This window comes from Paramormyrops kingsleyae, chromosome 2, assembly GCF_048594095.1.
Source record: "Paramormyrops kingsleyae isolate MSU_618 chromosome 2, PKINGS_0.4, whole genome shotgun sequence".
NCBI lineage: Eukaryota > Metazoa > Chordata > Actinopteri > Osteoglossiformes > Mormyridae > Paramormyrops > Paramormyrops kingsleyae.
This window is the reverse complement of record NC_132798.1, coordinates 2,825,001-3,100,671: the sequence shown is the minus strand read 5'-3', so window position 1 is coordinate 3,100,671 and position 275,671 is coordinate 2,825,001. Positions and strand designations below refer to the sequence as shown.

Below are 275,671 nucleotides of genomic sequence, written 5' to 3'. Positions count from 1 at the left end.
CTGTTCCCTTTTGCACCGGTGTGCACAACATTCAGAGTCTCGACTCACCCCTTCAATCCTAATCTGGTCTTTATTTTCTACCCCCTATTACTAGGATGATGCTGCCCCCGCTATTAGCATTACTCTGCCTAGGAGGCTGAGGCTCCAGTCGGACACGGCGTTCCCTGGACCTCCGCCTGGCACCGTCTTCCGGGGACAGCCCGGTCTCGTGATTACCAACTGTTGTACCCACACAGAGAGAGTATTCGTCGGACGATGTCAGCTGAGCCATTACCTGCACGAGAGACCCCAAACTAGTGGGACAGGTGTCCGATGGACCCAGGATGCCCTGCATCATGCTGCCGCTGACACTACCCACAGGTTGGAGCAGTAACCCAACGACCGTGACCCAAGCTGAGTCCAATCGACGGCCCAAGAGGCTCCTGAGCACCCTGCTGGGAGCTGCAGCAGCCGTTGGCACCCTGTTCGACATAGGATTCACCACTCCTCGCGGTCCCAGAAGCCAGGCGCCAGCCCCTGTGCCTCCTCCCTGTCCATCCTGTCACTGTGCCACCCAGAGTGCCAAACAATGGGATGTCAACAATGCCTCGTTGCATGGTGGTGATCCTGTTTCAACTTCCGTCGCCTGAATGATGGCAGTGCCATCATCAGCCGAAAGGGGGGATATGTAGGATCACACATGCACATATCACAGGGCCTAAATTCCAGGTGGCCTGAGACAAGGCCGAGCCTGGTACGAGAGGCACCAAAGGGGGGTTACACACACAAACACACACACACAGATAACCAGGGAGGCTAGCACTCCAACTTTTATTGCCCAAAGATTTAGGGACCTACAGACAAGCAGAGTGGAATTCACGGACAGGGGTCCCTCGACTTGGCACCCAACCCCCTCCACATACACTCTGCCTTACATTTCACTCACCCAACAGACAAACACCCTAAAGGAAGTTTCATTTAAGTTTGGCTTTTGTATACCCTGTATATTGATTTACTCATGACTACTAGTCTCAATATACAGATACGTTATGTTTGTATGTGTCCTAACTTTTAGAGAGTCTTCTGTGTTAAACCCCCCCCCCTTCTCTTCCAACATTCCTTTGTGGTCCTTATCTGATCTTGGTGGACCTCACTAAGTTTCTTTGTTTCTACCATGCTATGTTAAAAGAACTGAATTAAGGTGTATTTTATCCATTCTGGAGAAGATGAATTGGCATAAGCCACACCAAACAAATTATGTTCTTTCCAGATGTGCAACTTATATTGATATTACCACAAACTAACGGCCACGCCTATCTATGGATAAGATGTGCTGTTTGTAATATGAATATTTGATGTAATATCCGCACAAAGTGTAACATCTGTTGAGGTGCAACCCAAAACCCCTGTATCCTATACTGATGTGAATCAGTCACATAGATACAATAATTAATTGTTTAATCAATTAATGCAGATGGTATGAGGTATGTACCTGTGAAGCTGGTATGGCATGTTTGGTATCAATCTGATTGTTAATCACCCCTGATTCCAAATCTGGTCAGTGATTACCATAAAAGTGGATGTATCAAAAGTTATAACAGCTTAATGAAAATCATCAGTAAAGGTAGAATCAGGCGGGCCATAAATCACAAAAGGACTGATACAGACCCCCTTCCGAAAGCCCGCCAAATGGATGGCCAGCCATTGGGCCAGGAGTCGAATTCCTGGTCATCCCTATTCATGAACTTTAGACCATAAAAATCTAGCACCTCAGAACAAAGGCAGGAGCAGAACAACCGCCAACCGGAGCAGAGAACAACCAGCAGCAGAGCAGAACAACCGCCAGCCGGCGCAGAGAAAACCATCCGCCCGAAGGAGAACATCAGCCCGGGAGAAGAGAAACCCACAAGAAGCCCTCCGGTGAAGGCCCAGCTGAACAGAGAACAGCACCCAAGACAAAGCTTCACCAGGAGAGAGAATCTAAAGGGACTCCACTCCACTGCTCCAAACGCCGCGCCTTCCTGAGTGCCATCCGCTCAGCAGCTCTGCCATCAACTGCCAAGACCCCCCCCCCCCCCCCCCCTCACTCTTCAACCAAGTAAACCAACTTCCTTTCATTCTAACAACTTAAGCTGTTCTGTTAACCTGCTATAAGACTTTAGGGTCGTGTTTCCACAAACTGTGCTTGCTTTGCAGAACAGTATTTCCCATTTCAGGTTACTCATTTAAATCCGGTCATTGCATTTTCATAATTACATTGTTTGTTTTATTCCGTTATTTCGTGTTTGTTGTTTGTGTTAGGTGTAATGTCTGTCTTATGTCAGTTGTAGTGTTAGCTAGGAATAAATGCATGTCTTTTACACAACTTTAGCCTCCGTCATTGTGTGTCTCATAATAAGTTCCTGCCATTGTGCGATCTTGCTACACGCTCTGAACCTCAAACTCGCCTGAAACATCGCGAGACTCTCTCTCATTGGCCGTGAGGGGAGCTTCGCTACCAATCGTGTACATTACCTGGTGATGCAGCTCGCTGGACGAGCCTTCTAACCCAGGTTACTAAGCGATACTGGTAATTAGTGAATCCCATTTAAGTCTCACATTAACAGACTCACAGGGATACCGCAATTGAGTTTGGAGGAGCCGACCATTCGGCATAACAATTGATTAATAATCAGCATTAAATAATAATTAATTAAACTTTAATTAATTCAAACATATTGGTGGAGAATATTAAAATTTATTTGAGCTATTAATTCCTACAACACTAAGGTGGGCGGGGTAGCAGATACTAATCTAGCAGCAGAGAGGCTTCAACGGGATCTGGATTTAATTAGCGAATGGGCTGATACTTGGCAGATGAAATTTAACACAGATAAATGTAAGGTAATCCATGCAGGGAGCAGAAATATACAGTACAGATATTTTATGGGTTCCACTGAAATAAAGGTAGCTGATTACGAGAAAGATCTCGGTATGTATGTTGATGCTTCCATGTCCCACTCTCGCCAATGTGGGGAAGCAATAAAAAAGGCGAACAGAATGTTGGGTTATATCTCTAGATGTGTGGAGTTTAAGTCAAGGGAGGTGATGTTACACTTATATAATTCCTTGGTAAGACCCCACCTAGAATACTGTGTGCAGGTTTGGTCACCATACCTCAAGAAGGACATTGCTGCCTTAGAAAAGGTGCAACGAAGAGCTACAAGAATGATTCCTGGTCTTAGAGGAATGTCTTACGAGGAGAGGTTAGCGGAACTGAATCTGTTCAGCCTTGAGCAAAGGAGACTAAGGGGGGATATGATTCAGGTCTATAAGATTCTAACGGGTCTGGATGCTGTTCAGCCAAATGACTATTTCAATATTAGTCTAAATACTAGAACTCGTGGCCATAAGTGGAAATTAGCGGGAGAACATTTTAAAACAAATTTGAGGAAGCACTTCTTTACACAGCGTGTAGTCAGAGTATGGAATAGTCTTCCTGCTATTGTAGTGGAAGCTAAAACCATGGGTTCCTTTAAATCAGAGCTAGATAAGATTTTAACAACTCTGAGATATTAGGTAAGTTCTCCCCAAACGAGCTTGATGGGCCGAATGGCCTCCTCTCGTTTGTAAATTTCTTATGTTCTTATGTAACCCCCCCCCCCCCCCCCCCCCCAAGGATCACCGTTAGTGAATTACAAGAAAAGGTAAAATCTTGTGGTTACCATGTCTCCAAAAAAAAACATCAGATGCCACCTTCATGCTAACAGATTATTTGGAAGGTTTGCCAATTAACCACAAACTTAAGCACCTGGAGTTTGCAAAACACTACTACAACTTTGACTGGAACCAAATTCAAGGTCAAGGTCAAGGTAAACTTTTTTTATCCCCCCAGGGGAAATTCATGTGGTCAACATTGCATGTCACATGACAATTAGTATTCAAACAGATGACAAGACAAACAGACAGTAAACATACCACATTATAAACATGACAAAAATACAGAAAGGGCAAGCGAATAAATAAAATTGCATGGATATACAGTACAAAAGGGTAAAGTTAGGGTACAACAGATATACTTGGTCTGTTATTGTGCAGTCTAATTGCTGTCGGCACAGATGACTTACGATTGATTACTCTCTGCAGAATTCTGCCATCCGACCTACTACTTCTGACAAACTTCAAGAACAGAGGATGTGTAACATCAGCTAAAATTTGTTTCATAAGCTCATTGTACAGCTGGGCTGCAGATACCAGGTCAACTCCAACGACTCTTCTGGCTAATTTGATAAAATGCTGCAATTTCTTATGATCCTGTGCATGAATATTTCCAAAGGTACAAATTAACCCAAAGGACAAAACACTCTGAGAAAAAAACATCCTCTGTTGCAGTTTTCTGCACTTCTTCTGTGCACAATGATTAAAACACAATTTATCGTCTATTTCAATTCCTAAATATTTGTAAGATGAGACCCGCTCAATCTGTTCACTATTAATCTCGGACGGAGAAACCCTTATGCCTTTCTCACTAAAATCTATTAACATTTTGTTTGTTTGGTCGCTACACTGACCTGTAAAAATTGTCTGTGCACCACTGTGAACCTCCCTTTCAAAACCTTCTAAAGATGAGGTGTCAGAATGTAAAAAAACCAACCAATGCAGTATCATCCGCATACTTAAAATAAATATGAGCAGGAGAGGCTGCTTGGCAATCATTTGTATATAATGTATAAAGGATGGGCGACAGCAGGCATCCCTGTGGTGCTCCAATATTAATGGTTTTTAGAGAGAATATGTGTGAGTTAAATTTCACTTGCTGACAACGGTCGGTCAAGAAGTCATAAATCCATAATATAAGTCTAGGATTTACCCCAAGATTTAACACCATCAGATGCGGTTGGATTGTATAAAAAGTGCTGCTAAATTCAATGGTCTGATGAAACAAAAAGGAGTTTTTGGGAATAAACATTCAAAGAAGGATGGCGATAATGAAAAGAACCTTATCCCAACTGTGAAATATGCTGGAGGTTCTGTGATGTTGTGGGGCTGTTTGTCCTTCAAAGGCCCTGGAAACTTCGTTAGGGTACATGGCATTATGGACTCCATGAAATACCAGGACATTTTAAATAAAAATCTGCCAGGAAAACTAAGCCATCACTGGATCTTCCAGCAGGACAGTGATCCTAAGCACATCAAATTAACACAAAAGTGGTTTAGCTGACTGCAGAATCCAGCTTCTGCTGCTACTTTACCAGAAGGTGAATTTTTCTCTAACCCTTTTTACAAATCTTTACACAGGGTGCCAATATTTGTGGAGGGTGCTGTATACTGTATAAAGGAAAAAAAGAAATAAAATAAACATTTAAAATACAAATTTAAAAAGAAATAAAAGAACTCTGCAAAATAATGCACCTCTATGGTAAAATATCAAAATGGAGCGGCATACAAATTGCAACTTTTGATCTCTGAAATAATAAAATATGCATAAATTATATGATGTAAAAATGGTCTGACATTGAGGAAATTATGCCAGACATGTGATATGCTCATTAAGGCCATTGCATTGGTTGTTTTAGCTTTGCAGACTCAAAATTGTCCGGTCATAGTAGCACAGAAAGGCATTATGGCTTATTTTTATATAGCAGTGCAAGACATCAGCAGAAAGAATGGGTTAATCAAAAACAACATTTCATACATATTTTTAACATTAAAAGGCAGGGCCCTCCAGTTTGTTTGCCTGGAGCCTCAGTTATTACTCATGTTATGTCTTTTTTTAAAAATATTCTGTTTTCAGGAGCATTAAATATCTAGTGGACGTATCAAAAAACAGCAAACTGCTTTGTGCAGTAAAATTTTCCCCGGGTCTTGCAAATGATAGTTGAGAAGTGTTTTCTAGCTTTTATCTGACTGATGGGCTCTTTTCATCATCAATCTTCTGGTAAAAGGGATTTCGAAAAGGTATTTGATGCTATCTGAAGTACTATATTTTGTGCTTTCCTGATGCTGCGTGCATATGCTGTTTCTGTTTACTCTCTGTATAATGTAGGTTTTACTTGAAATGGGTATTGATTTAATCAGGTTCCTGTGAGAAGAGGCCTTGTTTTACATATATATGTATACACACACACACACACACACACATATATTAGCCAAGAAATCTTGTCTCTATCTCTGCCTCTTCCCTTCTTCTGCTATTTTGAAATATTACACATAGCAGTAACAAATCTCCTAAAGAGTGTCACCTAACATGATAGTTTTCTTCATGTCATGTCTGTTCTTAGTCGCCTTGAGTAACACGGCCATGAAGACTCTCTGTAGGGCTCTCCTAACCTTCAGAGGCATTCTAATCAGTCAGTGACAGGCACCTTTCAATCCTCTCCACCTATCTACATTACAGGTTTTACCTTCACTGCTGTAGATCCACTAAGCTCTGCAGTAGATCCCATTTTCCTGAATGAGCTTCTCCCCAGTGTAATTAATACATTAATAAAATAATTAATACTCAGCTTTATTAGAATTTTTTTTATTGAAACTGTCCCAAACAATAGTGCCACCCACCATTTTTTAAATTCTTGTAGATCAAGTCTTGTAGAAAATATAATTGATGGGTTTATTCATTGTAGAGTGACATCGGTTCCAGAGCATGTTTTGAATTTAAAAGCCTGTTTGCAGTCCAGTATATGATGGCACACTTTATTGCATAACTATAACAGGAAATGTTGCTTTATTTCTGAGACTGTGGATGCACGTCATTTGAGTTTTGACCTTAGGGTTTCTCTTACCATCTCCCTGTCGTAAATATGCTCCCAAAGTTATTTTTAAGTATTGCTTACAAACGTTTTTCAATAATTCTTTTTTCTTGCATCTGTCATGTTTTGGAGCTTTCAATTTCTTTTTTTTCCTTTTTCAGGAGTGTGTGAACTTTAGTCCTAGTTATTTTTTTTATGTTTTTTTTTTTTACTTGCCCTAATGCAGCAGGTTTATTTTTCTGACCACAAACCTCTCTCTGGTAGCCTCTCTACCTGCTCAGCCTCTCCACCTACTCAGCCTCTGTACCTGCTCAACATGCATTTTGTTTCCATAGCATAATTTGGATCTAGTCTTTCCAGATTCTCAAAAGACATCCGTGGGTTTTTCAAAAATACTCACAACATCACAGTTCACAAGGCATTCTATCTAAGATCTTACTTCAGTTTTAAAAACATAATGAGCGCTTTCTTCAGTTCATTGATAAGATGAACCTTGGTGGGTTCCTCTTGAGTGGCATGGTGGTCTACAGTGGTCTACAGGGCATTGCTGTAGCGTCATACTGTATCTCCAGGCCTCTGGGCTGAAGCCGCTCCCTCACTGTCTGTGTGGATTTCCCCCAGGGACTTTGGCTTGCTCCCTCAGTCCAAAAACAGGGGATTATCTGAACTGGCATCTGGATATTGCTCATAGTGTGTGAAATTCATGATGCTTTAATCACCATTTGAAGAAATATGAGTACAGATACACAGGAAAACTTCTATTTGCATTTTCCACCTTCTGTCATGTTTGACATACACACACATACACTCACCTAAAGGATTATTAGGAACACCTGTTCAATTTCTCATTAATGCAATTATCTAATCAACCAATCACATGGCAGTTGCTTCAATGCATTTAGGGGTGTGGTCCTGGTCAAGACAATCTCCTGAGCTCCAAACTGAATGTCAGAATGGGAAAGAAAGGTGATTTAAGCAATTTTGAGCGTGGCATGGTTGTTGGTGCCAGACGGGCCGGTCTGACTATTTCACAATCTGCTCAGTTACTGGGATTTTCACGCACAACCATTTCTAGGGTTTACAAAGAATAGTGTGCAAAGGGAAAAACATCCAGTATGCGGCAGTCCTGTGGGCGAAAATGCCTTGTTGATGCTAGAGGTCAGAGGAGAATGGGCCGACTGATTCAAGCTGATAGAAGAGCAACTTTGACTGAAATAACCACTCGTTACAACCGAGGTATGCAGCAAAGCATTTGTGAAGCCACAACCACAACAAACACGCACAACCTTGAGGCGGATGGGCTACAACAGCAGAAGACCCCACCGGGTACCACTCATCTCCACTACAAATAGGAAAAAGAGGCTACAATTTGCACGAGCTCACCAAAATTGGACAGTTGAAGACTGGAAAAATGTTGCCTGGTCTGATGAGTCTCGATTTCTGTTGAGACATTCAAATGGTAGAGTCAGAATTTGGCGTAAACAGAATGAGAACGTGGATCCATCATGCCTTGTTACCACTGTGCAGGCTGGTGGTGGTGGTGTAATGGTGTGGGGGATGTTTTCTTGGCACACTTTAGGCCCCTTAGTGCCAATTGGGCATCGTTTAAATGCCACGGCCTACCTGAGCATTGTTTCTGACCATGTCCGTCCCTTTATGACCACCATGTACCCATCCTCTGATGGCTACTTCCAGCAGGATAATGCACCATGTCACAAAGCTCGAATCATTTCAAATTGGTTTCTTGAACATGACAATGAGTTCACTGTACTAAAATGGCCCCCACAGTCACCAGATCTCAACCCAATAGAGCATCTTTGGGATGTGGTGGAACGGGAGCTTCGTGCCCTGGATGTGCATCCCACAAATCTTCATCAACTGCAAGATGCTATCCTATCAATATGGGCCAACATTTCTAAAGAATGTTTTCAGCACCTTGTTGAATCAATGCCACGTAGAATTAAGGCAGGTCTGAAGGCGAAAGGGGGTCAAACACCGTATTAGTATGGTGTTCCTAATAATCCTTTAGGTGAGTGTATATACTGTTGAATGAATTTGGGGTCCGAGCACTGGGTCGGGCCATTAACCCTGGAGTATTTCAAGGGGTTAATGACCTTGTTCAAGTGCCCAATGGAAATGTGCCAAAGGCGACCTTCTGATCACAGGAGCAGAGGCCTAACCTGCTGACAATGTATGTGCCCCCTAATATCATACTGTACTTTTGCTATAAGAACATAAGAAATTTACAAACGAGAGGAGGCTCAATTAATAGCTCAGAGTTGTTAAAATATTATCTAGCTCTGATTTAAAGGAACCCAAGGTTATAAGACCATATGTCTTTTACATAAGTACCTTTGCCCTGTGCTGGACTGGCATCCTGTCCAAAGTGCCCCCCTGCCTTGTACTCTTCCTGGGATGGACTCCAAGCTCAGCATGACCCTGATTTAGATAAGTGGCTCATATGCATAACTTATTTTTTATTTACTGATGTGCGTAATCCAATACTATGCAGATCTCAGTGATACTGCGATAAAGCAGAACTGTGAAAACTTTCTTCAAAAAACAGATGCTTCTTTTTCATGCCGTTGTACCATTATATTTCGCCCCCTTTGTCACTATAGCCGTTAATTATGGGTCGTGGAAAAGTGAAGTTATTTAGGGAAGAATTTAAGTTATAAAGAAAACTAACTATTATAAAGTTCCAGACTGCGTCCCAAGTTATGTGTGGAATTTGTTGGTGCACAAAGGCCAGTATTATGAAAACCAAAACAGTTGCTGATGTTACTGTCTCATACTGTATCGAGCCTCGCTTTGGAGTTCTTTTTCGTGATCTCATGCATATAGCTTTGTCTTCTGCGTCTTTCTGCCAATCAGAGGACTCTGCTAAGTGGAGCGTCTTTATTTAGCCTTTCAGGTTCCGCCACGCCAGCTACCATGGAAGATGACACAGGCACCCGTGGAATTAATTCTATAACAAAGTGGGAAAAAATGAGATCGGAACATAATGTTCATTACCCCAAGATAATGCGGAAAGACCTCTGTGACAGCTCATGAGGGAGGGATCCGTATTTAACTTGGCTACGCCCCTGTGTGGCAGAATGAAGACGGTGGAAGGAGACAATGCTATGTGTGTAACATTGCAGATGAGAGAAATTAAAAATCAAAGCACTGTTGATGATTCACTCCCAAGAAATGTTACGTATCCAAGATTGCGCATGGATTTTGGACCAGTGCTGACTGTGGGGCTTCCCTTAAAACTACCCAGCCCTAACCTTATCCACGAGTAATCAAATAAAATACAAGAACATTTGGCATTTTTAGCTTTTTGATTGCAGTCACAGATTTTTATAAAACGGAATTTGCCTTGGTGGTGATGCAGTGTTTAGCACTTTTGCCTCATACCTCTGTGACCAGGGTTCAAGTCTCTGTCATGGTTTCATGCGTGTGGAGTTTGCATGTTCTCCCCGTGTCATCGTGGGGTTTCCTCCAGGTACTCTGGCTTCCCCCCACAGTCCAAAAACATGCTGAAGTTAAGTGAAGTTACCAAATTGCCTGTAGGTATGGATGGCGTGCCCTGTGGTGGGTTGGTGCCCCATCCTGGGCTGTTCCCTGCCTTGTGCCCTGTGGTGGGTTGGTGCCCCATCCTGGGCTGTTCCCTGCGGTGGGTTGGTGCCCCATCCTGGGCTGTTCCCTGCCTTGTGCCCTGTGATGGGTTGGCGCCCCATCCTGGGTTGTTCCCTGCCTTGTGCCCATAGACTCCGGGCCCCCTGTGACCCTGAATATGATAAGTGGTTGCAGAAAATGGATGGATGGAGTTTCCCCTCGAGGGGACAAAAAAGATGGTCCCCACACCATTGGGCCTTCAGTAAGGCCCTTAACCCCACTGTCCCCTCTAAGTGACTTTCATGAGGTGGCCTCCTGGGATGCTATTCCAGCTCTTCTGATGGAGTTCCCACATATGCTGAGCACTCATTGGCCACTTTTCCTTCACACTCTGGTCAAGCTCTTCTGAAACCATCTGTACTGTGTTTTGGTCAGATGGCCAGGTTACGTGACGCGACACTATCACTATCAGCGTGTCCAAACTTTTGACTGGTACTGTACCTCTGAGAAAACACTACTGCACTTTTTTTTTTTTTTTTTAAATCTATGAATAATAGTCATATTAGTGCAGGAGATAAGAGGTATTCTCTCTGCACATTTAACATCACACAGAAGTATGAACTGAGGAGTCTGGAGTCTTGAGGACTAAACAGCCACTAAATATTAGGTTCCTTTTATTAAATCGGCTCAGTATGAGTTTGTGTTATAGCTGATAGTGGTACAGGTCAAGAGTGGAGCCTTAATGCATGAATGTAAACTGTGTTTTTGGTCTTTCACTCTTCAAGGAGAGGAAGAAAAGGGTGAGGAAACGGCAGCTACACAACCAGAAGGTGGATGGCAAAGGATTGTTACAGAGCTCAAAAACAGAAGTATTCCCTGTGGGGAGAAAACTAATGAAAAAAATACCAATAAATGTAATGAATAATTTAAACTACAGACTGTTAGGGTCAGAATAGTGACATCAGGTGTAATCCTTAATATGAATATATCTCACAGTATACAGTGAAATGTCAAATCATTCATTCATATATATATATATATATATATATATATATATATATATATATATGAATGAATGATTTGACATTTCACTGTATGCTGTGAGATATATTCATATTATATATACATATAAAGGTAATGTTATTGTTTAGTCTGAAGGAAGGCAAAATCTATTACTGAATAGAACATTTTTACTCTCCTGAGGTCTCTGTTTGACAGCAGTAAAGACTGATTTACTGCAAATACTGTATAGGCTGACTGTCTTCAGGGTAGACTTTACCTGTTTCAGGGAAAAACCTGTTGGTGCATTGCAGCTTATTGTAAAAAAATATAAAACGTTTTTATGTTTTGCCTTTATTTTATCATGAGTATTTATTTTAACAGGGGAGTGATCACTGGGATTGATTTATGGATTTTCCATCAGACTACTGATATGTCCACATATTTATCGGTGCTATGCTGTGGTAGGTGATTTACACACATTGACTGAGCCACCAGTATATTACTGTTGTTCCTAGTTAACTGTCAGTGTCATTTTCTATCATGCGGATAGTACTGTATTAAAGATACACTCAGGGCCAAAAGTGTAGAATATCTTTGTGTCTAATTTCATATTCAAAGATTTAATTAGCATAATTTAAAAAAGGCACTGGGAAACAGGATAATCCAAATTATTTTGTAAAAAATAACAATATAATACATAAAATAAAATAATTTGCTAATGAATTTAATGATAATTTTGTAAATGCTGGATTCACCTAACAAATTCGATTGTGGAGCCAAAAATAAGGATGGGGAGGATGATGATACTGCTGTAGCTGCATCACTGTCTGGTACGGGCACTGTAACGTCTCGGACTGTAACACGCTTCGGGCACTATAACGTCTCGGACTGTAACACGCATCGGGCACTGTAACGTCTCGGACTGTAACACGCTTCGGGCACTGTAACGTCTCGGACTGTAACACGCTTAGGGCACTGTAACGTCTAGGACTGTAACACGCTTCGGGCACTGTAACGTCTCGGACTGTAACACGCTTCGGGCACTGTAACGTCTCGGACTGTAACACGCTTCGGGCACTGTAACGTCTAGGACTGTAACACGCTTCGGGCACTGTAACGTCTCGGACTGTAACACGCTTCGGGCACTGTAACGTCTCGGACTGTAACACGCTTCGGGCACTGTAACGTCTAGGACTGTAACACGCTTCGGGCACTGTAGCGTCTCGGACTGTAACACGCTTCGGGCACTGTAACGTCTCGGACTGTAACACGCTTCGGGCACTGTAACGTCTCGGACTGTAACACGCTTAGGGCACTGTAACGTCTAGGACTGTAACACGCTTCGGGCACTGTAACGTCTCGGACTGTAACACGCTTCGGGCACTGTAACGTCTCGGACTGTAACACGCTTCGGGCACTGTAACGCAGCTGAGAAGATCACCGGTGTGCCCCTACCCCCCCGAAAAGACATTTTCCAGACCCGCTGCTACAACAGAGCTGTAAACATTGTAAAGGACCCTTCCCACCCGCTACACGGACTCTTTTCCCTCCTACCGTCCAGAAAACAGTATCGAAGCTTCCGCTCTGCCTCTACCTGGCTGTGCAACAGCTTCATACCACAAGGCATCAGAACTCTGAACACGCACTGATATCTGGACTGTCTCTCTTCAAATTCCTCAAAAATACATATGCAAACTACCTCTAAATTGCGACTGCACTTTACTCATCTGAGGCCATTTTCCCCAGATCCGCCGTTGATGTTCGTCGTCGTCTGCCCCGTCTTTCCCTAATAAAACCCCGTTTCCTGCATCCTCGCCTACCTGCCTCGTCCTTCCCTGCTTCCTTCCTGTTCGCCAACCAGCGATCATAACAGTAGATCATTCTGACTTGGATGTGGACTTAAATACACAGGACTAGACGAAACAATAAGAAACAGCTGGGAACAATCGGGATTGCACGCGAAGTTAATGAGGGGCGTAGCACAGGAGAGGGTCATACGAGCAGGTCATGACAGTTATGGACATAGACCTACTTTTTGTTACACTTTTGTATTTGTCTGGAGAAGACTTGATTCAAAATAAAAATTATTCACCATGTTAATCTAAATCCATCCAAAGTTTTTATTTTTACCTTATTGCACTTTATTTTGCTTGATTTATGGGACATAATTGACTACACTAGACTTTGTTTACAGTTCCCAATAAAATATGATAAAATGCTAATTATATTTGCCTTTTTTAATTCATTGAAATGTAAAGGATTGTGTGAAATTTCATCATTTCGACTACTATCCCCAGTATCGAACTGAATCGAATCGTATCGAATCGCATCGTATCGTGGGAATTTCTGACGTATCAAAAAAAAATCGAACCGTTAGCTTAAGGAATCGATACTGTATCGTATTGCGAGGAAAGCTGTGATTTACACCGCTAAAGTTTACATTTCTACACCATTTATTATCTCTGCATTATTTATTTATTATCTCTGCACTATTTATTTACTGCCTGTTTGCACCTTGCACGCCCTGTTACTGTGATGGTAAGTGTACTTGCACCGGGGCCACGGAGAAACGTTGTTTCATCACTCTTTGTACAGGTATGAAGCTGCTGATGACAATAAAGTAACTTTGAACCTTGAACCTTGAATGCTCATAAAAACTCCTACTCATTTTTTTATTAGAGTGTTGAGGAAAAGGAAATATGTGATATTGTTTACAATTGTAAGAATAAAAAGTCCACTGATTACAATTAAATAGATATGGCTTTAGTGAAAATAGCATAGAAAGCATTGTGAAACCTTTGACATATATTTGTAATCAGTCCTTTCAAACAGGTATATTTCCCAGCAAAATTAAAATAGCAAAAGTTATTCTCATTTATAAAAGTGGAGATAAACATCTATTCTTCAATTACAGACCAATTTCTCGGTAACACTTTACTTGAGGGGACACAAATTAATGCATTAATTAACCAGTAACTAAGGGTTTGTTAAGTACTGATCCCATGTTCATTCATTATTAATCAATCAAGACGGTTCATGTATTTCATGGGATAACCTCTATTAGTTCACGATTTGTTCTTGAGTAGTAAATGAGTTAAGTAATTTTTGCCCCCTCAAGTGGTCTTACCATTATTAACTAATTAGTTAACTGTTAACTAATTTAGTGCCTGAATTAATTGTTTTTATTTTGGTTGTGTTTTGTGGAAAATAATAATGAATGGGCTGCCAATTAGAAACTGTTATGCAAAAAGGGGATGTATAACAAGCTGAAACTTCAATCTCCACCTTTGTTGGTCAATATGTATGTATGTTCATGTATGTATGCATGTGTGTGACCGAAACACATTTAAATTCATGCATCCATTCAGTTTTGGCACATGCTCAGACAGTGTGTGGCTATACGGGTTAGGGTCTGTGTTTCTGTGTATGTGTCCTGAAGGTTACTTGTTCAAATCTGTTTTGCTGGCAGAGTATTTATATCACAGCTGGGCCTTTAGCAAGACCCTTAACCCCCAAACTTCTTTCAGGGGCACTGGAAGTATCACTGACCCTGTGCTCCAGCCCCAGCTTCCTTCTCACTGGAAGTATCACTGACCCTGTGCTCCAGCCCCAGCTTCCTTCTCACTGGAAGTATCACTGACCCTGTGCTCCAGCCCCAGCTTCCTTCTCACTGGAAGTATCACTGACCCTGTGCTCCAGCCCCAGCTTCCTTCTCACTGGAAGTATCACTGACCCTGTGCTCCAGCCCCAGCTTCCTTCTCACCGGAAAGAAAAGTAAGGTATATAAAACAATTCCTATAAATAAAGTTTCATTATTAGAATAATATGAGAAAATGGGTGTTATTTTCATGTCATAATGATCATCATCAGGTGTTTATGGAGGGTGTTTTGTGACAATGCCCTTTAAAATGATTATTTATATGATCATTTATAAATGCCATTTAAATGATTATTTAAAGTATAATTTATAATGACATTTGAAGGATTATTTACGGTATAGCGTTTAGGTACCTTAAATATTCCCTTATTTTGTAGATGCAATATATTTATATTTATATTTATATATATATTCATATTTATGTGCCCCCCCAACATGACCTCTGGACGTTTTCTGGTTCTGCCACTGCTGCTGTGGGCCGAACCACAGGTAACAGCAAACATTCCCCAGTCCCCATATGTAGAGTGATTTTCATGTACAGACATATGATGATGTTTAATTGATAAATTGCACACAGTAAGACATTACTAACATAGAGTAATAATGAAGTATATTTTACATTATCTTACCATACTGTACTCTCTCTAATGAAAAAATATCATACATCAAGGGATAACGGAGCAATGAAATTCATGCTTTTTATACTCATCAAAAGACAAAGTATGAAAAAACATACTGTTACACATTTAACATTTTTCAGACAGAGATAACTGGATAACTGAAACCACGGATACTGGAGGAGTACCGTAATTCATTCCCACAATACTATATGGACAAAGGTATTGAATTCATCATTGAATTCATTCAGACCCCCTGTTACAGATATATAAAATAAAGCACCTAGCCTTGCAGTCGTTTACAAACATTTGTGAAAGAACTGGTCATTCTGAAGAGCTCAGTGCTGCTGTCACAGGACACGGCCTAGCCTATGCCATAAGACAGTTTATGAAATTTCTTCCCTGCTAGATATTCCATGGTCAACTGTTAATGGTATTCTTACAAAGGGGAAGTGTTTAGGAACCACAGAAACTCAGCCACGAAGTGTCAGACCACTGTAAAGTAACAGAGTGCAGTGGCTGAGGTTCATCGTGCGTGAAAGTCGGCGACGCTCCATTGACTTCATAACTGCAGAGTTCCAAACTTCATCTGGCATTAACTGCAGCACAAAAACCGTTCACAGTGAGCTTCATGGAATGGGCTTCCATGGCAGCTGCATGCAAGCCTCACATCACCAAGCGCAATGCCAAGCGTTAGATGAAGTGCTGTACCAAGCGCCACTGGACTCTGGAGCAATGGAAACATATTCTGTGGAGTGAAGATTCACGCTTCTCTGTCTGGCAGTCTGATGGATGAGTCTGGGTCTGGCAGATGCCAGGAGAACATTACCTGCCTGGCTGCATTGTGCCACCTGTAAGGTTTGGTGGAGGAGGGATAATGGTATGGGGTTGTTTTTCAGGGGTTGGGCTAGGCCCTTTGTTCCAGTTAATGCTTCAGTATACCCAGACATTTTGGACAATTCTATGCTTCCGCCTTTGTGGGAACAGTTTGGGGAAGGTCCTTTTCAGCTCCAGCATGACTGTGCCTCAGTGCACAAAGCAAGCTCCATAAAGACACGGTTGGGTGAGTTTCATGTGCAAGAACTTGACTGGCCCACACAGAGCACTGACCTCAACCCCACTGAACATCTTTGGATGAACTAGAACAAAGATTGGCCTTCATGACCAACGTTGGTGCCTGATCTCACAAATGCTCTCATGGATGAATGGGCAAACATTCCCAAAGACACACTCCATAAACTTGTGGGAAGCCTTTCCAGAAGAATGGCTGCAGCAGAGGGGGGCAGCTGCCTATGGATTTGGAATGGGATGTTATAAAGTTTCCAGTAGGTGTAATGGCCAGATGTCCCAAAAATTGTGTCCATATAGTGCAGCTATTTTGTTCATTTTAATAAACCATCAGTAATTTTTACTGATAAAATGATAATTAAACTGATATTACTTAATATATAACAGATCATTGGTGAGGACAAACAAGATTGAGTGTATAAAAAAGTGTGTGTCAAGCAATCACAAAGGAATGGTCCTTGTGAAGGAGCTGAAAGAAATCCCAGGAGCAGAGTGTATAGAGTGTTTCAAATTTACTTTATGAAGTCCCACTTCAAGAGCTGGAATCTCTGTTGAATATAACTGATAAGCCTGTATGAGTGATAAAGTTATACTGGGGTGAGAGAGTATGGTGTGGTCATAATGGAACAGGGTGGATTCCAGATGCACACCATCATTCTGAATGAATTTTATTGAGTAGGTAATTAGTTTTCCTTCCCTGTGTAAGACAGGTCCCAAACATTACTGCTACTTCCTCCTGCTGAATTGTACAAATCATATTGTAAAAGAGATTTCAGCTTACTTTTTATCATTATGAAGTTATTAACGTTTTTCCATGTTTGCTACCTAAATTGCAGCATCTTGCCTACCCTCCATTGGTAGCCCAGTCCCAAATACCATGTATGAACAAATGTGTTGTGACATACAGTGCTAATCAAAGTTTGATTTTCAACGAGATAACGAGTCTAAGATCACCTCAAGGTTACGTAGTATGTATTATCTTGTGAAAAAGAAAAGAGATAGAGTGTTGTGACAGATGATCTGGCCTCCCAATATCCCCCGACCTAAACCCTACAGAGCTGGTTTTGGATCAAAGAGTGAGGTAGTCAGCTTGTGCCCAAAACGTATGGAAAGTCATTCAGGAATGTTAGAGAAGCATTCATGTCTTGAAGCTGATTGAAAGAACGCCAAGAGTCTGCAATGCTGTCATTGATCCAAAAGGGGCTCTTTTGAAGAATCTCAAATCTGAGAAAGATTTTGAGATGTTGACCACTTTTCTTAGTCATTGCTACATTTGATATGTACTCGTTTTCCTTCATTGCCTTGAGTCCTTTTACTACGAGGTGAATAAAATAGAGACAAATGCATCAAAAGCAGATGTGTCCAGATATTTCACTGATACTATGTATACTAAGGGAGGGTTTTTCCTTTAAATTTTCTTAAGATGTGTTCAGTAAAATATACTGTAGTAGTGACCACATTAGTACCCAGCAATTAGATAAATGACTTGAGCTTTAATGCAACTAATGTCCTTTAAAATGTTACTTTTTAAATATAGCTCTGCAAGTAGGCTACTAGTATTTCAATGTCTTTTCACAGTCATTCGTAATACCACCAATTATAGGGACATTTCTTGATTAAGAAAATAATTTATTAAAAAGAATATCAGCCATCTTCTCTGACAGAAAACGTTGGTGATAGCTTGGTGTGAAAGAGACAACGCACCAAAAAGTTTTCTTCGTTTTGTAAAAGCCATGGCTTTCTTTCCTTGTCTCACACTGTAATCAGGACAGCATCCTGCAGCAGGGCCTGACTGTGGACCCTGGCGCGTGGCCCATCTTCCTTTTGTGTAAGAGCCATGATTACCCAGAAGGCACGCTAGCAGCACCAGGATTCCAGTGTGCTCACTGTCCCTTTTCCCTTTTTAATGAGCTTTCTATTCATAGTCAGCCTATGGAAAACTGCCATAAGTGTCATGGCTGTGCTTTTCAATTAAACTGTGCGAGGGTGTGTCCCCCCCCAACGGGCTCCCACATCATTTATTTCGTGTAGATTCAATTCCAAATATCTTCCCCTTCGCATCCCTTCAGATCCACCAAAATAGCAGTGCTGCATGTAAGGCTTGTTACATAATTGTGATTAATGCGCATAAGGTAACGAACAGGTCATAGGAGTTTGACTTATGGTACTCATAAGGAAACCAGTGGCCTGTGACCTTAGCTGAATAAAATACTTTAAATGATTTGCATCTGCTTTTGCATTCTGTTTCTCGTCACATTCTCTGCAAACGTGAAGCATATTGCAGTAGTGGTCTGTGATGGTTACATAAGACTTGCTCCACTCTGCTGCTCCACTCTGCTGCGCCGCTCTGCGCAGAATCAGGTCATGTGTGATTGCAGCTGAAAACTGCCCGTGGTGCAGCTCATTTTCAAACGCACTCCTTTTGGAGAAAATGGCCTTTTTATTGCATTTCTTGGAAGGATAGTTCTTGTAAAACCGTTAATAGACGCAATAGGACATGTATTCTGATCATGCAGAAATTGCTATGAAACGGCAGAAGATCGTCCTATTGCTTTTCTCACTTCAGTTTTAAGATCTGACTGATCACATTGTTTTAAATAGACTATGGATGTTTTCTGTCAGCTTTTCGTGAGAAAAGTTATATAGGTCGTATATAGGTCATGTCTGAGAATCGGACGAGCTTTGTGAGGCTCCACAAAGGAAAGGTTTGCAGAGGAAACTCCGCAGCAGTCAGTGCCACAGTAGATCTAAACAGTGTATGTTTCCATATGTACAATGTTGGTTCTTCATTAAGCTTGTTTGTAGCCTGAAAATGATTTACGTTTATGTAAATTCTTCCCAAATGAGATTAATTACATATGTGAAGACCGTGAAGAACGTGTTTGTACTATGTCCAAGCTGGTGCATGTTATGAGCTCATTGCTCATCTCAGAAAGCCCACATACTGATAATTAAATATTCTACTTAGGCACCACGTTCTGCTTAAAGTTTTTAGAATATGTAACTCCCGCAATAAAGAGCCAACCTTCTACTGCATGTATTTATAGCACAGGTTTACATCTTCCTCATATCTAGGGTATCACACCAGGAATAACAATTTCAAGTAGCACAGGAATTTTGCTGGGGGAAATGCTCCAGAAATTCTGTTACTCCATGTGATCGCTTTCCTTGTCAAGAGAGCAGTTGTGATGTAACAATTTTGAGCAGAATTTGAAGAAAAACAAGTGCCAGTCCTTAAATGAATGAAAGTGGCAGAAATGGTCATGCTTGCTCCATATCAAAAGTGCAACGTTAAATGTTCTCATACATAACAATAGAAAACCTGTTTTAAAACGAGTTTAATTCTCTAAATATTAATATAATATGAAATATTATATGGACACAAAATAAACTTCACAGCAGTGGCACATGAATAAGAATTAGCAGTCCTAAAAATTGAATAGAAAAAAGTCAGATGTTTATTGCTGAGGGAATGTTTCTTTACATTGTTGCTGTTTACTATCTCTGCAACACAAGTCAAATGCAGTAATGCGGAAACCAGGTTCATATACATACAAGTTATACAACTTCACATCAATTTTAATCTTTTTCATTCCCATAAACTGACCAGTCCAGTCCATTTTCGTGTGCTTTAAAGGCTTTATAGTTTTATAGTTACAAGAGTAATAAAGTTGCTCCAAATCACTTTGTGACTGGACAACATTAGTACATTCTTTGCCCCTGTAGCATTAATCATGTTTGCTATATATTTTGTTGTTGGGCTACCAGCTATTTTCCTGTGTGTTTCTAAGTGACAGCAAGCAGAGCATAGATTTCTGATATCTATGGGTTTATGTGTCAGAGCAGGTAGACCAGTAGATCCAGGAGTGTGTCACCAAGAGTACTGTATTTCCCAAGCTCAAAGAGGCAAAGAAGAATAATTGTTTTTTTAATTATTTTTCCTCCTAAAATCTGTGAATAAGATTTTATTATTCCTCAAAGTACTTTCACCTTCCTTAAAATTTTTAAATCCACTGGCATTCCCTGTTTTTCTGTCTTATCTTTCCTCGCCAGAACCGAGACCACTTTCTGTCTCTGTCTCTCTCTTCCTTCTATGAACAAAATGTGCTACTTGCAATTAGCACTATTTCAGGACATGACATTAGAGATTTTCTATTCAAAGTGCTGCTGAGCTACAATTTGAAGAACCATCACCAACTCCAAAAAAAGGGTCACATAGTGGAGCCAAGATGATCAAAATTTTTCATGCTAAAAAGAATGAAGGTGTTTATCAAATACTGTGGGTTTTTTCATGATACTATTGCTGTGACCTTGACAAAGCATAAAAGTAGGATGCAGTTTCCATACATTAAAGATGAATGCCAAGGACTAACAGAGCAATGACCTATATTGTTTCTCCCATGTGCTTCCTGTGACAGCAGGAATTTGTTAGAACCTTATCTGGTGCCCAGTACATGATTCAGCAACATCAACAGCTGCAAGCTATATGAAAACACCTCAAAATCGCACATGGAAAGAACACAATTCCTCAACCAAGTGAACTTTTCATCCCTAGACCTACCGACAGAGTATAATATGTCAAGGTCAGAAATGGTTGCCTGGTGACTTTTATATTTTTATACTTGTATATTTTCATTGAAAGCAGAGTAGAGATCAAGAATGACAAGTTTTAATGCTAAAATATGTGGGTCCATTTAGCCATTATTATAAACTGTGATTTGCTTACTGCCTCAAGAAAAAAAAGAAAACAATAATGAAATAAAATGTTTGCCAAAGTCAAATATTGTATGCTAGCTTGGTGGTTTAGGACTTTAGTGCCTGTAATCAGAAGGTCACTGATTCGAATCCCTGGACCAGCAGACTGATGCTGTCATTGGGCCTTTGCACAAAGCCCTTAAACTCCAGGAGTGCTGCATGCTGGCTGACCTTGTACTGTGACCCCCCCCAAGCTTGCTCTCCTCTGTAAATATTTTTGTGTGTCTCACAGAAAGCATGATGAAATAGGCAGTTTCCCTATGGGGATGAAAAAAGTATCTCTATTCTTTTTGTTAATTCATCTCTTCTGAATGGGGGAAAAAAACATTTGTGGTAATGGTATTTCTCAATTACTCTGAGTACAGCCTAATCTTCGGGTGCTGTTGTGCTGTTATTAGACTATAAATGTATAATGGATATCATTTTTTCTCTGTGTGAGATTACTATGATACATAAACATTTATAGAAGACAGCAGTTGTAGTGGCTGCTCTGTTCAGAGTTGCAGCCATCTATGTAAAACCTCTGCACAATTGGGACAGATTTCAAATAGGCTTTTATCCAGGACAAAAATTGTTCCTTCATCAGCCTTCTTTTCTTCAAAAAAAAAAAAAACATTGTGCAGGGAAGTTATTAAATCCCTTTTAATTTTTTATATGCTCTTTATGGATATGATGGGAAGGCTGTATGAAAATATGAAAAGTTCTTGATGTATTCTTTCAGCTGTTCTTCTAAGTGAAGAAAAATTCCATACTGCAACGTAAATAAATGAATGTAAAGGTTGTTGAGATAGTTCACTCTGACGCTCTCTCAGAGACATTGATCTTTTCCAGAGCCCTCTGCATTTAAGCCCATGTAAGACTGCAGTGACATCATCCTTTGGCTCTGTTGAGTATATCTGGTGTGCTGAAAACAGGATGACTGCAGTGCTTTTACCACTGACAACACTGTCTACACTTTTCTTTACATTTAACTTGCTGCAGTGATAACAGATATTTCACACCACATTGGTTTAATTACTGCACATGCAACCAATAATTAGCCACTCATAATTGATCAGAGACAGCTTCTATGCTCCAGCCCAGAAGATGAAACATTAAACATTAAATCATGGAAAATATATAACAAGGCTGCAAATTAATTTCCAAGAGTGCGATTCCTTGACTTTGTGTGATATAGTAGTTGAAAGGGAGAGCCTAAAAATTTTGGCTGCTTTAATAATTTGGAAGGTGATCCTGCCCCAAAGTCTTCTGCGTTAGCATCCTCAGATGCAGGCTTGGCTGCTATGAAGAAACAAACATCTGCATGCACAAATGCACACACAGACTGTGGGATCCGTCATTTATGGCCATGCTGCGTCTAGCCCTACAAAGTTCAGTTTACAACCAGACCTGCTCTGTTTTCTGCAGGAAATATGTCTTCTTAAGGGAGTGACTCAACAGATGAGGGGTGAGGATGGTTGATTCCCAATTTCCAAGCAGTTCAGTGGCTCATATTGTCTGACAGAAGAGGTTTTTTTGTCTCAGTTTAGAGAGGCGTTGTGACTCATTTCCTCCCAAGCTGCAAACAGCTTTATTAAGTAAGCAAACCACAAAGAGAGATGGCCTAATTCTGCAACCTATTACAAGCAGGGTGAGTTTGGGATACGCCTCGAGGTGTTAAGATTAAAAGTATATAAATGCATGAGAATTTTCTTTAATTCTTTGCAAATGATTTCTTTTTGTACCTTTATATTTTGCACCTTCGTATACTCTCCGTCATTTCCATGGTTGTATGAGCTTCCGGGAATTCTGAACTCCTCTGTTAGCCTGACGACCACTGTGCTTGCTGACTTTAAAATGCCCTTGGTACAGTATGTAATGCATTGAGTTCAAGTATGAGTGCCCTGTGAAGGATGGTGTACAGGGAGCATCCTGTGAAGGATGGTGTACAGGGAGCGCCCTGTGAAGGATGGTGTACAGGGAGTGCCCTGTGAAGGATGGTGTACAGGGAGCGTCCTGTGAAGGATGGTGTACAGGGAGCGCCCTGTGAAGGATGGTGTACAGGGAGCGTCCTGTGAAGGATGGTGTACAGGGAGCGCCCTGTGAAGGATGGTGTACAGGAAGTGCCCTGCATTTATAATAATCCAGAATGTACAGCTGCTCATCTCAGCACTGACTTGGATAAATGGTTTCATAAAATAAAATGCCAGTTTAATCCCCAGCTTTGCATCTGCAGTGACATTTGTATGAACTGATAACACTGTGTAAAAAAAATTAATCCACTACTATGAATATAAGAACATAAGAAATTTACAAACGAGAGGGGGCCATTCGGCCCATCAAGCTTGTTTGGGGAGAACTACGGTAATAGCTCACTAATACCTTTATTTCAGTGGAACCCATAAAATATCTGTACTTTATATTTCTGCTCCCTGCATGGAGTACCTTACATTTATCTACGTTAAATTTCATGTGCCAGGTATCAGCCCAGTCGCTAATTAAATCCAGATCCCGTTGTAGCCTCTGTGCTGCTAGTTTAGTATCTGCTACACCACCCACCTTGGTGTCTTCTGCAAATTTAACCAGTTTACTGTATGTATTGGTGTCAATATCATTAATGTAAATTAGGAGCAATAGTGGTCCTAAAATTGAACCCTGCGGTACCCCACTATGAACACAGGCCCACTGTGACATTGTGCCTCTAATAACTACCCGCTGCTTCCTGTCAGTTAACCAGTTTTCGATCCAAGCTGCTACAGTTCCTAAAATCCCTGCAGTTTTGAGCTTAAGCAAGAGCTGTTTGTGGGGGACAACATCTATGACCTTCTAGAAATTTAAATAGATCACGTCGTAGGCCTTTGTGTGATCATTTTCTCTTGTAGCTTCCTCAAAGAACAAATATCCCTGAATATTACAGATTGCATGGAATTGCTGAAAGCTGATCACTTGCACATGCTACCATCACCACACCAATTTGCTCTTTTATGATGCAATTTTCATTCATTCATTTTCCATACCTGCTTGTCCTTATTTATTGTCCAGTGTCATTTATTGTCTGAATTTCTGTTCATGCTGTTACTATTGTCTTGTACCTTCTATTTATTTTTCTTCTTTGTTGATGAACTGCTACATGACAGTTTTCAGTTGGCATGTAAGCAAGGTTCTTATTGTGCTAAGTGTATATGACAAACTTGAAGCTTGATGAAGGTTTAAAACACAAACCTTGGTAAATGGCAAACTTTTAGTTTGAGAGCTACAAAACATAAGACATCTTCAGCTACTCTGAATTGTAACCTTATTTTCAGTAAATGTGAAATGCAGTTTTTAGCAGTCAGATATTTTACATTTTTAATAGAATGTGTTGGAGAACTTCCCAACTTAAAAACCCTTTTAGGCCTTTTTAAAATCTGGAATTTGACATTTTAGACTATATAGTGGTTCAAATGAAAGGCATTTTAAGTCAATTTTTATTATAATCTAAGCAGAAGGCACAAATGTAGGTCAGATATACCAGAGTTTAGGATCTGTGTTTTTTTTTTGCCTAAAATGTTAAGCTGCTCATTCATACAATTGTGGCACCAGATTAAACAGAACTTTTTTCTTGCTCATTTGCTTGGCAGATACTGTTACATCTGTTTTTCTTCCTAGTGCTATTTCTGGTAACTGCAGGATGTTAATAGCCAAGCTTAAAAGCATTGACAAGTCAGTAAGAATAACAGCTGCATTTGCAGCTCTGTGTAATACTGTTTATAACACATAACTAAGAGCAAGTGTTAATATTTAATCTTAATATTTCAATCACTTCAGACTGAATGTTTACCACAAAAGCAGATTGTTGTATTATTGAAATATATATTCAACTGATGTCTCCCAGACTTCAATGGAGATACCTCGTTGTTTCTGTCTCTTGAAAAATTAATTAGATCTTATATTTATAAAACCATGTGGGTCGTATATTTAAAGACACTTGGTTCTCCAAGAAGTAAGCTTGGGGAGGGGTGGATCCTGATTCGCCAGAGGTTTCAACGTTAATTAGAGTGGCGTACAGGGAATAGGCTCTTTGCGAGATGTTGCTCATCTGCACCACCCGGTGTGGAAAGTGTAAAACTACAAAGGCACACGAGCAGGTGATTTTCGTTACATCCAGCATATAGTAGGAGGACAATTCTTTCGTCAAGAGAATTAATTACAGAAAACATTAAAAGTGTGAAATTTCAGACTAGAGGAATATCCCCACAGTTTTGAAATTCTTGTGGCACTTCTAACCAAGTGAATCCTTTATTATCCAGTTCTACATTAGATTACATAAAGATGTTTTATAGTACTCAAAATAGTAAATTACAGCAATCTTATTAATCATCATTAATGTTTTCCATTGAAAATATCTATTTGCTGCAATCTATTGTCACAAGTATTAAAGACCCATGTTTTGATAGTTGACTCCTTTACTAATTTAAGCAAAATGCAGTCAGTCTGTTTTGTATTGCATTCATTATTTGATGTTTTTAATGTGGTTTACACTTTTCCCCACTTTAAATAAAGGAGGATTGTGGCAAGCAAATTGGGCGAAAGCAGCTTTTCTCAGAATAAAAATAGATATTACCTTTCTCTTCCATGTTATGAGCGTAGATGTAACATTTGAAAATGAATATGACCCCCACAGTAGTACTGCATTAAGCAACCATCCAAACCCAAAAATAAGCGAATATTTAATTATACTTGCTGTAATTAACTTTGGAATTGTGAATTATTTTGCCTGAAAAGGCTTCTTTGAAGTTTATAAAAGGATCCTGACAGATCTTACACCATAAACTTTTTTTTATTTATAAAGAGTAGTTTTTCTTGTCCCCCCTGCAGACTAATAAAGTACGGCTGCCCACCCACCTAATATAAATATAATCCAGCTCTCCAGCTGCTAGTAACACAACGTCCACATTTTCCTTGCTGAGTCTTGAATTATCGCTGGTGTCATGGGAGCAGACGAGTGCATCTTCCCCCAATACTGTTACATGACGTTGCATCCATGGATAGAATAGTAACATCAGTGGTTGTCTCCCTATGTTTTAACAGCCGTAATATGCTATTTTCTGCCATTTAGCAGGCAAGTGCTCTGTTTACTGACTTTATTCAATGAATTTCCACTCTAAAATGCATAAGGAATCTGCACTGGCCCACAAAGATGATGTAATGGCAGTTTGCTTGATGTTTCCATGAAGCACAGTTGTTCCTGAGGTTATGAGAGAACCTCAGTCGTGGGAAGTGTATTTTTCCCCTCCATATGGAACCAGAGGAGTGAAGGATTTAACTGCGGGAAGACAGTGACTGCAAATTAAAAGCCCAGATAATTCATTTTAATGCAAGAAAAACTAAAATGAGGAGTAAGTCTGATTCAGTTCATTCCTTCCATCTGTGATCCCTAATGAAACAAACATATTTCCTCTCGTTGTATTTCTTATACACATTCTCTCACAAGTTCATTTTCAGTTGACTCAACATGCTAAATTGTAACAAAATTGTTTTTGTCCCAAGAATACATACAAGCAATAATATTTTAATACACTAGAAAATATGTCCACCGTATTAAGAAATGAATTCATGTCCACCTTTATTCCATACACACTTAGCTGTCATCTAATCACAACTAACCATAAAAATGAAACCATGCCATTTTAGCAGTAACGCAAAACCCTGGTTGAATATTCAGCCTCTTTTGAGATATTATGCCTCATACAGGTCATAAATTTACTTCTCAGGTACATACAGAAAGATCCTAATGGATGCTACAGAACCACATGTGCATTAAATGGCAGGGTCACAATTTGAATGGCATCATAGCAATATTAGCATGTTCTTATGCTGCCTTTTAGGTGAATGTGTGTGGGGGGATGGGGGTCTGTTCTTTGTGGCACAAGTTCAAGGGTAGTGTAATTCAGTTTCAGTGCTATATTCCAGACCATGTATAGTGTAAGATAGTAAATATCAAGCCTCAAACCCAAAAGGAGAAAGAAATTCAGCATTTCTGATAGCCTTCCATAATTAGACCACAAGGGTGGGTCGGGGAGCAGCTCTGATATGTGGAATCCAGTGGATTGGGACTGAGTGTGCCCAGAAGATGTGAAAGGATGAGATCTAGATGGTGTCCAGTGGCCTGTACTACGAAGCGGGGTCACTGGCTTATCGGGGTAACTTGTCAGATTTAAGGTACCGCAGTTTAAATGGACTTCATATTCATTCACTTACATTTTGCCCAGACTACCTTAAATCCGACAAGTTACCCCGATAAGCCAGTGACCCCGCTTCGTAGTACAGGCCCCAGGTGTAATCTTTAGTTTGGCACAACATTTTATGTATGTGAATTTCTAGTTGATGTTTTAAAGCAGCCATTGGGGAATAAATCTTACATAAATGCTATGTTTTTCCCGAGGTAAATGTGAAAATACGTTTCAAAGGCAGCACTAAAGGGCCATGCTGTTTTTCCGAACATATGGTTCAGGCATTCCAGATGAATTAGGACTTCCTGGTTTGCACCACTTCTGCTCAGGAAGATGCAAATCACACTATTTACAAAAACGTTAGTCAAAAAGAAAACAGAAAAGTAACCAGGAATGTGAATGGGAGATGAAAGACAGAGGTTTGAGATATTCTGTTTTCCATAGCACAATGAAAATATTACTGGTGTGCAGACCATGGTTCCAGATATTAGCAGGATGATAGATGCAAAATAAAACAGAAAAATACAAACCAACAATAAATGTAAATAAATAAGAAATAACGAAAAATAGCACCACCACAGACAAATGAAAGCATAAGAGGTGTATTGGTGGTGTGATCTTGGGAATTCAGTGCATTTGGGGTGAAAATAACATTCGGTCAAGAGCCTAATTGCATGCTCTCCCTGTATTTTGTGGTCCAGCAGCTATTGTGTCATTGTTACGGGTGAGACGTCATTTTGGCAGTGATGGTAATTACCAAAAAATCAAATTCTGACACTGTCTACAGCATCCCCATCGAAGCAGATGGGACTGTGAAGATTTATCTCTCTCCTAAAATCTGTGACAAGGGGGGTGTTCCACAAGGCTGGATTTCTTGCTGAGCTGGATAACTTGTTGGATTTAAGGTAGTCTGAGCTGAATGGATTTTATCTTCATTCACTTACATTTAGCCCAGACTACAGTACCTTCAATCCAACAAGTTATCCAGCTAAGCAAGAAATCCTGCTTTGTAGAACACCCCCAGGTCTTTAGCCTTGTGGATATCGGTGAGTGGGTAGGAGTTGTTTTCCCAGCACTAACCTGTTAGTAGGTCTTCTTATTGTTGTCGTTAGTGTTCTCCTCAAATGCATTGAGTCTCAGGTTTAAGTGTTTGGGGGGAAAAACTGTAAATATACAAAGCATTGGAATGAGGAATGTAGACGTTTTCATGTATTTCATAAATAAAACTGACAATTATAAGTTAGTATCATTCAAGCTACTCTACACTGGTGATTTATGTAGAAGAATAACGTGGATCATTAATTCTTTTTAGTTAAGACCTAAATAAATAAAGAGCAATGAAAAGTGATATTTTTTTATTTATTAATTGTAAATGTGAAATTATAAGGCCTGACTGGATATGTCATCCATCATATAAGGCTATGATGAGAGAAAAGTACTCTCTCTCAGCATTGCTTTTACGGATGGTCTCTGGCAGGATGCACTCTACACCATTGTTTCTGTTTGTTGTGGCATCAAGAAGACAGCAGAGCAGCAATCTAGCATTTGGCTGCAAAGTATAGTGGGTGTATAATCACCCATGCTGGGAGCACCTTGTGCGCCAATACACGTTTATAACATCTGTGTATGTAGCCTTCTACATTCTACATAATGTACCCACTACATTTACAACTCAGTATTTGCACACTGTCAGATTTGATTCAGTTACACTTAATGCTGCTCGTGATACAACACATGCATTTTAATTCATTTTAACAGCTGTTGTTGTTAACAGTGATGAAGTTGATAATTGGTATACAGCTGTCATACTCTGTTTTATGTGGCAGTAGTTTTTTATTGCATGACTATTTTAGTATATGGCATACAGAAGTTGGACAATAAAACCAAAGCACCTGGTCTTAAACCATGGTAATTTATTAGTATGGTGTAGGGCCTCCTTTTGCAGCCAATACAGCATCAGTTCATCTTGGGAATGACAGATACAGGTCCTGCACAAGACCCGATGGATTTTGAGCTATTCCTCTTGCAGAACAGTGGCCAGGTCACTACATCATGCTGGGGGAGGAAAACGTTTCCTGACTCGCTCCTCCAAAACATCCCAAAGTGGTTCAATAACATTCAGATCTGGTGACCGTGCAGGTCATGGGAGATGCTTAGCTTCACTTTCATGTTCATCAAACCACTCTCCCACCAGTCGTGCGGTTCGTATTGGTGCATTATCATCATGATAACGTTTGTACAATGTTCGATCCATTTGGTGAACATGGTCCTCCAGAATGATTTGACAGTACGCAGTGAGCCTAGGGAATGCCAGGATATTGCAGCTCAAACTTTCACTGATCCTTTCATGTGCTCCACTCTGAGTATGCAACAGTCTTGGTGGTGAGCCTCTTTGGGGTTTCTCCACATCATAGCTCTCCCAGATGTGGGAAAGAATGAAGGTGGCCTCATCAGAGAACGATACAGGTTACACACTGTCCACAGCCCAAGATTTGTACTGCTGGCACCATTGAAACCAACGTTTAGCAAGTGATCAAAGGTTTGGTTATACCAGCCTGACACTGAATATTGACCCTATGGAGGTCCCAATGAACTCTTTTGTTCAAAACAGGAGAGTCGAGGTGCACATTTAATTCTGGGCAGCTGAGGTTTTATGTTTTTTGGACAGAATCCAGATAAGTACCCGGACATCCCTCTCAGACGGCTTCCTCTTGCGTCAACAGTTACTCCTGTTGGTTGTGGTCCGTCCTTTGTGGTGGTATGCTGGTATTACCCTGGATACCATTCTCAATACCCCACAAAGACTTGCTGTCCTGGTCACAGAGGTGCTAGTGAGACCCACTCCAAGAATATTTCCTCTATTGAACTCTGTTATGTCTCCCTTTATGTTGTGTGGACTGCAATATTGTGGTGCCAGGCAAACAGAGGCATCATAAGAGGAGACTTCATTACTAGGCTCTTTTATTCAGTCCTTAACAGGAATAACACAGGCACCCAATGAGCACCAAGCAAAAAATATACTAGGGAAACACAGGGAGGTCAGATGTGGAACTGTAAGGTACAGACACGGTGGGAAATTTATACAAAGCTAAGGACATGTGAGGATCAGACAGGGTTCACATAAGACAGGCAAACATACATGCCACAATTGGGAAGTACAACTATTACCAACAACAGTACAACAAGGGGCGCTACTTGTGGGGCATGCTGGGACATGCAAACCCCGCCAGCGCCATACTGTCCCCTATTCAGACTGTCCCGGTGACCATTGCCTCAAGTCCCCACCTCAGTTCTGAAGCAAATCCCTGGTCCGGTGGCAGCCGTCTGTGTGTCACCTTCAGTGATGGGGGCCATTAGTCACCCGAGTGATGGCACGGCTAGTTGCTGGCAGGCACTGGTGTGACAGATCCCCCTGGCCACCGACCCTTCTTCTTGCACGGCTTACTGTAGGTAAATCTGGTGCCCCTTGCAGAGGGTCCTCCTAGCCAGGGAAAACTACACCCAGCGACTTCACAGCCAGTCTCCCTTCTCCAGGGACAGCCAGCGCAGGTGTACCAACCTGGAGCAGGCTTGCAGGATGATGTTGTAGACTGCCCGCTCAAGCAGCACCAGTGGGATCACTTTCGGCATCCCACTTCTGACACCAGTATGGCACTGGGCAGACCGAGGCATCGCAAGAGCTGCAAATCACTCTTTGTTACAGGGCAGAACTAGACTTAACAGGACTGACACAGGTACCCAATGAGCACCAAACCAGACATACTCGTGAAACACAAGGAGGTCAGATGCCGAACTGTAAGGTACAGACACGGTGGGAGATTTATACAAAGCTAAGGACACATGAGGATCAGACAGGGTTCACATAAGACATGAGCAAACATACACGCTACAGTCGGGAAGTACAGCTATTATCAACAACAGTACAAGGAGCTATTTACAATTACTTGTAGGGCATGCTGAGACATGCAAACCCCACTGTCGATACAATATTTTATCTACAGCTGTCTATTTCTCTTCCAATTTAACCTTCACACATTGCTCTTACTGATGGAATGTGTATTCTGTGAAGATTGGCCACCTGGCTGCGCATATATAGGACTGTTTTTCAGTTTTATTGTCCCACCTCTGTAGCTACTATTCAGTGTTATCATTGGAGGCTGCACAATGACATCACACCTCTGGAGCTAGGGGGGGGGATCTTATTCCACCTTTGCTCTGTGTATGTGGAGATTGCATGTCCCCCTCATATGTGCATGGGCTTCCTGAAGCTGCTTTGGTTTCGTTCTGCAGTCCAAAGACATGCAGCTGGTTAGTTGCCCATAGATCATGATTGTATGTGCACTCGGAAAGGAGCTGCTACCCTCCCAGGGTGTTACTTATGCAGAGATGGATAGGTTCCAAGTCCCCACATAACCCTGTAGTAGCTAAGAGTTTGGAAGATGGATGGAACATGTATAATAATCACACCATACATCTGCTTGCAACATCTTAATAGATATGTTTTTTTTTGTAACTAAATATTAAGTGAGGCCTAAATCTATAAATACTATGTGATCAGTTCTATTATAGGGCTGGACTAAATTTGAACTTCAGTTCTTTATGTAAATATGAGGAAAGCATCTCACTGTAAGCAAATGATACTGTTCGAGGCTCCTCAGAGCAGCTTAGCGATGGTATGTAGCCTTCAATTTCTGTAGCTAAGTTGGGACCGTCCAGGGGGCTCTAGTCCTTTATATGGACTAGATTAGTCATAGCTGCAAAATCCATAAAGACACTGCATTGTCAGCCTTGTGAAAACAGAGAGCTCTCAGCTGAGAAAACAGTCACCTCTCGCCTTAATTTATAGCTGCATACTTCTAGGCTTAATAAACACACCGAGAATCCTACACTTTGCTATGACTGATGATGTATCTTCAGGTTTTACTTGGCAAAGCTGTCATTGATCAATTATGACACTGTAATTAACCTGGGGGCCTTTATTCCAAACGTCATAGAAAAAAAAAGGCCATTACTGACACTATTAATCATAAGAAATCTTCGAAAATAGGTTTCCAACAATAGCAACTCTCCAGATGCTGTTGAATTATCTGTAGGGAAGGACAAATTCTATTGATCTGAAATCTGGTGCCACCTATTGGAAAGTCATTTACAAAGTCATTGTACAGTTTATTGCGTTTTCATTCTCTCCTAGTTCATTTTAATTTAATTGCTCAGTCCTTAGTTCATCTGTCTCACCCTCTTTTTCCCTCAGCACCATTACCAAAAACATCAGTGATACCAGGAACTAATTTAACTACAAGAAAAAATTGGTTACTTTGTTAGATGATGTGCCGAGATATAATTACTGCCAAAAATCAACTCAAGCACCCTATTCTATTCCAATAACATATAAACAGCCATCTCCTTACTGAAGCCTTTGTAAAAATTGCATTGCATACTATCATGGAAGTCTACTGGATGAATGTATCTCTATTCTATGGCTAAGTGCTAAAAATGCTGCTTTCTGACATGTTAGGAAACAACGTTAGGAAACAATGAAACAAGATTTCCAGCACATCAAAACAGTTTTAAAACCATTTCTATAAAATGGCATCCCATATATTACCTTTTTAACCGAGTCCCATAACTTTTCCGCTCTGTGAACTGTAAACAGACAGTCTAGAATCCATTAAATTTTATTTGTGTGCACTTGTTCCCTAATATGAAATGGAAAACTTAAGAAGAATCATTTATTATCATATGCTTTAATCATTTGTGTTATTTTTTGTATTCATCTGTGCAGTTTACTGAAGACAACATCGTTCTAATGAAAAAAATATATATTGTGTAATGCCACATGTTAAACTTAATTATAAAAATATTTAGTTTAAAAGCAAAAAATCTGCCTATGTTTTCTTAAACTGTATGATTATGGCAATATTCCATGTTAAATGTGAATAAGAGTATTTAAATTAATTTCTCTAGTTCATGGGTCGGCAGCCCTGATCCTGGAGTGACGGTTTCCAGAAGGTTTTCCATCCTACCTGCTCTCTGATGAAGCACAGCTGATCTCAGACAGATAGTGACTCATCACGGAGAATAGAAAGCCGCCTGAATACCGGCTCTCCAGGGTCAGGGTTTCCCACCCCTGCTCTGATTGTTTATTGTAATGTGCATGTTACTTATATAATTTTCCCGAAATATTCAGACATGGATAGGTTACAACAATAGATCATGGTAAGTCAACCTGGTTACTTGAAAATAGTTGATACCTTTGAAATGGTATGTTTTTCTGCATGAATGTCTACTATAATCTGATCTGATCTTCATCCAAGTCAAAATAATAAATACAGTCCTACTGAACAAGCAACACACGAAACATTTTACAGCTGTGCCTTACTGGACTGATGGGGTCCAGGTTGCATTTTGGGTACCTTTCATTTAGAAAACCAAAAAAATTCCAAGGAGTTCACAAGCTTCCTCCACAACTGTGTCTGTGAAGTATTTGTACTAGGGGTCCCTACCTTTTGTTTTGTGATGGCGTATGATGTGCTGACGGAAGGTACTGATGGATCAATCAGTGGAAACAATTTATATGTTTAGCCGTTTAAATTTTTTCAGATATGATGAGATTATGCACATGTCACAGGTGGTTAATAAGTCATGGCTTGAAAATGGATAGTATCTTGAATGGTATAAAGCACAGGTGTCAGACTCCAGTCCTGGGGCGCCGGAGTCCTGCACATTTTTGGGTTTCCCCTCATTTAACACACCTGATTCAATTTCTTGTGCTAATTACCACATATCTGTTGGGCTGAATCATTTGTGGTGGAACAGGGAAAGAACTAAGCTACACAGGGTTCCGGCCCTCCAGGACTGGAGTTTGTCACCCCTGGTATAAAGTTTTATACTGCTCTCTGTTGGCCAACAGAAGTATTTTAGATACATTTTATGACTTTCCCATGTATTATTGTTAGGCCTACTAATAATTTTAAAAGTGATTGAATTTATCGTCATGTAATTAAATACAAGTTACTTGCCTCATCATATTGACGCAGTTACATAAGCAAAACGTAAGTCATATACTATTAAAAGGAGTAGTGAGTACAGCCATGACGTCCTATCACTAAAATGCACATTACAGTATCTCAGTTGCATTAAATACTATTCATTACAGAATCATTCTTTACTAAATAACTTTTATACAAAAATATAACTGTAGGTCATTTTTGAACAGGATGCGTGGTGCTATGCAAACAGCAAACACAAAAAAGTAACAAAAGTTAAATAGGTAAATATGAACAATTTGGAAAACTAAGAAATCTAAAACTAAATGAACAACACAAAAGTGATGTGAAATGAACATATACTACTTCAAGATAGCACAGGTGAAAATGCCTTCAAAGATTAAAATGTGTACATTCATGGTATATATATATATATATATATATATATATATATATATATATATATATATATATATATATATATATAAAGGAATCTTAAGATGGACAGCAGGAAATAGTATAATTGCTAGTGCATTTCCATAAACATCAGGGCACATAAACAAATAAATAAAAAATGGAAGAGTTTGGTTCCAACCATCAGTCAAAGTTTTCACAACAGCTGGCTGTCCACCTGTTTTCAGTGACCGCCAATTCACCCTGGGTGAAGCGACAGGTAGACTATCGCTGCCATTGTAAATCATATGCATGTTACAAGCCCTTTGGATTTATGTTAGTGTTTTGTAAATATACAGTATAATACACATAAAAATGTTACATGAAGGTACATGCATTTTTTAAATGGTATATTTTTCCTTCCGCATCTTTATAATCCTCGTCCTACTTCTAACTTGTTGAGTTGCTCATCATGTGAAAAATCATAGCTGTTCTAAATGGTTGGTACCAGGGTCTCTACAATCAGGACATCAAGTCCATTGTTTTCAATGTCTATATTTCTCTGTCTTTGAATTCTATTCAGCATTTTCAAGTTGCGAGCCTAAATATCTAAACAAAATTTGTGTTACTGTAATGTGGAGGTTAGGGGACAAGTACTGTCATGCTCTTATAATTGATAATTAATTGCTTTCTTGAAGGAGGAATGACAGCGACTTGAAGCTACAGTTGAGTTCTTGTAGCTTTCTTGAGGATCCTTCCTTGGTTAGGTCTGAGACAGGGATGCTTGTCTTGGATGAGGTATCTCTTTACCCAGCCCGCCATACAGTATCCCCAATGTACTTGGGGGGTCGTCCGGTCCTATCCCTGTTTGGCCAGCAGATGTCACTGCTGCCCATTCTGTGCCCTCTTTATTGCATTTACCCAGCTACTTCCCATCCTTTGTGATGAGTTGTTATGGTCCACACCTGCCCCTCGTGTACTCTGCATTATCTGTATATATATATGTGCCTGCCCTCGTCAACCTCCCTAGCTTGGTCATTAATGTTGTTTGTTGCAGTGTGATGGCTCTCTGCTTGTCTGCACTTGCAAAAATAAAACCTCATTTTCAGTTACAACCAACACCTGTGCATGGATTGTCATTCCCTTCTGACTTTTGAATGTGATAACTAATCCTCCAGTCTCTTTATAATGTGGATCTCTCTGTACCAACAAATGCATGTGTTACAGTTGTCCTTAAGTCAAATGCACTGTCTTAAATATGTATATATTTCCACTGCTGTATCATATTCCACATACACTAACTATTTATATTTATATTAGTACCTGAACATACTCCATATATATATATATATTTATATATTAACCACCTCATCTCTCAAAGTCTGGCACCAACCACCAAAGCAAATTCCTTGTATGTGTGAACGTACATGGCAATAAACTCGATTCTGATTCTGAAAAGTGCCCCTAAAAACAAACTGGAAATTGCCTAGATAGGTTTGAAATCATTTAACATTTTTATTGGTCATCCACAGTGCTGGGTTTCCCAAGAATAGAGGGTATGAAAAAGACTAAAATATCTCTGTTTTTCAGACATTTTAACCAGAGATATTCATTGAGACTACAAACCATACAGTTAATCTACATCTACATTTAGGATTAGTCTGAGACTGACCTTGACCCTCACCTTTGAAGGCCAGGTGACCACTTGGAGAGCATTTTACAAACTCTGTCATCTTACTGTTACTCAGAACCAATGGCCTGTTTTGTAGAATCATTTGTGGGTGCTAATTACCCCCAGGCTTCTGCCACTGAGGTATTCTCAGAGAAGTCTGCAACCAGACTCTGGTGGTTTATCACAATCATTTGTCATTTTCTGAGATAAACAGAGAAAAATCAATGGTTGTCACATTAATCACATTTTGGAACACGCGGGCAATTTTTCAACAATACACTGAAAGTAATTAATATTATCTTCAGATTGTTTTATGCCCCTGGTGAATAACAAACTCATATTAGGCTTCAGTCTTCCAAGATACTGCACTGTGAAAAGGACTTTTCTATCTGACCCAGATTCTGCGTGCATCAAACCGACTCTTTTATCATGTAGAAGATGTTTCATTAAAGAATATCCAACAGGTCTATAGACTACTCTGTAAATTGAATTATGACATATTTGATGCAGGGATTCCACCACATTTGAGTTTTTGTAATTCAGTTTCAAGTTATAATAATTCTGATGTTAAAATCCAGCAGTGGGTTTATTACCTGCAATTTGCAAATTTGCACCTAAACTTTTTTCCCTGTGTATGAGATATTTGCATTTAGATGGTTAAAGGAATCCACTTGTATAAGTGCTTGTCTGCCCTCACCTGAAAAAGCTCTCATTGGTTGGAAACATTGTAGGGTGTAAGGTTTGGGTCTTTCTAGAGTATGGGCCTTTCCCATTTTTCTCAGTTCCAGTACTTGAATATTTGAGTTTGGAATGATATCATAAAATAATAATAATAAAAACATGAATTTGTCACACATTAATATTATTAAGGACCTAATATGTGGTAAAATCATAGTATTGGAAAATACGAAACATAAAAACCAAATTCTCCTTTACGAAAAAACTATGCGAATCCAGAGACTTTGGAACTGAGTCAAAATGAATACATGTTTTGCAAGTGACAAGCCGGTCTCACCCACTGTTTCATAGGCACACTGGCAAACATAATACAAGCATACCGGTCTTTTACGCTGCTTGTTCAATCAGGTAAGAGGTAATGTTTAAATGTTCCACTAGAGGGCGGAAATTCTCGCCAAATGTCAAAGATGCACGTGGCGTTTTCTGGTTGGCTGTGGGTAAACGCGCGTCAGGTTGATCGTTTATTTGCTGCGGTGTGGTGTAAGAAAAACCTTACATTTAATTAAGCATCAAAAACTTTCTGCGTAATCATTACCACGCCAGTACGTGAAATTGTACATTTACCCTCTAAACAGTAAGTTACTTTTGCCCTGGCTTTGTTTTTCTGTGAAAAATGGTAATACATCACGGATAGTTTCATTCATGTTAACGGGGTTTTAATCGTCATGTTCATGGTGCGCAGAGGATACTGAGCATTTGGTAAAGTTGATAAAATACCATAAACCTGTTGCGAAACACACTGACCACTTTATAACTGGCATGCGAATTTTGTTGTTTTTATGTGTACGATTCATGGCCAGAATCTGAATAAGAATTCGGTTTAAGTAGATGGAACTAAGAGGTACTGTAGTCTCTAAACAGGTGTTTTTCTGTATAATTTACTTTAAAGTGCCTTTGCATTAATCATGTGATTGAATATTTAAGGTCTTCATGCTTGTAACGTCTGCCTTGACCAGGAATTTGAGAAGTTGATGTTGTACTGTATTGGTATATAGGCCGTCAAATAATAGGCTTGTAATTAGGCTGGTAAATGTACAGTCATGGAAAAACAGATCTTGTCATTTTCAGCATATTTGGAAGAGCAAATGTGTAATCTTAATTTGAAAAGTTTTGATAGAGTGAGGTGATGTAATTCTGACTTCATTTATTCAGTAAAACTGAATAACTTTATTGTCTCTGGAAAAAATTTCACCTTTGTATTTAATACCTGGTATTGCCTGGTTTGGCTGAAGCAGCCTCGTGAAGGCATTTCTTGTATATGTCTATCAGTTTTTTAATTAACCCGGAGATATTTCTGCCCATAATGGCATACAGAGTTTCTTTAACTGTGTGATGCTGGAAGGATTTCCTGCATGTACAGCCCTTCACAACATTTCAGTTGCACTAATATTACTTGGGCATTCCATAACCCTCCAAGTTTTTGACAGATGGCCTATCATTATTCTGAAACATTTTCTGATGTTATGCTGAATTCACTGTAGACACTACGATGGCGAGTTGGCCAGGCCCTGAGGCAGGAAAGCAGCCCCAAAGCAAAACACTCCCACCACCATCACGCACCGTTGGTATGAGGTTCTTTTTCTCAAATCCAGCTTTATCTCCAAACATGACATTTGTAAGTGTGCACTGACAACTCCACCTTTAACTCATTTGTCCAGAGCACACTCTTCCATTGTGGATGTCTCATTCTGGTTTTTAATGGCAAGCTTCAATCTTGAGTTAATTAGTTAATTTTCTTTGAGAGCAGAGGCTTCTTCTTTGCTGACCTCCCAAGGAGGCGAAATGTGTGCAGTGTCCTTATGGTTGACTTTCTTCTTTTTTTTACATGGATTACATTTTTACATGGACTGTGTGTCAAGAGCTGGCTGTAGATCCCACGATGACACCCTGGGGTTCTTTGAGATTTCCAGGTGCATCTTGAGTTAAGTTGAATTGGTGGGATGGCCTGGCCTGGACAAATTGCCAGTAGTCTGAAATAGGCCTAGGAGGTATATCAAGTTTTTAAATTACATGTATTATGAGATAATACTGTTTATACTGATATACTTTTATTGTGCATATAGGTTGTATTAAAGATTTTTAATAGAGATCTTCATGGTTGTAAACAATGCGAGAGCTTCGGTTGTGAAGTTGCACAGATTCCCAGAATTCACAGCTAAAAACAAACTATTTAGTTGGCATCTCATGGGGAAGGATGCGAGGGCAAGGAATCATTGTTACTTGGTTAATTTCATTTTAAAACATTGCCAAACAGCTTACTTTAAAATGAGGATCTTTCCAGCAGACTTTCAATGGTTCTCAGGCCTTTGTCTTTTTAGAGCCAATTGGCAATTTTTTTAGGGCCATTTAGGTTAAGGTTACATTTTTGTTATTAAACATTCACCTTCTGTTTCGAGAGCAATGTCAAATAGAAATAGTCTGTTGGTGAAATGCTTCGTAGCTGCTTTATTTGACCCATCTAACACATATAGACACAATTTATTTGTCTTTATTTTGAGACTTATGTTTGGAATAAAGAAAATGTCTATACTGAATAGTTGTAGTTGTATATTTGCAAACAGGGAAGGACACCGTGTGTTAACATTTTGTTATGGTCACATTCTTTCAATAAGTGCATGTGACATCTCCACATGTGGCTTTCACTTACAACTGAGTATTTAGGGCACTTCATACAAAATACAGAGATATATGTCATGTGGTATTCTGCCTAAAAATACAGAGATATGTCATGTGGTATTCTGCCTAAAAATGCAGAGAGATGGTTTTTTTGTTGATGTTCCCTGTCCCTAGACTCCGAAAGCTTCTCAACGATGTCATATAGCTTGGAAATGGCTTTAAATCCCTCCCTAGTCTCATAACCATCAACAACCTTCGTATATTTAAAGTGTGACCTCTGCTGTATTGTCTAATAATGATCTAAACATTTGTGCCTGATTTTATGCATTCCTATTCTTGGTGCATTCTTGTTGATAGGTTTAATGAAGTGATGAATGTAGGGGTGTAGGAATGTGAGGTTTTCGCACAAGAAATTAGAATTTTTGTTTTTTAATTTTTATTGGTTACTAAATTTGAACTGTAACTTAAAATTGTATTATATTTCTCTTTCAGTACTGTTAAAATGAAGTTGTCCAGATATGTTGTGGGGAAAAGGCTATATTTTTCAAGGGGTGTGCTGCTTCACATGTCTGTTTATTTTTGTGTGTAATTTGTATTCTGAATAATTTTCCTTAAAAGGCTTCATTATTTTCTAATACTGTATATTGTCCTCACAAGGTAAACATAGTGTTTTTGTATACTTGAATTTTCTCTGAAGGTCTTCTCTAATTTTATTGTAAAACATCATAAATGGGATAGCACAGTTACCTCACATCTCCATGGTTGTGTTTGATTGCTCCTTTTCCCTGTTACCAACTGTAGAAGAAAATGCATGCTTTTAGAATTTGTGCTCTTGCAGCAAGTGTCAGTTTTTGCATACTGCCTACATGAAATGCGAGCACAGAAACGGCACTTCTTGTTAGTGCAATTTGTGTTGCACTTGGAAAGTTGACTGTTATGAAATGCAATGTAGCCTTTGCCATGACCCCAGGGGCACTAATTTGCATTCTCACAGTATAATAGCGCACCTAAATGTTTAGGCCAAACCTCTGTGATTATTGTGAGTGCTGTGATTAGCATCCTTTCCTGTGCAGTCCTCCTCTTTGGTTACTTCATGGATGCATGAATATGGCTGACTAATATGCCACGACTAGGGGTAAGCGATCCAGACATGTCAAGTCTATAGAAAACTAGCTATAGCTTATTTTTGCCTCTCCTTCCCTTTACTTATATTTGCCCCTATTTGCTGATGTCTGTTTATTTTCTTCCAAAGAGCTTGGAGAGTGAGTCTGTTACAAAAAAAAAATGAGGGACATGTGCTGTAATGTGCATGGGAGTGTCTGAGACGGAGCATGTGGATCCTGCCCAGGGAAGACTCTTACTTGGCCAGTAGACAGTCAGCACCGCAGGCTGGTTACTGAAACCTCTTCCCATTGACGTGAGTCGACTGTGGAAAACAAGGGGAGCGCAAAAGCATTTTGTTTAACATCCATCATGGGCTAATACTTTAATCTTGCAGCAGTAATCAGGACCAGCGTATGGCGCTGGCATGAATGTGTCATCTCCACCCACTAGACCCAGCAGCTGGTGGTAGAACGCACATCCTTGGAGGGGTTAGCAGTTCATTCCCAGTCTTCTCAGAAAGGGAGCCTTTTCTGTTTATGCTTAATCCAGCTCTCCTTCTGTGGATGAAGCCATGATGGGGATAGAGGGAGGTGGAGTCCTGTGCTTGCATCCTGTTGTCAGTGTTATGATTTAGGCCATGAGGCTGACCTTGAAAAGCCGCTGTGGGGATTTTGGAAGACCGATGCTCGTGGCACCCAAATCTCCGCGCAATAGGATCTCATGGATACCATTAAATTTGTGGCCATAAAAATGTCCATCCTGTGAGAAGGGCTTATTATGCTGGGGGAGGGAGAGCAGGCAGTGGGGAAGGGTACTTCCCATTCCAGACAAGGAATTCTGTTTAAAATCACACTGACATTAGATCTGCTACTACATCTGATGTGTTGGCATGGCAATTATAGGTAAGCAGGGCTAAGCAACTTGTGGGTGGCAAACTCAACTGATGAAAAAAGGAGCAAATCCAAATCTCTCTGCAGACTAATTGGTCATTAAAGTTTTACAACAGTGGTCGTAAAACTCTGTTTGTACAGCTGAGTGTGAGGCTTACAAACCTTGTATATCATGAGTCTTTATGAAAGCTCCCTAGATGTATCCTGACCCACTCTTTCGAGCAAACTGAACTTAAATCTTTTGGCCAAGTCTTCAAACTTACCTTTCCTAACCCTGCCAGGGTAAACCTTCCCTCTGCACTCGAAGAGATGCACAACAGCCAGTGGTTTCTGTACAACACTCGTGCCAAATGGAAATGAAAACATTTTTGGCTGTAATTATTGGTGTTTATATAGTTAAGATGAGCATATTCTTTTAAGTATGTTTTTTTTGTTCTTTGTTGAGTTTAGTGTGGCATGGCAGACAAAAATGACCAAAAATTCACTTTATTTGCTACAGCTACTGGAAAAAGCAAGTGTACCAGCATCTTTATAAAAATGACAGTAGTTTTCCCTGGCTTTCCTCCCCCCTGCCCCATGTCAAGATACCACTTTAGTAAGAGTGAAACAAAAAGCTGTGTTTGAGCTCTAGTGAAATATTGGATTAGACAGTGGACATTGGCCAATATAAGCACACAGCCTCAATGAAATGGAAAAGTTCCTGAAGGTAGTACTTAAAACAACTTTCATTGGATAAAAAAAATCAGTACAGAGTATTAAGTTGCCCCAACACCTAAGCACCTGTATCAACGAAGCAAAACATCAGTGCGTCACTGCAGTTAGCCTTGGCCAACCCAAACTGATGTGTTGTTGCACATGTATAATAAAGTTATACAAAGTATTCTCATTAGACATTTTGTAAACAAGATTTAGGAAGATGTCTTTTTATTTATAAAAATATATTTTAATTCAGGAGAAGAAGGACTAAAACCTTGCACATAATGCAAATGTACAGTATGTCCTTAACGGGTTTTCCTGGAGTCACAAGTAACAGTTTGGAATCTGTTGTGTAATGTAATTAATTTGAATTGATCAGTTCTACTGAATAATATCCTAGGCTAACCCATATAAAAAATCCCTGTTGAACAACAACTTTAGCTTAACTAAGGATTTGCTTACTCGCTAAGGTATGTTTGTAGTAAAATTACAAATTGCACCTTTTAAATATTCGAAACTGCATAAATTTTCCAGCTGAGTCACCTTGCAGTCATCGAAGGAGTATGAGACCTTTTCCAAACACAGGTGGAGTGGGAAGTCTCCTTCCAAAGCTGGAGTTTTTAATCATGTGAGGAACTCCTATCATCCAGTCATTTCAGTAAGCTTGCCTATCAGGATACTGCCTGTCTTCCTGGTGCTTCAGGCTGTTGGTAAAAAACATGCCCACTTTGTCAGGCCCTCCATTTGCAATAAGGTCATAAAAAGGCTGCTTCATTCATATACCGGGTTAAAATGTTTAGTGATGAGATCATTACCTTGTTCAATGATTTTAATGCTACTTATAAAAACGTCCACCCATCTTCCAGCTGCTTATTCAGTACAGGATACTAGTGAATCTTTTCTTTTTATATGCAGCCCAGGGCACAAAGTAGTGTTTTTGGAATGCAAGAGGAAACTAATGTGGAGCCTTGAAGAAAGCATTAATTACGTTATGGTTTGTGGATTTATATAGATGAGATTTTGTTATTAGCTATTCTAATGATCTGAAATGTAATTATAGTTAAGGTGTCAGTTATTCATTATAAATACGGTGTAGGACAGAGAGGGATTCTTAGACTAACATCCCAAAAGTGCAGGAGTGGATATTGCAGTTTTGTTCCATTGACAAAATATCTGAGTGTTTGCTTCCTCCACTGGGCCAGTGCAGTGGGAAGCACTATACCTGTTCTGTGTTATGGGTCCCTCAGCTTGGCTGAGATATGGACTCAATAAAGTCCCTGAGTCTGAAAATTCTAAAAAGCCTTTTTAGGCTGTACCATATTTGTACCAGTTAACAAGATCAAATCTATGCATTGATCACAAAGGTTTTCTCTTTTCTCAGTCGTTACAGCACCATACTCATTTATGTAATAGGTTAATAGTATAATATTGTGGTGGGCATGTATTAATTGTATTAATTTATAGTTTATTTTTGTCTACTCAAAGTGAATTTACAGGAATAACAGGTTTTCCCAAGAACTCAGTTTTACTAGGTGATCAAACAGGAGGTGATAACTAGTTCACTGGAAAAGAAACTGCTTTGATATAGGGCGGCCGCGATTAGTCGACGTAGTCGATGACGTCGACGCTGAAAATGCGTCGATATCAATATTTTAAATTGACGCGACTTTTTTTCTTAATTATTTTAATAAAAATACCTTTATCATTTCTAAAATGCTTCACTTGAGTATGACAAATGTCTTACTTTAATATCCCTGCGTAATTATGGGAATGGTTCAAATTATCACAAAACAAAAAGGTGGTTTTAAACTACAAAGTGCGGTATCATAGCACGGCGGTACTAGCGCTATGCATGAGTACCGGAAGAGAGAACACAGGCGCTATTCTAGACCACTAGAATAGGCAAAACCAGCATGTCGTCCATTCATGTTTATTAAATTACCATTAGTACGGAGAATTTTTTAATATCTCTTTGTTCTTGTAGCCGCTAAGTACATTAATAATTAAAGCTATAAAGTTGCTTGCCTGCTACATTAGAATCTCCAGTGAATACGGGTTTGTGAAAATGTTCAGGCTCAAATCAGCAGGTCTTATTCTACGGTGCCAGTGTGCGCGTTGGACTTGCTGGGACCAGTGTCGTTATCGTCAATTAAAACTGAAACGACAACGGACACTAAATAAAAGAAAACAATTCGTGAACTGAGATCAAAATGAAAACCATGTTTACGAAAAAAAAATGTGTCGGACTTTAATCTGCAAAACGTACCGCCACACCACTAACATTTTTGAACATCTTGTTACCTTCTTTAACCACAGTATCTCCTCCATTAAAAGATGTTGTGGCTGCTGATCTTTCCCTTCCTTACTGCTTATTGCTTGTGTCGCATGTGGCATGCTCCGCTAACCGATTATATTAAACATGAGGATACGCCAAATGTATACAGATTACTAACTTAATTATGGGCACCAGAATATGCATCTCATTCATATTTTTTTAGGCATAATACAAATAATGTTTATAAAGTACCGAAAAACCGACGTACCTTATCTAAAGCCCTGCAATGGCATACGGTTTGTTGTTGCCAAAATAAAATCATCTTAAATGGTCATACTGATTTCCTGGAGGAAAATTAATCGTTTAGATTAACCGACCAATCGATAAAATAGTCGATAGGTTAATCTATAGAAAAATAGTCGTTAGTGACAGCCGTACTTTGATATTATTTAAAATGTTTTGTATTTCTGCCAAAAAAAATCGTAGTGAATATTAAGTGCCCTGTTAAATGCTACCAGAAACAGATGACCACATTTCAGAACTATGGGAAAACTTTGTGGTGAATAGCGTATCGAGGTTACGCTCCAGACAGGACATAATGTACCAAACATGTTATCTTTCCAAAAAAAAATTTAACAAAATGTTTACTTTTTCTTATTACTGGGCAGAAAGTGTTATTTCCCAGTTGCCTATACCTAAAGTAAATCAAAAAGACTTATTTTTCACTTGGAACTTTGCTTATGGTAGCTGGGTAACATTAACATTTTGAACTTTACCCACTTTTCAGAACATTGCAGGGAAATTCTGCCCTTTACAGGGATAGGGGCAAACAAAAAAAATCCTTTACAGTGTCCCGTGAGCACCAGAAGGTTTCAAATAATTTTTTTGTTTGCCTATGTCCATTTCAGGGCTCCATACAGTGCTGAGTAGCTGATAGAAAATTTTCAAGAACTTTCTAGAATGTTGTAGAACTTATAAAGTACTGAAAGACAAGAGAAATCCTGGGCACCCCATTTTACCTTACTCGCCTCTAAACAATTTTGTTCTTGATTCATACGTTGTTTTATTTAGACCTCATGTAAATGAAAATGTAAAAACTAGCAAATTTGCACATAGAAAAATAGGTTAATTTCTAAATTTCATTATCCAGGTCACAAAAGCATAGTTTGAGGGGAATAATGCCCATTTTCTATACTTTTACAACATAAGCAATTAAGAAATAACACATACTATCCAGTAACAAAATTTGTGTTACAAAGTGTTATTTGTATAAATATATGGATGAAATATGTTGTCTGCCCAGCTGGTCAAGTGACTCAGTTTGTTCATGTCAATTTATTCTTGCCATACATCTTTCTCTACAAAATGTCCAATCCCAGAATCACATGGCCCTGTTTGCCCTTCAGACATTCTCACATATTTTTCAGTAACATATGGTATTTAAGGTGGCTTTTAAAAATGACAGAATCTCAGTTGATATAATTTGGATATTTGTTCTTGCGCCTGCCAGTTAAACACTTTTCTCACCTATTTGCTTTTCTTCAGTGGTGTGTAACAAAACTTCAATACTTGTAAGCTATTTCCTACTGTTTCCTTACTTAACTGTAACCAGCAAACTGCAGATTATACTTTTTTTGTTCTTGCCAACCAGCATTTCCATCCATCCATCTTCTCACCACTTAAGCTGGTCAGGGTTGGGGGGGGGGGGGGGGGGCTGAAGCCTCTTCCTAGCAGCACAGGACAGAAGGATGGGCTTCGCCCACACTCTCACTCTGTGGGCAATTTAATGACACCCAGCCAGCACTTGATAAGGAGAAACCATTTTCCATCCTAGGTACTGTAGTTTATAATTTTCAGACTGTATATCAGACTCATGAAAGTTCTCTTATGAAACTGAAACCTTGCCTATCTTTGTTGTTGTACATACTCTCTAATGCCTGGTAACCTACTCAGCCTGTCTGTCCTTCTGTATAAAATTTGCATATCTCATTTAAATTGAAATGTCCATTTGAGAAGTGATGTACCGTATATAATTTTTTTGTAAAGTTGTCTGTCTATAAATATTGTCAGTTTTGCTACTTTATTACCCAAGTTTTGTTTGTTACTGGAACAAAGCTGTCTAATTTTCACAAAGACACACAATTAATAAAATTAAAAAATTATAAATAGAAGTCAAAGTGCAAGAGCTAGAGAAACCTGTAGATATACCCCTTATAAAAAGGAGATGTGATACATGTTGGGGGAGGGAATCATTTCCATACTATAGTCTATCCCAATATTTCAAAATATGGAATATTAGAATTTGGTGATTAGTGTTGACATAACAAAATGTGTCCCCTGCACTTTACCCATATGTGACATTGCGACATAGCAGGGGGTAGCTAATTCAGCCCCCAGGGAGCAGTGCTTGGGGGGCAGTAATTTGCTCAGGGTACTTCAGCAATACCCTGCTGGTTGGGGATTCGAACCAGCAATCTTTCAATTACAAGTGCGCTTCCCTAACCATCAGGCCACCACTGCCATCATTGCATTTAATGTAGGTTTAGGTAAGTACCAGAAAGCAAGCATCAGCACTCGAATACTCAGTCTGGGAAAAAAAGGGATCCCTAAAATTACCTATCAACTGTTATTCATTTCTGAATTTGTAGGCAGCACATCTTGAAAAGGTTTGTATACTGGGCACCCCTGTCATCCAGTGCATACATGGTGGTGACTTCATTAGAAAAACCCTCTTGTTAACGCAACCAGCCTGTTCCTTCAAACAGCGAATCATGTAACTGAAACCATATATATATATATATATATATATATATATATATATATATATATATATATATATATATATATATATATATATAAAAGGGATCTGCAGGCTCATGAGGTTCAGGAACTGTTAACTAAGCATTAGAATGGCTAAGAAGCATCCAGTCATTGGCATTTCTGTGGGTGAAAACACCTTGTTAATGAGAGAAGTCAGTGGGAAATGGCTGGTCTGCCGTATCTGCAAAATAACATCTCAATATCTCATTTCAAAATGCCTGCCCTGAACACCCAATTCACGTACTCTTGAAGTGGTGCTACAGACAAAGGCATGTGCTTCTTGGTGCTAGCTAAGTGTACTGTACCTAGAACATAAGAACATAAGAAATTTACAAACGAGAGGAGGCCATTCGGCCCATCAAGCTCGTTTGGGGAGAACTTAGCTAATAGCTCAGAGTTGTTAAAATCTTATCTAGCTCTGATTTAAAGGAACCCATGGTTTTAGCTTCCACTACAATAGCAGGAAGACTATTCCATACTCTGACTACACGCTGTGTAAAGAAGTGCTTCCTCAAATTATAAGAACATAAGAAAAATACAGTACCTCATACAGTAAGTTGGCCCCTGAATGTACGGTAGATTCAGAAAGTATTCAAACCCCTTCACTTTTTTGTTTATTGCAGCATTATGCTAAAATCATTTAATTTCCCGCCTCGGTCTACACTCAATACCACATAATGACAAACCAAAAACAAAATTTGATCAATTTTTGCAAATTTAAAAATAATAAATTGGAAACATCACATTGAATTAAGTATTTAGAGCAGCCAATCCGATACCCAATATTGATATAAAAATGATGGATCGGCAGGGTTCACTCATCCTGGAAAACCTGCAAAACCTTAAATAATTTGCTGAAATATTTTCCAGGACATTTTACTTTCTCAATTTCCATGTGTTTTCCATGACTGGAGAATTGGTTGAGTATTTTCCAGGTTTCCCAGGACAAGTGGGAACCCTGATCGGATATTGGGGGGGTTTGAGGGAGTAAGAATCTGATCCAATTTTCCAACAGAGATTAGTCTAGCCTGAAAAAATGCGAAAATGCTTGTAGTCTTAGCGTGACAAACTGTAAACAGAGTCACGTGATGCTTAGTTGTTCAGCAATGCATGTGGGTCGGAGCTGTTATGCTGGCTGTGTTGTATTACAGTAGCCCCTTTATATTCGCGCATTTGGCCGTGAGCAATTACACTGCAGTATTTTTGGAGCTTGCTGAAAGATGGCGGAAACTCGCAGATGACACATAAGCCAAATGCTAAAAACAACTTGTATCACAAACTCTTATATAAATATTAGTGATACGTATTTGTTAGTTCGTGCATACTATATCTTTAATATTAAGACTGTAACATCTCACATTTCTTGTAGTAACTTTTAAACTTACCAAGTTCCATTAATTTGGCATTTTTACATGATATATCCATAACTGTAGTGCTCCCACCGCGTACAGTAGTAACCTTGTAACTTCAGGATTATAATTTAGATGGTTTTTTTTATGATATAACAAGGTCTTGATAGGAAATGACAAAGAAATTTGACATGCAAAGTGTAAATTGCTGTACTGTTTGTTTAGACATTGGTCATAAATAAACCTTTATGTCATTCCTCTGGCTAGCAGACTGTTATGGGTTGTGGTTAGGGATCCCCAAGTATTATTAATGGATTTTCACATTTGTGAGGATCTTCCATCCCAACCCTTGCAATTAGTTGATAAAGGGGACAAAATATCTGATTGATATCAGTATTGGCAGATACCCAAAATGTTTATATCCTTAGCATACCCAAAAAATGATATCATGCCATCTCTAATTCAGTTCAGGTTCATCTCATTTCCATTGATAATTTCTGAAATGTTTCTAAACATTTTTTGGATTCCACCTATGGGTAATTTAATTGTTTTGACATAATTTAGAATACACAACTTTTATAATGGTTCCAGAGCCGACAGTGTATATTAATGTAAGAAACCAAGCCATGGGGTGGAAGCAATTTCCTGCAGAGCTTAGATACAAGATTGTTTTGAGGCACTGATCTGAGGAAGACAACATTTTTTTTTTTGCACCATTACAGTATCCCAAGAGCACAGTGGGCTCCATAATTATTAAATGTAAGAAGTTTGGAACATCCAAGACCTTCCTAGCGTTGGCTGCCTGACCAAACTGAACAGTTGTGGAAGAAAGGCCTTGGTAAGAGAGGTGACCAAGGACCCAGTGGTCACTCTGGCTGAGCTCCAAAGATCGTGTGGGGAGATGGGAGAAACATCCAGAAGGACAACCATCACTGCAACATGCCACTGATCTGGGCTCAGTAAAAGCCTCAGTAAAAAGACAGATAAAAGTCCACTTGGAGTTTGCTTAAAGCTGCCTAAAGGACTCTGACTATGAGAAACGATTATCTCATCTGATTAAATGAAGACTGAAATGGCTGGAAGCCTCTGTGATGTCTGAAGGAAATCGGGCTCTGCTAATCACCAGTTGGTGAAGCATGGTAGTGACAGTGTCATGCTGTGGGGGTGTTTTTCGGTGGCAGGGACTGGGAGACAAGTCAGGGTCGAGGGGAAAGTTGAACAGAACAAAGTACAGAAAGATCCTAATTGAAAACCTACTTTAGAATGCTCTGGTCCTTAGACTGGACTGAAAGTTTATTTTCCAACAGGACAACGACCCTAAGCACAAAGCAAAGACAAAGCAGGAATATCTTAATGACGACGCTGTGACTGTCACAGTTCTGCCCTGCTAGAGCCCAGACTTCAACTCAATCGAACGTCTACAGAGAGACCTGAAACTAGCTGTCCCCATCCAAAATGAAAGCGCTTGAGAGATGTAATTGCTGCCAAAAATGCTTCAAGTAAGTACAGGGTAAAGGGTCTGAATACTTACTTCATTGTTATGTTTCAGTTTTGTATTTTTGATAAGTTTGCAAAAACTTTTTATATCCTGTTTTTACTTTATTATGGAGTAATTTAGATTGTTTAGATTGATGACAAAAAATGTAACTATTTTAGTAAAAGGCTGCAACATAAAATTTGAAAAATGTGAAGGGGCCCTGAATGCTTTCTGTATTCAATGTATATCCTTGCATATACAGTATGTGTGTACATGCATGACAGGAGACTCAAAATATAATTCTTCTCACGTCCAGCTTTTCTGCAGAGTCTGGACTTTCTTCTGGACTGAATGGAAACCCTTAAGGACGTATAACTTTGATGCACTTGGTACTAAAATCAATCCATCAGAAAGACTCCATTACCTCATTGACATTATGTCTTTGCAGACACTCTCCAGCTGCCAGGGAAGGGGAATTGAGCCAGCAGGGTGTGCCCGCGCTCCCGTTTCCCAGTGAACGCAACAAATTTCCATAGCCCAAATATGATTAACCTTATTCCCGTTATTGTGAACTGAAATGTCATTTGGAGCTTGTCCCGTTGGTCTCATTTGTGCAGCAAATGGATGAATTATTAAATTGTTTAAAATATTGGTAATATTTGCAGATTAAAGAAGTATACTTTTTCATCCTGCTGGCTTAAAAGTATTCAGGTGCAATATCAACACAGAGTGAATGATTTGGATGAAATTAAAAATGCCGCACATAAAGCATGTGCATTACCATAAATCTGGTGTTTTGCTTGCAGAATTAATGTCCAGGCAACTTAAATTAAAAATTCAGCCTCTAAATATGATGAATGCATTATGTGATGCATTAATGTCATGGTTTTCAACCTTTTCAAATTTAAGTCCCACCTATTTATCACTGCATGTTGTCAAGGCCCCCTGGGCCACTTTAGATGGTATTTAATAACCAAGTTCATGTTTCAAAAAATGTTACAGGCGCTCCTCTGCTTACAAGCTTTCAGACATACGAACGAAGAGGACTGTGTGTGTTCATTGGGCTCCCGTTCCTTGTCCGCAACATCAGTTTATTTTTCTGCGTGCCAATTCCGCCTAGTATGACTTCTGGCCGTTACTTGCATTCAGAAACAGATAATTTACATGAAAAATAAAGGATTTGTTTTATTTGTAACTGAAAAGCTTTAAGAAAAGTCCCAAAAATGCTGAGTGAGACTCCAGCAGCCCTCAGTGTTCATCTCCCTTCCTGTGTTGGGAACAACCCTGCAATTACATATTGAAAATCAAGCCACAAGTTACTGTAACTGCGCAAACCTTTATTGAATACCGTATTCCTGAACACTAAGAATGGTTTCTAAACAAACTGAACTTTTTATCGTCATGGCATATGATTTGATGTGGTCGACACTCTTCCCAGATTATGCCCCATATTCTTCATCTGCAACAATTTACTATAAATTTAAGGCAAAATAACCTTAAAATTATTTGATGGTTATTTATTTTCCAAAAAAGGTGCCGGGTCATTAGTCACCTGAGCATGGTAAAGTGATAGTATTTTAAGTGCATTTTAAGTGTTGCATTTGCAAACAGTGCTGAACCGCTTATTTACCCTTAGTAAAGTAATAGTGTTTCCTCAAAGTCTCATGAACACAATGATTAAATTAGCAGAGAACGATCAAACAAAACAATTATCACAAAAGCTGTGATTGTCAAGTTAAATAGAACAATAGAATTAAAACAATTCCAGTAAGCTCAGCAGTGAATAGCAGGTGAGACGTCCTGTATAATGCAAATCCTAAATTGCAGCCTTTGCGATTTGTTAATCGCATTGCTTCAAACTATGATTTCTATTTGAAATGAATGAATCATTCAGCCCTACTCTATTTACTGCCCCGAATTAAGCATGGTGCTCGTGGCCCTTTATGAACCAGTGGCCTCTCCTGACTTTAGATTATTGGCCCACGCAATGGTGTTTGTGGCCCATCGGTGGGTTGCGGCCCAGTGGTCGAGAAACCTGCCATTGACGTGTTACATATTGGCAGACTATTCATATAGTATTCATTGAGTCTGTAAGTTCCCTTCTGCCCTTTGTTTAGTATTTCTTGTAGCATATAAATGTGTAAAAACAGCATAGTCTACAACACAAAGCGAGTTATAAGATCTTTTGACAGACTTTACATGGCAGATGAACTATAGAATGTGATGAAAGACTTTGAGCTGCAAGGTGTAATTGTATAGATTGGTTTATATTGCACGATTTGCTCTTGAATTTATGCCTCTGAACTTTTTTTTTTGAGTAGTTGCCTTTTCAGGTACTTTCAGTCTGGATATTTTATGGATACAATTATTACAGATATATTAGTTTGTAGTGAAAAACGTTATGGTTGCAGTGTTTTGGATTGTCCATAGCTTTTCATTTGGGATTTTCAGGCTGTTTTTCCAGGATACAGAGTACACTAATTGAGACCTATCATTTGTGGAAGGAAAATGGAACGTGATCTGAAACTTTTAAGTCTTTTTTTTTTAAAGCCAATTCTCCATTTTTCCTTCCAAAAATTATTTTAAAATTATGTAGTCTCATTCTATCTTGACTTTCAAGGTTACCAAAATGTGTGGTCCATTTCACATTGCCATAGGTGGTTGCTCCAGGAAGCCTGCATTTTTCTGAATTCCTCATACTCTATATTGATGGTTTTTCTCTGTTTAAATGACTGTACTTTCATAATAACAAAGGTTTCCTGGAAGGTCTGCCAGGTTAGTTGTGGCCCTTGGCTTCATGCCACGCTAAGCTGTTTTTGCTTGTGTCTTAAGAGCTTGACGTGAACTGTGTGGTGCTGACGGACAGCTCCTACAACATGTTTTGGGACAAACATGAAGACTGGCCCAGCAGTACCGGGACATTGGTGAAAGGACAACTTCAGCTGGGCCTCACATACAAAGTCGAGATATTCGTTATTGTAGCAAGGGTCTCAATACAGATGTTTGCAGTACTTCTGAATTAAGGAGGAAACAGCCAACTTCCAAAGTTTTTCTATTAAATAATTTACCGATAGTCCCTGGGCTAAGAGCGTCCGACTTACGGAGAACTTGTACTTATGAACGGACTGCCATAAAAGCTGTTTGTATAAAAAAAATTGAATTAAATAAATATCAAATTCATGCAGTACTTTAACGCTCATTAAAACATTGTGTGACTTCAGCAGGGCATCTCAAGGTGCAGTACAGTTCTGTATAGATGCTTTTGTTATTGCTGTATTTAGGGCTGGGAGGCATATAGGTATGCTAATTTATACCGATATATTTATTATACCGTTTATACCGTCCTCGCATTTGCATCTCAGTTTCTAACGTCAGGGTCTCTCTGTCTCTCACTCACACAAACCTACATCCCACCCCCACTGGGCGTGCGGCTAGTCGCGGCTCTAATCTCAAGCCAGCACCATAGACCACAAAAAGGTACCGGTTCCAGGTGACACAAATGAGAATGAAGATCTGGTTTGTAAAAAGAAAAGCAGTGGTTCAATAGTTTGGACATGGTTTGGGTTTAGAAGAGCAGATGGCCAGCAGAAAAACACAATTTGTAGAGTACGCAACAAAGAGGTTACCTCCAAATCTGGAAGCACGTCAAATCTCTATCACCATTAAGAACCTGCGTCACAAACTACGGTAGGAAGAGTGTATTAAACGTCGGTCTGCCGCTGTCACAGCCACAAAACCTTCGCAGTCAGCGCCTGACTCAAAGACCTCCCTGCCTTCTACCTCGACACAAAGCTTGCTGCAGGCTACATTTACCCGTGGTGTAGCTTATGAAAAAAAGAAGTGCAAAGTGGGGTGAAATAAACGCAGTAGCTTACCCCATTGCTAAAGATAAGGTCCCCATTGCAATAGTGGAAAGACGGTTTTAAAAAAACTACTAAAAACCCTTGACCCTAGGCACCAGTCACCCACTCGCAATTATTTTGCAAGGCATGTGCTACCAGAAATGTACATGAATGTCCGGAAGACACTTATGGACCGTCTCGCTAACGTGATATATTTCGGACTGACTACAGACATATGGTCAAGTCGGACACGTGAATATTTTTCGTACTAGTTCTTTTCAATCTTTGTTTCATATTTTATTCCTAATTATGTAAATGTGTTGTTTTTATTGCTATGTTAATATTCCATAACTGTTAAGCAAGAGGTTATTTTAAAGGCAATTTATTATTTTATTTACATAGGAGTGACATATTGAAAACAACATGTCTCAGTTATAGCCCGTCTGTTATAATAAACATTCTTATTATATCACATATGCCTTTGACTTTGAATTAAACTGAACATTGTGTAAAAGAAAATACCGGGATATAAAAAGTATATCGCGATTGAGCCAAAATATACCCGGATATGAATTCTGGTCCATATCGCCCAACCCTAGCTGTGTCAGTTTTGTACTGTATTATTGATCCAACTTACTATACCTACATATTCAGGACTGCCTATATGCTGTTCTTGGAAAATACTGAAACATTGAATGGTTTTAAACTGAATAAAGTAGTTATATAACTATGATGTGTAGTTTTGAATTGTAGTAATAGGTTGCCTAGTGAAAAAACCAAGATGCTAGCCTTAATGTTCTAAATGAAGCATGTTTCATTTTAGAAAGGTAATTCTTATTGCCCTAAAATGGCTCTACCAACAGTTGGCTGACAGTCAACTTGGTATAGGCTCCATAAATTTATTGACTTTAACAGAAAACCTGTCGGCATAAGGCCAGTTATGTCTCTCCAAACATTTATGATAAGTGAAGAGCTCTTTCCAGAAGAAAATTAATAGAAGCTATGCTTCCTGCATTGTAGCTTACCACATTTAGCCTGGGATCATTATTATGATTTTTGTGATCAACTAGGAATATAAATATTGCATTATAGACACAAAAACTGATTTATAATTTTGTTTTTCATGTGTGAAGTGATTTTTGTTAAGTAGGAAAGGCAATGTACTTTGCTGTTCAAAAATGTAACATTGAGAATTCATGCTATTTGTTTTGAGATTGTCGTAACGTTACTTTTCAGTGTTTTGGTTCATCTTTATATTTGAAGAATTTCTGCAGTTTAATGTGGAGAAATGGACAATCAAAACAATCAGTAAAGTGCATTAAAGCACTTTCTAGCTCCTTAAAATCTTTCAGTATCGGAGACAAAATACTTCATACTGACAAATATTTAGTAGGTATTAACGCAATAAGAACATAGACATATTGTTTTTTGTTATATAATGCAGTTGAATCTTTTGTTTTAGTTTTTCATTAATTCACCCATCCATTAAATGTGTAAATATGACTCATTTGGTAACACTAAGAATATTATGTCTATAAGAATCTACAACACAAATACATAACACATTATAATGCTTTCACAATACCTTATAAAAGTAGCTATAAATATTTGTAAGAAGGCACACACATTAGAGCCATGTTTATTATGCATTACAAATGCTTATATGAAACTCTCATATAAAATGCAATATATATATATATAGCTTCATAATGCTGCACAAAGCATCTTATAGCGACCATTATAATGCATTATGAAGGTATCTATAGTGCATTATAGATGAGAGCTTCATTGGAGTATTATCAATACTATAATGCCTTATGACTGTCAATAGAAGATGCTGTAATGCTTTATTTGTTCTTATACTGACCATTATAACGCATTATGAAGCTATCTATAATACATTATGTTATATATAAATTATATTCTCTTATATAAATAATTTTTTACTTTCTGCTGTTACTGTTTTGGAAGAATTCCTCAGTCGTATTTTAGTGAATGATAACAGAGAAATATTACACATATATAACTCATTCCATGGTGACTTCTTCACTCATACAAATTTACTTACAACAACGAATTGGTTAATGGCAATGTTGAGGCAGCATAGTGTTTAAGCTGGTAATATCATGTCCTCACTCTGGGGTTTGGGGTATAATTCCTCCACTAACTCTGTGTGTGGCATTTAATGCTCTTCCCATACTTGTGTGGGTTTCCTGTGGCTACTCTGGTTTCCTCCCACAGTCCAGCACCATGCAGTTTAGGTGGATTGGTGTCTTTAAATTGCCCTTTACTGTGTACTTGTGCATGTTTCCTGGGATGGACTGGGACCCTGTCCAGGGCCTGAACTGCCAATTGCCCTGTGCTTCCTTGGATAGACCTTAGGCTGGCCACAGTGTTGCTTTAGATAAGTGGCACTAGGGAGATGAATGGATAAGTCCTGATAAGAATATACAGGTTTTAGAGATGTAGCTACTAAACAATTACATTTATTAATGACTGGAAACCTCAATGGTGAATGATGTATTTTTTAGAAATAATATAACTTAAATAGCAAAAAAAATCTGACACCTATTTATTTCAAGAAAAAAAGAGCCTTCTAAGGCCAGTATAACTGTTTTGTTTGTGTCAGTGAACGATGAATTGCTGACATCATCCATATAGCCAGTATCCATTATCCAATGGGCTTCTGCAGTTATTGCATCGATTTAAGTAGAGTACTGGCTTTTCCCCATTTCTTTTAATTTATAATTTTCAGTTGGTCTGAAGTGACTGTTATGCCACAATCAATGTCATTTTTGTGCATTAAAATAATAATAGTAATATCCTTTTAACCACTTTGCCAGCAGCTACTGTGGATTATGGGAAATGTCATTTTATCAATTTCCATGCATTTTCCAACTGCTTATGCTGGTGAGAGATTCGGGGGGGGGGGGGGCTGGGGGTATCCAAGAGAGTGAAGGACAGTCTATCACACGACATTCACACATTCATTTACTATGGGAAATTTAGAGATACTAGTTCAGCCAACTGCTTAGTTTTATACTGAGTACAAAACATCCCTACGAACACAGGAGAAGCATGCAAATTATGTACACACTATGGGCATTATAGAGATGCCTGTTAGCATAGCAGTCTTTGGACTGCAAGTGGAAACCATCAATGTTAGTTACCCAACTATCTACCCAACCATTTTTGTGTATAAATTTGGATTATTCAAATATTAATCATAATTATTCTCAATTATAGATGTTTTCATAGATAATTTTATACACTATAGAGTGTGCATCGAGAGTGTGTGTGTGTGTGTGTGTGTGTGTGTGTGTGTGTAACAGATTATAATTCATTATAGTCCATAAGTCTGAAAGAGTAACTAACATTGATAGCATGCACAGACTACTTTAAAGTGTGTCAAGACATTATTGCACATTATATTTCAGTGCATTGAAGCGTGTTATTGTAAAAATTGTCATCACATAAACGCATACTGGTGTCTGACATGGGAAGTCTTTCTTTCACACCATTATTAGAGTGCTCTTATAAAGGTCCATTGATCAAAGAGGACATTTCAAGTCCTCCAGTCATTGTTGATAATGACCCAAAGGATTTTAAAGAGCAGACCTGTCCATCCAAGTGATAGGATTAAAACTGAGGCTGCACTCATACACTTGCTCAGACCAAGAATGTGAGCCCTTGTTCCTTAGGTTCCATAATGTTATATACTATAGTTGATCTCCTTTTGGAAGTGGTGTGAACCAATAAAATAAAAATGCATTGTCAGCATATGAATGAAGTTGTCTTTTGGCTGTTAATGGCATGGCTCTAATGATTCTTTTGTTTACGTATACACTTTTCCGTCATAAATTTCATGGCTAGTTAAAAAAAGAAACTGTGTCGATATATGAATTGTTGTAGTGAGATTAACCTTATAAAAGAACAAACCTAGATAATAGTTCTAGGACAGTCAAATGCAGTAACACCTTGTTCTAATGGTGCCTTATTATATAATAAAAATATGCCCCCTTTTTCTGTGCTTTCTCTATCAGCAGCATTTCATTTGTGATCGTATGGTATTTCCTCTTAAGAATGCTGATTACTTCATGCTCTGTGATTATTGAATACAGTAGAAGGCTTTGACAGCGTGGGGGGAAAAAAAGTACTTCAGGAGAAAAGTGTAATTCTGTACATAGCTGGTTGGAAACCCGCTTCTAATTCAACATTATTCTTACACGTTGTCTGGCAACTGTGGTTTTTTTTTTTTAAAACACCCTTGGCAGCCGAGAAATTTACGTTGCCGAACTGGTGAGGTCAGCACATTTATTTGTTTGTAGTAATATGCCGTACATATTAGACTAAGAAATCCCTTAATATTACAGATTAATATAAATAAATATATTTGTTCTGAATTCTGCATACCATGCATCTGTACATCTGTGACTGCCAGATCTTTTGCAACATCATAGTAGTCAAAAGCAATTGATAAGCAATTATCTTTTTATATATTTGATACCTGGTAGAAATAAAAACCCATCAATTCTGAAAGGCTTCTGAAACATTTCAGCATCTGCGTTAATAATAATAATAATAATAATAATAATAATAATAATAATAATAAGACCTTTTCAGCAATCTTGTACACTGCAAGTACTTATCTTCTAGGGGGGTTTAAGCTACCCTCTGCAGCCCCGTATAATTCAGAGGCCCCTGTAAGCTTAGCCCCATGGGCACAGCTCTGGACAAACAAGCCTCCTGGTGCTCATGGACAGTGCACTGATTTAGGGCTGTGAGCTGAGGGTCCCCCTCCGCCCCCCTGCCTCTCGCTCTGAGGTCTGATGTGAAGGGAAGTTCAGCTTGGGACACGGAGTCTGGCATCCACTCTCAAATTTGCAGACGTGAAACCTTGCCAAGGAGAAGAAACCGACTTTCCTAGTGTGCTTGCATTTGTTTTATTTATTTATTTGCTCGCCTTGAGGGTTTTCTTTTATTGTAAGTGTGTTAACATAACTGTATTAGCAGGCAAACAAGCACATGTAAATAGTTTTTAAGCCATACCAAAGTATGAAGATCTGTTAATGCTGACAGTATTTTTTGTGCTTGGCAATTGGTGTTTTTAAGTTGTCACAACTGATGTCCTGTAGCTGTAGTCTAATTTTCTATCCATTCTGCTTTATCGGTAAATGCTCTGTTCTGTGCAAACATAAATGAATTGTCATTATTTAGATGCCTGTGCTGGAAGCACATGCAGTCATTTGCCAAACGTGAATGGCCGAGCTGCAGACCTTTAGGGAAAAATTGCTCTTCAATTTGTGGGTTTGGAGTAAAATAGTTCAATAAATGTTTAAAGAATATTATGCTAAGTGACAATTTTATTGAATGTGATAAAATACAGATACATTTTGTATCCATTGGCACAGAATGCCAAGAACAGCAAGTCTGCTGCTGCAGTAGACCTGTGGTCTCTTGGGGCACATCGTTCTTGCCATATTGCTATGCTTTGCAAGGTCTTACATTCTGTGAGAAATCCCATAAAGTTGTTAAAACAGAAAATGTATATATGCTGTCGACTGCAGGTATGGCATCATGGGTATTCTGATACTGACTTTCAATAGGGGCTTTCAATGAAGAGACAGTACAACTCAGACCTTTGCTAGCTCATAATTCACCTGAGGGGGAGAATTGTCAAATTTTTAAAATGATAACATCTGGTGGATTCTTTGTTTTTGAAATGCTTTAAGTGTATTGACCAACTATTCCTGAATAAACAGGCATAGTCTTACAGACCTTTGTTACCCGTTTCTCGTTGCATGCCTTCAGCGTGAACCTTCCTGATAACGCTGTCTGATAATCTGATCTATTTCTCTCCCTGTTGGTGGTATTTTTTCACCTTGTTTCTTGTGCATTTCGGCACAAAGTATGGAACGAGAATCAAGTGACTCAGGCACTGCTGGACCAGTGCCCATCTGGCCTGCTGCAGTGGTGGAGGCAGCCCTGCTAAATGTCTAATAGCATTGTACTCCTTTAAATGGAGAGAGAAGGATTAGACCTTCTCAGTTGCTTTGTGAGCAGTGCATTGGCTGAGTTCAGTAGCCCAAACCGTCGGCTTCACGGGAGCAGATTTCCACAGGCCAGCTGACAGAGGATGTGCTGTTTAGTGTTATGTTTTCCAAGTGCTCAGCATTAACCAGTTCCTGCTGGCAAATATCAAGTAATTTCAAGCTTGTTACCGAAAAGGTCTTAGTGTTTTCATTTTGGCGTGTCTCACTTTTCATTTCTGATGCTGAGATACACCTAGAAAATAAGACTATTGCTGTGATCACTGACCTTGGACTATGGACTGCTGCATCGTGGTGTATCTTGTTACGAAATGCAAAGTAGCATTACATTTTATTACTTAGACACTTTTGATATACAATATTCAATGCGATATACAAGTTATCAGAGAGCCGTGTCAGCCAGTATCCTTGGAGCAATTAAGGGTCTTTGCACGTGAGTCCAGCAGTGAACCGATCTTCTGATCATGGGTACAGAGTCCTAACCTACCCCATAAATCAAATATACCTCAAATTAACTATAAAATACTGTTATTTGATGTATTTATTTTATAAAATGAAAATTATTTTAAGTAATTGTATAATGTACTGGATTAATTAAATGAAGCTAATGAATTATTTTAACAAACTGACAAAAACTGAAGAAAATAACTGAAGAAATCATGTTATATGAAGTGGACAAAATCATCTACGGTCACATATAAAAACATTGTGCAGGCCTGTTTCAATGCAGTTGAAATGAGTATGACTGCAAAATCAAACCTCAGTGCTGATTGTTCGATTTCCTTTGGCAGTAGTAACAAAGACTCAATAGATGAGTGTTTCATGAGCAGATGTGTCAAAGGTACTGCGAAAACATCAGCACCAAGTGTGTTCACAGGTAAGCAACTGGGTGGGAGGTGTCAAATACCTCAATGACACGAAATAAAAAAATTTTAATCAACATTCGCAGTATAACCCCATTTCTCTCAAGCAGCATCTTAACTATACTTTCCGCGTTAGTGCAGGTCATGAGTATGAAAGGCTGTTGGGGCAGAAAACGAGAGAAAATGCATGGCGACATGGCATTTCTTCCCCTTTAGACATTATTTTTCTCCTATATATCTTCACACAGCACTTTCCTACAGAGCACTGGCATTAAAATACACATTTTAAAATGAAAAAGGTCTTTCAGTACTAAGATGTACCTAGGCTAATACTTCTCTATTCAAGGGCAAAGGGTTCAATCTATAATGCATTATTGTTTGTTGCTGTATCATGTCTCTTGTGTTGTCTTATAACATTTCGGCTTTTAATCATAACCACTGACATTCAATATTTTTTTTTTAATTTTAACGAATAGGTTTATTGTTTTGTTTGATATGCCGAATAATATGTCTAAAATTGGAACAAGTGAAGTAAAAGGTAACAATCTGTGTAAATTTATCATTAACTTCTAAAAGTTTGTGCTAAAACAACAATTATTTATGAATACCATTATAATTGCCCTGACTTGATATAAGTGTGATATATGCATTATAAATGTCACTTAAGAATGAAATATAATGTTCTAAGAATTAAATAAAATGTTAAAATCTTGAAGTGTACCCAACATATTATAGAATATGTATAGAAGCTGGAAAATTAGGTACTATAAACAAAAAGTGTGCGTTTGTGTTGTCTATGTTATATGTTTTTGTGTGGTCATGTGCACAGTGCTAAAAGAAATATTTTTATATACTGTATAATAAATATTTTTAACTTGAAGAGCAGAATGTGTAAAGACCATATGAAGTCGAAATATCAGAAGTTACAAAAGAAAGACGTGAGCATGCATGTGCAATTGTGTGTGGTGTTTTAAGATGACACTGCACTTTGCATATATATACTTCATGTGCTACTTGCAAAAACGAGTTCAAGCTAACAGAGAAATTTAGATACACAATGTGTAAAGTTCAACTTCAAATATCAGACTGTATAAATAAAGACATGTGTGTGTGACAGTCTGTCGTTTAAGTGGTTACTGGAAGGAACACATTTAATATATAAAATACACACTTTCACAAAAGGTATAAAGTCACTTCTAGCTTCTAATTCCATGCAGGTGCTAACAGTTGCCACACACCCAAATAACTTCCTTCCTACATGTGAAGTGCGCCATGGCATTATTTATTTATGGCATTGTTATTTATTATTATTGTTGTTGTTGTTATTATTATGTCTGATATTTCAACTTTACACATTCAATGACATTTTGGGTATACTTCAAGCTAACATTATTTCGTTGGGTGCCACTTTACAATAAGACTACCCATATAAAGAGTTTATGAATGGTTTATAATCTGGTTATTAATTAGGTTGTAACTTTGTAAATTATCAATAGACAATTTATAATAGTTTCCTTTTTATTAATGAGTTACTACCATTTACAAGTGGCAAAGGGAGCCTTATTGTAAAGTGGTACCTTTCATTGTGACACATTTATTGCACTTGTTAATTATAACAGCACGTACAAATAATTAGTCTTTTGGCACTAACTTTTACAACTCAACAATTATTGTTTCTTGTTATTGCAATTTAATGACTTTCTATCTGGTAATAGCTAGAACACATTATTAACACCATTGTTAGACCATATGGAAATTTAAACTATGCAACTTTAATAGTGTGTGTCTGAATGATAGAAAAGCAACATGCATATCTGTAAAATTATATCCAAAGAATGAATGAATGGTTGCTCTACACAGAGTTCAAGTTTGTAATCATGCGGTCGTAGGCACGAGGCCACAGTTATTAGCAGACTCTTTTATTGCATGATCCTTAAAAGGACATTGGTAAACTCACGCTCACAGCCTTGAAGGAGACAGAAGTGGATACAAGCAGTAGAGACAGAGCGCAAGGTGTCCTGCCAAACAAGACAAGCACAAATGGATACAAGCAACCAAGTTTATTAGGGATCAAACACGGGGTAGTCGTTAGTCAGGTCCAAGTCGTTGTTAAGAGCCATCTGATCCTAATGCCAGAAGCCAAAACGCAATCCAAGGTCGTTGTCGAGAGAGGGGAAGCCGAAGCTCGAAAAGCCAGTAGATCAGTCCTGGGACTCAGACGACGAACATGGGGGAATACACAAGGGGCTACACAGGAGGGACGGAAGGGCAGGATGGTAGGCGGGCAGGCAGGAGGCTCAGGAAGGGCAAGAAGGACAGACTGCAACTGGGGAAGAAACAGTGAACTCGCTCAGCATGTGCATAGCAACAATACCTCGCACTGTGCTGTTGCTGTTAATTGGTGGTAGTTGGTGTCAGCTGTCTTCGCGATGTGGGCGTGACAGAACCTCCTCCCTGACGGCTGCCTCCTGGAGGTCAAGGATGTGTAGGGGGACGGCCATGAGGCGGGGCGCTCTGGGTGCGACCTGTGGAACTGGGCGATGAGGGATGGGTCCAGGATGTCCTTGGCAAGAACCCAACTCCGTTCTTCTGGGCCAAAATCTTCCCAGTCCACCAGATACTGGAGTTGGATTCTCGCCGCCGACAAGGCCAACAGGTGATGGACAGCATAAACTTCATCACCTACGTAGAAGGGGAACTGGCGCGGGGGTATCCACAGATCTAGCAGGAGAATGGGCAAGAATGTAACGGACGGGCTTGAGCAGGGACACATGAAACGTGGGGTTAATTCTGTAAACACGAGGGAGTTGTAGGTGGTAAGTCACTGGGCCTACTTGTCCTGTTACTCGGAAGGGCCTGATGATTTTGTGGCCTAATTTGTGCCCTGTAGGGAGACAAAGGTTCTTGGTAGTTAGCCAAACTCTGTCACCTTCTTTAAAGCAGAACTACTCATGACCCTGAGCATCTTTCCCACCTCCTGGTTGGTTCTCTCGGTCTGGCCATTAGATTGAGGGTGGTAGGCTGAGGAGAGACTGAGTGAGATATTCAGTCAGGAGCACATGGCCTTGAAAACTCGAAGTAAACTGGGGTCCTCTATCTGAGACTATGTCTTCCGGTTATCTATAGTAGCGAAAAACCCCTTGTAACAGGTCTGCCAATTCTAAGGAAGACTGTTACTTGGGTAGGGGCATAAGGCGGCATATCTTCAAAAAATGATTGACTAGGGTTAAAGTAGTGGCGTTTCCTCTAGTTGGGGGTAAATCGGTGATAAAGTCTAATGCAACATGCAACCAAGAGCGGTTGGGTATGGGTAGGGGTTGTAAGAGTCCTGAGGGTGGACCGGTGGGAGTTTTATGCTGAGCACATAGAGGGCAATATAGAACATACCTTTCTGTTTCCTTACACCACCCTGGCCACCAGTAGTGTTTATCCAGAATGCGGGAAGTGGCTTTGATCCCAGGATGTCCTGACCCTAGAGAAGTGTGCTCCCATTGGAGGACTTCATTGCGTAGCTGAGAGGGAACGAAGGTGTTCTCCGGTGGACATTCCGTAGGAGGAGGAGTGTTCTGATTAAAGTCAAGGAGACGTTGTTCCAGGTCCCAGGTGACAGGGCTCAGAAAAGAAGAGGATGGCAAGATATGTGACACTGGTTCGGTGTTCTCGTCGAGGGCAATTGGCGAGAAAGGGCATCTGCCTTGACATTTCTGGGACCAGGGAGGTAGGTGACCTGAAAGTTGAAACGGGTGAAGAATAGAGCCCTGCATATGAACCTTTACTTTACTAACACTTTCACCTACGTGCATTTAATTTTTTTTTGTGAGGATATTGTTTGTTTTTGAGTAGGGTTGAACGGTATTGGAAAAACCTTACATTGCTATATTTAAAGTTTTTCCTATATTTAAGAGCTGAAAATTAACTACAGTATATAGCCAAAGAGGACTTATCTACCAAAAAAGCCTGTGTAATAAGTGCCAACAAATCACTTGCTTTTGCTCAGTATTGCATTTGGAATACCGTGGAAGATGAATGTTTTTTTTTCATGACCAGTTCTTATTTGCTTTTCTCCTCTTCATTCATTTTTGTTTAATTTCTCACAAACGTGCAGCACTGTCTGTGTGCAGATCAAACCGTAAGCAGGATAATGATTATGCTTGCCTTGAACAGCACATGGAGAGCTCATGCAAAAGTGGTAAGCTTTAGTCAGATTTTCTTTTTACTTAATGACGCTGCCAGGTCAAGATCTGTGAGGCGCCTGTTCCTCAAACTACACACTGTAATATATTTATCCTCTCATTCAGTTGTGCACCAGGGCCTCCCTCTCCTCTTTCTATTGTAGTTAGAGCCGGTTCGCGCTGCTCTGTGAAGGGAGTGATACACAACATTGTATGAGATCTTCAGTTTCCTGGCAGTTTCTCACATGGAATAGCCTTCATTTCTCAGAACAAGAATAGACTGACGAGTATCAGAAGAAAGTTCTTTGTTTTCTAACCATTTTGAGCTTGTAATGAAACTCACAATTGCTGATGCTCCAGCTACTCAACTAGACCAAAGGCCAGATTTATTACTTCTTTAATCATTACACTTTTCATCGGTGCTAATGTAATTGCAGAAGGGTTTTCTAATGATCAATTAACCTTTTAAAATGATAAACTTGCATCACCGAACACAACATTCCATTGGAACACAGGACTAATTGTTACTGACAAGGGGCCTCTGTACACCTACAGTATGTAGGTATTTCATTAAAAACAGTCATTTCCAGCTATGATAGTCATTTACAACATTAACAATTTCTATTTCTGATCAATCTGATGTTATTTTAATGGACAAACAAACTTGCTTTTTTTCAAAAGCAGGGCAATTTCTACGTGACCCCAAACCTTTGAATGGCAGTTTATATTCAATTAGTTTTAGTTTGTCTGGCCTCCTCCGTCTCCCCTCTGCTCCTCACATTCAGCTTTTGGGTGTGCAGTAATGGACACAAGCCAGTTTCTTGTTCTTCTCCCTCCTGACATTTGGCGATCCAAACAGGCGGGTGACCTCAAATGATACCTACTTCTTACTGCAACACACATGCCCTTAATTTGCCCTGGAGATCTTTTCCTAATGAATAAACTAAGCCAATTAAACATTTGTTTTGAGGTTTTTATGCCAGATCACTTTTTTGGATGTTTTTTTGTGGCACTGTGGTTAACTTCAAGTTTCTTGATGTTCATTGTGTTCTTTTAAGAAAATTGCCAGTGTTAATGCTATAGCACATACTGGTTCTTTTATCTGTTTCACATTATGAAATTTTCCATTAAATGTTTGTTCTTGCTGAAGTTATTTTAATGAGCCACTGTTAAGATTTAAAAAAGGCAGTAATTGTTTAGTTTATTACAGATGTTTTGCTTATTATGTGTACTCCATTAAGATAAATTTTCTTTTCTGAGGGTCCAGAGATTCAAGTACACAGACACATACTTGCAGTAGTGTCTTTGATTTAATGCCTTGGAAAGGTCTGCTCCTTGGAGTTCTGTTTTGGCAGACATGTTCAGACATGAGCTATCAGACATGTTCAGTCATGCGCCAATGTGCTAGGATGATATTCTGCAATAGGAAAGGCATATGAGTTTTGCAGAGAGATTATTCTTCTCTTTCATTAGAGCAAGTAAGCAAAGTCATTTTCCTATAAGAATTTATGTTTTACCTCTCCTGGAGCCGACACCTTATTGTGGTGGAGGGGTTTGCATGTTCCAATGATCCCAGGAGCTAAGTTGCCCGGGGCTTTATGCCCCTGGTAGGGTCACCCAAGGCAAACATGTCCGGGGTGAGGAACCAGACGAAGTGCGGCTCATAAGACCCCTAATGATGCATAAAATAGTGGAACCACAGTTTCCCTTGCCCGGAAGCGGGTCACCGAGGCCCCCCCTGGAGCCAGGCCTGTACTCATGGGGCCTGTTCGGCACAGCCCGAACAAGGCACGTGGGTCCCCCCTCCAATGGGCTCACCACCTATAGGAGGGGTCATAGGGGTCGGGTGCGATGTGAGTTGGGCAATGGCCAAAGATCCGATCCTCGGCTGCAGAAGCTAGCTCTTGGGACATGGAATGTCACCTCTCTGATGGGGAAGGAGCCTGAGCTGGTGCGCAAGGTTGTTCCGGCTAGACATAGTCGGGCTCACCTCGACACATGGCCTGGGCTCTGGAACCAGCCTCCTTGAGGAGGGTTGGTCCCTCTTCCACTCTGGAATTGCCTGTGGGGAGAGGCGCTGAGCGGGGGTGGGCATACTTATTGCCCCCTGGCTGGGCACCTGTACATTGGGGTTTACCACAGTGGACGAGAGGGTAGCCTCACTTCGCCTTTGGGTGGGGGGACGGGTCCTGACTGTTGTTTGCTCTTATGCGCCAAGCGGCAGTTCAGAATACCCACCCTTTTTAGAGTCCCTGGAAGGGGTATTGGAGAGCACTCCTCCTGGGGACTCTCTTGTTCTGCTGGGGGACTTCAATGCTCACGTGGGCAATGACAGTGAGACCTGGAGTGGCATGATTGGGAGGAAGGGCTCCCCCGATCTGAACCCGAGTGGTGTTTTGTTGTTGAACTTCTGTGCTCGTCATGGATTGTCCATAATGAACACCATGTTCAGGCATAAGGCTGTTCATATGTGCACCTGGCCCCAGGACACCCTAGGCCGCAGTTCGATGATCAACGTTGTAGTCGTGTCATCGGACTTGTGGCCGCATGTCTTGGATACTCGGGTGAAGAGAGGGGCAGAGCTGTCAACTGATCACTACCTGGTAGTGGGTTGGCTCTGCTGGTGGGGGAGGAAGCCAGCCAGGCCTGGCAGGCCGAAGCGTATAGTGCGGGTCTGCTGGGAACGTCTGGCGGAATCCCCTGTCAGGAGGAGTTTCAACTCCTACCTCTGGCAGAACTTCTCCCATGTCCCGGGGGAGGTGGGGGACATTGAGTCCGAATGGACCATGTTCTGTGCCTCCATTGTGGAGGTGGCTGACCGGAGCTGTGGCCGTAAGGTGGTCAGTGCCTGTTGCTGCGGCAATCCCCGAACCCATTGGTGGACACCAGTGGTGAGGGATGCTGTCAAGCTGAGTCCTATCGTGCCTTTTTAGCCTGTGGGACTCCAGAGGCAGCTGACGGGTACCAGCAGGCTAAGCGGGATGTGGCTTCGGCAGTCGCTGAGGCAAAAACTGGGGTTTGGGAGGAGTTTGGCGAGGCCATGGAAAACAACTTCCGGACGGTTTCGAGGCGATTCTGGTCCACCATCCGGTGGCTCTGGGCGGGAAAGCGGTGCAACATCAACACTGTTTATGGTGGGGATGGGGTGCTGCTGACCTCAACTTGGGACGTTTTGGGTCGGTGGAGGGAGTACTTCGAAGACCTCCTCAATCCCACTGACACGTCTTCCAATGTGGAAGCAGAGTATGGGGACTTGGGTGTAGACTCCCCTATCTCTGGGGCGGAGGTCGCTGAGGTGGTTAAAAAGCTCCTCAGTGGCCGGGCCCCGGGGGTGGATGAGATCCGCCCGGAGTTCCTTAAGGCTCTGGATGCTGTGGGGCTGTCCTGGTTGACACACATCTGCAGCATTGCGTGGACATCGGGGGCAGTGCCTCTGGACTGGCAGACCGGGGTGGTGGTCCCCCTCTTTAAGAAGGGGGACCAGAGGGTGTGCTCCAACTATAGGGGGATCACACTCCTCAGCCTCCCTGGTAAGATCTATTCGGGGGTTCTGGAGAGGAGGGTCAGCTGGATTGTTGAACCTCGGATTCAGGAGGAGCAGTGTGGTTTTTGCCCCGGCCGTGGAACAGTGGACCAGCTCTATACTCTCCGCAGGGTTCTGGAGGGTTCATGGGAGTTTGCCCAACCAGTCTACATGTGTTTTGTGGACTTGGAGAAGGCATTCGACCGTGTCCCTCGGGGAGTCCTGTGGGGGGTTCTCTGGGAGTTTGGGGTGCCAGGCTTCCTTTTAAGGGCTGTTCGGTCACTGTATGACCGGTGCCAGAGCCTGGTCCGCATGGGAGGCAATAAGTCGGACTTGTTTCCGGTGAGGGTTGGACTCCGTCAGGGCTGCCCTTTGTCACCGATTCTGTTCATAGTTTTTATGGACAGAATTTCTAGGCGCAGCCAGGGCGTTGAGGGTGTCCGGTTTGGTGACCTCAGGATTAGGTCTCTGCTTTTTGCAGATGATGTGGTTCTGTTGGCCTCATTGGACCGTGGCCTTCGGCTCTCGCTGGGACAGTTTGCAGCCGAGTGTGAAGTGGCTGGGATGAGAATCAGCACCTCCAAATCCGAGATCATGGTCCACAGCCGGAAAAGGGTAGAATGCTCTCTCTGGGTCGTGGATGGGGTCCTCCCCCAAGTGGAGGAGTTTAAGTATCTCGGGGTCTTATTCATGAATGGGGGGGACGATGGAGCGGGAGATCGACAGGCGGATCGGTGCAGCGTCCGCAGTGATGCGGGCACTGCATCGGTCTGTCATGGTAAAGAAGGAGCTGAGCCAAAAGGCAAAGCTCTCAATTTACCAGTCGATCTACGTTCCTACCCTCACCTATGGTCACGAGCTGTGGGTAGTGACCGAAAGAACGAGATCGCGAGTGCAAGCGGCCGAAATGAGTTTCCTCCACAGGGTGGCTGGGCTCTCTGATTAGGATGCCTCTTGGACGCCTCCCTGGTGAGGTGTTCCGGGCATGTCCCACTGGGAGGAGGCCCCAGGGAAGACCCAGGACACGCTGGAGGCACTTTGTCTCTCAGCTGGCCTGGGAACACCTCGGGATTTCCCCAGAGGAGCTGGATGAAGTGGCCGGGGAGAGGGAAGTCTGGGTTTCCCTGCTGAGACTGCTGCCCCCGTGACCCGACCTCGGATAAGCGGGAGATGATGGATCGATGGATGGATGGATTCATGTTTTAGACACATTGTAATTTTTTTAAAGAATGTGTATACCTAAGCAAAATACATTGTCCATTTAGTTCTGTGTGTTGCTAATGGATGAAATATTAGTTATTTCATATAACATTGGAAACATCTGTATAATTATAGTAATCACTAGGGTACATTAAACCTCTATTGTATTACTCACCGTGAATACTGATATTGTATACTTTTCTGGTTAACATGCATTCAAAAGTACATGTATATATGTAGCTGTTATTTAAATTAAAATATTGTGATATTTAACATAGCATGACATTATGATGGTTGTGGTATGCATACAACATCTATGTAGTACAGCAGAGTATGTGTGGGATAGGACATCTGAAATTAGATGTTGCACCATATTGATTACTGATTATATTCCATTTAAAAACATTTAAATGAGGTATATTGGTCAATACTTTGACACTGCTATTTTGTGTCCATATGGTTTAATGAGATTGAAAAGCATTAAAATTTGAAAATAAACTTTAAATTATTTGTATACATACTTTTTTGAGGACCTAGTCTAAATTTTTTAGTTTTAATCAATTTTGAGAGAATATTTTTCGGAAATTATGACAAAAATTTCAATGTGGTGTAACCATATAAACATCATACCAAATAATTAAAGTTGCTTTAAAAAGGTGCAGTTCGCAATAAAACACCCTTTCAATCACTCTGGCATAATATTGGATTAGAACTATTTAATAGGAAATAAAAGTAACAGAGCACCATTGTTCTGAATATAAAAATTTATATGGCCAGTCATGTTAGTCAGGTGAACTACCTGAAGTGTCAAAGTCTGTAACCACCTTTCAAGCAGCCATTTTGTTCATACTGTGCAAGAAAACCTTGTGACAGGAAATAATAAAGAGAAGGACCCCTGATTACCCTAACTGCTACATGCCAAAGTTAGTAACACTCTTAAAAATAGCAGATAATTTGACATTTTTATTGTATGGCCAGGTATGCTTAGGTTTACATGATAAATTCTACAACCCCAGGAAAACATTGACAATGCATCATAATTGTAAAAATTTGTATTTACTTTAAAAATATATTTGAAACTTTCACAAGAAGGCCATGTGCTTACATCTGTGCCCATGATAATGCCTATTAAATTTTATTTTAAATTGAAATGCCAAATGGTGTGACTGGTTACACCATTTGACTCCTATTACTGTTACTGACCAATTTTGTCAAATATCAGTAGTGTATGATAACAATTAAATGTAATATAACTACTATGTGTAACTGTTGACAATTTTCCAGTGCTATATTTTTGGAAAAAGTGGTGATTTATCCTCTACTTTATTATCAGAGCTCTGTAAGGCTAGGATCATTTCATTATGTTGCATAACCTTGATGTTTTAGGAATGATTATCTTCAATGCATATTTGTATTCCATTCATTTACAAGTTTAAGCAATATACTGTATAATATATGTACCCAACTTCATAATGTAGCAGAATAAAGTGATGAAAAGTGACTTGGACATGAACAGAAGCTTTAAAAGACCTAAAACTCCAATAAGCCTAATTCAGTGATAGGAGATCAAAGATTAAAATTTGTATCTGTAAAACACAATATATTAAATTCTGCTATTTCATAATTAATACAATAGTATAGACTTTTCCGCTAAGTGATGCCACTTTGAAGCAAGGAAAAACTGGCTTGTCACAGAGCACAAGTGAACGCTAATCTTACTGTAAGGCTCAATTATCTTGCCATAAGACATGAAAGGTAGTTTATATACACACACACACAGACAAGGATGTGTTTACCCTGATTCATTGTTACTAGATATTTTCTATGTTCTCAACTGGAAAACGATGGATTGCCCATCCAGGTTGGGGATGAGTTACTGCCTCAAGTGGAGAAATTTATCTCGGGGTCGCATTGTGTCCCATTGTAAATGAGCTCTATGATACACTAAAATTTACCTTAACCTTATGTTCTGCTGGATTTGTAGGTTATGGCTGTTACGTGTTTGCAAGCAAACAAGCAAAAATTTCTCAAATTTTTTGAGTCCCAACAGTTGTGGTCCTCGCTCCAGGTTCTGGAAGTGGCCTCTCCAATTGGGTCTGGGGCCGGCATGGAGCCAGGCAGTTACACCATACTTCTGCGCTGCCCTGGCATCTGCACCCTGTAGAGATCTGCTTCAGGACCTCCCCGGTGCCCCTCCAGTGGCTGTCCAGTCTGGGCACCCGCCCTACTTCCCCAGTGCCCCTCCAGTGGCTGTCCAGTCTGGGCACCCGCCCTACTTCCTGACGGGGCATTATGCCCAAACAGAGTCCTCAGGCTGGAAGGCCTCTTCCCAGCAGTGGACGCCATAGGCACATTTCTGTCTGGCTATGGCCATGTCCTGAAGTTGCCTGGTCAGCTTGTGTATGGTCCGTACATGCTTCCGGAGCAGGCGCAGGTAGTACAGTCCTGGTGTGGCTAGCAGCTCTAGCTTCACTTTGATGCTTGGCAACGAGGATCACTGCAACTTGCAGTGGTGCCGAGCCGGCAAGACAGTGTGTCCGCATTCCTGTGCAGCTTCCCAGGGAGATGCTGGACCTTGAGCGGAGATGCTGGACCAAATCAGCGGGCCAGCTGTCCCTCTGGGTTGCAGAAGTTCAGGAGCCACGCCAGGGACGCATGGTCTATCCACAAGCAGAACCACCAGCTGCAAAGGTACGGACGGAAGTCTTTTCATGCCTGTACCACTTCTAACAGGCTGAAGCACACCACTACCTGCTCCTTTTCAGTTCCTGCCTGCAACAGCACAGCACCTAGCCCACGTCATTAGTGTCCGTGTCCAGAGTAAAAGGGAGACACAGATCTGAGTATGCTAACACGGGAGCATCAGCGTGCAGCACATGGAGCTGCTTAAAAGTTGCAGTGCAGACAACCATCCAAATGAAACCACTTCCCTTCTCTGTAAGACCGTACGGCTGCTTGTCACTGCTGGTGAAGTTCTTCACAAAGCGCAGATATTATGACGCCAGTCCTAAGAAGCGTAAGAACTCTGTCACTTTGTGTGGAATTGGCCCGTCCCTCACTGTTGCTGTCTTCTCTGGCTTGGTGACCCTCTGATGTGGCCTAGGAAGTGTGTCTGGCACTGGAGGAAGGAGTACTTCCGGGGGTTCTGCTATAATCCTGCCTGTTGGATCACGGAGAACACTGTTTTTAAGTTCCAGATTGCCCTGGTGAAGGGGTTTGTGGGCCAGGATGCACTTCATGAGCCTCTTGAAAGTGGCCACCATTGATCAGAAGTGCCACAACCCATGACTGGTGGTGAACGAGGTCTTAAGGGTGGGCTTTGGGGCCCGGACTGCCCTGCCAGTAGCCACTCTGGAGATCCAAGGAGCTGAACTCCGTCGAACTGATGATGTGATCTACCGCATCCTCGACGGATGGCAGCAAATAGCAGTCCTTCCTCATAACCGCATTCAGCCATCAATAGTTGACGCAGAATCGCCATGACCCATGCAGAAGGATGGGGAGGGAGTTTCTTGTATCAATGTGGTACTGTGCCAGGGAAGTGTGTTGACATTTTTCGTCCCTGGGGCTTTGAGCTCATCCTGTTGCTTTGTCGTCAGGTCCTGGCTGCTGTGCTGCCTCAGTTCCTGGACGGCTTGCACCATCTCGGGAGAGAGCTCCACTGTGGTATTGCTGTGCTCCATGATCTGGGCTAGGGATGAGGCGGTGTTGTGGATGGTATTCCCCCTGGAGTGGCACACTGCCCTCGCCACATGGATGTCATCTTCCTCTGCCGCTGTTGCGCTGAAGGACCACCACGTCTACACCGAGGCAGTAGGTTGCCCCTGGCACTTTGATGCTGGCCCCCAGGCGGACTAGTCTGTCCAGACCGAAGATGCAGGGGTCTGAGATGTCATTGAGCCAACCTCCTTCATCACTGTGTGCCCTGCCAGCTTGAATCGCAGCTGCCTCTTTCCCCTCATGGCCGTGTACATGCCTGTCACTGACGTCAGCTGCATATCAGTTGCCTCCCAGCTGGCTGGCATGGCCCTGTTAGTGCCTGGCAGCACGCCCAGGCTGATCAGGGTGATGGTGGACCCTGTGTCTTCCAGGTCTCAACAGGGCGTCTCATCCACCAGGCAGTTGACGTATAGACTGTTAGCCTTGCCGAGCTGGCTCACTCTAGGTGCAGTTACAGGGGTTGGACTGGCGTGTGCTGCAGGTGGCAACCCCCCCTTACAGCGCCACCCACCTGGTGTTTCCTGGTGCTGCAGGGCACAGTGCTGGAGCAGTGCAGTTGCAGGCAATGTAACCTGGTTCTATACAGTGGAAGCAGAGCATGCGGCACCCAGGCCGAGGTTGTTGGCATGGAGACTACTTGTTTTAACACCAGATGGCGTTTATTACACCATCCACACCAAGCATACACACTGCCCATCGTGCTAGTCACCCCGATTATTCCTCTCTCTCACACACACACGCACACAGACAGACAGACATGCACCATTCCTTACAACAAATAACTTTAAACACTATACACTATACAAGACATCATGATACACATGGCAAAGGAACAACAGATGCTAATTATAGACACCTTTTTACATTATATACATGGCTGGCACTGGTCCAGCGTGCCATGCTGTCTGAGGAGTCCTTTCTGCGCTGTAAAATATATCTTTTGCTTAACTTTTTCTTTGTTTCACTTTTTTCTGCACTAATTTCTTTACGGCACATGTGTGTTCGCTCAGGTAATCTACTTTCAGTTTTTGGATTAATACAATTACTGAAATATCCAATATCTGAAATTTTATTTATAGTTTTTATCTTATGCTCTCCAGTGACATGACGTTTTAGCATACTTACAGCCTTGCTTCACTCGAAACTGAAATATGAAGTATGGCATATTTTGTGTTTGATGCCATCATATTTATATCATTCATAATCAATGGGATCAGAAAAAAATAGACAAAGTAAATTACTTAAATTTCTCTACTTATTTGTCCTATTGGTATAATCTACTGACTTTTCTCCAGCACTGTGACTGGAGTATCTAACAAGACCCATAAACATGCACTCAGACACAAGTTAAGCTGCTGTGCGGAACCTTAATTAATAAAGACAGAGAACACAAAGAATCCTTCATCGAATATCTGGCTGAATATCCAGTTCTGAGTTGATGGAGCTCACTCACAAGCAGCCCATAAACTGAACCTGATCTTGTGAAAAGAAACATTAACGGTACCTTGGATACGTTTTCCATAACCATAGTTGCTAACTGCATTAGCAACTTGCATAGTGGGATCCATGCAGTTGCAATGCAAGTATCGGATCAGACCACAAGACCCTACAGCGGATAGTGAGAACAGCTGAGAAGATCATTGGAACCTCTCTTCCCTCTATCACAGACACCTATGGCACCCGCTGCATCCACAAAGCCACCAGCACTGTGGGGGACCCCACACACCCCTCACACACACTCCTCACCCTCCTGCCTTCTGGCAAGAGGTACCGGAGCGTTCGGGCCCTCACTGCCAGACTGTGCAACAGCTTCTTCCCCCAAGCCGTCAGACTTCTGAACAATCAGAGACCGGACTGATACACATACACACCTTTAGACAGTCCACTACCTCAATAACTTTTTGCACAACCTATTGCACTGTTGCACTTGACACTTAGCCTGTCTTACTCATAAGACATGTCTTACTGTCATCTCTTCTATTTATTCTATTGCACTGTTTTTGCAATGTTTGCACTTCTTGCACACTTGCACTTCATGTAGTCCTGTGTGGATGTAGTGTTATAAGTAGCACCATGGACCTGGAGGAACGCTGTCTCATTTCACTATGTACTTTATTACTGTATATGGTTGAAATGACAATAAAAAGCCACTTGACTTGTTCCCCAAAACCACAGTTCAAACAATCGAGGTAGCTTTTGGATAAGTTTAGGGCTGGTTTGGTTAAGGTTGTCATTGTTGGAATTAGGTTTTCCCATAGAAATGACTTGACGGTCCCCAGATATGAATATGTGTGTGTGTGTGTGTGTGTGTGTGTGTGCGTGTGTGTGTAAGGAATGTAAGTATATGTGCAAAGCATGCCATTTGATTCACTAGCATAAGAAGAACCACTGTTCTTCAAAATAATCAAAAAAGGTCCATTGGGCTTTGTAGCATTAAAACATGTTATCTAGTAAGTTTTCATCTATGACTTTATGATTCCAGTCAGCAGCTTTCTTACCTACTGTTCTGGCTATGTTCAAGCGGAGTGCCTACAGATAGGCTGTTTTGAAGTGTTTTACCATATGAGCCCCAGTAAGAGGTGCTAAGGAGTGTGTAGAGTGTTGGTGAAATAACTGAGAGCATCTGGATGCTAAGCGTATTGCCAGTAAACTGCATTTTGTGTGTTTGGCCACAGACTGTTTTTATGTGCTCAGTGTAAGAAATGATTCAGTTTTACAGCTGTGCGAGATGTTTTCAGCTGCTTTAGACACCGTTACGCTTTAGATAGTATCATTGGCGCTTCTTGTGACCAAAGGCAATGTTGTGGCTGAGCACTCTCCATTTTGGAAAGTTTCACGAGTAACACAAATTACACAAGTAACCACAGAGCAGTTTATTCTTACCTTGCGACTCTGGGTAACCCATTTACAAGTTGGTAATGAGGAATATGAAATGGTACACTTATGTGAGGTATATGGAACTCAGTGTACTGAACGCTCTAGCACAGCTCAAGAATGTATCATTTTCTAGGATAAGCTGCAACACAAGGGAAAATAGACAGGTCTGAGCTCAGCTGAGCTCATCTACTTACAGAATATACATGGTAAAGGCAAAGCCTAGAGCATAAATGTGCACCTTGTCTCTCCTGTTTCCACCGAAACTGTTCATCGCAAGCTGCACAGGGTCAGTGTTCATGGTTAGGCTGCTATAGCCAAACCTTTGGCCACTTGTGCCAATGCCAGATGTCAGTGTTAATAATGCCAGCAGCACAAATATTGGGCTGTGAACAGTGTGAAACATGTATTGTTCTCTGAGTTCACTTTCACTGTCTTTCCCACATACGGGAGAGTTACAACATGGAGAAGCTCCAAAGAGACTCACCACCTAGACTGCAACATGGGCGTGGATCAGGGATGGTTTGGGCTGAAATATCATGACCTTCCCTAGGCCCACTGCTTGTTCCAGATGAGCGCCTCACTGCTAAGGACTATCAAACCATTCCGGAGGACCATGTTCACCTAACAGTTCAAACATTGTGCACTGAAGGTGGTGCTGTGTATCAGGATGATAATGCACCAATGCACACAGCAAGACTGGTGAGAGAGTGGGTTGATGAACATGAAACTGAACCTGAACATCTCCCATGACCTGAACAGTCACCAGATCTGAATATTATTGAGCCACTTTTGGGGTGTTTTGGAGGAGCGAGTCAGGAAACGTTTTCCTACACCAGCATCACATAGAGACCTGGCCACTGTTCTGCATTAGGAATGGCTCAAAGTCCCTCTGGCCTTGTGCAAGACTTTATCTGTCATTCCCAAGCTGAATTGATGCTGTATTGACTGCAACATGAGGCCCCACACCAAACTAATACATTTACTGTGGGTTAACGCCCAGGTGTTTGTTTCATTGTCCAACCCTTGTACACTGGCTTTCTGTCTATGGTGTTTCCTGCCTTTTGCTGCCAGTGATAGGCTACTTTATGACGCTGTACTAAAAGTTTGGTAATTGCTATTTTGGTGTAACCTGAGGACCATATCATCTTGTTTGTCTTGTTCCATGCTGATTGCTGTGGCCTGGCTGACCTAGATGGAGATGATTCATGATCTGCAAGTCCAGATGTTGACATTGTTACTGGTTTTTAGCAGGGGTGCAGAAAGAGAATTAATGTGTGACCATTTCCTGGGCACTCTCTTATTGTTAATGAATTGGATTAGTTAGCTAATGGCAGCATAACAGTATAGAGCGTAGATGATGTGGGGCATTTCCTATGAGCAACTGTTAAGGAAAGGAGAGAGAAGGTGCTGGAAACAAGGTTTCACATTGTTGAGTGTTGAAAGTACTGAGCTGGCAAAAAAAAATGTAATTAGTAAATGGCAACACAAGATTAGGCAGCAGCAAGTAGCTTTAGACCGATGTGATGCCGTAGAAAAACCGCCGACGCTGCTGTTACTGCCTTGGCCAGTAAGGAAGCACTGACCCTTTTTCGCACCCCAAGCTACTGCGCTGACCCTTTTTCGCACCCCAGGCCACTGCGCTGACCCTTTTTCGCACCCCAGGCCACTGCGCTGACCCTTTTTCGCACCCCAAGCCACTGCGCTGACCCTTTTTCGCACCCCAGGCCACTGCGCTGACCCTTTTTCGCACCCCAAGCCACTGCGCTGACCCTTTTTTGCACCCCAAGCCACTGCGCTGACCCTTTTTCGCACCCCAAGCCACTGCGCTGACCCTTTTTCGCACCCCAAGCCACTGCGCTGATCCTTTTTCGCACCCCAAGCCCCTGCGCTGAGCCCCTGAGGCTCCGCCGGCTGCAGCCATGCACAAAACCTTGTATGGTTTCCCTGGTTACATGCAAGTTTGGCTCAGTAATTCAGGGCACATTCGCTCTCCCTTTCACCCAGGACTCGAAAGTGTGTTTTTTCACCTGATTAAATTCCAGTTTGCAGGGGAAGGTTTGTTTTTGTTTAAAACATTAGCTTAAGTGTTATGGAGGCCCATTAATATTTCACAAATAAAAAACAAGATGGATCAGAATGCAGAAATGCTGACTTTCTGCTCGGTGTCAAGTATGGTCAGCACAACAAAGCCAGCGTACCTGTATGAATGTATATCATCAAAGCAGGAGCATGAAGGTAGTCGGCAGGTACCGAAGATACTGGGGATGTCCCCTCTGTTTAACTGGGAAAGCAAGTGTCTCTGACAGATTTGTATGGGTGCCAGAATCATAGTCCATAAAGATGTCTAGTTTGAATGAATCAGTCATTCAGACTAAGGCACTTCATTGTACTTGCTAGTATTTTATTACGAATGAAATCTGTTACCTTTGTGATATTTCTAGCAAACTCAGAAACCACATTATTGATAAAAGTTTTTGACATACTGATTAATTTGTTGGGATCCCTAATTTAGCTGATCTTGAACAAGTGAAATGAGAAAATGCAAAACAACCACAAAATAAATGCATCATTACCACTAGGTGGCGATCATAGCTTTAGTTTGACATCCATGTGGCGTTTCCACAAATGTTTTCATAGTGTATCAGTAAATGGTATTGTGCAACTTCTGGTAACTACTTCTAAGGATGAGCTCTGGAGTGAAAATAATCAAAAGGACCTATGTATCTCCTGTCCTGCTTAGCCTTCCAGTAACACACCACTGAAACAAGGATAAACAGAATTATTGAGACAGGATGTCTTACTAAGACAGGAGTGAAATCGTATTGGGCTAATCTTTCTTACATTTACTGTTTAATAATAGTCCCAGATGATAATGACTTTCCAGTGCATATGAATTATTTACATGCTATGCATACATTACATGTTTGCCCAGTAATATGAAATAGAGAGGTAAGGATCATGCGCTGATTATAGTATGTTGCTGCACCCACCACATGACAAACCAGCTCAGGGATGAGTACCTGAGTGCAGCCATGGGGCAGGTGATACCTCAGCACCACACTAGTCCAGATGGACCAGTGTGAGTTTCTCCCCAGTGGCTGGAGTGTCAATCCTGCCACCAACCCCCAAGTTTTTCCCTGTAAGTTGGAGGACCTCCTTATAGGGCTGGATGTAGATTAACATCATACTCAGGTTAAGGGCCTTACTCAAGGGTCCAACAAAGTACAGTCACTCCAGGCAGTCATAGGATTTGAACCAGCAACCTTCTGATGGGTGACACAGATCCCTAACCTCAGAGCCACCACTATGCCCAATGTGTGATATAGTATGTAGTATGAAATAATCTCTGTAAAATCTGCATGATTAAGCTGTAATTGCTTGCACGTGATCAGTTACACAGTTTTACTTCATGAGATAGTTGAGTTCCAGTTTTTCCATGTGTACAAGTCATCAGCCTGTCTCCCTGGCAATATTTAGACAGCAAAAGAATCAAAACACAATAAAATATCAGAGCAATCCACACAGACAAAATTCTATGTACTGTAGCTAGGTGTCTTGTGTTAAACATTCCGAATGCTGTTCCAGCCCCCAGTGACAGTAGTCATTACTGCTGGGCTTGTGCGCAAGATTTGATGATGAACTCTGTCATCTGACTTTATGCACAGCGACGCAGCTGTGGTGAGCTGCCACAGTCCCTCACAGCAGCCTTGCTCAATTATCTCCTCTGTAGTGCTTCACAGGAGCACACTTTGCCGACACATTTAAGTCACAGAATAATCAATAAGTGCTGCGGAATAATCAATAAGCCCGCATCCCTCCATTCCAAACTCAGGTTTCTCAAAGGAGAGGGTTGACAAAACTCAAATGGATGTCTGAATGTAACGTGAGAATAGTAGGCACTGTCATTTTGTGTACAAGTTATATCCGCATTCAGTAGCTATTGCTACAATTACAGTAATTTCAGCGATTGCTCTATCTTTAGAGGTGTGTCCATAATGAAATCAGTTTAAAGTTAATGTTAATCCTTCTATTTATAGAATATTTTCCCCTAGAAGATTTGATGATAATGCTCCATCAGTGTTTTAAGAAACTGGTATTATATGGGGAAATATAGCAGGCAGTTGGTGGAATACTGCTAAATATATCTATTTACAAGTTGTGGAATTGCAGCTGTCCATTGTGCTTTATTTCATTAGAGTTGCCACGTTTTTCCGGAATCCTCCTGGAACATTTTGAAAATGATCAGGGGCTGATTGAGCCCTGTGTGAAGCCCATTTTGTGGGCAGCTGAGGTGGAAAGTTTACTTAAACAACTGTAACTTCTGATATTTCTGATTCGCAGTTTCTCTGTGTTGCACAGAGTATTGAAACCAGGCACATGAATCACAGGCATATTTCATATAGGCCATACAATCCATTTTTTCTTCATTGCGAAGCATTTCATTTTTTCCTCTTTGCTGTCTTTTGTCTTGTTTGTCTAAAGATTTTGCGAAATTACAACACACTTGTTTCTCGGGAGTGTTTTGGTGAATGTCCCATCACACATGAATGAAATGTAGTGAGAATTTTATTGGGAATTAATTTGTTTGTTTTGTATTGGAGTTTGTGCAACATTCCTATCAACTCTTTGCCAGGGGAACTGAAGGATAGAGGAAAGTGTTCTCTCACAAGCTTTCCTGCTGTTTAAGACTGTTGGCTGTGAACCACTCCGTGAATGTGGGGAAAGCTTTCTCTGTTTCTGAAGCATATAAATTATCAGCATATTTGGAACCATGTATTTCCATTTGTTTCTGAACTTCTTCATGTATTCAAAAGTAATGGTATTTGTTCAGCTGGTATAGTATGTATAGTAAACTCTGGGGAGAGCATTGTTAAAGTACAGATTAAGATTTAATGGTGAGAAATTAAAGATTGATTTTTCACATTGCCAGTATACTACTTACTGTAGCTCTGTGCGGTTGTTCTGATCTTGATTGCTTGAACAGATTCCTTGTCCGTCCTTTTAATTCTACAAGATTCTACATTAGACACACGAAAGTGTATTCATAGAATGAAGGACACCTTGTACAATAATAGAATATACATTCATGCTCTGGAAATTGATGCTAGTTATTTTCCTGTATATAGGTATGTAAGTTTCAGTCTTATGTTTGATTACAGCTTTACTCAGGAGACACAGTTCTTGAGGAAGCCTAAGCGGGACTGGAGTATAACTAAACCAAACTAAACCGAATGGCATGTACAGCCATTCATGTCAGGCATTGTTATATGTGCACACTCTATCAATGTGTAATATGTGCTCACATTTTATAATAATAATAATAATACATTTTATTTATAAAGCGCTTTTCAAGACACTCAAAGACGCTTCACAACACAATAGAATTCAGTAGCTATTGCTACAATTACAGTAATTTTCCTGTGTCTGTTAAAAATAAGTGTTTAAATAATGAGAAAATGGTATGACAATTTAGTCATAAATATACAAGTCTTAACAGCTCATAGTTTCAGCCTGTGAAAACTCTATTGATAATATATCATTTAGCGTACATACTTCATACCTTGGAGCAGTGGGTCTTCTCACACGTCCCCCACCTGCTGAGAATGACAGCTTCCTCCTCATGTCTGACAGCTGTCAGAATGTCAGGCCATGCTTCAAAGTCTTTCCTGTGTATTTATGTTGTTAATCAAGGGGTAATTTGTTCTGAAAGGTGCCTTTAAAGACATATAGCACATCACAAGTTCAGGTATAACTAATGGGCCTATCAAGCAAACACGAAGCTTGTTATCTAGACGTTGAACTTGAAATTCTTACCTGTAGACTTTGATCCTGTTTCTTCGTAGCCCTGTGAAAATACTCAACATTATAATGTTACACTGGAGTTTGTAAATCACTTATTAAAATTCTTGGAGAAAGTCAGGAAAATACTTTTGAATTTAGCTTATAAAAACATTTCGCTGTAAAGAAAGTATGCTTTTTGACATGCTTAAAGAAGGCTTTTAAATTGTGGTTTCATGTTGGAGTTTACGGTAGAGTAGTGGTTCTCTTCACAGCTTTGGGCTTGTGGTTTCAAAGGCAGCTCCAGCTCTGCATGTTCTCCTTTTGTTAATGTGGGTTTCCTCTCTGCAGTACCATTTTCCTCCCACAAACCAGTAACATGCTGTTTCGGTTAAACTATAAATTCCCCACAGAGCAATCAGGAGTGAATTGGCATCGTGTCCCAGGTGTACCTTAGATTCTGTGTTCTCTGTGATAAGCTCCGAATCACTATAATTAAGGTAGTATAAAAGATAACTGAAAACAAATTGATTGATGTTATAAACCATTAATATATTCCCACAAATCATCTTCAGTTTGTGTAAGTAATTTGTTCTGTAAAGCTACATGTTTAAAGCTCTATTAAAATGTTTCCGTTCATTAATATGTCAGCCAGTCTGATTGTTTGCTTCCAGCACAAAGGGCCCATACTTCCACTGAGTTCTCCCTTCAGGTTATTGCCAAGCACTTGGCTGTTTGCTCTCTTATTAATGGGAGATGTATCTTTCTTGTAAGGCAAATAAGAGCTGTTTGAACTGAAGAGATCTACTGCAGCAGTGATTTAATAAATGTGTAGCTTCTTTGTCAGAATAATTCTACAAGAAATGTCAAGATGTTTCAATGGATTGTTGCTGCGCAAAAGTTTTTATTGCTTTCACGGCATATTTTTTAGATGATTTTTTGGACACATGTCGGCAATGCAGCCTGATTGCTGTTGTTATTTTGGCTTGGAACACGTTCTTCCCAACTTGTTTTATTGGTTCACCAAAATGATAATGTACAATAATTACAGCATAGTGTAACATTTTTCCAAAATAGAGTAGGAGGATCTGTTATACAAAATTACAAAAGTACAAAAACTGATTCTCAGTCGCCCTTAAAAGAAAACAGGTGATTCGAAATTTAAAAAGGAGGGTGGATATAGACACATAGAGAAGCAGGAAAAATGCTGTATCATTACTTCCTCAACAACCTTAATTAGGCAACCTCAAAGAATCACTCCAGGAGTATGGAACATATTACATATCTAATCAAAGAGAGGTCCGGAATGAAAAGGAGATTGCAAAAAAGGCACTGTAACCTTTCTGAGATGGGCTGAAGGACATCTGCTACATGGTACCAGACAAAGATTTTAAGATAGTGTTCCAAAGAGTGTTTAGGGCATGGCAATTCCACTTTGTAAATAATGTGTACTTGGGGACATCTTTCTCATGTGGGTTCAAGATTAGTTAGGAAGGTTTAGTGTTAAACCGCAGCTTTAGCATTTAATGATATACGGAGGACTCAGAGAGTGACATGAGTGTACAGAAGATGCCAGAGAGTGTCCTATAGTAGATTGTAGCTATGTTTTCAGCAGAAACCTTCACCTTCAAAGTACTGATAGAATGTGTATTGGGGGCATCTAAAAGTGTTGTTTACTTTATTTACAAAACACTGTTGCAGATATCACCCATTTTACTTATATGGAAGATCCCCCATCAAGTCCTTCAAAAGAGTCTTGATATCTCACAATTTGTGTAGCACTTACTTGGGCCTGCTATTCTCTTTAAATGATCGTTTTACCTTGCTAATGAACACCCCAAAGGAAACACACATTGTATAATTTCACCCGACACCCAAATAATAATTTTTCTTAAGAATGAAGGAAATGCAAAAGCAGTTAAACCCAACTGTAAGCACGCCTTGAGGTCATATAAGTACTGTATTGTCTTGTGAACAGGGAATAGAGATGAAGTGATTTGACAGATGACCTGACCCCCCCAATCCCCTAACCTAAACCCAACAGACCTGGTTTGGGATGAGTTGGATTGAAGAGTAAGAGCAAGGTAGCCAACTTTTCGCCAGACCTTATGGATATTCCTTCAGGACTGATAGAGAAGCATTCCAGGTGACTACATCTGGAAGCTGGTTTAAAGAATGCCAAAAGTCTGCAATGCTGTCATCGAAGCAAAAGGGGGCTATTTTGAAGAGTCTAAATTTTGGGAACAATTTGAGATGTTGAACATTTCTCTTGGTTATTGGAATATTTGATATGTATTACTTCACTGCCTTGAGGCCATTCACTATAAGGAGATTAACATGACTAAAATAGAGACAAATGTATTAAAATCAGGTGTGTCCAGACTTATACTGATACTATATATAATATATAAATAATATATTCTTTAATTACACATCAAATAATGACATGAACAATCCAACTACGTCAAACTGAATTAGCTGCTTTCCTCCATTGAACATGTGCACATGGCATGAGAGAGATGTTTCTTATAGGGATCTCCTTATTCATAAGCATTCATCTGATAAATAACTTTACAAAGTTTGAGTAAATAAACCTATTTGACAGGTACTAATTAATGAGATTCATTCATATCAGAAGCAGAATCATATTCATCATCAGATTTATATGGTCATCCTTGTCCTTTTGATTTATAGGGCTTGATGTGTGAATAGGCAGTTTGAGGAAATTCATCGTGCTTTATTTGGCATGCATAAGAATTTAAGGCAATGTGGTCTGGATTACATCATTGATTTGTGGGAAGTGGACCTGTATGACAAGTATGACTGATATGACTTGCTGGTGGTACATCTGCTTTGGATTGTTCTTCGACAAAATATATAAATTAATGGCAGACGGCTTTATATTGGTGATTATGATGTTTAGACTGACACCATTGATAATGGCCAGAAACCATTGATTTCAAATGAGACATCACGTCAAGTCGTGTTTTTGGAAATGGAAGGTCAAGGGGGGCCCTCTGAGGTAGGGTGCACAGAGTAGAATTGGGGGCAAAGGGGTCAGTTAGCTAGAGGAAATCGGGGAGGGGGGGGGGTGCAGTCTCAGGGGTACTCAATGGGAAATAAGATGCAAGGGTTGAGGGGCAACTATGGGGACTGAAACACATGGTTAGACAACCCAGAGACAAGTGGAAAATATATGTATGACTTGGCACACACTGAAATAGAAAAGTGGACTTACATTTCCCTTTTCTTTCTTTGCACTGCATAATCAGACACAGTCACACATAGATGTGCGATACTATAAGATTTCTTTTTTGTAAATTGTCAAAAAAATATGAATATGATGCAAAGGGGATTGGTGTGAAAGATTTGGAGGGTCATACAGAGTGGGTGGGGACTTACTGAGACATCACGTAACTTTACATGCAACAGAGATGAGGCTAGCTTCTATATTTACCATTTTTAAATGTTTAATATCAGCAATATGTTAAAACATTTTCTACAACTTTACTGCATATGAAGTGAAACGTTTACTACCTTTTATAAAATGTTTGGTAAATAGCAGGATATCTCGTTAGTACAGTTTTCTCCATTTCATGCACACAAAAAATGGAACTATGCACACAAATTTAAAAACATGAAGCTTACAAATCAACAACATGACTCCAAACTGTTGAACTCTAAGCACAATTCCATTACTTTCACTCAAATATCATTCTAAATCAGTTGTGCAAATCTCTAAACACAAATTTTATCATTTAGCACACTTGGTTCAGCTAGAAACACTGCCCTTCAAAATGCAATACCCTGATTACCAATTAGTTTCACTCTTGCTGCACCTGTGCAAACTCAGTTGTCAGTTCAGCTGAACACTTTGCCTTGCAATAACAAATAAATATTTATTTTGTTACCTTTTTTGTATCTGTGCAATTTTTTTCTATGTAGGTTTCTCAATATACTTACATTACATAGGTGAATTTACCAGGTTTTTATATTTTGCTGTATACTGTACTACTTACAGTTTTTTCCAATTGCTAAAGCACAATTTTGACAACAAGGCTCATTTTTGCAAATCATTTAGCACAATTCACAAAACACCTCACCCAAAGAGCAAAACACCTCACCCAAAGAGCAAAACACCTCACCCAAAGAGCAAAACACCTCACATATCCTGCAAAATGAAGCTCTCCAGTCAAAACTATATAAACACTTATGAAAACCAAACTTTTGCCCCAAATAGTAAACATTTCTTTCCCATGCCTAAATTTTTCCTCCAACCAACCAAACACCACTATGTAAAATCCAAAACACTTTTATCTCTTTAGGGACTGTCAGAACTGCAAATGCTGAGAATTGGACACAGAGACATATGTGCAGAAATAAATTTGGTTCCAACAAATCATTTATTTAGCTACAATTTGCAACAGAAAAACCAACAAAATCCATATTACTGTACAATTCAACAAATTCTAAACCTTTGAAAACAGAATGAGAAACGTGCAAGTGAAAAAACAAATGAAAAACGAAACAAGATTTATTTAGCGTCATGTCTTCTCAGTGGATCTGGCCACAGCACCTCATCCACTTCACATGCGACATCTTCCCTTGCTAGACAGCGAGGAAAGAAGCGTCGGGAGTGTCTTATCCATCCCTGGATGGCTCCTACGTCAACTTCCTCACATGCCTCCTCCATTGCTTGTAGAAGCCCCTCACGCACATGGGGTTGATGATCATAGACCTTCCAACGCCATGCTGAAAAGAACTCTTCTATTGGGTTCAGAAATGGAGAATAAGGGGGAAGGTAAAGCACTATATAATGTGGGTTGTTGGCAAACCAATTTTGCACCATGGCTGCACGATGAAAAGCCACATTGTCCCACACTACAACATATCTGTGCTGTTGCCCTTCATCATCTGTGTGGTTTGCCTGTTCTACGATGTCTCTCAATCTGTCCAGAAATGTCAGGATCAACCCTGTGTTGTATGGACCAAGAATGGCATGGTGGTGTAGAACTCCATGTCCTGTGATGGCAGCACACATTGTGATGTTTCCCCCACGTTCCCCCACATTGTGATGTTTCCCCCACGTATGTTTCCCCCACGTTCTCAAGTCGAAATGTACGGATGACAGAAGCAACAGTAAATCGACTCAGGTTGGGTTGGACTCTCTGTCCAGCCTCTCTCATTGTCAATCCATGATTTATAACATGGTCGACTAATGTTGCCCGAATTTCATTGGAGAGTGCTTGTCTTCTTTGTCTTTGTCCTCTTTCACCTCTCTGTGCACCCCTACCCCTACCTCCACCTCCACCTCCACCTCTTACGTGTCCTCTACCTCTAACGTCTCTTCCTCTCCCTCCGGCTTCCATTGTTCTTTAATGTTGGTAAATCTGTGGAGTTTTATAGTTCTCACATTCTGATTGCTGAGTTAACTAATAAGCAGTCAGGTGTTTGACCAGGTGACATTTGTTTTAGCCTAATGGGCACATGGGTGTGGCTTTCTGATTGGGTGTGTTTGGAAATGGCTAAAAGTGTCTTGGTGTGAGATTCCTGTGTTTTCTGTAGGAAAGTGTGTGCACTCTAATGCAAAAGAAGTTAAGTTAATTGCTTATTGTGTTCAAAGGTGTGATTTGTGTTTTGAATATAGCAAATGTGAGGAGAGATTTTGTTCTCTGAGTGTCAGTTTCTGCAGTTGAGCTTTACATTAGATTTTAGTGTGTTAGCAATTGGAAAAAACTGTAAAATAGGTAACATATGTGTTGCATATACATGTAGTATTGTAAATGCTATTTTGGGACAAAAAAAACCCATGCTTCACCAAAATGAGAAAAAGGAAACTTATTTCCACACACTTGTATGCCTTCTAATATGTAACATGGCCTCATGAAGCCAAAACCTACACAAACACTTTTGATGGTAGTGTTTTGGATTTATCACATCAGTGCTTATTTGATGCTTTGTAAGGCATAAACATATAATAGCTGTTTGTATTGTTTTGGTGGAAGGAATCAGAGAACAGAGGACATGGTTTTGGGCGCCGTTTCATTTTGCAAGGGTTCTGAGACATTGAGGTACAGTTTCTGGAAGTGTTTCATTTAATTTAAAGATTTTAAGGAGTTTTTAAAGTCCTGTCATTTTGTTAAAATTCCCATATTACAAAAAAAAAAACATTTAGAGGTGCTTAATATTATAAATAATATCAGAAAGCCAGGATTCATAGTTGGGATTGAACATTAGCGCCTGATGTCCAAAGCCAACTTTGGATATCAAAGTCCTTGAGTGCTAACTGTCTGGATCCTCCAAGTGCATCACAGTTCTTAGCCTCAAGAAAGAGGCTACAGAATATGTGGGTATTGGTGTTGAGCTTTGGGCAGTGGACGTAAAGCTTAAGTTGGAAACTGGATGCTTTATCCTGGGAACAAGAATGAAATTGTATCACTTTCCTCACTGGGCACAAATGTTTCCTCACATTGCCCTGTTCTCCGTGTTACTACTGGGAAGATTGTTCAGTGAAGGGGAAACTGTTTATTTGAATTGAATGTAATTCTTGGGGTCCCATATGGGACTGGTATATCCTTCATTTTCATGTGGTCTGTTTGATTTGAGTAGTCAGGAGTTAGTCCTGCCTATGTTCTAGCTACAGGCATAGTTTGGGGTCTTTACAGTTTCCTATAGGTATACTTTCCAGGCCGGGGGAGTACTAATTTTGTGTAAATTGGCAGAAGGCCGCTGATCCGTCTTCTCTGAGTACTAGGGACAGCCAAACTCTGTCCTGCATCTAAAAGGACCACTTGTTCGTTACCTTTGAGCACGGCTCCTATAAATATAAGCCACTTAAGCTCTCGTAGACTCACTTTGAGCTGCATGCACCTAACATTAAAAACACAGCTCAGGTCCAACCCTCAACATCTTTGGGTCCAATTTCCATTAAAAACAAAGAAATTCAGCCTCTCAAATAATATATGAATACTTTGTGAGGGGGGGGGGGGGAAGGGCAAAAACATATATCTAGGCTTTTTCAGCCTTGTGTTTCTGTACTGTTTGTTTGACCCAGTGGAATTTCACCAGAGTAACAACATTTCTTGAAAGTGGTTTCCATATACAAAAGACTTTCAAGAAAAGAGCTTACTAACCAGCAGGATCAGTCCTGAGCCATATTTTTTTTTCCAAAAATTTCCAAAGTTAACTCTCATATTAAAGAGTATTGTTTCATTTCTACCTTACTACTGTAAGCGTTGAAACATTTGCTACTTTATGTCACAACAACAAAGGATTCAAATGTTAAACTGATAAATAAATAATACAAAATTATTCAACATGGTGGTCTTACAGATAAAAAAAAAACATTTAAAAATGTTAATTTTATAACTGCAAATGCAATCTGACAGCATTGATTTCATTATTCAAATATATAGTTATTTTTCAGTCATTCAGAATGAACTCCTACTAATCCAATTATGTGGAAATCCCTGGTAAACAAAACTGACATTGCGGTATTTGGGGTTGCTTGGCAGCCTGGGCTGATATGTACTTTTCTTAGATGCATTTTTTGTACCATAGTAGGTGAGTTACTCTTTCGATACATCTTTATGGTTATTACGTAATTAGATTGTATGTAGCCTATAATACTGGTCCATACCACTGGTCACTTAAAATAGTATTAGCAACAAGAATCAGACACCCCTGTCCTGTAAGATATACAATTATTCAATACACACACACACTAGTGGCAAAAATGATCACTAACGTATTCCTGAAAAACTTTGCATTCAGTAAAATCACTGCCTAAAATACTCATATCAATTGGGAAAAATAGGGGAATGTGACTTCAAACCTTAGTAACTTAGGCCAAACCAAATTAATTAAATAATAAAATGAGTGCTACCAGTGATCAATAATGCAATTATATGCATTTAAATAAGAAATAATACATTAATAGATTATATCATAAACATCTCCCTTGGATCTTCTGAGTCTCATGAAATTTGACTAGTAACCGTTTAACCCGAATGTGCCGAACTTGCTAACTAGTGATAGCCAAAATGATACTTCATAAATCATTTGCTGTATTTTCTGATTCCACTAGATCAGGGGTGCCCAACTCCAGTCCTGGGGGACCGGAGCCCTGTGTAGCTTAGTTCTTTCCCTGTTCCACCATAAATGATTCAGCTCAAGAGCTGTGAGTTGAATCAGGTGTGTTAAATGAGGGGAAACCCAAAAACGTGCAGGGGTCTGGCCCCCCCAGGACTGGAGTTGGGCACCCCTGCACTAGATGGTTGTCTTGGTGTACTTTAGGAAATGCTTCAAGTCCTTTTTTGAACAGATAGCACCATCTAGTGGGGTCAGAAAATACAGCAAATGGTTCACGAAGCGTCTTTTTCGCCATCATGAGTCAGGAGTAGTCAGCCACAGTCACCATGCAGCTGGGCGCAAACAGCACAAATACAATAGATTACATTATGCGGAGGGGCACTGAAGGCAACATGGCTACAGACAGTTTACGAAAAGCAAATGTAAGCAGTCCTGGGGAATTTACTTACAAAAGTAATCCATTACAGATGAAGGTGGAAAGGTTTAGAAAATGCAAAATCCAGACCAAGGTTTTGTTTCAACCAACCACTTGAGTATTCTGTGACTGTGACGCTTTGTACTCAGCTGGTCCGGATTTGAACTTTCTGGACCTGAACTTTCCGCATCCGTCTGTTACTTCCCCAACACTGCATATAAGATAACCTTGCTGTGTTTTTATATGAAAATTTGTCAAATATTTAGGAATTTTTAGAATCTAAGACTTTGACCTGTGCAGTGCGTAGTTGTAGAAAAAGTTTGAAACTGGTTTGTCTGATTCACTGAAAAGAACCCGTTCAAAAGAACAATTAGTTCACGAACTGGACATCACTATTGTTCACTTGGATAACTGCTGTTGCATGCAATTAGTGCTTCTCATTAACACCATATGGCGTTGTAGTTGCTTTAGTTGCTGTAGTTGTAGTTGTAGTTGCTTTTCCCTCTGACTGGAAATTGTGCAGAAACAAATGCCATTCATTGTTGTATTGGACTTGGGTGCCAATATCAATCGCGTTAGAAGAGATTCATGGTGTGATATCACGCGTTGTAGCAGGTCCGACTGTGTGTTCGTCTATGTATTAAGGGTGTACCGGTACAGTTTTCCCACAGTTCATTATGTGTCACATTTTTTGGACCACAGTATCGGTATGGTTTTGGTATCTTAATATTTAAGAAGAAAATAAAACACCTTAACCTTTAATTAAACAAAGATTTTTTTTTTTTTCTATATAAATTCATTCCACATTCAGAAAAATGGCTACATGACTAACTAGGCTTATGTCTAACTAGTCCAAATCTTATGGAATATCAAATCTTATCTTCAGAAAGAAATTATTTGATTTGGCAAGAACATATATGAAGCTGGCCATTAAAAAGCAGCCACGGGGGCAATCGCAGTATAGAAAGTGTACATAGATAGAAAATCCCATGCCCATTCACCCTGAATGTCACACCCTGCATCCTTTCCCCCTCGTTCACTCTATTGTGTGGCGCTAATGAGCCACACCTGTTACTTGTTTAGTCTTGCCTCTCGTTACAGCCCTTGTGTATATTACCCCTGGTGCCTCTCATTTACTCCCTCGTCAGTGATGTATATAGTGCCTCCCTGTCTTGAGCTCCCCAGTCCAGTCATTGATGTTGCTGCCTGCTTGTGCTCCCCAGTTTGCCCTGTGTTCTCTCCTGATACATAATTTGAAATGTATCAAAAATAAAATTTCTTGTTATGTAATCACATAAATTCATTTTTGCAAGCTCAGTTGATCCAATGTATATGAAGGGCTGCAGGATTATGCTGTTCCCATTTTTGGCTTGTTGGCATTATGATAAAATTCCCTTGGACTGAATAGCGTACCTTATGCCGAAGAAGCTGCCATTTTTCCCCATGTATGTTATTTTATCTTTATAATCACATTAAACTCTGCACACTGCAAGCTCTCAAGTAGTCACTGTATGGCAGGGGTCTCCAACTCTGGTCCTGGAGAGCTACTAACCAGTAGGTTTTCTATCCTTCGTGGCTTCTGATGAGCCACACTAGTTCTTAGGTAAATACCAGGAGCAGGTGTGGCTCATCAGAAGCGTAGGATAGAAAACTTACTGGATAGTAGCTCTCCAGGGCCGGAGTTGGAGACCCCTGCTTTATGGTATCGACTCTAATTAAATGACATTCTTAAGAAGAAATTAGGAAATGTCACTTATCAGTAAATACATACATATTTCTGTGTGTATAGTTTAAATATTTATTTAATACCATGTTGATTGTAGTGTTGTATGTTTATAGGTTGCCAGTACATTTTGTTGCACTTCTGTAAACCACATGCACAATGACAAACAACAGTCCTTTCATCCTTATTAAATAATATTACACCTATTTAATGGTACAGTAAACCTAAAAGCACATTAATATTAATCTTTGATAGTGTTTTGTCTGGTTTAACCCTTTAAACTTCTAGCCCTGTCTGGGAAAGATTTCCCCTGTTTGAAACACATTAAGTAAAAGATAATATCATAGGAGTCATAAGCCGCAGTTGCAGAGATCAAGGCTCTATTGATGATCTCTGTTACTTAGCATGTCTGATAAAAATGTATAAAATTTCATCCCATTTCAGCCAAGAGTAGAATGTTATATAGATGTTCATACCTACTGTCCATGCCTGTCCACACCAGCTGGCCAAATTGTGCATGACCCATAACCAATGTAATTATGTGACCTGTGTAATGTGTGTAATTTAAGGTACAGTATTTAAAGACCTGGGGTTTGTGGTATAACCAGTTTGAACTGTCATCCCCCATATAAGGTATAAATTGCTGTGCTCTGTTTCATTTTGTCCCGAATAAACCAAATGGTGTTAGATGCCTGACCCAATTTGTTCATCCTCGACAAACCCACTCGTGTCTGATTTTTTTTCTCTATTCACATCTGCTGCAACAGCCCTTTAATTTTGTAAGAGTTGATCCCTGTCCTACCCGACCCAATTTGCCCTGAAAAGGTAAACTCCTTTACTACAGTACAGTACATGTATTCTTTCATGCTAGATCCACTCACACGATTTTCCCTTATGTTTGCGGTACAGTGATGTTAATTATTTCAATTTCTTCATTCACTTTTTCTCCTTTCAGGACAAAATAATTCTCTAACAATTTTTTTCTTGGGATAAAGCCAGATTACTGCAAGTCCCTGCTATAGTTGACCATGAAAAAAAATTACTGTACTTAAATGTAAAAAAAAAAAAAAAACCAACAGAAATCCAGAGAACTGCTAATATGATTTCTTTGTGAACCAAAATACTTTTTATATCTATCTATAGCTCCATCTTCTTATTGCCCATCGTAGTCAGGGTTGTGATGGGCCTGGAACCTATCCCATGCAGCACAGGGCATATGGCTGCGGTTTCCATTATATTGTGGCTCTGGGGCCCGAGGCATCGCTGTGACAGCGGATACATGTTGTTCTTTTAATGGACCACACTGAAACAATACAGCGATACACACATGGCAGGCAAATGTGGGGAGGTTAAACAAACAACAGGAAGGCTTACAATTGGTAGAATAAATACACAATGACTAGGGACAAGTCAGGATCACACGTACAGCACTGGTAAGGGTTCATGCGACACTAAGGAAATATAACAAAAGTATTAAAACTAACAACAATGACAGATGGGGCTACTTAAAAGTGCTTGCGAGCACTCCAGGATATTCGCATCCCACTGGTGCTACACTGCCCCCCCTCAAAGGTTAGCCATCCCTGCGACCGCCACCACAAGTCCCCACCACAGCTGAGACAAGTCCCAAAGTGGTAGCCGCCAGTGCGCCATCTCCAAAAGGGGGGGAAGCTGGTGGGCACTGGAATCACTGGTTCCCCCCAACTGCCGACCTTTCCCTCCACGCAGCCTAGGGGGATCTGCTGCCTCTTCCAGTGGGTCCTCCTGGACGGGAAGCACCGCACCCAGAGACTCCCACAGCCAGACCCCTCTCTTCAGGGACAGCGGATGCACCAAGTATCTACTGTAGGGGCCGCAGGCAGAGCTGAGCTGTTAGGGATTGCTGGGTGGTCAGCCGGCTCTGACAGTGCGGGCTCTTCTTCCTCTGTGACTTTGGGGGGGTCGGTTGTTGATCACCAGGCTGGTTCTTCTGAGGGGCCTCCTTCTCCAGCGAAGGTCCAGCAGGCTGACAGGAACGGCTTGAGGATGCACTGCACATGTCCGGGGTGCTTCGGGGGGGGCAGAGCGGCACCTCTTTCACTGGGGCGCTCTTAGCTCATCCACCAGTGGGCAACAGTGCAACCGGTGCCCCCCATTGCCGCAGCCCCAGCAAACAAACTTCTCCCTCTACTTCGTCACCCCAGAGCTGTTACCTCTCTCAGTTCGCTACTTCAGCGATGCCTCGAGGTCTGTCAGGCTGAAGCAGACTTGCTTGAAGATGCTGCAAGCATCCACTCTAGGAGCGCCCCTGTGGTCATTTCTGGTATCCCACTTCTGACAGAGCCCCAGAATATTTTCTGTAAATAAACAAAGAACCAAATAAGGCTAAATAAATACATACACAAGGTATGCTGGGAAAATATGGTCATGTTAAAATGTTAAAACTTACACAAACTGTCTTTATATATTGACCAGTCTATTGATTATAGGCCATTTGCACTTTTTCTTGTCTACCAGAGCTACAAGATCATAAGCTGACAAGTGAAAACATCTGGTAAAGCAGAATTCAACATACTTTCTATTTAAGAGCTGTATATTTTTTAAATAGAGGTGTGTCTCGGGTGGCTGTGGGGGTTTTATGCTTGTTTCATATCTCCATGGTTGGGGTTTTTTATGCTTTTTGTATGGATACCTCTGGATAATCTATCTTTCTTGGTCCAAAAATGTGCTGTTATGTGAGCTGGAACTTCTAAACTGCCATAGCGAACGTGCCCTGTGATAGACTGTGTGGTCCTGTATAAATACTTATATACTCTGAGAAATACTTTAAGGCTTTAACAGATTTTCTTGTGAGTCACAGATTACATATTTGATAGCAGCTGCAAAATAACGAGAAATGATTTTTAATAAATCAACAAAACCTGGAAATATCATTTTTGTTTGTTTGACAATTATGTATGTTTTTGTAGAAATGTTACCTTGGTCTTCTTATTTTTCTGTTATGTTTTACATTTAAAGGTAATATCCCATCCAGTATGTGACCTGTGCTGTCTGGGATAGGCTCCAGTATCCCTGTGACCCTCTACTGGATAATAAATTGCAAGGTGGTTGGATGGATTTAAAGTTACAGAAAATCATTTCTTTATAATCTCAGCACTTTGGCAGCATAAAGAACATTATATTGGGGTATTTGGTTTTAGGTTTGTAGCTTTAATGGATATTAAGAAAGATCCTCCATTTACTGCATAATTATGTTTTGCTTGGCATTCCCTTTTATTCCATGTAAGTAGGTTGGCATTTGCCAAGATAAGTGCACCCATGAAACAGCAATGTATGAGCAAGTTTTTCACTTAAGTGTCTGGCCTTCTGATTTTGCGATAGTATCGAAGCTGGTTTTTGCGTTAGGACTGAGTCATGAATCATGCTCACTTTCTACAGTGGCGTATAATATCAAGCTGCAGTAATGGAAAAAAGAGAAAGGCAAGCTTTCCACAGTGTTCATTAACCCAGTCAAAATTATAACACTACAAGCAGCATGTTTGAGTCTCCACTATTGGCTTGTTGGTTTTTGCCTAGAGAAAAATTTGTACTTTTCCTTGTTCTGCTGATTTGGTGACTGACTTGCCCCCAGTGTATGTCAGACTGCTCTGTGTTGGACGTGCTCTCTGTCAGAGGTGCACCATGCCCTATGTTTTCAGGATAGGGTTAGACCCCTACTGAATATGGATGATACTCTAATGAGCATGAGGGATTCCAGCTAGGTACTTATTCTTGATACTTCTCTTTTAAAATTTCAAGAGAGGCAGAATTCACTGAGGCAGTGGGCAATGGTGTCTTAATGGTTAGGGAAGCACACTTGTAATTGAAACATTGCTGGTTCGAATCCCCGACCAGCAAGGCACCACTGAGGTACCCTGAGCAAGGTACCGACCCCAAGCACTGCTCCAGGTGCTGAATTAGTTGCCCCCTGTTATGTCACGATGTCACATATGAGTTAAATGCCGAGGACACATTTAGTTGTTGTGCACTGTGTGCTGTGGTGTCTCAACACTGATCACCTAATTCTGAGTAGTAGGGTTAGGTTCAAAAAAATTGATTTCCTGATTCAAATCAATCTTCATTTGCATCGTCTGATATCAATTCATAAAATCCGATATTGATTTTTTAAATATATGCCTTATCCAGTCAGTAGCCTTTTGCTGTTGATGTGTAAAGCTTTAACCCCGTTAGTCTTGCATGGCCAACCTCACACAATGAGATCTAGCAGACAAACGTTGTGGGAGCTGCTGTACTGAAGGTAGGTATTGTGATTATCCATCTATTCATCCATCCATCCATACATACATCCATCCATTTTCCACTTATCCGAGGTCAGGTCACTGGGGCAGCAGTCTAAGCAGTGATGCCCAGACCTCCCTCTCACCAGCCACCTCCTCCAACCCCGCTAGGGGAATACCAAGGCATTCCCAGGCCAGCCAAGAGACATAATCTCTGCAGCATGTCCTGGGTCTTCCCTGGGGCCTCCTCCCAGTTGGAAATGCCCAAAACACCTTCCCAGGGAGCCGTCCCTGGAGGCATCCTAACTAGATGCCTAAACCACCTCAACTGGCTCCTTTTGATGTGGAGGAGCAGCAGCTCTAAGATTTGGATCACCACCTCAGTCTGCCAGTTCAAAGGCACTGTCCCCAGTATTCACACAGTGTTGAAGAAGTGTGCCAGTCAAGACAGCCCAACAACATCAAGAGCTTTCAAGAACTCAGGGCGGATCTTATCCACCCCTAGAGCCCTGGCACTGAGGAGTTTTGTGACTTCTTCCATAACTTCAGCTCTAGAAACAGGTCCTCAGTCAGGAAGTCCACCTCTGATTCTTCCAGCTCTAGGAAGGCATATCAGTGAGATTCAGGAGGTCCTCGAAATATTCCTTCCACCACCTGACTATATCCTCAATTGAGGTCAACACTTCCCCCTCCCTGCTGTAAACAGTATGGGTGAAGCCCTGCTTCCCCCTCCTGAGTCGCCTGACGCTTTGCCAGAATTTTTTTGAGGCCGAGCAGAAGTCTTCAATGTCTCGGGAAGAGGTTGACACTAAGCTACAGTGAGTTCCAGACGACCCTTTGCATGGCAGTCAACCTCACAAATGAGCTCCCAGTTGATGCAAGGGTGCAGTTGGAAAGATTGTGTTCGGTATGTTACGCCTAATTCTCTCCTGCTTTGACGGGCATCCCAGAGTGGGGATGTGAAGACCTTTGACTTTGACAGCCACGCTTACAGGAGACTCCGAGCAATGCAGTCAGAGGTGACCAAGTTCTGGAGGTGCTGGAGTCAACTTGCTGGTCCCAATCTCTTTGTTAGGAGTAAGTGGCATACTGTAAAGAGGAATGCTTCTTTTGGAGACATTGTGTGGTTATGTGATCAGAATGCATTGAGGGGGCATTTCAAGCTTGGCATTGTTGTTGGCGCTAGTCCAGACCACAAGGGCATTGTGAGGGACGCTGATGTCAAAGTCTTTCCAAGCTACTGTGTTCCTGTGACTAAAGCTCTAAAGGTAAAAGCAAGGCATCCAAACATTGATGGGCAAAAGCAGAAGATCCAATCCACAGTTCTCCACAGGGATGTCCGGCGTTTGGTGGTCCTCCTGCCTGTTGAAGAACAAGTGGACCAATCAGGTTAGAGTTTGACTTCGAAGTAGTGATCTCCCCAGAGTGTCCACAGGGAAGACCAATGGGAGGTGTTCAGTCAAACAATATGAGTCATTACTGTCCAATGAGTATAAAATCACCCATAACGTCATCCATGCGACGCAGCCCGGAAGCAACAGGCGAAAGGTTAAGCGCCGCGCTGAAACAATTCAGTGGAGACACCACAAGAAACTGTGCTAAACACTTTACCACTTCGGCACTCTGTGGGATATTGTGCAAAAAGATAACATCATCAATGACTGGAGAGGCAGCCGGTAAGAACAGAAGTTATGGTGAGATGATGTAATGTGAAATGTACTGTTGCAGCTGATAATCAGTTTAGCTATGTCGGTGATTGTAGCGCTTTTTTTAAAGCGTAAGTTTGCCGAGTGGAAGTACGCGTACTGAACTGCAGTATAAACGGCAGCTTATATTTTTAGCAGTGAAATTTACACGATAATAATAAGGGCTAGCTAAAAGTGCCTTATGTGTCATGGGGGAAAGGTATTTTGCACATTAACGGTTGTCTTTAGGTTATGCTTGTGTATAATAGCTTAGGGATCTTTTCTTGTTTGTTTAAAGGTTTTTCTACCTAACTAACTAACTCAGTGGCAAAACTGTTTATTTTGCTGATGTCCAAATAAAGGAAAATAATGACAAAAAGGAAAGGAGTAATGGTTTTATTGCCTGGTCAGTCGAATGGAATCCAGTTAAACCTCCAAGTTGATATTGGTACTCCTTTTCAAGTTGGGGATAATGCACAATAAAGGACTGCTGGTGTCCACCACTGGGTTTGGGGATTGCCACCACAACAGGCACCAACAACAATACGGCCACAGCTCTGCACTGCCGCCTTAGCAATGGAGTGCTGGAACAGTGCCCATTCAGACTCAATGTCACCTGACCCTATCGGTATGCAGAAGAGGTTCAGCCGGAGGTGCGAGTTGAAGATCTCCTGGACAGGGGTCACCGCCAGACGTTCCCAGTAAACCGTCACTATGCATTTGGGTTTACCAGGTCAATCTGTCATCTTCTACAGCCATCAGATCCAGCTGACCACCAGGTGGTGATTGGTTGACAGCTCGGTTGTGCATTAAAGTCCCACAGCAGAACAATGAAGTCCCCAGAAGGGCCAGCACTCTATTCAAGGTCTCCAAAGAGGTCAGATACTCTGAACTGGTGTTTGGCGCATACATACAAACAACAGTGAGAGGCCCCGGTTCCCCCCAAGGCAGGGAAAACATGGTCCCCTGTATTTTTTGTCATCATGAGAGTTTTCTGAATCACACTTAGTCTGGCTGCTCACCTAGGATCAATTTGCCTTGGGAGTTCCTACCAGGGGAATAGCCCCTAACAACATAGATGCTAGGCACAGAAACCCTTCCACCATGATAAGGTGGCAATTCCAGGAGGGGCCCACTGGCAATATTTGAAAAAAATACCCAAAATAAACAACAGCTAAACAGAACTTATCTACAATAAAGTGTGTCAAATAAGTTGCCGGTGTTACAGTGAGTTGTGTCAACACACAAAAATCAGTGCCAACAAATGCAATGTGATTACTGGGCTTTAGATAACAGGCGTAAAAAAATTGTCTGGACTCTGGCTTTTCGGCACTTTACTAACATTTACTTACGCCCACAATTTGATAAACTGATTAGTTAATGAGAGGCGTCTTTTCACACCCAAAAGTTAATAATCTGTATAAATTCGGTGTATCCTTATGTTTAATAAAAGTCAGACTGTAAACTGTAAGTACAGCCACATCACCACTCTCTTTTTACACTGCTTTCTCCAAATATTTCCTTTTTTAAAAGATTCTGTTGCTGCTGAGCTGCCCCACTCTTCACTGCCACTTCAGTGCTTATCGCTTCCATGATATACCTAAGCAGTAGCATGTGCTGTCATCCACTAGCTAAAGTCATTAAAAATGAGAATGCACCAAATTTATACAGATTACTAACTTCTGGGCGTTACAATTAATATTGAATCAAATTGATTCAGGGCCTTGTGGATTAGAATTGAATCGATTTGGGTGGTATCTAGAAGTAATAGTAGTAGTAGTGGTGATATCCAGCACTACTGGGTAGCCAGAGTTTGTGGCACACACTCTGACTAATCCCAACAGCCAATCATGCGGCTGCAGCTCAGTATTCACTTACTGTTCAACTAAGTGTTATAATGGCTATGACGGATGATCTACGTGATTTGGAATGTGGTGTGACTGTTTGATGCCATTCATCGTGACTGTAATATCTCAAACACTCACCCTTCTGGGATTTTCACACACTATGGTGTCGAGTTCACAGATAATAGTGTAATGAACGAAAAACATGCAGACAATTGCATTTCTGTGGGTAAAACATAATTTTACCCACAACTTAATGAGAGATCAGAGACGAATGGCCTGACTGGTTAAAGCTAACAAGAAAGCTGCAAGTGCAAAAATCACTTGGTACAGCATTGATGAGCAGAATGACTTCTTTGAACATAGTAGTGCACTTGTATCTGGGCAATCATAGAAAGCTCAGCTTAGCTGCACCTATGCCTAGTTGACTCATCAACCGCAATTATGTTTGCAATGTACTATCTGCCTTACTTATATGTTTCTTTGGACAAAAACATCTGCTAAATAAATGCAGTGCTGTATCCTGATTCTTACGATACCTCAGAAATGTGTATTGTGGATACACTTACAACCACGTATGATAAAATATAGTCACTTCACCCACTATTAGTAAAAAAGTAACTAATTAGATCGGCTCCTAAAATTAACCTTATCTAGGCTGGTCACCATCCATCAGGGTGAAAATCGGCCATTTCTAGTCAATAGCCGATCTGTCTTGCTCACTGGGGTCACTGGGCAGGGATAATGTAATGCGCATTGAGATTGACCTTTTTCAATGTTATATAAAGTACCCATATTTGTTTGCTACAAACTGCACCAAGTCAAACCTCTGCAAGAATATCACATCTCAACAATTGTGAGTTCATGACAAATACATAGTGTTCCTTTGTTACAACCTACCCCACTACCGAGGTAGGATGTAACACATGCTGCTGTAAGTTGTAACAGTTAGACAAAAGAAGCAAAAACATTGGCCACACCATGCCATATACTTCAAAAAGACGTTTATTGAAATAAGAGAACAATCCAGAACAATGTCTCTGTGACTTACCGTACCATAACTCAAATTCACTAGTCTGCTAGAACAAACTTCCTTAATGGTATGTATGCTTAATCAACACTCTACTACAATGCATCTGTGCAAAAAAACATGTAGGTCTGATAAAAAATAATGTGTGTGTGTGTATTCTTAATCAGGGTCACAATGCTGACAGATGAATCTTGATAACCCGGGAGAATAGGCTCGGTGGGCCCAGAGACTGTCAGTCCATATACTGTGAGTCACATATTCTGCCAGCACCTTCTCCTGCACCTCAGAGAAAATTTTGTTGCTGCTGTAAGTCACAACCCACCCCTCTTAGCTATTGTTTAACTAGCTGTAGTAGGATAGTGGTTTGAAATTAGCAAGGGAAAAACACATCACAGTTTAGCTGAGAAACTACAATTTAATCTTAAGTAATATGATTTTATCTGCAATAGTATAAATACTAAACAAAATAGTCTTCATCGAAAAAAAATACTTTCTTACCTCAAGATCAGTTTTTCATTAATAGAATCTGCATGTACCTGTTTCTAGCCTTGATATCCATCATGTGGGTTTAAGGAGGAAGTATATAAACACTGAAATGATTACATGACTCTCATCATATCCCTGATTGGTGGAATTGGTGGTGTTACAGCTCTCCCCATGTTACAACCATACCCGGTCTCCCCTAATTCAGGGGCCCTGGACAACCACCTATTCTGCCTGTATTTAGAGCTGGCCATTTGCCTGCCTGCACATACACATTTTAATTTGATGTATATGGTTTTATATATGTTTTTTTTCTTCATTATTTGTCATTTTGTGTAATTATTATTTATAAGTGATAAATATGAATATAAAAATTACAAAAGAGTAAATGAACTTGCGCCCGCTTTACGGTCATAAGAGTGGTGTTTTTTAAATGAGGCGTGGCCGGGCGCATTGTCGGCGCGTTGCAATTTTAAGGCAGCGCAATGTCATTGTGCTTCTGACTAACAAAAACCACGTCTAGAGCCAGTGGCGCATTATTAAACGGTATTTAAGCAGCATGTTTTAGAAATGTGCGGGTGCAGGATGTTCATTATTGACTAACATACGCGCTCGAAGTGCACTAATTGTATTTTGATATTTTATTTCATTCTCATACATTTTATTGTAGCATACAACTGGTCCTTTCATGTAAAGAGAAACAATATATATAAAATAAAGAATATATATTAAGGTATTAAAGTATATTAAGTAAAGAACAAACTTTCATTAAAAAAAACCTTTGATTTCATTATCAGAATTAACAGATACTGTAATTGAAGGGACACTTAGATTTCTGAAAACGTGTTTCAGCTATTTAGATAAGTCAGGTGGAACATTAATTACCATACAGCCCTCAGAAGGTCGCAGCATTCTTTGTGGCATGTTGTATGTTGCGTAACATTGCCATGTGTGACGGATGTCTGTTGGACATAAATGAGGACACATTAGGGGATTTCAGACGTGCTGCCGAACTGCATGTACCGATGCCAACAAAAGAGCGTATGCTGGCACCAGCGTGGGTAAGGAGGGATCAGCTGGCAGAAGAGCTGAATCGTCTCTAGCCTGGAAAGAAATCTAAATTGTGAGTTGTAGAAAAATAAGTCCTTTTGCCTTTTATTTTAACATTTTAAAACACATTAAAAACTGCAAGGTTTGTTTTCTTTGAACAAAGACCGCACTTTTGTTTATACTTTGCAAACTGCAGACCCAAAATTAAAATAAAACATGCAGGCATAATTAAGTCCCCGTTCCCAGCCACTGTGCTCGTTCAGCAGTGAGCTTCCCCGTCTTCTGACATCACTTTTGGCACTGTGCAGATGACGTGGTGATGCCAGAAAATGAGGACACACTCGCCGCTACCTCACCCCACGCCCGCTTCCCCTCGAACAGTGCGGCTCACATGGGTGACGTCATCACGTTTTTTTCACCTCGCACATGAGCCACGTCCGTTTCCTTCTCAAAATAGCGAAATGGATTTAGACACGCCCATAACTGTTAGTTGCGCTTTGCACTTTATTTCATATCCTCATTTCAATGTATCATTCTGCTATTAATTTATCCATCTATCTTCTAACCACTTATCCTGGTCTGGGTCACAGGTGATTCCAGGCTGCATTTGGCACAAAGCTGGGTTAAACCCTGTAGTGGATGTCAGTCCATTGCATGACATAATTTTATCATATAGTATGTTTTACATGTGATCATTTTTGTATATAAAATAAAGGGCCTGTAATGTGAGGAAAACCCACACAGGCCTAGCCTACAAAAAGTGGAGGCAAGCTTCAAACCCCTACCCTAGAAGTATGACGTAGCAGTGTTACCCACTGAGTCACCATGAATTAATATTCTATTAAATAAATAAAAATTGAAAATTTGGCTAAATATAAAAAACAAGCAAATTCCTGGGGTTCCAAAATGTACATAAATGTAAATGACAACACTTGGATGGAGATGTCCAATTAAATACATTTTTTAATTTAATGTGTTGACAAATGGAAATGTACTCAGAGTTAAAAAGATGTTTTGCTTGGGAGTTGTGTCCATCGCTTCTTAGGCAGGGTGACCTGAAGGGTGCTGCTCTGGATGTTCCCTCTGTCAGTCCCGATGAGGGGTACCTGTCACATTGTGGCACACAGTCTGACTCAGGCATCGTCTCCTGTCCTCTGGAGAGCACCTCACAGATCTGTCTGAAGCCAGGAACATCTAATGCCCCTGGTGAGGGGCGTTATGTAAAGCCATGAAATATTTATTCCTTTGGATGAGGATTTCTCTCTTCCACGCCCCTGGGTGAGCTGATCTTTAGATTGGTAGATAATTTAGGTCACACTACAGAAGCTGAAAGGGAATGAACTCATACAACATAGGAAAAATGGATTGTGTGTGCGTGTTTGTGTGTGTGTGTGCGCATGTGTGTGTGTGTTTGTGTGTGCGAGCGGGTTTGTGTGTGTGCGTGTGTGTGTGCGAGCGTGTGCGTGTTTGTGTGTGCGAGCGGGTTTGTGTGTGTGCGTGTGTGTGTGCGAGCGTGTGCGTGTTTGGGTGTTTTAAGCAGGAAACTTGACCGTATAGAAACTGGGTAGCAGAGTACAGTAGAAAGAAATAATAAGCTCTCTAGGAATGACGTTTATGATGGCAACGATGTGCCTTGTCATTTAAATCACGGTCTTAGTGGAATGTCTTTGTCAGTAGAAATTATTGCAAGTCATTAGTGAGAATATTGTCCGATTTCCATTTGCAATGGTCCTCTTGAACTAATGCATATTCTGATCTTTACAAATGTAACTGACTTTTCCACTGGTCTGCTCCAAACAGACAGTGCCTGTGCCTATTGAGAAGGAGGAAAGACTAGACATACTTATTCCTCTGTGCTGTCAGCCACCCCCACCTTACTCTACAGGCTGCAGGCTTCGCCAGCTGGGGTAACATGCTTGGAGGATACTTATGTCTGCTTGAAATAACCACAGCTTTGTAAAACATTGCATATACTCAGAGAAATCAAATGTCTTTAGAATTCGATCAACAGTCCATAAGTTTCTTTGTATTTCACTATTCTACAATTGATATAAAAATAGATCAGAGTATTTCACATATTTCTAAAACTGGCTCTCTGCCTTAATGAAGCGCAGTAGCAAGGAGATCCTTTGGTAAGCTCAGCTCTGCCATCATGGTATAAGCCACGGAATACTCAGAAAAGTACCAAGGGTCAGCAGTTTATCCAAGTTTGCTACTGGCTTATGCTTAAAACAGTATAGAAGATATATAGCCAGTGACATACAGAAAATATGTCTTTTTGCCAAAATGTGGGGAAGACAAATTATTCCATCTTTGAACCACTTATCCTGGTCATGGGGATGACAAATTAATTCAAAGTATCTATTACAATTACAGTACAATTTTAAAATCTGTCATTTCCCCCATACATTTATTGCTGTGCTGTTCCCAGTTTACATGAGTGAAGACTTGTTGACTGTATAAAAACTGAATTTAAGGTGATAGAATCAAAACAGCCCAACTAAACAGTTGAAGGTCTCTGGGTGTGATATGTCTTGGTATTGAGGGGAGCTGAAATATATATGGCTGTCAGGCGATGGTAATGAAAAATACCAGGAGGATATAAGCTAGTACAGGAAACTGCTTAAATTTCACATCATGTGGATTTCCAACCAGTGGTATTGATTACACTATAAAGGGTTCCACAGCTGATTTTGAATCATGCATCAGGATTATGCCTCTATCACATGGCAGAACCTGATCTATAGTTGTTAACCCCACTGATAATCAAGGACTGTTACACTTCATTATATTTTAGGGTGAGTGCCAATGATAATAATTACTTTACCTTATGAATGCATATTCCAGGATTGAGCTCCACATTTGCTGTTCTTGGGCAGTACAAGGATAGTATTTTTTTGGGTGAAGCTGGAATGATGTCTTTTAGTAAGAACCCTCTGACAGTGTGCTGTTTAAGTAAACAGTTTGCATAGGAAAATATGCTACATAATTTTTGCACCCTCATAAGTAATAAGTATTCCCCAAAATAATAAATATCTAAGTAGTTATATATATGAACACACACACACACACAGTCTGGGGTTACTTAGAAATTTCCTTGACTATTATCAATGACTATCATGGCTGGAAACGGCTGTTTTTAATGGAAGATATACATAGGCATACCGAGGCCCATTATCAGCAACAATTAGTCCTGTGGTCCAGTAGAATGTTGCATTTACTAATGCAAGTTTATCATTTGAAAAGGTTAATTGTTCATTGTGTGTGTGTGTGTGTGTGTGTGCTGTCTGCAGAAATGTTGTGAAATTTAAGACTTCAAGACCTTTTTAATACCATTTCAAGCCGAATTCAAGACCAAATTGTAAGCGTAAAAAAGCTTAATTATAATTACACAGCAGTGACTACACCCCCGTACTGAACAAAGTCCAGCCATTGCTACCTTAGCACCAACTGTTGAATTTCTGCTCAAAAAAATTCTCCTGCGTTACTTTTGATAACATTTGATACAATTAAGTTGTATACTATGAAGCAAGTTTAACATACACACTTCAAAACCTAGTCACACACAGCTTAGGTATTCATATCTTTGTGGGGACCCTCCATTCATTGGGCAAAACCGTAATCCCAACAATGACAACCATAACCCCTACCCAGCCCTAACCTTAAACATAAGTAACCAAACAAAACAAAAGACTTTTGCCTATTTTACTTTTTCGATTGCATTCACAAATTGAGTTATCATTTGTGGGGACCTGAAAAATGCCCCCCCACAAGGTCAAAATAACAGGTTTTTATCATATTAAATTTACTTTGGGATCGATCAATTTATCAGTCAATCAAACAATCATTGTGTGGAAATTTGGACAAACCGCTTGATTTTGAGATGATATCATTCTATACATCTAATAATAATTGCAATGTGTCCATTCACCCCAGTGACTGCAAGCGAGCGGCAGTTATTGAACATGAAATGCAATTGCAAACGTGCAAACACTTTCTCAAATTTGCCCATTATCTGGAAAACCTAGGGCTTTGCAGGGGTTGCTATGAAATCAAAAAACTGAACGAATATCTCTTTACAGTAGAGATTGCCTGTTTTTTTCCCAAATATACTAACACATCTTAAACATAATACAGTACCTAATAATAAATTCATTATAAAAGCACCTCATACTGTACCGAACTGACAAGAGAGCAAATCAGTGTATGTGTATGTATGTTGGTATACAATACTGTAGAAAACATTAAAGAAACCATTTTTAAAACAGTTTAGCTAGAAAAAAGCTGAAATTATTCCAGAAGGGGCATTTGTGAGGTAACTTTACAACAAAATGACAACTGAAGCTGAGCAATGTTTTCAAGAGTGTCACAAAATAGTGTGTGCATTCATTATTATGAACCACTGTATTATAAGTTGTCCCTATGTTGGACGTTCTTAATCCGGGGTTTACTCTACTGAAAATTTAGTGTTAAACCCCAAGTTATCCAGCTAAGCAAGCTAAAACAATATCATAGTATACCCCTTAACAGTCAGTGACATTTAAACATAAATGGAATATTTTTCAACATCAGACTAAAATATATTTATGACCTCAAAAAAAATAAGACCTAGTAAATTTAAATGTAAGATTTTTAAAGACTTTTGAAGGCCTTAATTGGTTCAATTTAAATGTAAGATTTTTAAAGACTCTTTAATACCCCCATGGACACCCTGTTTATTCAGTATATACACAATGCTATACTAAAAACAATAAAAACAAAATGGCTTCAGTTTTCACTGTAGAGTGTCTCCACAGCACACTGAAGAGTAATGTGACACCAGGCAAGTGAAAAAACAAAAGGAACATCCCAGAATATGACTTTGATAGGTGATAAACAATGTCACCAATGGAATTTAATCTTCAATACTCTTCAAAACTCAATGTCAACAATGGAAATTTAGGTGTAATGTTTAATCTGGGCTCAGTGTGATTAAAATTAATAGAAACTACTTATGTGACAACAAAATATTTTTGGAAGGTTTAATTCCTAAAACACATGGCAATCTTACACCTAGTCAGGACAAAAAAGAAGGGAGAAAACAGAGTGGATCGATTTATCTACTGTAGTGACATACTTTCCTTCTTCCTTTCAAAAAAAAGGCTACAGATAGAGGGATTTTAAAGGGGGTTCCTGTTACGTTTTTAATTGTTCTGAAAGCTTTTAATGAATCAAATTATGTGTCTCAGACATGTCTGAATCAATAGTTGCCCATTGATTGGTAACACACATCTGCTTAACTCATTTTACTTGCAAAGTTGTTATCTTGTAGCACATTGTCAGTGACTTAAACGTAAAACAGAGAAGAGAATGAAGAGGGTGTAGAAAAGGCATCACTGTTCAACTTGCACAATGCTTTCTTTACAAGAAAGCATAGATCTTAAAAGTCAAAGTTTTCAATCCACTTAAAAATGACAGAAATGTTTCAACAGCCTAAACTACATGTATATTAATTCAGACGGGCTGATGACATTTTTTATTTAAAAATAAAAATATCCAGAACATCTTGAGTTACCAAAGTGTGTGGTGATGCACTTAGGATCTGGTCATAATAAGCTTGCTGACTACATGCAGTTCATTACAGATCATTAATATAAAAGGAATACCTGATATTAGATGTTGGCTTTTCACAATGTAAGAGTCACACTTAAGAGCACCAATACATGGTTTTGTTAAAAATTCCTACAAATTTCCAAGGTATTCTTCATAATTACAGAAAAACAGTACATGTGTTCATGTCTGATTCTAACGTGGAACTTTCCAACATTGGCATGTGCAAATTGCACAGTTTTTATATTCCATTTTAAGATGATTGGCATGAACTAAATAGATTCATGTGAGTAATAAAATTTCAATGGAGTGTGGATTATAAAAGTAAATGCAATGTAAGACTGATTATGTATCAACATAATGAAACCCAAAAACAAAAGTAGTCTGATCAGTGTATCTTTTTGAATGATTTAAGTGTATTACTAGAAAATTTAAGAAACTGTATTAGTCTTTAGAGAGCATAGAATAGATGCATAGATTATATGCTTTGAGTCTCTAACATGGTCTGTTGCACTGGTTTTCAAGTATTTTTACGTATCGTATTACCAGTTGTAGTTAATAAATTTTCAGGGTAAACATCATACATTTTTGCCTCTTTATTGCCGAATGTTGCATTAAAGTGCAAATTTAACAAATGTGTCTGAACTCTATTACTAATAATTTGTGTTATCTTGTGTTATCTGCTCCTGGATGAAAGTCCTTTGTTTATCAAACTAAAAAAACAAAAACGAAACATGATACCATTAAACTGAGAATATCTCCCCAACCTATCATTGCTAAACTTGCTGATGCGAAAAAATGGACATCATCCAAGCCACTTTTCATCTGGCTGATTTGTAGCATGGTTTTTGATACCAGATTTGTCAGGAATTCACAAAATTAATAGTGTCATATCACAATGAGATACACAGTATCTTGAAAAATGACCAAAATGAGGGCAAAAGCTGATCGATTTGGATGAAATGTCTGCACGTTAATATTTCAGGTCTCAAATGACATATTAAAGTGATTGTAATAAAAAAGCAATAGAAGTAGAACAAACAGAAGTGATTTCATCTTCACTTTTAAGACTATTTTCAGAATTATTTCGCGATGTTTGTGCAAATTCAAATTTAATTATCTGCAAAAATTACTTTAAACAAATGTAATTCAAATGTTGAGAGGTGGCACATTCTATACAGTCTATTAAGGCTGATATTTAGCAGGAGCAAAAATAGGCGCTTTCACGCCGAAGTTCCGGAACCTGCTCCTAGATAAGAGGTCCTTGGGCCATCTCACTCTGGAACTTTTTTTAAGCTACTACCCACTTTTGTCTGTTGCTTTCATGCCACACAACAGGAACTGGGACCTTTATGCTGAATAAGCATGGGAGATGCAAAAATTTGTAAATTCACATATAATTTCACACACAAACTACATCACCATGCCCAAGCAATGGAGGATAAATAAGCCGTTTTGTGAGTAATTGCTGGGATCGATTGCAATCAAAATGGGACACAGCTTTTTATGTATATTTAAGTTATATGTCCCACAACATGTTTGATTTTTATTAAATTTGGCCAGCAGATCGATCTTTCATGTTCTACTGAATCAAAGTGGTGAAACATTATCCCGCTCATAAGTGCTGGCAAGTATTACTGCCGCCACCAATGATACATATATTGGTTAGCAATTGATTTCTCCAATGCAGAAATATGGAGACATAAACAGAAATGTATCAACTGATGCACTAAATGTAATTAGGGTACAAAAATAATTCCATCTGCTCAAGTTTTTGCTGCATTACGTCTCTTTTTCTGCACTTCCGTGTAACTTCCAAGTTATCGCCTATGTTTGTGGTAGTTCTAAAAGTACCTTTGTTTGGAGTAGGTACTGAAAAATGGTTCTGGAACTGCCTCCAACTGCCTCTCTAATATCGAGAGTGCATTTCCTGTACAACGATGGAGGTTAGAATTGAACTAACATTGTACGATGCATTGTCAAACTAACATTAGAAGTACAACTCTTTCCTAAAACCGATGCACTTTGTTAGTGCTGCGCCGTTTTGAATCACCGTAGTTCAGCTACAGTGGTGCCAGAGGTGTTGGGTTGGCCTTTCATAGCGGGAAGCTACCGAAAACTCACAAAATTTGCAATATTATTCCTAAATATGACACGTGTAATGATATTATATTATTATTATTTTAACCACAACGATAATATTAAAAATTCAAAAATAGCAGTAATGTCATAATAATAATACACTTCTTATAAAGGAAAAAATAGACCTATTTGCTATTACAATGCATTTAGTGAACTAGGCTCTATCCATAATTACGTATTTTGTTTTATTTTAATCACACTATAAACACTTCCATGTGCCAAGAGCTAGTTTTGTTCCTGATGATTGGTCTGTCGAGCCCCCTCCCCCGACCGTCATGGCTCTTGATGTTGTTCAGCCGTCTTGCTAATACGCCTCTTCAACATTGTGTAAATGCTGGGGACAGTGCCTTTGGACTGACAGACTGATGTGCTGGTGCCAATCTTTAAGAAAGGGCACCGGAGGATGTGTCCTAACTGCAGGGGGGTGACACTCTTCAGCCTCCTTGGTAAACTATATGCTAGGGTACTGCGGAGGAGGGTCCGGCCGTTGGTTGAACCATGGACCTAGGAGGAACATTGTGGGTTCCATCCTGGCTGCAGAGCACTTGACCAGCTCTTCACCCTCGCAAAGATACTGGAGGTTTCATGGGTGTTTGCTCAACTAGTTTGCGTATATTTTGTGGCCTTGGAGAAGGCATACGATTGTCCTGTGGGGGGGGCTTCAGGAGTATGGGGGTCCGTTGTTGCGAGTCATCAGGTTCCTGTACAAATGGAGCAAGAGTCTGGTTCATGTTGCCAGCAGTAAGTCATCGATTCTGTTCATAACTTTTATGAACAGAATTTCTAGGCGTAGCCAAGGGGCAGAGGGGGTCTGGTTCAGGGGTCTCAGGATTGCGTCTTTGCTTTTGTCAGATAACGTGGTCCTCTGGTGACCTGGAGCCTGCACTGCACAGTTTGCAGCTGAGTGGGAGGTGGCCGGGATGAGGATTCATCATGAGGATCCACCTTGGTATATGAAATTTCTCGCCTACACAGCCATGGATTCGTAACAAACAGCACGTCTGTCTGTCTGTCTGTCTGTCTGTCTGTCTGTCTATCTATCTATCTATCTATCTAATCTCCTATGGCAAAGAAAGGTCTTGGTCTTTAAGAAGTGATCCATTTTTTGAGTCATTAATTTCCCATGTTTTATTTGCTTTCCCCAAGTTTTTTAATACTGTGTGTATGCAAGCACTAAACGATAAATTGTTTTAGCCATGTCATTGTGATATGTGCATGCATAATAATCATATGGCATTTATTGACACTAGTGTGTCATATATGTAATGAATTCTGCCATGCAGCACAAACAAAATGGGTAAATTCCAATCGTGCCGTACTCAAGAACAGAGAAGTATATAAAAGGCTCTCTCACAACTACATTTTCAAAAGCACTTGACGTTACAGATGTTTGTACAGCAATATTAGTTAATATGTTTTCCTTACTTACATGGTGACTACCTTCCTTCCACTGCATTTTCTGCCATCAATGACATAGTCACTAGGGCCTAAGTTTCCAACTACAGCTCAAGACCTGTAGTTCGAACTGCACAACTTACTGTAATGACAGTGTTTGTGACAGTTCATTCAAACTATGGTTTTGGAAAACACCTGTGTCACTTAACGATGGTTCATACTATGTAAATTTTCAACATTTCTTCCATAGCTTGAACTCTGGTTTCAGAAAACACTTTCTTCGCAACTACATAGTTCCACCTGTGTAAGTTGCTAACTACATTAGCAGCTGTGTTTTTGGGAAACACACCCCGGGCCGAGTTCCTCCAGTGTGAACACAACAAAAGTGCCTGGTTCCAGAAAAAGGTCCTGCTTCCGGAAAACAGTTCTGCCGGTGTGAAAGTGCCTATTGATGCATTACAAATGTCCCCAGAGCCATAAAAATGCAGTGCTGTAAACATTAATAAAGCTGAGAAACCTTGACGTGTTTATCAGGGATGAAACTTTACTGGTCACATGGTAAAATTCCCCACGGTTAGTAGTACCGTTTCCAGTTTTAATTATCCTTAAATATGTGATTAATTTCTGCATTGTGAAAATCTCACATTAAATATAGTCCAACACCAACCAAAGTTAGCAATATAGGTTTTCTTTTCTGTTTTTCATGGCGGCAGGCAGTGACAGCACTCCAGAAATGTTTAATGTTAATGCATATTTGATAAATTGATATGATTTTTGTGTTTATATAACGATTACATTGTTTTAATTCTTATGCAAACAATAAGTCCATAGTTATGCTAATTTTATTTGTGTTTTTCAATATAAAACTTGGTGAAATTATTTCAATTTATATATGAGTACCTTTTGAACATTTTCAACACATTTTAATAATATCGCGATAATACTGATAACCATGATAATTTTGGTGAATATAATTATGATACTAAATTTTGATACAGTTTTGTCTCTCTTGCTAATAAATGTCCACTGTATAAATGTTTATAAACAAAAAATTCATTATAGAATGTGATGAGCGGAATGGAAGAAATCCTATCTGGGGGCTTTAGTGTTATTCAAAAATAAGGTCAAAGTAACTGGTATGATGCATTCTAAGAAATACAGCCATACAGATATATCCACAGCTAGAAAAGGAAGTTTATAAAACTAATCAGCTTTGTACATGACGACATACAGCAGTATGAATCCAAGCGGCATTCAATTATTAACTATTTACCAGACTGGCACGGCATGTCACAAAGAAAAATACGTAAGGATTTTATATTAACCTTAAATAATTGTCATTCACATGATGTTGATAAAAGGCGGCAGATAAAATGCAATGCCCAGTGTTTTGTTAATGGTGCCTCATCTCCATGGTTTTGTGGCAATTTGTGTGACAGGGTTGATATTTCTTGTTGTATAGCCACAGGAAATTACTTTAATGCTGTCTCCCTACATATACTATATTTTGGTTGGATTCTATTATTCTGGCTGAAAATTAATGTTATTTTTGGCAGTATCACTGCAGGCGAAGCTGGTATGAAAGAGCAGCTTTGACCTTTATATATGAGTCAGTGGCAAATAAGGGTCGGCAAGATAAGCTATTCAAAAATCTTTTAAAAAGTTGTTTTAAAAGCATGTGTCAGGTTTGTTAAAATGTACATTTTATATTAATGTTGGTTTCAAGTCATTTTAAATAAATTTGCACCATTTTTTACAAAAGATAAGATTGAATGCATCTGAAAGTGTCAAATGGTGTAACCACAAAAGAAATAAAATATTTTAGCCATCTAGAGTGTAAGTGTACTCATAAAAATAATTAATTAAAAAACAAAATCATGAAAAACAGATTATATTAGGATTATCTCTAAATTTAAAATTTAATGTTTTTGTAATATTAACCAGGACATGCTGAAAACACCTTTGTTTTCTAATTAATCTTTGACAAATTATGCAAAAAATGTTTTAAAAAAAAAGTTAATCAACTATAATACAAATAAATAAAAATAGTGTCACACAGAATGACTTTTTCACCATGGACAACCAATCAATATCACTGTCTGATATTACTGGCACCAAATTGCTGTACCACGTTTGTCAAGTTTGGGTTATACATAGTGCAATGTAAGAAGTGTGTTTGCTAGGTAGGTATAGTTTATGGGTACAACAGATCACAAACTCACAGTTTGGCACATATCATGGTATTTGAGTCACAGGTCAGATCATTTCTCGGATCAGCAACAAAAAAAATCCATTGTGCACATTTAGTCCATTCACAGCCCATCCTCCTCTACTCACCTGGATTGTTCTTACTTTTCCTCCATATTCTTACTTTGAGTGCATATGTGAAATTTTGATTTGAGACTCATCCTAGTCATAGTGTTGTAGTTATGGCATCATCAGACTGGTACCATTGTGTTTCACATTTTCTGCACAGTAAAATCTTGACCATTTAAATTGTTAACAGAATGCTGGAAATGCTAGCCCAACATCGTGACGTCTGCCGTCATCCATCAGGCCAACAATAATAGGGTGAATGTGTGCTTAAAAACCACTTGTCAATCCCTGATTATAATATTAAAATTATTAAGGAATGTAAAATGTAAAATACTGTACGTATAATAGAATGATAGCAATGTTTTTGGTTTTTGGTAACAGTTTACAATAAGACTGCCCTTATAAAGGGTTCACGAATGGTTTGTAATCAGGTTACTATAGATTGTAACACTTTGTAAGTCATTAAGACAATTATAAACAAGCTATAGCAATTTTATGAGTTACTACCATTTATAAGGGAGCTTTATTGTGAAATGGTACCATGTTTCTTTAAGAAATGCTGACAAAAACCTTTACAGCTACACAGAATGATGCTAAATATTTAACTGGTGAGTAATCACTACAGTATATAAATTAAGGTATGATTTTGCCAAAAGATCCAACTATAACTGACATAAATTGATAACCTCAAATCCATGTTTCGCAGCTTAGATTCCAGTTGTTTCTGTAGATTGCAGTGAACCATTTGCTTCTTTTTTTCTTTAATTTTCAGCAGTCTGTAGAAGGATAGCTCTGATTTTTTGTTAAATCAATTTATACAATCAGTCACACAACAGCTCCTGCCCATGTTGCATGTGTTTTTGCAGCATTCGAGATAATGTGGCTAATAATTTAACCTTTAACTTTTATTGCTTAACCTTTAATGCAGTAACCTTTAATGCTGCCACTCGGTGTAAATGCAGTGGCTTCCACCTGTTTTGCTATCTTGTGGATATCCTCTGTTAATCTTTTGTCTGTCATCGTCATTTCTGTCATCAGCTGATCCTTAGGAACATGTCCTTTTAGACGTTAACTGTATGTTCAAGAGAAGTTTGTCCCATAGGTTTTCACTCTGTGGTTTCGTTTTTGAAGTATAACGTAAAGCGATCAAACTAAGCAAAGACTGAAGTGAGGAGTATTCATGCAGCTAAAAGAACATACATGAGATAAATGCCATCAGGACCTCAGCTGAGTTTTTTTAACATTCCTTTGAAACAGAGCAAATCTCTAAGAAGTATACCTCCATAGTAATATGTATACATTTCATATTTAGTTTTGTGTCTGACAATTTTATTTACTATAAAATTAAAAGCTGGAACAATGAAAGTTAAGTGCCTTGATCAAGGGCAGTACAGCAGGACCACTCCTGGGATTTCAGCCATTAACCTTTGGACCCAGTCCCTAATTACCAACTACAGTGACTACCAATCACTTGACCTTACATTTTTGGCAATAAAGGCGTTTGAGCACTAGGTAGACTTCCCCAGTGCACACTTACAGTGCAGACATATTTGCTATTAGTGCTTTAAATTGGGCACTTTATGAAGGCTCCAGGATGACCTTTAAAAACCAGAAATCCCCAAACTCTTGATGCCAAGCAGGGTTTCAGGGTTAGGAACACATATGCAGATGATGTCATAAACACTATGCTTTTTGGCAATAATATGGGGAAAGACATCAGATTATTCAAATTGGCATGAGGACAACTAAACCACTTAACTGGACTGCTCCAGTTTATCCAGGAGGATATGCAACATACTGTAGACTGTTGTGCCAATGTTAGAAAAAGTTTTTTTTTTTTTAACTGCTTACTCTTGTGGAGTATGAGGGCATTTGCATACTAGCAGGATATTACGCAGCTTGGGGATTTAATATACTCATGCCTTGTCCACACGTACACGGGTATTTTTAAAACGGTGTTTTTCCTCCTCCGTTTAAAAAAAAAAATCACCGTCCACACGAACATTGTCTTCTAAAATATTTCCGTCCACATGAAACTGCTAAAATGCGCTGTCAAGAGCATGCCAAAACAACAGGCGGCATTATAACTCTAACCATACTGTCATGTTAGCCAATCAGAAGCCTAATTGCCAGTCCTGATAAGTTGAAAACCATGGCGCACATTCCGACGCCTGTGTTGATCAATATAATGCGAGTGACTCAAGAATTATCTGTACACGTGTAAGAAGTCCTGTCAGCAAGGTTAGCACAAGCACTACTTCGGCTAAGTCCGCCATTGCTCAAACTCGCCTAATGTATACTAGTGGTGGGCAGATCGATCCAAGTATCGATAATAATGTTGGTATTGATATTGATCAATACCAGTTTAATGAGATCGATACTTCAGTTTCTTTCCTGGATGCACTGCGGCTGTCTGTGTTCGTGCTGCTGCACTCTATTGCCGCTCCCGACTGTCACGTGACTCAGGGGCGCCAGGTAAGCAGACAAGCTCACCTGCACGCGCGCGCGCACACACACACACAATATAATATTTATAATAAAGTATTGTAATAGTGGGTTGCTGAGCCATGCTCGCAATAATTAAACAGCAAAGACAGTTCGGGGTTTAATCACCATATGCCGTTTATTACACCCGTACCACTGCAATCGCACTGCCCACCGTGCTCATTGCCCCGTCTACTCCTCATACACACGGCGGGCGCACGCATACATGCACATACACTACATACAACAATAAACATTAACCGCTATACACAGCACATTTATAATCACACAAGCGATTACCGAGAACTATTCAAAAGCTGGCATCAGTCCAACATGTGGCGCTGCCCGCCGTTACCTCCGCGCTACAGTATTTATTTACTCATAAACTTTGCCCAAATTCTGCCCTGGGTTTTAACCAATTCAGAAAAAAAAAATCACAAAAACATTTAATGGTAATGAAAATTAGTTCAGCTTTAGCAATTTAATGATGCATCCACTTTAATTATTAAAAAGTATCGATATCGGTATCATATCGGCGATACTTGCCCTATATTTACTTGGTATCGGATCGATACCAAATCTTGTAATATCGCACACCACTAATCTATACAGCAAACAGCGCACACTCTGACGTTAAACAAAATGGACAACGGCGCACAATCTGACTTTTCGAGCCAAAAACTCTGTTTTCCCTGTCTACATGTCGCCGAAGTCGCATGAAGACGGAGTTTCTTAAAATCTTCATCCTGGATGGAGTTTTGCAAAAGCTCCATTTTCAGTGACCTAAGACGCCGTTTACGTGTGAACAAAAGCCCAAGACTTACAGAAAAAGGTACGTTTTAAAAAATACCCGTGTACGTGTGGACAAGGCATCATGCAGTCTCTTCAGATTATGCAGCTGTTATGTGAGAATGAGGGGCAGCTGAAACCATGGGCGTTAATTTCATTTAACAGTAGGGGGGGACAATAAATATAAAATTTCTCATGAGCAATTTTTGAAGGGGACACAAATAATACAGTCAAATTGTACTTATATAGATATGTCCCCACAATGAAAAACTTTGCTTCTATCATTATTATTGTAGCATGGAGACTGCGTCATTATGATTATTTTCAAAGTTTTTCTCAGGATCAATGACAAAGCAGATTTTTCTTCAAAACTATTTATTGCATTGTTTGTTATGTTGTTTACAGTCAAGCCATCAACATACAATAAAATTTAAACGTGACTGTTTAAATGCATAATAGATATTGATTATACAAAAAAAATACAGTGGGGTCAGTTCGGACGTAGCACAGTGCTCATTTAGTAAATGCACAGCTAAACAATATGCTAATTGTGGCCGTTAATGTTAAGTTAACATTATGTCAAGTCGTCACAAATAAAACAATGCATGGGAAACGGCTTTGGCGTGTTAGTTGCAGTGCACTATGCAACAAGCTATTGTAAACAAGCTAACGTTAACTAGATAAGTAATATTTTAATCGCTAATATAGCAGATTCATGGAAAATTACATCGGTAATCAGCATTTTTGCCGCAACTAATTTATAAATGAGTCTGCATCAACTACATTAAAGAGAATCGCTTTATTTAAAGTGAATAAAATACCCTACTTACTGGAGTTCAACATTAATTGAGCCACAGCCACACACCTGACTCGTGCGTGTAGAGTAGGTGAGATGACCTGGGAAAGCAAGCAGTTGGCCAAACCACTGTGAGGAAGGGGAGGGGGAACTCAACTGTTTCTAAATGCATTTTTTGCGTTTGTTTTTTTTTCTACTTACAGAATTATTTTAGGTATACATACATATATTTTTCACAATAGATAGTGCGATTTTTTTTTTTTTTATAATTTTTTTTGGGGGGACAACCCTCGGATAGGGGGGGATATGTCCCCTCCGTCCCCCCCGGGATTTACGCCCATGGCTGAAACAAATTAAAACAAATATCTCCGGTCACCTGACCCTCCCTCCTGAGATGGTCAGAGGCCAGCAAAAAAACACTAAAGTTGAAAAAGATTAACTCCTATGTTGGATAGCCCGGGCCAGTCCCGAAGTGGTTGTCCTCTAATTTAGGTAATTGTTTTCACTGCGTTCATAAAATGATTGATTGTACTGTGCATTGTGTATTCACTGTGATTTTTCATTACTCAGATATGGAGTTTGGCATTAATCAGCTAGTGACCTGTACTCTGTATGCTACCAGGTGGATATCAGACAACAGCATTAAAAAAAATTTCATTTATGTGCTAACACACATCTGGCTTTTAGTCAGACCTGATATTGATGCATAACCCAAACTTGACAATGATATTCTGTTTGCTGAGTCCTCAACAAACTAATTCAATTAAACTGACAAAATGGATAACTGGAAATAATCTGCTCCTAAACCCTGAAAGTCATTTTCCTTGGATGTAATAACACAGATAAGAATACAATGTTGTCAGCTCAGCACTGCTGAATCTTTTGTTTTGCTGAAGCAGCGTGGAATTTAGCCATCTTTTTCTCCTTGTATCTGACCTTAATACTTCATTTAACTCCTTATTTGTTTTCTGCAGCTAAGAAATACTACTAAACCCATAGTAGCTGTGCAACAATGCAGGAGTCTTATCTGTAGCAGTGCTGTCTAGTCAGGACTATGTCCTAAATCAAATAAGAAACTCTGTAGCAAGAACTGCAGTCTGAACTAGAAAATATGATCATAGAACACCTGTTATCGTGGGTTCCTCTTAAGTGTAGGGCAGTCTTTAGTAATTTTCTATATTATAAGGCATAGAATGGCCTGCTGCAAAAGGAAGCGGATTCATGTACCGTCTGAAGCACAGGCCCATGTCACAGAATACAGGTCCTATATATTCCTATAATAACTAAAAATGGCATGGTAACCTTGCCAAAGATGAATAGATGGATGAAAGGAAGCAAAAGAATCAGATTTAAGGCTCCTCGTGTATGGAACCACCTGCCAAATAATGTATGGGATAATTTCCTAGTCTCAGTTTTTAAATTTTGCCTAAGGACCTTATTCCCCCCCCCCTCCACCCCACCCCACCCCACCCCCACCCACACAATGCCTGAACCCTTGACCCACAACCCAAATGCAGCCATGCTACATGCTTGGTCCTCTGAGATTGACTGACTTGCCTAACAGAGAGCCAAAGCACAGATCCATGTTCCCCTCCTAAATTCAGCTCTAACAGCTCTTGCCCATTTATTTCTCACTTGTTTAAGTTTAGCATGCCCAGGGGGTGATGGCCAGTTGGCCTTGAACCCACAGAAGTTTTTCTTTCTGCTCCTATATCTCCTATTTTATGTTTTAATTTAGTCTCCTCTCCTGTATTGTCTTCTGGCTTTCTCCAACTCAGAATATTCATCTTGCATAAGAGTAACTTTTATCTGTGCTGTTAAATTTTTTATTAAGTAGTTTAAGCAAACTATGTTGAGATGGCTGGTATGAAGAAGTAAATTTAATTAAGTCAAATCTAATTGTAGTTTTATGTGCAACACCGTCTTGAGATGTCAGGAAAATCCGCGCATCCATCTTTGAACTGCTTAACCTTGTTAGGGTCCTAGGGGGGCCTGGAGCATATACCACAGGGCACATACGGTACAAGCTCACGTTAGGGTCCTAGTGGGGCCTGGAGCATATACCACAGGGCACATACAGTACAAGCTCACGTTAGGGTCCTAGTGGGGCCTGGAGCATATACCACAGGGCACATACGGTACAAGCTCACGTTAGGGTCCTAGTGGGGCCTGGAGCGTATACCACAGGGCACATACGGTACAAGCTCACGTTAGGGTCCTAGTGGGGCCTGGAGCGTATACCACAGGGCACATACGGTACAAGCTCACGTTAGTGTCCTAGTGGGGCCTGGAGCATATACCACAGGGCACATACGGTACAAGCTCACGTTAGGGTCCTAGTGGGGCCTGGAGCATATACCACAGGGCACATATGGTACAAGCTCACATTCAGGCGAATTCTGTGGCCATTTAGAGGTCAGCCTAAATGTGAGAGGAAATTGGAGTATCCAGAGGAAACCCATATAACATGTAAACTCCACACGCAATCAGCAGCATGTCAGATAAACAGGCTGTTTAAAGCATGAAAATCTCCGAAGGTCCATGGAGTTTGTGGCTGACACTGCATTGCTCTGTTTTTTTCCTTTTTTTTAGTTTTTAATTTAATATTTTTATAAAATCATCTAATACAGGATTTGCTGATGTACAAAAAGAGTAGAACTGGGCAGCTTATGTAAGATTAGTAAGATAACGATAACAGATTTGTACAGTACATGAAGTTCCTAAGTGTTCACTTTGCTGCATAGGTCAGATTTCGGTCATTGGCTTCCAAAAGCAAAAATCAATAGTGAACAGTGTCTGTTTCCTCTCTCATTTTTGTGCATGTAATTTGATTAATCCAGCTTCAGCCTCTTGCCCAAAGGGGACCATTTCCACCAAAGGGAGAAACCAACACAGGCCTGCACAACAATTACCAGTGATATTTTGGAGTTTGAGAGTGTCCCTCTATCAGTGCCTACTGTTCTGCCCGCACTGGGTAACATTTCACTTGCTCAAGAATCAGTTGCAACAGTGGTACCTGGAAATAAATTGCAAAGATATCTTAAATGGATATGCTCTTAGGGTAAGGCGAGCATCATCTGCCTTGTAACATTCATTTTCACAAACACCCCTATTCAGAATGCACGCATGCACTTACGCAGTATGTTTCTTATGCTCAAAATGATAGTGCTCAGTTTCAATCAGTGTTTGTGTCTCATATATTTTGCTGCTTAAAAGTCCTGTATAACTAATGAGGAGGAAACAGAGAGATGGGCAGCTGGGGTTAGAATGAATATGTGGTGCTTTATGATCAATTATGTTGAGGAGAGTGGATGACAAGGTGCTGTGCAATGTCCTACTGTAGTCAGAGGATCATGGAACTGGAAGGAAAAAAATGAAGGAGTATTGCTTAAACTGTATTCTGTATCCTGTTTAACATATTGATTTATGTAGTACTAAGGTATTAAATTAGACTGAATGAAATTTACCATCTTAAACATTACTCTGTATTGTATTAATTCACCGCAGTGCACTGGTATCTCATCCAGGGTTTACTGCAGCCCAGTGCCCTCTGCTGCCTGGGACATGCTCCAGGGCCCCCTGCAACCCTGACTAGGATGGGCAGTTAGAAGATGGATGACTGTATTAATTCAGGACTCTTCCTGCTCACAAAGTACCACTTGCTGTTTATATGTGATGCATGAATTCCATCAAAGCTAGAAACTTTTCAGTCTCTCAGACCATAAGGTTATAATACACTTCACTCTTACTGTCCTTGGCATGTTTCATTGTTCTCTCTTTAGAATCACAGTGTGATACTATGATGTTTAAATCCATTTGCCTTATTACTCTTGATTTTTAGAAAATATCATCACACGACATTATACATAAATAGTTAGCATGTCAAAACAAAACTGGCTTTCACTGCTGTCACACGTGTACTCTCGTCTGTCAAATGTATTTGTATCTTCTAAGTGAGCATTTGAGCATTTGCGATGTCATATTAGTAAAGCACGCACAGTTTTTATAAAATTATTTTTATGTCATTTTGTATTTGGTAAACTGCATTGTTATTGCCCCCCCCCGATTTCCCCGAGTCCAGCCTTTATTTATGGCCCCAGCTATCGTATTTGAACACATGTGAGTCACTGGCACTGCACACAGACCTTCTCTCCTGCCTCTGATGATTATCACCCCAGAGAAGATTAAGAAAAGGAAGAATTCTCCATTTCACTGGCAGGCTGCTGCACATCTCTTTTTAACTAGCCTAAATTTTGGCAAGGACATATATCACATTCTGTAATATGTATTGCTGCTTGCAAACAAAACAGGTGAGGATAACAGAACAGACTGTCTGATGAAAGCAGCTTCTCAGTCTTTTTCTTTTGAGTGAGAACAAAATGAGGGAAGTGAAGTTCAGTTGTCGTCGGCCTGTTGAATTCCTTTGTGTCCTTAGCAGAATGGATGGGCAGTATTTAAGCTTAATTGCTATTTTCCTGTTATCTCAGTGGGTTACTTTTAAATTAGCAATCGAGTGGGAACAAGAAAAAAACAGGATTTAAGCAGAATGACCCCTGGGTTGTTTCAGGATGGGATCGACCTTGTCTTGCTCAGAGCACAGCCTAGCTTTAGGTGACATTATAGAAGACTTAAAGCCTCTGCCTATTCTATAGCTGATGGCCGTTACCTCCCCGATTGCATTATTTATGCTGATGATGGTAACTTGTGCCTTTCCTGTAGACAGTCTGTGGCCATTTGATGAAGGACAAATGGCCAGATCTGTTGATCTGTGGCATGGTGAGAGTATGTATTTGAAAGATTATATTCCGCTGTATGCGCAGGAAGGAGGGTATGGCTTGATTACGCTGGAAAGGTGCACATTAAACTTGGCACCTGTGCTGCCCTCAGCGGCCCTGTAACTTCTCTCAGGGCTTCCACCTGTACAAAAGGTGAGCTCTGATCGTGCATGTTGTTTTTTTTTAAATAAATAATATCCTTGTTCTTATACAAAATTCTCGTGCTGCATTTTATTACTAGCAAATAGACAAAAATTATGTGAAAGCTCTGATAAGGAAAAGGTGTCCTTTTATAGAAAAGTTATTTATTGCATGTCCTATTTTCTCAAAACTTGCAATGATATCACTTATTAATACTCTGATCTCTCTTATTCCATTCACGTTTCATGCCTGTCTCTCCTTCACACATTGATAACACTATTTGGCTTTCACTATAAGATGCCCTCACGGTGTATTAGACTTTTGCATTTGCCAGTAGTTGAAGCTGTCCGCTCCATTCAGTTTTGCTGAAAGGTATTCTCACTGCCGGGTGGTCTAAGCTCTCCAGGTATAGGCCGCAAGTCTCACAAAAACACAATTGAGGATTCAGGAGGATTTGCATTTCTTTAGTTTCCCAGAACCTTACTGCAGTTCCAGTGTTTAACTTTATAGTCAGGACAGAGAGTTGGAAAGTCCACACAGTTGCTATTTGGAAGAGAAGCGTTAGAATATAACCTTTGTTTTCAGCCCCCAATTCCTCCATCACTGGCCCTCACCTCTATTTACATAACGACGCATTAACACCCCCACCCCCACATGGGCACTGTTACATTACAATAGCTGGGGCTCACTTGTGGTGGCATTTATACTGGAGTTTGCACTTGATCACTATTCAACCACTCTTTGCGGTTCCTCAAAGAGCTCTAGATACCTCTTACATATGCATCATATCCATAGTCTGATTTGGTGGTTAGATCTTAGCAGCGATATAAACCCCATGCCTGTTCTGCTCCTGCATCTGACTGCAGGAAAAATGTGAGAATTCTAGGGCTGCAGCATCCCAGTTGCATGTGTGTATTTGATATGGAGTGTGTACATTTTGTTTCTTGGTGTGTCATTATATCTGCAGTATTGCATTTCTCAGATGTCTGAAATCCTTCATTTGATCTTAACAGGATGTCTTTGTAGATACAAGGATAGATCAATATTGAACTTCAGTATTGCTGGTTTTAGAGAAATTTCACTTTAGCAGTTGTGTATATTTAGCATTTGGTAAAATGATCATACAGTTGGAATTAGTTATCCGGTTAAAGTCAACTATGGTTGTTCATAGTTTTTTGTTAATCACTTCTGGAAACCAGTTATAGTTTTTAACATCTAAATTCAGTGTCAAAATGCAGTAAAGTGAAGCGAGTCATGAAATGTCTTGTGTAGTTACTGCCTTTATTTCTTGGAGGTAAATGTTCACATCACTCTGTGTTTAGACGGTAACATGCAAGTAGGAATCACATCATGTGCATTTCTACTCCTCTGATAAAAACGACTTTCATTTATTGGTTTGAGGGCGTCGCTGATGTGCCGTGGTAAGATGGGGAAGAAAAAACACACTTCAGGAAGACTTCAAACTTCTAAACTGGATAGCAAAAGCTGCTTTCATATTATTAATAATAATATTTATAACAACAATAAATCATTTGATATAAATTATTATACATAATTAAATTGTTTAATAAAATTATTATTATTGTTGTTATTTATTGTTTTATTTTCTGATTCTGCTGTCCTATATTATTTGATGGTGTAGCGGGTTTGGGAAAAAGATATTACCACTGAAACAATGAATACACACACACACACACACACACACATCCACACACACACACACACATCCACACCAGGAAGGCATACTATTGGTTTCTGTCAAATTCATTCATTTTGAAATTCTTTTCACATTATCTTTTCATTTTTGATTTCCAGTGTTAGTGATACATATAACATCTACATGCAGTGTTTTGTATCATATAAGACAATATTGATGTAGGTCTGACAGACAGGATTCATTTTTTTTAAATAGACAACGTAAACTTACAGTGTTGATACAGTGCACTGCTGTGCGTAAATATACAGTGTTTTGTAAATGCACAATATTTCATATATTCTTAAAGATGATTCTTATATACAGTACACCTGTGGTGCCACTCAGACACATCACCAGTGATGTATCCTGGGATCATTGGGTGTTTCGGGTCTCACAACGTCATACACCCTCGCCCAGGCGACCCGGCCAGGGTTGATCAGGCCCTGGCTTCTGTCTGAGCAGCCTGTATAGTCCATGGATCACCCTGCTTGATCCACAGCCACCTTGACGCCCTTTCGACAGCGTCTGTGATGTTCTTGACGCCCTTTCCACAGCGTCTGTGATGTTCTTGACGCCCTTTCCACAGCGTCTGTGATGTTCTTGACGCCCTTTCCACAGCGTCTGTGATGTTCTTGACGCCCTTTCCACAGCGTCTGTGATGTTCTTGACGGCTCTCCTCATCTGCAGTCCCTTCACCCTGAGCATCTTAAGACCCCTTATGAGTGACGAATCCTCTACACCCAACCTCTATGGGGTAACACAAGATCCTCCACCCCCTGCTTCAGCATTCGCCTGCCATCTCCCCATACTTGGCCCTCTTCCTCTCACAGGCCTCCTTCATCCGGTCTTCCCAGGACACAGTCAGTTCCAGCAGGAGTACTTGCCTAGTTGTTTCCGACACCAGGACAATATCTGGCCTGGTCTTTTCTTAATCTAACTTTATTGTAAGACTACAGTACAGTCTATAATGCTGTAGATATAGATAATGGTTTAATTGATGTTATTGATAAAGATTCCAATCAACAGCAGGCTATTAATAGTTGCGTTTTTTTGTTTAAAAGTTATACACTGGTTATATAAGTTATATGGTTATACGAGTTATAACCATTTTTGTCATCTTAAGATGGTATAGGAATAATATATGCATACCAAAATCCTAGAGGCTAGTAAAAGTGGTACAAACAAAAGTTGGTTGTGTTCTAGACTAGGGTAGAAAATAGAATAATTGGTCAGTGATACTTTATTTGAGAACAAATTTTGGGGTCCAGTGCTCCTGGAGCAGTTGGAATTGGAACGTACGACCTTCTGAGACAGACCCCCCCCACAAAAAAAAAGTATGGTGGAGGAGGGAGGGTTTAGATCTCTGTCAGGAATGATGGATGACGAAGTGCTCATCAATATTGATCAAGGCCTTTAACCTCAGCTACTCTAGGGACTAACCCAGCTCTCTGATCTGAACTTTGAACAAATAACAAACAAGCAAATAAGTGTTAATTCAACACGAAGTAGTCACACTTGCATTTTATTAAATACGTTCTTTAACAGTAATATACATGCAGAAAACAGTGCAATGGAATGAAACACATTCAATGAATAGGCTTAAAATGTGATATCTTCTATTTTTGTGAGTAAATACAATCTAACCACAAGGTGACATTAACAAAACCAGTTAATGGAGGCATCACTGGCATAGACCTGGCACAAATACACAAGTGGCAAAGAAGACATGTTTATCATCTGTGAGTAATCTTTTAGTCTTGGATGACAGCTGGATTTCTCGCTATAACAATCCCAGATGTGAGGTAGAAGCCTGCGATTTGCGGCACATGTCCCAGTGTCCCAAGGCTCTGTTTCAGTCCGTGACACCATGGACACTTGCTGTACCAGAGGACACCAGCTTTGGACGCTTATGGCATCGCCACATAAATACCCCCCCTTGATTTTAATGAAACGTTTAACCTCTTTTTGCGGTTGGAACAGTGGCTAACAATCTAAGGAATTTATTTATTTATATAGTTTTCAGAAAGAGCTGAAGGAAGCTTAATCATTTCAGGGGAACTGGCTGAATGTTACTCTATTTATTCAGTGCTGCGCAGAGCTAATTAAATTAGCTGTGGCTTAAACACCAGGGACTGGAGCCAAATCCAAGACACTGTGTATATAATGATTCTGATCAATCTCGGTTGTATCAGTTGCACTATAACGGGGGAGGGGGGCGTATTTAGACATATGATGTGTTTTCTTCACAGCAGTGGGACCCGAGTGTAGTCTGTGCTACCCTACGACTCCCTGGCAGAGGAATGGGAAAAGAATGCACACCGGATTACCTTTCCTCTTGTAAAATCTGATTCCCAGAACTGTTTCTTTCAACTTTCGTTGGTCATGTACTGTAAGTAACGGATGGGGCACAATCCCGAAAGCTAGCTCCCTGAGACGTTTAGTAATATAACCCCATTTCCAAAAAAGTTGGGACACTGTGTAAAATTTAAATAAAAACAGAATGCAATGATTTGCAAATCATATAAATACATATTTAACTGCGAATAGAACCAAGACACCATATCAAATGTTGAAATGTTATTGTTTTATGAGAAATATCTGCTCAATTTGATGCCAGCAACACATTCAAAAAATTGGGCCAGGGGCAACAAAAAACTGGGAAAGTCGTCTAATGCTAAAACAAAACACCTGGATGAATATCTTGCAACTAATTAGGTTAATTGGCAACAGGTCAGTAAAATGACTGGGTATAAAAAGAGCCTCCCAGAGAGGCAGAGTCTCTGTGCAGTGAAGATGGTGACAGGTTCACCACTCTGTGCAGTGAAGATGGAGAGAGGTTCACCACTCTGTGCAGTGAAGATGGTGAGAGGTTCACCACTCTGTGCAGTGAAGATGGTGAGAGGTTCACCACTCTGTGCAGTGAAGATGGTGAGAGGTTCACCACTCTGTGCAGTGAAGATGGTGAGAGGTTCACCTCTCTGTGAAAGACTGCGTGGGCAAATAGTGCAACAATTTATGTTCCTCAACGTAATATTGCAAAGAATTTAGGAATTGCATCTTTGACGGTACATAATGTCATTAAAAGATTTAGAGAATCCAGGGAAATCTTTGTATGCAAAGGACAAGGCATAAAGCCAATACTGGATAGCCGTGATCTTCGGGTCCTCAGGCGGCACTGCATTAAAAACAAACACAATTCTATAGTGTAAATCACTGCATATATAGGCTCAGGAACACTTCTGAAAACTGTTGTCTGTGAACACAGTTTGTCGCTGCATCCACAAATGCAGGATGAAACTCTACCATGCAAATAAACCATGTGATGCCATCCAGATAACATCATTTTCAAAGAAGGCCTTGTATATTTCAGCATGACAAAACCAAACTACATTCTGCATGTGTTTCAGCTGCATGGCTCCATAGTAGAAGAGTTTGGGTGTTAGACTGGCCTGCCTGCAGTCCAGACCTGTCACACACTGAGAACGTTTAGTGCATCATGAAATAAAAAATACTACAAATGAAACCTTGAACTGTAGATGCAGTTGAAATCCTATATCAGGCAAGAATGGAACAACATTGCACTTTCAGCAACTAAGACCAGGTTCATGCTAATCATTGTTGTTTAATTGATTGTGCCAGTTCAGAGTCTTTCCAGAGTCTTTTAATATTCACATACTTAAATATTCCCTATAACATATATGAGCTTGCCTCATTTCCTGTACATTCCTTTTCTGAATTAAGGGAAATTATTTTTTTTTCTGCTACATTGTTGGGTAGTTCTTCCTCTTCTAGGGTTGCACACACACACACGCCATAAATTTCATCATGGATATATGTTACAGGTCAGACATGCCGTAGAAGCGGTGAGGTGAAACTGCTCTTATACCCAGAGCCTTAATCTCCCCCATCGTTTACTCCGCAACAAGGCTCTGCCTCTTAATCTCTCATTGTGAGGGATCTCTGTTAGAACAAAAGTACATTCATTTGGTAAATGTAGAATGCTTTTTATTCTCTTTAAAATGAGATTCATAAAAAACATGTGATGCTCTGACCTTGACCAAAATATGCAATTAGAAGATGGATGGATGTTTTATGGACATATATTGACTCACTGGTGGCATAGTTAAGGGAATAAGTTAAAGTATTTCCAAGTCAGGGTCTGAGACACTGCTTCTGTACCAGATTGAATCCTGGAATTATCAGGTCATATGTCAGAGAAGTTCTGAAAATTTCCAGTAGTCAGAGAGATTCTCCAAAATTTGACATTTATATAAATAGAGTTAAATTCAGCATAATCAGAAATATGAGGATCCTTGCGAGGTTTGTTCCCCAACTTCATGCTGTTTCTGTCTACTACGACAAACTGCTATGGGATGTGATGGAAGAAGCCATCCAACCTTTTGATTTGATGAATGGATTTTCCCCAGTGAGTAAAGTGTCTGGCGTAGCAGACATGTCTGAGTCATGGCGGCTAAGCTCCACCTATAATTGTTGTAAACCCCAATGATGCCGGGTGATGACATATGGGTATCATTTAATAAAAGACTCCTTTCATTGCAAAAAAAAGCCAGAATAACTATTGCCGTCATTCCAGCTTCTTGTACATATGAAGTGCAATTCCCTAACCCTGTCCTGAGCCAAAATTTAATCTGAATGTCAATGTATGTCACAAACTACAGAGTCAGGATGGTGGGACCCTTAATTATAATAAAGCACATCGCAGTTCTAATACTAAGGCCAGTGTTTCATGCTCAAGAGTCTATTCAGTACACCACTAGTTGTGTTTGTGCCAAATGGGAAAATGTAACCACGAACAAACTTCTGATAGATTGGTCTCCAGAAGACTTCAGATGACACAAAAGCTGCTTGAAATCAAATTCAACCGTTTTCCCACGTCACTGCAATGGATGTGCGTGAGCAGCAAAGATTTACGGTCTTATTAATTGCATTAGGTAGGTAAATGAGGAGGAACTATTGGCCAGGAAACAGACAAGGATCAATTCTGCATTTCATTTCCTGATTGTGAGAAAGCTTTGTGGGGGGGTGTTGACGGTTAAGAGCATGATATTCAACTGAATGACTCGAATCACTGTCTCTGATGACGATTCGTCAGACGTTCTAAGCTTCCTTGCAGTTGCTAATTTACTTATGTGGTCGGATGCCAATTAAATTTAAAAAATGTGATCCAGACTGACTGTCAGACATGACACATCGTATTTTAATGATAATGGCGGAAGTAGATAAAGTTACAAAATTTCATACATACATTAAAACAAAAATACATAATGATTGTTGAATACCTGGTGCCTTGGGAAAAATAAGCTCAAATTTACTTTAATGTAATGAGCTGTTAATTGGCTTAACTTTGGTAAGAGTGCATCATTAATTCATCAGTGAATTTTGTTGATGACTGACATAACCTGCCAAACGTAGGATACAACATTGGATATAAAAATTCTGCATTCACAGATCTGGTGGCAGGAATTTGAACCCACAAGCCCTGGAAGTTTGAGGCACCGGTGCTCAGCATTGTCATTGTCACCCCCTTGCGACAATAAGCATGCATCCTTCTCATTACTGCATCTTCATTGCAGTGTTGTGGTGCCGCCGCAGAATGCCTCAGGAAGCACGGAGCACCTTCCAGGGGGCGGGTATCCTATTTGGTATGCAGGCCTCCTATTTGGTATGCAGGCCTCCTATTTGGTATGCAGGCCTCCTATTTGGTATGTAGGCCTCCTATTTGGTATGCAGGCCTCCTATTTGGTATGCAGGCCTCCTATTTGGTATGTAGGCCTCCTATTTGGTATGCAGGCCTCCTATTTGGTATGTAGGCCTCCTATTTGGTATGCAGGCCATCACAGGGCACATAAATACGCAAACAACCACACACTTAGACATGTGTCGAGCCGCAATTTAGAGATTTCGATTTACCAAATTGCATATCTTTGAATTGCGAGAGGAAACCAGAGGACTCCAAGGAAATCTGTGCCACAGGGAAAATGTGAACGGCACTGAGCCGCTATGTGAACTGTTTGTCAGAATACCAAGAATACAACAACAATTATTGCATTTCCTTATTTAAAAAAGATAAACTGGTTATATTTTAGACCTTATTATTTGTGTAGACTTTTAATCTTCACAATATGATGTTCTTAAAAATGTTATAAACTATAAAAATACTTTACTGTATAACAACCCTTTGGGGTTCCCGTATTGGGCACTACATTTCACATCACTCAATGAAAAAAGACTAAATCACAAAACATAGCAAATATTTTTTTTCTGTAAACTGTGTAAAAACATTCCTGCTGCCTTCCTGAGGCCAACCATATTTTATGTGTAGAATAGTAGATCATGTGTAGATGTATGATTTACAAAATTACTTTTGTTTTCTATTTCAGGTGTTGAAATGTTTCTAACCATTTTTCTCATAGCATGAGCTGACCATAATGTATTGCGTCTTCTTCCAGGCAACGCAACCTGTGACCTTCATATAAGTTGTTATGGAAAATGCGGTAGGTTCATCTATCAGAAGCTTGAGTAAATTGGTGACTCTCTGTATGTATTTATTTCTAAATCTGAACCTTTATCTTAGTGGTAGATGTCACTAAAGGATTTCCTTGCTAATGTGTTATCTCCTTAATGTATGACTCATATGAGAATGTGTGGGAAATTCTGAAATGTATATATAACAAAACAGGAGCATATGGAGGAGTGTAAGGAGACAGCTGGAAGCTGAATGTATGTGGAGGAGAGTAAGGAGGCAGCTGGAAGTTGAATGTATGTAGAGGAGAGTAAGGAGGCAGCTGGAAGCTGAATGTATGTAGAGGAGAGTAAGGAGGCAGCTGGAAGCTGAATGTATGTAGAGGAGAGTAAGGAGGCAGCTGGAAGCTGAATGTATGTGGAGTGTAAGGAGGCAGCTGGAAGCTGAATGTATGTGGAGTGTATTTTTATTTTATTTTATTTAACCTTTAATTAACCAGGTTTGTCCCATTGAGATCACAGATCTCTTTTGCAAGGGAGACCTGGCCAAGGTGGCAGCAACACAGTGACAATGCAGAGTCTTACAAAGTAATACAAGAAAGAAAAGAAAACATAGTTAGAATTTACAATTACATATAGATAACCTCGATTCCAGAGTCTTTAGAAGAGTTTTAAATTCCTTGAGGGGTATTAAATTGTGCAAACGGAGTTCAACTTGAAGTCTGTTCCATGAGTAAGGTGCTGAGAACCTGAAGGCTTTCTTTCCTAGTTCGGTTCTTACTTTAGGAACAACCAGATTTAAGAAGTCCATCGAGCGAAGGTTATGACGTCCTTGCTTCCAGGATAGGAGTGAGGATAAGTAAGAAGGAAATTTACCTCTGATGGTTTTATAGATGAACATATACCAGTGAGTGAGGCGACGAGCTTGTAAAGAAGACCAATTTACTTTGACATAAAGCACACTGATGAGTTAGAGAACCGCTGTTTGAAATAAACCTCAGTGCTCCATGATAAACGCTATCTAACATGTGAAGACAATGAGCAGATGCATGCATGTATATTACATCACCGTAATCGATGATAGGTAAAAAAGTTGATTGAACTAGTTTTAGTTTTACATGGGAAGAAAAGCATGATTTGTTTCTGAAATAGAATCCTAAAAGGGATTTCAGCTTTTTTGTTAAGTATTTAAAATGTTCCTTATAAGACAGATGGTCGTCAATTAAAAGTCCTAGGTATTTGAAATTTGACATCAATTGTATTTGGTGACCATCCCTTGTTAAAATTTTTCCAGATAATGTTAGTCTGTCTATTTTTGAGGTGGTGAAGAACATAAGTTTTCTTTTGTCCGCATTTAAACTGAGTTGTAAGTGACAAAGTTGTTCTTGTACTTTGTCAAAAGCAACTTGAAGGTATTCAAAAGCCTTTGCGGGAGTAGGTGCAGAGCAGTAGATCACGGTGTCATCAGCATAAAGGTGAAAAGTTGAATTTGGAATATTCCGACCCAGGTTATTTATATATATGCTGAACAATAATGGGGCTAGAATTGAACCTTGTGGGACCCCTTTATGAATATGGAGTAACTCTGAGGTAGAGCCTTCTGCTTGAATTGCCTGGGTTCTTCCTGTGAGGTAGTTTGCAAACCATTCAACTGTTTGTTTAGAGAAACCGATATCTATAAGGCGATTAATCAAAATTTTATGAGCAACAGTGTCAAAGGCTTTGGATAAATCTAAAAACAAAGATAGGCAACATTGTTTGTCATCAAGGGCTTTTATGATGTCGTTTGTGACCTTCATCACAGCAGTGGTAGTGCTAAGTGTAAGGAGGCAGCTGGAAGCTGAACATATGTGGAGTGTAAGGAGGCAGCTGGAAGCTGAATGTATGTGGAGTGTAAGGAGGCAGCTGGAAGCTGAATGTATGTGGAGTGTAAGGAGGCAGCTGGAAGCTGAATGTATGTAGAGGAGAGTAAGGAGGCAGCTGGAAGCTGGATGTATATAGAGGAATGTCATGAGGCAGCTGGACAGTTTCCATTAAAGTTTGCTCTCAGTGATCTGCAAAGTTTAATTTCTCTAATGCTCTTCCTGCTTTGGCACTTTGCTGCAGACTTTGCATTGGAATTGCTGAATAGCTTTAGTGAGTCATGCTGTGGGCAAGAGATGAAGGAAATCAGCCCTCAATATTGCACTTTTGCAATATTAAAGTTTGCATGGGATGCAGTTTATCTTCCAGATGAATTTGCTCTTTTTATTCTTCTCCAAAAAAAAAACACAATATCTAGAAATTGCACTTACATCATTATAGATTGTCATTAGTGTGAGCTGTCTTACATATTTTTTAATTGGTAAGAATAATGTACGGCATTGCGGTTGTGCATATATCTGTATTGTGTAATGTACTAATATGGGTTTTAGGGTCAGTATTAAATCTTTTATCAAGGGTGCGGCATAAAATAGACATAGAAGCAACATTTACCATTAGATATCTTTCTGTAAATATCACGCTTACGCGATTCATAAATGTCACAAACACAAGACATTTGCAGAGTTTTCAGCAGTAAACCACCACACATGCCTTTGCAGCTTCTCTGCAGGAATTCACAGAGATGCAGGATGACTGTCAATAGCTTTGCTTTGATTTTTCTTTACAGGTGATTCAGAACTGACGTCTGGAACAGGCCAATAACGATGACTTAAGAGTTTTGCGAAGACTCTGAAAATATAACTTACAAAAGGTATTCCTTTTCCTATGGTTGTTTCCCAAACAATCTCTTAAGAGATTGCTTCAGGGAGAGCTTCTTAAGTGTGACCTTAGCAGGCACCGGTACTCCTGATTGGTTGACATCGCTGGCTGCTTGACTGCCAAACTCTCTGTATCTTCGAAATACCTCATGATGGCACCCTAATGTTTCAGACTTTAACTCATTAGTCCATAAGACTGACTTTTAGTTCTGGAAATGCACATATGTATGAAGTTTGAAACCATATCATCTGTACTTTAAGCATGTGGTACTGTATGTAGTATGTATATGCTTTGTTTACTTACACTATTTGCTGTGTAAAGTAACTATGAACTGATGGTTCTTGTTCAAGAGAACTGAAGTAGGGGTGCAATGCTTGTCCTATTTCCAAGCCTCCATTTTTTGTGATACACTGGCTCATGTACAGCATTTGCAAAATTAATTATAAATTGGTAGTCCTTGGATTGCATTCTAGGTGTTCTTTTTCTAAATTGTCATCACCAGTATCCAGTAATACACAAAACTTTTATCTGTATAATTTAAAATGGCAAGAACTAAGAAAGATCCATACAGATCTTATAGACTAGGCGTTCTCAAAGCCCAGCCCATGGTCCTGATGCAGACCGAACTGCAAGTTAATCTTGACCCAGCCGATAATGCACCTTATGAATCAATATGGTTAATGTAAAAAGGCTTAATGTGGTTTGAAATAAAAAATAACGTAGATCCACCAACCAAACTTTGCACATACATAGCTCATCATAATCCCCCCCAACATATCCGTTCTTCAAACGATCAATGACCATTAAACCAGTGTTTATGTTATTTACCTATTATTGTTATATATTGATGTCTATATCAAAAGTTGTTGTTAATTCATTAAAGTTGATGAAATGCTGTTTCGATATTGAAAATTGTTCCAGAACTCTGACTTTGAACAAAAGTCTTCTGTGGACCTTTGATCAAAAAGTTTGAGAACTCCTGTTATATGCGAATACAATCTCCCTGTTTAATTAAAAACCACTACTAGCTCACCATGAATTTAGCTAATTTCATGAGTATATAACGTCTTGCTAAATAAGCATTAATAAAATAGCATTAAAGTTAGGATGGAATGTCTCCTTCTGGGCCATGTCAGCAGAGTCCAGGTTAGACTAAAACCTAGAAAGCAAATGTCATTATTCAATATGGACAACGCCAGAAGCTGAAAGAAATGAAGGAAAACAAGCACAGCTGCTGGAAGCAGTGACATAGCCAGTGCACTGGTAACCAGTGCTCCCACTGTACTGAACACATGTATGGCAGGAATTTGTCATTTCTTTCAAATCATTTGACAAGGGATAAGTTAAAAAATCACTGGAATTCTTTTATATTGATGGAATACAAGAAATAAGCAGGAAGCTCTCCTGTCTTCAATGCTGGAATGACTGCTTAAGTTTTAAATTAGATAATGATAATTTGATTTTCTATTATTTTATTTATTTATTAATTCATTTATCCTTTATTTTCCCTCCACTTGAAGGGAACTTGAAATTTAAATGTATATTCATTAGGATTGGGAATCAATTGAAAATTGAACTAATCGCACAATTTTCTGACTAATTAGTGCAATTAATCACACCAAATTTTAAAACCTATAATCATAAAAATGTTAAAATGTCACATCTCCAAATTAATGTACAATTAACACAGATGGGAGTTCATGGGTCATTGTTCCAAACATATTGCCATAACATATTAATTTTCTCTAATTTTCAAGACTAATTTGAACATGCTCAAATGTACACCTTCGTTGTCTGAACTGTCAGTTTTGCCTCTGGGGTAATTTATGTTTGTTACTATTTATTTCTGTAATAAAAGCATTTCTTCTGATCCAGGGCAAAAGTTACTGAGATAAGAAAAAAATGACAAAAGTAACAAAAAAACTGAGAAAAAAAATATACAACTTATCATACAAATTGATTGTTTATTGTGGGTTACATGCAATAAAGCTGAAATATTTAATAACGGTTTATGTATTTGTGCTACTGGTTTTTGGTCATCTGTTTCGGGAAATCATCAGATCACAGCAATAAATATCAATTTTATTATAGCTAGCATTGTATTTATATTTGTTTGACGGTTCAATTTAAACTTGTGACATGAATATTATTCATTTCCAGCAAAAGTACTACTTGCAAGCAAGTAAAAGCTGAATTTCAATGCCTATGTCATATAATAATCTTTTCAGCAATGAATAATGTTCTATGTCTTTAATGTTATGACACATCAGAATTGTTTATATACACACACACACGTGTGTTAACTGCCTAATAATAGAGTAACACATTTCCCATTAGTCATTATGGTAATGGGGAGGATTGTATATTTAGGGTCTTGTAAATTCTCCTTTCTTTTAGATAACTTTTGCTTACTGTAGCAATAAAATAACAGATCTATTATTAGGCAGTTTGGATACCTACAATTCAATGTAATCCCAGAAGTCTTCTTATATATTGTTCAAGAAAGGAAATGAAGTATAAAACAACATATTCTAACAAGCTGTCACCAATATACCGTATCCTGACATACTGTACATGAAGAAACCAAATAATTTCATTTACAAATCATGTTCATCCTATATGCAGTTTGTCAGGAATGTTGCCTCATAAGGATATAACACGTTATTGTTTTATGTGATTAATACATGTGACATTTTTTTGACTGGTAATGCCTGTAATTTATAATCAGTGTGAAACGCATAATGAAAAAGAACATTGGTGATAGCTTCATCATGGAACCGGTGGAATCAAAATACTGGAGATGCTCTATGCTTCGTAACATATCTGTTTTCTGATAATCTGTTCTGAATTCCTTAGCATGTCATCCAATGATCATATCTCGTGTCATCTGAAGTGGAAACAACACTTATTTTTCATGAATAAATGGAACATTGTCCTAAAACCAGATCTGGTAGAGCAGTCTTGGGTGTCTTGCATTCTCCAATAACTCACCATGCATCAAAAACTGTGTGTGAAAATGATCAAATGAATCAGTTTCTCCATTTTATTTAATTGGAAGTGATTTCCTAAGACAAAACAAATCTTTCTTCAGAATATTGTTTTTAAGTTCTATTTCCAGGAAATGCTCTTGGTAAACAAGTCATGGCTACAGATAGTGATGTCCAGGTGTTTGGAATGATCTTGTTGAATTTAATATTGAATTTAGAATGATTGCAAGTGACTTGCCTTAGTTTCCTTGATCAAATCATTGTTGAAACATTTAGAGTATTAAACTTTAATACTTCTAGTACTGTTTTCATTTATTTTCAATGCCTGATATTCATATTGAAGCGATTATTTGGACAATAAGTACTGACCGCATATGCAAATTAGGATAAAAGATAAAATAAAAATCTCTGGAAAAAAGAAAGCTTATGAATTTTGTGGAATAACCAAGAGTGACAACTTATCAATTAATGTTTATTCCATGTTATTTTAACACCTGATTGTGTGAAATGGTATATAATTTATGTTTGACCCATGGAATCAACTACAGTACATCTAATTAAAGCAAGAATTAAAAGAATAGGGATCTGTATGGAAGCCCTATGAAAACAGGCAGCGGAGAACATGACTCACTCCTAAGTTAGCTCTATGACAGATTGTCCTTAGAAAGATTTTAATAAATAATATTTTCTGTTACTAGCAATTACAACGAAAAAGTGAAAATGACTCTTGATGTGCTGGAATGTATACTGACAGATGTGATTTTGTAACATCCAGGATTCTGACATTTTTTAATGAAAAAAATTCTTAATCTACTATTATATTATGGTCATTCTACAACAAAATACACAATTTTCACATTCTACTGAGACTATACTACTATTGAGGGGAATATACTGAATTTAACAGTCCCACTCTATATAATCATACTGTTTTGTCTAATGGATTTGTCAGATAATTTAATGCCAGTTTGAATCTTGATGGATAGTCTTGTTAAACCACAATTCAGAGCCAAAGTCTGGGTACATGCTGTAGCTCAGAGAGGTGACCGAAACACAATTTATGGCATTTTAACTGGGAAATTCAATAGATTTTTGATCCCATATTTTGTGGTCTCATAAGATCTTGATAAGGTTGAAAGTAACATTTTCTTCCCAAGGTGATCACTTTAAAGTCATCAAACTCAACCAGAAACTAATGCAATTGAGAATTAATATTATTTCCTATAAACACAACAGTCATCCTACTCTACTCCGATTAATGCATTTTACTTATTTCTTTCACTATACGCTTCATAGTCTGGTGACATTTAAATGTAATGTGCAGTTAGCCTGATAAGGTGTTCTGCATTTTTTTTTAACTCTATATCACTATTTAGAAACTCAATTTACCATGTATATCCATATTGTAATGAGAAATATAGGATATCTAATTTCATTCTCTAGATGTTTGTGTATGGCTTACGCCAATCACATATAGGCCACACTGCATAATGTGACCCCGACCTCCTGAGAGGTTAAGGCTGGATATTGGACGGTTTATCTGTAATCGGTTCAGCATCAACATAAAATTGGTTTATTCCAAGTCGACAAGATGTGCTGTAATTTCACATCATAATGATGTCGATGTTCTAAAATTAATTCTGGAAATGGTGGAATATTACTATTCATCTATGCCTGACGAAATTCCTTTATGTTAGAATGTAAAGTATCTTTTCCAGTTTTCCTGCATCGTCATGCATTAAATAAATATGGAACTAAAAGGTACAAAAATCCATTTTAGTTGCAATTTTAAAATATATGAGTACATTATATCCGTTTGAAAATTAATATCATTTGCATTAAGTTACGGCAAAATGTGTGTATATATATATATATGTAGGCACCGTCAGCATGCATTTATTGTTCCCTTATGTGCCAGTCGGCTTTCCTCTGTAAAGATGACGTCACCTGTTTGCAGGGGGGTCCTTTGCAGCTGTGAGGACAAGAAACTGGGAACAAGAGCACAACCTGTAGGAAGTGATCGCAGCATAACGTACACATGCCGTGTTTTAACTAATGCATCAGCTCAGCCTTTACTCCAGACTGCAGTGTGAAATGTTTCGAGTTCATAGTCTTTACAAATGAAAAATGTGTAAAAGAAAAACAATGAACTCCAATCAGCCTTTCTTTCGTATTCCCACTACCTTAAGAGCATCAGTAGGAGACTTTCAGGCAAATGTTCGCAAAATTTTGCGTGTGCCTTTTAGGACGATATATTTTGTGTCTAGTAAAAACTAAAATACTAATGGGATAAATGCATATTGGGTCATTGTCAGAAATTGTAAAACGCGCCAGCGGCGGAAATCGCCATGGTATCGCCACACACCGCAGCTTTGAAACAACATCAGCTGCGTCGAGCTTTCGACTGTGTGCTCATTTTCTTGTAAATGATACCAAAATCGTGTCCTAAAACATTATCTGTCTCATTTATAATGAACTTAGTCAAAATGTTATGCGGGTAGTTGTGATCGTATTGGTAGCAGCGAGAGCGGCAGTTACCCGCTGTAAATGCAGCCGCAGAGGTAACAAATCTTACTAGAGGACAGCACTCACGGGATTGGAGCACTGATGCTGACAACTTAAGGCGTATTTGTCATTTTACTTTTTCACAAACAAGTACTTAAGAAACATACCAGCTTATTGTGAAAGCAATATTTTGTAAAACCTGCATTTCCCGAGCCATGGGCTAAAACCCAAAACAAGCAATACATTGGTACGGACTATACACAGTTTGATTAATCGGGTTGCATCTAGGCTGAATTTGAAAGCTTCTGCTTTTACATTTGTTGCTTTAATTCAAGTCATGCTGTGCGCTTCAGTTTTGCTCTATGTTCTGAATGGGAGGTTTACTGACCGTGTGTAGTATTGTTCAATTTGTGACCACTAGGGGGACCCGTGGGAGGCATTTCAAAACAGCAAAAACACCGTCCCGACACAGAAACGCACAGAGAAAGAAAACAGTCTTCAGGGGTTACCTGTGACTTCCCACTTCAGCTAAGAAAAAAATAAAAACCGTATAAACTTCAGACCGTCTTGGTACAGTCTGCAAAGACATACAAAAGCGATCTGCTTCACTAGCGGGCGCCTATCTCAAGCTCCCCATGAGCTTTCAGCTGGGCAAATCAATGAAGATTCACGATGCTACTACTGCATTCCCTCTCGCTTTAAAACAAGGCAATTTCGTGCATTTAAACTTTGAAAAACCAGACTCAACTCTAGAAAATTCATCCCGGCATTAAATTCGGGTTTGATTTTTTTTTTTTTACTATAATATTATAATCGTCTTTCTATTTTGCGCGGAGGATAAGCAAACAACACAAAGCTATGAGAAATACAAAAAGTGCTGCGGGTGCCTCAAGTAAATTCATCAAGACTTGAAAAAATACTGAGAGGGAAATTATTCTAACCTCCTGAAACAGATTGATTACTTACTTAATCATCCCTCTAGTTTAATGGGATCCTTCAATTGGGAAGGTGGAGCACTTGTATGAATTAACATATTCACTTTCCCTCAATCTGTGTTGAAGTGTCTTACTTTTTGCTTAAGGGGCAAGGAAAGGGGGTCGTGGCTTAACATTATAAAGGAAAAAAATAACAGCATCGCCTTTTTGGTTGGTGTAGAATCTGTATCTTGACAAGTTGTTATAAAATCTGAAGGACGACTGGGAAGACATTAAGAGACATTTAGTGGATATAACATTTTGAAGAGATTTGTTTCACTACATTATATTTCGTTTTAAATTTATCTTCTCTTCTTTTGAAAAATGAAACTTTGGACTTTTCTTCCCTGGCTGCCTTGCCTTTTAATTTTTATCATGTGTTTGGGATCTGAGTGCGGGACTGTCCGGAGAATGGTGAGATCTAAAAGAGACTTGGTGCGCATTAGGGAAGCCAGAAGTACCTTCCCAGGGGCTTGTGCCACACGTCTGCCTCGGGGCAAACGTTCCTTGCCCGGGATGGATCGGCGGTCGCCTCGCCAGCATCGTCGCTCCTCCCAGGCGGAGGAGAGCTCTTCAGGTCGGGTAAAAGCTGTTTATTTTACCGGCAGAGGAGATCAGCTACGACTGAAGCCGACTGTGGAGGTACCGAGAGGAAATTTTACCCTGGAAATGTGGATCAGACCAGAAGGAGGGCAACGGTCACCCGCAGTAATAGCAGGTTTGATTCGATTTGTTCTTTATTTTTTTTCCAAGAGAATGAATGGGTTTAACCCCCAAAACATCAACGACGTGTCTATTCCCTCAAGTAGTGGAGATTGAAAGAAACAATCTGTCATGTGTGCATATTTAATTGACATTTTTCAATTAATTGTGTGCTTTGCAAGTGAAATTTGCCAGGAAATCATAAAAGTTTCAATAAGTTTGACTATATACGATTAAGTCAAAGTAATGTAGTGATATGTGAAACACCCCAAGTGGGTATGAACAGTTTATGGTTCCGGCACTGTCTACAACTTTTGAATTGCGTGCACAGTCCGAAATGTTTGTGTGCCATAATTTTCGATGTAAAAGGAATCCCATTTTCATCTAGGCAAATATTTGGAAGGTGCCCCTTAAGCATCCTTCAGTAGACTATTGTGATTCTCCGTGTAGCAATGGAAAGTGTTCTATATCGTTACCAATAATAATAATAATAATAACAATAATAATAATAATAATAAACACTTGAGAATTACATTCATGAAACGTAAACGTTTTTATTCAATAACAGCATGTTGTTGGATGTCTTTACGTGGGTTATTGTAAACGACGTAACGATTTTGGTGAAAAGTATTTGGGGTAACAAAAATACACTTTTACATTTAACAGTTGGTGGTAATGCGTTTTAGGCCTAGTTTGCATTGTCTTGTTTTTTTATTTTCGTTTTTACCTTAATGAAGTCATGTAAAACACGCAGAGCCCACATACAGTCGTCCTCAGGAAACTTTATAAGGTTGTTCATTTTAAGGAAGTCTTGCTTTACACTGAATTTTGGTTTTTATAGTTTATGACTACATTTTATTATATAGATAGAACAATATATAATGGAAGACACTGGAATATAGGTAGTGCTGCAATATTGCTATGTAAACTATATATAACCAAAGGCAACCAGCATACATCTTAACATTTAAATGAAAGTCCATCTTAAAGACTGATTACCTGCGTTGCACTAGGAGATGACATAGCTGGTTTTCAGCTCGTCCGTAGCAGTAAGCTCGCTTTTATGAACACAAAGCCGATACAGGTTAATAGGCCTATATCAACACAATTTTAAATACCAGTATATTTTACGACACCGTTGGCGTATTTAGCCTATATGTCATGCATTTTAAAATATCTCATTAACATGGACCGATTAATGTTGAGTATGGGCCAGCATAATAAAGTAATCTGTCTCATTATTCATCAGGACTGCGATCTTTGACGATCCGAGTTTGAGAGAGAAGTAAGTTTAAGTTACGGCGCTCTGCAGGTATCCAGCGCCGCGCGTATACTGCCGATTCGCCGCCTGCCTTGGTGACGCCGGACCCCCCCAGGCATGAGCGCTGGGTAGTATATATCTATTCTTATATATCTATTCCCCGTCGGCGACTGGCGGCTATTCCCTGAAAGGGACCGTGGCGAAATTTCCTTTTCACGGGCGACGATATGGATTTGGTACTCAATGTGTTGAAGACAGAAAACGGTGTGCAAATGCTAGCCAGTAATTAGGAGTCTGCTTGAAAGAGAGACGTTACGTCTTTTATATGGTTGTTTAACATGAAACGATTGCGAAATGATACAATAACATGCAATCTGAAATCATACTTTTGAAATATCCCAAGTTAATATTATTAATTTAATTTTTGGTTTGCAAAATTATTTTAAAGCTTTGATAATTGCGCGATTGTATTAGGCTTACTTCGACAGTGGAATTATAAAAAAACGGACTTTTACTTTCGGTTTAAGTTTACTGTGCATGTTATCTCAAAGAGAACTGTAGTTAAACGCGTTCGGATTTATAAAACCTCAAGTTTTCCGACTACCCTTTAGATCCCCTCGTCTGCCAATAGAGAGCGTAATCTTCATTTAGCATAGAGAGAAGGCAATGTTCTTTAGGGATCATCGCTCAAGTGGTTGCAGTTCGCCAAGCGGTGATCATAGACGCAAACACCGAGCACTGCGCAAAGGAAGCGGCGGAGAATTAGAGGACACGTCAGTTTCGCTGTCGCATAAACCCCGGGGATGTCACTGATGGGCTTTCCCGATGTTAAAATATTCAAGAACTGAGCAAGCACTCTTTGTTTATGATGGTTGGTGATATATAACTCTACACGAGTGAGTAAATAAAAATACGTTGACAATGTATACTTATAACTAGAAATATATAGACTATAAGGGAAACGGACAGCTATCAAATGTATAATTGTTTGATCTGATAAAATGATTTTGATTTATAGGAATTTCGTTTTAAGTTTGGTGTTCAGATGTTGTTTCGCGTTATCTGTTCTATGATTCGAACGCATTGTACACAGCACGCAAGATGCAACGTTCATATACATCATGCTGCATTGGCAGATGTTTAACCTCGACGTCAAATGTGTAATTTTTTATCTAAGTATTTGTTTTTATTTAAGTTCTTAATTTATTCTTTTATTTGGATACACGTTCACAGTAGGCTATAATGCATTACGCCATCATTACAAATTAACACTTTTAGTTCTAAAATTAGTTGCAATAAGGTGTAGCGAAACAACGAAAAAAAGAATGATGATATTTGATACTAACTACATACAGGGATGTAACTTCAATACCCTTTACCCTCTTTTTTCGTACAATCATTGTCCTTTTAATACCGGATTCAAATGTTTGTCATGTAAATGTGTGACCCCATCAGCTTGTTACTCATCCGTTCGAAATCGAAAGTCGAAATCTTTAATGTATTAAATGCTTATTTTTCATTTAGTGGCCCTTATATGGCACACTGCGATTTACTTTTATTTATGCCGCAATCTGATTTGATAGGATCGAGCTGGCATTCTTTCTACTGACAACAGGAGAGCGCGTGGCGTGAAATGAACTGCAGCCTGCCCGCCTGCCCCTGTCTGCCCCGGCACACGTCATTGTGTTTGGTCATCAGCTTTGTGTCACTGGGTAGTTGGCAGATAGACACATGCAAGACATTCGTCACTCCATCCTCCTCATCAGGATGATAAAATAGCTCTGCAAGAGTTTCAGTTAATTTAGTTTATTTTCATCTCTGTAAGAAAATTTTAAAATACATATGAATTTTTTTGCACATAATAATTACATGGAAACCGTTAAACTATTGCTTTTTAAAAAGAGAAATAAAGAACTTCATCGTCATCAAAAAGAAAAGAAAAGGAACTTGCACAACAAAGAGTATCTGCACCAGTTTCAACGTGGGTCTTTGTATTTCTGTCAAGCTGTATTCAGCAAGTGAATTCCACATTGATCAATAAATTAAACCATAAGAGCATGTTTGTAATGCAAATAGCTGCAGCAAGTGGAAGACTGGGGGAATAACAATGACAAAATTCAGGACCATGAACAGCGCATAGTAAATGAAAATTTCTCCAGTGAATCTAACGGAATATAACTTAATATTAAATAGGTGTGTTTCCCTAATTACTTTCTGGGAGCATAAACAAAGGGCTCACTCCAATCTCTCTGCTCTCCATGGGGAATATTTTTGCCTTTTAAAACATTTTTCTGGTTTGTTGCTCATAGAAGAACCTCTCTAACTCCAGTCTATCCAATGCCTTTAACAGTCCTAATGTTTAGGGTTTTAACTGAACAAGATATTTTATATTTTCGTCGGGTGGTTTTAAAATTAATACTAATATTAATACTAAAAAGACCTGGTTAACATGCAAAAACAATATTTAAAATCTGGAGTAATAGTGTGACTGTAACAGGATATTAATTGTAATCTTTTTAACACTGTCAAGGAAAGAAATGAATATTTATTAAAATGAACATAAATACTATGCTTGTACATACACATGACTTGTTTTCAGGAGCAGGAGACATAGTAGTAGATTAAAACAGCTGTTTGTTCCAGGTTCTTTGAAAGGAATATAAGAGATGCAACGGTGGGCTGTGGTGTCATGGCGATACACGATCTAGGAACCTGGAGGAAGCCCCAGAGTACTGGGGGAAAATGGGGGGGGGGGCATTAATCAGTCAATGGAACTGTGTTGTGCTAAATGACACCAGGAGAAAGACAATAATACAATATACAAGAAAGAGATGTAGGAGTGCAGCAAATGCTGGCCTTAGAAGTGTTTAAACGTAGCAGGATAACACAGGTTCACACAGCTAAGAGTGCTGGCTGGGTCTGTCCCACCCTGCTGCCTGAGAGACATATTTGGGTAGATAGTGACTATCTGACAGCGAGGTGACAGTAGGACAGCTTCCAGGACCTTAACATTCTGGAGTTTCTCTGACCTGCCCTCCCCTTACTCCCCTCCAGCAATAGCACAGGGTGAATAAATAGATTCCATGTCTACTCTTAAAAAAGGGAGATGGTCCCTGGTCCTGACCATAGCCTGATGAATGATTCTATAAATCAACTCTCCTTGCTCTCCTTGTTTTGCCTTTTTTCATACTTAAAGGTTCCAAGCAGTGAGCAGATTACAAGACATGAGTAAGGTCTGTCAAAGCTGAAGGAGCTACTCCACTAGTGCTCCAGTGTTTACCTCTTGACCCATTTCCGACACACATTGCTGTTGCTCTCAGTCCTTGTTTAGCGTCCCTTCTTTTCCACATCTGTCAGACTGTATTGAAAGAACCTACCAAGTAGTTCTGTGTCTGAGTATGGTGTGAACCGGCCAAGTGAACAATGACAGTGTTTTCATTTTACCTGCCCTGTGTAATAGAAGAGCTGGCCTTTCTCCATACTGAGATGTAGGTAGTGAAGGGTGTTTATATTAGGACTGGCGTGCCCTAACAATGCTGTATTTTAGTAGGGACACGTCTTTAATCATCATCATTTTTTGTGAACTTAATTTTGCTTAAAAAAAAGGCACTGGGTTGGATTTTGAGGATATGCCGGCCAGTGGGCAGAAAGTCTGATCTTGTGAAAATTGATTTTAAAAAGAAAGAAAAAGCTGCAAAGCTTAATTCAAGCACCGGGTAACCAGTCAAAGTATCGTTTTTAAAGGAGAATCTGTCATCTTGCCACACTGCTGAGTTATTTTAAATTTACTGCGTAAAGTCACTGCTGTTGATGAAAATGAAGTATCTGTTACTATATTCCCTCGCATCTTTCTCTCATTCCGCTCTGAGAAACCACTGGCTTCCCAACAGCAGTGATGATTGTCTAATAACTGTGTAACTTTTATTAATGTCGCGCAGTATTTAGAGGTTAATATTATATATTGAATTGGTCATATCTAGCTGAAATGAAAAGTGGATTTCATAGCTTTTCCTGCTGTTTGTCACAGCCACCTTTCTAATAAGCTTTGAAATGCATAGGTACAGACGTGGCACCCTCAAAGTTCAGAGAATTATATGCAGAAAATGATTATTAAGGGGTCATAAAAATGTAAGTGATTACTATATTTAAAAAGGAAAGTTGTTCTTTTCAACTTTGTCTTCATGCTTTTTTTCCCCACGTGCAGATATATTGACCTGTGACTCTGAAAATACATCAACTTGTGGCATAAATGGCACGTGCATAAAATAAAGACTCAAGGTAAACCATAATTTGATTTCCACCACAAACACAGGTGCCCACCCTCTCTTTGGAAACTTTTTACAGCCTCTCTGCTTGCTGCGGTCAGCATCGAATCCCCCTCATAAATGCACCTCTAACTGCTGTGCAAAGACAGATTCCACACATGGACACGGGGGCAGGATGTGTAAACAGCACCGCGCAGTGGGGCTGTAACTCACGCCTTTCTGCCAAAACCCCAGGGAATCCCAGGTTTCCTCCCCTGGTCCTCGCGCCCCCTGTTTGTCCTCGATTCCCGCTAGCCTAGCAGCAGACACCCAGGGGACTTAACCAAACGCACAGGCAGCTTTCAGAGCCCTCTGCTGTATTTAGCAGGCTGATGTCACATGAAACAGAGCTGACTAGTAATGCTCACAGGAAAGCTGCTCTTGTACTGGGGCAAATAAAGGGAAATAAATGAGGTGTTTTGTGGATTTATGCAATTCACGCCATCTGCTGCGACTACCTTTTGTGGTTGCGTGACTATTTTTCACTTGACAAAATAAGACAGAATTACCTGTGGACCTCAATAGTACCTTAATTACTCTACGCAGCGGTAGGTGCGTTCAAACCACCAGAGTTGTCCTTGCCTCAGCACAACCCATCGCTTGTTTAGTCTGGAATAATTAAGTGTGCTCTGTTGTTTGAGCTCGATAAAATTATGGCTGCTGTTTACATTAAGAAGCTTTCAGGAATTTTGGGTATAGCTTCAACTTAAGTGAACTAGCATGTCTTCAGTTCCAGTGAACAGATCACTGCTTTTCTGCCAGACAGTGGAAAACATTGAAACATAATATTTTGCAAAACCAACGTTTATTTGTGCCTCTGCCATCCCACCTGCCTGAAATACTGGGTATTTAACCGTTGAGGTCTGAGGACTAGTTTATACCAAGGATGCTGTTGGAACAAGGAAACTGGCAAAATCCTGCATCCTGCTGACGCTGTTGAAAATAACCTTATTTTTAATATTATTTTAATATTTTAATGTAGATCACATATGAAACCCATGAAAGTTCTTAGCATGGGAAGGGATGTTGTGAAGTGTTCTGTATTCTGTACTGACTGAACATCTTTATTTCAGAGGCGTCATCATTATTGGATATTTTCTCCAACAGTCGAAGCATTCTGCACTCCTACATGCATGCACGCTACAGGTGTGCTGAACGTGTGTAAAACAGGAGTGTACAAATGCGTGTTCGCTCACACACGGAAGCATACATGAACGCTTTCATACATGCAATTAAAGCTCACTCTCATTTTTCATGCCCCCTCCTACACTTTGCCTCTTTGATTATAACCCTAAAAGTTTCCTTCAGATGTAAGAACACGTTACCTTCCGGAACTTAACATATGCCGTCCAAGCGAAACAGAAAAAGGGGCTTTAGAGCCCCTGGCATAATAAGGCTTTTGCAGAAAAGGACCGTTTCTGATTTTTAACTTCCCCACGGTGAGGCACATTTCAGGAAAATAGACTGAATGTTCATGTAACCTTTGCTCTGTTGATACAAGACCACACTGTTAGGGTCTGATTGTTAGCAGATGGCTCATTGTAGTCTTGTGGTCTTGGGACAAGAGCAATGTGGACGTGCTGTGGGAACCAAGTTAGCCAGCACTGTTTACGGTGCTACGTTTTTTCCAGAATGTTTTGCAAACCCCCATCGGGTAAATTTACCTGTGGAACCAACGCTTTTGAATCTGCAGATCCTACACACCTCAAACCACCAACCTAGAGCAGTATGTTTACATAAACTCATCATCACTGAGGCAATTAAATTATTACTTTTTTTAATCCTCTGTGTGTAGACTATGGTGGAGGAAAACCACATCATTCAGTATCATGACATGACATATTCAGCTGGTAATTAACAGTTTTTGATTATGAAATAAAATTCTACGTATAAGTAATATTTTTGTATAGTGTTATGCTGCTCTCCGTAGACTGAATCTAAGGCCTTTTATTGCATCCATGTGCGTTCCTCACAACATTTTTCTCAGGTTTATGTAAAGGGTAGTATGTAAATGTAGGGTAGTAATGTATCTGTGCCCACCTCCAGCTTTGCCTGTATCTTCTGCAGGGTCATAGGCCTGAACTTTGTGGGCCCATAGTGAATTACTTAATGTTTTTTGATTATCTCCTGCTACCCAAGGAGGCAGACCTTGGCTTCCCTTCACTTGTTGCACTACAGTTTGTTATTTGTCCACAAGCGGCACTGTGCAAGCTATTGGGAGATGTGGATGACAGGAAGAGTCTTCAGAGAGTGTAGCAAAGCTATACGTTTATACAACTGATGGCGCTGCAGTCCGGTTCCTTCTGTGTCTCCCCCATTCTGGTCTTGTTCAGATCTGCGTTTTCTCACCGCCCTGTATTCCCCAAGACGGCCGTCTGCATCTTGCTCCCTCTCTCCTTGGTTGCAGGAGCAGTGGCAGCGTACTGAAATGTGTTTCCCTTTGAACAAATGCATGTACCGCTGCGCTGTTAGGGGGGCACTTGAGAGGAATGTTGTGGCAGACGTCCCCGCTTACGAAAAATCTCACCAAAAAAAAAGTCAGGTTTCCAGTCAGGCATGTCAAACAGAAGAAAGCACGCCAAAAATACTTATATGTGAGATGTGCTAGCATGAATTTAGATGCTTAAAAATGTATAAGCAGGTGGATATTATAAATCTCCTGTAAATGTAGAGCTGACTATGAAAAGTGTTGTAATGAACATAGGCAACTTTGACAGTGAATTAAACCAGCACTGGTAAGAACAGGTACAGATTTTCAGCTTTTGCTAATGTTGAGCCGCGGTTTCTCTTTGCTTTAGGACTCTATGATAAGTGCTTCTATGCCTCCAATGACCGGGGCTGGCTGCTGGGAATCAAAGCCGTGAGCGAGCAGGGCAACCGAGATCCTCGCTTCTTCTTCTCCCTCAAGACTGACCGTGCCCACAAGGTCACCTCTATTACCTCCAACACACGCTACCTGCCCCATCAGTGGACCCACCTGGCCGTCACCTATAATGGGCAGCACATGAACCTGTTTGTGAACGGCGCCCAGGTCGCCGTGAGCCGCGAGCAGTCAGGTGAGGTCTTCAGCCCCCTCACCAGGAAGTGCAAGGTGCTGATGATTGGCGGCAATGCCCTCAACCACAACTACCGTGGTATGGTGGAGCACCTGCGGCTATGGCGACGTGCCCGCTACCAGCCGGAGATCATGAGGGACATGCGGAGGAGGAGCCGAGACGAGCCAGATGACATTGGCCAGCTGGTCATCCATGAGAGCTTCATCAACGCCTCTCATAAGTGGCTCACTGTGAAAGATGGCAGCTTCCCGCAGGCAGAGAGGGCAGGTCGCCCAGGAGTGGGAGACGCGGGAGGGTGGCTGGACACCGTGCTGGAGCCACCGCCCTGTGGCCAGACGGTCTGCGATAACGTGGAGGTGGCCATCAACTACAACCGCTTCTGGACCTTCCGCAAGGCCAAGACGGTGCGCTACCGGGTAGTGAACGTCTACGACGACTCCCGTCACAAGCCGACCGTCACGGAGCACCAAATCCACCTGCAGCACCAGCACCTGAACGAGGCCTTCCGCATGTACAACATCACCTGGGAGCTGACCGTCCACAACGTGTACAACTCCTCGCTGCGACACCGCCTGGTGCTGGCTAACTGTGACATTAGCAAAGTTGGCGACGAGGAATGCGACCCCGAATGCAACCATACGCTTACAGGTTTCGATGCTGGCTACTGCAAGAAGCAAAGGACTAACTGTCCGGATAGAAAACAGGGCAACGAAGAGTGTGACCCGGAATGCAACTGGGATAACTTCAGCTACGATCAAGGAGACTGCTGTAACCCCAACATCACTGATGTCACGAAGACGTGCTTTAATCCTGCTTCACCACTACGGTAAGCCCGCACTTCCTTCCACATTTATTAGCGATGAGTTTTGACAAAAGCAATTCATGTAAATGTCATTCTCTTGCTTCAATGGGGATGAGATGGATTTCCAGAGCAGCCCTAGACAATAAGACATTTACTGCCTCCACCCCCCCCTCCCCAAAACTAAACAATTGTATGATATATTTTTTAACCCCATCTCCTGGCACACAAGTTTAGTTGAATCGTCCAGAAGCTCACTGGCCTCGATTGTATACTGCGCTATACTTCAATAGTAATATTAACTGTTCTTCCACTACATTCTTCCAAGTGCATCTTGAAATTGGTCATTAAGATTATTATTATTAAGATATATATATATATAGTTTCTGCACAGCTACAGGTAGGAGATCCCAGCATGCAAAACCATGTCAAGTTTTTCAGTTTACCGCATTTACTTATTGCACTTAATGCTTGCATATTTGTGTGTTACACAGTTCAGTTACAATACAGTGAAAACACATTACTGTGATGTGAATTCCTCAGTTGTGAATTTAGGATGCCTGACAGCTAACAGACACGGGATATTCCACTGTGGGGCGCGATCTGCAGCAGGGTAACTTGGTCTGTATTTATTCCAGTACTTCTCAATTGCATTATTACCTATGACATATTCATGGTAGTCAGTGGTTTGTCTGCACGACGTGGACCATTCATTCCTCTGCCATGTTTCAGAACTGAGCAGCCGAATCGGCCCTCGCTGTGGAACAGCTGGAAAAAGGCTTGTAGGATTTGTTGTTCCAGTAAACCATATGCCCCCTTAACATCTTGAGAAGAGCAGACAAAGCCAGCTTTTGCAGCCTGCTTGGAATGTTTTTAATTTAAGCATCACTTTATTAAATCTGTACTTGGGTGTGATCAGTTGTTCAGCTTAAATTTATAAATCACGTTAAAAGAGCACAGAAACAAGTTAGTCTCCTGCAGCATCGCTACTTTGTTAACGTTGTGAAACACATATTTGTTATTGCCATGCTTACGTAGCTCATGCAGAAGATTAGCTTGCCATAGCTAATTTTAATGTCACACTCTTTCATTGATTCTGTTGGTAGATTGGTTACGTGTGAATTGATTTGAATTAGAAATTGAGTAGCAGGGCAAGCCTGTTAATTTCTTGGTCTGGGGTTGGATCACGTGATAAAAGGCTTCCTGGCACAGCTCATCATCTGAGCTTCACCTCTGCGCCTCTGAACTCACGTGGCTCTGCGTTTCGGGCCAGCGGGTTACATCCTACAGGGTAAATGCGTCACTCTGGCCTTTGCTCAAGAGCGATAAGGTTCCCTTGCTCTGGGGCCGAAACAAACTGCTCTCTTGGTAACTGGAAGAGAGGAAAAATAGAGATCTTTTCCTTGGAGATGTCTGAAATATTTTTCCGAATTTTGAGATTTATTTTGTGCTTATAAAAAAGGACTTATAGAGAGTGAGTGTGAATGGAAACCATGTCCCACTGGACAGCGGAGAGAGGCAATTGCTGCTTGGGACAGGATTTCCAGCAGCATTATAGAGCGGGAGTGTCCCTCAGAGAGGGCTTTTCAGAAAGCAGAACATTCCAGAGTATTTGGGAGGGACCATGTGCGCTACGGGAAGATGCATGAGAGGTGCCCCCTCCCGCCATGTTTCTGTGCCCCCTCCCGCCATGTTTCTGTGCCCCCTCCCGCCATGTTTCTGTGCCCCCTCCCACCATGTTTCTGTGCACTTTGGGTTTCACATTGGCTAATTACAGCAAAACAGCTTAGGAAAAACACTTTGAGGTGTCAGACATGTACCTACGAAAGCCTGTCTTCACATTTAAGCCAATTGTCTTTTCATTAATGATTCAATAGAATAGTTGATTGTGAGCAAGTAGAGTGAATTCTGCTTTTTGTAATAGTGTTATGGGAATTTCTAGCTTTAGATTTCTGCCATAATCTTGTTTTCCAGTGTCAATTTTCACTAGTCTGTCGTCGATAATAACAGTAAAATTATAACCCTAATTACAGCAATCTTTGTAACACATTACATTAAGCAAAACATTGTTCCTGCTGTGCAGCCCCAATCAGTTATTTAGTCATTATGCCCTCATGAATATGGAGTGTGACATGTCTTAGCAACTTCTGATTGCATCTCTAGACTAGTGCTTTTTCTAGCTGTGCTCGGTTGGGCTGTCTGGGTGAGTCTGTCAGTGTGATGCCACAGACTTGAACCTACCTGCTTTCATGTCATGTTTTTCTGTCTGGGTACAAATTTGTGTGTAAAAAAAGAGCAACGTGCCCCATCCTATCCAAACCTTTATATGAAATACATAAATGAAATTAAATGAAGAACTATATATATATATATATATATATATATATATATATATATATATATATATATCTTATTTGATTAGGAACTGACAAAATCAAAAGCCCTTAATATTTATTGATTGAATTACAGCTATTTCCTCTATACTTTTTAATTATTGTCTGTAAACTTTTACTTAAAACTACAGATGCACCGATACTATTATCGGTATCGGGTCCCATACTGTGCCCATATGCTCGTACTCATCCCTGTGACAATGTGCCAATGCCTGTAACTGATACCATGTAATAAAGTATTAGCTACATCATAAATGAGCAAAATACATATCTCCAGTTCTGGAATACAAAGTTAATAAAATTCAAAGCATAGCGGTCTTCAAACTGTGCTCTAGAAAAATGTCAAGGGGAGATACAAAGTCAGATTCGTACAACACTAGTCATCTAATTAAACATTTAAAACCTAAAGATAAAGAGTATGATGATATTGCCACCAGCAGCAACACTCTGCAACAACCAGACGTCCAGCAAATGCTAGAACCAAGAGAGAAAATGTCGAACGATAAACATGGCGCACGGAAAATAACAGACGCTCTTACCCGGTGTCTCTCGGGCACAACGTCGTAATGGTGGTACACAGACACTTTAATACTTTCTGAGGTGGCAAGCAGTATAAAAGTTTGTAAACCGCTGCTTTAGAGGTGTTGGATAATTAACCTGCCAATCCATCATTTTCCACTGACTAAAAATAAACTATGTTCAGCCCTCCCCATCACCCCTTGGGTGGCAAAGCTTAAACGTTCTCATTAAGTGGCCTGTCCCTTTAAGAAAGACCTTTAAATATTACCCTGAGTTGAATTTGAGGGAGGAAGTTTCATCTGATAATATGAGCAGACCCTGTTGAGAGGAGGCTGAGTGAAGAAGCACTGTCATGGTGTAGGTCTGCTATTGTAAGGCAGCCAGAGGTAATGCTTGTGACTTTCTATGCTGGCGGGACCCACTGCACTGTCTGGAACCACCAGGAAACAAATGTTTCTGGGGGTTCTGGTTGCCATTATGCCATTTCCTAACAGCCTGTAGCAGCATTTTTATGGCCAGTCCACCTAGTTCACGACCCCGAAGATTGAGACGGGAACCCAAGACCCTGCTTGTGTCTGGCTGGCTTTGTTAGCTTTCCGTTTGTCACACCAGATTTGTGTCAGCGTTTGTTTCTCTGCTTGTATCTTTGGTCTTGTAATGCTTTGTTGACATATAAGCCTGGTATGCATCCCTTAGAATTCCTTTCACTGAACCCAGGAAACCTCCATTTATGGCTTTCTTAATGATATTTAAATATGTGACTTTTTAGAGGCATTCTCGTGAAGCAGGTGTGTGTTTTTGGGTTGTTGTTCTTGTTTTAAATGAGTTGCCTTTATAATGCTGATTTGTTTTATTGTTATTATTCCTTTGAGCGAGGCAAATATAAACTTAGTGAGGCATTGTGGGTATTTTTTTCTCAACTAGACCGAAATCAAAAACTATTTAGAAGAATACTGAATTTCGGAAGGTTATAACCCTTGGTCACATTCATAAAGGAGAGCTTGCTCTGTAGTCTTAAAAAATGTAACATTAATGTAATGATTTGACAAAGGAGAGGATCCAAGCTCCTTAATTTATTCTCAGAATTGTCAACAGTTTGGCTGAAGCAAACAATTCTGAATTATAATCCGAAGACATACAGTCTGGGTTTCCTTGCTGAGACTGCTGCCGACCTCGGATAAGCGGGAGAAAATGGATGGATGGATGGATTGATGGACATACAAATGTCAGTAACAGGAATACAGGACATAGAGTAGGTCATGGAACAACTGCTTGGTCTGGTGAAACGCTCAATACAGTACATCAGGCAGTGGTGGCCTGATGATTAGGGGAGTGTGCTTGCATTAAAAAGGTTGCTGGTTCAAATCCCTGACCACTGAGGTACCTTGAGCAAGCTCCCCTACACATTGATCCCTGGGTGCTCAATAATAGCTGCCCCCTGTTATGTCACACATGGGTCAAATACAGAGGACACATTTCATTGTTGTGAGCATGACATTTTATTGCAAATCTCCTTCTGCACAATTATGTTGCAGTCTTCAAAAATGTGATCAGTGATAAGTAAGGTTCTCTGGATTGCTGATATAATGGTAGATTAAGGTTAGCTAACTCACATTCATTTAGTAATGGCAGGAAAGACTGGTCATTTTAATAATTTTAAAGCATTTAGGATCCGTAACTCACACGGCTTTGCTGATGTGTCTGTGTATGTATGTGAATTATTCCAGGTTCTTCTGTCCGGGTGGCTTGGCTGCTCAGTAGGTAGCACTATTGCCTCACACTTCCAGGGTTAGTCTACCTCCTCTCTGTCTGTGGCATTTGCATGTTCTCCCCATGTTGTGCAGGTTTCCTCCCACAGTCTTCAAATATGCAGTTGGGCTAATTGCCACCTATAAATAGCCTCTAGCACAGTGATTCCCAACCAAGTCCTCAGGGAACCCTGGACTGTCTATGTTTTTGCTCCCTCCCAGCTCCCAGCCAATCAGGAACACCGAATACCTGGTACAGGTGCACTGGGAGCTGAGAGGAAGCAAAAACATGGACTTTCCGGGGTTCCCCGAGGACTGGGTTGGGAAACACTGCTCTAGCATATGATGGACTGTCACCCCCATTCTTGCCCAGTCTTGGCTGGGATAAGCTTGACGTCCCACACCATGGTGCTAACCAGGATGATTTTAGAGAAGCACGGATTGCCTTTTATGCATGCTACAGGGTAGATGCGTCTACTGTATATCACATGGTGCAGCATGAAGCGGTTAGAGTGAATTATATAACACAAAGTTATCCTCCAATATCCCAATGAAATGTTTTCCCCTAGTGTTAAATCATATTGCACTATTTGTGGAACAGTCATGTTACCTATTGAAAGCTAAGGTTTTGCTGGCTGTCGTTCTGTGGCTAAAGCATTTAGGATTCGTAACACCACGGCTTTGCTGATTATATAAATATGTGATTTATTGGTACATGTTCAGTGATAAATGGTCAGAATTTGAAAGTGACAGATACAGATGAGCTCGCATTTGCGTGTTAACATAGAAGGAAGCGGACAAAGAAAAGAACTCGTGTGTATCAGTCAGAAAGATAAGCTTTCCAAGTGCTTACTTATTTTTCTTTGATTATGGAATGTCTAGAGTGCTTTGCCGAGGGCTGCATAACAAACATTTTACATTCCTTGTTGATTGTGGAATTCTGTACGAACAGTGAACATTATGAGCAAGTAACGATGAGCACAGCGACTTAATGTCAACATGACTGTGGAGCTGCAGTGGTTATGATTAGTCATGAGAGTAGCAATAGAGGATTATTTATTTTGAATTAATAAGGGACAGTGACTTTGTCAGAATGGGTCAGTTAAAGAGTAACTCTACCCACAGATACAGTAACTGGCAGACCGGGATTTTGTTTCAACCAACCAGATGAGTACTCTGTGACCGTAACTCTTATACTTAACTGGTTGGTTGAAACAAAATCTTGGTCTGGATTTTCACTCTCTGGACCTGAATTACCCGACTCTGGTTACTGATAAACATAATGAAACCTTGATTATTCCTATGCATTTAAATGAAGAGCTATAGCAAAAGCTTGTAATCAAAAGATATTCTGAATTTGTATTCAAAGGAGCATAATTAATTGCTTGGACAGCATTGGGTTAACATTGCACACATACAGTAGTTTGTTAATGTCTCAGCAGGTGATTTGGATCTTCATGTGGACCTTCATGGAGAGTATCTCCACCCATGTGGCATTGGTGTTCCCACATGATTACCTTTTGAAGCAAATTTATAGGGTTTTGTATCTCTGCTAATTCCTCAGGTAAAAATAGATACTTAAGAAGGCATAATTGCACAATAACTCCATGAAATGTACTGCGATTATTATTCAATTGACTTAACTATAGTTGTTTAGAAGTGAAAATCCCCGCAAACACCGGCAGCTTCAACCTTAAACCCATGCTGTCAGGACATCAGTGATGTATGCCGGTATAGATAAGGGGGATGCAGGGGATTTTTACTGGGCCTTCAGCTCTTTAAAACAAAGGTGTTAAAAGCTCGCTTTATACCAAATCGTCTGTTAGGTAAAGCCATTAACATCTGTTGGTTTACTATGAGAAGGTCTTAAATTTAGACTACAGGTTGTAAAATACCAAGCTCCTCTGAGTAAGTCCAGTTAAAGGAGGAAAAGACTTTCTGTTAATTTGTGCAGTGGAGGATTGCTGACAGGTCGATACTGAAAAGAGCCCAGTGGTGACAAATGAGCTTGAACTTTTACTGGATAAAACAGGCTGTCACATGAAGGAGAAGGTTCCATGATGGCTTCTTGCTTATCGTTATAACGATATAAATAGCCAAAGTGCCAAGGCTCCTAAACGATTCACAAAATATTATCTGTACATCATCACGATCGGAGCATTTTCTCCATTCCCGCTGTTCTTAATTTGAGTTTCCAGCAGAATAAAATGTGCTCTCAATAGCAACAAGTGTAGACTGCTTAAGTCTAACAGTAAATTCATTTAGTGGTTTGGAACCTGGTAGATTAATAAATCACTCTAACGACTGCCAGAAAACGAGAAAAAAAAAAGAATTACAATGTGCGATAATGTGCTGCAACTAGAATTTATCTTTAATCATAAGAGCCATTGAGATTTCTCAGATAAGTTTTTATTATTCTCTTGGAGAACTTCAATTAAAAAGTCTTGTGAGTCACAACTGGTGGGAGAGTTTTTCTGATCGGCCTGGCAAAGGCTTTTATCCGGGCATTTGTAGAGGACTGCCTCGTTCTGTCCGCACACCTAGAGCCGCTGTCTTTCACTGTTTGGTCACACTGTCTATTCATGCGTTTGTTCGCGCAAATGAATCGCCTGTGCTTTCTCTCCCCTTAGATAAAAATTGAGTCGCGTCAGGATTATGCTCTCCCGGGTGGTGTGATGGTGTGATGGCAGATTCCTTCACACCGTAATTCTGCACTCTCATAATCCCCCAGCCTTCGGCGTTCGCCATCAGGGGACAAGCGGCTGGATGTGCCAGAGGCCGGAGACCACATTTCTATTACTCCCGCTGACAGAACTGACAGTTTGAATACAGGACAAGTGAATTTCTGTTGCATTTCACCAATGCATACCGGGGTAACAGCCAGCGGATAACGAAATAGCTAGAAAAAGATGCACAGCGTGCCCTATTAATGACTCCAGAACAGGAGCGCACAGAACTGCAGCACTTTTATTCCAGGAGGAAATGACATCATCTGATACATTTAGTGTCTGTTTTAGTTTCTCCCCTTTTGAGTGGTTGCATTGGGCTGCAGTGCAGCATGATATCTGCTGCTGTCTCAGGGCTTGTGGCCAGAGTGGTAATGAGTGGCTGCTTTGATGGCTGTTTTGTTCATGGGGTTGGTGACAAGGCTGCTGAGGCGCTGCCAATTTATGGCTCTCTGGGCTGCTTGGCAAGCAGCACCCAGTCGGTGTGCCCCAGGTCCCGCGCACACAGCGGGCAAGGCCCCACATGCCAGGTGATTTTATGAGTTTTTATGAATAATATATGGGTGTAAATGGATGAAGCCATAATCATTCATTTAGCTGGTATTAAGCATAAATGCATCAACATGCATTCCTACATGCTGCAGCTATTCATGCAGCAGTGATTTCCGGTGACATCTGCATTCAGTGGAGTTCTTTTCTCCCCCTTTTTGTCTTTCAAGATGATTTAAATCCCTTTTTTGACTAAAGTGTGCAGAAGTGAAAGGAATGGAAAATGTTCTCCCTCTCCTCAGGGGCTCCTCCCATGTGAAAATGTAGGCCGAGCCCCGGGCCCTGATCTGTGCTCTGCCTATAGCGGGGAATCAGCAAGACGTCCTGGGGGAGAGCGGCTGCAATAAGGGGGTCATGCTGTACTTCCGACACCAGGCCAAACACGACTGGCAGAGCACACCGCTTTAGAGAGGCCATTGGAACTTGCTTCCTCCACAGAATGCCGCATAGGCAGACACCCAGATAAAGAGCAGAAATTTTACATGCACCGTACACCTATGCAGAGACATGCGTATCACTTTCTGCTTGCTCCATAGCTGTCTGACTCTTCTCCCCATTAAACCCTATGACCTTTTCTTCCCTTTCTGCATAGCCAAAAAGCCAGCCAAATATTTTCATAGGAAATAATTAAATTCCTGAAATTATTAGGAGGGAAACCTTATATCATGTGTTCTCCATAGGCCTGGCCCCGGAGCAAGCTTCCTGGTTTCCATAAACTGACCTTAGCTGTCCTTTGATAATGCCCCCCCTGTGTAACAACTTCTCACTTAAAACGCTGCTTATGAGAAAGAGAAAACTCTATCATCTTTTATTTTTAATCCTGCACAAAGATCCTAAGCTCTGGGAGTTTGTAGCTTTTTTGTTCTTCGTAAGGACTTAATGTGACCCCATCAGACACAAGTCAAACAGGGTACTCTTTGGAACGTTCTTCAGTCTCGCCTGCTACTAAAGAGGGGTATGGGAATATCTAATCTGTGGTGACAGTGTCTTTCAAAGAGAATTAATAGCAATACTGAATAGAATTGTAATAGTAATTATATATAGGTAATATTTCTATTACTGTTTATGCATGGGTAAGAGTTATGTGAAGCTGTTTCCTAGAACCTGTAGAAGAGATGTTTTTGTAACTGTTTTGGGTAGTGTAAGTTGGAGCGGGTGATAATTGCAATGTAGGGATATTCTTAGGGATATAGGTGGTAGGAAATGTACAAAAATGCAATATCCTATACATAGCGCAGGTAGGGGAAAGTGCTATCTCCATACATAAACCCAGAGTATCTGCTCCGCTGTGTCACACAAACCTCACAGTGATTACTCATCACACAAAAACAATTCTCAGATTAGTATGTGTGCTTATGTGAGTATATAAAACATATGAATTAAAGAAAGATGCTTTCCAACTTTCAGCTCATGATCCAGGACAGTTACTTAATCTCCAATTATTATTCAACAAAGAAATATTTTAGATGACTGTGAAAAGATGCTTAATATTGTGTGCTTGTAACAGCAAAATTTCCACAAGCCATAATGTAACAGCAGTGGTAGAGTGTTATTGTAAGGCTTTTTTATCATTCCTGTGGTGAGATACCTTTTGACTTCCTGTTGAACTGGATCAAAAGTTAACATTTACCTTCAGATTTCGAGATCACGCACATGTGACCATTCAGGAAGACAGAAAGCTGTGCTATGCCCTCAGTCGCGGCCGGCACCCCAGCTCCATTCATCCACGACTCAGTAGAGTGAGCTGGCAAACAGATGTACCTTCAAAGAGTCAAGTTGGGAGTGTTTGCGGGTGGTGCAGGGGTTATGGATGTTTTTCAGGGTGTCTGTCCTGGGGGTTGGGGCATGTCTTTTATTTTTCTTGTTCCAGCATTGTAAGGGGGGGGGGGGTAAAACTATTTGTCTAAGTCTTCCCCTGTCAGTGGAATCCAAAGATAATAACAAAAATTTGAAAAGTCACTTTCAATTAAGACAGTCTGATTGGAGCATATGTTTCTCCCAAATTTAACAATGCAAGATGCATAGAAATTATTACTGATCAACGAATCCAAGCGTGAAAATTCATACCTGAGTGTTACTGGAAAGCTGCTTCAGAATCTTATTGTGATGACTGAGTGTGAAGTTGTTTAAATGCTGATCTGTAGCTGTTCACACTTTTCTTTCCTATGTATGGGTTTACCCACCAGCTTTGTGTATCTGTGAATGGCATAACAGAGGCTATTAACAGCTACATATAATTAAGAGTTATCCTTTTCAAATGATTGAGAGAAGGGTGCACACTCGCGACAGCTGTAGATTGGGAAGAACTTACAACAAGGCAGGCCGGCAGGCATACAGATTGATGTGTCCTGCTGTTGTTTTACCATAACATTGTGGATCAGCTGTGCTTCCTCTTGCCCTGTAACAGCATCTTCTCTGTTTCGGATTCACACATCTGGCACTTAGCACGCTCCGGACACTAAGGAAACATGGAGACCGACTTTGAAAAAGTGTAATTAGTATGTTAGAGGGTAGATGGTTACAGCAGACCAGATGACATGTTACATTCCTAACTAGACAGGGCCAGTGACCCTTGACCCTGAAGACTTGGCCTCCCAGCGTGGCTCAGATTTCACTCGTAATAAGTCTTTCCTCATGTGATAGGCAGCTCATCTGGGCCAGGCATTTACAGGATGCCACTTTCCCCAAGAAATAGCCAGACACTGCCTGCAAGGCAGGGGCCGATTGTTCATTTTCTGTCTTATTCAATAACGCAGGTCAGTGCGGCACCCTGCACAGCACTTGAATCTATTCCAAAATCTAAAAAGTTTAGTACTGTTGTTATATCGTAAAATTGACCTATTTTTGTTTGTCTTTGTTTGCTTGTTTCTTTTTGCAATTACCAAGCATGGACTAGAAACCCTCTCTGTAACCATTTAGTTCACGTCATATAAATCTCTGTGCCAGGTTCAATGGGATCTTGTCTAACAGGAAAACAGACAGACTGACAGACAGACAGACAAATAGTCCCCTGAAGCTAAAGCATTGACATTGAGTTTATTTACATAATGAGGCATTAAGTCAGGTGGAATTTATGGTCATACCGCCTATACACAGGTATACAGTGGCATGAGATAATATCCCCCAGGACCATGGTGTGACAAACAGCAAGTGACAAAGGGGGGGGGGGGGGGATTCACAACAATTTTAAAAGTGCAAAACACAGGACAGTGCAAGTCAAGCTGGCTGAAGTCAAGTGAGTAACGCCTGAATGTATATAAACAGAGCAGTAGCCTGACAAGAAATAAATAAACAGGAGAATAAGAATAATAAGGATCGTGTTTAAATTGTATTGATCGGGAATTACCCTGCAGGGCTTAATCTATGCTCAATTCTGTCTCTCCACTAGAGCGTTTCTGGATGTCAAAGAGCTCAAAGAGATATTGAATCTGGATGGCTCCTCACATCTCAACATCTTCTTTGCCAACTCCACGGATGAAGACCTGGCTGGGGTTGCTACCTGGCCCTGGGATAAAGAAGCTTTAACACATTTAGGTATGTTCTAACGTGCATCGCATAATTGTAGTTATTATTATTACTATGAATTGAGATGATCTGGTGAAGTCATCGAGAGTCTTAAATACATTTTTAGATTTTTATGGACAATAAGGAACGAGTCATTGTTTTTACATCGAAATGTGCTTCCTGTTCTTTGTAGGTGGGATTGTGCTGAATCCTTCCTTTTATGGCACTTTTGGTCACACTCACACCATGATCCATGAGATCGGTCACAGTCTGGGCCTCTACCACGTCTTCAGAGGGATCTCTGAGGTCGAGTCGTGTAACGATGCCTGCTGGGAGACAGAGCCCTCCCTGGAGACAGGAGACCTGTGTGCTGATACCAACCCCACGCCCAAGTACAAACACTGCAGGGACCCTGAGCCTGGAAACGATACCTGTGGCCGGCGTCATTTCACCCAAACTCCCTATAATAACTATATGAGTTACGCAGGTGGGTAAACGGAGCTGTGTGTGATCTGAGATGCATCTATGATTGCGTTGTGTTTGCTGAACACTGTTTAACTGAAGGAGAGATGCTGGGATCAACTTCTTGATTTTTTATTGAAAAGCTCTTCTGCGAAACTGGTAGCGCTATTCCGACCGTTAACTGACACCATGTGTAGCTGATGTATGAGACTGAGTGCAGCGCCTGAGAATAAGTGGACATTGAAAGGTCTTACAGAATCTTTTCTCCTATTGTTTACTGCACCCAGGCTAACATAGGTGGAGCAAGTTCAGTTTGGCCTTGGTCTTCGAAGTGTATCGCTGTTATTAACTTCATGCATGGAATAAAAACCAGCTTTAAAAAGGCCCTCTGTACGGCACACCAGTGCTCTTCTTTAGATCACTTTTTTTGTTTGTGTCTCACTCTTCCCTCAGTACCTCACTCATTTGGAACATTTATGCCAAGATCAAACCCTTTAAAAAGAAAGACTGCTGAAACAGCTGAAAAATTGCATTGTGTATAATTTATATTCTGTGTTGCAATGGAGTGGCGTCCCGTGCAGAGTGTTCCCCTGCCGCATGCCCTTTGCTGCCTGGGATGGGCTGCCTGTGACCCTGGGCTGGATGAGCGATTGGAAGATGGATGGATGCTTAGATGGTTGGACAATTTATATTGTGACTGAACTGAATGTGAAAAGGTCACTTTGTGTTTTTTTCTATTGTAGCAGGTTTTTCCGTCTCTCACGCCATAGCTTTAGTGATCAGAGCAGACCATCATAGATCTTATGCCTGTTCCTACTCCTCCTCTTCTCTCCTAGGCACATCCTCACGGTTCTCTCTCTCTCTCTCTCTCTCTCTCTCTCCTGTAGACGATGACTGCACTGACTCATTCACACTTAACCAAGTGGCTAGAATGCACTGCTACCTGGACCTCATCTACCAGTCCTGGCAGGCGGGCAGCAAGCCCCCACCTGTGCCCATGGCACCCCAGGTGCTGGAGCAGGAAGACAATGCGCTGCTGCTGGAGTGGTTCCCGCCCATCACAGGGCGCTTCTACGACAGGTGAAAATAAGACGCACAAGAAGAGGCTGTGTGGCCGTGCTGGCCGCCGTCACCTGTAGGAACGCGGCGTGACATCAAGGGACCTAAAGGCATGCAAAGTTATCACCTACAGGCCGTGTATCTGAAACCCGCCCATTGATCATTTCACATTGAGCATTAATTATTTTACTAATCTGTTTTTGTGTCATATGGAAAATAATTATCAGGAAAAACGTATCAGAATATCCTGCACATAAAGAGAAAAACAGCGCTCTGCCCCAAGGAAACCTTATGATAGAACGATGACAAAAGAGTGTTTATGAGTGTGGAATTGGAATCAATTTAGAGAATGTCTTTAAGTGAATACAAGGGTACGTTTTCTTCCACCCTGCTAGAATTGTGGCCACATACAGTGGGGCAAAAAAGTATTTAGTCAGCCACCAATTGTGCAAGTTCTCCCACTTAAAAAGATGAGAGAGGCCTGTAATTTTCATCATAGGTAAACCTCAACTATGAGAGACAAAATGAGAAAAAAAAATCCAGAAAATCACGTTGTCTGATTTTTAAAGAATTTATTTGCAAATTATGGTGGAAAATAAGTATTTGGTCAATAACAAAAGTTCATCTCAATACTTTGTTATATACCCTTTGTTGGCAATGACAGAGGTCAAACGTTTTCTGTAAGTCATCACAAAGTTTTCACACACTGTTGCTGGTATTTTGGCCCTTTCCTCCATGCAGATCTCCTCTAGAGCAGTGATGTTTTGGGGCTGTCGCTGGGCAACACGGACTTTCAACTCCCTCCAAAGATTTTCTATGGGGTTGAGATCTGGAGACTGGCTAGGCCTCTCCAGGACCTTGAAATGCTTCTTACGAAGCCATTCCTTCGTTACCCGGGTGGTGTGTTTGGGATCATTGTCATGCTGAAAGACCCAGCCACGTTTCATCTTCAATGCCCTTGCTGATGGAAGGAGGTTTTCACTCAAAATCTGACGATACATGGCCCCATTCATTCTTTCCTTTACAGGGATCAGTCGTCCTGGTCCCTTTGCAGAAAAACAGCCCCAAAGCATGATGTTTCCACCCCCATGCTTCACAGTAGGTATGGTGTTCTTTGGATGCAACTCAGCATTCTTTCTCCTCCAAACACGACGAGAAGAGTTTTTACCAAAAAGTTCTATTTTGGTTTCATCTGACCATATGACATTCTCCCAATCCTCTTCTGGATCATCCAAATGCTCTCTAGCAAACTTCAGACGGGCCTGCACATGTACTGGCTTAAGCAGGGGGACACGTCTGGCACTGCAGGATTTGAGTGCCTGGCGGCGTAGTGTGTTACAGATGGTAGCCTTTGGTACTTTGGTCCCAGCTCTATGCAGGTCATTCACTAGGTCTCCCCGTGTGGTTCTGGGATTTTTGCTCACCGTTCTTGTGATCATTTTGACCCCACGGGGTGAGATCTTGCGTGGAGCCCCAGATCGAGGGAGATTATCAGTGGTCTTGTATGTCTTCCATTTTCTAATAATTGCTCCCACAGTTGATTTCTTCACACCAAGCTGCTTAGCTATTGCAGATGTTCCCAGCCTGCTGCAGGTCTACAATTTTGTTTCTGGTGTCCTTTGACAGCTCTTTGGTCTTGGCCATAGTGGAGTTTGGAGTGTGACTGTAGAGGTTGTGGACAGGTGTCTTTTATACTGATAACGAGTTCAAACAGGTGCCATTAATACTGTACAGGTAACGAGTGGAGGACAGAGGAGCCTCTTACAGAAGAAGTTACAGGTCTGTGAGAACCAGAAATCTTGCTTGTTTGTAGGTGATCAAATACTTATTTTCCACCATAATTTGCAAATAAATTCTTTAATTTTTTTCCCCTCATTCTGTCTCTCATAGTTGAGGTTTACCTATGATGAAAATTACAGGCCTCTCTCATCTTTTTAAGTGGGAGAACTTGCACAATTGGTGGCTGACTAAATACTTTTTTGCCCCACTGTGTTAAAAACCAGGCAATGCAAACATATGGAGGTGTCATGCCTAGTTAACTTGAAAGGAGCATGTGTTTGTATGATACAGTGGGGAGGGATTGACCTTTAAATTACTCACAAGAAGCCTCAGACATTTTTCTCACATGCCAGTTGTGTCCAAACATGGTAAAAATAGATTTAAATGTAATGCTACCTCAGACATAATGCTGGCTATTCTGAATAATAAAATTATATTAAAGTAGATGAAGAAGTCTCAAGAGGGTCACATTTTTTGTTAAATCCTTTGTGATAAGTGTTGTGCATTGTGTAATGCAAAAATATCAGATTAATCCTCAGGTATTTAATATAATTTATAAGATCACATTTAAAATGGTGTAAAGAATTCCATATTTAGTTAGCATATGTAATTCAGAAAATATTTTAAATGTTTTATTTCTTAACTGCATCGTGCATTAATTCTTATATGTTTGTCTTAAATGTAAAAAATATAGACAGTGGGCAAAATTTTGGAAATATCAAACAATATATATTAAGGACCTGATGAGGAGCAGGGCCATCGTTTGGCATCAGAACAGCAACAGTCCTTCTTGGGCCTGTTCTGTAAGATGACCTCGTATTCCTTTGCTGTTATATGACCATGCAAGGAAGCCATCCGGCGTAATGAGGGCCCATACCAAGAGGCATTATGGGCTGCAGGCTATCTCCAAATGTAAACCTGTCCAGAAGCAGGAAAAAGTGTGAAAGATAATTCATCAGACATTATTACTTTTTTCCATCTCTTTGGTGTCCAGGTTTTGTCTTCCTTACCCCAGGTTATGCATTTTTTTGTACATTGGCTTTACATGCAAGCATTTTCCAAACTGACTGTAAATTCTTATTCTTTTAAATTACATTATTATTTTTTGAAGCTCACAATGTACAGCTTTCGTTGACACTGGGTCACAGAGATGCTGATTCAGGTCTGTGGTCATTTTAGGCTGTTTCTGTTGTATAAACTAAATGTCTGTCTGCTCTTTTCAGTGAGCTTTAACATACAACCAGTGTTCTTCGCCAATGAAGTTGTCTGATTGGCATTGGTTGTTGTAATTTTTGCCCATGACACATTATTATTATTATTATTTAAAATAATTAAGTAATTTTTTTGTAATTAATGCAATTTGTCACTGACTATTTGGCCTCATGCTGCTTTGAAAACTCACATGTGAAAATGCTGATTGTCTGACCTTTTTAATAGCTGATGCTGGAGCGCCGCTTGAGATTTTGGGCACTATGGAAGCATATGATGAAAAATAAGTCAACCAAAGAAATAAGTGACCGTATTTTGCTGTGATCAAATCTGCATTGAAATATTTTATGTAAGTTAGAAGTCTAGAGGCTGCACTAACTTTGTTTTGTTTTGTATCTAAGTTGGTACCTATGGCTGTCTGTTGGTTTCCTAGAGAAGTGGGATCAGTATGTGATAAATGCACAGAAGGGAGGGTCCTTATGCAATACGCCTCCAACTCCTCATCTCCCCGCCCCTGCGCTCCCTCAGGACACTGGAGCCCTCGGGAGGCCGAAGGTATGAAAAGGTTTTATTTCTAAGTCTCAGTCCTCCTGTTCCAGGACATATGCTGTCAGAGTCACTGTGAATATCATGCATTGATAATCTGATGGTAAATGATGTTAACAAAACACTAGGATTAGTGGAATTGGTTTGTTTGCTTAACAAATGTAAGGGTAGAAATTAGAACTTGTGATGTATATTTCTGTTTATAAATAATGAAGTGCTTTGCACATACCTGTCAGGCAGCTACACGCACTGCTGCTGTGGTCTGTTCTCCACCACAACATACGATTGGTGAAAGACTTCAAAGAAAGAGTGGGGCCTTCAAGACATCTGTACTGACTGAGGTGTAGTCTGCTACCAGTCTGGGAATTCACTTTAAATGTAATGGTCTTTTAAGTAAAACTTGGTCTGACCTCCCGAGGAATGGAAGCAGGCAGGTTAATGTCAAAGCACAGAGCCTCATGACCCAGTATGCCCCAGCTGGGGTCTTATACTGGTGCCCATAAAATGCCCTTAAAGTTTCCAACTGCGTTAATGGGCCACATTTTAACAGCTTTGGATAAAATCATCTACTAATAATTAAATATAACTTTTATATTTCAGGAAATAAAAATGGAAGTGGTTGAAAAAACATTTTATATGCATTGAGCTACTGTTTAGAGTATTGTAAAGTGAACTTACTAATTACTTAATAATTATTAACATAAATAATCTTGAAATGTGTTTATCATTTTAATAATGAATAACTATACACATTTATTTAGCATAAATGTGTATAGTTATTCATATATGTGCCAGCTAGCTTGAGTTCATTTTTTTGTACAAAACAATGGTGGCAATTTGTTTGATGATTTAAAAAAAGCAGACGTACACATAGCAACCGCCTGGGGGTCTATAAGTCCCAACACCATCTCTGTTTTTATTAATGCAGCTATAAGCAAATGGAAATCAGAGGCATTATTTATGCAAATTTCGCCTTGCACTCTAATTTACAGTTTCTGGAATTAGCCGCAGGGTTAAACATACTGCAGACCTCCTGGGGAAAGCTGAATACGTCAGCTGGTAAATCCAGGGAATGTGGACATTTGGCACAAACATATTTAATGTACTGCTACTGTTTCTTAACTGACCTTTCAAATTAAACTTGTTAAAGACTTTACAGTCCTTCCTCGCTGAATTATGCATACTATTACTAGGAAGGCAGGTTTAAGAAAGTTAAACAATTTGTAGATTATTCTGGGTGCTTTAAGTAGTAATAATTTATAGATAGTGCTGAGGGAGAAGATATCCAAGAGTGGAATATTGCCACGTTTTGGAAAGTGGAGAACTTTAGTCATACAATCTCCGTAAACTTTTATTCTCTCATGTATTTATTTTAAGAGAGACCGTAAATATAGAATGAAATGAAGTCCATGGAGCTTTGTACACATATACTGGGAAAAGGGACATGTAGTTATTTGCTCATTTCGGGTTGACTCATGTTTTCCCCTCTTCTGGAATGTTCTATTTTTTGACTTTGGCCTCCAGCAGTCAGAGAATTTAAATCTTATCATCCCTTAGTTTTATACGTCTTCACTATCAGGTGATCGATTGCTTTCTTTCAGCTTCTGTCCTCATAAAATTTGCACATAGAAGGATGGTTTGACTGTGATGCTGCAATGATTCACAAGTGAAGAGCTTGTGTGTGACTCGTTTATATTTCCGTATCAGTGCAGTGGCCGTCCTTCTTCATTAACTTGTCTTTATGTCAGCTCATTAATAGTATCCTGAGGGATGCGCGCGGCGGATTGGACAGACGGCACACCAGCCAGCTGAGGGACAGCATCGGTAGCTTTGCTGCCTCAGCGGTGTGGCTAACATTCAGGAGCAAAGGCATGCCCAGACTTGTAAAGCCGCTCTGCTTCCCCCTTAGATGTTCCTGTCAAAAGCAGCTTTGCTCCCCTTTCGACCGTTTACATCATCTGATACAAACCTGCCAGAGATACCTCACAGCTGCTGTAATTTCGGTTATTTTTAGCTCCACTTTTGCCTGAGTTTTTTTTTTTTTTTTTTTTTTACGACAGTTGCGTGCCCCCTAAAACAGAGACACTTCCTCGGAGGGATTCCTGTAGACTCTGGGCACTCACGCGGCATGCCTTTGCTACATGCGACTCCTCCGGCATCTCTAATCACCCTAGGGTTTTGCGGTTTGTTTCCTCACACAATGGGTCTGTCAGAAATATCAGTGGCATCAAATATAGCTTTAAGTAACCTTGTAGTGTTTCACAGAGAGCCCCAGACGACTGGAACAAGCCGACCAAAAAAAGACGAAAAACGCGTGCGTGGAAGGAGCCAGCTATGCAAATTGCCCTGTGGTTACTGACATTCATGTGAAACATCCCACAGTTGATTGAAATCAGGAGACGAAAAGGAGAATGGACGTGAGAGGGGAAACCAGGAATGTGTGGAATGAGCATCCTTTTAGGAGGCCGAGTCGCTCTTACCTCATTAGTTTACTTCACTGGTCCAGCTCTGCAGGCTATGGTGCGGTTGGCCCATCTGCCCAGCGCTTGGAGCCAAGCCGCTCTATTCTGGTTTATACGAGCATCTCAGTCCCAGTGCAAGAGGCACAGCTGTTCTGAGTTCATTCGACATCCCATCGCATTAACTGCACACTGATTCCTATCACACTCATGCTGACGTAATGCCACCATCCCCTAATGTCCCCCGGTTTGCCACTAAAGCTGTCGTGTAATGTTAAAGATGCATGCACATGTGCTGCCTATTGATACTTGCCTGAAGACAGTGTGGAGCAGCTACTGTCTAAGACAACGACGCATCCCCTTGACGTCAATTAGCCACGCATGTAAGATACGGCAGTGACATGTTGTCAGTGTTGTCTCTGCGGGTTGTAAATGGTGCACTGTCATGTGTTATCTACAGTTAAAGGTTCGCCATCTTAATTTTGGCAGCCTTCTGTAATTTCCACTATTGAATGGCCAACAGACACCGAGGCTCAATTACAGGCACCAAGCCTGTTCATCATCAATGTAATATTTCACATGGGCCACAAATACATTATACTGCAATATTATAAACATTTTTGCAAAGTTGTTCTGCTCTGAACAAAACTGAAGCCAGACTGGGTCCTTGTATGTATATTAAATTAGGCTTGGAATGAAAAGTTCAATGTGGACATAAGAACCATAAAAGAAATCAAATGTTGGAAATTTTAGTGAAAGTGATTGAAGTAGGAGATTAACAGTGGTGATTCTTAAAGAGGTATGTTCCAGATTCCAAGATCTCCTAAATTCATCATGCCTTCACCCTCAACAGGTGGCAAAGGAATTTCTTTCAGAGATTTTTCATACTGACGTGTACACTGACCAGATGTATGAAGCTGTATGTGTTTCAACGCAAGGTGAGCAATCAGTACCAAATACCCCCCACCCTGGCCACCCTCACTGTGGCACCTAAAGCGGCACTGACTTGCGTAGTCACTTTGAATTTTTTTGGCTGCATGTGAATTGGAGAGGGCTATGCCGCTGGCCGAGAGACCAGAGTACCATTCTGTGCCAAACAAAAGAGTGCTGCAGTTCTAGAATTGTGGAATATCTGGGGTTCGTCAGCCATCACAAAGATGCACCTGTAGTCACAGCTCAAGTATTCTAACAGAGATGAGTCTGGGATGCTCCACAGAGTGAACACATTACTCATAACCAATGTTAGAGAGAGCTCTGGAATTGTAATCAACTGAAATAAAACAAGGTGTGAAATGTACATGGAAACAAGTACGGCCAACATTTATTTAGATATTCAGGGTCTTGTTGGAGCGGTACCGTCTCATTTTCGGCAAATTATATTGTACATTCCTTTCACATAGTAGGTACTAGGATTTTACAGTGTAGTCATGAGAATAAGTGGATTATGGCTCTGGGCTTGAAATAGTGAATTAGGGTGCAAACTAAACTCTGCTAGTGGTGTACAGCGAAGTGGCCCCTAACCATGCAGGCTGTACATTTTTAGGGCTCAGTTTCCTTGCCACAAACATGCCGGTTTAAATGTGAGGACGCAGCTATATTTGCATTTTCTTAAATGTTACTGTTTTTATAGTACAGGACATTCCTGACGGTATTTGGGAACTAGGAGTTTTGGTCATTCCAGTGACTCATCAGGTTCAGGTCAAGCCTGTCTGGGGAATTCAGAAATCGGGGAAAAGTGACCACTGCTTGCGGATTTATTTCCACATTAGGAAAAAAAGGAAAGTATAATAAATTGCAAGAAATGTTAAGGAGGTGACAAAACATTCGTCCCTTAGGTTTAGAGGCACTGAGTCCACTGCTTTTAGGCAAGATTTACATTGGCTAACGATTTTGACAGGCGAGTAGTGATTCAAAGGCATATTTGCTAATCATTAATTAAGACATTAATCAGGATGGTTTTCTGCATATGTATTAAATATTTCACACATAAACTTTTGGTTTGGCCATTGTTTGTGAAAATTTAAAGAATTTGTACTATTACAGACCCACATACATTTAAAGCTTTCCACAAATTTGAAAAGCATAGAATATGTTTATTATATTATCTGATAGTTCTGAAGCAGAGAACATTAAAAATTTTATTACTCAGCACTAATTAATTCCAGTACTTGCCTATTATCTTAAAAATATGATTCCATGTAATGGATGAATAACTTACAAAATTATTAATTATAAAAAAAATATTGCCAATCAAGTAATTAGTACCTTAATCTGTTGCACTGTGTATTGTTTATGTCGGTTTTTGTAACTTTCCATAAAATAGGAAATCTTTACCATAATCATGTCCTAGATGCGGTGTAAGTACCCTGGGACGTCTAATAAAGCCTTTAAGTTATGCAAATAGACTTATGGAGTCCTTTGTAGAGGCTATTATTCTTTTAGGCCATTGTAATGCTTTTAAATCCCTCAAACCTTTCAATCTTTTTGTTGACTTATCATGTGTTCAGTTATATGAACTTATATGAAATAATTTATTTCCCATAGCCTAATTGTGGGATCTCATTTTCTGATTAAATTGACATATTTATATATTTATACACTTTGTTTAGTTATTCCCTTTAACTGTTACTACATGTATAACGATACCTAGGGGAAATATGTCTGTGTTATTGTTGTTCTTAGGAAGAGAAAATGAGAGCTGCACAGTTTTGATGCTTCACTGGTGTTGTGAGACTACTGCTGGTAGTCTCACTGCTCGGAAAAACCCGAAAGCCAAAATTGTATTCTATACCGTTACGAGTGTACTTTTCATTATGCTAAAGTACACGCGAGCCTCTCTGCCAGAGTAAGGCTTATAGTTTAGGAAAATCGGTATGAAAATGAAGTCCCACTGCAGAAAGGAGGAATGGAATATCTGACAGTGAGGCATGTCAAAAAGCCCATGTGAGTGAGATCTCACACACATTTACAGGAATGGAGCAACACAGACACTGTCAAGTCACACTGTTCCTTGGAGAGCTTCTTGAAGACCATTGCTGCTCTCTGAGAACATGCTCTTCTGGGACAAACAGTCAGCGACACTCCCCACCCATAGATTTTTTCTTATTTCGCAATCAGTTGCAACCATAATATCTTAAACATGTATGTATAGGGGTCCTGCTTTCATTTCAATATCCCTGATATTCAATAAGAAAAGTAATGTTTTTTTTTGTTTGTTTTTTTGTGTTATTTTTTTCTTAATACTGAAGTAAGGAGCAGAGTAGAGGTACTCAGCAATCTGACGGTGACGTCTTCCAGCTAGTGTACACAGACACCTAGGTAACTGATGACCATGTATGACATGATAAGAGGAAGCAGGCCCAAACTGACAGTGGCAGTTGACTCTTGAATCTGGTGACGACCTGCTTTGTTGCACCATACTGCTTCAACACAGAGCACTCAAAATACACCATGTGTTTTGGTCTGTTGGCTGTGGGTGAAATAAGTGCTTGTGTCCCTAGTCACATAGGTGCTATTGATATTTGAATGGAAAGTTATCGGCTAGCATTTATATTCTGGTAGCAGGGCTTAAATTGTAGCGGTCTGTACCACAGCCAGCAGGGTGTAATTGTTTACTGAGTCTGTTGTTACGTCTTACGTCACTGCTGAGCTCATTGAAAGGGCAGTTGCTGCATGTCTGGGCATATCCTGCGTCCGTCTTCTCTTTCCTTGGCACCGGTACCTGTAAGGACCAGGTTTCTTGGGTTCACTGCTGTTTGTGTCCTGATTTCCATCCTGGGGTTTTCCAGTGGACTTGCAGATAATGTTCATTTTTCAACTGGCAGCAATTAAGTTGGATTCCGTCCAGAAGCTTCTCTATACTTTTCTTAGAAAAACGTTTCCTAGACATGCTGAAACTCCAGTGGGGCTTAGCTAATTGACTGGAAAAACAAGGTTTGGATTTGCTTTAGCAAGTTAAATTGTCCTGCTTCTTTGAAACTCCTGCTGTCTAATAAGTTATGAGAAAGTCAGAGAAGACTTGCAAATTTTGTGCTTTAATTAGTTATTTTAATGCATTTGTTCGAAGTAAATTTGAAGCGAAATGAAAATGAATCTGCAGATCCAGGCACTGCAGTGATGACATCAGCATGGTTTTAATTCAGTAGGGCGGTTCGAAAGATCCTGACAACTGACATTTACAAAGAAATACGCATTCTTAATTTCTTTCTGCAAATTGAAATGCAATGCAGTGAAAGACATTTCTGAATAAGTATTTTTACAGTTGAGTGGTACAGCGCTGATTGTAATCAGTTGCGCAACAATGCTCCATCCTAATATGGGATATTACAAAGTGAATAACTTGATTTAATCAAGAACATATTTGTTGAAACCAAAAAAATAGAGTGAAAGATCATCTAATTATGAAATGAGATCCTGGCAAGAGGAAACTGCATAAGAAACACTTTGTAGCTGTGACACCACCTTAAAGCAATGGGGGTCGGTCAGTTGTGCTACAGCATCCTCACTGCATGGACATCACCGCACCTCAGGTTGTACAAGTATGGAATACATCTTTTAAGAGCATGTTGAATATGACACTTAAAGAATGCGGTGACAAACCCTTCGAGTTGCTCAAAGAATCACTTTAATGGTTACCTCTGGTCTGGCCCGCACACTAACTGGAATGAATGTGTTGAGATTGTGTACCCCGGAGCGTGAATTCTGAGTTCTGTTGATTAAACATCAAATTCTTCTTTGCGGACCAGCAATGAGGTTAGCAAATGTGATTGCGGTTGCCAGTTTGGAGTTATACAAGAAAAAAAAGGGGGATACATGGAGTCGACTAAGCCCTGGCCCCTCAAACCACTTGATGAATGTTAAGTGCGTCACTCTGAATAATAAGAGTTGCTGCCCACTCCAAGTATGGCAGCACTGCATGTTTAGGGTCTAATTGCGTCTCTGAAGTGAAAACATTGTGACGGGCCCTTGGACGGTTTGATATATGCGCAAATATGCTCCAGCTTTTACTGTACATGCATGTACCAGGCCGTTCTGCCGACGATCCACAACTGAAGTCTGTACGAAGGCTCTTTGAGTGGATGCTGCGGACGGCAGAGTAGAAGCAGAGTGTGCAGGTGGTGGGACACGGAAAGACGCTCTTCACATGGAACGACGACGACGTTTTTTAAACATAGCTAAAAAGCCCAATGATCTCCTGGTAGCCTGGGGTCTTTCCACAGGGACGGCACCTCTTCGGCTGCCTGGCCTGTACTCTTATCTGATGGGTCGTGTGCTGTGTTGTGTCTCTGTTAAGGCCCACCAGACGTGGAGCAAGCGTGCGAGGCCAGCGTGCGAACCTGGAGCCCCAATTCTGGCATGGATTCCAGCAGCGTGGGCTCCCCCCCGTGCCCCCTGCAGGGCTGCATGCTGCAGCTGGAGTTCCTTCACCCTCTGGTGCCCGACTCCCTCACAGTGTGGGTGACCTTCTTCTCACCTGAGGAGACCCAGCTGCCAGCCATTCATAACATCGTGCTCTTGACCGTCGGCGGCAACAACATCTCCCTGGGTCCTTGGGACGTCTTCTGCGACACGCCGCTCACTATCAAGCTGTCGGTGCAGGAGGAAGTGTACGGCGTGCAGTTCTTTACCATGGAGCAGCACCTGGAGATCGACGCCACGCTGCTGTCCTCCAGACCCGACTGCCCGCTGTGCCAGGGCTGTCAGCCGCTGCGATACCGCCTGCTGCGCCAGCCGCCCTTCCCTCACGCTCCCCTGGGCGTTCTGGTGTCCGACCCCAGCCGCAGATATGTGGACAGGTAAGCTTTTTTTCCTGATGGTGCATAACTGCATTACATCATCTAAAATCCTTTGCGTTTCCTCTGACGTAGCTCTCCTCCTTACTGTGCCATTTACTGACATTGTGTCCTTGTGTACGGCTTCAGAACACATGCAGTATTCTTGACTGTCTTACTCTTCTCATTCATCTTATCTTGCAAGTTTGATGATTTGGGAGACTGATTCAGATAGACAGACGGTGCTTTTTAGTTCAGCCATCAATAAGTATAGCCAAAGTAAGATGAATAAGTAGATGATCTAGCCTAATATTGTTTAAGGTGGTGAGATAGTGGCTCAGTGCGTAGAACTGTTGGCTCTCATCTTCAGGGCTGGAGGTATTTATGTTTGACCCAGCTCTGCCGTGTGTGTGTGTGTGTGTGTGTGTGGGGCGGGGGGGTCATGTATGTATTACATTGTGGGGACCAAACTGTGACGTTTTTTTTTTTTCGGTCCCCACAAAGAGGAACTCAGTTTTATAAAAATCTGTGACTGCAATCAAAGAAGGTCTTGTATTTTGTTGGGTTACTTTTGGTTACAGCTGGGTAGGTGTTAAGGTTGTCATTGGTGGGATTAGGGTTGAAATGACTGGATAGTCCCCACAAATATATGGATACAAATGCATGTGAGTGTGTACTGTATGTGTGTGTGTTTGTGCGGAATTTGCATGTTTTCCCTGTTACCAGTTTCCCTGACGTGTGATGAGTGTGATAGTGCTTCACCTTGAATATAAACACAGTATTTTATCTTGAAAAACAAGAAAGATGAGCATTTGCCTGTGTTTTCATTATTCATTGCCTTTTTCATAACTTTGGCTATGGTTAATTAATCTGGGTCACTGCTAGTTATATTTACAATTCGACAGTGTTGTGAGAGGGCCCAGCTTTTGACGCTAATTGGCATTAGTTTGCCAGTATACACTATCATTTTTAAAGGCTGTCATTTTGCTGTAGAGTCATTTCGTTTTGTTTGGCACTGTAGTGCGTGTCTCCCCAAGCCGGCCGGAAGCAGGACAACAGAGCATGGAAATACGACCTTAGGTATTCTGTGGGGCACAGACTGGATTTACCGCAGTTAAAGTAATGTTTCAGCACCTGCACGAAGCTCATAGCGGGTGTAGGAATTATATGAAAAGGCATGAAAAACAATGCGCAGGTATTGCCATATGGTCTATTTAAACTGTTTATTATCATTCAACACTGTGTGAAAAGCTTAACACTCCAAATCCAATCTGAAGATTTACATACAGTTTTGATGTCGTCTATAGGAAGCTACCAGTTCATACTCTGGTGATCAAACAATATTATGTTAAGCTGATGTGTCTATGTTTTATAAGGTAGTGCTTTGGCACATTTTAGATTGTTGGAATATATTTCACTGAGAACGATTTTATCAAACTGATATACCTGTCTAATGTGGGAGGGGGGCTGTTATTTTCCCTGGAATGAGGCTGGGATAAGAGCTCTGCATACGTATCTTCAACAGACAGTTTTCTGTCACGTAGAACCTCTGCCTTTTAAGGAATATTTTTGTGTTCTGCCATCCCAGTTCATGCCATTCTGTTAAAGCCACCAAGTTTTAGTGCCTTTTAACCTTTACTGTTATGGAAGACTGTACATTTTAGTATTGGTAAATGTGTGTTTTCATTTTAATGAATGTTTCAAGCAAAACTATCATTTAGCAAAAATTGCATTTTTTTACTGCTGAAATTTGCTGGAGAGCTCAATTAAAATTTATTATTGACGTAAGATTTGACCTTAGGGGTTGTGATTGAAGTTAGCCTCTAAGTTTAGCTTAAGGTTTGAAATAAATTCTCATTCTGCCTTAGCAAAAGTGTTTTCTAAAGAACACTCTTTAAAATTACCTCTTAAAAAAAGCAAGAATGTGAAAATAAGTTGAGGCATAGCTGAAAATTTGCATCACAAAATGCATATGAGAGCACTTACATTCAGTACATGAGTAAGATGCAACTTTTCTTGAAAGATCACCCTTTAAAAAGAAAGCAGAGCAACTGGTGATTCATGCATATTTGCGTATTCCCGGTTCAGCAGAGGGGCTGTTTTTGGGGGGAGGAAGGAGGTGATTCAGGAATCAGGATATGTGTTTCAGGAGGTGCGGCACAGGGTGCATGATAAGTGGAGCGGGAGATGCTGACCGTGCTTCAGGAGGTCAGAAGACAGGTTAGCCTGCTTCTGGGTAATCAGATCTGCCATCTCACTGCTTTCCCCATCTTCTCTCGTTTCAAAACCATACTTCAGGGGGAGGATTCAAACTCCTTAAGGCCTCTGACAGCAGCATTTTTTGCCTGCCTGTTAGATTTTGTTTTGTTTTATTATTTTTGAAAGACAAGTAAGTGGTTGGACTTTGGAAGGGAGAGAAGAGATGCGTGATAAACTTCCCAGGCAAGTGTGAAAAATGTGCTCATTTTAAGTTGCTGGGGTTTGTGTTGGAACAGTAATTGTTTTAGACCCCTACAAAGCAGTCTGGAAAATTGCCATGTTGTAATCCTTCATTGGACTGTAACAGCCAAAGGGCAGGAGGAGCGGAGGTCCAACTTAAAAAGTTATATTGTGGTAAAAGGCATCGATCATTTTCCACTGGCAGACCCACGTCATCTCAGTAGTGCGTAACTGAAGGCCTTGGTTTTACTGCCCTCCTTAGTCCGTCATACTGCTGCCTGTAAGCTCAGGGTAGCCCGTTTACCCCAGTCAGCCCGTTTACCCCAGTCAGCCCGTTTACCCCAGCCCGTTTACCCCAGTCAGCCCGTTTACCCCAGCCCGTTTACCCCAGTCAGCCCGTTTACCCCAGTCAGCCCGTTTACCCCAGTCAGCCCGTTTACCCCAGTCAGCCCGTTTACCCCAGCCCGTTTACCCCAGTCAGCCCGTTTACCCCAGTCAGCCCATTTACCCCAGCCCGTTTACCCCAGTCAGCCCATTTCCCCCAGTCAGCCCGTTTCCCCCAGTCAGCCCATTTCCCCCAGTCAGCCCATTTCCCCAAGTCAGCCCGTTTACCCCAGTCAGCCCGTTTACCCCAGCCCGCCCATTTCCCCAAGTCAGCCCGTTTACCCCAGTCAGCCCGTTTACCCAAGTCAGCCCGTTTACCCCAGTCAGCCCATTTACCCCAGTCAGCCCGTTTACCCCAGTCAGCCCGTTTTCCCAAGTCAGCCCGTTTACCCCAGTCAGCCCATTTACCCCAGTCAGCCCATTTCCCCCAGTCAGCCCGTTTACCCCAGTCAGCCCGTTTTCCCAAGTCAGCCCGTTTACCCCAGTCAGCCCGTTTTCCCCAGTCAGCCCGTTTCCCCCAGTCAGCCCATTTCCCCCAGTCAGCCCGTTTACCCCAGTCAGCCCGTTTTCCCAAGTCAGCCCGTTTACCCCAGTCAGCCCGTTTTCCCCAGTCAGCCCGTTTCCCCCAGTCAGCCCATTTCCCCCAGTCAGCCTGTTCAGCCCATTTCCCCCAGTCAGCCTGTTCAGCCCATTTCCCCCAGTCAGCCCATTTCCCCCAGTCAGCCTGTTCAGCCCATTTCTCCCAGTCGGCCCGTTTCCCTCAGTCAGTCCATTTCCCTCAGTCAGTCTCTTTCCCCCAGTCAGCCTCTTTCCCGCAGTCAGCCTCTTTCCCCCAGTCAGCCTCTTTCCCCCAGTCAGCCTCTATCCCTCAGTCAGCCTCTTTCCCCCAGTCAGCCTCTTTCCCCCAGTCAGCCTCTTTCCCTCAGTCAGCCTCTTTCCCCCAGTCAGCCTCTTTGCCTCAGTCAGCCTCTATCCCTCAGTCAGCCTCTTTCCCCCAGTCAGCCTCTTTCCCCCAGTCAGCCTCTTTCCCTCAGTCAGCCTCTTTCCCCCAGTCAGCCTCTTTCCCCCAGTCAGCCTCTTTCCCTCAGTCAGTCTCTTTCCCCCAGTCAGCCTCTTTCCCCCAGTCAGCCTCTTTCCCTCAGTCAGCCTCTTTCCCCCAGTCAGCCTCTTTCCCCCAGTCAGCCTCTTTCTCCCAGTCAGCCTCTTTCCCTCAGTCAGCCTCTTTCCCCCAGTCAGCCCGTTTACCCCAGTCAGCCCATTTACCCCAGCCCGTTTACCCCAGTCAGCCCATTTCCCCCAGTCAGCCCGTTTCCCCCAGTCAGCCCATTTCCCCCAGTCAGCCCATTTCCCCAAGTCAGCCCGTTTACCCCAGTCAGCCCGTTTACCCCAGCCCGCCCATTTCCCCAAGTCAGCCCGTTTACCCCAGTCAGCCCGTTTACCCCAGCCCGCCCGTTTACCCCAGTCAGCCCATTTCCCCAAGTCAGCCCGTTTACCCCAGTCAGCCCATTTACCCCAGTCAGCCCATTTCCCCCAGTCAGCCCGTTTACCCCAGTCAGCCCGTTTTCCCAAGTCAGCCCGTTTACCCCAGTCAGCCCGTTTTCCCCAGTCAGCCCGTTTCCCCCAGTCAGCCCATTTCCCCCAGTCAGCCTGTTCAGCCCATTTCCCCCAGTCAGCCTGTTCAGCCCATTTCCCCCAGTCAGCCCATTTCCCCCAGTCAGCCTGTTCAGCCCATTTCTCCCAGTCGGCCCGTTTCCCTCAGTCAGTCCATTTCCCTCAGTCAGTCTCTTTCCCCCAGTCAGCCTCTTTCCCGCAGTCAGCCTCTTTCCCCCAGTCAGCCTCTTTCCCCCAGTCAGCCTCTATCCCTCAGTCAGCCTCTTTCCCCCAGTCAGCCTCTTTCCCCCAGTCAGCCTCTTTCCCTCAGTCAGCCTCTTTCCCCAAGTCAGCCTCTTTCCCTCAGTCAGCCTCTTTCCCTCAGTCAGCCTCTTTCCCCCAGTCAGCCTCTTTCCCCCAGCCAGCCTCTTTCCCTCAGTCAGCCTCTTTCCCCCAGTCAGCCTCTTTCCCCCAGTCAGCCTCTATCCCTCAGTCAGCCTCTATCCCCCAGTCAGCCTCTTTCCCCCAGTCAGCCTCTATCCCTCAGTCAGCCTCTTTCCTTCAGTCAGCCTCTTTCCCCCAGTCAGCCTCTTTCCCCTAGTCAGCCCGTTTCCCCCAGTCAGCCTCTTTCCCTCAGTCAGCCTCTTTCCCCCAGTCAGCCTCTTTCCCCCAGTCAGCCTCTTTGCCTCAGTCAGCCTCTTTCCCCCAGTCAGCCTCTTTCCCCCAGTCAGCCTCTTTCCCCCAGTCAGCCTCTTTCCCTCAGTCAGCCTCTTTCCCCCAGTCAGCCTCTTTCCCTCAGTCAGCCTCTTTCCCTCAGTCAGCCTCTTTCCCTCAATCAGCCTCTTTCCCCCAGTCAGCCTCTTTCCCCCAGTCAGCCTCTTTCCCTCAGTCAGCCTCTTTCTCCCAGTCAGCCTCTTTCCCTCAGTAAGTCTCTTTCCCCCAGTCAGCCTCTTTCCCCCAGTCAGCCTCTTTCCCCCAGTCAGCCTCTTTCCCTCAGTCAGCCTCTTTCCCCCAGTCAGCCTCTTTCCCCCAGTCAGCCATGCTTCCACCCTGGCTGGATTCCACTTAACTCCACCTGCTCTTGATCAGACCCCAAACTGAGCCTGTCTGAGCTTAATATGTTGTTCTGCTTGGGGTATTATTAGGAAAAGTAATGCTCACTTTACTCTGCTTAAAGACTTTTATGATCACCTCCAACAAAACATTTTCTGGCTGTTAAACGCTGCTTCTGAACTATGATGCCCTCAGTAAATGAAATTTTACCTGCCAATTAGCCATACCTCCTCGTTCTTCTACATTAAATATGATTATATACTAACTAATAGCGGTCACAAAATTGTACAATTCATGGCAGACTTTGGCATCTTGTCAGATGTCTGTAGTTCTTGCAGAACCTCCTTCAACTTTCAGTCATTTTTGGCATCACTGTCTTTGCAGGATAAGCCGAGCTCTGTGTCGCCTCCTTCTGAGGAAAATGTGAGCGTAGTCTGTCCATGTAGCCCAAGCAGGTCCCCCTCCAGTCAGACTCTCAGTGTCCTGCCTCTAGTCCTGCCTCTAGTCACCGAGTCTGTGTTTTCTCATTTTTTATCATTAGTGTTTTCCACAGTCGTCTGCCAGAGTGACTGTCTTCTTAGGCCTGAAAAGCATTTGCCTTCACTCCGTTTGGCTCAATGCTTCTTTTGTGTCAAAATGAGTTATGCAATGTTGTCTGTTTTGTTGGTATATAGATTTCTGTAATAGTGTGTGCTGTGCTGTTCTCTGGGTGCTTATTTCTGGTATATCTGAGGAACTGAGCTTTGCAGGAAAAGGAGTGCTGCTTTTATTAGGATCTTTTATGGTTCTTTTTGTATGTTAGTTAAAGTGGGCATTGGTGTTTTGCATTGTTAGCTGTGTTCCTTTGAACTTGTCCAGTTATTCTGCAGAACTCGGCAGGGTTTCTATTGAGTTTTTGTCTCATTTAGAAAAAAAGAAACATTTCTGTTAGAACACATAAAAACAAGCTAAATGACTGATTTAACTATATACCTCATGTCCGTTTACTGCATCTTTTTAGTTTATTAATGTAGTTCTCATTATATATTAATATAGTACTATCTAAGTTTCTAAATTTTCTTTTTGGATATTGAATCTTTTTACAGTTTGTATCACTACAGTTCAATCTATACTACACATCTTGTCAAATCCATGGCAGTTTATGGATTTTGGGAAAATTAATCAATAGTTTTTATTTTCATTAGGTACTGTCATGTTTACCCCATCCCTATTTTAAGCATCACATTATGAAACGTGGTGTGAGCAAGTTTACGAAATTATTAATATTATCAACGTTTTTATGTCACATTGAATAAATTGTGATTCGATTATGATAAATAGCACCTTCTCCAGATTACCACTTGCGCAGATGCTTTTGTACTTATTGGGGTCAAATTTGTCTCCACTCTTAAATAATGGGGGTAATAACCCTCATTTCCAGATGTCAGGGAAGAATCCCACATATAGGAAAATATTCCAGAGTTATTTTTCCTTAGATTCCGGCTACTGTATTTTGGTACCGTTTATGAGACCCTGTCTTAGTTGGACAGCCGATGGATTGAACTTTAGTTCCTCTTAATTATTAGCACTGTCAGGGGAATAATTCTGTCCTCAGATGTATCACCTTTTAAAGCTCTTTGTCAATGACTTGCAACTTGTTGGCTTTTCACATACATGACCGTATATTCATAGCCGAACGGATGAATTACATCTTTCAAAGTTTTTCCACACATATCAGTCCTTCTCTTTTCTGTTTTTTCTTTTCAACTCATATACTGTTTTATTATTAACCTCTTAGTTTCCATTTTGTTCTAGCTACCTTTCAGCTACCGTCGCTGTCAGTGTATATTTCTGTGTCACCATTCTTCATGATCCTCTTTTGAGATAAACAGCCGATATGTGAGAGTGGGATCTCCATACAATAGCATTAGGCTACAGGATACAGGCAAAACAGCTTTGGTTTGAATGACGGACAGTCCATAGTTGGGCTGTCTACCTCCATGAGCTGTTCCATTGGGAACACTTTTCCACAAATGATCCTGGATTTCCCAGGGACCCCTTTTCAGAGCACAAATTGGAGTCTGAGATTCAGGAAACTCATTAATTCAAAACGTGCTGGAGTACTTGGAGTTACCTTGTGGGAGTCCATTCAGACATTCCCCGTTCTTTTCCCCTTCCTGTTTCTTTTCATTGGCTCTGACCCCTTTGTGATCTGTGTCATGCAAAAGCCAGCCCCAACCAGCATCCCACCCGCCCCCCAAAGCCCTGCAAGTGAAAGAGAACATTGGCTAATTTCAGGTGATAGTTCTTTGATATCCCATGACTGCAGGTGAACAGTCCAGTTCTGCTCTAGTGGGATTCCAGTCATATTTGTGTTAGGATGGTTCTTTCCTTTGTTGAAGAAGAGGGTCCAAATTTTCCTGGAGGTAAAAATTGCTATAAAATAGGGCCATTTAATGCACTGTCAATTCTTACCTGTTCATCTGTTAATTTAAGTTTGCCCTGTGGTAAGGACTGATACAATGCAAGTGTGCATAACAGATTGATATTCACTGTGAGTGTTGAAATAGAGCAAAATAAACTTACTTTTATTGCTGAAACAAGGTTAATTGTTTTCACTGCTTTCTGATAAGGGTTATCAGTCAAAAGCCACCCCAGGGTGAACACCACAAGTGGATCCATCCTTGTCGTCATTAAAGTTAATCTGTTCCTCACCCAACAGCACACCATACTTTTTCAGCATGTACAAAGTGTGACGTGACCTATTCAGTTGATTTTTGGTGGTTAGTGGATTTATTCCCTGCGTTTCCACTTGGGGGACTTAAGCGGAGGCGTCCTGGGAGCCTCAGCATTGACAGATCAAGGCCAGCCTTTCTGAGCGAGGGAGCGTCACCACACGGCCACTCGTTTACCAGGTGTAGGAGCTTAAGCAGCGTTTGTTTATTGTTTCTGAGGAAACAGCACCAATCAAAGCTGTCGCTCTCCAAAAGAAACGTGCTGATAATGAGAGCTCCTCCGAAGCCCCAGAGAGATTGTTGCAAAATAACAGCAGCCTCAAACAATTCCTCCCTCGGCTAACTTGCAAACAAACAGAACTCATTGTTCATCATGTAAGGAAGGATACGTGCTCAGCCTATATGTGTTATTAGTTGTCTTTTCATTATAAAGAACAGTCTGCTGATGGCTCCCTGTCTGTCACTCACAATGACACTTCCTCATATCCTGCCATTTATTATGCTACTTTAGATCTGCCCTCTGCTGCTATACAATCCCATCAAAACCTGGCTTTTCCTCCACCAGCCATTTTTTGGGGGTGTAAACTCAGTAAAGTATTTTTATTAGGTGTGAATTCAGCATGGCTCCTGCTGTCTTCCACCTCTCTCTTTGTTCCCATTTGTGCAGGGTTTAATTTTGACCCTAAAGTATCATCAAGTATCACCACTGTTTCTTACCTTGCATGCTCATTTTACATTCCATTTGTATATTGACATAAAAAAAAAAAAAAAACCTCTGGTGATTTTCCACAGTTGTTTACAATGAAATCGATCGTTCAGTGTGGGAGGAACCCGCTACTTAATTCTGCCGATGAGGCGTCCTCATAAAGACAGAATGGATTGTGATTCATTGTGAAGTCACTACTAATATGAAGTTAATGTGCAGCTTGGTCCTGACTGACGGCCTGTGGCACAATCAGGAATGTTTTTGTTTGAATTTTCTTATGGGTAGTGTAATGGACCTGGATATGACTGATTCCTGAGCATAGAGCAATGCAAGTCCTGCAGCCAAAACGTCAGGCAAGTGGTTTTGTGTGGCCGGTCACAGTACAGCCGGATTCTTGCGGTTGCAGAGCTGAAATGTTTTGGGACAACTTTTGAAGTCCAGTTCATGCGTTTGCCCAGTCCTTTGGCAAAGCTTAGTTGTTTTGATCCTGGTGGTCAATAGACACAAATTGGAGAAAAAACAATCAAAATATATTTCCTACAGGTTGTTCATACTAAACACTTTTTTCTTGCACATTTTAATCAAGCCTTGAATGAGTGTTAAGCTTTGAGTGGTAAAACCGCCCAATTAAACTAAACTACGATACCGACACAAATCTACATCTTGAAATATTTTAATATTTTCATTAAAATTTTCTCTCGTGCTGCTCTTTCGATGAAAAACCCACATTTCATTCTTTGATTCCTTGGGAATACACTCAGGTGACGTGCTGCTGATTTAAAGCAGAATTTTATTTGAAGGATTGGGCTTTATTAATTTATCAGGAGCACAATCATGGGGTGGTCTCATCTGTTTCCAGTCACTGGATTCCACGATGATGGAAGGAAACAAACAATTTTGTGTGATGACATGCCTGAGATGGAGGTGTGTGGGAATGGCGAGTTGGGGGCCCAGCCTGCTCCGCTCTTACTCCTCCTGCTTACCTTTGTGTTTATCAGTAGCTATGGCTAGTTCAACAAGGCAGTGTTGCCTAGCGTCTGGCTTTCCTCTTCCCCCTAGACCCCTTCCCCCAAGCTGCTGTCCTCCCCCAGCCGCCCCCACCTCTGAGGCAGGCACAGAATCCCAGACCCTGGCGCTAACTCGCACTCTCCCACACTTCAGGGCATCCCCCAGGGGGACCCTGTGCATGATGTCATTGCCTATCACACATTCCAGAGTTGGAGCCTGAAAAATATACTTATCCACTCAGACTGAAAGACAGGAAGATGCCTTCTTTCAGGAGGAAGACCCCAGAGGACTGACATTTGCTGATTGCATTATAAATAATGCACATCGATCCAAGTGTAAATCATCCTCGTCTTTACACCTGTGTTCACTTCTCTTGATTCGTACCACCATAACTTGTTGAAATGCGACTTTTTAAAAGATTATTTTTCATTGTGAGTCAGTGTTTAATGGATACTCTGCACATCTCCTATAATAAAAAAAAATCCTTCTATGCTGTAGAACCCAGCAGAGATAGAGTAATATGTGGCCATAAGCATTTATAACAAATTCTTTTGTACAGTTTAATTTTTTTCCCTTTTCTTTAAAAATGGGAAATATCAGTGAATGATATCTCTTTCCTTACAAAACAGGGTCTTTATATCTGAACCTGAACATGCATTCACCTACCTGAGAGTTTCTCTAAGGGTCTGTTTTACATTTAAATTTTGGAACAAGTGGAGAGGCAGACAATAGTTGTTTAAATAATGTTTGGAAGCAGCATCAATCATGATTGATGAGACAGTAAACTCCAATGGCTTGTCATGATGCAATGCACTTGAACAGTACAGATGCAAGAATATGTGGGTAGGTTTTGTTTCCAGTGAGTACTCTGGTATTTCATATAAGTATTCGTTAATTCAACAAAGTCTACTAACATGTTTGCTTTGGCATGATCGGTTTGTTCTTTATGTAATTTTGGTGCCTTAGCAAATACAAAATACAAAAGACTTTAAGCATCGGATGGAACAGCAAAGTAATGTATTTCCCATCAATACTTTTTAAACGGGCTATCGATGAACCGCAAAAACATGTACAGGTCGTAGAGAAATGTTGGTGACCTGGTATTTGATTGTTGGTATAGTTTAAATTCCAAAATTCAGGGATGATAATAGTTGCCATTCATATACAAATAGAAATAGGATTAAATATTAAAAAAATTATGTGGTTATAAGAATTGTATGTGATTAATACTTGAAGGTGTCTATATATATGATACTGTACTGTATGGCAATTTGCTTGTAAAGCCAGCCTCCCCCCCCCCCCCCAAAAAAAAAAAAAGAAATTCCTTTGATATAAACCAGGAGGATTCTCCTCTCTCTGTCTGTGCATTAGTTACAAAGCTGGGTCATGCTGACTTAACATGCTTTTTAAAGTTTTCCTTTGCTTTCTTTCTCTTCTTGGTGCTAAGATTTATTGTGGTGTCAAAAATGGCATTGCAGACTCGAACACTGCAGTGTAATCAAAGTGAAAGAGTCTCAGGGCCAAATCTCATCAAATAAAAAGAGTTCAGAGTGGCTTTAAGCTTTTTAAACTCTTCAAACCATTCACTTCTCTCCTGCAAGAGAGCATGACTGCTTTTATATTGCGTGCGACTGCATTGGTTACTCAGTGACTGACTACACTGCTATATTTGAACACAGAAACATCACCCTAATATCTTGATTGTATTACCAATCTCCCTCCCTCTCTATATTTTTGTAACTTTTGCCATTATTGCTGAATACTTGTCCCCTACTTTATGTATTATTTCATGTATTTGTTAAACAGAAACTTTCAGGAAAAGCAACCTAAGGGTCTATAAAAATAAGTATACAGTGTTTAACGATGTATGTTAGGATTCATAGGCGTTATAAAATGTAGTGCCATATGATTCCATGCTAGGCTGCATATGAGGGTAAATCTGTACTTTAAAAACCTGTAAGAAGGCTCAAGTCTCTTTACCTAAAGCAACATGAGGATTAGCAGTGGAAGCAGTGGGGAATAGTTGTTTATTATGACAGAGAACCTTTAGGAAAGCCTTGAATGAACTCGTGTCCTGGCATGAGGTGCTAGTATATAAAAAAACAACATCTGGGTTTATAGTACGACTCAATGTGCCACCAGTAACCTTCCCTGAAAGCCGGCCAAGGCGTCTGACTGCCTGCCCTTAGAGCCGCACTCCGCAACCTGGCAGCATCCTGCTTTTAACCTGCATTTTTATGTCTTACAACCCTGTTCACGAAATATCCCCACTGGTAATTTGAGTGTCCTTCCGGCATCTATCCAAACTGGATGGGTAGACTTCAGCTCTGATTTCATAAAAGGCCGTGCAAAATATTTGCTTTATTACTGAAATGACCAGTTATTTCTATCAATTTCAGATCTCTCAGACTTGTGTTTTCTTTTATTCCTAGTGATTCTCTTATTTGCTTGAACAATAGGGTTTGGCAAGTTAATCTAAAGTTTACCTTGGTGAAGCCAGGACAGTACAACATTAAAAAGAGTGCAATGTGTAAGCCTGCCCCACTGCTTTGATGTGTTAAAGGAACTTTCTAGATAGGACGGTATTTTTTTACTGCTGGTTGGTTTATAGTGGAATTTTGTGATATTTCTTCATTCAAATTTTCTGCTGGCTTTCCTGTCAAATGCATCATAAAGCATTTTATCTTTTGGAAGGAAAAATAATGACTGGCAAAAGAATAGGACCCAGAACACCAGAAACATATTTTTTTACTCAAATTCCCCAATTTAAATGGACATGGTTAAAACATGCTTTCCTGCAGTAAATCTATGAACACATTCTTGAAGCCAGAATCCTTTGTATTTTTATTGGAGCCATTCAGTGTTTGAGTTCCCAGCTATTAGCTTGGATAAACAGAAACAAATTGGTACATAAAAAACTAGCCTTTATGTTAATGAGAATTGCTTGCCACTAATGAAATGTTATTCCCTCCTCCCTCATTAGCTAAAGGGCTGCTCTACAGCAGTTTGTGGTCTGATAACCCTGTTTGAACCCACAGCGTTTCTCTAATCTTGTTTGTATTGTTTTCTTGATTATGTTGCATATTCCCAAAATCTGAAAATCCAAAAGACAGCACAATAAAGCCATTTCTATTTTTCATAGAGGGATAACTTTTAATCAGTTACTTATAAACCTTTTTGCAGTACATGTCCGATTCATCTGGTTTTGATTGTTTCATATTTGACAATAAGTGTGGCCAATTGTGATTGCTTTACTGTGCTGTTCCTGCAAGTTGCTGCGATGATTTGCCTCTTGATGGGATGCACTTTCCAGTTAGGTCTGTCCTGGCTGGATTTGAATCCACTTGCTTTGGCCATGGGCCCAGTCCTCCTCTGTCATCTCATCAGTACAACCGGGTCTTTGTGGCAAAGGGACATCACCAGCACTCTGTTCCACAAAGCTGGCGGCTAATTGTCACCTTGTGTGCTATATCTCTGATGCGTTGAGTGAAGCAGGAAGACCCCACTGTGTGTCACACGAGACTATGAGGAATCCTTGTTGGCCTCCTGGGGAACTAAAGCAAGGTGACATTCCCTCGTCAGCATATCAGTGCTGAGACACTAAGTGACCAGGAGAACTTTGCCAAGTTTTTTTTTAAATCATTTGGAAGAAATCCAGTTGCTAAACTGAACCTGGTTATGTTTTTATCGACATTCACAGACACTTGTAAATATCATCCCCTTTTATTCACACATTTATGATTGTTTTTGGAGGCTCAGTTATTGTAAAAAGAGATTACAGTTGTACTGTGAAGAAAATGTGCTGCAGTGTGGAGTGTAAGTGTTCATATTCTTCCGCTGGATAAGCTCCACCAGCTCCCACCCGGACTAATTCTATTCCTGTCTACCGAGAATGACTTTCTCAAAGAGAGCTGTTTATAATAGGAAAGGACAACATGAGTATGTGATGCTCTGTTTACTTGTTTCACAGAAGACTACAAATGTATCTGTTTTTGGCTACTTTCATGCTGCATGCAGTGGTTCAGGAGATAAATAACCAAAGGATTTATAAAGGACAGCTAGGGACTTATATGCTCCAAAGCACCTTCTGTTTTCTTAGACAAATCCCCAGCGAGACTCTGTTCCATCCTTTCATTCTGTTGTATGCGTACTCCTATTTGTGATAGTCACTATGTGGCCATTGGCCTACCTTTTCCTCCATGCATTATGCTACTGTGAAAAAAACTTAAAAATGTATTATATTTTATTTATGCTAAGCTTAATGAGAAATATTTCAGTACATAACTGTGTTGAACTGAATCCTAGTTAGAGCTGAACTCCTGTATTTGCTAAAAAAAAAACAGTTTGTATGGTACAGAATTCCATTATTTTCTTGTTTTATACTCCTGCACTGTAAATATGCAGAAAGTGGTGTTTACCTGTCTTTCACAGGTATGATCCCACCGCATCATGTTCTCTAGCACCTACTGCTGTTTGGGAGGGATCAGTTGCACCACAGCAGTGAGATATTCTTATTCAGGCGACCAAAATCAACTAGCTCAACACCAAGTGCAATAAAGAATGTATCAAAATCTCCACAGAGCAATATGAGAAGGCCATGATGGCCGTCCAAGCTGACAGAGTCTGCCATTAGCACCTCCGCTTCAATGTTTTAATGAACATTACAGCCGTCGTGGACACACATTTGGAAGCCTTTGTCAGCGGAAATAGCAGGAATGCCAAGAATGGTAGCCATTTATGAGGCGAGGAACTATATTTGTATGTCACAGTTGTTCCAGGCGGGACAGTGAACAGAAGCACGTGACACGGGGATGGGAGAAAGCAGGGGCTAAATTCGGCTACTGGAGTGGTGGCGGGAAAAGAGGAGCCAAAGCAAAAGATGTCATCACAAGGGTAAACGCACAGAGCACTGCAGCAGTGTTGGGGCTGAGAGAAAGACACACAGGGGAGGTGAATCAATGTGCTCATCACCTGACCCCCCCCCCCCCCCCCCCCGTCCTGGAATGTGCAGCCTCCTGCAAATCATACCATGTGTTATTATATTGTGCATTTAACTAGGTGAATTGTCTGTGTGTTTATCTTTTGTGCAAAACAGAGATGTGGAGCCCGGTGTAGTGTACACATATCAAGTGCTGACCGTATCCAAGAGAGCTGAAAGTGAACCATCACCTCCACTCATTCACCAGCTGGGGGCGCCATACTGCGGTGATGGCCATGTCCAAAGGTGAGAATATAAGACCCAGAAGCCATTATCATCTCAGCCGTATTACTGGCAGATTTATTCTCTGTGGACAATTGAAAAAAGGCAAATTAGTGATGAAAAGAGGAGTAAAAATTTGCATTCGTTATTATATCATCTTTTAGACTTTTGGGTGAACAGTGTGACGACATGAATTCTGTGAATGGAGATGGGTGTTCAAGCCAGTGCAAGAAGGAAACTTTCTTCAACTGCGTAGGTAGGTCTTGCGTGCTGTAGGTGTTTGACTGTGCCAGTGTATGATTTATGACAATGCTATTGAGTAGAAATTGTTATTAATGTTTACCTGCTGAACAGGATGTTCAGGGAGCCAAAACAAGGGAGAGTAAAGTTCAGAGACAATGGAAATAGGACACAGGGATGCAGAAAAAGCATCTGAACTTTGTAACTATGATCTCATACAACAGACTTGATTCTGGCTCATCAAGGAAACTGCAGAAGTGCAGAAATGAAGTCTTGTCAAAGTAAAGATTATCTCTATTAGTTGACATAGTGTCTCTGTGAAGTGAATTAGATGATAACATCTACATTATGACTGAATGCTTAATGGAATTGTCACACGAAATAAACATTTTAGTACTGGCTGCACCAAAGATGGCAGTAAGACCTGCTGTGGGTAGTGAATGAAACCATGTAATATGGTGATGGGTTGAAAGAAGGACTTTGATTTGGTGACAGGAGTGAAAATGGTGGGAGACAGCAGACAGCCCTTTTGGTATCAGCCCACCGAAGAACCAAATGGCAGTTGGATTGGGAGGGGCTACAACAGTCTAATTTTATTTTATGCCTCCTTTATGAAGTTTGATTTCTGTATTTTTTTTCTTTTGATCCTTGGTTTGCATTCTTAGAAGAACATGCTAAATTCATCGCCGTGCTCTGATTTATCACCTTCCCAAATAGCCCAAATATTCTGGGGACACACTGAGTTGGGGTGGCGTTAAACTGTCATAACTGCTGCTCTTTCACCCGTGCGAGAATTCGGCTAGATAACGTAGCCCCGGCCGATGAATAATGAATCAGGAGCGGAACTTCATAAAATGAGCAGCGAGTAAAATACAATGTATGCAGTAATTCATAGAAGAAATGTAAACTTTCAAAAATAGTGTGAAATAGTGTGAAATAAGTGTGAAATAAGTGTGAAACTTGCAGCCACAATGTCCCAGTGAAATGAGGTCTGTCCCACCTGCTCACCCCTTACCTCTGAAATGCACTTGCTGGCAAAGCTGTCAAAATAATTGTTGGGTACACTAGGAGTATAATTGTCAAAACCTTTCACTCTTTTTTTTTTTTTTTTTTACAGGTACAAAAGGAATTTTTTTCCCGCTTGTAATTTTCGAGATCCATCGGTCCCAAGTATTAACAGCCATCTGTACACTTTTCCTGTTAGCTTTAGTTTTTCAATCAGTTTTCCTTTCAAATGTTTTAAAAAGGAGCTGAAGTGTTTAGGGAGAAGAATGGATATAAGAATTCCTCCCTTTGAAGTGAAATCCATGAATGTCTATTTGAGTAGCTGAATGCTTGTCCTCGCTTGACCTGAGAAACCTGCAGGAATTCGTGACCCCACTGAAGCTGGCCTGTCAGGGGCCTGACGCCGCCTTAATTGGCAGCACTCTCACTGAGTAGATGAGTGAGAAAGCTAAAGTCTGTGGGGCTGAATGAGCTCAACCTCCGCTGGCCTCAAGAGATCAAGGGTAGCGCACCCGGAGCCGGTGTCTCAGGGCTCCTATTTAAGAAAAGGTTTGCATTGAGGTGTAACCTCATTTCTCACGCTGCTGAAACACCGAGTCCCCCTGACCTACCTTCTACTGCCCATTCAGGGGGTCAGACTCCCAAGGACCGAGCTGGAGCCACGTACCTTTCTGGCCTGCACAGAGTCCCCAATCTTCCAATACAAAACAGTGAGCTTATCCTGCTTCATCTGTAGGTGATTAATAACTACTGAAATGGTGAATCTGTGCTTATGTGAAATAGGCTTCTGAGACCTAATGCTATAATGAAAAATGACTAACGCTGGACTAAGATGTAAAGGCAGGTGGTGAAGCTCTCCCTCGATTCAAATGCGAGGACGAGAGAATTTTGCCAAGTAAACTGTAAATAGGTTTTGGATCGTTTCTGTATAATGCATTCAGGTATGTGCAGGTATCCCACAAAAGCCTTCTATGCAAGGCCCTTGACATAATAACATAGGAGCTGGAGAGCTTTGCTGGCTTGGAGAGCCCCATGTAGCCTGTGATCTCACTCCTAAAAGCCTGTGGGAACTACAGTGCTCTCTGTCAGCATGTACAAAGTGCCACGGTGCAATGGAGCACTTCTTATCACCTAATAAAGTGCACTGATCATCTGAAATTCTCCTGTATTCAATCCAAAATCTTTTTATGAAACAAGTGGATTATATTATCTATTTATCTCAGGTTTTGTCAACTGTACTTAAACTAAATACAAAATGAGATAAAGCAGGATATTTTAAATGCTGATTTGGCAGTGTGAGTAGGCTTTTTACTCTCTAAGTGTACACTGTAACTCAGGTGAACTAGAGAAATGGCCATAGAGTCTGAATGGGGAGACTTTCCTTATAGCTCACATATGTCTTAGGATGATCCCAATTCTAGGCTGAGCTATCATGTTTGAATCAGGATGATTTGATGACCTGTGAGGGTGAGTTCTGACAGATTCGGAAGGGCTTGTTCTCTTGGTCTGTTACTCTCCTCAGCAGTGACCCTACGTAGCATTGGCATTGGCCTGTGGCCCTCACCGTGAAGCGCAGTAGGAGAGCTGGGCACCGGGTAGCTTTGCTGTTGCTGCTCATTTACAAAAGATGTGTGACTTTTCGCATGACTCCGTGTCTGTCCTGTCCTGCTGGAAGATACACTCTGGGCACTCGCCTGAGACTGAAGCCTGAATTTCAAAGGCTTTGAACTGGCAAGCCAGTGTATGCAAGATTTTTTTGAAACAAGAATAAAGATCAATGGAGTTCCTTTGCATTTCTGGAGAAACCAGAAAATGGAAAAACTCATAAGAGGAAGATCTTCTCAGTCTAGATGAATGATTTGTGTGTGTTAATTCATGCACATAATGGCAATTACAATAACTTGATGAAAAAGCTTACTTCAAACTGTTGCATTTTTGATTAATTGTGCATACTCATTTTTTTCTGTTTTTTCCACCCAAGAATAATGTTGTTAAGATTATGTCCTACATCTAAAAGTAAACAATTGAAAAAAAAAAAAATAGAATTTGAACATTGAAGATCACTACAAGATCTTGCCATCATCTATGCTCCTGTCCTCTCCCATTTAATATGTATCACAATCCAGAGAATTTACTCTAAAATACTTTGGGTTAAATAGTATATCAAAAAAGTGCAAATTTAAATTTCTTGTAACTCTATATACAAATCGTTCACTATAATAACGTAGATCAATGTTTACGCAGATGTCTACCTTTTTTGTTTTACTGTAATTTTCCATCTTACTGAAAGACAGACAGTCAAATCTTATCCAGAAAGAGAAATTATTATGTAATAATAAAATGGAAATGAGACCCTACTCTGGATAATCAGTTTGAAGATGGATGGATACGAATAGATATTATACTGTAGATAAGACGATATTTCAGTACAGCTTTTTAAATGTATTTACAAGCAAGGGAACAAAGAGTGTAATTGCATTGATTTCTTTATTTTAATTGATGTTGGTTAGAGACTGACTCTTGATTAAACAGTGCCAATAACGTTCAAGAAAAAAATTGTAAAACTAAAATATGTTCATAAGCATGTAATGACCCCACTGATTTTTAAAAATTTTACTCCGATGTTTTTCCCTATTTTATCAAATGGCCCACCGAGCTTCCCCACATTTTGCAGTCATCACCTGTAGCGTCCAATGGTGGTGCTCAGTGTGTGTCCCAGACACAGGGAAGGGTGACACCTTCTGGTTAGCAAACATCGTCGGCTGCACTAACTCACTTAGATTTAGAGCAATGATACAACCCACGGTGAACTGGGCCCATGAGTACCAGCTGGAAACAGCCGTGCCCTGTCGTGAATACCGAATCATTTTCAGCAGCCCCTTTTCAAAAATGCAACTCCTAGCACACAAAGTTGCTGATTTATGGCTTGTCTATTTCAGAGTATCATGACGCTCTTACCGTGTAAAATTGTGTAATGTTGACAGGGTTTTAAAAAAAAGAAAATTAAACAGGCATTGCCAACTATGAGTGTCAGTCTGTGGAAGGAATTGCATGGTGCTACTCATCCCATTGTCACTGTTTTTCTTTTATTTATATTGTTTTTGGACAAAAACCCAAGAAAACACAAAGCTTTCAGATAAGGCTGTTATTGAAATTTAACCTTCTCTAGAAAAAAAAAGAAAAAAAAAAACGGTTTAATGGGATGCTGGTCGTTGCATAATGTGCACATGGTAGCAACACGTCAATCACCGGAACGTGCTTCAAAACAGGAAAAGTGGCCACAAGGGGCCCCTGGGGGCCTCAGGTCGCTCACATTAGCACTTTTCCTCTGCGTGCTGGGTACCAGCTTCAGCAGCCAAGGGGGGGTGCCCCTTGTTATCAGCAGCCAAGGGGGGCACATAGTTTTGGCCACAGGGGGGAAAGTGTGTTGAGATTGATAAGTGAACATCCTGCAAACATGTTTCCTGGACACTTGTGCCAGGTTTAGGTCCTTTCAACTGCAAACTGGTCCAGTCAGGCTGGAGCAGGTGGGAGACCTGCATCCCAGTGAAAACACGGCTCGCTGTGTCTGTGTGTGTGTGTGTGTGTATATATACAGTATATATCTATATATACAGTATATATATATATATATACACACACATACTGTACATGTGGCTGACACCTTGAAGTCTAAGAAGCCCAAAGAAGTAAACATGCCCTCTAGACCAAAATTAGATTTACAATATTTTGCAAAATCAAAGTTCCACACCAAAGCCAAAATGGAACTGCCAAGTTTTTAAATGATGTATTATTATTGATGTATTGACAACTTACGCAATATCTGAAGAAATAATAAAGTATATATCATGGGTTATAACAAAAATCCTGCCCGTATAAAATTCAGCACTGGAAGTGGAAACTAGATATGTATCTTCAGAGATGATAAAGTACAGAATTCTAAGTAATTCTATGCAAACTGAAACTACACTCTATAGCTTTTGATGGGGCAAGTGAAAGTTGAATGATATTCTATTCTTGCTTTTATGATCCATATTTTACATCTCACAAAAAGAAAAAAGAAAACTTCATTTGAAATGGGTGCCTGAAAATTGCTCCCATGTCAATTCTCGTGTGGTTTTAGATTTGCCCCCACTTAATAAGGGACGTATCCCCCCCCCCCACTTAATAAGGGACTTACCCCCTCCCTGCCTGTTCCTCTGCAGATGAGCCCAGCATATGTTACTTCTACGACGGAGATGGTATCTGTGAAGAATTCGAGCGGGAAAGAAGCGTGAGGGACTGTGGCCTCTACACGCCGAGCGGTTTCCTGGACCAGTGGGCCACAGAGATTGAGGTGTCCCACGAGGAGAGTGTTCACTGCCCAGCAGATGTTGCTGTGGGGTACCCTGCGGTGACCAAGGTGAGGCATCCCTCAGATTTTTGTCCTCTTTTTGCAGTATTTATATCATGGCATCTGACTGCAGCAGTGTCACTAGCTTTGGGATATGAAGTTACACTTGGACTGAAGAATGACAGAACACACAAGCTAAACACATGGCTTTAGAATAGATTAGGGCCATTGAATTTAGTGTCAGATATTTGCATCCTGCCTTATTTAACTAATTGCTAAATACACATTCGTGGTGTAAAACTGTTGGAGTTTTCTCCATGCCAAGTGTCCCAGTGAGGAGGGGCTGTCAGTGGTAGACAAATATTTATATATTTAGGCTACTTAAGTTACATAAAGAGAATTATGAATTCATGCTTGTGCATTCCTTTTGTCCTGTGGGGCCAAAGCCAACCACTGCAACAACTGCCAGGGTCTCCCAAAGCCAATAAAAAGAGTAATGAGTATAAATGATTTCTTGATTTAACCTTGCTATGTTTACTAAATGTTTCGCTTGGATCCTGCTTTCAACAAAGGAAATGCTGGACTCAGCAGTATGGCAGAGTGCCCTGCGGATGAGCCCTCTGTTCTGTAAGAGCAAAGCTATGTTGTCTCTGTCTGTAAGCTATTGTCTACAGAAACTGACAGATTTGCCCCAATACAGTTTGAAAGACTCCAAAATAGTAATGCGATTATGAATCTTCAGTTCATGTTGCATAAAGATGGTGCTTTTATTACAATTACATCTTGCACATATGTATTGAATTAATTCATTCATAGCTGTGAATTGAGTGGCAGTGGTGTACTGATTCTGGGAGTCAAAGGATTCAGCCTGTAGCATTGAGGGAACCAGGACAGACTAGTGTTTCTGTAAGTGAATCTCTAAAGGAGTGGTCCCCAACCTGGACCCCTCTGGACCCCCAGACTGCCTTGCAGGGAGTCAAAACGTAGACCGGCCGTGGGTCCCCGAGGACTGACTTGGGAAACACTGCCCTAAAGAATGACATCAAACTGTTTTATCACCACTTCTGACCTGATGACAGTTTCATTAATTTTTTATGGCGTGTTTAGAATAGAATGTAGATGTTCTGAATCTCTCACTGCTCTCCTTTTCACCCACTTCTGGAGCTGAAGAGATGGGGTGGCCCTATGTAGAATCCACATATTCATGCTGTTCTGCTGGCTGGATGAGCGTGCACGTTGGAATCAGCATCACTGCTGTAATGATGAATAAGCACACAAACCGCTCCAAGTGTGGGTTGCCCATAGAATCCTTATTTACAAATAATGCAGACCTCATACGCTCATGGTTTGGAATGAAGACCACAAAGCCCTTTGATGGTTTTATAATGTCAGAAGTATGGGAAGCAGTTTTGAAATGTGAAAGTTTACCGGCATCAAGTTCATTCTTTAAGGATAACATCCTTTATTCTAGGAAAGAATGACCCTCAAAGCTGACGTTCACCACACTGAGTGGCAGACCTACCTGCTTCACCAATGAGCTGGGCTGCTTGTTTTGCTGGAACAGCAGTCTGTATAACAAATAATACCCAAACCGCAGTAATTTGGAGCAGGACAAACTAAAATGAATGGAATGGGACAGAACTGACATAGTGATTCAAAATAGCAATATGAAGATGTATTTTTAAAGATTCACAACTAGGTGCTACATGTGAGCCTTCCCTCATTTTAGGGTAATGTGACAGACGTAGTCATTATTGCTCTTTTGCAAATGTACCTGCAACAGTTGTGTCTTTACTTTATATAATTAGATTCCATAGACAAATGAGTTCTGTTGCATTTAGCTGCATACTGTTTTTCGGGAAATGCGTACAGCTTTTATTCTCGTTATTATGGAATATAGCATTGATCCTACTGTTGATAAATTGGTACTTACAGGATAAGCTACCACAACGTATATTTGTTGTTTGTGACTGTCGCCTTTGCACGTGTAAGTGAAAACAAGCACAAAATGAAGAGCGAAGTCTTCACTTTTCTGGCTTTGAGTTCCCCGACACTTAAAATATAGAAACTGAAATACTATAGCTTATTTCATTAAAGGTTATTTGTTTAGATTTACACCAGAGACGTAAGTAATATGTTTCTGCACAAACAACCAAAATATCAATCTTTATGACACTAATGTCCCACCATATATATTAAAATTGTGTCTGTAGTGTTTTGCAGATCAAGATATTGAGGTTTTGTTTAAATAAAAATGGCTAATCACAACACTGACTTGAAACAAATCTTTAGCATGTGTTGAATGATTTCTTTCGCTTTCTATGTATTTTTTTACATGCACAGACAAATGAATATTACAAACTTAGAAAGCATACAGTAGACATAAGAAGAATAAACAAAGTGAACATGAATTAGTGCTCTGGTCTAGATGATCCAACCTTTATTAGCTTCTACGACAGCTGACATCATTTTCAATATGTCCCTTTATGTGCAAAGAGAGGATTGTTTTCATTTTGGTTTCTGCAGATAATAAAATATTTATTCCTACCAACTGGTATGTTAGCTAGTTGATATCTCAATAGTTTTCTTTCAAAGAAGTGTCTTTAATTTCTTTTTCTGTTTAAGTTTTTTTTTTTAAGTTTTCTAGATTATCAGGTTATACTGTAATTATCATTTCTATACCCTGGTCATCAAAAAAAGTATTTTTTTCTCAACCTTTCCACTTCTATCATCATATATCTCATAATAAAAGATTAGCTTACACCAGCATGAAGACATACTGATATTTGTTTGCAGGTATAAAATGTCACTAATGAGTACCTTCATGCATGAAATAGAAAACATCAGACCAAAAAGTATTGCTGACTTCAGTTTTCCCTTTTCACAAAGCAATAATAGAAACTGGTTGTTGTTCAGTGTTTCTCTTGTGTCAGAGTCACACGATAGCAGAGCTCCAAGTTTAGGCTCGTCAGGGTTTACTCTGAATTTCTGTTTTGTTACAGTAGCTACAATCCATCCAGGCTCAACTCAAACTGCGACAGTTGATGCCTGCTTCACCAGACTGTATGTGTCGCATTGTGCTTTTCTAAAGTCTCTGTCTGTGTTCTCAGAGGCTCCTTCCATGTCCAGATGCTAAACATTCTGCCAGTTGATGCGAATCCTGCTTTGGAGGTGGCTGTGAGGCTGTACCTTGCCGCTAAAGCAGGGATCTCAGGCCGCTGTTTGGCTACCTGAGATCGCAGCACTCCCTTTTATCATGCCTGCTCAAAGGAGAAGCAATGCACTGTCAACATGCCAAGCCTAAAATCGGGTGAGAAATTATATAACATGCAACGCAGCGCTTCTACTTAGGAATAAAAATATACATGCCACCATAGTGCCTAGCAGCCGAGGAGCTTGTGGTTCCCCTTCAGCGTTTGCCCAGCCAAAAGAGACATTCCCGCAGCATAGCTCGCGTGCTTTTTCTGGGAGCCTTGCAGGGGAGACGCTCACCAGGGACTCCTTCTGTAAGACACATAGCACCACTGTACAATTGTGGGTAAATTTTAAGCATGCAAAGTCTCATTGTCAGAAATACTGAAACAACCACTCTCTAGGCTCTTTCAAAATCATCTCTGTATAAGAACCATCAGGAAATTCACCACACTATGTTCCATGCTACAATACAACAAGTGAAAATGTTGAAAGTGCATTTTTCTGTCCCATCTGGCCTTGGATTTTACCAAATGTGACATGACTTGGGCCTGATGTCAAAATCGGGTGTCGGACAGCTTTGAGCAATTGCATTCCAGGTCTTGCAGCAGCAATATGTGAGCTTAAAAGTTGGGTATGTTTGTTTCCACCATCTGATCTCTGGGCCCAAACCTTATGCAGTTAATTGTTTCTAGTAAGACACATTTTCAGAACAGTGCTTCTTTTTCAAAATATATAAAGAGAATTCTGCTCTTTTTATAAAACAGGCACTTAATCACTCTGCCCCATAAAAAGATTTGTTCTAAAGAAGTGCCAGGAGCTTTTGATTTATTACTTTTAATTTCAGGTTAAAAAATTGCGTGGGAGGTGATTGTGAGATCATTTTTCACAGTTTTTGGTCATAAAAAACCACACCTTGTAGATATTAAATAGCATTTGGATTTTAAAACAGAGAAGAAAGATATTATACATAGGAACAGCGTCACTCGCCATATTTGCTGTGTGGCAGTCATCCCCAAAGACCTATGGTATTAGAAAGTGTTACGGGGGAATTTTAATATTACCACACAAACCACATCAATGAAATGGATGGGTTATCAAGGGGCACCAAATGCGTCACAGACTGCACAACAAAATTCACAATATATATTAAGTTTTTTTTTTTTCCGTCATTTTAGAGTAGTTTTTTGCTTTTTTAAAATTGGACCTTTTTTTTCCCATTGCCATCTTTAGCAAGACACACCATGAGAATCTGTGAAGGTGGTTCTGGCCCATATGAAAGCCAGCATTGTGCCTTCTCCCATGTTCTTTTCATACTGCATTCTATGGCTTTCCTACTATCCTCTCGTAGTGTGGAGCTTCTATGTAACATTGATATATTTGCCTTTTAGACTTTGCAGCCTTTAGCCCATATACCGGCAAAGTTAGCTAATTTATGCTTTTTGTTGATGTAATCCCAAATAAAGCTAACAATGGTTGAGTCTTCTTTACAATCAGCCTAGCTTGAGCACATTTATTGATTATGACTTAGATGCAAGAAATTCATTCGCATTTTAGCCATTAACAGTCAAACACGGACCATTTCTTTTCTGCCAATAATTATAGCCAGCAGACTTGTCACTGAGTTAAATGTCATAAAATTGATTTCTTCTATGTGATCCCCAAACCCCTAAAAACTACATAATAAAATGTAGCAAAATAGTGTGTAATGAACAAGTTCATTTTCAGGAGGAGTATTTTACATCAGCTTTATTTTATCCATCCTGTTATTTATTCATCCATCATGTTGTGACCTATTTAGCTAAGCGCAGTAGACTTTATCAAGGAAGTAAAGTATCATGCAGGAAAAACAGGCAGTATACTGATCTGATTACGGCTAATGTAGTTTTATCATTTTTTCACATTTATTTTTTAGCTAAGGTAAAGATGTTAATATTAAATACTTTATATATACCATCCATCCATCTTCTGTCACCACTTGTCTTATTCAGGGTGGGGGGGGGGGGCGCCTATGCTGGAGGCTACAGTTGCAAGGCAGGGAACAACCCAGAATGGGGCACCAACCCACAGCAGGGCACACTCACACACCTACGGGCAATTTGGGTGTTGGGGGGGGGGGGGAATCCCACGACAATACGGGGGGGCAAGTAAACTCCGCGTACGTGGATCCATGGTGGAGAAGTAGGGGTTCAGATGGTTGTACAGTTCGCTGTCCAAGCAAAACTAAAAATGCATTGCAATATGACGCATTAAATGCATCGTCAAGACAGGGTAGCTCTCAGCTACTACATGCAGGAAAAGGTTTTTTTAGATGTGTGTAATTAATACACTCGGACCCGCAGATGGACAGGTCGTTGAGCCTTTATGCCCGGCTGAGTGAAACAGGCAACAGGGATCAGACAGAGACGTGGTTGTACCAGCGGGGTCGAAATCCGGGTGATCAGGAAGAAACGGCAGGCACAAGGTCGGGATCTGGGACCGTGGTCAAGGTCGCTGGCGAGAGGTTCGGTTACCGGGGAATCTGTCCGGACACACAGATAGGTCACAAGAGGAACTCACAGGGAGGAAGAGCAAGGGGAGGAAGGGCAGGAGGGAGAGTTGTGCAGGGCAAGCAGGGTGGAACGGAGCTAGATGGGAGACACGGAGAATTACGCTCAGTTTGGTTCTGTACATGAAGCAGTACCTCGTGTTGGACTGCGGTTATTGTCGTGCTTCATGGGCATTGGTCCGAGGCAGCTGCTTCCCATTGCCTGTCCACAGGTGGGGCGTGACAATGTGATTGAAGTTTGGAACCCTGTACTAAAGATTATTAAGCAGACACATAAACTGCAAAGCAGGTCTGTCTGATTACGATTTGAAAACAATCAACATTTGTAGTGCCACAAGTCCCAGATGCACAGCGGTGAACAGTAAAGCATGTTGAAGTGTCATTTTTCTTAGATTAGGTGCCTGTGCTGATATCCATCCAAAGAATACCTGCCTTTTTAACGTAGAGACATTAAAGGGCAAAGAGAAAGAAAACTCTCTGAGCTTAGATTATATCCTGTTATTGTGCTGTATAATCTGCAGCACGCTGCTCTCTTCCAGTAGAGGGATGGTTCAGTATTCCATGTACTGGGTTAGCGACACGCTTTGTCCATTACTTACCACACCCGTCATTTCTCTCTTAAAAATAAATAAATAAAAATAAATGAACATGCTATTCTGTCTGCCCTCTCCTACCATTTAAAAGACCACTCTAAATGGTAGTTATTCTATTTTTTTTTTGTTTAAATGCCTCTAAATTAAGACATAAACATAACAACATAGGTTTTCTAACACATAGATTGGCTCCTGTATGACTTAACAGTAACAGTACACATATAGACAAACACATCATTATTATACATAACTGTTACCCTTTTCTGTGATTTTTACTGATATTAGTTACTGGTTTTTACAATATTCAAAATACTTCAAAAACAAATGTATTCTAAACAAACCTTGTTTGTTGTTCATAAAATCTTGATGTAGTTGTATTTTTGAAAATGTGTTTAGTCAATTGTGTTTTATTCAAAATCATCAGTTTGGCAAAGCAAAAAATGTAACCATTGTAGCTATAATTGCTATAAAACTTTGTGAACAAGCACAGTGGTAGATGCGATTAGAGCAGTAATTCTATGTCCTGCGCTTTTGCTATTCCGTCATAGACCTTTTTTTCGTGTTCTCTCTGCCTGCATTGGTAACCTGATTTTACCGTTGCGGGGGGTTCCTCATCGGCAGGAAATGCTGTGAGTCTGATTAAACAGGGCAATTATTACCTTGATTATTTATTTAACTATTTATTTGTTTGTGTGTGTGTGTGTGTGTGTGTGTGTGTGCATGCGCTGGGGGAGGATTTAATTTTTTTTATAACAAATGCCGGTAATAAGCTGTATGGCCTATTGGTGACAATTCAGCAGAACATGGCAATGCACTGCATTCTTGCTGATGCGGAGGCCTGCATTGTTTGCATTGCCATTAAAGGCCGAATCAGCCCTGGGACCTCCAAACAAAGCTTTCTCACAGAACTTTGACACTCCTCTGGCGGTTGGCCACTGGGGACCACGTGTGTCTGGATTGGCTAGCCCGGCCCCTCGTCCCCATGATCCTTTGCTATCCCAGCGTGACAAGTCTACTGGCAGCTCTTTCTGTTTAGCTTCATTTCAAGTGGCACTCTATAAACAAAATGCGCTTTTGCAGACCAAGGTTTGCCAGAGTTAACCACGCTGCTTCTGAGGCTAATTGTAAATTTCCAGATGGCCTAAATTACGTCTCAATAGTAAATTGCAGACTCACCCCCCTATTACAGAGTTTCAGTAGTGAGCGCTTCAGGTAATTTGCTTGTAATTAACTTAAGAACATTCTGAGTTGTGCTGTGGCAAGATTCTGGGAGCAATGTTTAAGATACTACGGTTCTTTTCTCTTTCCATTTGAGGCTTAAGTGAAAAATTACTCCAATGACATTACACAATAGGAAGTCTGCAATCATTAAAACTTGTACTTTTAAGTTGCTACCAAGGTAATAAACCGCCATATTCTGCAATAAAGTGAACCTATTAATTTTTTTGTTGTTTCTCTTTTCCCCTACAGGCTATACTAACAAGGCTCTTTCATTGATAAAGTTAACTTTGTCTTCATAAATTTCATTTGGTTGAAAAGATTTTATTACTCTTCGCAGTGATGTAACTTTTTGGAGTCACTCAAGGGTTCTTGACCTCAAGCCTCGACAACTTTGAGACACAATGAAACACACAATTCTATAGATGAAATCAGCTTGCCTGCCAAAAGCAACTGGAAAGCTCATCTACTTTATACTGACCTGTCTACAGCTAGCAGACAGCTTGAACAAAACATCCTTGTTAATGTTAAGGGGTAACTGAAAACATTTAAATGTTATTGTCAGGGATCTGACATTATTAGAACATCAGTCTCCTCTAGAAAGTTTTGGGGATGAGCTTTGTGTGCTTAGGTCTAGCCTTTTTATAGTGATGAATGTGTAAGAATACCAATTGACTCCAGATGGCAAGTACATCATGGTATACATTTAAATGCATATCCTGGGATGCTTCTTGTTTATGGGACTTTTTAGAACTTTCTTGTGCGTTTTCCAGTTTGTTTTTTTTTTTTTTTGCTGACTTTAGAGATTGTATACAAGTATATAATTTTTCATTTTGTTACCTCAGATTTGTTACCTGTGTGGGTGTCTATTTCAAATAACAGTAACTGGGTTTACACTGAAGTGTGACAGCGGCCCTGTTAATATATAATAAATATATTTAATTGCATAGTTTGACCACTTTACCTGAATTTAATTTCTTTGAGGTTGATTGTCAGCTTTTCACAAAAGATATGATATTTTTATATTATATTATATATAATATTATATATATTATTTTATATTATATTATATATACATATATTTATATATATATATAAAGTAATTACTTCAAAAGCATTGGATTTCAGGGTCTCTTCTGGTAAATTTACTATAAGCACGGCACGATGTTTGTAAAGGCAGTAGAAGCTAAATCAATGGCATTTTAAGTTTATGCAACTTCATACTCAGCCATGAAATGAAATAGGGATGTATTTATTCTGTTTGCAGTTTAAAATTTTTAAAATAACAGATTCTGAAAAGAGTGGACGCTTAATTATGTAAGGCTTAGTTGCAAGCTTACAATATTTACTCATAGGTTACTATTAGATGCGATGGGATACTTGACTTCCTCCTGGTGGCGTCTGCATACTGCCTGTATACTGCCTTATTTTGAAAACTGCAAAAATAAAGATACACTATTATAAACTCAAATGAAGAAACACTGGAGAAGCAGTAAGAATGGGCTGAAGTAGTTATCACTGATACATCTGTGCAAGATGAAGAGCAGAGTTCCTGGATCAGACTTGAGGAAAGATCAGAGGTCCTCTCTCGACTCATGATTTTCATGCTCTTTTTGTGTTAATGGACTTGCCACGTTACTCCATCATATCATATGTAACAGATCAACATATCTTTGTTTTCCCTAGCAACTTCTCAGTAGAATTACGTAGGGGAGAACCATATGGCTGTAGGTCACGGTCTGACAGAATATACAGGAAAGACAAATGTATCTTCTCTTTCCAAGTTCATTTTTGAACTTCAAGGCTTGTTATATTTTTGGAGAATGTTTCTGGAAAAAAAAAGATTTATAACGTAGGCAGTATTGTTTCGTGTTGTCTCCAATAGCGATCATCCCTATTTACAAACAGAGTAATGTTACATGGTTCATGCTAACCTTTTGTGTACTATCTGATTTGTGTTGTCTTTAGACCTGCCAGTCAAAGGCATTTGACCTCTCCGATGGAGTCTCCCAGTACGCTTGGTTCCCATGTCAAGAGGCCCAACAGCAGTCTTGGAACCCTCACTACTGGCTCAAGGTTAGAGCAGATTTTCAAGTGGACTGTCGGCAGATATTAGGGGTACATATGGAGTGAGTTATAAGCAAAAAGGCATGTGCTTGTTTGTTTGTTTTTTTTTTGTTTTGTAATTACCGGGAATGTTTAATGTGCTTGGATGCAATGAAAAGTAAAAAGTGTCGTGTATTTGAACAGATATACATGTGTGTAAGAACATTCCCACACGGTGTCATTCTGTTTCCCTGCAGGCACACTATTCTCACCCAATGGTTGCTGCTGCTGTCATAATTCATTTGGCTGCAGATGGGACCGGTTACATTGACCAGACCCAATGCAATATTACTGTTCAACTAATGGACACCAAGGAACAGATACACAGTTTAGGTTTGTGTGTTTTTGTTTCCTCTGATTGTAGTTGATCAGACATCATAACTATGTCATAGTGGGTCGTACAATACCCTTGAGTGGAGCCTGCCTCAGATAATTCTCAATCTGTACAATTACATTAACCCAGTAATTCGGGTAACACACAGCAATGTGCCTTGTTTACACCTGTCTGAATGGGCGATCTCCTTGTTTCTATCATCTGCCAGGGGAATGGCGTCTAAGCTGTAGGAACAATCCCTTGGTGATTCCTGTGCACCATGACCTGAGCATGGCCTTCTACCGCACCAAAGCCATCGTGGTGAAGTTTCGCTCACATTTGGTGGCCATCTCTGGGGTGGGCCTCCGGTCCTTCCAATACTTTGACCCCATCACCATCAGCGGTTGCCAGAGCAATGAGATATACAACCCTATGGGTCAGAGGTATGTTACCCAAAGCATAGTAGATGCACTTGTGTAAACATTGCTTATTTCATTAGATGGTACCAACTACTTTGAATATTTAATATACTACCAGTGTATATAGAAAGCAGGTTGATTTTGCGCAGAATGAACACTGATGTCAGGAATCTATTTATGATAGGTCACACGACTTGGATAAATTTGCTTTGTAGTCCTGTTCCTGCCTGTTTTCTTCTTCTTCTTTGAGAGGTGTCTGCTGTAGTCTTTTTCTGTCTAACAGTGCCAAGAATACAGGTACTCAGACGGAAGTCAAAGGCAAACTGGTCAGAGTAGCATAGGGTGACCAGATAATCCATGTCAGGGAGGACACTTTGAGCTACTTCGGGTTTTACAAACTACTTCCAAATTAAAAGGCTCCTGTGCTCGGCTAAAGAGTTCAGCTCTTCTTGTGCTTTGACTGGTTTGTTTCCTTGACTGAAAGACTCATCCAGCTGTTTTACATTAGCATTAGTGACACATGCATGCTTATAGGAGACTGACCAATCAACACACAGCAAGAACTCGGTGCTCAAGTGAAATCCAAGTCCGTTTAATTGAAATGGTAATTTACAATTCCTGTCCTAGCTCAGAGTGTCCTCCCTGACATGGATTATCTGGTCACCCTAGAGTAGCATAGAGACAAAACCACTCAGTGCGTAGCTGGGCACACACACACACACACACACACACACACACACAATTCTGTTGGCATTGGCTGTACTGTCGTGTAATCTGAGCCTGATTGCTCCCCTGCTAAAATCTCTTACCCCATGCAGAGCATTGAGGTAATCAGGAAATAATGATAATGACAATTATAAGTATAATAATAACAATAACAATTGAAATGTGTAGCTCTTAACAACTCTCAGCTTAATACTGTATGGTTTTTATTGTACTGGCATGGCAAAGTGTACAGTATGAGTTTGTGGAATAAAGATGGGTCCATTACTGCGAGCCAAGTGGTTGGAACACTGGACGGAACCAACATCATGGACTTACGCCAAAACTGCTTCCAAGGGATCTTTGGTATTTCACAACGGTCGACCTGTTGTTGCTTCAGGGTGCTTTTTCTCTAAAAACAAAGTACTGTCCAAAACAAGCCCTGTTTTGCACACCAAGATGGGCACTTGGCTTTATTGATTCATTTCGTGACATATTTAGTATTTAAAGAAAAAAATATTTCAGTTCAGGTTTAGAGAGCAGTGATAAATAATTACCCAGTGGATGTACCCTTTCATTTACTAAGAAATGATGAATTCACATTCGTTAGCTTCTGAGAAATCATTAGGATCCTTTAGGATGTTGGTTGTTTTTCTTGGTTTAGAGTACAAGTTGGATATTTTCTTGGACACAATATCGCGAGAGACAAAAGCATGGTTACCTTAGACTTAGTGGCTGTTCATTGCCTCATCTGCTTCCTCCTCTCCTGCTTCCTCCTCTCCTGCTTCCCCTTCCACTGGTCTTCTGGCCTGGCCTTGTGTCAGATGTGAGTAACAGGCCAGTAATTTTGTGCTGCCAACACCATGTCTTTTGTAATACTTTTCTGCTGCTGTGAAAAACACCAAGTCCCGGATCCCCCAAAGTTGTTAACAACATAGCTATTAACATAATCCAGTTTTATGTTCCATTTTTGGGTAATAGTACCCCCCCGCCCCCCTTTAGTTTGGTTGCAGTAGCTTTACACATTTCAAGGTGGACATGTGGAACATATTTGGAGACCCTCGTTTGACCAGTTTTCTTAATATGAATTCTTCTCTTTCTGATAGATGCCTGGTCATCATATGCAAAAGGCGTAATTTTTGACTACTGTCTTTCAATTAATATTTTGGGTCCATCCATCCGTCCATCCATCCGTGTTCTAACTGCTTACTTGGTACAGAGCTGCAGGAGTCTATTCCAGGAAGCACAGGGAACGAGGACACCTTGGATGGAATGCCAGACAGCTGCAGGACACACACATGCAATCAGACTATGGGAAATTTAGAAGTTTCAATCCGCATAGCTTCACAGAGGCAGGGGCTGGAAGCAACCTTAGAGGTGTGAGGCTACAGTCTTACCCACCGAGCCACTATGGTGCGAGTTTATTTAATCAATTATAATGTGTAACTATTAGTGAAAACTATTAGTAATTGTGATTATTTGCCGATATGATGTCATCACCCCATTATATATAGTATTTGTATGGTACCATACACGGTCATGAAGGAGTGAGATAATCAATACTTGTCATACACACACACACACACACATTTTCAAATTCAACACCTTCTTTCTTGTCTTGTTTGTGGCTTGAATGTAATTACTTCTTAAGCCCCTGCTGCAGGCCTTGATTAGCCCAAGCTGGTGCAGTAATTCTGTTTCTGTGAGTAGTGAAAGCAGAAACACCAGTAGATACCAACAGATGCTTGAGTCACTGGGACAGTCCACCGCCCGTCTCGGTTTGCGTTAAAAAAGAAAAAAAAAAACCGTGCTGTCGACTGCAGTTGACCTCCAGGGAGCATATTTCAAATAGCATGGGCTTGAGCACACATGCGTGTGTCGACTCATTACTGCATACGTAATGAGAGACGGTGGCCCAGTAACATCCCTTGATGTTGTGGAAACCACACAGAATAAATGAACAGCGCTGCGTGTTTTCTCACCTCCACATGCCAGGAAGCTGGTTTTGTAGCTTCTCTGCTCCAGGGCTGGCAGATATAATGGCTGACAGCTGTGCTTAGCGGGCCGAGTTTGTGTTTTGTCTGTGTTATGCTGTCCAGTTACCGCTCTAAGTCCCGCATCCGGTCGTCCAAGCCGTTCATCTGATAAGGAGAAGTAATTCACCCAGCACCACTCTACACTTCACATCTAGTGCATCTTCAATAAAACCTTTACGCTATTAAATCATTTTTCAACAACCTAGGTACTCGTAGGCAAAGAACTTGTTTGGATATCTGAAACTGAGCCGGAATAATACATTTTAGCTCTTTATTCTTTTAGATAAGACCGTAAAAGGGCATTCTTACCGTGGTATGTAGTGGGACCAGTCCCAGTCCCAGTCCCAGTCCCAGTCCCAGTCCCATTCAGTTATCATATGAAATATTTGAAATAAACCATGGGAGCTTTTTTGTTTCTTTCCAAAAACTGTTGTCTATTTTACAGCTTTTGGTGTCTCATCAAACACTTTGAGAGGACTATATAACAGTAATGTAAGTTGGTGCTGGGCTTTAGACCTTCTGTATAAATGATTAATGAAGGTTGTCATTGTGCTTGTAATGTAAAATGGGAGCCATTTTTCCACTCATAACACTTTTATGGCAGTGTCAGGGTTTGTTATGAAACTTCAGCTGGGCATTCTAACACATCTGTGAATAGGTGCAGCGAATGTGAAGTAGCCATAATTCGCCTTTCCTGGCACGGGCGAGTACATTAACACTCACCAGTGTCAGATAGTGTCATTAAAGCACTAGGTTCTGTTCAGCTTTTTCGGAAATTTATGAAGACTTTTTCAGCAGTCTGAATATAAGGTGGAATCATTTCCCCCCATGACGGTTTTATAACAGTACCGCTAACTGTGTCATATTCTTGCGCGCTAATAAATGGGAGTAAAAACGTACTTTTTCCTCAAATAATTAATTTTAATTAAGAACAGATGAAGAAAATGCACCTTTCCAGCATAACCAGCTAGTTACTCTAATACAGTATGTACCCAGCAAGTCCATAAAAATACTGTTTTGTACCATTATAGACTTCTCATTTATGTATGGATATAATATTTATCCATAAATTGATAGCGTATTTTATTTTTGATAGCGTATTGACTTTTCAATTCTAATGTAAAGTAACTATTACTACTTTCTTATTAGTTCTGTAGTCAAATTGTTCATGAATTCAGTTTTATTATTGATTTCTTATGAGCTGTGTTTGGGTGTTCTGTTACGTGCTCAATTAATTTGATGTGTGAAGGTAAATGTTCTAAATAGGTATATTGGATTTAATAGAAAACAGAGGGCATTTATGGTGCATTAATTTAGACCCTAAAGGAAAATTGTGTATCCACCCATTTTCTGTAACTGTTTGTTCGGTGTTGGGTCACAGTGAGGCTGCAGTCTGTTCCCGGAGGAACAGGGGTCTGTAGGGGACAGGGGTCTGTAGGGGAATGCTCCTCCAGCACTCTGACACACACACAACGCGATTCTCTAGCACTTTTGCAGTCTTGAGTCTGTTACAAAAATTTACATTGTTTTAAATTGTGCCCTTTTGCATGTTGTTACTGAAAAGTCACTTTATTCCTTGTTTGTGTTAAGAATTATCAGTGCATTTACCAGAATTGTTAATACATGAGGTCACCTGTGATGCAGCAAACCTTTACAGCTGACCTCACATCAAATCGAAATGAATTTATGGAGCACATTTAAAGCAACAAAGGTCGACAAAATCATGTAACATGTATACCATCCTTTCAAAATGGATTTCTCTATTCTTTTATTATTATTATTATTACTACTATTTTACTATTATTATTATTATTTTTAATTCTTTTGCTTTTTTTGTAATATTATCCTGAATTTCAGTTTGAGAGTTTATTATGTAACATGTGAATACCCCTTTTGTTTAGGTTCTTTTTCAAAATGCTTTTATGTATGACCCCATTGGCTGGTTACTGGTTGCAAAGTACTTTTTGATGTTTTACTCTCGAGGTTTGAAACCACACCCCTCTGACAGAAAGGTCAGGGCCCTAACCTACAACATTCTGCTTTTCCTAGTTGTGTTCATTACTCATGCGAGGCCATCTACTGCCAAGGGCCTCTCATCCGCAATGCTGAAATGGCATGCAGCAGTCCCAGATACTTCAATGGGGCCCGCTGCACAGTCACTTGTATCCGTGGATATGTGCTGCAGATCCACCGGGATGATGACATCATCAAGACCCAGGTAGGGCCTAATGTACCTATAACAGACCCAATGGGAACGAACAGGGTTTTTTAGAGTCACACATTTGAGTTTAGTCGATGCTATTACTCTTATTCAGTCATGAACAGTACATTGTGTTTTATGGTTTCAGCAGACATAGCAATCTTTTCCAATCCTGTTTGATAATCTCCCAAAAATAGATGGTGCCACATATATATAAATTAATGTTCCCAATAAATGCAGGAGCTTGCAGATGGGAGTGGTCTGAGGTGTTGGCTTGTTTGTGGACTTGTGTCTCTTTCCCCGATCTTTATTTGGGAAGGATGACGTCATGGGAACTGGTGTCCATTCAGCAGAATTGTAATCCATGAAAAATGAAAAATTAGATAAATAAGGTTGAAAGGTTTCAAAAAAGCATTTTATATACACACTGTGCCTCTGTATCACCTGTATCATACCAGCTATATTTTGAACTTAGCAATAATATTGTACCATCTGTCAGATGACTGTAGGTCACAGATTTCTAAACAAGTAATAATAATAAAGAATAAATTTCAGGCTTCATTATGAATATAGGTATTTATTTTACTATTCGAAAAGTGGCTTTTCGTAGGTTGATTAGCAATAAAAATGGCCATTTATGCTATACTCGTATACTGGGATATGGACCAGTATGAATGCTTTTTTTTGGGATTTTGTATGTATTAAGATTTTAGTTTTGCATAGGTCGTTATGTGTTTTTTTTTTTCTCCTTGTATGTGAACAAGTTCAGGCCCATTTCAGCCAAACGTTATTACAGCGTTTAACGAAAGCTGTAGCGTACGCAGTAGGGATGTAATTCGTTCAGGTCTATTTGCCGTCCAAACACTTTAAAGCCCGTACTCCCTGCTGGTGCCCTCCCTGGGGCGAGCACTGGTGACACAGATGCGGATCACTGCCGCCTTTCTCTTTTGCTCCCCTCTCCGGTACTTCTGCATGCCTACCACAGCCAGGCAACCCTTTGGCCTCGACCCGCAGAGGGTGTTCTGGCACATGGGCCGTTCACACATCAGCACCCGGCCGCCATCCTTGCCGCCTGGTTCAAATGGGGACGGCCATCGCAGGCAGGGCACGTACCCGGCGATCCTGCAGGCGAACCACTGCTTTGTTTGTGCGTCTTGGTTTCATTTTGTTGATTTGTAAATGGGCTGACACAGAATACACAGATTATAGCCCACATCAGAGACACAAACACAAGCAGCGGAATCTGCTTTCTGTGTTAACCAGTGTTGTTTTGCTTTTTCTCCACGGTTGTTTTTTCACTGTTGGTCTGAGAAGAAGAAAAAACAACTCCAATTAGTACAAAGCGAACCACCAAAACGGTTTATTTTGAGTGCAAGGAAACAGCACTAAGCACTAAACAGCATTTAAAACTGCAGCTTCCATGTTTCTGTGTATGTCTGTCTTGTCCTGTGTGAGATGCTGTGTAGGGGATCATGGATAGAAAGGAGGAAGATTATCACAAGGTGGGTATCCCCACCACTGCCTCAGTTTTGGTGGTCTCAGCCTCAGTTTTTGTCTTCTTCTGAATTGACAGGCTTTTCAAACTGACTGGAGCTTCATTCATAGAATGTAGTGCAGAAAGGAAGATGTTTGAGTAGAATGCTGTTTATTTTGAATATAGTGTAATCTTGCCATCATCCCTTGTTGATTTCCGTTGTAGTGCTGGTCACACTGCTTTGTGTAGTGATAGTCTGCCTTTCAGCAGCTCATCACATGTACTGTATGCTCACAGAACGCATGTCACAGGAGGGAAGGGACCACATTGCAATAGCTCAGGCTCTCCGGAGAAGCATGCATGCTTCGTGGGGACAGCGTTCCTTTCTAAAAAGAATGACCACAGGTTGTGTTTGTTAAGTAGAATATCACCACAACAGCTTAAAGCATCAGAGAATGAGTAGCAGCTGGAATGTGCCAGTCGCAGCAGAGAAGAGAATATCATCTGTGATCTGTAGGCTGGTAGGCGTGCGGGAGGAGAAGGATACATTAATCATTAATCATCTCATGTTAGACTCACACCCATGATTATTTGTTCATTAGTCAGGTATTTTATGTGGCATTTTATTTTAACATTTTGGGTGAGTGTACCTCGCAGATTAAACTGCATACCAGTGTTACAGAAAGTAAGGCAAAGGCATGTTTGGGGATACCAGGGTTCATAATTACTCTGCTGTGCAGACCCCATCCTAACTATTACCATATGATCTGCTGTGCAGACCCCATCCTAGCTATTACCATAGGATCTGCTGTGCAGACCCCATCCTAGCTATTACCATAGGATCTGCTGTGCAGACCCCATCCTAGCTGTTACCATAGGATCTGCTGTGCAGACCCCATCCTAGCTATTATCATAGGATCTGCTGTGCAGACCCCATCCTAGCTATTACCATAGGATCTGCTGTGCAGACCCCATCCTAGCTGTTACCATAGGATCTGCTGTGCAGACCCCATCCTAACTATTACCATAGGATCTGCTGTGCAGACCCCATCCTAGCTGTTACCATAGGATCTGCTGTGCAGACCCCATCCTAGCTGTTACCATAGGATCTGCTGTGCAGACCCCATCCTAGCTATTATCATAGGATCTGCTGTGCAGACCCCATCCTAGCTATTATCATAGGATCTGCTGTGCAGACCCCATCCTAGCTGTTACCATAAGATCTGCTGTGCAGACCCCATCCTAGCTGTTACCATAAGATCTGCTGTGCAGACCCCATCCTAGCTGTTACCATAAGATCTGCTGTGCAGACCCCATCCTAACTATTACCATAGGATCTGCTGTGCAGACCCCATCCTAACTATTACCATAGGATCTGCTGTGCAGACCCCATCCTAGCTGTTACCATAGGATCTGCTGTGCAGACCCCATCCTAACTGTTACCATAGGATCTGCTGTGCAGACCCCATCCTAGCTGTTACCATAGGATCTGCTGTGCAGACCCCATCCTAACTATTACCATAGGATCTGCTGTGCAGACCCCATCCTAGCTGTTACCATAGGATCTGCTGTGCAGACCCCATCCTAGCTGTTACCATAGGATCTGCTGTGCAGACCCCATCCTAACTGTTACCATAGGATCTGCTGTGCAGACCCCATCCTAGCTGTTACCATAGGATCTGCTGTGCAGACCCCATCCTAGCTATTACCATAGGATCTGCTGTGCAGACCCCATCCTAGCTGTTACCATAGGATCTGCTGTGCAGACCCCATCCTAACTATTACCATAGGATCTGCTGTGCAGACCCCATCCTAACTGTTACCATAGGATCTGCTGTGCAGACCCCATCCTAGCTGTTACCATAGGATCTGCTGTGCAGACCCCATCCTAGCTGTTACCATAGGATCTGCTGTGCAGACCCCATCCTAGCTGTTACCATAGGATCTGCTGTGCAGACCCCATCCTAACTGTTACCATAGGATCTGCTGTGCAGACCCCATCCTAGCTGTTACCATAGGATCTGCTGTGCAGACCCCATCCTAACTATTACCATAGGATCTGCTGTGCAGACCCCATCCTAGCTGTTACCATAGGATCTGCTGTGCAGACCCCATCCTAGCTGTTACCATAGGATCTGCTGTGCAGACCCCATCCTAACTGTTACCATAGGATCTGCTGTGCAGACCCCATCCTAGCTGTTACCATAGGATCTGCTGTGCAGACCCCATCCTAACTGTTACCATAGGATCTGCTGTGCAGACCCCATCCTAGCTGTTACCATAGGATCTGCTGTGCAGACCCCATCCTAGCTGTTACCATAGGATCTGCTGTGCAGACCCCATCCTAGCTGTTACCATAGGATCTGCTGTGCAGACCCCATCCTAGCTATTACCATAGGATCTGCTGTGCAGACCCCATCCTAGCTGTTACCATAGGATCTGCTGTGCAGACCCCATCCTAACTATTACCATAGGATCTGCTGTGCAGACCCCATCCTAACTATTACCATAGGATCTGCTGTGCAGACCCCATCCTAGCTGTTACCATAGGAAGCCTGGCTGTTTGTGATTCCTTCTGCCAAGGTGTTATTGAAAGCAGTGCGTGTACTGGAATTCCCACATCCCCAGTAGGAAAAATATCTCATGAGGTCAGAAGAAGATGGGGGACAGGAGGTTTCTGTTTTTTTTCTTCTATTTTGGAGGGGGGGGGGGGCTTAAGGAAGGCTTTGGGGGCCAGAAAATATCTACCCGAGGCATCTGTGTTGAATTAGGCACAGTAGCCAGTGGTAGTTAAATGCTCAGTGGAGGAGCAATCGGCAGCTGTAAACTCCATGCATGCAGGCCCCCCCACACCCCCCCGCCCAATGGGAGGGCAGTTCCCTTTTCCGACTACTATTTACTGGCCATTCCTGTGTGTTTTTGAGAGGAGACTGAAAGGGTTAGGGAGGGCGTGAGGTCCTGTTGTTCACTCATGACAAAGTGGGTGGGTGGGGGGGGGGGGGGTGGAGTTGCCCCAGTAAGTGCCCCAACATAAAAAGCTGCTTCTTAGCTTCTTTCCACGTAGCCTCTTTTTGTTTTCTATTCATCCCACACTTCCTGTTGTTGCTCCATACCGCTTTGGTCATTTCATTAACACCTCTTGTAATTAGGCAAATTTAGGGATTGCTGAGGTGGGCTTGAACAAAGAAAAGTAACATACAAATATAATATACAAGTAACATACAAATATAATATACAAGTAACATACAAATGGCATACTTACTGAGCCTAAGTCAATTCAGTTCAATTTAATTTATCTTTACATAGAGCCCTTCACAGCTGAGTCGCCCCAAGGCGTTTTCATGGGTGTGTTGTGATACATTAACTGAATAACTGAACTATCCGAATACAAATAACTGAATCGTGTTCCTTGTTCATCGTTTTTAATCACTTCTATTTTTATTTTTTAAATTTTATTATTTGTCTATAAAAGATTGCCCACTTTTTTGTTACACGTGTATCTGCATAACTTTAAAAATCAATTTTACATAAATTATTAATAGGTTTAGTGCTAATAAGTTTATGTGAAAATTACTGGAATTGTTCAGTTTCTTAATATTATTATACAATATGTTCCACCAAAATGTCAAAGATGAATTTTAGATGTGATTTCTAGCAGCATCTGCCCATATATGTTTTCAGTCCTTGGTTTTGTTGTTGAAATTATTATTATTATTATTGTTGTTGTTTTTGTTTGTTGTTGTTGTTGTTGTTAGGTTTGTACTGTTGTTCTGTTAGTTAAACTCCTTACTGTTTATGGGGCTGAGGAGACTGTTGCTAGGGGATTATCAATGCCGATGAATGACAAATGCTTTTTAAAATTTTCTTTTCAAACAGACAAATGCATTGTTTCCATTTTCCTTATAATACATATGGAGTAGCTGTTTTTAAATATGCACAATACTCAAAAGAGTTGTTATAATAGCATGATAATATTTCAACTTGTAATAAAAATGTCAAAAGTAATTTAATAGGCTAATGAAATATAATATAAAGAATATAAGACTGAAGCAAATCAGGAACTACAATGATATAATGTTTAAGTTAAAAGGATTTTTAAAGCAATTTGTTGCAGTTGTGTTCAGTTCCTCACACACTTGCACTTCCTTCACACTGAGGGCGCTAATGCTCTTTACAGTTACCTAAAAGTGCAAAAGTGAAATGCACACGAATATAAAGGGATGTCTGGAATGTTGTGTGTCAGCTGGAGGCAAACCTTTTCTCAGGAACACCAAGGAACTGTCCAAGTTTCCCAAGGTGTTGAAGGCCTGTAAGACATAGTCATCTGTCAACAGGCAGAGAAAGAAGAGAAGGAAAACGGGGGATAGAGGCTGAGAGAGATGCAGTTGTTGGTGAAGAAGTGCAAGGCCGGGGAAAAAACAGAAGTGCACAGTGAGAAAGAAGGAAAAAGGTGATGAGGTTGTAGGTCTATAAACAGAGTATAAACTGGGGTTTCACCTGCTACTCTAACAGTAAGACGACAGAGAAGCCACTACCTTTGCTATGTAGGACAATGGTGGTTCCCCAGTTCGGTGTGCCTGCATGCAATAAATTAGTGTCACAGAAGTTCTGGGATATTTTAGGGAGTCTTACAGGAGTACATATAAATATATCATATTCATTTCCAATGTGATAATTTGGTATATGTCATCATTTTTAATAAATGATTAATTGAATTCATTATAAATTGAATTAATTACAATAAAATAAATTCTACAATTACACACTCCTCAGCAGATACTGGAAGGCCATAGAGTCAAAAGCTGCTTATTTTTCTAATACAAACCAACAGACTGCTTCATCTGTTCACAAACTAGCTGAATGTTTTAGGCCGCAGTTTTCAGAAGGCTAATTGCAGGGTAATTAGTGTTTATTCACCTCAAAGACCACTGTTCATTATGTAAAACTAACAACGTGAAAAAGACCAGACTGTTCGCATAAGTTAGTGGTCCAAACTATAATTCTTTTAAACCATGTGAAATGCCGTCACGAAAACAGCCCTGTAGTCTGCTGCAGAGGACGCATTGCGTGTGCATGTCTTTCCACATGTGTGCGAGAGAGAGTGAGAGGCGTTTTCATCTTCATTGGAGCCTGCGGGCTGTTCGCTGGCTATAAATACGAGCGGTTGTCTAATTAATCCTCAGACTGGGCTGGCGTAGGTCCGGCGGGGCTGGTGAGAACAGTGAGCAGTGACCGCTGCTGTCTGGGGTCTACCGAAGGGATTTCCTAGGCTTTCAGAAGGCTGGGGGGGGGGGTGCATTCTGTCTGCCTGCAGAGGTGACAGCATTGCCTGATTTATAGCTACTGTCATAATAGCAATCAAAAGTTGTAGCAACATTCTTTTATATCAGGTTGTTAAAACTTTGTGCGATGCCCTATGGAGATGACCTTTCAGACTGAAAGAACTAGGAGAGGAGTAATAGACAGGGAATCGTATGACCAATGGCTTTTTGTGTCTTTGTTTGTTTTGTTCTTTTCATTTGATTTTATTATTTAAGAGTAAAATGTGCTAAGTGCCTGAGAACTTTATGTGCGGTAAGCACAAGCGGAACAGTGGGGTTACATTCTGTTTTACAATATAAAATAATATGTCATAATACATCTTTAAACATAAAAAACGAATAAATGCATCAGTTATAATATTGCTAAAAAGTCCTGAGATTACTTTGTTTTCAGCAGTCCTATATATATATACACACACACACAATTTAATAACATTTTTTATCAAAGAGTATAACGGTTCTGTTACAGGCATTTATTTTTCCGGAATGGTGAACTTAAGACAGTTGAACTGGATGAAATCTGTAAAACATTTTTACTTCACTACAACATGCTGTTTGTATCAGTTAAAAAAGGATAACACAGAAAGGCCTGTAAGGTTCTGGCTGGCTGAAGACCTTACATAATCTTCAAATGGTCTCGGTCTGAAACATACACTCATGCACACACTTGTGCAATCCCTTGTGTGGTCTTCGATTCCAATTTTCAGTCATAACTCCAGTGCACAGTGACCCGAAAAGATCTGTTTCCAATAAAGGATCTCCAGCGAAGGAGCGGGAGAAAGGAAAAGGAGAAGTGGAAAAAAAGACACTGCTTGCGACTGAGTCTGGATTGCATTTTACATTCTGTTTCCTGCTGTTTTGCTCAGTTTCTGCTGGTGGTACATTTTCTGGAGGGTGCAGTACATTAGATAAGCACTGGAATCCAGAGCATCGCTTCAGTGCTGTTTCTTCAAAGCCCAGTTCCCCAGTGAATGCATGCTCTCCTTTCCCAGGGGGCTGTAGGTAATCCTGGTAACGGAGGAGTCGCATGTATGGAAGGGAAACAAACTTCCCTCCTTAGCTATAATTATTAGCAAAATACTAGCTAGGGATATATTACAGTACATTCATGATTAATACTGCCTGTTGTACATTTAAGGATAATGTTACACAGTGGCAAGGTCACTGTAAAATTTCTTTCTGTAATTTAGTAAAAAGTAATTCATTGATAAACTGAGGCTTAAGTATAATATTATATGTAGTGTATAGTATAGTAAATATTAGTGAAAGATTGCATACAAGTTGCACTTACGGTGTGTGGGGTGTGCATGTTCTCCATGTGTTTGCATTTGTTTCCTCCAGGTACTCCAGTTTCCCCCTACTGTCCAAAATATGTAGTTAGATGAATTGATGGTGATGTAATAATGTAACATTGCAATTCCTAAAGCCCTGAATGTAGCAATGAACAGGAACCGAAGTCCTAGCTCTATTTTGAATTAGATTAAAGGTATGTACTAGTAATTAGTAAGGAGTCAAATATCCATCCATCCATTTTCCATACCCACTTTTCCTTTTGTGAGAAATCTGAAGTTCTCCCAGCAAGCCTGCCTGTCTGTCTCCTTGTGGCCTTCTGTCTCCTTGCGTGTCCCGATGCTGTTCAGTGACTCGCTCTGCCTCTTCACCGCTGGTGTTTGGTACATTGCACAGTTGCACAGTTGCACAGTTTGTATTTTGTCTGTGGCTCTGTCCTCTGAGAGAAGACAATAGCATTACTTAAGGAGAGTTAAAATGCAACAGTGTTCTTTGGCTGGGACAAGTGGAAACGGTTCTGTCCAGTTTCTGGCAGCCTCTGTGTTTCTGTGTTTTCCAGTCAGCGTCCTGGTGACTATTTTATTAGTACTATACTACTGTAATTTAGACATTCATGCAACCTGAAATTATTCTTAACCATATGTGTAAACTCTTTCAGTCTTTCGAACTAGTGCGTAGAAAGTAAGGTCAGTGGATGAAAAGGGCTTTATAGGATTCTTTTGGATCGGATTACACATTGACTTATTATTTTTTTATTATTAATTTAAATTGACTTGCTTGTGTTGGCTGTTTTCTGAGCAATACATTCTTCAAGTAGTTTTATTTGCCTCCAGGTCTCTGAGAATGAGCTCAGTAAATTTATGCAATAAAAAGATGCAATAAGACCAATAAAATATATAGGATACAAATTGTATTGAAAGCCCCATACAACATAATGCTGTAAACAGTAGTGGGTCAGACCTGAATTTGGAAATGTCTTCAAATAAACGGCATGCTGTTCAAGTTTCAGTTATAACTTTTAAGTGATTTACATGGCATATAATTGTTATGAATAATGTTCTAATGTAAATGGGTTGGACAAAATAATAGAAACACCTAACAATGTGTTAACATCTTGGACCACTAAAGAGTAGCAGCACCATTTTCCTTCAAAATGGCTTTAATTCTTCTTGGAATGCTATCAAACAAGGCCTGAATGTGTTGTGGGATACAGAGCCATTCTTCAAGATTAAAAGCCTGCAATTCTTTGGGGACGGAGGTGCAAATCTACTTTGTACTCTAAAATCCATAACTTCCTATGAAGGAAGATCTGGTGATAGGGAAGGCCATTTGACCTCATCCTGGTGTTCATGAAACCACTCCTGAGTTTGTTTAGTGGTGTGTGCAGGGACATCATCACCTTGGAATATGACGAAATCATGGAGGAAACGTGAACCTGGTCATGTAAAGAGGCCTCATATTCCTTGTCTGTTACACACACATGCGCAGTAAACATTGAGCGTAATGACTTTGATGGGGTGGCCTGCCCACACTAACAGGCTTTGTAGTTTGAGGGCATCCTTTGGCTTTTTCCAAGTGAAAGATGACTTATCAGACCATTTAACTTAATCATATAGCAAAAAAGTTGTTCACCTTTCTCCCGGTTATACAATTCAATTTCATGTGTATGGTGCATTTCCACAACATTTCATTGTATCAAAGTGCTTTATATTTTCTTCACAATGTCATTATCTGTCTTTTTGCCATAGCTTTGGATGCAAGTGGCTGCTCTGCTGTTAATTCTGCATTTTTTAGTCACATACTACACATTCAGTTCTGTTGTGATTTTTGAGGCTATACCTTTGTGTTGATTATCAACTGGCCTGTTAAGTGTCTGTCTATCTAGCTTTGACTATCTGCTATTTCTCTTTGCTGGTGCAGTTTATCCTTTTGAAACCTTAAATAATTTAGCAGTTTTTGTGGCTGTTGCACCTGCTCTTTGGCCTTGTTGGAGTTCTATTGCTGCCTGGTATTGCCTCGAAATGTCACATTTTCAAAGTGCTGGTTGTTTGACCTCTAATAGCTGATACATACTGGTTACTGCAATTCAGCCTAAAATGACTCACCTTTGTAGTTTGTAAGTGTGATATAATTAGTTCAAAGTCCTTTTTTGTGTGGTATCTATTATTTTGCCAAACCTCTACGCTCTCAGAAAAAGGGTAAACATTTGTACCTTTGCTTGTCACTGAGGCTGTACCCTCTATGGTTTGCCAAGTGGACCCTTAGCTGTAGGTGTTTGTACCTTTGATGGTATGCAATAGACTCTGAGGAATGTTTCTGTACCATTGGTACATTAATGCTGTTTGTACCTTTGGGATGTTCCTCAGAGTCCACTTCTGTACCTTAAAAGATAGAATTACGAGTAACAAGCAAAGGTACATTTTTTTGTATATCCACATTTAAATATCATGATTCTTGCTAATGTGTTGGTAAAACCATGGAATTGAGAATGAATGTAGCAGCATGGACAGACAATTCCTGTTTTCTCCTTGTCCTGCAGTCAGACTCCATAGTAACTATCACCTGTGCCGATGGCAAGTGGAACAAGCAGGTGACCTGTGAACCTGTGGACTGCGGACGACCAGACAAGTACCATGTGCACCCAGCTGTCTTCCATTTTCCTGAGGGAACAACCTATGGCAAAAGATGCACCTTTCAGTGCAAAGAGCCTGCTCAGCTCGTAGGTGAGCAGAACCGAGCGGAACCAAGCGGAACCGAGCGGAACCGCATGGATGGCATTGAACACTAACGGGAAAATGAATCCAGAGAAGCAATTGCAAGCTGAATGTTTCTAATCATATGCAATTTACAATCGCACATTACATGACATGGGAAAGGCAGAGAGCTACAGAATTGGTCAGGGTTTGGATCAATAAACATAGACAGATGCGATCAAAACATATGCTGTGGAAACAGCCATTGGGGTCAGATCACAAATGCGAAGGGCAGACATTAACAGTCAGTCACAAAACAAGGAAAAATCATCTGATTAAATACAACATGATTTTGCATCTTTATGTATTTTCTATATTGGTTTGCAGTAGCTCCATTGTGAAGAAACTTTGTCCAGCTTGAACTAAAGAACAAACGCTTTCAAAAAGAGTTAAATGATGCTTTTATGGCTGTCATCTCTGCGTCCTACCTGCCCAATGGCCTTTCCTTCTGTCATATCCCCACCTCCCCAACGGCCTTCTCCATGTCATATCCCCACCTGCCCAATGGCCTTCTCGCTGTCATATCCCCACCTGCCCAATGGCCTTTCCTTCTGTCATATCCCCACCTGCCCAATGGCCTTCTCGCTGTCATATCCCCACCTGCCCAATGGCCTTTTCGCTGTCATATCCCCACCTTCCCAATGGCCTTCTCGCTGTCATATCCCCACCTGCCCAATGGCCTTCTCGCTGTCATATCCCCACCTGCCCAATGGCCTTTCCTTCTGTCATATCCCCACCTGCCCAATGGCCTTTCCTTCTGTCATATCCCCACCTGCCCAATGGCCTTTCCTTCTGTCATATCCCCACCTGCCCAATGGCCTCCTCGCTGTCATATCCCCACCTGCCCAATGGCCTTCTCGCTGTCATATCCCACCTGCCCAATGGCCTTCTCGCTGTCATATCCCCACCTGCCCTCAGGCTCCAACAACACTCTGACCTGCATGGAGGACGGCATGTGGTCTTTCCCGGAGGCGCTCTGTGAACTGCGCTGTCCCACACCACCCCCAGTTCCCAACGCCATCCTGCAGACCCGGCGGTGCAATTTCACCGGCCTGAAGGTGGGATCTTTCTGCAAGTACAAGTGCAAGCCTGGCTACCAGGTGTCCAACACCGACAGGCTGAGAAGGTGAGGCCATCTCTGTTGACACCAGTGCTCGTCTGATGTTGGACATTAATGAATAAATACAGATCTATTTGGGACACAAAGTATTTTTGTTCAGTTTGATAAACTACTTGAGGGTTGCAATCTGTCATTTGATTGTTGTATTTTCGTAAATATGACACTGAAGGTAGTTTGCAGTATTCACCTTTCCATTTGTCCATCCACCCCCATTCGTCATTATCTCCTAACCACATAAACCTGATCGGAGTTGGGGGGGGTGGAGCTTATCCCAGATAGCAAAAGGCTGGGGTGGATCCTCCAGGGGAAGCCAATCAGCTTGCAGTCTGGTTTTGCTTATTTAAATCCATTCGTTAATTTCCGTGCCATGAGGTTCATGTCCTTTGCATTTGTCTTTTAATTCTGAGCTCCCAGTCTAAAATGCACCCAATGTCCCTGTGTTTTTAGTGATGCTGTCTCCGTCCCCAGGCGTGCATTCAAGAGACAGTGCACCGAGGATGGGAGCTGGCAGGAGGGGGCCTGCGAGCCGGTCACCTGTCCACCTCCCCCCCCCGTCTTCCACGACAGCTTCCGGTGCACCGACGGCTTTAGGTTCAACAGCGACTGCTGGATCAGCTGCGACGCAGACATGCATACGGTGAGAAGCGCGCTCCAAGCCCCAAGGTCTGTCAACTTTTCTTTTCCCGTTGCCTCGTTTCCTGTCTGGCTTATGACGGTGTTCCTCATTGTTTTTTGTCAGCCAGCCATCTTCTTCTACTTTTCCTTCTTGCTGTTTGTTTTTCATGTGTCTGTTTTGTTACCAGAAGACATTATATCTGACGTAATGTCAATCTGGCAGTGCAAACCTGGATTTAAGGCTAGCACTGGCTTGCAGTGAAGCCCTAACTCCAAACCTTATTTTGTACCTGCTAGGCAATGGACTTAAAGGTTAACCAAATGGTAAAGTGTGACGTCAGCTTTACCTCTTTTATTTTTTCCATCTCATTAAGCGGGCCTCTCTCTCTCAATCACTACTCACAATGTCTTATAATGAACTGCCATGTTCCTGGTTTATCCACAGCCAGACAATCTGTTGGTGAAGAATATGAGTAATTGGAATTGACGTATACGAGACGATTAGTCAGCCTGCTACATAAAACCTGACTTAAGCTTTGGATAATGTCTAGGTTTATAAAAATATGTTTTAAGTACTTGCACTGTTGACTTCAGGGTCCTGCTACCAACGTGATCCGATGCAGAAAGGATGGAAATTGGACTGGCTCATTGAAGATTTGCCCTCAGATGAAAGGACGGTGCTCCCTCCCTCAGAACCTGAGTCCCAGCATCCGTGTCAGCTGTAAGGATGGACATGGAATAGGTCTGTATTCATGACCATTCTGACGAAAAAACACCCAAACACGGCCAAGATATGTGCATGTGCATCAGTGGATGGAAAATACTTAACAAATACCATGCAAGGATTGTGTGGGATTTTTTATTCAGGCTCTTGTGGCATAACATGAATATTATACTATTGATTGCTAAAAAAGTTTTTTTTTATTACTACTTCTCTGCCTTCTTTGCCTGATTTCTATTTTGTGCTATTCAGACACCATCCATTTAGGTCCTGCTCAAACTCCAAACTAGAGTCGTCTTGCGGTGGAATTTCCATCAGGCTTCTCGTAATTGTAGTGTTATTTTATTCCTCATGCACTTTCAGGTGAAGAGTGTGAATTGATGTGCAAGGACAGAAACAACAATGTGGTCGTCCTGCCCGACAACACAACAGTAGAGACCATAATGAAAGACCACTGGATGAATCCACCCAAAGTCAAGGTGAGGTCACCACTGACTTTACCTCTGACTGGAAACAAAGCTGACACCTTTATATCGGAACAGCATATACTGTAATAAAAATAGAAAATGATTCACGTTAGTGCCACAATGTTAATAGCCTTGAGTACAGTAAAATATAGAGGTTCATAGGCCACCTTAATTAAGAGATTTACTTATTAAGGCAGAACTATTAATTAGACAGCAAAATGTTCAGCCAGCCTAAGCTCTGAAACTTTAAGCGTCATTCCCCATCGCAGTCACTGATTGAACTGTTAGCCATCGAGCGTCCTGGTAAGTCACAAAACTAAAGCAACAGTATATACACTGAACATTCTCTCATATATATGCTATATATATATATATATATATATTTATAGCTGTAAATAAGAACACAAGAAATTTACAAACGAGAGGAGGCCATTCGGCCCATCAAGCTCGTTTGGGGAGAACTTAGCTAATAGCTCAGAACTGTTAAAATCTTATCTAACTCTGACTTAAAGGAACCCAGGGTTTTAGCTTGCGCTACACTAGCAGGAAGACTATTCCATACTCTAACTACATGCTGTGTAAAGAAGTGCTTCCTCAAATTAATTTTAAACAAGAACATTTGAAGACCTACAAATGTAAAGTCCGAGCATTTTCTCCCATTACTTCATGTGAATATTATTGGAGTGATGGGAAGGTTCAGGAAGCTGAAGCAAGGGCAGGAGAACATGAAAGGTGTTCCCCATTACCTGGCACAACACATGACTACCCAGGTTACTATCAATTACCATTCATTACTAGGAGAATCAGGCAAGTAGTAGTCATTGCTGGTAATTACCCTGCATTGGAAAAACAAGGTAACTCTTAATGAATGTGCCCTGCTACTGTGACGAGCTAGAGATTATAATCCAGAGACAGTATGTCCTCTGTGAAAGATTGAGTTACAGGGAACAGTGATGCATTCACATTGAAATGTATAAATTAAAATGGAGTGTGCCTAAATCATTAGAGCTCAATGTACTGACAGTTTTGGTACTCACACTATTTTTGTATGTATACTTAAGAATGAAATATAATAGCATTTTAAGAGCTATCTATAACCAATTAATAATTACATGTATATATTATAAATCTGACATATACAAGATTTGTAAAGGTATATTATATATAGTACATTAAATATTATAGTATACTAACTAGTATAGTATACTATACCTTGAGCAAGGTACCGCCCCCAAGCACTGCCCCCTGGACGCTGAATTAGCTGCCCCCTGCTATGTCACAATGTCATATATGAGTTAAATGTAGTGGACACATTTCGTTGTTGTGCACTGTGTGCTTTGGTGTGTCAACAATGATCACTGATCACCAAATAAATACTATAGTGTTATTATTATTATTATTATTATTATTATTATTATTATTGTGTAATACATTTATATGTAGTTCTCTGTTCTATCAGTTTTATTCAGTATGACGAAAGGTTTCCCGTATGTTGAACCAAAAGTGTATTTCTGTACAGCACACCAAGTTACACATTGTAATAGGTCTCAAACAAAAAAAAATGCGGAAAAAGTTTAAACCTGAGAAACAAATGGGGACACAGTGATGTAATCTCTCACGTTAAATTTGTGTTTTGAAAAATGTCCACATGACCTAGATTGCCTGTGTGGTAATGAGTAAATGTGGTAGATCGGAGGCCCTTTGCTAAATTTCCACCTATTGGATCCGCAATATGCTTCGTCAGTCCACTTCAGTATTATTACAGGCGTTCCCTGTGGTCGCTGACAGTGTTTGGAAGGGAACCAACGTTTCAACAATAACTACCATTCTCTAATGATTGTTCCTTCTTGGGTTTTATTGCTCAGATACAATCGGCCTCTGGAACTCCAGCTTTCTGTAAACTCACTTTCATTTATTGTTAACATTGGGAAAAAGCATGTAATTCTTCAGAGGAATTCTGGCAAATTCTGGGTGTTGGAATCTGACTGATTGTTTACTTCTTAATCAGCAGTTGGGGTAATCATCAGGTCACAATGGGATGAGCGTTGCTGTTTTGAGTTCCTGTGATGGGTCGTTACAGTTTTTTGCCTTTACTTTTACTAACAATTAACTAGTTTATATCAGCAGATGGTCTTGAGATATACACGTTTAGAGTGTGACTGAAATATGTGCCTGAATAATAGCCGAATAGCACAATTCACATCACATTATGGTATCTCTTTGAACCTTAACCTGGATCACATAGAGATGCATGTGAACTGCGGTAGTCGCAGCTACGTATGCAGACGCACACAGAAATGTCCCCATGCGCAGAGAGGCAGCTGCCGCTGATGGAAAAGGCAGAGTCTTCGCGTTGATGGCTGGAAAATCGGAAACTCAGCAGAAAAACAGTCCAGATGCAGATAGTATAAAAAGTCTATTTAATAGAAGTCAGGTAAGGCTCAAACAGCGCAGGGTTTGAGAGGAGCTATAAAAACAAGCAGAGGTTTCTTGAGCAGACGGTTTAAATTAGCCCTTATATAAACAAGTAGCCAGAGCTCAGTGTGACACTGAATACTAAGTGTGTGTAGATGTCTCAGACTAGGACTCAACGCCTTGCTTGCCGTCTACCGACACTAGAACGCCAGCTTTCTTGGAATTAGTATGTTTACGGTCAACATTTCCATTCCCCCCATTCCTTCCCATGAGTCCCCCAGAACACATCTCTCTCCACATCCTCACCTGTGTCAGCTTGGGAAGAACCTGTCTGCAGAAGTAGCTCGTTGTAGATGTGAACACTTGCCCCCGTGTGGAAATCAGAAGCAGGGCCTTGCTAAGTAGACATAATGATACAGGTGTCCCAGTGCATGAGGACGGTAACCTTCCGCTTACAGTGTTTTATGCTTAGTGGAGAAGGTCCTGTGGTCCTGTACAGTAGGTTTTCAGCCCCCAAAGCAAATCCCCCTGAGAGAAATGTCACTGCAACCCAGGCCAGTTTCTTTTTGAGGAGGGCCGTATATCCCGTCACGCTCATGATGTTTGCAAAGGCCTTGAAAAAGTAGAGGTGGGACTTAAAACAAAATGTTCAGATAAAATGAAAAATATGATAGACACTCCTCCAGCTTTGGAAATCAACCAATGAGCTCAGATTTGATTTCCAGAGATCAGTATCTCAATTTGATGAAAGATTTGCTAGATTTGTCAGTCAGTCCAAAGTTCAAATAGTTGCAGGAAGGTGTATGATCAGTACAGTATATATTATGCATTTGTTCTCAGAGGTTCCTGACATTGCAATCTTTTAAGGTGCATGCAAAGTATGACAAAAAGTTAGCAAAAATATTTTAAATAAATCACATCATTCCTCAATAAGGGAAATTCATATGTCCATATAAAACGAGAGTATGTTGTTATGTTATATATGTGTGTGTGTGTGTGTTTGTCTTTGTTTGTGGATTAGGTTTATATTACTTTGTGGGGACCAAAATGTCCCCCACAATGTAATGAAAACCCTTTTTTTGACGTTGTGGGGACCATTTTTCAGGTCCCCACAAAGATCTGTGAATGTAATCAAAAAAGAAAAAATATTTTGTTTTGTTACATTTGGTTAAGGTTAGGGCTGGGTACGGGGTTAAGGTCATCATGCAGTGATTAGAGTTTTCCCCATAGAAATGAACGGAGAGTCCTCACAAAGATGTAATTACAAACGTGTGTGTGAGATGAAATAAGCAGAACAGTGAAATGTATAGGTGTTTTTTTAGCTATTGGAATGGAATAATGCAACATATAACACATTAGTTAAAGTTATGTAGGTTTTCAGTGAAAATTCTCACGTTGCATGTTTGCTGATATTGTGCCATTTCACTCTGATAAACTGTCACTTTTTACAAAAGTATCTGCTAAATATATACACTTACATGTAAAGCCAGGAATGTGCAATGAATTTAATGAATGCTTACAGAATGACATATTGCAGTGCCAGTGAAATTAATTTTACAAAAGCTAAATACATATATGGATGGATGGATGAATGATTACATTATTATGATTATTCATTTAATGTGTTTTTCACACACTGGAAAAACTGGCAGGTTTAGTTATTTCCTTAACAGTAATGCTATATGAAGCCTCACATTTTAGTCAGCTTCTCACACGCCCCTGAAGGATGAGAAGGAACTTGGAGCAGGGAGCGAGGGACACACTCCTCAGTCTGTTTACTGTGCGAACATGTTCACATGCTTACGGTCTTTCTGTGTCCCCATGCAGAGTATTGTGTGTACGATGGGCCTGAAGTGGTTCCCTCATCCAGAAGCATTGCGCTGCATTAAAGGTTGTGAGGTAAGAGCCTTTAGATACCCTGCCAACGGGTTCATCATTCAATGTCTTCTTTTCCCCAAAACATTTCTGGTCATTTTTATTAAGTCTCAAAATCACCTATGCACTTTTTTTTATAAGGGATCATGTAACTGTGTTAGCCTCGGTAATTTGGCTGACATTCGCGAAACCCTATGTGAATTATGGATTTTCATTTTTTCCATACTTGCCTTGATACATAATGTATTTCTGCAATGAAATATTTTGATGTTTTTTATACATTTTCAGACAAAGGTGATGTATCACTTTGATGGTAGTTCTGGTAAAACCAGAGAAAGCACCTGCTAATTGTGTTTTGGGTCAAAGATGGGATTAAGGTCAATCTACCTATATCATTTAGTGTCTGATGCTTTTTTTGAGAAGTAAACTATTTTAGTTTGTAATAAATTTTTAAAGTTATAACTCTTTAGATTATAAAATAATAACAAAATAAAGCTAAATTAAGGTTCACCAAAGTTGAGTGCTCCTTGGCAAACTGCCCCATGGCAAAAGCTCTGTAAGGGATCCAGAGGCAACAGATTGAATGTGTCGGTTTTCACTACAAGCTTCTATGGCTAATGAAACATACGGATCAGGTTTTAGATTTAAATGGTATAAGCTGACATTTAATGCTGGCATTGGCTTTGTTTAGATGGGGCCTTGATTTTTTAATATGTTGCTTTTAGAGAACTTGGAAAATGATTGCAATTTGCCCACTCACCAAATGTAGTTGGGTTTTCTCAGCTTTCCGCAGAAAGTGCTCAGACTTCCAGGAATTGAGGGTTGCAAACTTTAACACTACACAAAAACATTAGAAAATAAAATTGAACCTAGGTTACATGGCATGAGGCTTTATGTTTTTTGTCTCTGTTTCGGTTTGTGTTTCTGCTCCTTCCAGTTATAAATCTTGATAATTCTTCACGTGTGATTGCTGTGGAATTGAGATGGATCTTGGTGTTGCCTACTTTCTGTTACGTCTTGAACATGATGTATAATATTACCAATAGTCATCAAAGAATGGCCATAGGGCCAGTCAGTAGGTAATAAACACTGTGGGTTTATTGGGCTCTGTGCTTTTTTGTTTTGCTTTATGTTAGGATTAGAAAAAATAAGAACAGTTTAATACAGCCATTTCCTTAACATGGCAAAAATGACATGGCCACATAAAGCTTACAAGCCGGCTCATAAGCACAATAACAAACACTTTGAAAATCTATTTTGTTTTCCAGTCTCATAGCTGCCCTGCTATGTAGCACCATTTTTATTCTCAGCGTTTACATGTTTTAATGGCTTCCTCTGTGGAAACCTGTTTCATTGATGCATAAACTCTGTGTAAAGCAACTTGCTGATGCTCAAGAATGGAAAAAAATGCATAACAAAATAAGAGCACGCAAATACAATTAAATACATTGTGAAAATCTGATTTTAATGGAAAATTTTATTTAAATGAATTGAACAGAAACAGTTGCCCCATAAGAGTGCTATACTGTATTAAATTGGTTAAAATTAGATGTCCTCCAGTTGTAACCTCAAGTGTGAAACATTAGCATTCAGTTCACACACCCAAACTCATATGAATGACATCTGAGAAATTCTTCGACGTAAATGAATTTCAAAAGTACTGTTATCAGCTCTGTAAAATGTTTTCCAGCCAATTAACAACAATTCCATGTAGTCACGCTCTCTGCACCATGGCACTCAACTGTTCAAGTGACTCATTAAAAGCTTCAAAACTAGGTTCTTTTGAGTCCACATGTACAAATTACATAGTTGCTGGGTTGCTTTGAAATAAGTACAGTATTCAGTCACTTTATAGCATTTGCACAGCTCAAGATTTCGAGATCAGCTGGTCTAGTCAAACACCCTGCAGTTTGTGCTTATTTAGTTTAGGCTGGCTGTGCTGTGATCGAGCAAATGAAACTGCAACAATTCTTAACTTTGAAGTACTTATTGTAATGAAAATATGTAGAATTTCCCATGAGGGACACAAATACATTTAATAGGTGTTCAGTTGCTCTATTCACTTGGCCCCTTCACTTACCAAGGGAAAAAAATACTGGCAATCTAGTCAATCAGAGTGAATATGCATGTGTGTGTTTGTGTTATTGTGAGTATCTGTCACGGTGGGTGGGACTGGCGCCGATTCAGCCTTAAATATGAGTCGAACTATTAGCATTCTCTATGAACAAAGTTTGACATAACTACTGAGAAACCTTTGATTAGCTTCTTTTTTAACTTAGCCATTTAGCTGCATTAAGTTAGCAAAGCTAACAGACTTTATGGCTCTTTTTGATGTCTTTACCATGAAAGGATGATAACTGTTCTTCTTGTGATGTACCACAGCCCTTCATGGGTGACAATTACTGCGACGCCATCAACAACCGAGCGTTCTGTAACTATGACGGTGGAGACTGCTGTCACTCAACTGTCAAAACTAAAAAGGTAAGCAACTAATGTAATGTTTCTGTTCCAGATGTGTGTGTCCAGGTGCCTTTTTATGAAGGTTTTTTTTTTTAATGGTTTTATGTATCCATCCCATTGCAGTTACTGTGTATATAGTTGGGGGTCACTATGGAGAACTTACATACATAGCCTATGTACATGCATGTGCATGACTGTTTCATTTGTGTGTGAACAGTGGCTGGAATATGGGTTTCGCTAGAAAAAGCAGAGCTTCTGTTTTGGAAAACGTTGCTAAATGGTATATTTAGAATGCAGCCGCAGATTTTATTATCAGTTGTGCCTTTCATTTTCCCTTTTAATAGAAGCTGTTTGTGGAAGCCTTTGGTTCTCCTTTATTTTACATTGGGATTGCCAGCCTTCACACACCCCGACACCCCTCATTTGACTCGGAGCTGTTTTCAGTGGCTGCTGATCTCACTATTCCTGGAAGTTCACAGTTCGCTTAATTTTGCATAATTTGTGACTCTAACTGACCAGGCGTATTTAAGAAATTAAGATTGATTGTGGCCCATAAAAAGATCTTATTTTCATGAAAATTGCTCTGAAATACTTTTACAAAGTGCTTACGAATTAAGATGATTCATCTAACCTAAATATCAAAGGCCAGAAATACACTGTACAGTACAGAGTAATTCTATAACTTAATTAAACTTTGACTCACCCATTAATCCCAATTTCAGACCCTCTGTCTATCGTGCTTTTTAATAAATACGCTTAATCTAACACGTGCACATACTGTATGTAATTATATAGTATTAAATCCTGGTGCTTTTTTCAAATTATTATTTGAGGTAGAAGGTAGTGAAACGTGCAACCAGGGCTAGTTAAGCCCATGTAGTGCCCTGTGCCTTCTTCACCACTAGTGAAAAAATATTGTTCTTTGTTTAATATTATACAATATTATAATGCAAATATAATCATAAGTAACATTTTTTTCATAATGGAAAAAAATCATTACGAATAAAAATCATTATACAGTATATCTAAAATAACAGGTGCCTTGACGTTATAACACATTATTATTTCTTTGATAACTTTTTGATAACTTTAATTGTGTTCATTTTGATATCCCAATGGGATAATAGTATGATTTTTTAATTGAATGAACTTTCTATACTGATCATACAGACTATAAAAACGTTTTTGATGGTATTGCAACATGATTGTTTATGCGATTAAATGCCAAAGCGTGTAATTAATCATGATTTAAAAAATGAATTGTTTGACAGCCTTACTAATAATTTGCTTGTTATACTGTCCTTACCTAACAGCATTCCTGACACCTCCCCCCACCCCCCACATCACACAGCTGTTCTGTGTTGGCACTGCAAGGACATTAATACTTTTATGGTGCAAGTAAGCCAATTACACTTTGTACTGGACATCACACACCGCTTTCAAGCGAACTCAGCTGGCTAAGTTTGTGTCCCAAGCGACCACCAATGTCACCTGTAAGACTGACTGGCCTTGCACGCAACCTTCAGGTACAAAAAGGCCTAAGTTAACCTAAACCAAACCTAAGTTAACCTAAACCAAACCTAAGTTAACCTAAACCAAATAAAGGCGTAAGTAATGGTCAGCTGAACACTAATAAATAATGCTATTTGATTTGTGGCAGCCTTTCTTAATATAAATCTGGCTTTTATGATCAGAGCAAAGTTAGCAGACAGATTCCAAAGGCACAAACTCAAATTCCTGGAGCAAAAAGAATACATATGAGTCTGAAGAAGGGTACAGTATTACTCGCCATTTGGGGCAGTGGTGTATCTCCCTAGGAAAAATCTTACCAAAGAAGCACAACAATACAGCAAGTCATGAAGATTCCTAGAACAATGAAAAAGGATATATAGATCTCTCTGCTGAGACATATACTGTATATGATTCTAACTTCAGAATGAAATGAAAATCTCTTGAAAGTTCACTTATCTTCACTTTGTGATAAACAGCCTAAAGAATCTTCAATTGTTCTCTCACAATGTCCTTTGATCCATAGATGTTTTTTCCAGTCATCTAGAATCTGGTGCCAAATAACCCGTTTCCACGTTGCACAGTAAATACCTCGCATGAGTGGTCCAGCATTATGCTGTTGTCACGGTTTGGATTGTCATGTCATTCAGGTGAAGATGAGCAAGGTCATGATGGGGGACAGGTGTGCAGATTTACTACCAAGTTTTTACCATAGGTAAACCCCACTGAAATACTGTGACATAGCTGAAGCAAATAATTTATGCTGGTGAACTTACAAATGTCACTGAGTTTGAAGAACGTGTGTAAAAACTACTGGATATGCTTGGTTGTGATCTTTGTTGCTGAGGCAGGACATTGGTGGAGATGAACAAAATTAACATTAACATTAACTTACAGATAAATATTATAGTTAGTGTTCTGACCAAGCCATTCATCTCGATTGGTGCTTTTCTGCACAATTCATATCTTTCAGTCTTGCTTTTAGCGTCAGCTTTAAATAGCTTCTTCACTGTTCGCTTAATACCTCTAATTTGTGAAATGTAGAAAATGACTAAAACTACTAGAATGATAACACTATAAGTAGCACAGTAGTATAAACGTCATCATATAATGAACCTTCCTGCAGGTAGTTTGACGTGGTTAGTGGCTTAAGAAGGTTAATGTTCTTAGCAAAACCAACATAATCAACAGATACACCGACAGAATCCTGTCGCGAGTTCTTTGTGTTTGCTTTAGTGTAGTGTCCAACAATCTGTTTGGATTTGTTTTTTCACCTAAACAGCTGATGAGCTAAAGAGGCTTATGCATAAATTAACCCACAAACAAGCTAGCAGCTCCAAGCTCGTCATGCCCGCACAGGCGGTCTCCTTTCTGGGTGGTCGAGTGCAGCCACGTGGTGAGGAAAGCCCCTTTAATTACTAGGCCTCTTGGTGGGAGAGGGGAGCCTCTCCTGCCTTTCCCGAAGCTCTGAAGACTATCAGGCGTTTCTGTGGCAATGCCAGCACATGTTCTCAGCGGAATACACAACATGTCGAGAAACATTCCGCAACAGCATTTCGGCCGGACTGTTAAAATTTAAATGCCGCTTTAAATCATACGGGAACTTATAAACTGACGGCCATTACCTGCTTTACACCACAGGATTACTCAAGCAAATAAAACAAATTTTTTCTCCCTCCCTTAAATGCTGGGGCTGGTTGCAGTATACCCCAATGGGGGTGGTGGTGGGGGGGGGGGTGGCATTGCCATGCCTTCTCTGCACAAAATGGATGCCCTAATTGACTGAGCAGACAAGGGGTTACAGTGAGTAACGAGGCTGCTGCGATTAGGGCTGTAAGTTTTCTGCACATGCGAACGCCAAGGAAGCAGTGAAGTCTGCTGCTCATAATAAGTACTATGATGCAAGCCTCCAGCAGTGTTAGTGGTTATTCTGTGAATATGGTACACAAGTAGACATGTGCAAAAAAAATATGGGGGAAACATGATGCTAAACACGAAGTCTTGGATCTTACATGCTTGTAAAAGTGTGATGAGAAAAAACTGGAGGCCATAATTGTCACACTGGCGGAGAAGGCGAGCCGGGAAGCAGGCAAACGGAGCCATAAATAAGGACTGACGGGGTTTATTAGGAACGGACTGACGGACAACAAACTGCACATGACAATACAATGACCGATCTGGGGTACACCGACTTAGACACGGACTAAATACAAGAGACAGGCTAAGGATAACGAATCACAGGTGAGAACAATCAGGGAATCACACGAGGTAACGAGGGGGGCGTGGCACACATCGGGAGTGGACGGAGCGGGGCGTGACAGAACCCCCCCCGAGAGGAGGCGACGGACGGGACCGGGGAACAGGACCTGGAAGACAAGAACAAAACCATCAACGAGACCAGGGAAACAGGACAGAGACACAGAACAGGAACAAAGACGAGAAAAACGACAAGACCTGACAGAGGACAGGGAACGCAGACAGGCAGACAGAAAAGGGCGACACGGAGGGAACACCCACAGGCGACACGAAGGGGCCAGGAGTGAACAGAGGAGGAACAGAGGGACGAGGAACAGACACAGGCAGGACAAAGGGAGGAGGAGCAGACAGGGGAGACCAGACAGGAACGGAAGGGGGACAAAGGGGAGCCCGAGGGAGCCCAGGCGGGCGACGGGCAGTGGCCGGTGGGGCCGCAGGCGAGAGGGAGAAGGGAGCAGAAGGGGACCACTCAGGGGCCAAGGGAACGGGATGAGGGAGTGACAGAGGGGACACGGAGGGAGCAGGAGGGAACATCGGTGCAGGCAGGCAGGAGGGGGAAGCCGCGGCAGGCGGAGGCGCAGCCGGAGCAGGGGGGCCCGGAGGCGGCCGACACGGAGCCGGAGGCGGGACCGAGGACCGGCACCGAGGATCCAGGGGGGGACCCGGCGGAGACCGCCGACCCCAAGGCGCAGGACCCGCAGGCAGTCACCGAGCCACAGCCAGGGGCCGAACGGGCGAGCCAGGGGGCAGGGCGGGCGGGACCCAGGCCAGCTGCAGGCACGGGAGTCACTGGGGGCGCAGCTGCAGGCACGGGAGCCACTGGGGGCGCAGCTGCAGGCACGAGAGAGCGGTGGCAGCTGCAGGGACAGCAGGCTGGTCAGGCTGTGCCACTGGCAGCGCGGCTGCAGCAGCAGGCGGTGCCGCGGGCAGATCGGCTGCAGCAGCAGGCGGTGCCGCGGGCAGATCGGCGGCAGCAGCAGGCGGTGCCGCGGGCAGAGCGGCGGCAGCAGCAGGCGGTGCCGCAGGCAGGTCCGGAGCAGGCAGATCCGGCACGGGCGTCAGGAGGGGAGCCGAGCGACTAGGCGCTGCCCCTTTAAGGGCTTTAGAGACCCGGTGTATAGCGTCTCTTATGGCGCGTTTGCCGCTGTGCCCCAGATGCTCCGGCCGATAGACATAAGCCTCTAACGGAGGCAGCCGCTCGGCGTGGAAGCTGGCTAGGCAGGCAGCGGCGGTGTCATCCCAGGCGGGGGGGGGGAATCGGACGCGGCTTCTCCCGATGCGCAGCAGGGCAAGCGGCAGAAAGAGAGACGGACCTGATGGAGAGCTCGTCTGCTGCGTCCTCCTGTCGATTCCCTCGCCTCCTTCTCCTTCTGCGCGCTGGCGCTGCCAATCCAGGCACCTCGGGTGCCGGCTTCGGTCGCCGGTCAGCTTCCGGCCAATACAGGCTGGGGTCGCAGAGTAAATAGTTCTCGGGGATCATCCTCGGAACCCCGGGTAGATCTGCCCACAGCCGGTGCGCCGGGGAGGTGCCTGGTCCGTGTTTAGGGAGATCGGTCATTCTGTCACACTGGCGGAGAAGGCGAGCCGGGAAGCAGGCAAACGGAGCCGTAAATAAGGACTGACTGGGTTTATTAGGAACGGACTGACGGACAACAAACTGCACATGACAATACAATGACCGATCTGGGGTACACTGACTTAGACACGGACTAAATACAAGAGACAGGCTAAGGGTAACGAATCACAGGTGAGAACAATCAGGGAATCACACGAGGTAACGAGGGGGGCGTGGCACACATCGGGAGCTGACGGAGCGGGGCGTGACAATAATCACCTTCTCTGTCATTCTGTCTGTCCCTGAGCACTGGCTTCACTTCATTTGGACTGGGTTGGTGGTTCCACAATAGTTTATAATAGTACAATGAGGAAGAAAAACGTTCTTTGTTTTTTTTTTGGTGTTTTTTTTCCAGATCCAGTGGTCCAGGTTGTCACCATTCGGTTTTTTGGCCAAGGTTCTTCCTCCCATAGGTGCCATTAATGAGGCACAAAGCCCTCTCCAGGCCTACTGAGCAATTAGTAACATGCCTAAGGCAGAGCCTGGGGAGATACGTAGGTTAATGCACCGTAACACTGGTTCCTTTTCTGTTCTGTCCCAATTCATATTGAAAGATACTGTGTGATTTACTTTCTGAGGTGTTTTTGTATTAACTAACACCTGTGGACTTTGATGCCAGTGTAAGATTGTTTTTAGTTTGCTGGTCTTGATAATGTATGATATAATAACGATGATATATGAGAAAGATTAAACAGTAAGTACTGTAGAGCTAGCGGGGGTTTAGCAAAAATCACCTGTAGCATTTTATTCGGAGACTAGCTTAGACAACACTGTAAGAGTATTAAGAGTCAGCCTGTTATGTATGAATAGCGAAGGATGTTGATCTGGCAGGATCAGAGAGATCTTCAGATGCCTCACATGTCCATTTTTGTTATTATTGTATTTTTCTTTATTCTGTGTAATTGAAATTCCAAAGTCAGAACCTGTATTTTCATTATACTTATGTTCAAAATCCCTCCTTCCCAGTAATGACTCATAAATTGAAATTTGATGTAGCTCATTTTTCTCCTGCAGACTTCATGCTCTCACATATGGCAGTCTATTAGCTATCGCAGTGGTGATCAGAATAATCACTAAGTGAAACTAATGGAGTGTTTATTTGAATGTATGAGTAGTTATGTATGGGCAAGGATGAATGTCCCCACAATGTGATAAAAACCTGTTACTTTGATGTTGTGGAGACCATTTTTTCAGTCCTCACACGGGGAAACTAACGATGCCAAAAGTCTTGTATTTTGTTTGGTTACTTAAGGTTAAGGTTAGGGCTGGGTAGGGTTAAGGTAGTCATGTTGGGATTATGGTCTTCCTATGGAAATGAATGGATGGTTCCCAAAAAGATATGGATACAAATGTGTGTGTGTGTGTGTCAGGCTTTGGTATTCATTGTGCAAATATCTTGGCACCTTGACAGAGTGGGAAGGGTTTCAGTAACAGGCTTGAAGAGCAGGGAGTATCCCACGGCCCCATGCTACGTCTTCAAACCCTTCAAGGGCTAGAAGGCACACCGGGGTGGAGGGGGGGGGTGCGCTCCCCTAGGCTCTTACCGTATTTTACATCATATCCAGTAACATGACCTGCTTGATCATCATTGTGATTGTTTGCATAAAAGATTAATGACACTTTTTATAAGCATTTTTAAAATGAAGAGCTTATAGGAAATCCACAGAAGATGGGAATGATAGTTGAAAATTTCCTGGTGATGCGATATTCAGATTTGCCCCGAGCTACAGTTTCAAGTCTTTAGGGACGTCTGATAGACTGTGTTACATTTTCCTTAGGTTCAATTAGAAGGAATGTAAGCCATGTGTCCGTAACCTGGCGTTTCTCTTCTTGTGTTTCTATAACACTATTTAAGCCTTTATTTTTAAGCAGTGTAAAAAAATTGAAATTTGGCTTTATACATCGCAATGTTTTCTGTCATCATAATGTAGTGTATGTTTCATATATTTAATTGGGCAAATAAATATTTTAGTGAAAAAGTAAAATATTAATCTTCTATTATGTCCTAATAAGATGCTTTATGGGAGACACGTTGCTGGTATTAACTCAGGTCAGTTTCATTGAAGGGACAATAGAGAAAAGCCGTTCGGGGATTGGAGGATAAGTATGAGCTGATTTAATGATTTATAAAGTCAGCAGAGCTACACAAAGTGACACTACAGCCACCCAAAATGCCACACTCCTCTGTGCGGCTGCAGTCCTGTGTTACAAGCATCTTCATTTTCATTGTCTGTCAACATTACCATTGCTACAAACAAACAAACAAATACATATATGAAAAAAATGTCAGTGAAGTGTACAATTGCCATGCATTCCAAGTGTGGTAGAAATATGGAAGGTGCATAACTTAGTGTGCCTGTAACAATACCTTGATGATCCCCAGACATGGAGACCTGGAGAATCAAACAAACGAATGACAGTCGGCACAAAGGCGTGCCCAAAGCTTTCCTTTGTCGTGGATCTGCTGCAGCTGAAGGTGTTCGTCCTTACTGATACATCCTACAGTCACAGCAGAGAACCTTTGATGATGGCATAGTTTGTACCTGAAGTCTGTGGTGTACAAAGTGAACCTGAATGGTGACAGCACTGTGCCTTGGGGCACTCCTGCTTGGCTCAGCACCCCATTAGATGCACAGTTACTAATGCAAACTGTGGCTTGTTGGTGATGTAATCTGTGATTCAGGCAACTGTGACCTACACAACCAATATCACCTTAAGCATCTCCTCCAGCAAGGAAGGCTAGATGGTGAAAAATGCACCAGAGAGGTGGTGCTCAATTTGTCCAGGCGTGTAGGTTCTATGACGCAGGTATAGGATAGCATCTTCCACACGTATGTGTGCCTGATATTTAAAACCAGGGAGATGAAGTCCTTCATGAGTGATCTGAGATGCTAGAAGAGCAGCCTTTGAGGTACTTTTATTATATGGGATATCAGTGCTACTGCTCTGTAGTCCTTAGGGGCATTGGAGGATTATTTCTTGGGCACAGGGTCTAGGCATGAGAAACAAGTCTTTAGGAGGACCTTTCACAGTTGTAGGGGCGGTTTGAATATTTGTTGCTGATCCATTCCCAGCTGTCTTAGCTTTCTTATAACCTGGGTGGTAGAGATGGAGATGCATGTCGATATTGATGGTGGAGGGTTAAGGTGGAATCTTCACAGGGAACAGTTGGTCTAAATTGTTCGTAGTAAACACAAACCTTGTATGAGATATACTGTATACTAGTATATTATGTTCACATTGTCCGTTCATAAAATCTTTTCATATTTACATAAACGCTGATAGGATTAGCCAAAATCAGCCTCACAAAGAAAAGAAGGGGGCAAAAAAGGAGATAATTCTGGATATTGTGTATTTGGTCACTTACTGCCTTATTCTGGCAGTAACCTCATGCTGTGAGTTATATGGGAATCCAAAAAACACTGCTCACATTTTTCTGTGGGGTAAATGGCATATAATATTACCATAGCAAGAATTAGTCACGGTATATACAGTATGCATTTAAAAATAGTAATAAAAAAATGCTTATCAACATGTATCTCCAATCTGCAATTATTTTTTTTTACTATGAGTGGTCGTACCATATTAAGTTTTAATGATAAATGATACAAAAAGCTATATAGATCTTCAAAACAGTAAAAACCAAACAGAGCATTCTAAATTTGTAGGTGAGAAACAACATGTATGTGTGCCGGGAAATGCTGGTGCTTGAGTAGATGTCAATGTCGGCAGCTTGTGAAGGCAGGGAATCAGAGCAGCAGGAGTAGCTGCACATCCAGACAGCCGTGTGCTGCAGCATGACGTCATACTTCAGGGGTTCGACTCACACAGTGAGCACAAAGTCAGGTCAGACGCAGTGCTGAATCAGGGCATCCTCAAGGCTGCGCGTTCACACGCTTTGGGAAGCATCAGATCCCTGCACACCTCGCAGATATGCTCTCCTGGCAGATTTTGAAGTCAACATTTGAGCTGGTATTATAAAGCAGTTTCCCTGGAAACAGGATTTAAGACAAAATTTGAAGATGATTAGTGATCTTTTGATTGACCAGCTGCCGGAATCAAAAATAAGAATAAGGACAGAATATCTGTATCAAAGTGACTGTATGCAGTCGCCTTACGTCATTCACGCTTGTGCTGCTTCTCCTGGTCTGTGACAACAGTATTTTTTTTTGTCTTTTTTTCCTGAGTGCATCTTAGTATTTGTTTTTCGCCTGCATTATAGGGCCTTATGCAAGATCGCTTACAAAGCTTAGACTTCTATGGTTTTCAGCATTTACAGCTCACAATACCACCCATCTTAAGTACTAAAGTAATTATTCTATAGAAATTTCATGATATAATATTTTGATTGCAAGTTGAGTCCCTACCTTTTCCTATTTACAATTGTTTCTTTTTTGAAGGTCCAGTTTATCTGTGTCATGACACTACCATTAGATTAGAGACATGGATTTGAGTGTGATTAGAATCCCTGTGGTCTGAGCATTGTTACTTTGGGCTAGTGAAACAGTATTTATGCCTCTCTGTGAACTGCATGAATTGATTTTACCTGTGTGCATGAATAGTGCAGGTATCATCAATGGTTCCAAAGCTTGGCTCTTGTAGAGTTCATGCCACTTTTAATTTACGTGGCATATACAGGCCTAGCATTTTTATGCTGTAAATTTGTGAATTTAATAATTATTATTATCATTTCCCCATACAACGTGAAATAAGTGGGTTCATTGGATAACCAGTGCTGTGGTCGGTGCTTATATTTCAGCTCTGCCTTAACAGGGTGTTGAAACCAGATGCGTGTGAAGTGTAATCCCCATTGTAATGTGAATTAGCAAGTTTTTCACGCCCTCTAGAGGAGTCTAAAGCACAATCATACCTAAAATCTACTGAACAGAATTTCTGGCAAAAAAGATATGAAAATGCATGCTCAGTGTGCCTTCAGCATGTAACTAAATATCCATGTTTTTGTGCACTGAATAAAATGCCAGTGTAATTTTATGTTTACTGAATGAAGCAGTAAAAAGTTTCATGTGAAATAATTGGTTTGACAAATACTTTGACATAGAGCGTGTTCATACTGCCATACTAAGAAATGGTGCTGCTTTTAAAACTGCCTAATCTAGATAAAAGAAATAGTATTTATAATATTAAATTGTTAACAGAGGAAATACCAGGACAATGTCCCCATCTCATACTTGATATCCTATTTTGAGGGGGGGGGGGCGGTTGTGGGGGCACATCTATTAAAAAAATAAAAAAACTAACAGGGCCAACGCACGCACAAATGCCATGACTGCTTTTCTGTCCCCGTCTTGAGTGCAACAATTAAGCGAAAGAAGCAAATGTAATTCCCTTCCGCTTTTGTTTGTTTTACTTTCTTATCGGGGCTTTCTTGCGATTTTGCACTTTTGAAGTTCTGGATGACTTGATGTGTATTATTTGTCTCCTGGACTTTGAAGGCACGAGGCCTAATGCACGTAAGGCCACAGTGGAATCCTCTCTAATGAGTAAAAGCTGTTGGCAAGCGTGTAGTGGCCATAACGTGCTTCTGTGTCTCCGAGATCCCCTTAGAAGGAAATATTTCTTGGAAGTGGGAGGAATTTTGAAGGCTATTATTTCGTTGTGCTTCTGTGCTTGTTTTTCATTTGCGTTAAGGCTTGGACCCTGCAGTGAAATCCGATCAGCCTTTTCTCTCCGCTCTTTATTTTTATTTCCCCCTTTCGATTGTTTGATGTTGTCGTTGTTTTGTATATTGATGTCCGCCTCTTCTCAGGACACCAACAGCCACAGTATGACACTTGGCTTCTTATTCCCATGCAGTTCAAACCATTCAGACTGTACTGTGCTGCTCTCCTTACTGGAAGGCAGCTAGACGACACAGATCCCGTTATTTTCCCTGCGTGACATGTGCACGGTGAACCTCAAACACCCTGATGTTTGTGGAAACTTCACATTGGCTTTTGTTTCATTTGTGTTTGGAGTCACAGCATCCACTGACATGGACTCACGTTTGTAATTTACTGCAGGAAAAAAATTGCTGTGATTTTTATTTATTTATTTGTTTGTTTATTTATTTAATTAATTATCTCGTCAAGGGAAAAAAAATTATTAAATAATACAAAGATACAATATACAAAATCACAGCAATTTTACAGCAAGAATTTGTTTTTTTGTAGTAAATTGCGAACATAGGAAATACTGATCTCTGATATCCTGTTTGGAAGTGGCTGAAGTCCCATCTTAAATTAGGGGAGCTTAATTGATGTTTACACTGTAAAAATGATAATGACTGGGATATTGTGGGATATTGGGAGACAATGTACTGTAATGCTCTGCTGACTGTGTGAGCAGCGTTGTAGACAAACTGACATAGCTTCTATTACCCGTAACTTACATGGCATTCCTTACTCACATTCCTTATATAGCATTCTATGGGCAGATTAAAGAACAAGCTGTTTCTATTGTTTGACTTACTTTGATCTAACTTAAGTACTTTATAAACGTAGCCAAACACCATTATTTGCATGAGTATGACGTTGTTGTTGTGGTTATTAAGTTAGTAGTTTAAGTTTATTCTTTTCTTCTTTTACCTTTGACAATAAGCCAACCTTAAGAAAACTCCGTATACTCTGTATAGATGTAACTCCCAGGCTTTTTTAAGAGTACACACCTGTAATTTGGTTTCAAATATATTTTTGTTTTAAATGTAGTTTTATGATTAATTGGCATCAAACCATCCTTATACTGTTTTGTTTGGATATGAAGGTATTGGAATACATGAGTATTAGTTGAGTATTAGTTGAGAACATCACCACCATCCTGTTCATGTTAGCAGTTTGTAAGGACAAGCGATTCCTCAGGACCAGCAGCAATTGGGGTTCCATAACTGTATTTTTTATTGTACGACATTTTCAAATACACAGATTTCCTCATGCAGTCCAGTAGTGATGAACTGCTATCCTGTCCTGGAATTACTCTTACCTTTTGATCTTTGCTGCTTTCCTAACCCCCCCCCCCCCAGACCATCTCCAGGATAAGTGGTTGGAGGATGGATGGAAAGGGCTCTCAAATCCAATCCCCTGTCATTCGAAATCGAAAATGTAATTAATATGACTCATTATGCCATAATCTGACTACAGTCGATTGAAGACAATTTAGTTGAAGTATGTGACACTGATAACACAATGTTTAAAAATCAATTTTATGAATGAGCTATGATGAAACATTAAAATCAAAAGGACATATTCCCTGTTGCTTTAAAAGAGGATAATTAATGGTGATTATTAGTGCAGTAGGACCTGATTTCCATCAAGTTAAACGGTTTGGATGAAACAGTCCTGACTGACGGGCTTTGTTTTGCATTCAATAACTTCTTCATGAAGATGTCTAGGATTCTTTTATTATAGGATGTCTGTTTGCCATACAGCAATCTGCTACTTGGGATTAAGAAGGTGAGTAAATACTGAATCGCTCAGCCTTCCTGTGCTTGCATGGCTCCATGGTCACGATCTGATTGCCCTCAAACTCTACAAGAGACCATGTGTGAGAGCCAAATTGGGGTTAAGGAGAGACCTTCTTCAGTGTCCTGCTTGTAGTGTGAAAGCAAACCTATGATGCTGCATTTAATGAGGAAAGAATTTTTATTATCCACCTTTTTCTCTATTTGATTGCTTATGAGGCAGTTAAGGGTAAGTCAGGGCAAAGATCTAATGTTCTAATGTTCTAATGTTCTAATGCCAGTCACTAGCTCCTTCAAGGCTATAACTTCATTCTTCCCATGGGGGCAACTTCTCCTCACATTCCCCGCAAATTTTCCATGGCGCTAGAAGCATGGCAGAACTACCGAACTGCTCAACTATTTCGCTTTCAAGAAAATCTTTCATGAGGTCTTATCCTTACTTCTGAAGGGAATCGCCACAGATGTTTCAGTATGGGTGTCTGATGCTTATGCACCTTCAAATTGTTATCTAACATAATGTCATGACAGGAGATGCATTCATGAAATCATGTTATTTTGCCTTCAGTTTAATCTCTAGTTGAGAGAATCAGGGAAATTGATTTACGGCTTGAGTCGTTTGAGATGCAACTTGCTGTCAGAAAGCATCCAACATCCAGACATTTTTGCTGTGACCAGAAAAGCACAATATCACTAAACTCCCTGTGGTGCCATATTCTTTTTCTATTTTGGTAAAATAGCAGGTAAACACTAAAGGGAAATAAAAATACATATTTTAATTATTTTTTTAATGTTGAAAATGTTTTCAAAATATTTGTTATTTTTAATGTTATGTTATGTTATTAATTTGCCCTGTTCCAGTAACTACTTTGTTTTGGAGAGAACGAGCTCTTTCTCATTCCGGGGAAAGAGGCATGTTTGGTAACCCTACTGAAGACCTGGAGGTAGCTTTGCCCAGTGAAAAATTCTCCTCAAGGCCAGCGTTGATGCTCGTAAAAGTGTTTTTTCTGGCAGAAAGAGAAACAGGAGAGGGGAAAAAAAGTTCCTATGCAAGCACAACAGTTTGTGAAGTGTTGGTTGTAATGAGAGGCAGGATGCTGGAGAGCTGGAGAGCACGTCTTTAGCAAGGGATTATGGGTAAGATGAATGGGATAGGTTTACAGTTGGGAAAAGCCCCCACAGCGGCTGGGGACACAGGGTGAGGAGAGCCAGCGTGTTTCACGGGGCAGAGAGAGGGCATCCCCCCCACCTCTGCCCCTTTTCCCTACATAGGTGCTGGGAACAAAGGTCCCCTTGTGCAATGTTTTCCTCATCGCTTCAAGCTAGAACTCTGTCGTGTTGCCATGTAGATGACTAACAATGGTCTGTTTGGGTTTCTCTGTAGGAGCGGCCCGTGCGCACCTGTGGGAACCCTGGCAGGGAAACAGTCTCCACGTGTTCTTTTCTATTAAAGTGTTATTATTGACAACCACAGGTTTCATAGTAAACATTAGACAGTGGGGCCCCACACTGGAAAGTTTTGCGTGTCTATGCGTGTGTGTGTGTTTGAGCCATGTTTTTACAAGGTTTTATGGAAGGACAAATTTCAATAAAACTGGCACTTATACAGTTGTGTTGTTGTTGATCCAAGAGAGGATCTGGAGATGAATGTTAAATTGTTACTGTCACAGTTGGACCAGAGCCTTTTTAGAGTTATTTTGGAGCTATTTTCCAATAAGCTGCCATGGTACTGTAATGAAATGGATGTAAATGTCACTGTCCCATGCAAGTACCTTAACTGAATGGTTGTTTTTTTCTTGTTTCTATACACACACACACACAGACCTGTACTCATATCTTTATGGGGACTTTCCATTCACTTATATGGGTATAACCCTAATCCCTATGACAACCTTAACCCCTACCCAGCCCTAACCATAACCATAAGTAACCAAACCCCTGGAAACTGGTGCCCATAAGGTCAAAAAATGGGCATTCATCATGTTGTGGGAACATTTGGTCCCCACAAGGTAAGGTATATGTGGACCACACACACACACACACAAACCAAATCACCTATTTGTCTACCTATATACACTCCCAGGACACTTTCTTAGGTACACGTTGCTCAGGACTTTGGTCCATGTTCACATGATACTGTCACACAGTTGCTCCCTATTCATCTACTGCACTTTCATTATGCAAATGACCTATTTGCATTGTTGTACAGTTTTATTGTAGTTATTATACAGTTTTTTTTTGTAATATTGTATGGTTATGCTACATTTACTCCTCCTGTGCTGTCCTGGGCTGCTGTAACATTGGTAATATCCCACCTGTGAGATTAATAACAGTTTGTCTTATCCTTATTCTGCTGGAAGTAGCCATTAGAAGCTGGGTACACTGTGGTCATAAAGGGACAGACATAGTCAGCAACAATAATAAGGGTAGGCTGTAGCATTCAAAATAATGCTCAGTTGCTACTAAGGGGACAGAAGTATGGCAAGAAAACAACCTCATGCCATTACACAGCCACTGCCAGTCTCAGTTGTTGATACTAGGCAGGGTGGATAGAGCTTAAGCCAAATTCTGACCCTACTATCTGAATGTTGCAGCAGAAATTGACTCATCTGACCAGGCATCTGGAGATCATTGGTTGCCTCTACCAGCCAAAGGCGAATCTAGCTGGAAGAGTGATGTACTTCAAACATGTAAAGCTTACCATTCACCCTGTGTCTTCTGCAGGTTATTCCATTTCCGATGTCCTGCGACATCCGAGAAGATTGCGCCTGCCGGGACCCCAACGCCCAGGAGCACAGCAAGGGGGGGCTTCCACATTCCCTGGGCTGAGTCCAGCGATCCCCTGAGTGGCCCATACATTCCTTGCTACATTGCTGCTTACAGGAGTACCTCTCCATTCATATTGCACCCCTACATGTCTGCCGACTTGCCTTCTCATCAGGAAGAAAATAAAAGGACTGAAGTGGGTATGAAACAATTTACACCAAAATAAAATCACAATGGAATGAAAGAACAAATGAACAAACAAACAGAAAAGAACCCAACGACACATGAGAAAATATAGTTTTACACAAAGAAAGGAAACCTGAAAAGAAATCATGTCACTGTAGTTTTGTGCGGCTTTACTCACCATTCTGTCCTTTATTGTCTTGATTTTCCTAAGATAAGGAAAAACTGAAATTGCTTGTCAGAGACAGATGAAATAACAGATCCACATGGAAATATGTGTTTGGTTGAATATTTAGGGAAAAGTATCAACAATGTATATATCAAGAAGTAATAAATGAGGGAATATATACACATACATACATACATATATGTGTGTGTGTATGTGTATAAATACAGTAACAATATATAACGAAAAAAAAATATCTGAAAATAACATAAAAAAAAAAACCTGTTACTGACATTGTAACCTGTGACCATTTATAAGCCCTTATGATTATCATTTTTATTTATCTGTATGCTCATAATGGTTGTTCTGCAAGTGAGAAAAGAATAGAAAACAGAGAGGGGAGAGTCCTAAAATTGGACCTTTCAAAATTAAATCATAATGGTTATTTATTTGGGTCACGGGTTATAAGTGTTGAGTGCAGAGCTGAGATTTGATTTGGCTGAACTGAGGAAGAACGTGTTTTCTTTGTTAATTAAAAGAAAAAATACACTAGAAGAAAATAGTACCTATATTGTCAAATTACAATATAGTCTGATTTGAAATTCATCGGGGAAGAAGATGATTATGGGGAAAAGTGACGAAGATCAGTTGCATTAGTACAGCTGTCGCTGCTGCTAATTTTGCTGCTATTTGCCATATGGCCAAACATCCTGATTCTGCAGACTATTCATGTGAGACCGTGATGCTCAATAGTGTATTATCCGCTTAAAAGGTTACCTCTAACCATGATACATAAATGTACGTGCGTGCGTGTGTCTGAAAATGCTATAAGTTCACACAGAGTAAATGCCTTCAAACGTATATAAATATACATATATAATAGGTTTGTGAGGACGTATCCATATGTGTCTCTGCATGGGTTTACACTCACAGATGTACACCTTGGCTTCTCAACTCAGCCATGATAAGTAGCTGGTAGTGGATTTTATAGACTTGACATGCCAAAATAATTTCTGTCCTTCACATACAGAATGCCCTCAAAACACAAATGCCAAATATAAAAAACTGTAAAACCTCTGATATTAGTAGGGCCATTTTTTAATTACTTAGAAAAAATAATGGGGGAGATATTGGTGGATGTATGATTGTATATCAGTATGCAACTATGAAACATGTACACACTTGAAAAATTGGCTTCACAAACTTGTCTCTGTATGGTGTTCATGTTGTATCTTATTAAGGACATATGAACCTTAAGAATTAAGCAACATTTTTACGGCCCTATACATAACATATATAACAATGATGTATCAATGCTATTTCCATCATTTCTCTTTTTTTCCTGCAGTGTTCACCAGCCTGTTTATGTATTTCATTGTGACATTAAGAATGTAACTTAGGACAATAATCTCCTCAGTGTCAATAAGGTAACATGAATCATTGATTCAGGCGTTGTGGCAATCACCTTTCTGACTGCTTATTTTAGTCGCAAACCAAATAGAGATGACCATTTACATGTCTCCAGTAAATGGTGAAAGCTAGTGAAGTGATTTTTATGTCCAGGTGAAGTGGCAGAAGGGCTGGATTCTTTGTGATGGTCTTGGTGACTATAGCTAAGAATCTGACCAAGACTGTATCAGTAGGTCCCAGATAATGATTGTGCTGTTCAGATTTATTCGCAAGGCCCATTTCTCACCTGCCTGTTCCACATTGTTACTTTCTTGCTGTTATTAGGTCTATTTTTAAGCTGGAAATGAGGGGCACATGGTTCAAAACTGTTTAATATTTTTGGAGGGAAATTCTGACAGCTAAAGAGAACACACCTTTTACCTCTCTTTCTCGTTTACCTTCTGAAAATCAGAGAAATATGAACACACAAAGATGCAAAATCCCTTTTAAAGACCCTTGTCTAATGTCAGAAGTTACCCCCTCCCCTACCACCCAAGCCCCCTAAAAGATATATATCCCATCAAGAATGGTTTTTAGGTGGGATGCTGTTTCACAGGCTCTTGTGTAAAGTTACTAGGGACCATCGTAAGCATGTCTGTGCTGTTCTTCCTCCTGCCGCTTCTCTAACCTGGTTTTTAACTGTGGCTTCTTCTAGGTCATTACCTGTGTTGTTCGGAACAGTCTCTGTCATACTGTAACACACTCATACTGCAGCTGTACTCTTGACACGTTTCTCTGGATTGAGAGGTTTACCAAAAGTTACGTGTCTATTACTCGCCATTATGTTGGAGAAATGGGCAGGAGTTTTCTGTAGATTTTGTAATGTTGGTTTTGTGAATAGCATTAGGTCTGGAAGGAATGAGTATATGAAATGTGTAGTATATTTTTATTTTTCTTGTTATTGCTGGTCTTGTTTTTGCAAGATGTACTCATACTTAATCAGTATTCCTGTTATTGACCTCAGTTACTGCACTTGTTTTTTTGTACAGTCATTTTAAAGTCTACTTTTAAAAAAGCTGCTAAAATCAAACAGGTTTATTTTTTTTAAAGTGTAGTATATTTTATTTTGACTCTGTTATTATAAAATGTTAACCATTCATTTATTATTGTTGTCAATGTGGATTTATCCCTTATCTTTTCACACACATTTAGAAATCTGCGTCTCTTAAAACATTCAGATACTCTAAAGTCGAGAAACCGTACCGAGTAAAGTGCAGCTACCGAAACAAGGACAATCAGAGTAAGAGATGTCATGGAAATGAAAGCCAGCTTACTGTAGCCGCATGGCCTGCTTACATTGTACAGTAGCTTCTCCAAGACCAAGCAGTAAAAAGTGCAGGAGACAACTAAAGGAGGAGGTTGTACAGTAGGTTTTAAAGATGACAGTTAAGTACGATTTGTTTTTCTCAATATGTAGGTCAGGTAAGAGAAATGTATTGTTCTGCGATAGTTAATCCACATGTGCTTTTTTATGATACTGTCAAATTGTATGTAACTGTATGCAAAATACTGCTGCTTTAAACATATTACCGATAGGCAGGGAGTGCACAACATATAATTGCGATACAATACCAGTTCATATGACTATTAATGAATAGATATGTAGAAGTATATGAAAATGAAATAAACCATCACTTCTCAATGCTTAGAGGACTCCTGGAAAACAGCCACACAACCAATCTGTTTCCTCTCATCAGCTCAGGATCAATATACACATGATCTCCCTCCAATGAGCTGATCAAATGTTAGTACTGGACCAAGCTGCTTACCTGTCATTCCCCTGTATCTCTTTTTCGCAGCCATTCTCATTGATAATCTGTTTCTTTGCTATCAGCAAAACTACAATTCAAAACTGTGATCAGTTTCTTTTGTCTGACCGTGATTGCCCTTGTGAAACACACAACTAAACTGTATTTTTTCTTTTTTTATATACTGCCTTTCTCAAGCCATGAAAACGCAAATTAAATAAATGAAAATTCTGAAAAAAAAATGTTAATGAAAAGGGAAAAAGAATCATTGACAGTCTACTGTAAGCACCACAACATTTTTTGCTTTACCTCATGCCTGTAATGTTTGCTGCTTCTGTTTTTAGCTATTTTAGTAATTTAAGTCTCATAGCAATATATAATGGTGTAAATAGTAGAATTATTTATTGAGAATGTCATCTTTTTAATTTATATTCACACAGTGTTCATCTAAGTTATTTTTTGCCTTTTACCATTGTAATATTATTTGATGTGAGGTCAATTATTTTTTTCTGTCATCTGTCTCTGATTTTTTTTTCTTTTCTTGTTCCCATAAACTACAGGTCTAACCTTACTGCAGTACACAATTAAACAAAAGAGAACACAATATAATCCACAAAATGTTTCCCCATGTTTTTTTTACCCCTCCTTTTTTAAAATGTCTCTTCCCCTTTAATTATTTTCAGATACACACTAAACATTATTGTGTATTCAAGGGGTCCTCAAAGTCTTGTTTAGAACAAGGATGTAGGGTTTTGATAGATTTAAATAAGATTTTTTTGAGAGGGGGATGGAATGTTGCTGTAAATTATGTAATAAATAAGGCATATGGATCCAGATTCTGGTTAATCAGGCGTTGTGAGGAGGTCCAGCTGTATGTTCAGATGTAGCATAAGGAACAAAAGACTTTAACAGAAAATATCACTGGGCTATCTGCTTTTTCATGTAATTTGGTTTTTGAAGTAATTGCCAAATGCAGTTTTGGGATTTGGGTTGAGTTGTCCATTGAGCATTTGTTACATGACATGTAAGAGGTTTACCATGGAAAACAATCTCATAATTCTCGTATTTGTCTTAATGCGTGACTTCATTCCACACCAAATATGCAAAGTACTATTGAAGTTCATGTATTATATAATTAATATATATATATGTGTGTCTCAAAGAGCAGGCTTTAGACAAGGTCAAAGACTTTATTCATTGTTTTGATGTTAAACTTTACTATAATGTTTGCAAGTCCTATGGCATGTGTTCATCAAAGATCATATTTTATTAAAATAAAATGTTTACTTAAATTAAGCATATATTTTAACATAATTGCATAATTAATAAAGCTCCTTTGGACGTTTGGAATTCTCCATAATGGTATCAGGGCATCCCAGAAATTCTGTTGGTAACAGTGGCACCAATCTGTCCATTACTTTGCTCCATCTACAAAATGCAATAATCTACAAGGAAGAGATTGTTTCAGCAGCTGTGCTGCACCTTGTTGCTCATTATCCCTCTGTCTCTTTCTCCATCTTCCTGTACTCTTTCATATATTAATATTCTAAATAATTGTATTTTCTCCTGAAGTAGGGGTGAATTTTTGTTTTGGATATAATGCAGATCATCCCATATAACGACATGTTGGTATTTGGTTTTAGTACAAAATAATAATAATAATAATAATAATAATAATAATGATAATAATAATAATAATAATAATAATAATAATAGCAGTTTCATTTGAAGGCATTACAGTTGTTAAGTTCCAAATTGTGGTGGCTTACGTTTTCAGAACTAAGACATTTTTCGATTATTTGTATTTTGCGCTCATTTCATTTCAGTTTTAATATTAACTTTTCCCTTGTCTGTCCCCATCTTCCATTATCTTGTTCATAATTTATGTTACATAATTCAGTTATAGTATGTCCTCATCAGGAAAATGTAAAGCATTTATTTTTGCTTATCACTGAGGGACAAGAATGTGACTGAGAATTTAGAAGTGGCATATGAAAAGACTTCAGAATTCACATTATACAGTAGGACACACCTACCATCTGAATGCGAAACTTCTTTTGTTGGTTACCTCGCACATGTTCAGTAGTGAAGACATTCAGACAGGTCAAATTTCATATTGTACTAATCAAACATTGGCTGGAATATGGGTTCCTCAGTTTTCAGTTAAGTCAGTGTTTGGGAAAGTAGTCCTGCAGCCATAAAATTGGATAAATACCACCTCACAAGAAACAAAAAAGCTTTTTTAAAAAAAAAAAAAAAAAGTTACATAAAGTTTAAAGTGCTCCTGTTATTTGTCATATTTCATATTTCCCTTTTGTATTGTACATTTTGAGTTAATGTTTATTAAAAAAATACGCATCTCAGTCAATTGCAAAATTTGTTTTGCTAGCAAATCCAAGGAAATGGAACAAATTGAAGGTTTCTTTGTAACAACTTAATAAAACCATTGCTATTAGATGAACAGAGAATATAGTTATATTTCCGGAGCAGTTCCTCCTCTCAGTCATGTCATCTTCAGTGCAGTAGTCGGCACTCCTGGATCGCTCTGCCTCCCTACTCCCGTTTCAGTGTAAACTTTCATAGAGGCACTGAGTGTACACAACCAAAAGCCCCCCAATCTCTCCCCCCTGAACACAACACACCTTTCTTCATCGTGTGCCTGCTATGTAACTAGGCAGAGGGTTAGATCTGTACTTCTACACTGTTATGGTATCCATACGCACTGTTAATCCTGGTGGAATCCACTCCGCTCAGTCCATGCATCTAATGCACTGTTTTGGACACTTGCCACAACCCTTTTATGTTCAGTTGATTTTCTACAGTTCTAAAATCATCTTATTTTCTCTTTATATATATATATATATATATATATATATATAAATTTTCCTTTTGGTGCTCTGGTTTATCATGAAAAATACATCTGGTGTACTGTATATTTTCATAGGTTCCAAACGATTAGCAAAAAAAATGTTACTTTTCTTGTATGTATTGTTTAGAAATAAAACACTGGTTAAGTACAAGTAAACTGCAGTGGCGTTGTGTACTTTGTTAAGATTGTAAGAGAGTAAGAAAATTTGTTTCAGAATATGAATCACAGCGAGTAGTTATTAGAGGCACAATGTCACAGTGGGCCTGAGTTCATAGTGGGGTACCGCAGGGTTCAATTTTAGGACCACTATTGTTCCTAATTTACATTAATGATATTGACACCAATACATACAGTAAACTGGTTAAATTTGCAGACAACACCAAGGTGGGTGGTGTAGCAGATACTGATCTAACAGCAGAGAGGCTAGAACGGGATCTGGATTTAATTAGCGACTGGGCGGATACCTGGCAGATGAAATTTAACATAGATCAATGTAAGGTAATCCATACAGGGAGCAGAAATATAAAGTACAGATATTTTATGGGTTCCACTGAAATAAAGGTAGCTGATTACGAGAAAGATCTCGGGTCTGGATGCTGTTCAGCCAAATGGCTATTTCAATATTAGTTTAAATACTAGAACTCGTGGCCATAAGTGGAAATTAGCGGGAGAACATTTTAAATCGAATTTGAGGAAGCACTTCTTCACACACCGTGTAGTTAGAGTATGGAATAGTCTTCCTGCTAGTGTAGCGGAAGCTAAAACCCTGGGTTCCTTTAAATCAGAGCTAGATAAGATTTTAATAATTCTGAACTATTAGTTAAGTTCTCCCCAAACGAGCTTGAAGGGCCGAATGGCCCCCTCTCGTTTGTAAATTTCTTATGTTCTTATGAATCAGGTGCTATGAAAAGCAGGCCACTAAATCTGAGATGTTGTCCCCTTGAACAAGGAATTTTGTTAACATCCAGTTTTATTAGTTTATGCGTAGAACACAGAATTATATCTACTTACTATAAGACTGCCATTATAATTATTAGAACAGGAAACGATTAACTTCCCACAGATAACATGTAAGGCATAAAGCACGATAAGCTGACCAATTACACGACAATAATCAACGGCATGTTGGTGTACTGCTGGAGTGATAATTTTTGTATAACTGCACACTTCAAAGTGGTTTATCCTGCTTATGAGAAGGCTAATGAACAAAATGTAATAATAAAATACTCACGGTGAATTTTTCAAAAGATAATTATTTAAATTAACATTTAACAATGTTTCAATGTAATCTTCAAAATATACAGTGGTGCCTCAGTTCTTGAACTCATTATAGCTTGAATTTCTTAAAAGTCGAACCAACCAGTTCGAAAATTTTTTACCTAGAACTCGATCTGAATCTCAGAAGTCAAACCTTGAATGCCGACCTAAGATAACTTGTACGCGCGGGGAAATGAGTCACGCGGCACGTCTCTCAGCGGAAACTAAGGGTATCGCGTCAGTCTCAGCCTCGCATTCACTGTGATAGCATCGTGCATGTTTACACTAGCTGAATACATATATTTAGACAGTAAAAATACATTTAGACAATGATAGACAGTAACAGTAATTATTATAATAAAATAAATTTAAAAATAAAAATTTCTTATTAATTATTTTAATATTAATAATAAACCATTAATACATTTAATTATAATAATATTGTTGTACCCAGTGGGGACGGAAAGGAGACAAAGGCGCAGACATCAGGGTATCAGGGAATACAGGGTTTAATTACAGATAAGGCAGGCAAAACGCAGACGGACAATACAATGACCGGACTGGGGAAACAAACTGAAACGCGGACGAAATATAGAGGACTAATGACAACAACCAGAAACAGCTGATTACGTGGGGATTCCACACGAGGTTAACTGGGGGGCGTGGCACACGGAAGGAGCGGACGATTGGGGCAGGACCCATTGTTTGGATACATTTATTTTCTTACTTTACAAATTGCTGTTTTTATAAATGTGCTTAGATGTATTTAGTACAGTATATGCTCTTATTGTTTTATCCGGTTCATTTTGTGTTTAAATGCTAAAAAAAACATATTTCGGTGTAATTTTTTGGGGCCGGGAAACAATTAATTGGTTTTCCATTATTTCTTATGGGGAAAATTTGATCAGAACTCAAACTTTTTAGAATTCGATCTGGAGTTCTGAACAGATTAAGTTCGAGTTCTGAGGTACCACTGTAATCCGGATACTCAGGATACTCACTGAAAGCAGTAAAATTAGAAAAACATCTCTGATAAGAAACTGTCAGCTGAACTGCGCCTGCGATTTGAAAACTAAGAAAAATGATGCTGATAAGAATGACTGCTCTTTATGAGTAAAAAGTCACACAGGTTTTTATATTAATACGTTTAATAAAATATTAAAACACAGTAATATAAAACTGCAGGGTTGCCGAAACTACCTGTGCGGTTACACGAAAATAATATCTCTGGACCAATACGAAAATAGTATTTACCAAAGCCGTGGTATAATCCTTGAATAATCAATAATAAGTACATTTATTGGGTCTTCAAAATGTCCTGGAAAACAAGAACACGCCTTTGAGCAGTATTTGTTTCTACTCACCATAGAACGGTATGAAGGCTAAATTCAGCCAATAAAATGACAAAACAAACTTCTTATGCTGCTGTCAGGCCAGTTCCAATACTCCCTCTGACCTTGTCTTGGAGTTAGTATAATAATGCTTCCATATGATGGATTTTGCGCTGATTTGGTTTCATTTACTACTGTCAAAAAGTCAGCCATCGATCAGGAAAACCTTATGCTTATGGAATCTTCTGTTTGCCAACCGCCAGATTTAACACTAAGGCTATGGTCAGTGAGATCACTCAGCAGGGACATTCAGACCCTGTTTACTGTCACCTACGTAGAGGCCACAGAGTTCAGTTAACTGGACGATTGCAGCAGATTATTTCCCCCCTCAAATCTATGTTTACAAATCTGTATATTTGACAGTTTTCAAAAAGTAGGAAACCAGAAAAACACCTGGCAGAATCGCCAATCGGGGTTGGGGAACCGCTGACGGCATAAGTTGCGCAGGATTGACTGAAATTGAAATTACACATCTGTGTGTGAAATATAATGAAAAAAATTACTCAAAATATATGCTTGGAGAAAAATGAATGCATTTACCTCTGGTCTATGAGGTCAGAGTGCTCCTGTAATTTATTTATTTTTTTTCATTCTTGTTTTGAGGGATTCTGTTGTTAAATTGGAAAAAAAAAATTGCGTCACTCCAAGTCTAATGCTTTAGTAACCAAACCACATACAATTTCTGAATGCTTCAATCACCTACGTGTAGCCAACCCCTATGTCTTTAAGCTCCAGAGCTCAAAAGTCTTGGCTAGAAACCCTATAATGTGTTTTCTTATAATTTCTCAGCACCTCTGAAAATTAGCTTTTGAAAAGTGTTTAAAGCTGATTTAAACAACAGAAGAATGACATTCTAAATGGTCGCAGATTATTGGTGCTGAGTTTGTGCTGAATAAAAGTATTTGTACCACTTTGGGATAAATGTATTTTAGATAGATCAAATATTTCAAAATATCAAGGCATTTCAGGCTACCTCAAAAGTGACTGAGAGGCTCAGACTCCAGAGAGTTAATAATATGGGTTCAAATGTAGTTATATTAATGTTAATTCATGATGTGTTAATGTTTATTGCTGTTTTTCATTATGTTTTCTTTTCATCCTTGATTTGTGCTGCATGCAGACTTTGGTATTTAGTTTTTTTTTAATAAGAAATTCATTACACCTGTATGACACAACCAACATTCATTTTGCTGCATCTAAGGTCCTGTTACACAATCTGTGCTCTCCAGTTCTTCTCCTGGGCCAGATGTTGACCAACTCAGTCCTATACAATATGTTACTTTTTATTGTAATTATCATGGTTCTTCTGTGTCCCTCCTAACAATGATTTCACTATTCCAAAAGTTCAGCATTTTTTTTTTTTTATAAACGTTTGCAGCACATTCAGATGCACCTTTCACCTACAGTATCATACCCCACAAAGCAAATTCATCTAGTCTGTATGTTACATCTTGTGTTTCGGGTGTGAAGTGGTACTTGTAGTATGCATGCAAAAATTCCAATGCTACAGTAAATGCCAAAATGGTATTATATGGCTTATAAAGCTCGAAATGATATTAGAATAAATACAAATGAGGGCCCTTGCACTATAATTGTGGAATGTAAAATACTGGGGACAGATATTCAGCTCTTACCCTCTACCATTTACTCTCCACCTTACTAACAAAACTAATCACTGTCCATCAGACAAATTGTTACATGACACAAGCAATTACCTATAATTATCCATTCAAAGAATCCTCATACGTCATGAAAAATTACTGACGAAAATGAAAACAAATAGTAGTTTTTCAGTTAAATATTAAAAATGTTTTATTTACTGTACCTCCATCATTCATACTTTTGGAATTTTTATGCTCCCAGATTTTTGCTGATGACTGTGTCTGATGCATTCCCATAATCCCATAGTTTCTTTCCAAATGTTGAAAACATCAAAACTTGAGAATCTGAGGAAGTATGTCGTGTTTTTCTGATTTAGAAATCCCGTCTCACACATTCATTTTGTGGTGAAAACTCCCATCTTAGCTGTTTTTAAAAAGGCTTAATTTATCTCACTGTAATCTTAAGCATTGAAAAAAAAATCAAAAGAATAAAGGCATTATTATATTAAATGATTGGAATGACTGGAATGCCTCACCTTAGTACAGAAATTGCAGCTAGATGACAATTTTGTGTTTTTCGTATATACCTTCAGTCTTACTGCAAACAGAGTACTCAGTAGTGCCCACTGAAAACAAAACTTACGGAAATATTAACTCCACACCTGGCAAAGACAGTTAATAAATATGAATTAAAAAAATGTCAAAACACTAAAAGAATTGTTTGATAACCAAGTTTTTTTTCTCTCCTTATGTTTAGCAAATCCTGTACTATCCTGTAGTATATAAACAGTTTTTGGATGCTTAAAAAAAGCTTGAATTTCTTTTGCATTTTTCATTTTATGACAAAAAGTAATGATACTTAAACCATTCTGTTCAGTATGATAAATTTTAGGTAATAAGTCTATACATCTATTTATGCATTTATTTATTACATTGACAAAAAATGAATTGGTTCTGGTGTGGGTAGTCACGCTTTCTGTTTAAACAGATCGATAAGTGTCAACATTTGCACAGTGAACACTTTTTCCTGCACCTCAGACATCACTGTAGTGCTGCATATCTCTACGGCATAATATTGATGTTATTAGAAATTTATTATGATCATATGCAGGACCTGAATGATTCATTGTCAAACTATTGTACATGGAGGTAGTGTTAGTGTTTAGCTTGATCTGATGGCCTGCATTTTTGTGTGTGTTTATTTTAGGTGTGTTTGGGGCATTTGTTTCTTCATTTAATCCTTGCACCATTATATATTTTACTGTATTGGACTATGGATTTTATTATTACAAAATATAGACAGAGATATTAAAAGTGCATGACCCTCCGTCACACATAATGTACATTTTTTTCTTTTCTGCATAACATTTGATAACCATCTTTCAATCAAATATGACAAAAAAAAAACAAATTCAGACAAAAATACAAATTTTCATGTAGCGTTTAGTTTTTTTGCATAATTGAACACACTGATGTCTTGCATAACAGGCTTGTTAATGAACAGTTTAAATGTATTATTCTAAATATATAAATTTTTGTGGGTTACATTAAACTATATTTTTGGCAATTTGAAATGAAAAGACACTGGAACAAACATAGCATCTTGTGGTCATTCAGTTCCGTCTCCTGCTTATTTTAGAGAAACTGCCCACTTGAATTGCTAATGTGTCATTGACCAGTTAGTTTTCTATTTTACCCAAAGTTTGTTGTCTACAAAGAAATAAGGAAAACATGAACAAATGATTACTGGAGGTTTTGACTTGCTTTCTAAAAAGCATTCTTGCGGTAACATCACTGCTATAAGTCAATTTGACTGTAAAAGGCAAATAAATTTTATTTAATATATAATATTATGCCTATGTAGTCCTTTGTAATAAAGATTTAATTGGCTATGGTACAGGTATCTTGATATCAGTTCCAAATCAAAACAATCCTGTTAGCTGTCAAAATTAAATGTGTCCAGGTGACTTTCTTGATTTGTTCAGCATTGTTGATCTTCTTTGCCAACGAAGTTAAAGCACCATAAAAATAATAATAATAAATAATAATAAAAACATTTGCTTTCTGTCTCCAACCATTGGCATTTCTTGTGCAATACATATGTTTCCTCAGTACTCTTTTCAACAGATGGTATTTTAACTCATTGGACTTGTTTTCACAAGTCCCCTTAAAAAAAATATAAAAAGAATATTTTATGCATTCATTTTAATTATCACTATTAAGGTGTTGGACGTGTTAGTTTTTATGAAAACCATCCAAAGAGAAGCCAGTGAAGAAGGACCTATGACGAAGGCTTTTCATCGTAGCTTAGACTCCGCATAAGTGTTGCGTGGAATGGACATGATCTTCTCCACACAAGACACACGTGTCTCCTGTAGTGAGCTGTGCCACACTGAGCTGGATGGTCGTGTCTCATCACTCCGACAGAAAGCGTAGGGTACGGTGTCTGTCCGGCTCCGGATGTAGGCACTACGCAGAAGGGCCCCACAGAACCGGCTAATGTGATCCACCCTCCTCAGGATAAGATGAGCTTTCCTGAGAGAAGGGACACCAGAAGTCACTCATCGTGTAGCTGCTTCTCCACTTTGATAAACTACAGTCTAAGTCAAGTACTTTCTGTTATAAGTACAACATTGTAGTGGGAAAGCAACCGATATGGCAGACTTTAGAAGTTCATATGTGGTATAAGATATCCAAGATCCAAGGACTAATCCAGGATCATGATCTGCAAGTCATAGAAAATGAGACATCACTCATTGCTGCAAAATGATACCTTTAAAACTTAAATATTAAAACATTAGCAGAGCCCTTTAAACTAGGCTGGGCAATATTGGAAAAATTTACATTGCAATATTGGAAGTCTTTTTGATAAATATTATGATATTTATAAACCCTATCCATACAGTCTGACTTTACTGGGAAAAGCAAGTCAGTAGCTAACATTCTGGTTAACTCACCAAAAGGTCTGTACTGGTAAACTGACAATTGACTCTCATTTAAAGCTTTACTTAGAGTGAATTTCACAGAACATAAATTTCAAGAACATTTTACAACCAAGAGAACCTACGTGTACATATAAAAATAACATAATAAAGCATAATGAAATTCCCTTACACTTGTTGCTGCAGGTTTTGCTAATAGACACACAGCAGTGCATGCTAACAAATCACTTGCTTTTGCTTAATATCCTCTATGGAACACAAAATATTTCCATGAAGTTAAAGACAAATGTTTTCTGGTGATCACTTCTTGTTTGCTTATTTACATAAGAACATAAGAACATAAGAAATTTACAAATGAGAGGAGGCCATTCGGCCCATCAAGCTCATTTGGGGAGAACTTAGCTAATAGCTCTCTCTCTCTCTCTATCTATCTATCTATCTATCTAACTATAGTGTTTAACTGTACAACTATACACACACAGATATATATTATTTATATATATTATTTTTTTTAACAAATGACTGGCTTCAAGAGAGCATGCAAAACTCTTGCAAAAACAGCAGAGGTAAACTTCAGAACAAATGAACCATAAACTTATTAGAGAATGGATAAACCGCATGTCCGACCAGGAGGAGGCCCCAGGGCAGACCCGGGACACGCTGGAGGGATTATATCTCTCGGCTGCCTGGGAATTCCTGGGAATTCCCCCGGAAGAGCTGGGGGAGGGGGCTGGTGAGAGGGAGGTCTGAGCATCCCTGCTTAGGCCCCGTGACCTGACCCCAGATAAGTGGCAGATGATGGATGGATGGATGGACGGATGGATGGAAGGATAAATCACAATTAATGCTATTCCATCCATCCATTTTCTGAAACCACTTGTCCTATTCAGGGTTACGTGGAGTCTGGAGTCAATGGGCACAAGGTAGGGAACAACCCAGGATGGGGCGCCAACCCATCACAGGGCACAAGGCAGGGAACAACCCAGGATGGGGCGCCAACCCATCACAGGGCACAAGGCAGGGAACAACCCAGGATGGGGTGCCAACCCATCAAAGGGCACAAGGCAGGGAACAACCCAGGATGGGGTGCCAACCCATCACAGGGCACAAGGCAGGGAACAACCCAGGATGGGGCGCCAACCCATCACAGGGCACAAGGCAGGGAACAACCCAGGATGGGGTGCCAACCCATCAAAGGGCTCACTCAGACTCACAACATTGGGCAATTTGGTAACTCCAATTAACCTGAGCATGTTTTTGGACTGGGTTGGGGGGGTGGCGGTGGGGAGCTGAGTACCTGGAGAAAACCCCACGCCGACATGGGGAGAGTAGGCAAACTCCATACACATGGATCCGTGGCAGAGACTTAACAAGGTCAAACACTGCCAATCTTAGGCCATAGATAATACATTGTCCTTCATCCCTAAAGCCCAATCAGTCCCCTCTAAAATAATAATAGGACCTTCCTTAGGTCACTTTTTTTTTTTTACAAAGTTATTATATTATTTATGCCTCATAACATAGTTAAGAAGAGCTGTCCCAAGCATGTGATTCACATAAGCTTTTGAATCGGTTTCCTAACTCTACCAAAAGCAAAAATTACCTGGAACATTTATTAATTTAGTCTAAATAGTTTAAGTGCACAGAGCCTTGATCCTTGTATACCAGATGTTACCCAATAATAAGGTCAATCATATAAATAGGCCAAGCAGTGGTTTTAAGGACATTTCAATATCAGACTAGATAAACCTTATTTAAATCAAAGGATACACAAAAGGGTCTGTCTGTGAGTGTTTTAGAAATGTCAATAAATAAACCATTAAACACACTTAATAGTTGATGCACAAATGCAATATTTATAGCAACAGTATGATTGATACATTTAAATGTCAGTTCTAAGGGCAAAAGCAACAATAGTCATGATAAGATCCTGTAATTAAAACATTTTCAGAACCAGTGCAGACTGCTTCACCAAGTTTTTATCATTTCCAGAATTGTCTTGGAGAGTTTTTAAAGTTTAATTTTACTAGCAGCTGGACAAACATATCTGAAAAATAATGCTTCCTGAACTTTCGTCTTTATATTCAACAGCCGCAAACAAACAACCATAAAAACCATAATGCAAATTTAAGCAGCAGAGGTCATACATCTCACAAGCAAAGAGAAAAATGTTGAGGTCGCATTTTCAGAGGGAAGATTATATGGCATTCCCAGCTGCCACTAACTTAACAGTGACATTTATTTATATGTGTGCACATCTTTGGAAAAAAAGCGGGAAATGCCACACCCGTTCACATGGACTTGTTATGAAAAATGCAAGGGAGAAAACAAACAGAATAGAAGGCTAACAAAACAAATTGAGCATTGACTCATTCATAACCACTGTAATAACCAACGTGACCAGCTTTTCCCGGAACATTTCTTATGTTGTTTTTTTATGTTTTAATTGACAACTGTGATCCTACTAAAAGATTTGCTTATTCAAGTGTTTCTCAAACTCTGCATGAATGTAAGCATCCACAACACCCTCTGTCCTCACTAAGTACTGTAGACATTGTTAGATTTTAACCTCAAAGGGAAATTTATTGCTTTTGTGAAACTGATTCCTCAAGAAAGGATGACAGCACAGCTGCTGTTACGACTGTCTCTCTTTCTAATATTAATGCCATGTTTATAGAAATGAACATTATGCAAAATAACTTACACAAATGCTTATACAAGTAATTCTCTTTTAAAGAAAACAAATAAATTGATCCTGAAAGCATTGTTTTTTTGGGGTAGGGGGGGTACATCAAACCACAGACACTGATATTTTTTGGACGAAGATGATGTTCGTCATCACTACACCGACAATCATGGGGCAAACAGGTACATGCCACACAGAGGTAAGGCACTTGGGTGAGCAGAGAGGAGGAGAGCACTGGCTGTGAAAATGTTTGTCAAAAGCCACCTGCATGATCCTCAAATGTTTCAAGCAGAGATTTACGAGGTGAAACTTTCTGGCCCTGTTTCATCAGGAAAGAACTGCACACTGGCGTATACAGTGAACTCATCACACAGGGAAATCGTAAATATATATGTTTATAAGTTTTTGTTGAATCTGTTTTATATTTTACTCTGCCGTGCTGGTTCTGTAGGCAGGTGCTGAGTAAAGCCCAGTCTGTCATTACAGACAAAACTCATCCACTGCATCAGAGATCTGTATCCCTTCCTTCTCACTAGTAAGCTGTCCCACTTGAAGACCAATTGTTTTAAACTTGTCCCTTTAGTTACAAATCTTTGAAAATCTGTGGCTAGGTAAAGCTTACAAGTAATAGGAATTTTATTATTTTTTATTCATATATTTGCATGTATTGCATGTAGTCTGGTATTGCTGCAACAAAGTAGCCTTAGGGAAATTAATATATTGAACTTGACTTGAGGGAAATTCTACAAGTTTCCACCTTGTAGAAGTTGTCTAACAGGCAGCAAGACAATGACCCAAAACACACTAGAAATCCCACTATACAATGGTTTAAGAGGAGGCAAATAAGAGTTTTTTTAAACACTATTGTCAAAATACAGGCCTGAAGTGAGAGGTAGTCAGTTTTCATATAAGGACAACAAATATGGGAAAACTGTCATAATTAAATAAAAGGCATAAACATCAGACTATTGCTAGTCTATTGTTAGATTCTCTGTCTAACAAAGCTTCTAAAAAATATAAAAGAAAGTGAGGGGACATTCTCTGTTTGAACTTTTATAGCCAAACAACTACTTCATGTCAGAAATTATAGCAAGGGAAGCTGTTGTCGGTGTAGACAAATTGCTGGGCCGGCCTTCACTCAGTCACCGCAGCGGAAGCCTGTATTTGTCCTTGTTTGTGTCTATGAGTGTGGCAGTCATACTTGCTTCTGGTAGACAACACTGTGGCTTCGTGGCTGACCGGCGCTTCCCACTGCATCGTGGGGAAGCCCAACACCCAGCAAGGTCACAGCCAGGATACACAAACACTGCACCCCACACTTCTCTTTTCTCCCATAATACGTGGGCCTCAGTCAGCCACAGAAGAGAAATTAAAGGGAAAATACCGTTGAAGCTGGTCAGTAAATACAGTGTATATATTATTGTGGTGCTAAATAATATTAAAGGAAATCGAGAAAGCTGATTGTTAGTTTCAGATTGGTTCATTGCCATATTTAGGCTTTGTTGGGCTTTGTTGAATGGAAAACATTGCCTTAACAGAAGCAGACAACAGCTAGCAACTGAAATAGTTCTTAATGCTTTTGTTTTGCTCATAACTTAAATGGAAACCATCAGAAAATTTAACATAAATATTGAACATTAAGGCTGGACTTTAGTGCATCGTTGTTCAATGGCTGAGAAACTGTCCAGGAACCCCAGATGTGATTTTATGTGACCTTTACTTTTTTTTTTTTTTTTTTTTTACAATATATTGCATGATATTGATAATAAAATTACCGTAACTGACTTTCTGTTGGCGAGTATTAAGAATAATAACTGCAAAATGAAAATGGTTAAATAAAATGAATGTATAAAATAATCATGCACTGTGATGGACAGGCACCGTGGCCAGGACCTCCTCTCCCTGGGATTACTGGGTATGTTCCACGCTTGCTGCTGTACTACTCTGGATGAGTGGTTATGCAGGAGTAGACGGATGGACGCAATACAGACCAAATGAGAATATTATATAAACCTGGTGAAATGTCTAAGCAGCTAATGTTTCTGAAAACTGAGTAAGTCTGACCTGCTGTGAAGCGGCTTCTTATGAAGGGCCTGGTTTGAAATGTAAGCCAAATGAGGTCAGGAGAGGTGACTGGAGCAGACAGGGCAGGACTTGTCAGGCTCAGGTGGCTGGAGCAGACAGGGTGGGACTTGTCAGGCTCAGGTGACTGGAGCAGACAGGGCGGGACTTGTCAGGCTCAGGTGGCTGGAGCAGACAGGGCGGGACTTGTCAGGCTCAGGTGGCTGGAGCAGACAGGGCGGGACTTGTCAGGCTCAGGTGGCTGGAGCAGACAGGGCGGGACTTGTCAGGCTCAGGTGACTGGAGCAGACAGGGCGGGACTTGTCAGGCTCAGGTGACTGGAGCAGACAGGGCGGGACTTGTCAGGCTCAGGTGGCTGGAGCAGACAGGGCGGGACTTGTCAGGCTCAGGTGGCTGGAGCAGACAGGGCGGGACTTGTCAGGCTCAGGTGGCTGGAGCAGACAGGGTGGGACTTGTCAGGCTCAGGTGAGTGGAGCAGACAGGGCGGGACTTGTCAGGCTCAGGTGGCTGGAGCAGACAGGGTGGGACTTGTCAGGCTCAGGTGGCTGGAGCAGACAGGGCGGGACTTGTCAGGCTCACCTGGGGCCGAGCTCGTCCTCACTCCGCCACACGAAGTCGCCGAAGCGCTCATAGTGCGAGTCGTAGTGGTACTGCACCCGGTAGAGCATGGGAGGAGGAATGTCCATCAGCGTGTTGTACGCCATTTGCTGCTCCTTTCCGCTGGTGTAGCCGTTGTACAAGTTGTACACTTTGTCTGCGATCTCTGAAGAAGACATGAACACAATAATCTCTACTCACATTTTTTCAGATGCAAGATTTTTGTCAAGTATTGCTCTAATGCAGAAGGATGCAAAGATTTTGCACTGAACCATTCTGATAAATACGTCTGTGAAAATTTGTTTTATTGTTAACTTTAGGATGTTAAGTGAATCTGATGATTGTATATTTGTGCTCTATAGGTAATAAATACTTCATTTCATTTTAGTGATTTGGGAAACGCCCCCTCACCCACGTGTGTAATGGGCACATACCCTCTGCCATATTGTCATCGACCACGGGGCAGGACGTCCGGACAAAGACAAAGCTGGACTCCGAGTGCCGTCCCCGGCTGTCTATGGCGTGAAGCGTGAACCTGAGGGGGCAGAGAGACAGCTCTGTGCGCAGTGCAGTGCGAACCTGAGGGGGCAGAGAGACGGCGCTGTGTGCAGTGCAGTGTGAACCTGAGGGGGCAGAGAGACGGCGCTGTGTGCAGTGCAGGGTGAACCTAAGGGGGCAGAGAGACAGCTCTGTGCGCAGTGCAGTGTGAACCTGAGGGGGCAGAGAGACGGCGCTGTGTGCAGTGCAGTCCGCAGTGGCCATGCTAAGCTTTTCGTTTTTTAGGCCAGCACCACACCATCCACGACAAACTTGAAGTCCTTCATAAACGAATGATTGCACGGAGGCCATGAAAGACAGAGCTGAAGGGATGAAGTTTTCTAACACCAAGACAGGTTTCTTCATTTCCACGCTAAAATATTATGCGAAATGGAACATGCTGTTATTTCATTGTGTGACCCCACAGAAAAAAGAAAGCTTCAACTTACTGCAGGTTAATAGAAAAGATTCCCAAGGGTAATGTTACCTCTTCCAGCACAGATTAAAGAAATATTAGCCATAATAGTTTGGTTAATCACATATTATCTACCTTCTAATGACAGAATTCTGTTTAAAGATAAACTGTTGAAAACTTGTCTCATGTGAAAACTCATTTCCCTCACGGACAAAGTTATCCAGTTGTGTATCATGTTCCTAATCATGTTTTGAAAGTTAATGGAATGCAAAAAACATAGATTTCAGTGTCATCCCTTTGCTTCTGATTTGACCTACAATACTGGGGTAGAAATGAATTGATGTGCAAGTCACAGAGGATTAGACCGCTGGCTCTCATAAAAAGCTTTAATGCTCAGGATAAGTCTTCTGGGTACATGTGCTGCAAAGTGTGATTCCTAACGGCTCATTGTATGCTTTCGGATATTTACAGAAATAAAAGTGTCTCGCCACATTATCAAACTGCTGTCTCATTTTAAAGATTTTACAGAAAAATTAAAATTGACAATGTAAACATTTTTTATAAAGCACCTTTTTCAGTTGTATCTTACAGATATTATTTTCCTGATATGCTGCCACTGCCTAAATATAAAGTTCTGTCATGTTACAAACTAATACAAGATACTTGAAACACTTGCTATCACACGATTTTTTGATATACAGTGAGTATAAAAAATAATCACCCCCTGTCAAAAAAATCCTTTTTATCAGTCTCCAGTTATTCTTGTTTTTTGTTTTTAATTATTTTTCAAGACTGTTGCTATTTTATCTTTCACTTGGATATTATCAGCTGCATTGAGTAAATTAAGCTGGACAAATTCAGTTCTGTTGTGCTTTCACTTCAGTCTGTAAAATGACAAAACATTTTTTCTTTGACGGGAAGATTCTTTTCTATATCCATTGTACTCTCACTGGCCACAGGTACAGCTCACTAGCACTGGGTTGGACCCCCTTTGGCCTTCAAAATTGCCTTAATTCTTTGTGGCATAGATCCAACAAGGTTCTTGAAACTGTCCTCAGAGACTTTGGTCCATGTTCATATGATAGGATCATGCAGTACCTGCAGATTTGTCAGCTGCACCTTCTTGATGCGAGTCTCCTGTCCACCACATCCCATGGATGCTCTACTGGACTGAGATCTGCTGACTGTGGAGGTCATTTGAGTGCAGTGAACTCATTGGCATGTTCAAGAAACCAGTCTGAGATGATAAGAGCTTTGTGACCTGGCATGTTATCCTGCTGGAAGTAGCCATTAGAAGCTGGGTACACTGTGGTCATAAAGGGATGGACATGATCAATAACAATACTCAGGTAGGCTGTGACATTTTAGTGATGCTTAATTGGTACTAAGGGGCCCAAAGTCTGCCAAGAAAATATCCCCCACACTATTACACCACCAGCAGCCTGAATTGTTGGGCAGAATGGATCCCGGCTTTCATACTGTTTATGCCAAATTCTGACCCTATCATCTGAATGTCACAGCAGAAATCGAGATTCATTTCAGCAGACAACATTTTTTCCAGTCTTCCACTGTACTACTTTGGTGAGTCTGTGCCCACTGTAGCCTCAGCGCCCGGTTCTTAGCTGACAGGAGTGGCACCTACTGTAGTGTGGTCGTCTGCTGCTGTAGCCCATCTGTTTCAAGGTTCAATATGTTGCGCGTTCAGAAATGCAGTTCTGCATAGCTTGGTTGTGATAAGTGGGTATTTGACTCACTGCTGCCTTTCCACCAGATTGAACCAGTCTGGCCATTCTTCTCTGACCTCTGCCATCTACAAGGCATTTTCGCCCAAAGAGCCGCCATGCACTGGATGTTTTTTTTCTTCCATTTTCGGCCCATTCTCTGTAAAACCTAGAGTTATTTGTGCATGAATATCCTAGTAGATCAGCAGTTATTGAAATACTCATAGCAGCACGGGGGACCTTGGCTCTGTACTTTGTGCTTCTGGGATCACCTCCACTCACCACATCTTTGCTCAGGGTTTGTGGGATGTAACAGTGATTCAAATTGTCCATGCTTGGCTTAGCGTTATGCTACCCATATGAATCCATCATACAAAGACGGATATTGAAGAAATGCACAGTCAGGGTCGGGGTGACTATTCTGCAATCTGTGAGTCCACATAATGGGCTCAGTTATAATTTAGATAAAGAATAAGGAGGAAAATCAACAATGAATGCCCCTCTGATTTTGCTGAACCTCATTCCATTCCCACATCAAACAAAATGACTTCTTTGCTAGAGGGCTGCACAGGAATGGAGAAAGGGTGTAATACCGCGGATATCCATGGTAATCTGTAAGAATGGAGAAATCCAGCGGTAAGAGCGGAAATGGAGATGATCTTTAGGGTATTCCTGTGGGGATGGTAGTAGAACGTACCGGAACGCCATATTAATGGTAATGAAATTGCATATATACATATTCTTATATCTGCTATATTAATTATGAGTCCTTTTGCTCCATTAAATTATTTGTTCTCTTATTATTTGTTCACCTGGTGAAAGTATCAAGTGAGTAATTTCATTATTGAAATATTTAAGGGCAAATATGTTTAATTTTACTTTGTACTGCAGATGTGTTGGAGAACACAGGGAGGGGGTGGGGTGGTTTTCGGGCATGTGGGGAGGGGGCGGTTTTCGGGCACGTTGGGAGGGGGTGGGGCAGTTTTCAGGCACAGTGGGATGGGATGAGGTGGGGACAGTTTTAAGGTACGTGGGAATGGGCTGGGGACAGTTTTCAGGCACGTTTGGATGGGCTGGGGGCAGTTTAGATGCTAATGGGGACGGATTGGGATAGATACAGTATCATCCTTGTGCAGCTCTCTGTTCTTGGCCTCTGCTTGTCACACGGGTTCACATGGATTCACCAAACAATGTGCAGCGAGTATTACAAAATGGACCGGACAACAAAAATAACCCTAGAAAGGTGTACTCCAGTACTCTAGCACTTCACAGACATTCAGGGTAATAGCTATGGGTTTGCGTGTCTGGCATATTCATATAAACAAATGTCAGTGTTCATAAGCGCAATATAAAAGACAAAACTAAACTGTTGTCCAAAAAGAATATTACTGCCTATCTCAAGTCTGCCAAATTCCACTTGAATGATCAAAAGGACTATTGGAAGAATGTTCTGTGATTATCCAAATGTAGAACGTTTTGACACAGATAAAAATAAAATGCATTCCAGCAGAAAAACTTAATCACAACCGTGAATCATGGCAGTAGGAATATCATGGTTTGTGGCTGCTTTGCGACCTTGGGACCTCAGCGGTTTGCAGTCATTGAGGGGAAAACTTCTGTTAAAGTATGCTAGCAAACATCACAGAAGAGTGTTTATCCATACATGAGCTGAAGTGTAAAAGAAAAGGAGTTATGCAGCGCAACAACAATGCTACACACTCGACAGCAGGATGGCTAAAGTGGAAAATAAAAATCAGAATTTGGAATCAAAAACCCCCAAGCTCCCTCCAACTGAAGTGCTGCAGTATGACCTGAAGGGAGTACTCCAGGCAGAGCAGCAGAAAAATATACATTTTAGACAAATTTCTGCAGCGAAATAGGTCCAAATGCATTGAAGCTAGAGGTAGTGTCATCAATTACTATTACATCAAAAGGACTACAAACTTTTTCCAGTAGTGAATGATTGACTTGCTGCATTCAAAAAAGCCAGGAAATGGTATAATGGATTATTGTGTGACTTGCTTTAGTCAAATGCTCTTTGTTTATTGTTAGGACTTAGGATGAAGATAATGCAGTTAAAAATCCTGCAAAATATAGTTCTAAATTTCTCTCATCACTGTATCTCAGTAATGCATAGCTTGATATACGTCAATTGGTAACACTTTACTTGAACGGGCACAAATAATACAGTATTATGCTATTACTTACGTATTAACCACAAACAAAATTTAAGTTACATTCCGATCTTATGTTAATTTATTATTAATGAATAGTGATGCATATTTTATCTCAAGCAGTTACTGTATTTGTTACTATATGTGTTAATTCTGTAAACCTTTATGAACTACTGAAGGAACTATTGCAGGAAGTCATAAATAACACAAGTTAAATACAGATCTCATATTTGTTCATCATTAATGAATCATGATGGATTTTTCATCCCAAGCTAGTTATTATATTTGTTACTATACATTTTAATTTTGTTACCTTTGTGAACTACTAAAGGAACTAAAAAGGAACCATTAAAGGAACTAAAAAGGAACCACTAAAGGAAGAGGTAAGGAGAAACACAAGTGAAATACTGATCTCATGTTTGTTCATCAATGAATTGTTGCAGCTTTTCTCAAGTAGCAACTATATATGTCCATGATTTGTTCATAATTTGTACTTGAGTAGTAACTGAAGTATTTGTGCCCTATCAAGTAAAGTATTACCCACTAATTTAAAGCAAACATTTGGTGATGATGGCCAGTACCTTTGCTGTCATTCTCTTCTCAGTGAAGAGCTTCTCCTCCTGGCCAGTTTGCTGCCTTGCATTCCTGTTGTGATGTTGTCAGACCACAGCAAGCCTAATACTGTATAATCTGTACACCTAACAAACATAACTGAAGTCGCCCTCACCTGTTTGAAAATCAAATAAAGATACTACTTATAACTGGTCAAATAATCATTCCTCTATTATCAGACACAGAAAGAAAATTTGCACCTGGAACTGCTAATCAATCAATAGGCATATTACATACAGTATGCCAGAAACTTCTGTTCAACTTTTCAAAAACGACCAATCCTTCTCTGACAGAGTTCATGACCCAAATCGCTAAAATATCCAGGAATTACAAATTTGTTGCCAGCACACATAAATTCTCAGAAAATGCAATTCTGTTGAGGGGAAAATCGATATTTCCATGCCTTCATAGTAAGAACTTGTTTTAATAATATCAATAGTACCACTGATGAGTTTTCACATACAGAACCATGTTCAAAGCACCATATATGAGATATGAGTCTGCAGGGGTCATTAATAATAATAATAATACTTATTATTATTATCATCATCATCATCATCATCAGAGGTGGAGATTTCCAGTCCAGAGACTATGAATCCAACCAGTTTAGTACTCTGTGACTGTGACTCCTTATACTGGTTGATTGAAACAAAATCTTGGTCTGGACTTTTACTCTCTGGATCTGAAATTTCCACCTCTGATTATTATTATAATTGTTATTATTAATAATATTATTATTATTAGCAGTAGTTGTAGTAGACCTAAATAATTTCATACCATAAAGCCAATAAAATGGTAATATTTTAATAAGACAGACTGTCCTGATATATAGCAGTTCCAAACAATCGAGCGTAAATACACCGTCAATCAGCTGCCTGTAATATTTACTGCTATCGGCGTACATAATATGAGGGGACAGAGATGGACTGCCAGTAAAAATGCTGAAGAATAATATTGGCAAGAGACAACTGTCTTTTCTGCTTTCTTTTCTCATGGTTCTCTAGCTTTCATTCTGAGTCTTTCATTAGTGGTCACTAAGTTATTTCTATTGTACCCCAGAGCTAGATCACGGCATCATATTAAAAAAAACGGAGAAGTGACGCAGCAGGTGCAGCGCCGTTATTTTTTTATATAATACACTCTGTACCACAGGTAAATATAATGACACTCTCACAAAGTTTGGATGCTAAGAATCTTCTTTCCCGACTGTTGCTGTCTTTTAACATAATAATGTCTTTTAATGGAACCTTGTCAGCTATGACGTATAAAAAATAGCATCATTGCCTTATTCTAGATACTAACAAAGACATTCGGCAGTCAGCAGTTACAATTATATTAACACATTATTAAGAGAAAAAAATATGTAAAAGCCTACTTTCCCAATCTGTTCTAGAAAGACTTATTTTGACTGCATATCTATGAAACCACTAGAGGGCATATTTTTTTATCGTAAACTGATAAACTAGAATGGACATGTAGACCAAGAACGTTTACTGTGGTAAAGTTTATGCATTCATGTAATCAATTTATTTTAAACCAGTAAATAATTACAGCTGCACGAAATTTAACTTTTTTCCATAGGACTTTATATCCTGAGGCTTATATGCTTTTGAACATTTAAAGCTTTCATCATGTTTTTGTCTTTTATGTTTTTAACACAATTTAACACAAAAGTAAATGTGTAAGATATAAACACTGAAATATTTGATACATAAATAATAAATTGAGCAATTTCTATTTTCTATAATATGATTGATTGTAGAAAGGTCAAATTTATTTTGAATTATCTTGACAAGCCTTAACTATTCTATATTGAAGAAATGGCACCATGAACCATATGGACACGGTGCTATGTTCACTTAATGGCCTATGGAACAGAGCGAAAGAAACCTGGTGAGGACTGCCACCCTTAAAGCTATCTTCTAAAATCTAAAAAGCTCTACACAGTCCAATGGTGGAAGTCTGTCAACACTACGAAGAAAACTAGAATAAGATGGTGTCAAAATGAAAGCCATTATGATAAATAGGCTGCATAGAACATAGCACGAGGCAGTCGAGTGACTGTCAAATAAAATAACTGGTCAAATGACCAAAGTAGAATAATCCAGTGAGAGTTATATTTCCCAGTCATGCTCCTTATGACCCGTTGATATAGAGAGAGACCTAAACAAGAGCCAAAAAGGTGCTAAGTATAACATCAAAACTACCGTGAACTCGCTTATCATTTAAAATGTGAAAAATGTGAAAGCCTTAGAATGGGCAGGCGAACATTATAAAAGGAAAAGTGCACCAAAGCCAGACCAAAAACCACTGGGATAACTACTTCCAAGAATGCTTTCCCAAACATAAAATTCTGATTACAGATAATAATAATAATAATAATAATAATAATTTTCAAAATATAAGTGATTGTGTCTATTCTTCATTACTTGTTTTTACATGTTAGCAATAAATGTATATGTCAGCTAAAGGAGGCAATAGGTAATAAATATTTTTTTGTAAATATGAAAAACCATTTATAAGTCCAGCATATATTCCTTATCCTTTAGTTTAACAAAATAGCATGCGTACCTAAACCAACGTCTTGGCTAATGAATAATGATTTCCATAAATAAAATATATTTTAAACATTGAGCTGCTGGGTAACAGTTCAGAACAAAACATTCCAGTTGATCCCAGTGAGCATTATTCTTTGTTCCACAAGCTTTCAGTTGAGAATGATAAAAATCTGAAATCCACAAAAACAGAAGGATGTATACTACAAGATTATTTTAACTTTTTCCCAAGGGGACATGCCAAAGAAACCAGACCCCAACAGCCTGGTTACCCCCAGTTACTGCATCACGCGATCCACCAGAAATGGAGCTTTAGGACATGCATTTCATTGTAAATACAAAAATAAAACTCCACCACTAATTTTCTCAGACGTCCACATCTATAGTTCTCAGGAATTATTTACACTGATGAAGACCCCAGAAAGCTATCGTACGGTAAAACCTTATAACAAAAGGAGAGAATGAAATTATTTTTGAACAAACATGCAAATGATACAGTGAACAATTTCATAACATAAATGGTCCTGGAAACAAAAATGTATCGCTTTCCAATAGAAGCTTGTATCAATGTTAGAGCAGTTTTCTTAGGAAACAGAAGAGTGTGAGAAGCATCATTCTTCTGCTGTTATTATTTAATAGGAAATAGAAAAACCCACGGAAAGTTTCAGATTCTCCACTGGTTCCAGCAGTACCAACAAATA

At 40.3% G+C, this 275,671-nt stretch overlaps 2 protein-coding genes across 16 annotated transcripts in view; one reads left to right on the top strand and one right to left on the bottom strand.

Annotated features, from left to right (window-relative positions):
* The first annotated feature begins 111,808 nt into the window (after window positions 1–111,808).
* pappab (pregnancy-associated plasma protein A, pappalysin 1b) lies at window positions 111,809–253,833 on the top strand. 5 transcript variants are annotated; one of them, XM_072703524.1, is made up of 25 exons: window positions 111,809–111,899; window positions 131,813–131,857; window positions 134,476–134,559; window positions 141,642–141,751; window positions 150,099–151,182; window positions 162,479–162,624; window positions 162,788–163,081; window positions 163,944–164,136; window positions 167,537–167,658; window positions 175,402–175,903; window positions 190,869–190,997; window positions 191,138–191,229; window positions 196,424–196,620; window positions 206,071–206,178; window positions 206,406–206,541; window positions 206,751–206,964; window positions 211,728–211,896; window positions 222,503–222,686; window positions 223,635–223,842; window positions 224,284–224,473; window positions 225,046–225,193; window positions 225,536–225,651; window positions 229,882–229,953; window positions 232,312–232,410; window positions 247,944–253,833. In XM_072703524.1, exons 4-25 carry the CDS (start codon window positions 141,703–141,705, stop codon window positions 248,046–248,048), a joined length of 4,557 nt encoding a protein of 1,518 aa, XP_072559625.1. In that variant the 5' UTR covers window positions 111,809–111,899; window positions 131,813–131,857; window positions 134,476–134,559; window positions 141,642–141,702; the 3' UTR covers window positions 248,049–253,833. The 5 variants fall into 5 exon arrangements, with proteins under 5 accessions (XP_072559625.1, XP_023665369.2, XP_023665370.2 ...); XM_072703535.1 differs by lacking the exons at window positions 111,809–111,899; window positions 131,813–131,857; window positions 134,476–134,559 and adding an exon at window positions 147,201–147,274 and having other exon boundaries at window positions 141,680–141,751; XM_023809601.2 differs by lacking the exons at window positions 111,809–111,899; window positions 131,813–131,857; window positions 134,476–134,559 and having other exon boundaries at window positions 141,187–141,751.
* Window positions 253,834–258,634: 4,801 nt separating this feature from the next.
* Window positions 258,635–275,671, bottom strand: part of LOC111842706 (astrotactin-2-like) — a 226,399-nt gene continuing 209,362 nt past the window's right edge. For 6 of the 11 annotated variants that reach the window (XM_023809608.2, XM_023809609.2, XM_023809610.2 and 3 more), the window contains 3 exons: window positions 267,391–267,491; window positions 266,939–267,122; window positions 258,635–261,184 (listed from right to left, as the gene is read on the bottom strand). In XM_023809608.2, coding sequence (XP_023665376.1) covers window positions 260,947–261,184; window positions 266,939–267,122; window positions 267,391–267,491 — 523 coding nt within the window. In that variant the 3' untranslated portion in view covers window positions 258,635–260,946. Of the gene's footprint in view, window positions 261,185–266,341; window positions 266,905–266,938; window positions 267,123–267,390; window positions 267,492–272,384; window positions 272,531–275,671 lie in introns of those variants that run through there. The other 5 variants (XR_002837973.2, XR_002837974.2, XR_011984366.1 and 2 more) reach the window with 4 other exon arrangements.

Bases quoted from the DNA above. Each gene is read 5' to 3' on its own strand.
- pappab (XM_023809601.2), top strand. From the start codon at position 141,358: ATGAAACTTTGGACTTTTCTTCCCTGGCTGCCTTGCCTTTTAATTTTT. The intron at 141,752-150,098 runs GTTTGATTCGAT...TCTTTGCTTTAG, and splicing joins GTCACCCGCAGTAATAGCAG to GACTCTATGATAAGTGCTTC. The intron at 164,137-167,536 runs GTGAAAATAAGA...TTGGTTTCCTAG, and splicing joins ACAGGGCGCTTCTACGACAG to AGAAGTGGGATCAGTATGTG.